General features: G+C 46.3%; 9 protein-coding genes and 7 non-coding genes across 20 annotated transcripts; 11 read left to right on the top strand and 5 right to left on the bottom strand.

The window, feature by feature from the left end:
- Positions 1 to 10,882: 10,882 nt before the first annotated feature.
- HEPHL1 (hephaestin like 1) lies at positions 10,883 to 66,393 on the bottom strand. Its single transcript, XM_048494266.1, has 20 exons — positions 66,106 to 66,393; positions 56,847 to 57,091; positions 53,864 to 54,076; positions 51,925 to 52,104; positions 49,965 to 50,219; positions 46,582 to 46,750; positions 45,352 to 45,491; positions 44,544 to 44,675; positions 41,976 to 42,187; positions 40,963 to 41,113; positions 32,182 to 32,394; positions 31,363 to 31,576; positions 30,156 to 30,295; positions 22,720 to 22,854; positions 20,443 to 20,549; positions 19,108 to 19,330; positions 16,658 to 16,797; positions 15,072 to 15,231; positions 13,776 to 13,838; positions 10,883 to 12,705 (listed from the first exon to the last, which is right to left on the bottom strand). The coding sequence occupies exons 1-20, from the start codon at positions 66,264 to 66,266 to the stop codon at positions 12,503 to 12,505; spliced, it is 3,456 nt and encodes a 1,151-aa protein (XP_048350223.1). The 5' UTR covers positions 66,267 to 66,393; the 3' UTR covers positions 10,883 to 12,502.
- A 10,686-nt stretch (positions 66,394 to 77,079) lies between these two features.
- Positions 77,080 to 107,220, top strand: LOC125431459 (transmembrane 4 L6 family member 1-like). Of its 5 annotated transcripts, none has more exons than XR_007244304.1 (7): positions 80,108 to 80,305; positions 92,743 to 92,926; positions 97,329 to 97,394; positions 100,018 to 100,163; positions 103,543 to 103,729; positions 106,252 to 106,325; positions 106,563 to 107,220. XR_007244304.1 is itself a non-coding variant. In XM_048494271.1 (7 exons), the coding sequence occupies exons 2-6, from the start codon at positions 92,753 to 92,755 to the stop codon at positions 106,270 to 106,272; spliced, it is 594 nt and encodes a 197-aa protein (XP_048350228.1). In that variant the 5' UTR covers positions 80,108 to 80,305; positions 92,743 to 92,752; the 3' UTR covers positions 106,273 to 106,284; positions 106,555 to 107,220. The 5 variants fall into 5 exon arrangements, 4 of the variants coding, with proteins under 4 accessions (XP_048350224.1, XP_048350228.1, XP_048350227.1 ...); XM_048494271.1 differs by having other exon boundaries at positions 106,252 to 106,284; positions 106,555 to 107,220; XM_048494270.1 differs by having other exon boundaries at positions 106,252 to 106,287; positions 106,556 to 107,220.
- A 5,228-nt stretch (positions 107,221 to 112,448) lies between these two features.
- On the top strand, positions 112,449 to 132,426 carry LOC125431264 (high-affinity choline transporter 1-like). The gene is made up of 9 exons (XM_048494031.1): positions 112,449 to 112,623; positions 113,974 to 114,087; positions 116,073 to 116,228; positions 117,752 to 117,900; positions 120,105 to 120,248; positions 120,719 to 120,872; positions 123,969 to 124,186; positions 126,484 to 126,907; positions 132,299 to 132,426. Exons 1-9 carry the CDS (start codon positions 112,449 to 112,451, stop codon positions 132,424 to 132,426), a joined length of 1,662 nt encoding a protein of 553 aa, XP_048349988.1.
- On the top strand, positions 132,353 to 148,723 carry VSTM5 (V-set and transmembrane domain containing 5). The gene is made up of 5 exons (XM_048494030.1): positions 132,353 to 132,666; positions 140,914 to 141,212; positions 143,186 to 143,347; positions 144,100 to 144,268; positions 148,264 to 148,723. The coding sequence occupies exons 1-5, from the start codon at positions 132,600 to 132,602 to the stop codon at positions 148,311 to 148,313; spliced, it is 747 nt and encodes a 248-aa protein (XP_048349987.1). The 5' UTR covers positions 132,353 to 132,599; the 3' UTR covers positions 148,314 to 148,723.
- Positions 148,724 to 150,912: 2,189 nt separating this feature from the next.
- Positions 150,913 to 171,393, bottom strand: MED17 (mediator complex subunit 17). The gene is made up of 12 exons (XM_048493151.1): positions 171,060 to 171,393; positions 166,805 to 166,971; positions 163,549 to 163,768; positions 162,432 to 162,568; positions 162,264 to 162,348; positions 161,175 to 161,327; positions 160,829 to 160,959; positions 158,522 to 158,706; positions 156,955 to 157,092; positions 155,150 to 155,267; positions 152,708 to 152,867; positions 150,913 to 151,720 (listed from the first exon to the last, which is right to left on the bottom strand). Exons 1-12 carry the CDS (start codon positions 171,370 to 171,372, stop codon positions 151,512 to 151,514), a joined length of 2,016 nt encoding a protein of 671 aa, XP_048349108.1. The 5' UTR covers positions 171,373 to 171,393; the 3' UTR covers positions 150,913 to 151,511.
- Positions 171,394 to 173,178: 1,785 nt separating this feature from the next.
- LG04H11orf54 (linkage group 04 C11orf54 homolog) lies at positions 173,179 to 186,761 on the bottom strand. Its single transcript, XM_048493152.1, has 9 exons — positions 186,703 to 186,761; positions 184,167 to 184,256; positions 182,649 to 182,747; positions 181,409 to 181,482; positions 179,893 to 179,994; positions 177,805 to 177,981; positions 176,673 to 176,822; positions 175,920 to 176,036; positions 173,179 to 175,183 (listed from the first exon to the last, which is right to left on the bottom strand). Exons 2-9 carry the CDS (start codon positions 184,222 to 184,224, stop codon positions 175,010 to 175,012), a joined length of 951 nt encoding a protein of 316 aa, XP_048349109.1. The 5' UTR covers positions 184,225 to 184,256; positions 186,703 to 186,761; the 3' UTR covers positions 173,179 to 175,009.
- Positions 186,762 to 186,944: 183 nt separating this feature from the next.
- On the top strand, positions 186,945 to 213,468 carry TAF1D (TATA-box binding protein associated factor, RNA polymerase I subunit D). The gene is made up of 15 exons (XM_048494718.1): positions 186,945 to 186,985; positions 187,798 to 187,883; positions 189,332 to 189,752; positions 189,955 to 190,130; positions 192,009 to 192,063; positions 193,205 to 193,269; positions 194,544 to 194,724; positions 195,870 to 196,593; positions 198,814 to 198,873; positions 200,520 to 200,578; positions 201,538 to 201,665; positions 203,150 to 203,197; positions 204,295 to 204,347; positions 211,580 to 211,664; positions 212,919 to 213,468. Exons 2-7 carry the CDS (start codon positions 187,825 to 187,827, stop codon positions 194,548 to 194,550), a joined length of 783 nt encoding a protein of 260 aa, XP_048350675.1. The 5' UTR covers positions 186,945 to 186,985; positions 187,798 to 187,824; the 3' UTR covers positions 194,551 to 194,724; positions 195,870 to 196,593; positions 198,814 to 198,873; positions 200,520 to 200,578; positions 201,538 to 201,665; positions 203,150 to 203,197; positions 204,295 to 204,347; positions 211,580 to 211,664; positions 212,919 to 213,468.
- Positions 194,975 to 195,046, top strand: LOC125432236. The gene has a single exon (XR_007244424.1). It is a non-coding gene; the product is annotated as a small nucleolar RNA SNORD5 (small nucleolar RNA).
- Positions 197,733 to 197,859, top strand: LOC125432231. The gene has a single exon (XR_007244420.1). It is a non-coding gene; the product is annotated as a small nucleolar RNA SNORA40 (small nucleolar RNA).
- On the top strand, positions 198,930 to 199,068 carry LOC125432273. The gene has a single exon (XR_007244447.1). It is a non-coding gene; the product is annotated as a small nucleolar RNA SNORA8 (small nucleolar RNA).
- On the top strand, positions 200,637 to 200,771 carry LOC125432274. The gene has a single exon (XR_007244448.1). It is a non-coding gene; the product is annotated as a small nucleolar RNA SNORA1 (small nucleolar RNA).
- LOC125432272 lies at positions 201,915 to 201,990 on the top strand. The gene has a single exon (XR_007244446.1). It is a non-coding gene; the product is annotated as a small nucleolar RNA Z40 (small nucleolar RNA).
- Positions 204,112 to 204,243, top strand: LOC125432276. The gene has a single exon (XR_007244450.1). It is a non-coding gene; the product is annotated as a small nucleolar RNA SNORA18 (small nucleolar RNA).
- An 853-nt stretch (positions 213,469 to 214,321) lies between the features above and the next one.
- CEP295 (centrosomal protein 295) lies at positions 214,322 to 264,241 on the bottom strand. Its single transcript, XM_048494228.1, is given in 30 exon segments — positions 214,322 to 214,677; positions 216,362 to 216,461; positions 216,722 to 216,821; positions 218,301 to 218,501; positions 220,631 to 220,751; positions 223,497 to 223,670; positions 225,083 to 225,595; positions 225,598 to 225,806; positions 226,474 to 226,618; positions 227,803 to 227,948; positions 228,399 to 228,632; positions 229,277 to 229,430; positions 230,638 to 230,816; positions 232,704 to 232,922; positions 235,523 to 235,675; positions 237,155 to 237,326; positions 241,235 to 242,213; positions 242,350 to 242,450; positions 243,513 to 243,713; positions 244,406 to 244,512; positions 245,775 to 245,999; positions 246,997 to 247,140; positions 248,104 to 248,287; positions 251,800 to 251,940; positions 254,133 to 254,246; positions 256,881 to 256,974; positions 258,320 to 258,441; positions 260,627 to 260,827; positions 262,150 to 262,283; positions 264,123 to 264,241. Coding segments are annotated over 29 exon segments (5,580 nt in total). The 5' UTR covers positions 262,258 to 262,283; positions 264,123 to 264,241; the 3' UTR covers positions 214,322 to 214,638.
- Positions 229,738 to 229,826, bottom strand: LOC125432229. Its single transcript, XR_007244418.1, has one exon. It is a non-coding gene; the product is annotated as a small nucleolar RNA U2-19 (small nucleolar RNA).
- Positions 264,242 to 264,367: 126 nt separating the features above from the next.
- CMTR2 (cap methyltransferase 2) lies at positions 264,368 to 270,058 on the top strand. Its single transcript, XM_048494227.1, has 3 exons — positions 264,368 to 264,629; positions 266,040 to 266,137; positions 267,680 to 270,058. Exons 2-3 carry the CDS (start codon positions 266,091 to 266,093, stop codon positions 269,973 to 269,975), a joined length of 2,343 nt encoding a protein of 780 aa, XP_048350184.1. The 5' UTR covers positions 264,368 to 264,629; positions 266,040 to 266,090; the 3' UTR covers positions 269,976 to 270,058.
- The last annotated feature ends 10,282 nt before the right edge of the window (positions 270,059 to 280,340 follow it).

The raw sequence follows: 280,340 nt of genomic DNA, 5'->3' as shown, positions 1-280,340 counted from the left end.
GGTCTGCTAAGGCATTTGCAATCTGAGATCAAGGAGGATCAAGATTGGCAGCCATAGATCGACTTCTCCTCCATAAATCTGTCCAAGCCCCTTTTAAAGCTATCCAGGTTAGTGGCCATCACCACTTACAAGATAAATGTAACCAGCCTGCTATACTTACATCAAGGCTACAAAGTATAATCAACATTTATAACAGTAAAAAAACCAAAAAAAAACGAAGAGGAGCCCGGATCACACTGCACCCCTCTCCCCTGCGAGGAGACCCAAGGCAGACCACAAACTCGCTCCCCGCCACCCACACCCTGTCCCCACACCCTGCGAGGTTCGAGGGACCAAGACCCCAGAAAGAGCTACAACCAGCCCAAGGCCACCCAGAAGGCCCCATGGAGAAGAGCGGGGAAACAAATCCAGTTCACTAGATAAAGAGTCCACCGTTCATGTGGAGGAGCAGGGAACCAAACCCGCCCCGCCAGATTAGAATCCACTACTCTCAACCTGCTATATGTTACCACTGCTGTAAGGGGGACATTCTTTCCTTAATTTTCTTTTATGGCTTCGCACATTAAGCAGATAACCAGGCTTACCCCTGACACTCTTGGTCCCATGGGAAAGCGGGATTTACATCCCATTGCCTGGTGGAGGGAGGAGGCCAGGTGGCTTTATCTGTATCTCCGACCTTGGGGCACCTGAGCTCTGAAACACTTCTTTCTCACATTCTTTGGGAAAATGGGAGGGGGGATTGACTTCTGGGGTAGCGGAAGCCAGGTTTGGCAGAACTGGCTTTCCAATCTGGGTGCTTCGTTGCCTTTCAGTAAACACTACTGATCATTTTGCCTGCATCTGTAGCTGCAGCTGTATGTGTAGATGCCGCAAAACGTACCTACCTAATTGTTCTGTGATTTTTCCTTGACATGTCTCATAGAATCATAGAGTTGGAAGAGACCCCAAGGGCCATCAAGTCCAACCCCTTGCCGTACAGGAACACACAATCAAAGCACTCCTGTCAGATGGCCACCCAGCCTCTCTTTAAAAACCTCAAAAGAAGGAGACTCCACTACCCTCTGAGGTAGTGCATTCCACTGTCAAACAGCCTAATTGTCAGGAAGTTTTTCCTGATGTTTAGGTGGAATCTCTTGTCCTTCACCTTGAGCCCATTCTCCTCGTCCTAGTCTCTGGAGCAGCAGAAAACAAGCTTGCTCCCTCACCAACATGACATCCCTTCAGATATCTAAACATGGCTATCATGCCACCTCTCAACCTTCTCTTCATCAAACTAAACATCCCCAGCTCTCTCAGTCTCTCCTCGTAGGGCATGGATTCCAGACCTCTGACCATTTTGGTTGCCCTCCTCTGGACCCGTTCCAGCTTGTCAATATCCTTCTTGAATTGCACAAATATTCCATGTGAGGTCTAACCAATGCAGAATAGAGAGGTACGATTACATCTTCAATTGTTGTTGGTTTTTAAGGTGCCACGAGACCTTCTGTTGTATGGTGGTAATTCCATTTCCCATCTTCTCACACACACACCCCTTTCCATGCCATCTTAAAAAACCCCTTTTCCACAAAATAATTCAATGTCAGTCTGTAGCAGAAGGATAAAAGAGCAGTCTCTGTATGCATGTAAAGTGCCACGAAGGTACAGTGGATTTATGGCAACCCCATCAGGTTTTCAAGGCAAGAAATGAAAACTTTTTTTCACCACATAAGAACATAAGAACTAGCCTGCTGGATCAGACCAGAGTCCATCTAGTCCAGCTCTCTGCTACTCGCGGTGGCCCACCAGGTGCCTTTGGGAGCTCACCTGCAGGATGGGAAAGCAATGGCCTTCTGCTGCTGCTGCTCCTGAGCACCTGGACTGTTAAGGCATTTGCAATCTGAGATCAAGGAGGATCAAGATTGGTAGCCATAGATCGACTTCTCCTCCATAAATCTGTCCAAGCCCTTTTTAAAGCTATCCAGGTTAGTGGCCATCACCACCTCCTGTGGCAGCATATTCCAAACACCAATCACACGTTGCGTGAAGAAGTGTTTCCTTTTATTAGTCCTAATTCTTCCCCACAGCATTTTCAATGTATGCCCCCTGGTTCTAGTATTGTGAGAAAGAGAGAAAAATGTCTCTCTGTCAACATTTTCTACCCCATGCATAATTTTATAGACTTCAATCACAGATTTTCTCAGGAGTCAAACTTTGTGCCTTAGAAATATTTTCTGTGAAATCATTCTGTACACCTCTCCCTTCCCCCCCACATCATTTGGATTTCCCCCTCTTCCTTCTCTTCAGTTGCATTTATTCCACATGTTACTGCTGAAAACAGGTTATTCCTGACAGTGGTGGGATGTCATCTGTAATGCAGAAGAACACTTCTCCTTTTTTTTGTTTGTGCAGGCGCTCTAGTGCTGTTGTGCAATTACATTTTAAAGCAGCCATTCAAAAACAAATGGGCCTCCACTTCCACTGCTGAAAACTACCAACCCTAAACAGAAGCCAAAACAATTCCTGAACCCGGCCTGAACTTTAAGATCGCAGGTTCTGTGTGAAATTGATAAATATGATCCAACTGACCATGCTTGTTTGTATCTCCAGCTCAACATTACATCACTAGTTTGATATGATAATTTTTAAAAATATCCTTTTGAAAATGGAGGAGAAAATAGCTGAAAGGGAGGTTGGATGATAAGGGCCTGGTGTTTGTTCAAAGTGACAACCAAAAACAACAACGACTACTACTGGAACAGGTGCCATTACCTGATGGAACAGAAATTCTCTCAGCTGCACTTACCTCACAAGCAGTGGTGGGATCCAAAAATTTTAGTAACAGGTTTCCATGGTGGTGGGATTCAAACTGTGGCGTAGCGCCAGTGGGGCTGGGCGGGGCATTCCGGGGGCGTGGCTGGGCATTCCGGGGGCGGGGCATTCCTTGGGCGGGAAACAAATGCATGCAGGTGCAGGCTGCCACGCACGCCGGTACACCTCCTGCTAGACTGCTTCAAGTTCTGCGCGCTACTGCTGAGAGGAGGGGCGTAACTAAGGCAGAAATCACGTGGCAAAATCACCCATTAGTAAGCCCCTCTCGGCACACAGAAATAATTAGTAACCTACTCTCGGGAACCTGTGAGAACCTGCTGGATCCCACCTCTGCTCACAAGGTGTCTGTTGTGGGGAGAAAAAAGAGAAGGGGTTTGTAAGCCCTTTTGAGACTCCTTACGGTTGAGAAAAGCACAGAACAAATCCTAACTCTTCTAAAAAGTATTGGTAGAGCTGAGGCCAATGTTTGAAGTGACTTCTGTGACTGAAGCCATTTGAAAAACTATGATATTTCCCCATTTTATGTATTTACGGTTCTGACCATGTAGCCACGTAACACCCAAAAGTGCTTAAATAATTCAGCTTGAGTTAGTGGTTACCAACTGCATTTACAGAGTATAAGCATTATGTGTACACATCTACATAATTTGATAACAGACCTAGAGGTTACTACAGAGAGTGAAACTTGGGCTTAGAATATGTTTCCACATTGGTGTGAATTGTATGATTAAATATCTGTTTTTGAATACAAGACCATTATTCTTTGTGTTCCAGTTCTACAACCATGTCAGTGTTCCCTAACGCACACTGAACCATCCCGTCAGTAGAAGTGTGCCATTTTTATTACATTCATTTCTTGATCAGATAAAATGCGTAATTGGCTGACATCAAAACATTTTCAGCAATGTACAGAGTTAATCTATGTAGCACTTAAAATTATTATACTCTCTTCGGATAAATAATGGTCCAAAGATCAAATCCACAGTTCAGTCAAGTACACATAAGTGTCTTGATTTCAGCGAAGTGAGGCACATAAAGCTGGAATCCTGGCTTTTCTGGATTCTCTTCTGCAGAAAAACTGTTTCTAAAGGTGGGAGGAGGCGTTTCAAAATTCTTTTGCTCCCATGATATACCCAAAATGTTAAAAATTTAAAATTTTTAAATTTTTTTTAAAAAATTTTTTAATTTTTTTTTTAAAAGAAAAGGCCCCATTGGTCCGCTAGAAATGCCTTATGGCAGTGGTGGCGAACCTATGGCACGGGTGCCAGAGGTGGCACTCAGAGCCCTCTCTGTGGGAACGTGCAAACAGAGCACATCCCCCCCGCACATCTAGGCTGGCCTGGGCTGCTGGGCTCAATTATTAGCATTAAACCTAAGACCTAGTTTTGGGGAAGCAGTGTAGGTAACCCTGTTAAGCGCTGTTAAACCCCACTGATTTTCATGGGAAGAACTAAAGTGCGATCCTTTACCTGGGAGTAAGCTCAGTTGCTGGCAATGGTGCTTGCTTCTGTGTAAACCCTCCTAGGGTCATGATTCACCCGTTGGAAGAGTTACACGGTTGCTTCAAAGCAAAGCCACCAACTACCACCAAGCTTACTCCTGAGTAACACGTGCCTCGGAGCCCACCGTTTTTTCTAAACTAAAACCTCAGTATTCAGTTTAAATTGCCGTGTTGGCACTTTGCGATAAATAAGTGGGTTTTGGGTTGCAGTTGGGTACTCGGCCTCGAAAAGGTTTGCCATCACTGCCTTATGGCAACCCAGTAGCTTTTTAAGGCAAGAGATTAATAGAGGCGGTTTTTCATTGCTTGTATTTCCTTTGCGTTTCCTGGAGAATGCCCATCCAAGTACTAATCAAGGCTCACCCTGCTTAAAGATCTGATGAGATCAGGTTAGCCTGGACCATCTGGGTCAGGGCAGAATAAAGAGTTGCATCAACAATACAAAACACTCTAATAAATGATTTTTGTATGTATATGAATCTGTTTACAGCCTGCCTAGAACGTGCCATTCTGTATTCCCTGGTGATTTATTTAATTACTGTGCAAAATGTTTCTTAGTTAAGCAGGTGGTGCAGTAAAGAAAAGTATTAGAATAAAATCCTGCTCTGATAATACCTGTGATTGTGAATGGATATTTCTCCATTCTGTCTGATAATCCTGTGTAACTAGAAAGCCTGCATAGTGCTTACACTAAAGATTATCCTTTTGGGCTCAATATGGCAGTACAGTCGGTGAGAAAATAACAGGTGGCAGTGCAGCCAAAATGAGGCCTCTTGCAGCGCAATCTCCAGCTCATGTACTCAAAAATTAAATCCCAATGATTTCAATGGGACGTGTTCCCAGGTAAATGTGTTCAGGATTGGAGCCTTGAAGTCCCAGGTCTTTGATGAATGCAGTACTTACCCTGAGGCTGACTCCTCTGCAGTGGGGTATCCCCATATTTCTTCATTTATACTCAAGGGAGTGCCTCGCTGATTTCTCTGAGCCTAGTTGACATTTTGCCTGCCCCCTGCTTCAGGGGTGTATTTGCAACCTCATTTGAGTTGTATGATGCCTTTGGGGAGGGGCGTTTCAACATTCTGTCACTCCTGTGATATACTCAAGGTGTTAATTTTTTAAAAAGAAGAAGCCCCATTGGCTGAGGAACGGGCAGAGCTGCTCCTCTGTGGGCAGGGGAAGGTGGAGAGGAGTAGAAAACTCAAAGCAATCAAAATAGACACTAGTCTACTTCCCCTGCGCAGGCAAGGAAAAAGTTGCACTTTACCCACTTTCCGAAACCGTGGGGATAATCTGATCTGCAGTAGTGTGAATTTGGGAGGAGAAAAATATGTGCACAAGTGAGAATTTGACCTAAGGGAATGTATGCTCATTGCATGAATCACCCTAGTGTGTTTCACTCTTTCATTTCGAACCAGTGGGTTGTAAAAGATGCATAAATTTAGATGGAATATGTGCACAATAACAAAAGCCCCCCCAAATCTCCTTTATCCCTCCAGTCTTAAAAGAATATGTGGCCCATTTTGGTTGGCTACATATTAATCATTGTTGTATGAAGGGGATTGAAATCATCACACAGTGTCCACATTTAACGGTGTAGTATTTTCAAAACTTACAATGGGCTTGTGAAAATTGGACAAATGTGCAGAAAGTACTTCACAATTTTTTTTTAAAAAAAAGCTCTTCGGATTGAAAATGGATTCTCCGAAAGGCTTTTCTCAGCAAGAAGCAAGGTAGAATAGCTTTTCCCCTACCGAAGCACATGAACCCTTGCTGCTAAAATAGCCCCTTGAAATTTTGAACATACTAAAAAGCAGTGTGACAAAATGCATATATGTATTTAACTCTCTGAAATCTCTTTTCAAACAGCATTGAAAAGCCACTACGAAAAAGATATTGCAGTTGGAAAAGGTGTAGAAAGGGGCGACTAGAGCAATCAGTCCAATTGCAAGGAAAGGGCTAAAGAGTTTTGGATGTCTCAGTTTAGAAGAAAGATAGCTAAGAAAGGCAAGAAGCAGCAGTGGCATAGGAGGTTAAGAGCAGGTGCATTCTGATCTGGAGGAACCGGGTTTGATTCCCCGCTCTGCTGCCTGAGCTGTGGAGGCTTATCTGGGGAATTCAGATTAGCCTGTGCACTCCCACACATGCCAGCTGGGTGACCTTGGGCTAGTCACAGCTTCTCGGAGCTCTCTCAGCCCCACCCACCCACCTCACAGGGTGTTTGTTGTGAGGGGGGAAGGGCAAGGAGATTGTAAGCCTCTTTGAGTCTCCTCAAGAGAGAAAGGGGGGATATAAATCCAAAACAACTCCTCCTCCTCCTCTCCTCCTCCTCCTCCTCCTCCTCCTCCTCCTCCTCCTCCTCCTCCTCCTCTTCTTCTTCTTCTTCTTCTTCTTCTTCTTCTTCTTCTTCTTCTTCTTCTTCTTCTTCTTCTTCTTCTTCTTCTTCTTCTTCTTCTTCTTCTTCTTCTTCTTCTTCTTCTTCTTCTTCTTCTTCTTCTTCTTCTTCTTCTTCTTCTTCTTCTTTATGTGCTGTCAGGTTGCTTCCAATTTATGCAGCCGTATGAATGAACGACCTCCAAAGCATCCTATGATTGACAGCCTTGCTCCAGGGCTTGCAAACTGAAGGCTGTGGCTTCCTTTACTGAGTCAGTCAATCTTTGTCTTTCCCTACCCCTCTCATCTTTCCTGATTGTCTTTTCCAGGGAGTTTTGCCTTCTGATAATGTGTCCAAAATATGATAGCCTAAATTTAATCCAAGGGTCTAAACGCGGTGCCCATGAGCCCTACAGCACCCGCTGACAACTTTTTAGGTGCCCATCATGTGTTTTAGGAAAATGGGCTGTAGATTCAGGAGGAGCTGTAGATTCAGGATTGACAAAAGAAAGTATGGAATTCAACTTTTTGGGATAGTTGTTAATCTAAGTGGCTTTAAAAGGAGGATTATGCCATTCATGGTAGCTAACTGGAATGATTATGGCTAGTTGGAATGCCCATGTGTAGAGAAGAAGAAGAGTTTGGATATATACGTCACCTTTCTGTCCTGTAAGGAGACTCAAGGTGGCTTACAAGCTCCTTTCCCTTCCTCTCCCCACAACAGACACCTTGTGAGGTAGGTGGGGCTGAGAGAGTTCCGAAGAACAGTGACTAGCCCAAGGTCACCCAGCAGGAATGCAGGAGTGTGGAGACACATCTGGTTCACCAGATAAACCTCTGCCACTCAGGTGGAGGAATGGGGATTCAAACCCGGTACTCCAGATTAGAATCCACCTGCTCTTAACCACTACACCATGTTGGCAGTCCCTCTGAATGCCAGTTCCTGAGAGAGAAGAACAACTTCCATGAACATCCAGTTGGTCAACAGGATGCTGAACTAACTGTTTATTCAGTAGGTCTCTTCTTATGTTCTTAAAACTTGTTTGTCAGAGGAGATTCCAGAACAGGTGTATTCACCAAAGACAACTCCTCTTTGGTATCTCTCTTTGGTCTCTGGAACCAGCAGAGAGGAGTAGCAGTGGAGAAGAGGGCTGGGCAAGGAAGAGCAGAGTGAGCTGTGGTGTTCATTTTGGAGGGCTTTTCTCAAAGCCACATCTTTTAAAACAGTGTATTTTAACAGGGGTTGGCAGGGGTTATCTCTTTTTCTCCTTGTAAGGCTGTCGAGAGGTGTGGCTGCTGAGGCTGCTGAGAGGTGGGGCTTAACAGGGGTTATCTCTTGTTCCTCTTTGTCCTGGGGTTGCTGAGAGGCGAGTAAGTCAGTCTTTAGTTCAGTCTCTGGAACTAGCAGAGAGGAGTAGCAGTGGAGAAGAGGACTGGGTCAGGAAGAGCAGAGTGAGCTCTGGTGTTCATTTTGGAGGGCTTTTTTCAAAGCCACGTCTTTTAAAACAGTGTATTTTAATGGGGATTAGCAGGGGTTATCTCTTTTTCTCCTTGTAAGGCTGCTGAGAGGGGGGGCTTAACAGGGCTTAACAGGGGTTATCTCTTGTTCCTCTTTGTCATGGGGCTGCTGAGAGGTGGGGCTGCTGAGAGGTGAGTCAATGAAAGAGGATTGTGAAGAGCTCCAAGCGGACCTTGATAAATTAGGTGAGTAGGCTAAGAAATGGCGAATGCAGTTCAATGTAGCAAAATGTAAAGTGATGTACATAGGGGCAAAAAATCAAAACTTCACATACACACTACAGGGGTCAGTGCTATCAGTCACAGACCAGGAAAGGGATTTGGGCGTTTTAGTTGATAGTTCCATGGGAATGTCAACTCAATGCATGGCAGCTGTGAAAAAGGCAAACTCTATGCTGGGGATAATTAGGAAAGGAGTTGATAATAAAACTGCAAGGATTGTCATGCCCTTATATAAAGCCGTGGTGCGACCACACATGGAGTACTGGTCGCCACATCTCAAAAAGGATATCGAAGAGATAGAAAAAGTGCAGAGAAGGACAACGAGGATGATTGAAGAATTAGAGCACCTTCCTTATGAGGAGAGGCTGCAGCGTTTGGGGCTCTTTCGTTTGGAGAGGAGACGTCTGAGGGGGAATATGATTAAAGTCTATAAAATTATGCATGGGGTAGAAAATGTTGACAGAGAGAAATTTTTCTCTCTTTCTCACAATACTAGAACCAGGGGGCATTCATTGAAAATGCTGGGGGGAAGAATTAGAACTAATAAAAGGAAACACTTCTTCATGCAACGTGTGATTGGTGTTTGAATATGCTGCCACAGGAGGTGGTGATGGCCACTAACCTGGATAGCTTTAAAAGGGGCTTGGACAGATTTATGGAGGAGAAGTCGATCTATGGCTACCAATCTTGATCCTCTTTGATGTGAGATTGCAAATGCCTTAGCAGACCACGTGCTCAGGAGCAGCAGCAGCAGCAGCAGAAGGCCATTGCTTTCACCTCCTGCATGTGAGCTCCCAAAGGCAGTGGCGTATCTGCCTAGGGACAAGGGGTACCCCTTGTCCTCGGGCGCCACTCTTCTGGTCACGTGGGGGGCGCAAAATCGGCCCCCCACGTGACCAGGAAGTCCTGCTGTCTCGTTGTTTTCACGTGCCTCGACCCCATCTGACTTCCAGCTGCCTCCAAGCGCCCTCAACCCCACCCTGGACTCCCCCCTATCTTCAGAAGAGACTGCAGGCTGCCGGCTGGGAACCCAGCCAGCAGGGGGAGTCTGGGGGGGAGGTGGGCACCCTAGACCTTGCCCATGTCCATGGTGACATGGGCAGGGTTGAGGGCAGTGGGGGGAAGCTTGGGGGCATCAGGGGAAAAACTAGGGTGGTGGGGGGCAGAGCCTGGGGGGCGTCCTGGAGACAATTTGTCTCCGGGCGCCATCTGGCCCTGGTACGCTTCTGCCCAAAGGCACCTGGTGGGCCACTGCGAGTAGCAGAGTGCTGGACTAGATGGACTCTGGTCTGATCCAGCTGGCTCTTTCTTATGTTCTTATTACCTTCAAAATTCTGACAAAAATATATGTCTCTCATCCTATTATTACTATAATGGCCTGATTCTGACACTCCTACATCTTCACTTACAGAAATGAAGAATACACAGGAATCCGGTGGCATCTTAGAGAGAAGCAAGACTTGATTCCAGTGTTAAATTTGATGGACTAAAGCTCATTGTGTCTGAGATGTCGTGTCTGCCAAGTGAGGATCATCCTCATGCAACTGATGACGCAGGCAACTTCTGCCAAAAAAGCAACCCAAAAACCCTTTGCTAGGCCCCTTCCGCCCTTTCAATGCACTTTGCAGCTGGATTCTACTTTGCAAGTAGATTTTGCTGTGTGGAATCCTGTGTGGAATAGCAAACTCTACTTGCAAACGATTGAGAAGGTGGATTGAAAGTGCATTATTCTGCATGTGCGGAAGGGGCCCTTGAGGAAATGCTTGGTGATCTTTAAGGTACTGCTCTGCTCCTGTTTCATTTTAACACGGCTGCCCCCTCTAGTACGGACACCAAGAACACACTTTGATTAAGAGAAAAACCTGGACAACTAGTACCCTGTTTCCCCGAATATAAGACATCCCCTGAAAATAAGACGTAGTAGAGGTTTTGCTGAAGTGCAAAATATAAGGCATCCCCCGAAAGTGAGACGTAGCAAAGTTTTTGTTTGGAAGCATGCCCGACGAACAGAACACAGAAAAATAAGACATCCTCTGAAAATAAGACATAGCGCATCTTTGGGAGCAAAAATTAATATAAGACACTGTCTTATATTCGGGGAAACACGGTAATTGTGTGGAGGAAATGCGGTGAGGTTTTGTTTTTTGTAAGAAGAGGAGGGAACGGTCAAGCCCATGAAGCACTTCTGTGAAAAAATCAGTGGTTTACCATTGCTTGCTTCAGCATAGAAATCTCTGCCTTCCTTCGTGGTCTGCCATTTAGGTGCTAACTGTGACTAAACCCTGCTTAGTGCTGGCTAAACTGGACTACATGAGCTGCTGACTTCTGAGTATATAATTCCTTCGTTTTGGGGGTAACATTTGAATCCTCTCATTTTGAGAAACACAGGGTACCCTTCATGAATTCCCATTTGATCTTCACAGTCAGTCTTCATGATAAGAGGCCACGAACATCGTGCACTTATTTGGGAATATCCCAGCAAGCTCTTTATGATTTCTTAGGGTTGCAGTACAAAAAGAGGACTTTCCCAAGGCTGCTTAGTGAGTCATTTATTTGTAACATTTCTATCCCATCGTATCTCCGCCAACTCAAGGCACAATTATGAGTGGACGATACTTCCCAGGTGCAAATCTAATATGCGACCCAACCCATTACCCTCACCCTTCCTCTTAAATAAGACTCGATTCACGCTTGAGGAGAATGAAGTGGCAGAACTCTGAGGTAGTCAATGGACAATACCATTTCTTCAACGTGCGGGTGGTGGATTCCAGCTTTAAATGTTCCTTCACATTTTTGGGGGGGGGGGGGCGACACCCTCTGCCAGAAGAAAAGTAGAACTGTGGAGAGAAAGGTCCTACCACTCCTTGTACAAATTTCCTGTTTGCAAGAAGTTTAAAGCATAGGATGGCATTCTAAAATGTGATCCTCCACTTTTGCTCTGATATTGGTACAGGTCGTCCGGCCCAGCAGTGAGATTCTGCACTCATTCTCTGCCGTGCGTGAATCAAGTTTGTGAGGCAAAATGAGCACTATTACAGTACCTGATTTAGATATGGCTATACCGAACTGCGTATCTATAACCTGAGAGAAGCTTATAATATTTGTATGTAAGAATTAGCTAGGATTCAGCTTCTGGAACTTGGCTGTACTAGACTGCTGGGTGTAGTTCCACATCTTATCCTGGAAAGAGAACGTATACACTTTTCCTTTCTTACACAGAAATCTACAACAGCCATTCAGTTATATAGGTGTAAGCAAGGTCCATAACTACGAGTGATAAAAATCGCTTGTGTTTTTTAAATAAGCAAATTAAAAACAGATGCATTGGAGAGCGGCCGTGAGTCTGCATCTATCTTTTTCTTCCTGTAAACCTAACTGCAGCTTCAGATGGGCTATAGAATAGGTGGGGGAGGAGAAGGTTAAACACTCCTTCCCTCCCTGAAACTTGGCCCTGATATTTAAGGCAGTAGTCCTGCTAATTTAAAACAAGAACATCATCATCAACAACAAAAACCCTGAGTGATTCTAATCACACAACTCTTGTGTGAAGTATGTAGTTCAGTTCTAAAGCAGCTGCAATTAAGTCAGGTGTGGAAGAAACCTGAGTCAGCGCTGTGTAGGGTAGGGAACATGACTTTCTGTGCCCTCAGTTGTTATCTGTAATCCCATAGCATTTGTTTGGATTCGTAAGATGTCATTGTAGCAATTCCCCTTATCCAGTGGTGGGATTCAGCAGATTCACACCACTTCGCCAGAACCGGTTGTTAAAATAGTGCTTGTAAACAACCAGTTGTTAAATTATTTGAATCCCACCACCGGAACCGGTTGTTAAATTATTTGAATCCCACCACTGCCCTTATCCCATGACAATTTGAACTGGAGGCAAAACAAACTTGCATTCAGTATTTGTCACTGTCTTTTTAGGCCTACCCACTTTTGAACGATGCACAAAGTCCCCGTCGTAGTTTCTTACGTTGCGCACTTCAAGACACGTGGCTGACGGCTGAGGCCCCTTCATTAGTGCCAATACCAACAACGTAACAGGCACACTGAATGAAATCCTCTGTACAGCCAAGTGCCTGATTAGAGAGATTCCATTGGGAGATCACATTTCTGTCCAATTGCTGTATATTTGGTCTTATTTTTCTGACAAGCAGCAAGAACCATTAGGATTAGGAGGGTAGTCAAAAGAACAAGGCCGGTGGCAAAAAGAGCTTTCAGAACCAAGCTTGCCTCTTGTTGGTTCAAACGTTTTCCAAAAAAATCTATTCTTCCTCTGCCATTACCTGTGGGACGAGACAGGCGTGCATAAGAATTCATTCCAGAAAAACAGGAACACTAATTGCTGTTTCACTAGGCTGATCAGACGTCCCGCTTTTGGCGGGACAGTCCCGCCTTAAAACAATTTGTCCTGCGTCCCGTGGGTTTTTCCAAATGTCCCGTAAGAAACTTCTGGGGCACAAGACAGTGCGGCAGCCTCCTGCGCGTGCGGCCACAGGAGCGCACGGCCTTCTGGGGCGTTCCTGTTTCCCGCCCTGTGACAGGGTGGGAAACGGGAGCATCCCAGAAAGCAGTGTGCTCCTGCGGCTGCGTGCACGCGGCCGCCCACCTACCCGCCCGTCCCAGTTCACAAAGGTGACCATCTGGTCACCTTATGTTTCACGCATTACTAGTTTTTATTTGCCTGAAAATGTACTGGAAAAATAAGAAGAATCTTTAATTTGCAAACGTATGTTTTATACTCATGTGTTCATTAGGTCTGCCCAGTGATGGGATTCAGCCAGTTCGCACCAGTTCGGGAGAACTGGTTGCTAAAAGCAGCTGGCTGCTCTGAGGTGTGAAAAGCCCCGTACTTCCCTCTCCCAGGAGAGGGGGAGCGAGGGGGCTTTCAGAGCCCCAAAGCAGCTGGCTGCTGAGTCTCAGGAAGGCCTGCGTGGGTGGTGGCTGCCAGAGCCCCCCACAGGGGTCTCCAGCAGCCACCTCCCCCACCAGGGACCTCGGGCAACCTGCCAGCCCGGAGCCGGCTTCTGCCAGCCTCCCCACCTCTATTGGGCTCCAGTGGGCTCCAATGGAGGTGTGGGGGGCCGGGCCGGCAGCAACCTGCTGTGGGCCCACTGGGCGCTCCTCACCGGTGAAAGAAGCCCAGCCTGTTCGGCATGTGGTCCAAGTTGCATCTGCCATCTTCCTTCACCTTCCCCCCGCCCAACATTGAAAGGGGGGGCGCGGCAACAATCAGGTAAATGAGTGACGGGTGGGCAGAAGTAGGCACGCGGGAGGTGGGAATGCATGAGGGGTGGCAGGGGCTGAACGGTAGTTAAATAATTAGAATCCCACCACTGGTTCCCCCACCTCATACCTTGAGCAATAGTCCCACCACTGACATTGAATGTATCATCCATTGTGGTTGTGTCCAGATGATCTGAGAAAAGAGGGAAGTAAATTAGCGTATTATTAATAAACATTCTGCTCTCAGCACTTTTAGGCTGAAAGCTTCATCTGGCAACAGTGTGTGAAACAGACTTTTCTCTGTGATACACCTCTGAAGATGCCAGCCACAGATGCAGGGGAAACGTTAGGAACAAAATCCACCAGACCACGGCCACACAGCCCGGAAAACCCACCAGAACCAGTTGAATCCGGCGTGAAAGCCTTCGACAAAACATTAGGAATCTTGTATGTTTCCCTTACTGAAACAACTAATGCAGGGGTCTGCAACCTGCGGCTCTGGAGCCACATGCGGCTCTTTCAGCCTTATACTGCGGCTCCGCATGGCATGGAGGTCAGAGGGTAGTGTGGGCGTGTCCCTCCAGCCCTCCAGAACAGCGATGGAAGGAACGGTGAGTGGAGGGGCCGAACGGGAGGCGGCTCCATGCGTGAGGACGCCGCTTTTCGCGTCCCCTCCACTCACCTCTCCTTCCAGCGCTGCTCTGAAGGGCTGGAGGGACACGCCCATGCTGGAGGTCGGACACACCCATGCTGGAGGTTGGAGGGTAGCGTGGGCGTGTCCCTCCAGAGCAGCTGCCACCCCCCTTTGCCGTCCCCACAGCCACCATCCCCCCTCTGCCCCACAGAGCAGTCGGCTGCCTGCTCCATTGGCAGAGGGGATTTCCCTGCCCAGCGCCTCTGCCTCCCACCTCCCAGGAAGAGAAGATGAGTGGAGCGGCCGAACCGGAGGTGGCTCCGTGAGGAGCTGCCTCTCCGGCTCGGTAGATCTTCGGGGCAGTGGAAAATGGGTCCAAATGGCTCTTTGGGTGGTAAAGGTTGCCGACCCCTGAACTAATGCGTGTTACTCATAGAATCCTAGAGTTGGAAGAGACTCCAAGGGCCATCAAGTCCAACCCCCTGCAGTGCAGGAACACACAATTAAAGCACTGCTGACAGATGGACATCCAACCTCTGTTTAAAAACCTCCAAAGAAGGAGATTCCACCATACTCCGAGGTAGTGCATCCCAAAATGCTTTGCAGACAAAGCAGCTGAACATTCCTTCAAGCATCATTTAAAAAAATCCTTTTTGGCTGTTCGTCTTTTGGTACAAAAATTTACACTGTCCTCTGCTTGCTACGCTGATTCTGGCCCTGCGGCTTCTCAAAGTATGTAATAAGCGAGCCGACCATCCGTTATCCCAGAACAGCCTTTTCAAATATCGTTACCAGAGCTGATGATAGTGTAGGTTACTTCCATCCCAGCGTGGACGTGGTTAAGCACGTGGCAATGTAAAAGCCACGTCCCAGGATTAAAGGCCACAAGTTCCAAAGTCTGGAAGGTCCCTGGGAAAAGGTTGTACACATCCCCTCTGTGTTCATGCTCGGTCTGTGGCGAGAAATAAAAAGGACTGTCAAAGCAAGTTCTACCTAACACTAGCAAGTCAAAGGCCCCTTCCGCACATGAAGAATAATGCACTTTCAATCCACTTTCATAATTGTTTGCAAGCGGATTCTGCTATTTTGCACAGTAAAATCCAGCTGCAAAGTGGATTGTAAGTGCGTTAATCTGCATATGTGAAAGGGGCCAAAGACACGAGGCAGCAAAAATCCAATGCTGTTTGAGAAGGCTCAACAATTCTCTATTGGGGGGGAAAAGGACACATTTTTGCAACCTCTCTGCTCTCAGGAGATTACACACTGACCATTTATTCAGAAGGTGCCCAGGACAAGATTGCAAAGTGAAAATGGCCATAGCACAGTGACGGTGAACCTATGGCACAGGTGCCAGAGGTGGCACTCGGAGCCCTCTCTGTGGGCACGCGCACACAGAGTTGGTCATGTGGGGGTGGAAAATCGCCAACCAACCCCCCCCCACACACACACACACATCTAGGCTGGCCTGGGCCACTGAGCACAACGTGCGGGCACCACGGTGAGCAGGGAGGACTCGGATGGTGGGCCTGGTGCCTGTGCTCTGGGTGGCTGTTGCTTGAAGGGGGGGCAGAGGAGGCAGAGATGCTAGAGAGGCCTGCTCGAGTGGGTGGGGCAGAGGAAGAGGGAGCCAACCGTTTTTTTCTAAACTAAAACCTCAGCATTCAGGTTAAATTGCCGGGTTGGCACTTTGCGATCAATAAGTGGGGTTTGGGTTGCAATTTGGGCACTTGGTCTCAAAAAGGTTCACCATCACTGCCATAGCACAAGCCAAGCTGAATAGCCCTATGTATGCAAAGTTGTTTGGGCACTGAAAGCCCTATATAAACATTCATCATTAATAAAAACCGTATCCCTCTAAAAACTGGCACTTCCTACAGAAATTATTCCTGTTTGATCAAACTGGATCTGTGATGTCTTTTTTTTTTTTGCAGAGAAGTTGCAGCTGACTTACGACAACCTATAGAATTGGTGTTTTCTTAACCCTATAGGATTTTCAAGGCAAGAGACATGCAGAAGTGGTTTGCCATTGCCTCTGTGTAGAGACACTGGGGTTCCTTTGCATTATTCTCCCATCCAAACACTGACCATGCTTAGGTTCAAAAATCTGATAATTAGGCTGACCTGAGCTGTCCAGGTCAGGACATGATACTTAATAGATTGCCTTATCAATCACAGCTTGCAAGGAGAACTGGGATAAAGTCAAAGTTAAAATTATTTCAGAGTGCAAAGGAACTCGAGCGAAGGTGGCCATTATGGCCATTTTCAGCCCTCCCTAGTTCAAATATTTCCAGTGCTCTCAAAGCCAAGGGGAGATGCGGACCCTGTTTTTGTTTTCTTGCCATGTTCATTTACAATTGCATTATTTTGATGATACCAACCTTGAGGAGGAAGGACTCTCCGTGGAAATGGGCAGTGTGAATGTCAATTTCATTTCCAATTCCAATTAAATACCAGTTCGTGTTTTCCCCTTCCTTCATGATTAACCCTGGGAGGTTGTAGAAGATCTTTCCGTTGATTGCTGAAATAATCACAGGGAGGGATTTGCAATACTTTATCAACAAGTTTATCAAAATGGCTCATTGCTGTTAACAAGAAAGAACACACTGTTTGATATGCCTTTTCCTACTCCAATGTTTATTTTGGAGACATAGCTGTCAGATGTAAATGCAGGTGAAACATTAGGAGTGAAAATGACCAGACCACCGCCACGCAGCTAGGAAAACCCACAACAGCCAGTCATCCATACATTTCCCTTTACTATGTGATTCAGGATGTTAGCTGTGTTGTGTGCATGCACAAGAAAGCTTATATCAAAAATAAACTCTATTGGTCTTAAAGGTGCCTCTGGACTCAACCTTCCTTTACTATGGGAGTTTCCTGATATTCATGTGGAGGGGAACCCCCATGTGGAAGTGGTCTAGGACATTTCTATTTGAAGTGTGCTGCTGGTCCCTTCCGCACAAGCAACACAAACAGGTTAAATGAACCTGAGTTGCCTGTCTTGCTGTACGCAGGCAGGGGCAGGGACCACCCGGGATCACTGGGAGCCCTGTGAAACACACATCTGAGAATCCCCCCACCCGAGAATCCCCCCCCCCAACATATCTACACAACATGGTGGCTGCCTAGAGAATCCACTCTAATGGTAGATGGAAGGGAAGGAAACAGAATGCTTCCTTCTTGCCGTAGTTTGCATTGGCAAGCAGGAAGCACGTGAAACCTGGGTTAATGTTAGGTCTCAAACCTTGGATCAATAAACAAACTCTAGATTGTTGACCTGTAGTATTTATTGGAAGGCAAAGAAGCTCCCAGCTGGTAAAAAGCCAGTTCTGGTGAACCCGGCTTTTGCTATCCCCTTTATTCAGAAATAATCCCCCCCCCTCCCGTTTTCCCAAAGAATGTGAGAAAGATGTATTGTCGAAGGCTTTCAAGGCTGGAATCACTGGGGTGCTGTGTGGTTTCCGGGCTGTATGGCCGTGTTCTAGCAGCATTCTCTCCTGACGTTTCGCCTGCATCTGTGGCTGGCATCTTCAGAGGATCTGAAGATGCCAGCCACAGATTCCCGACATCTGGGCCGCCTGTCACCAACTGGGACTCACCATGCCTCCCTTTCTGAGGGGGGAGGGATTTTTATTATTGGAATGTTGGACGCCATTTTAACCCACTGAGCTTTTATATAATTAGAACTACAGCTATGTAAATTTTTATCGCTGCTCTTAATTGTCTACTTGTTTTTATATTGTATCCTTATATATTGTACACCGCCCAGAGCCCTTCGGGGATGGGCGGTATAAAAGTCCAATAAAATAAAATAAAATAAAATAAATACAGCCCGGAAACCACACAGCACCCCAATGTGAGAAAGAGTTACTTTGGAGCCAACGTCAGTGACAGTCAGAGATAAAACCACCTGGCCTCGGGCCCCCACAGAGTTAAGGAAACATCCTGTTTCCCATGGGAGCAGAAGATATCAGGGGTAAGCAAAGTTATCTCTAAAGCATGTGAAACCATAAACCAGAGATCAAGGACAAATGTCCCTTTGCAACAGTGGTAACATATAGCAGGCTGAGTACATATATCTTGCAGCGATTACATTGAAGCAGGAATGCATCTCAATCAACTAGATACAATCATCACCCATATTTTTTTGTAGCAATCACATTAAGCTAGGAATGCATGTCAATCAACTAGGGGCCATCCCTGACAGTTAAAGGGGAAAAGTTGCTAATTTAGCGACTTTCATTTAACCCAGATTCAGCAAAATAAAACAAGTTAGAAGCATTTGAGGGGTGAGTTCTGTGGCAACTTCTCCCCCATAATGCTTTTTTCACACCCCTGAACGTGTTCTATTTTGCCTGTGCAGAATCACCCTAAGGGTGCAGATTTTGCTTTTTTTAGACATTAGTCTTCAAACCTGCACCTTTCCCCCACTACAGATTGACGTGATAGTTAGGCCCCTTCCGCACAGGCAGAATGATGCACTTTCGATCCACTTTCAATGCACTTTGCAGCTGTGCAGAATAGCAAAATCCACTTTCAAACCATTGTGAAAGTGGATTGAAAGTGCATTATTCTGCATGTGTGGAAAGGGCAAGGATTTTGTTATTCCGCACAGTAAAATCTACTTTCAAAGTGCATTGAAAGTGGATTGAAAGTGCATTATTCTGCATGTGTGGAAGGGCTGTAATGTGACTCTTCTGAATACACAGATTCATTTTTCTGTTGCGAAATCTGCCTTGTAATGGTGAATGGGAGGCTAAACGGAATGCTTCACAAAACGGTACTATTAAAAAAACAACCCTTCTACACCCTCTAGTGAGCAAAGTACCATGCATCTTGTTTCCTTCCACAAAATCAGCGGTGTGATTGAATTCCTTTGGATTCTTGCGTAGATATTTCTCAACGTTTCCTTTCAAGTACCAGGACTCGTTTTCATCAAAGACCGTGAACAGAAGAACAAACTCGCGATCTATGTCTTTCCTTAAACCCTCTGCATTCAACACTCCTTTTCTGCAAATTATAAGTGGCCCAATTAAACCACTGCTCATATCCTGGAATGAAAAAGAAAAATGGGAAATTGTGGGGACTATTGTGTGTGTGTGTGTGTGTGTGTGTGCGCGCGTGCGTGTGTGTGTGTATTTGCATTGCGCAATGAAGTGACCATTGTATCTCTTTTAGCACTGACACAAAAATGTATTTACATAAGCCAACCTTTGCTGAAAAGTCAATATGGAAAACAAAGAAAGGACACCGAATCCTAACTCACAAAGTCTGGTTCAGAAAAGTAACAGTCATACTTACCTGGCAGGGGAGACACCTTGATCACAGAAAAGTAACAGTCCCTGATTTGCCGGGGCTCCCATTTTGCGGCCTGGGGTGGGGAGCACAGAAAGGGGCAGCAGTGGTGTAGGAGGTTAAGAGCTCGTGTATCTAATCTGGAGGAACCGGGTTTGATTCCCAGCTCTGCCGCTTGAGCTGTGGAGGCTTATCTGGGGAATTCAGATTAGCCTGTACACTCCCTCACACGCCAGCTGGGTGACCTTGGGCTAGTCACAGCTTCTCGGAGCTCTCTCAGCCCCACCTACCTCACAGGGTATTTGTTGTGAGAGGGGAAGGGCAAGGAGATTGTAAGCCCCTTTGAGTCTCCTCAAGAGAGAAAGGGAGGATATAAATCCAAACTCCTCCTCCTCCTCCTCCTCCTCCTCCTCATCTACTTCTTCTTCTTCTTCTTCTGTGCTGGTGGCAGGCTCCTTGCTCTTTCTGGGGCTGGAGAGGTGGGGGTGGAGTGTCAGGCAGATCTGATGTGAAGGGTTGTTTTCTGGGTCCACTCTGCCCCCCCCCCTTACTTAGCTGGACAGCCACGAGAGTCCCTGAACTGTGGTTCAGACAGCCATGCGAGCTCAGATTTCTCACATGTGTGGAAGGGACTCCATTTCATTGAACTGCACTTTCTCTTTAATGGACAATTACTCAGGAGGCCCCCGTGGTGGGCTGGCAATTGTTCTGTTGTCACGTTTATACAAATAAGTCTCCCAAGCCTTAAAGTTTCTCCTCAAGAAAGCAGGAACCAACCAACCTGTAACTGGGCACATTAAAAGATTTCCACAGGTGTTCCCAGAGAAGTTATATATAAAATACCACTCCTCACAATTTCATCATTTACCTTTACAACATTCGCTGTTGAGTAGTAAACCCATGTGATACAATTAGGATCGCTGATGCCAGGACCTGACCTTTCTGGAACATTCCATTGGTAAATGCTTATTTCTCCTGAGGTGTGTACATGTTTAAGATAGAACAAGAAAGTTGTTTCAGAATTTGGTCCAAAATTCAGTTCAGTAAATCTGTGATTTGCAAATACAAGCCTGCTAGGAAAACTTACTAAAGTGAAATCTTTCAGTCAAAAGGGAATTAAGTTTCTAATTGTTATGGAAGGGGGGGGGGGTGCACAATGGCAAAGATGCAGGCTAAAGAAATCAAAGCTAGTTCTTTTCAATATGCTTTGTTTAGATCAGGGGTCGGCAACCTTTACCACCCAAAGAGCCATTTGGACCCGTTTTCCACAGCCCCAAAGATCTACCGAGTCGGAGTCCCTCCACTCACCTTTCCTTCCAGCGCTGCTCTGGAGGGCTGGAGGGACACGCCCACGCTACCCTCTGACCTCCAGGCCACGCGGAGCCGCAGTATAAGGCTGAAAGAGCCGCATGTGGCTCCAGAGCCGCAGGTTGCAGACCTCTGGTTTAGATCCATGGCAGAAGATAATGAGAAACCATGGGGCTTCTGCTGCGCGCCGCTCTCGCGCCCCCTCAGCGCACGTCATTCCTGGTGCGCTCTCGGGGTTCCCCGCTCTGCGTGGGGTCATCAAAAGGTGCCGTTTCTTCAGCGCCAGGAATGACGCGCGCTGAGGTGGTGCAAGAGCGGCAGCGTCGGGGCGGCTGTGTGGTTGCCGCCCTTGCAAGTGGGGAGTGCCGCTGGACCCCGCGCTACTTTCCCGGAATAGCGCGCAGCAGAAGGTAAGTGGGGAAAGCCCCCATTTCAGCATTTGAGAAACAAATAAAGATTGTTTCAATCAAGGATCTCAAAAGTGGCAACAAGGATACTTTCACAAACCTACAAGTTTCTTTGATCTGAGGAAGATTGCAGCCATTTGAAATAACACTGCATTTTAAGATTGCAAAAGATAGACCCAAAGTGCTTTTAAAAATGTTAACAGGTGATTCCACACTGGCCCAAGCAATATTGGCAAAACTGTTCAATTATGTCAGTTCATGCGGCTCGGCTGGGCTGTACAAGGTGGAGCTGTCAATCTAATGAACACGATGTTCTTTAGCCCCACAACAAAATAAAGGGTAATGCCTCCACTGCTGCAGACAGGGCGAGAAGTGCAAGGAAACAGGGCAATGGATAATAGCAGCGAACATGCCCCAAAGGCAACACTGTACAGTGAACGCTCCTTTTGGTCACAGTAAGCTCCCCATGGATAATGGGCTAAAGAATTAACAGATTTGCATGAGTCTGTAGAAAACAAAAACAAAATTGCGTACACACACAGCCCTGTTTCGGGTCAGGGCCAGGCAGAGAAAGGGAGAGGAAGTTTAATGCTTACATTTTGATGGGTGAAAGTGGAAAATGCAGTCAAGTTGTAGCCAACAGAGCAGAGGTGGTTTGCCATCACTTGCCTTTGGATAGCAACATGGTTTTCCTGGATATCCCATTATGCAGGTACTAACCAGGGCTGATTTTGCTTAGCTTCTGAGATCTGACAAACTCAGGCTAACCTGGGCTACCTAGGTCAGGATACAGTTTTGCTAATTGCGATTGACATTTTAAAGGGGCGAGGGTGGGGTGTTCCTAAAAACCTTTCACTTTTAAAGTAAGGCTCATGGCTAGCTTTTCTTATCTGATATAGCAGTTGTGGCGAACCTATGGCACGGGTGCCAGAGGTGGCACTCAGAGCCCTCTCTGTGGGCACGCGCAAACAGAGTCCACCCCCCCCCCCCATCTAGGCTGGCCTGGGCCGCTGGGCTCGATTATTAGCATTAAACCTAATACCTAGTTTTGGGGAAGCAGTGTAGGTAAGCAGGGTAGTTAAGCCCCACTGAATTCATGCGAAGAACTAAAGCGTGATCTTTTACCTGGGAGTAAGCTCGGTTGCTGGCAATGGGGCTTGCTTCTGAGTAAACCCTCCTAGGGTCATGATTCACTCGTTGGAAGAGTTACACGGTTGCTTCAAAGCAAAGCCACCGTCTACCACCAAGCTTACTCCTGATTAACGCATGCCTCGGAGCCAACTGTTTTTTCTAAACGAAAACCTCAGTATTCAGGTTAGATTGCCGTGTTGGCACTTTGCGATAAATAAGTGGGTTTTGGGTTGCAATTTGGGCACTCGGTCTCGAAAAGGTTCGCCATCACTGTGATATAGTGTCTCCCATCCCCTTACCTGGCATAGTGACGTGTGCTTCTTCGCCATTTGTTGTGTCTTCTATGCCGTGTGCTGTGACTGAGTAAGGCCTGCTAGCTTTATTCTTAAATAAGATCAGTATTGTGTCTCCAACCTCAGCACGAATCAAGGGCCCTAATTAAAAAACAAACAAACACGATGAGTTATGGAAGGAGACAGTGTTGAAAAGACGATACAATCTGTGGTGGCGAACCTTTGGCACTCCAGATGTTATGGACTACAATTCCCATCAGCCCCTGCCAGCATGGCCTGATGGGAATTGTAGCCATAACAACTGGCGGGGCTGATAAGGTATGGATTCACTGAATTATAAGAGTTACCACCACTGATTGGAAACAGTTTCATCCCAAAGTTCCATAAGAATCAAATGGACATGATTTAAGTGTGAGACCTCAGTCCCAGAATAAAGCAAGCTGTAGGATTATAACCATAGGCTTTATTGGAGATCAAGGCATAACGAAAGATAGACGATTTCTGAGGCCACATGGCAAGGGATAGATCTTAAATCCCCACAACCTTGGGCCCGCCCCCACCAGCCTACGTGCTGCATTTGCAACATAGAAACAAAGGAAACAATAGAGTGATTCAATTACAAAACATTAACACAAAAGGCAGGAACCATCACACCTAGGAGGGCCGTGGCCCTTCCTGGTTATCAGTCTAATGCTAAGGAAGGGAGGGGGGAGTAACCGAGCTGGCGCCTGGCCCAGGAGGGTGGGTCCCCCTCCCCCGGCCACTGGTCAGGCTCCATCCTGACATTAAGAAGGATATTGATAAGCTGGAATGTGACCAGAGGAGGGCAACCAAAATGGTAAAAGGCCTGGAATCCATGCCCTTTGAAGAGAGGCTTAGGGAGCTGGGGATGTTTAGTCTGGAGAAGCGAAGGTTAAGAGGACATGATAGCCATGCTTAGATATTTGGAGGAATGTCATGTTGAAGAGGGAGCAAACTTGTTTTCTGCTGCCTCAGAGACTAGGACACGGAGCAATGGATTCAAGGTGCATGAAAAAAGATTCCACCTAAACATTAGGAAGAACTTCCTGACCATCAGAGCTGTTTGACAGTGGAATTCACTGCCTCAGAGAGTGGTGGAGCCTCCTTCTTTGGAGGTTTTTAAAGAGAGGCTGAATGGCCACCTGTCGGGAGTGCTTTGATTGTGTGTTCCTGCATGGCAGAGGGTTGGACTTGATGGCCCTTGGGGTCTCTTCCAACTCTAGGATTCTATGATGTTGCTGCCTCACTACCTGGGTCCAGAAGGAGGAAAAGCCATCCATAACAGATAGGAGGCACAGCTCCAAAATTGTATAGGAGGTATTACCGTGAATATGTCTTCCTAACACCTTAGCTGGAATCCCTTCAAGTTAGGAGTCACATTATAAACAGCTTCTTCCAAATAGGATTATTATTATCATTATTATCATTATTATTTTATTCATACAAAAACAGTTATACACAGCAAACAAGATCAATATGCTGGATTTTGTATTCCATCACACGTCGGACACTTCCCAAGCATCTAGGACTGTGTGATGTATCGACGAATAATGCGTGCAGTGCCGAGTAGGGTGGCCTTTTGCAGCTGACATATGGTGATTTTGTCAGCGCCGATTGTTTTTAAGTGCCGTCCAAGGTCTTTAGGCACTGCACCCAGTGTGCCGATCACCACTGGGACCACCTTTGCTGGTTTGTGCCAGAGTCTTTGTAGTTCAGTCCTTAAATCCTCGTATCGTGTAAGTTTTTCCAGTTGCTTCTCATCAATTCTGCTGTCACCAGGAATTGCAACATCGACTATCCACACTTTCTTTTTTTCCACAATTGTGAGGTCAGGAGTATTGGTGTTTTCTTCAGTAGTTTTACGTTTTCATTTTCAGTGACCTTTTCAGGTTTGTGATTCCACCAGTTCTTTGTCACAGGCAGATGGTAGTTGTGGCACAAGTTCCAGTGAATCACCTGAGCAACAGTATTATGCCTCTGCTTGAAGTCTGTCTGCGCGATCTTCTTGCAGCAGCTAAGTATGTGATCTATTGTTTTGTCTGCTTCCTTGCAGAGTCTGCAAGGAATTATTATTATTATTATTATTATTATTATTATTATTATTATTATTGTTGTTGTTGTTGTTGTTGTTGTTGTTGTTGTTGTTGTTGTTGTTGTTGTTGTTGCTGTTATTGTTGCTGTTGTTGTTTATGATCACAGCTGCCAGTTCTTTAGCTGTCTGTTGGCCTTTCATTGAGATTTGAGCTCCACCCAGAAGTCTAGAATGTTGTAATGGATCAGAGTAGTACTCGTGCGGATTCCAGCAGGGCTGCCTTCAACATCTTGATCACCAAATCATCCAGAATTCTTTACATTTAATCTCAGAATGGGCACTGAATTTTGTAATTAAAAAACTATTTGAAACTTATATCATCTATGCACCACTTCTTTTTGAGATTAGGTAGTTTCATAGAATAAAATGAAAGTGTCTATTGGTCTGCAAACCAACAGAACAGAAAGCATGGAAACCAGTAAAGAGAGCAGTTTCGAGAGTTTGGCATTCCTAGCCAGACACTCGTGAAAGCCACAGTGGCTAATACTAGTTACCAGGAAGTAAATCTCTGCAGCTTCCATTCATTTACAATGAAACGTGTGTCAAGAGAAGAGTTTGCTCAGATTCCCTCTCAGGATCTTCTAATGCCCTCTGCAGCAAAGCTGTTCCAAGTGGATCCCTCACTTCAAATGCCTGCCTGAACGGAAAGTTCCCTGACCTGCTTGATCTATTTTGAATGAGATGTTTAAAATCGATGGTTGGTTGACAAGTTTCCCCCGCTAGTTCAAAATCTCTTGGACAGCACCCTCACACAGCCCCAGGTTAAAGCAGATTTTTTTTACAAGGATACTGCTCCACCTCCTGGTAGGAAGTCTGAATTGCAATCTGCTACCTTGCTTTTGAGAAAAAGTGATGCATCAAAGCTTGGAATCTGTCCTCCCCAGCCCATTAAAGTACTTCGCTTGGCACTTGAAGCCAGCTCTCTGCTGCTTGGAAACACTCCTGAGGCCAACAAGTACAGGAGAAGGCAACGGGCACGGCTTATGCCCATAACTGGCCTTTTCCGCACAACAGAAATGAAATATTCTAAGGAAGGTAAATAAAATGTTCCCTGCAAGAGTTCCCCACTATCTTTAAGAGTGCAATGTCAACTTTAGCCCAAATAAACTCAAAAATACAAACGTTGCACTCTGGCTGTGTCTAATCTTATATGTTGATCTTACATATAATTAAACAACTTAACACTTCTATTTGTATTTACATTTCCTTATTTCTCTGACAAAGTTCTTAAAGATACAGCATAAGTCTTCCAACTCTTATAACTAAACATAAATAATCACTTAGTCCATTCAATTCTTTGTTCAGAAACAAAGCTTCAGTTCCATATAGTCCATATTCCAATTCTGTAGGTTCTACATAAAAACGTCTCGCACGTATAGTACGTTTTTCGTGCGTCTTCCTCAGTATGCCAGTATGTTCAAACAACTTCCAACAGTTCTTTGAGGCTTCTAATGGGTATATTGGCTCTCTGTTAAGAGTTGCCCGATCCCATCTCTGCCTTCCCTGCAAGAGTTCCGCACAGCTTTTTTGCCCCAAACGTTTGGGAAACATTTCATTTTCTCCTCTAACCATTTCTTTTGGAAACAGTTAATTAGCAACTTCCCCCTTGGAACTGTTTGCCAAACATTCCCTGCTTGCTGTGCGGAGAGCAGGGAATGCTTTATTTTTCCTGCCCAAATTTCAAGCTTCCGCTTTTGTTTTTTTGTGCAGCTCACGTCCACCATTTTCTGCCGCTTCAGGGATTCTCTGTGCCGCCCGCCATTTGCTGAACATTTCCCAAGGACGTTTCCTCTGTTCGCATTGCAGCCGCCTGCCATTTCAGTGTGCAAAGTACACGAATAAAGTTAGTTTTGCCTGCTGATGATGTGCAGGTGTCATTTTTCTTTTCTTTGATGAGTTGTTGAGTTGAATTCTGGGCATGTTGCTGATTCTCTTATTGAGTCTCTGCAGCTTCAAGTGTTCTTAGAAAGCGGCCGTGGCCAGGTAGAGATTTTGCCTTGCAAAGATTCTGACTGGCCACTGAAAATGTGGGTGACTATGCAGATTTTTACAAATGTTGCTCACCAACACAAGGATCTGTACTGTGTGACTGAAGGTAAGCAGTGGCAACCATTTTGTGGCAGCCATTTGTGGCATACTGGGACCAAGTGTCAGATCTCCAGAGATGCCCATGGGCTTCAAAAGATTGGAGACCCCTGGCCCTAAAGGAGCTGAGGAACCTGATGTTGCCAAGGACCTTCATGAAACCCGAGGGACCTGCTGGTATTCAAAATACTTCCCACCTCTGCATACTCTCAAATGGAACAGATTATTACTGTTCGAAGCTTATTAATTTAGGGTCACATTTTGTCCATTGGGAGTACAGGCATCCCAAGGGCCATTTCTTTCATCTCCCCTTTTTATTTGTTTGTTTGTTTGTTTATTACGTTTCAAAACCGCCCTCCCCCGGAGGCTCAGGGCGGGGTGCAGCATTTCCATATCAAATAGTACAATAAAACCAATATAAAACAGTAGATTAAAATTCCCAGCCCACAATTTTAGACAAGTATGGCGACTTCATTCTCTCAACCCCAACCCCACCCATGGGAGGCCTAGATGATATGGGGTCTGATGGTCATCCCGGCTGGCCAAAAGCCTGGCAGAACAGGTCCATTTTGCAGACCCTGCGGAAACTCTGTAGGTCCCGCAGGGCCCTGGTCTCCTTAGGGGGCCTGTTCCACCAGGTAGGGGCCAGGGCTGAAAAGGCCCTGCCCCTCGTGGAGGCCAGCTGTATCTTTTTTGGGCCAGAGATTTCCAGCAGGCGCTCCTCTGAAGAGTGGAGTGCCCTAGTGGGACAATATGGGGAGATGCGGTCCTCAGATATGTAGGCCCAAAGCCGCTAATGGCCTTAAAGGTCAAAACCAATACTTTGAAGATGGCTCGGAACTCAATAGGCAGCCAGTGTAGATGGTATAAGACCGGAGTAATCCGGTTCCAACTGGATGTTCCTGTAAGAAGTCTGGCTGCTGTGTGCTGAACGAGTTTCAATTTCTGGATCACCGTCAAAGGCAGGCCAGCATAGAGCGTGTTACAATAATCCAGCCTAGAGGTGACCGTTGCATGGATCACAGTGGCCAGGTCCGAACGGGACAGATACGGAGCCAGTTGCCCTGCCTGTCGCAAGTGATGAAAAGCCATTTGGGTGGTTTGAGCGACCTGGACCTCTAACGACAATGCTGGGTCCAAGATCACGCCTAGGCTCTTAACGGATGAGGCTAGCTGTAAGGCCTCACTGTCTAGCGAAGGCCGGCAAAAGTCCACCGATCTTTCTCCCCGTCCCAGCCATAGGACCTCCGTCTTCGTAGGATTTAGCTTCAGCTGATTTGCTCTCAACCAGCCTGCCACGGCTTCTAAACAACGCTGGAGAGCTACAGGGGCCACTGACAGACTGCCCTCCATCGTGCACACGAGCTGGGTGTCATCGGCACACTGATGGCACCGCAGCCCAAAACTCCGGACTAAACTCGCCAGGGGGCGCATATTAGATATTAAAAAGCATCGGGGAGAGGATCGCCCCCAGCGGCACCCCACATTCAATGGGGTAGAGCCTGGAGTTCTCACCCCCGATGCCACCTGCAGTCCCTGAGAAATGGGGCCAGCCAATCCAAGGCTGACCAGCAGACTCCGATATCAGCGAGGTGGTGGACCAAAAGGTCATGATCTACTATGTTGAACGGTGCGGTGAGATCTAACAACACCAGCAGCGCCGACCCACTTCTATCCAAGTGAAGCTGAAGTTCATCCACAACAGTGACCAGCACCGTCTTGATCTCATGGCCAGCGTGGAAACCGGACTGGAAGGGATCCAATATGTGTGCTTCATCCAGAAATCGCTGGAGCTGATCTGCCACCGCTCGCTCAATTAGCTTACCCAGAAAAGATACATTTGAAACTGGGCGGAAATTGGCTGGATCCTCAGGATCTAACAGCGGTCTTTTAGGAGCGGGCAGACCACTGCCTCTTTAAGCCGCCCCAGGAAAGCTCCTTGCTCAAGAGAGCTATTGATAATCTACAACAGGTGGCTCCGAAGCACCTCCCCACTGGCTTTCACCAGCCAGGAAGGGCACGGATCAAAAGAACATGTGGTAGATTGTACAGCTGCCAGTGTTCTGTCCACATCCAATAGGTCAAGTCAGCTGATGTGGTCCAAATAAGGACCCAAAGACGGCCAAGGGGCTTCTAGTTCACATACTGTATCAACTGTTGCGGGTAGGGTTCAGCGGAGGGCCAGGACTTTGTCTGTGAAGTAGCTCGCAAATGTCTCACAGCTCACTGCCAATTTTTCTTTGGGACCCATCGCTGAAGTCGTAAGTGATTGAATTACTCTGAACAATTGTGCCGGACGCGAGCTAGCTTTCGCAATAGAGAAAGCAAAAAAAACCCCACACTCCTCTTCGCAGCCTTCACAGCACTCTCGTAGGATCTCATAAACGTCCGATACGAGTGTCTTGTCACCTCGTCAAGGGTCCGCCACCACACACACTCTAGCCATCTCAGCTTCTGTTTCATCCGTCGTAGCTCCTCAGTATACCAAGGAGCCAGTCTGGCGCACGGGCGGAGAGGGCACTTAGGCACGACAACCTCAATGGCTTCAGAGAGCCTGGTATCCCAGCCCTCTACCAGCACATCGAGGGTGCTGTCAGTGGGTGGGGTATCCTGTAGAGCTTCCTGGAACAGCTCCAGGTCCATTTGTCTCTGCGGGCAGGCTAAAATATGCCTGTTGCCTAGATGGGGGGGCACAACAGTGTCTATCTGGGCCTTAAGGACGTAGTGGTCAGGCCACCACACTCTATCAATAGAGGATAAGCTTACATGCACACGCGCCACGAAGATCAGGTCTAGACTGTGGCCCTTGTTGGGACTCCTGGAGTTCACTAGCGAGAGACCTAGCGTCGCCATGGTTGACACTAGATCAACGGCTACCGAGGAGGAGGTTGAATCAACGTGGACATTGAAGCCACCCAACACCAGAAGACATGGGTGCAACAGCGCCCATTCAGAGACAACCTGCAATAAGTTGTGACAGGCTGTCTGCCGGCGTGCTAGGCGACTGGTACACCAGCAGAACAGCCAGTCTCTCTGGGGAGTCCCAACAAAGGCCCAAACACTCCAATCCCACGATCAACGGGTCTGGAGATGTCCTAAAGGAGATGGAATCCCGGACGAGCATTGCCACCCCCACCCCCAGCCCTGTGTCCGAGGCTGCTGGACAAACCGAAACCCATTTTTATGTACACTGTTTTGTGTTTTTAGGCAACAGATTGTTTGGTGGCTCATCCAAGTTTCTCACCAAGGATTTGTAGATGTTGCTCCCTCGCGGTCCTCTTCTTATGCTCCAAAAAATCCCCACTTTTGTAGGCTCTGTAAACCACCTTCTTATACTTTGAACCTATGCGATCTTCACCTTGGCTCACAAATACATGCCCATAACTGAAAAGAAAGAAAGAACGATTATAACTAGACAGCAAGCAAGAAAAAGCAAGTAAGCAAGTGAGCACGGAGAAGGAAGGAAGGAAGGAAGGAAGGAAGGAAGGAAGGAAGGAAGGAAGGAAGGAAGGAAGGAAGGAAGGAAGGAAGGAAGGAAGGAAGGAAGGAAGGAAGGAAGGAAGGAAGGAAGGAAGGAAGGAAGGAAGGAAGGAAGGAAGGAAGGAAGGAAGGAAGGAAGGAAGGAAGGAAAGGAAAGGAAAGGAAAGGAAAGGAAAGGAAAGGAAAGGAAAGGAAGGAAAGGAAGAGACAGCCTAATTCAGACCCTGGGGCAGCTGGGGATGGTGTTACTGTGTTGCTGCTATACTGCTGTTGTACCGCCTCCAGAGGGCTTCCAAGCAGCATGGAGAGGCAGTGAACAGCTTGGAAATCCCAAGCACCTGAAAGTTCTCTATAGGGCTCAACTGAGTTATATCCCCCTTCTGGGTGTCCGTCAACTGTCCTGCTGGTGTTCCCAGGGGCAAAGTCAGATAGAAGCAGACCAACATTGGTTCTGCCTCAGGGAATGTCCCTGAAATGCCCCCAACTGCGTCGGCCTCCACGTCAGGCCAGTGCAGCCATGGAAACATCAGCTGCAAGTCGGTTGGGCACCATGGACCTCCATGGGTCCACCTGACTTCCTATTTGCTCTCTTGATCAGTGTAAGTGTCATTTGCACCTCCTGTAGTCATTCTGCCCCTCCCCCCCCCCAGTTGGGCTGCAGGAGTCCTAATCTTAAGTGGAATTTTTCAAAAATGGGATCGCTGAAAGGATAGTTTGATGGATAAATATCGCCACCACTCCCTTGCGCAAATTCCGGAGTCTTCCTCAACTTTGAAGTGGCTCTTCTTCTAATGGTAGGGCTGCCAAACTAGCTTGGAGAAAAATATCCTTTCTCTTTAAGCATTCGGAAGGGTTAATACTTAGAATCAGAATGCTTATTGCCTGTGCATGCAGCCAACTCAGAATAAGGACGGTGTAGAAGGGAGCTGTTTGGGATCTCAAAGCACGCCCACAAATCGAACCTCTCATACCTTTCCTCTTTGCTCATGGAATTCTCCTTCTTCTCCGCCCAGGACTTGTTAGGAGCATAATCCCATTCTACTTCTTCTGCAGCAATGTAATGCGTTCTGATGGTTCCGTACCACCTTCTGTCTTCGGCGGCCTTGTTACAGGCTTCAACTTCATACAGATGCTTCATCCCACCCGTAAAGTGGTCAAACGTTGTGCAAACCACCTGGAAAGTACCTGAAAGGCAATTGTGATGGTTTTTTTTGGGGGGGGGGGGAGGGAGGCCCTTCCGCACATGCAGAATAATGCACTTTCAATCCACGTTCACAATTGTTTGCAAGTGCATTTTGCTGTTCCGCACAGTAAAATCCAGCTGCAAAGTGCATTGAAAGTGCATTATTCTGCATGTGCGGAAGGGGCCAGAGAGATGCCATTATAGTTTTACATATGAGTGTGTCTTAAAAGGGGGGGGGGTTGCAATAATGATTAAAAAAACACAACTGAAAGGTATTTGAAGAGGCATTTGGTGCTAGAATGGAGAACACAATTTTAACAAGGGCTCATTCCGCACATGCAGAATAATGCACTTTCAAACTGCTTTCAGTGCTCTTTGAAGCTGTGCGGAATAGCAAAATCCACTTGCAAACGGTTGTGAAAGTGGTTTGAAAACGCATTATTTTGCGTGTGCGGAAGGGGCCAAGGTGTTGGTTTCTTGTATGCTGTGATTCAGGGTGTATTTTAATTGGTTGTTTTATTGCAAGCCCCTCTAGGAAGGGTGGAAGGGCCCGTGGCCAAACAGCAGCATAGAAATAAAATGAGGAAGTTCAGCTCCCAAAACCCACCTGCTCGGTCTGGCTGCATCAGTGCCGTCATTGACGTGTGCGGAAACAAAGCGAGAGTATCCCTGATTCTGCCCCCCAAGTGAATGGTGTTCCCTTGGAAATGAACACCATGCATGTTTGCCACTGAACCTAGTCCAATCATATGCCAAGAAACGTTGTCATTCTTGCACATCGTGAGGCCAGGCAAGTTACCAAAGAGGTACCCATTGACAGCTGAAAGAGAAAAAGGAATTCAGATGTGAAGCATCCTGTATCTCGCACTTGCAAATATGAATGGCCCATTTGTAAGTATGCTTGTGTGTTTACTTCGAAGCACTGTTGGGATTAGATAATTTGAAAAAGTTATATGGCAAAGGAAGTGAGTTGGGCCCTTTCTCCCTAAAACTCCGCCAGAGGTTCCAGATAACACGGTCATATGATGAAGAACAGTATGGATTTATACCCCGCTTCCCAGTGGTGGGATCCAAAAATTTTAGTAACAGGTTCCCATGCTGGTGGGATTCAAACTGTGGCGTAGCGCCAAAGGGGCTGGGCGGGGCATGACAGGGGCGTGGCTGGGCATTCCGGGGGCGGGGCATTCCTGGGTGGGGCTGTGGCAAGGCCGCAGCCGCTGCGCCGGTCCTTGGGCGGGAAACGAATGCACGCAGGCGCAGGCTGCCACGCACGCCAGTGCACCTCCTGCTAGACTGCTTCAAGTTCTGCGCGCTACTGCTGAGAGGAGGGGCGTAACTAAGACCAAAATCACGTGGCAAAATCACCAATTAGTAACCCCCTCTTGGCACACACAAATAATTAGTAACCTACTCTCGGGAACCTGTGAGAACCTGCTGGATCCCACCTCTGCCGCTTTCCCCAACTGCAAGGAGTCTCAAAGTGGCTCACAAACTGCTTCCCATTCTCTATCCACAACGGACACCTTGTGAGGTAGGTGGGCCTGAGAGAGTCCTGAGAGAACTGTGACTAGCCCCAAGGTTATCCAGCAGGCTTCATGTGTAGAAGTGGGAAAACAAACCTAGTGTAAAGATCTCAGCAGTGCTGATTCTCTTCACAGTCGTTTGGCCTTGACTGCATTCCTTGACTCGGGCGGCGGGCCAGAATCTGCGGCAACCACACTGTTAGAGGGCTTATCTCATAGAGCAAGATGAGGATTCCGTTCCCATGAGAATGGGGCTGGAGACACCGGGAGGGGGATGGGACAGGGGATGTTATAACCTGTAGTTTTAGCGGGAAGTCCCATTCCTGTCATGCCGTGTGTGTGAGCTTTCTAAGATGTCTGAATAAACGGTCTTTCAACCAAAAGCCTTTTAATTCTGCCTCGTTGGAATTCCTTACATTATGACAGGAATCACTTCTCATTACTCCTTGTAAATCAGTGGATCTCTGGTGTTTTACCATGCAGAGATTGAATATTCTTGAAACGGTGGAAGGCACGGTAGCCCCCATAGAGGGTTCCGAGCCTTCCCCTCTCCAGATTCTGAGGAACCAGTGGGAGAACGGTTCTCGCTGGTAACTCTCTCTCCGTCCTCGCCCCAGCACGCAGTCTTCCCTACTTCGTTGATGAGGGGATGCAGATGCGATCATGTGGAGTTGCATGAATCAAGCTTGGGGCGCTTGTCTATGGATCGGGTGCCTGTTGATCGGGATCTCTACCCGCTTCCCAATGGATTACAAAACCTCAAATGCAAACCAGTCTCTGAGGAAATGGGTCTGACTACGCCCATGCTGATACCCGGAGTCGCATTGAACGTATTCCTTGATTCGTGACTTCGATGATGCTCCCAAGGACCAGCAGTGCGATAGCATCAAGTTGACCGGGGCCCGCCCCAAATCCACAAACCCAAAACCGACTATGACGAGGTTTAAATCGGGTGATCGGGAGGGGTTTCCGCGTTGCCAGTTCTCAACCTGGACTTCCCAGTCCCTGGACCGAGCAGATGACAGGCTGGAGACGCTCCGCCAGGAGCCGTCTGGAGGGCTGGGAGGAGTTACCATCCCGAGAGGAGGAATCTGAAGAAGATCTGGCTCCTCATCCGATTTATTCCTCTCCCGCCCAAGGAAAGTTGGGACGCATGAAGTGGCCAGACTGCGGGATGCCAAAGAAGCATGGGATCGAGCACAGGCTCTGGGAGGAAGAGCTTAAAGCGTCTGCAAAGGGACCGTGAACGCTCTGCAAAGGGACCGTGAACAACACCGCAAAGATGTCCACCCGGAAGTTAAACCGGCCAAAGAGGATGCTTAGCAAACGGGCAGTATCAGCAGAATCTATCGATCCATGACAAAGTCCTGGTTCACTCCAAGATGGATCTGGAACGCCAGCGCCAAAGTATCAGGGGCCATCCAAACGCTAGAGTGAGTTGGACTGCGGCCATACAACGATGAACAAGCCAAACTGGATCGCGGAAAGAACGGCCTCTACATGCACATCATCAGGGATGCTTTAACACGCGAAAGAGAGGGAATTGGCCGCCTTGGAGCAGGAGCCAAAAGAGGCAGCGGGATACGATGGCGCCAACCCGCCAAGCACTCCAATTCGCCTCACCGCACTTCCCCAGCCGCGGGTCGGGTACTCGCAAGCGATCTACCGGGCGCATCCTCCTCGCCGCGACACTGCGCGCTGCCTCCTTTCGCAGGGACGACGGTGCAAGCGGTCCCGCCTCCGCCTCCTCAACCGGGCGGTAATTCCCTCAACCGTCCCTGCTCTCCCAGCCCTTCCGCCGCAATCCTTCAACCTCACGGGCTCCGAGCGGTGGGAGAGAGTGATATTACAGACCCCCCATTCCGCTCACGCTTTGACGTGTGGGACCGCCTTCTAAACTCCCCTCTACTTCATCCTGCAACTTTGATGCGCATATGGAGGAATTTGATGATTTGTATCGCTCTGAACGTGGAAAAAATACGGGACATAGGGTCGGTCTTGGATGGGGTGGCTGCTGAATGGTTTGTGACTCCTGGCTACGTAATTGGCACAAGCGTTGATGATAATTTCGCCGACCGGGTGGCTTGGATTTCTCTCCAAGCCTTTACGTGGTACGCTTCCAGGATCCGGATGCTGAAAACGAGGCCATTCGAACCATATAAACCTATCTCAGCAGGGCACCGCTCTTTGCCGAAGCTTCTGCCTGCGGAATTCTCCGTGCGGCGGCGTTACAGTAAACTTCCTCCCCGGGAACTGGCCTTGGAATGCATGAAATGTGAATACTTCTTCGAGGCTATGGATGTCAAACTTCGAGACTGTGATCTCATCCGCATCCCGCTGCACTCGGGCCGCTGAATGGGATCGCATCTGGGATCGCAAGTAGCGGCCCGCCTGGATTACGCTCGTGCCGGGGGATCAGCCCACACCGGGCTCGAAGTCTGCTGCCACGGCCACCCCAGCTACTCGCAAGTCCACTCCGGCCGTCTCAACCGAAACCACATCTGAATGCCGCCGCCGTTTGGGATTATGCCTTTATTGTGGTGGCTAACCTTGGCACATCTAGCTGCCAATTGCCCGAAAAAAAACAGAAACCCATCGCTCCCCGCCTCGCCAAGCAAGACCTTCCTCTTCGCTTTCAAACCCTCCATCGAAAGTCCCGTCCTCCCCCATCAGGTTCGTCCAAAGCTATCGAGGGGGATTTCGAGGAGGGGAAGTGGCGGTTTGTCTCTCTTCGCGCTTCATGGACATGTGGGTCCTACTCCAGATTCGGTGAGTGAAGGCAGCTACCATTACTATTCAAGCCTCTTTAGCCAACCCTGCTAAGCATACGCTGGCATCTTAGCCTCCGCCTGCTGATTCTGGCTGCTCCCACTGTTTAATGCGCCACAGGTGGCTGAGGAGCTTGGCTTGGACCGAATTCCCTAGTGAAGCCTATCCCTGCTTACTCAAAATGGGATGGCAGCCCACTCGAGCTGAAGGGCCGGCCCGATTCAAAACGCAACCCGTATTCTCCGCGCTGATCATTGGGAGAAGCTTAGTTTTATACTCGCTCCTGTTGCCAAACACTCCATTGTCTTGGGCATGCCATGGTTGTTATTACATGAGCCAAAAATAATATGGAAAGAGCGAATTCTAGAATTCACTGATCCCCCCTGTGGTGAGCACATGAAGTGGGGGGAGACCCCACCTCCAAATGACATTGAACCGCTGGCTTCCACAGCTTTGCACACATCAGTGACTTCTAATCCCACAGATATCCCACAAGCGTATCAAGATTTAGCCAGGGTATTTCAGGAACAAGAGTGCATCACTACCCCCCATAGGGATACCGATTGCAAAATTATACTTCAGCCCGAGCTCAACTACCCAAGGGTAGAATCTACCGCATGAGCTCCCACCAAGAGAAGGAACTCCGCGTCTTCTTAGATAAAAACCTAGCTCATGGTTTCATACGGCGAGCCACCAAACACACCCATGCCGCCCCTGTTCTGTTTGTAAAGAAAAAAGACGGTTCCTTGGGACTTTGTACTGATTACCGTGGATTAAATGCTGTCTCCATGTCCAATAAATACCCTTTGCCATTAATCAAAGATCTCTTAGATGCGCCTAGGCAAAGGCCGGATCTTTACTAAGTTGGATTTAAGAGAGGCTTATTACAGGGTCAGAATTGCAGAGGGCTACGAGCACTTTAACAGCCGCCTTTTAATACTCAAGTTTGGACAATATGAATACTTTTAATAATGCCATTCGGATTAGCTTGGAGCACCCGGAGCTTTTATGGCCTCTCATCAAATCTTAAGTTTTGCAAGATTTGTTATATAAGGGTTGTCGTGGTAATTTAGATGATGTTTTGATTTATTCACAAACTATGGAAGAGCATGAAACTCTTGTCCGGGAGGTATTGCAACGGTTACTTGACAACTCCCTTCTTCGCCAAATTGTCGTAAAATGCTGTTTTCATCAGGGGTCCCTCCATAGACTATTTGGGCTATCGGATCTCACCCGATGGTATTAAAATGCCTGATCCTGTAAAGATAGCAGAAGTCCTTCAATGGCCTGCTCTCCCCCCACCAACAGAAGGGAACTACAATCCTTCCTTGGTTTTGCTAACTTCTACCGTGATTTCATCCCCAATTTTGCTGAAATTGCGCTACCACTCACTGATCTCTCTTCACGCGACCAAAGGCAAAGATTCCCAGGCTGCTAAGCCCGGGGCTCCTCTCCCTTGGTCTCACATGGAAGTGTCAATCAGCATTCCAGCTGCTCTGAAATCAGCCTTCACTACCTCTGAACTCCATTCTGGTAAAACACTCCAGACCCCGACCTTCCTTTTCTCAGTGGAGTTCACGTGGATGCATCGGACAAGGCATGGCCAAGCGCAGCTCCCTCTTGCAGAGAAATAAAGATGGTAGACTTGTTCCGCAAGCTTACTGAATATCCAAAAAATTTTCTGGTCCTGAGCTCAACTGGACCGTGAGGGGGGATAAGGAGACTGTTGCTATCACAGGGTGGCTTCTATGCACTTGGCGCCACTGGCTTGAAGGGGCCAAACACCCTCTTCCAGGTTTGGTCGGATCTACAAGAACTTGGGTCACCTTATCCACCCCTCAAAATGTCCGGCAACTACGTTGGGCTATTGATTTTTTTTCCCGCTTCTCCTTCACAGTTCATTTTTTTTTCCTGGTAAAAACCAATAAACTGGCTGGATGCTGCTAAGTCTCTCGCCATTTCCCAGGGAGGGGTTGGTTCTTCATTTAGCGAGCATATCTCCACGCACTGCGGTCTCCTCCCAGCTGGGGCTTGGCTGTCACTCGCTTCTCAGACTCTCCGCCTATCCTCCCCCCCCTTCGCCTCGTTTCCCAGTATCGCCTCCCCCTTTCTGCGTGGAACTCCTCGAGGAGGCGTGGGCTCCGCTGAACTGCCAGCGAAGGGAAGGGGAGACTCCCCAGCTACGCTGAGGGTGGCGCTTTGGAAACGCGGGGGATGCTGGTACGTGCCTCCCCTCGGGCAAGCAGGTTCTCGCGAGCCTGCCATGATGCCCGCCGGTTGGCTGGACATCTTTGGCTTCCTAAAAACGCTGCATCTGGCCCTGCCAGCCAGTTCTGGTGGCGCCGCCATGCGTAAAGACATTGAGACTTATATCAAGCGGGGTGTACGGTTTGGCGCAGAGGCTAAATCCATTCGGAAAACCCCAAGTGGATCTCTTTGAAACCTTCTCCCTGTTGCCTCCGCCGCCCTGGGAGGTTATTTCGATGGATTTGGTATTACTGATTTGCACGGAAAGGTCAGGGAAACACAGTTTTATGGGTGGTGGTGGATCTGTTTTCCAAACAAGCACATTTCCCATGCACCACCATTCCTTCCGGCCTCCTAAATTGGCAACGGGCTGTTCATCCAGCATATCTATCGCTTCTACATTCCTCCCTCTCCAGCAGGTGGTGTCCGGACCGCGGGCCCCTAATTCATCTCTAAATTTTGGAAGGCTTTCCTGGACTTTGTTGGGAACCACCTCGGGAAGGAAGGTTGCCTCCTACCAATGCGCCTTCCAAAGTGGACGGTGGAATCAGAGAGGACCTAAACAGAACTCTAGAACAGTACTTACGCTTGTTACACTAACTACCATCAAGACAATTGGTGCGAAGTTGATCCCATTTGGCGGAATATCGCTAATTAACAACAACGCCGCTCATAGTAGTACACAAAAAAGACCCCCTTTGAAATTGTGGTCTGGTCACTTCCTTCCCACCACTGCCCCAGAACTGCCACGACTTTGAGGCGCTTACATCCTCCGGAGTTCAAGCAGTGGATTGTATCCCTGGCTGAAGGGGTGGAAGACGGTCCAGACTGCCTTGGCAGCAAGCCAAGGACTCACAGAAGTTTCGTAAGGATAAACATCGCTCTTGATTTCCTCTTTACGTGTTTGGGGCTTGGGTTTATTTGTCTACTAAAACCTTAGGAGACGCTCACAAGATATTCAAAACTTGGGCAAGAAATTACCGTTGGGGCCTTTTAGGATTACAAAAGTGATTAATGAAGTGCTACTGCTCGCTTTTAGAACTGCCTAACTCTTTCTTTAAGTGCCAATATCCATCCCGTCTTTTCATTTCCGAATTCTGCTCCAAGGAGGCTCCCGTTTCAGATGCTCAGCGCGACTCCTCGGGAGATTTACCCATGCCGACTATAATTGATGGCCACAAGCACTATGAAATTGATGCTATTCTGGACTCTCGCTTTATTAAATGCAATCGCTTGCAATATTTGGTTTCTTGGGTAGGAGTATCTCTTCCGGTCATAACAAATCAATAAGGTGTATTCGGAAAATATCGATGCCCCCTCCCTTATTTCTGCTTTTCATCGTGCCTTTCCACTGAAGCCGGGGAAGGTTTCTTCTTCTTAGGAGAGGCAGAATGTAAAAGAGATCTCTCAGCAGTGCTGATTCTCTTCACAGTCGTTTGGCCTTGACGGCTGCATTCGCTTGACTCGGGCTTTCAGGCGGGCTGGTAGAATCCTCGCGTGCAACTTCCCACACACTTGCTGTTAGGAAGGGCTTATCTCATAGAGCAAGATGAGGATTCCGTTCCCATGAGAATGGGGCTGGAGACACCGGGAGGGGGATGGGACAGGGGATGTTATAACCTGTAGTTTTAGCGGGAAGTCCCATTCCTGTCATGCCGTGTGTGTGAGCTTTCTAAGATGTCTGAATAAACGGTCTTTCAACCAAAAGCCTTTTAATTCTGCCTCGTTGGAATTCCTTACACCTAGTTCATCAGATTAGAGTCTGTTGCTCGTGTGGGGGAGTACAGAACCAAACCCGGTTCTCCAGATTAGAGTCCAGCACTCTCAGCCACTAAACCAGGGGTCTTCAAACTATGGCCCTCCAGATGTTCATAGACTACAATTCCCATGAGCCCTACCACTTGGCCATGCTGGCAGGGGCTGATGGGAATTGTAGTCCATGAACATCTGGAGGGCCATAGTTTGAAGACCCCTGCACTAAACCATTGTGGCTCTCTTCTGCCACTTTACTCGGGCATTTTGGCTGAGGGATTGGATAGGGATGGGATGGGGGACTCCCTCGAGATGTCCTGTACGCTCATTTTTAGGGATGGTTGGGTTGGGAGTTTTTACAGTGTTCTATAGTTTTAGGACTGCATTTTTGTACGGAGTTATTGTTATGTTGGAAAGAAGCTTTTTATGGGTTTTATTGTAACCCTTGCGGAAGGGTTGGACGGACTCGGACCTGCAGATCAAACCAGGTCTGTTCCACCACAATTTTACAGGCTCACTATAAATTATGTATTTTACAAAAATTACAATTTTGCAGGCTCGCTATAAATTATGCATTTAATGTAATTAAAACAACAAAAAGTGGTTAGGCTTGATGGGGAAATAAGTATTGGATATATTCCAATTTCTCCTCAAATTTACTTTTCTGAAACGCCCCTCCCTTCGGCCTGCAAATGGTATTCCTGAAGCAGTTTCTTCGCAGTTGGGACAATTTCTGGTTTCACAGCCCAGATAGGGTAAACAACTTTTTGAAGTGCTTCATTTGAGGGGATTGCAGAGAAGGGAGTAGCTTGCTGATTCTCTTGCAAATACCTGAATTAGCACTACACTAGAAACACTAAGGCTGCTTCCGCAAGTGCAGAATAATGCACTTTCAATCCACTTTCAATCCACTTTGCAGCTGGATTTGACTGTGCAGAATAGCAAGATCCACTTGCCAACAATTGTGAAAGTGGATTGCATTATTCTGCATATATGGAAGGGGCCTAAATTGGGAAGATCCGGCTCTGTCCTAATTCCTCCCCCCAGGATGGAAATCTCTACTGTAAACACCCTCTGGATCCCCCTCCCCCACCTACAGTGCATTTGGTTGGATTCCTGGAAATCCTCATCTTTCTTATCAACCTTAGATGGATCACCGGTAAATGTATCAATGTTTGTGTCAATATAGTGGCTCATATTCTCATCGAAGATGGTAAACAGCAGATAGAATTCTTTATCTATCCCTTTCTGTAAACAAACAAACAAAAAATATTCACGTGTTATTACATAGGTTTTGCTAATTTAAATAGGCGAGATAAGAATCCACTCACTGGTATCTTTATACATAGTACACACACACATATGTATGTGTGTGTGTATAAATATATTTCACACTTATAAATATATGTGTTTGTATAACTATATTTCATTTGATTTATGAGATGCCCTTCCCCTTATGGTCTCAGAGTGTCATACAACATTAGCACGTTAAAATACTAAACATACCGTAAAATGCATTAAAATCGGTACATTCTCGGCAGTACAGGCATCGTACAATCCAGTTAAAAGTAGGGTAATTAAATAAACTATCCCAAACTCACTCATTCATTCGTACTGGTCTCAGGAAAAAGGGACAGTGGAATGGGAAGGGAAGAGAACAAGGAGGGGGGGGGGGTGGAGGGGAGGCCAAACAGATGGAATATTGTTGCTATCCTCTACCATAAGCCTGGCAGAATAGGAGCAAGAGGAAGAACATCCCATTAAGTCACAACTGACTCATCATGGCCTTATTCATGGAGTGTCCCAGACAAGAGATAAGCAGAGGTAACCTGCCATTGCCTTCCTCTGCATAGCAACCCCAGTCTTCTTTGGTGGTCTCCCAACAACCCTGCTTAGCTTCCAAGCTCTTACAGGCTCAAACTAAACTGGACTATTCGGGCTGCTGGAGTAAAGAGAGAACTCCACCTTGAACTCCTCTGTTGGAAGGGCAAGATAACCATGTCAACACTAGATGGCTAAGCTATGCTCTTATCTAACAAGGCACTTCTTGTCATTAGATGATATAATGTTTCTGAGATACAACATCTTGAATACATGAACCAATCATTACCTGTTTCCCATCAGGCTCCAGGGTACCCTTCTTACAAATGAGTAGGGGCCCCACAAGGCCAGACTGGGTGTCCCTCACAGAATCAGTTGCTGAATAATATAGGTAAGTGAGACATGGTGGATCGCTGTCTGTTGGGCCAACGGTTTCTGGAACGTCCCACTCGTATATAAAGGTCTCACCGGGTTTAACATAGGCTCCTGGCTTCTCATAGCCTTAAAGCAAATGAAAAAATACTTATTACTAATTATTACGAATTACTTAGTTATTCCTAACGCTTGGTCTTAGCCAAAAGGCCGAGAAATTATGAGGGAAATTAGAACACGACTTCTCAACCAGGAGCAACAATATCTCCTAAGCTGAGCTAGGTCATCATGCTCCCTACTTTATTTTGGTATTATACCTAAACTGGGACAGATTGCCAAATATCTGTACCATCGAACCGAGCTCAGACAAAGGTGGGTTCTGACGAGAGCCGGATGTAATGTTTTTCCATCAGCTATGCAACAGGGAAGTTTGTGTAATGTACCCCAGTCAGACAGAGTCTGTACAAACTGCTCGACTTCTGTCGAAACTCTTGGAACACATTCTGTTCGTTTGCTCAAAATATTCTCTGTTTAGAGATAGTTGTTCTCTCTTATCCAAGAGACTAATGGTCCTTTAAGCTGTACTATCATGTGACTTCTGAACAGTGATGATTCTTTCACTCTGGAGAAGATTGCTCAGTTTTGTGACAGGACATAAGAGCATAAGAACTAGCCTGCTGGATCAGACCAGAGTCCATCTAGTCCAGCACTCTGCTACTCGCAGTGGCCCACCAGGTGCCTTTGGGAGCTCACATGCAGGATGTGAAAGCAATGGCCTTCTGCTTCTGCTGCTCCTGAGCACCTGGTCTGCTAAGGCATTTGCAATCTCAGATCAAGGAGGATCAAGATTGGTAGCCATAGATCGACTTCTCCATAAATCTGTCCAAGCCCTTTTAAAAGCTATCCAGGTTAGTGGCCGTCACCACCTCCTGTGGCAGCATATTCCAAACACCAATCACACGTTGCATGAAGAAGTGTTTCCTTTTATTAGTCCTGGCCTTATGAGACTTATTTTATGTGTCTATTGTATGATCAATCTATGCCAATAAAGGTTTTGTTTGTTTATTTTTTGTTATTACTAATGTGCTGATAACGTTCAAGAACAGCTATCAGAAAATACATGCTACCATGTGTGAACTGGGCTGAAACGGACTCATTTTTCCCCCTTGATGGTTTCCTGTTGATAGGTGTTGTTGGAAGTTCTAGTGAACTGTTCTGGAGTGTTTTTCAATTTTTTTAAAAAAACCCTGGATTTTAAACTTCTTTAGTCATGGGGCCTTTCCCCACTTAGGGTTTGTGGCACGCTCTTCTCAAGTCTCTCGCGCAGGGATTTCCGCCCTTGAGGGTAAAATCGTGTTCCCCACTGCACTTGCACTGATCAGGAAGAGTCACCCGTTTCTTCTAGCGAAGTCAGAAATGACGATGGCGCTGAGGGGATCGTGGAGAGTGTAGAGTCGGGCGGCTGCGTTGTCGCGCTCCCGGACCTAAATCGCAGGTGGAGCGCTTCGCTGGACCATGCGCTATTTGGGGACAGTCGCGCGCAGCAAACGGTAAGTGGGGAAAGGGCCATGATGTCATGGAAAACGAATGGAAAATTGTATTGAGTAAATGTACCAGCATTTTGTCAAAATGACTGCTCCCCTAAACATTTTCAAATGTTGAGTGAGCTGTGGGTGAATCAATGGTGCTGACAGTGTGGGACTTCATCACTCAGTCCTATGTAGAAACCTAAAGACTGGACCTCCAGCGGTAGCAGAAAGGGTCCTCAAGTCATAGCCAACTGATGGCGACCCTTCAGGCCTCTGTGTGGTGATCCGAGATCAGTGATGGCGAACCTTTTTGAGACCGAGTGCCCAAATTGCAACCCAAACTCCACTTATTTATCGCAAAGTGCCAACCCGGCAATTTAACCTGAATGCTGAGGTTTTAGTTTAGAAAAAAACAGTTGGCTCCCTCTTCCTGTGTCCCACCCGCTCGAGCAGGGGCCAGCCTGCTCAAGCCTCCAGCAAGTCCTGTGTGCACCGCTCTGTGCCTCTCTAGCATCTCTCCCTCCTCTGCGCCCCCCCCCCTCAGGCAGCAGCCACCTGAGCACAGGCACCGGGCCCGCCAGCCAAGTCCTCCCTGCTCACCACAGTGCGCGCACATTGTGCTCAGTGGCCCAGACCAGCCTAGATGTGTATGTGTGTTTGTGGGGGAGTGATTTTCCGCCCCCCACATGACGAACTCTGTGTGCGAGTGCCCACAGAGAGGGCTCCGAGTGCCACCTCTGGCACCCGTGCCATAGGTTCGCCATCACTGTCCTAGATAAAGACTAACTAGGGCCAACCCTGCTTAGCTTCCAGGATCTGACTAAATCGGGCTATCATGAGCCAATCAGGTCAGCGTAACTGGTTCTCTACAGGTCCAAAAAGAAATGTTCCTCAAGTGGCAGCATGACAATGGCTTAATAACAGGACTTTCATCAACAAATACTATCACAACTTGCCATCTGAATAAGGGAATCCTTCTGATGACTTGCCGAAGGCCACGCCATGTGGCATCATGCTGAAATCCCGGTCTGCCTTGTTGGCAAAAGTAACCAAAATTGTATCTCCAACCTCAGCTTTGATAACTGGGCCTGGAAAACAAGACGGCAGGAAATGCCAAATTAAAACAGCTGCCACAAAATCTCCTTCCTCACCGGCTCTGTTTGGCTAATTGAAGTTGGGCTTCAGAAGCTCTTATTATTAACATTTCAAAGGTTTTAAACAGACAACTCCTCTCCCCACTTCAAAACTGCTAATAGCACAGGGAACCCAATTTCGAGGAGTGACACAGAGCAGGAAGGATAACAATTTTCCATTTCAAATTGTTAGCTCAATATACTGCTTCAGGATTGATGGAGATTTAAATTTTGTCTCTTTGGGTCCTCCAACTGCAGGTTAATACACAAATGCTGCTCAGTAGAACAAAGATGTCCTCCATGACAAAAGACCTGGTAAAGGCTCAATTATCACTCCCCAAAGTACTACAGTTCCAGCCATAGGTTTACAGCCTCTCAGAGAACTAGGCCTTCTCATCACTGGGAATTACTCTGGTAGGGAAATATTCTCACAATGCATGTCTCTGTAGGAATGTTGTGTCTACAATTCCGCATGGGCCAAAAACAGCGGTGTGAAAACGGTGTGAAAATGGTGTAAAAGGGTTTAAAACAGTGTAAAAGGTTTTATACCATTTTCACACCACTGTTTTTGGCCCATGCAAAATCAGCCCAAGGCACAGGAAAACTCAAACTCTGAAATAATAAACCTTACCAAGTATGCCAAGATGGGCGGCAGATTCAGATTGTTCCTTTCTCGTGGCAAACTTTCCATCCGTGTACAGAACATAGTGAACTTTCCAATAGCGACCTCCTATTCGTACATCTCCTTGTGTAAAGAAAGGTGCTGAATCACTGAAAAGCATAAAGTATTCAAGCTGGTTACAGTGTTGGCCAGGGAAATATAAAACCCCTGTTCCAGCAATCTCAAACTGTTTAGGATGAAATGTGCCTGAAGTGAATAAATTTGTAGTTAATGTACTGCGGTAGTAATTCTGGGGTAGTCTTCACAGGCTGAATACGCACCAGTGCTGGGGTGTGCAGTGAAACCAGGAGTGCGTCAGGTTTTCACACTAAATATATTAGCAGGAAAAAGTCTGAGGAAAAATTGGGAAAGTTTGAGGATCACTGGACAGACACTTTCTATGAAATATTATTTCTTTCTGAGTGAGAAAAAATATTGTCTAACAAAGCATTTCAATCAAAACTCTGAGGACTTCCTTAATTTTCCTAGTGGAAAATTCGGGGGAGCACAGCATTTTCCTACCTAATCTGGAGGAACCGGGTTTGATTCCCAGTTCTGCCGCCTGAGCTGTGGAGGCTTATCCGAGGAATTCAGATTAGCCTGTGCACTCCCACCCACGCCAGCTGGGTGACCTTGGGCTAGTCACAGCTTCTCAGAGCTCTCTCAGCCCCACCTACCTCACAGGGTGTTTGTTGTGAGGGGGGAAGGGCAAGGAGATTGTCAGCCCCTTTGAGTCTCCTGCAGGAGAGAAAGGGGGGATATAAATCCAAACTCTTCTTCTTCTACCTCTTAAGTTGGGCACTACAACTCCCTGGAATTGAAATTGCTTACTCATTAAGGACTGAGGGATATAGCGTGCCACGTGATTTTGTACTGTGTCTCTTGCCGCGTGTGATTGTACTTGCAAGATTGTTGTGTTGTGAGAACTGACACTTTGTATTTCAATATTTTGACATGTTCTAGTCAATTTCTGATGCACTTCCAATAGGGTTCAGGTTTATTTGTACATATGATGATAATGGCCCTTGGGCATATTTGTGATATGCCAATAAAGGTCATTTGTTGTTTGTTGTTGTGTATATTTGTGCTTATTTGAACTACAACAAGCCACATATGAATGAAATGTATGATATAATCTGGAACAACAAGAACTTCGACTTCTACCTAAAATTCTTCTCAGAAATAAAGTTGGACACTTACCTGTCTGTGGCATTTAAAGGTTTCCCTGTGAATGCATCAATCCCATCAGGTCCATAATCCCACAGAATCATTTCAGCAGCAATGAAGTATCTTCTCTCCTGACTTTCCTGTACCGGCATGGTTTTATTTTGGTCACATTCCTTGACATTGTATAACCCAAGCAAACCATCTGCAGACGATGAAGGGGTTTTAAAACTGGAGTTTTGTTATGTTTCTTCATAAGATTTTTATCCGTCCCTTTCCCCATGGAGAGCTCAGGACAAGAACTCTTTGAGGTAAATTAAGCAGAAAAGATGGTGAATAGCCTGAACTCTCCAGAGAGCTTCATGGGTGAACTTGCAATGACACACTTAGGCCCTTTCCCCACTTACCTTAAGCCCCGCGCTACTCTCCGCAAGTAGCGCAGGGTCCCACTGCACTCCCCACGTCAGGGCGTAAAGGCAACAGCATAGCCCAGCAGCCCTGACGCTGCGTACATTTGCGCCACCAGCGTGGCAATTCTGGCGCTGGCTTAAAGCGGGGGGTCTTAGCCTCTCGCAGAGGCGGGGTCGTGGGGACGTCTGGAGAACCGTCGCGCCAGGGATGCAGCTAAGACTCCAGAGCAGGCGATGCAGCCACGACAGTGGCAGCAGGAGAAGTGGGGAAAGGCCCTTAGATAGCATTATTTCTGAAAACCTCATAGCAAAGCAACTTTGGAGAAACAATGTATTTAAAGAAAACCTGGACAATGGGCAATAACAGGTTGATGCCATGGGGGAAACCCCCCAGCTTCGATTAACCTCCTCCTGAGCAGGCTTGGATCCCTGTAGGGAGGTGGTTTCAAGTGGGTAGCCATGCTGGTCTACAGTGGAAGAGCAAAACTCATGACTACTAGCACCTTAAAGACCAACATGATTTCCAGAATATAAACTTTTGAGAGTCTTTGCCAGATGTCCATCTCTGACAAAGGGACCATTGACTCTCAAAAGCTGACACTCTAGAAGTCTTGTTCATCTTTAAAGTACTACTGGTGTTGGACCTTGCTCTTCCATACAGAGGTGTATCAGGGAAAATGGCCCCAAGGGACAACACCTGCTCCAGGCGCTGCTCCCGGCACGCCCCCTGTGCTTGGGGGCAGGGCAGGGGCAGCTCAGATGAGCACTGCAGTAGTAGGTTGGTGGCGCCCCCCACCCCTGAGGGCCTGGGGAGGGAAGGAGGCAGCTCGGACGGGCTCCTGGCAGCAGGCCAACTCTGTCTTTAGGCACCTTTCCCATGCCAACCTAGCTCTTCTGAGCTGGGTCAGCATGGGAGAGGATTTTGTGGGGGTCAATTTTGTGCCCCCCTGCTGTTGCACCTGGGGTTATTTGGCCCCACCTGTCCCCGTGGGTGGTACATCACTGCTTCCATGTGGAAGTGGAATTCCTAATCAGTATCTAGCTGAGATAACTGTTAATTAAGAGCTGCTCCGCCTCCTGTGAGTAGAATTGCTTCATGCAGCTCTTTATTTATTTTTATTTATTTATATCTTCAATTTCTATACCGCCCGATCCCTGAAGGGCTCCGGGCAGTGAACAACACAATTAAAAAAACATTAGCCAGGAACAAATCATACACAATACAATACATAGGCTCCATCCTATTAATCATCAAAAAACATCTTAAAAACTCATATAAAACAGCGGATAACAGTTAATAAATAAACAAGAGGTGTCCAAAACCCCAATTAAAACCTGCCCCAAGAAGGGGGACGGTGAGCCCCTCAATATGAGGGGGCTCTGATGTAACAGCGCCAGGGCAAGACCAGTGAGGGGGCACCAGATCAGCGGCTGGACACTCCAAAGGCCCGGTGGAACAACACGGTCTTACAGGCCCTGCGGAACTCGCCGAGGTCCCGCAGGGCCCAGACAGTTGGAGGAAGGGTGTTCCACCAGGCCGGAGCCAGTGCTGTAAAAGTCCTGGCCCGTGTGGAGGCCAGCCGCATCATTGAGGGGCCGGGGACTACCAGTTTACCTGTTTTCCTTTTTGGAAGTTTACAGGAAGAGTATGTGTGACATAAAACCCTAAGGCAATTTCAATCCTTTGGAACATAAACCTCAAGAATATGAAAATTGCCTTCCTGGAATTAGACTGAAGTCCATCTACTCCAAAACTTTATTTCTACCAGCAGCCATCTAAAGGGATCTGGCTACTCGTAAGCAGGACTCGAAGGTGATGCCATTGCCATCCCCTGTTGAGCGTTCCAGGAATCTGGTATACTGCTTTTGTAAATGCAGGTTCCATTTAACAGGCATGCTTAATTTGACTAAGCAGCACTTCCAAGGTGGTAAATTGCTATCAGCGTTTGCCTACAAGTGGCAACATGAAAAACTGAAACTGGGTATTTTATTTTGATAGGCATAGTAGGTAACAGGTGTCCAGTACAACTGAAATGAGGCAGAAGAATACTAATATTGATTCCAATACTACTATTAATACTAGTAATATCCACTGGAAGAAATCTAAACATCTGCTTAACTTTTTCTTCAGAACTGATCAATAAGACTGAAAAGTATTTTCAAAGGCTTTCACGGCCAGAATCACTAGGATGTTGTGGGTTTGCCGAGTTGTATGTTCCAGTAGTGCCAGCCACAGATGCAAGCAAACGTCAGGAGAAAATACTACTGGAATACGGCCATACAACCTGGAAAACATCCTAAGACCGAAAAGTGCTTACGTTTGGTTGGATGGTGGGGATATCTAACAGTTGTCTGATCTGGACAAACATATTTATTTTATTTTTGTTTATTTATTTGTTAGATTTGTATACTGCCCTATCCCAAAAGGGCTCAGGGCGGTGTACAACACAAACTTCCTCACACAAATAACCAAACCCAGCCCCTAAACAGGTGAAGCAAATGGCAAATTTACTAGAAACCTGCCCCTGGTTCCTGGATGCAGGATATAGATCGGTAGGATCTGGTGTTTTCCGATGTTCAGGAACGAGAATTCGGATTAGCCCGTTTCGCGCATGGCCAATTGGCCATGCTGAAAGGGGCTGATGGGAATTGTAGTTCCTGAACATCTGGAGAGCCGCAGGTTCCCTACCCCGGATATAGACTATCCAATTGGCAACGTACTCTGGTTCCTGTGTATCACACAGGTGGAAAGCGCTTGCTGTGATACTAAGAAAGATAAGAACACACAAAGTCCCTGTACACCACTGGATGGAGAATCTAACTTCTCTTTCCACATATTAACTAGTTTACTGGTGACGCCACTTGATGTACTCATACGATGCAAAATACAGACAGCTGACAGAGAGACACAAGTCTCAGATGTTCAGATATCTAATGCTTGAAGTGGATTATCGCATCTGTCACTTAGCTGTAACACAGAACCCTCAGCTTACTGATATATTGACATACGTTGTAAGTGATCATTGATGTGGCAGGCTATAAGCCACGTCCCAACATTCTCCGCCAACATTTCTGCTGTAACAAACGTGGCTGGAAACAGGCTGACAACATCTGCCCGGTGTCCCAGATTAAGCAAGGTGTGGCCAAAGAACTGGATAGAATGAATGTCCGTCTCAGACCCCATCCCAAACATATGCCAGGACACCCGTTCCCCAGCACACATCTCCAGGCCAGGAAGGTTTCCGTAGAAATAGCCATTAATTCCTTTAAGAACCAAAGAGAAGAGAATAAAACAGTTAGAAGACAGGTACATTAAAGCAGCAAACATCTTTTCCAAACAAACAGCTTTGTTTTGAAACATGAAATCCTGCAAGCCTTATGTTATTTCTTATGTTCTTAAGCCATTTCAAGTTGATCAGTTATTATCCCCAGGAACACAGTTGATCAATGACATTCCCATCTTCATAGAATGGAAGCAGTTTCTGTCTGTGGCTATTTCACTGCCAACTCTTCTGAAGGTGAGATGGAACATCAGGGGAAACAAACCCAACTCAGCTTCAGATCTCTATAAAATGGGGAAAGCAGGGAACTGAAAAAGGACTGAACTGGTGAACAAGAAGGAACGTGTCCTTTTTCATCTTCAATGTGCTTACAAACCAGTTATTTTGTTTTCTTCTGGTAGGTAATAGTTTTTATTGTGCACCCAAACCCCTGCCCCCAGGTCCCATTACTTCTGCCTTGTAAGCCATCTTGAGTCTCCTTATAGGAGAGAAAAGCGTTGTATAAATCCAAACTACTCCTCCTCCTGCTCCTGCTCCTGCTCCTGCTCCTGCTCCTGCTCCTGCTCCTGCTCCTGCTCCTGCTCCTCCTCCTCCTCCTCCTCCTCCTGCGTGCGCCGCTCGCCGCCGCCGCCGTAAAATGCCGTCATCGTCGTCTGCCTTCTTCTTCTTCTATCTCGCTTCTGTGCAGGAGATCCACTAGAGACAGCAAGCTGACAAACTGCCTCTGTTTGCCTCTTGCCTTGAAAACCCTAATGGTTGCCATAAGTCGGCTATGACTTGATGGCATTTTTCACCCCCCATCACCTGTTCCTAGGACAAACATCAAAGAAGGAACAGATTCTGAAATGGAAGATGCCTATTTCCCCACGGCCTGCTTTTCAAGCTGCGAACATTCCAAATGGAAGGCATAAATATGCTGACTCCATTTTGTTACCCCGAATAGAGGGAACAGGATAAGTTACCCAATTCAGATTAGAGAATCAAAGAGACAGACAAAGAAAATGATTTCAAGAAGTTAGTAAGTTTATTAGAAAGGAACAGGTTGCAATAGCAGCCTGGGAGGAAAGACTCAACTTCGGCTTTGGGGACTGTCCCTTTTATAGGCAAAACTTCACATGATAAGTCATTAAATTCCTATACATCACAGAGTTCTTGACAGGATAACATACCAGTGCCCCGGCCTTCAATCTCGCTTAGATGGATGAGTAAGACACAGGGAGTCTGACACAGAGGGAATGCTTAGAGAGGCAAGTGCAACTCCTAACTCAAGCTCTCTCTTGTCAATCTTGGTTTCCAGGCAGGGGGATTCACTGCTGAACGCTTTGGCTGGTGTACCCTTAAAGGCCTCCTTTTGTTAAGTGTTAGGGGCTTCTTTTAGTCTGCTGAATCAGCAGAAAGTGTAGACATCCATGTTGTCTAGCTCTCCGCCATCCAGCTCAAGTTGAGAGCTGAAGGCCTTCCCACAATGAGCAACTCAAAATAGCTAGTATAACATAGGAATAAGCATATTGTGATTATTGAATATAAGTGACCAATAAATGCGATTAAATATGATTAAATGTGATTATACTTTCAGTGCTAACAATTTTACCTTATGTTTCTGCAGCTTTCAAGTTAATAAAGAAAGCTAATCATGCATGTTGAGCAAACCAACCCACTTCTGCAGAACAGTCGGCCCATTGACTCACCGGCCATCATATTACTAAACTGGAAATCTTTATCATCTTTATCAACAGTGGTTGGATCTAAGCAGAACGTGTTTATATTTTCATCCAAGTACCAGCTGAGATTTTCATCCGTAAAGCTGAACATCACAGCAAAGTCCTTAGGCATGCCGGCTACTGGTACGGAGGCACTGTCTAATGAACCTTTGGAAAACAAACGAACAAACAACAAGGGATTTAAATAGTTAATTTATTATCTGTTGTGGGTTGTGGGTTTTCTGGGCGGTGTGGCTGTGGTCTGGTAGTTTTAGCTCCTAACATTTTGCCCGCACCTATGTTTGGCATCTTCAGAGGCGTGTGACAGTGATGGACAGAAACACATCTCACTGTGACGTGCATCTAAAGAATATAGGGAAGAAGGCCTACTCCCACTCTCTAGGGCAGACCTGGGCATTATATGGCCCGCGGGCCACATCCGGCCCGCTGGATGACCCTGACTGGCCCCCTGCGTGCTGGGAGGCTGAGAAGCCTAGAAAGCCAGGAGCCAGTTGCCTTGTAGCTGCAGCTTCTGAGAGCTCAAGCTAACTACTGTCGCGTTGCAGCCAGCTGAGTTCAGGAGTCAAGTTGCCTTGGCTGCCGGCTTCTGCGGGGCTTTCAAAAGCGCCTCGCCCCCCTGCCTTTTGGCCCGGCCCTCCACAATATTTTCTGTTTCTTATGCGGCCCCATGGAAAAAATAATTGCCCACACCTGCTCTAGGGAAAGGAGGAGAAGGTTTCCCACCCACTGGGAAGGGTACCGAAAGGGCTGGTTTGGAAACCTCTCCACCCCAGGCACCCGAGGCAGTTGCAAACCTTAATGGATGAGCCAGTCCAACAGGTGTGATCTGACTGCCTTCAAATTGCTCTAGTGAAGTGTATCCAACTCTAAACTATGCAGATGGTATCTTTCCCATTTTCCCTATTCACTGCAATCCATTGAGCACCCTAAAATGTTGTTCCTGGCAGACAGCATCGGGGACAAATGTTGTGTTTGCAGTCAGAGAGGAAAATCACTGTCGCCTCTTCTCTCTTCTCCATTAAATCTTTGGAATCGCATCATTGGATAAAGTCCACTGTCTGTCTTTTCTCAGTGATAGTAAAAACCAACCCAGCTGAATATCACTGGGCTTCAGAAATCTTTAAAGCAAACGAAACTAACTATCACCTAATGCAATTTCCAACAGTATGTCTGATGGCAGCCTAACAACCGTTTTGAAACCTGGGCCCCTTCCGCACATGCAGAATAATGCACTTTCAGCGTGCTTTGCAGCTGGATTTTGCTGTGCGGAATAGTAAAATCCACTTGCGCACAATTGGGAAAGTGGATTGAAAGTGTGTTATTCTGCATGTGCGGAAGGGGCCTTAGAGCCTCAGCAAGATATGCACAGTTTTCAAGAATAGCCAGTTCCAATATTTTTTCTAAGGGATACAAGAGGAGGGCAAAGTGTCCAACAGATCATAATCCACGTCTAGCAAATCGTGGCTCGGTGGGTTATAAGTGGCAGAGGCCTGCTTTAAAGAAACAGCAGCTCTCTAAATGGCCGGGACAACGTATGCCAAGGTTACAGTGACCAGACGACCTGCTTTTGGCGGGACAGTCCCGCCTTAAAACAATTTGTCCTGCGTCCCGCGGGTTTTTTGAAGTGTCCCGATTTTTGGAAGGCTGCCGCACTGCCTTCTGGGGCGCAAGGCAGTGCGGCAGCCTCCCGCGCATGCAGCCGCAAGAGCACTGCCTTCTGGGGCGCTCCCGTTTCCCACCCTGTCACAGGGCGGGAAACGGGAGCGCCCAGAAGGCAGTGCGCTCCTGCGGCTGCGAGCGTGCACTGCCGCCCGCCTACCCGCCTGTCCCGGTTTACAAAGATGACCATCTGGTCACCTTAGCCAAGGTCAAACCATACCAAGTGACAAAGCTTTCAGTTCTGTACCTTCCTTGCAAACCACCAGTGGTCCGATTAACCCAGAGTTGATATCTTTCTGTGTGTCGATGTGTGAATGATAAATCCAGGTCAGACACCTGGCGTCTGCCTCAGTCGGAGCAAAATCATCTGTCACAGGCCACACATAGGTATAACTGCCACCAGGCAGTACAAAATCATCCTCTTTACTTTTGCCCCCCGTGCCATCAGGGTAGAGGGCTCCTGTTAGAAACAGGGAAGAAATGCCGTTAAAAATAAAAAAAAATACAAACCATCAAAAAAGGGTATTGTATATTTTTTAAAAAATGGTTTAAAAAATGCATAAAAGGAAAGGCACGGCTAATAAGTGCTATTGGAAATCTATCTGGAAATCCAAAAATGTAACCAGTTCCGATAAAATGAACAGGAATTCCATATGGGAGGGGAAATGCCTTTGCTTAGGGGGAGCCACAGACACAGTTTTCAGACACTGGCACTGTTAAAACCCCCCAAAACATAATTGTACAGCTGAATCATACTGACGTTCATCTAGTCTAGGGCTTTTTAAATTAATCCAAGTAGTAGTAGTAGTAGTAGTAGTAGTAGTAGTAGTAGTTTGGATTTATACTCCACCTTTCTCTCCTGTAAGGAGACTCAAGGTGGCTTACAAGCTCCTTTCCTTTCCTCTCCCCACAACAGACACCTTGTGAGGTAGGTGGGGCTGAGAGAGTTCCCAAGAACTGTGACTAGCTCAAGGTCACCCAGCAGGAATGTAGGAGTGTGGAAACACATCTACTTCACCAGATAAGCCTCTGCCACTCAGGTGGAGGAGCGGGGAATCAAACCCGGTTCTCCAGATTAGAATCCACCTGCTCTTAACCACTACACCATGCTGGCTCCCTCCTTGGAATTCCTTGGGAGCTGATCAGGAGTACCTTAAAAAGGTCTAACTACATTGGTCCCAGGTCCTATCAGGTAAATGGGCTCTGGGAGTTTCTCATTTCATAGGCAAACAAGAGTCCAATTCAGATCAGAATCACAGTATGCAGCAAATTGGCATTTAAGCTATTGGCACGAGCTGCCTGGATTGGCCTTGGAGAACTACTACTTGCCCCACTGTGGAAATTTATGTATGCCGTCGCTATTTTCATCTCTCCCCACCTCCCCTGTTCATACCACCCCACCCCGGGACTAAGTCAGTGGCTTACTAGGGTGCCGCACCTTCTAACTGGGACAGATTGGAAGGCAAAAGTGGTCCTGGAAAAGGGTTCCACCTCCTAAGGGGGAGGGAAGGAGGAAGAAGGCCTACTCCCACTCCCCAGGGAGAAAAGGAGAAAGCTTCCCACCCACTAGGAAGGGTAGCAAAAGGTTTGGAAACCCCTCCACTCCTGCTATCCAAGGCAACTGCAAGCTTCCTCTCCCAATCTAAATTGCACGCCTGGACAATCCTAGTGATTCCGGGCCCACGGGCAAAAATGCTGCCCAGAATACTGCCACCACATCCAATAGGGTCCAACCCTGCCACGGCCAGGCTCAAGAAATGGTCTTAGAGATAATGTAGAAACTAGATTTTATTTGTTAAAATAAGTTGTCCAACTATTGGCTCGCTATACCCTTGTACCATCCTGTACTGAATACCTAAATATTTTTATGAATATAAGACATGCTGTGATAACTTATCAAATTATAATATCTGCCCATTGCGAGGACGACACAAAGATGTAAATTTGTTGATGGAGGGCACACAGGATTTATATTATTTACTTATTGTATTAAGATGTTATGAACTCAGAGTCATCTATATTTAAATAATAAATAGTGGCTAGAAATTGAAATACTTTGCATAAAGACCTAAGGAAAGAATCTATCTCGTTGAAGCATGGAAGGAGAGGACTTTGATGAAACTCGAAATTCTAAACATCAGTTTTTTTATAACAAGATGAACTTTTTTTAAAAAAAAAATGTTCATGCTCTTTTTATTTTTTTCCCCTAAACCTTTTTCTCTAATACCTCTCTTTTTTCTTTCTTTTCTATTTTTTTGTTTTTATGTTTTAATATTCTATATATTGTTTTATTATTGGATTATATCCCTGTACAATAGGAAATGATATTGTTATTTTTATTGCTTTTGGTATAAATTTAATAAAATAAATTTTAAAAAAAGAAAGGGGATGTTTTTACCCTTTGAGCACTGGAGGGGGTAATCCCTGTTGAGGGGGGTGGCTGTTCTTGTTCTGTCCCTTTCCATTGGGAGGGGAGGGCTGCATGTAGTTTGAGGCTTGGGGCCCGGGAGAACAGCCCCGATGCTTGTGTCTAAGACCACCCCTACACCTCGTAAATCAAGTTTCATCTGGGAATGTCTCCATGAAAGAACACAGAGATGGATCCAGAAACAGTATCAGACTGGCAATAGAGGAGAGTTTCCTTGAAAGGCTGCCTGTCTAGTTATCTTTTCCTAAAGTGCATGGCTAAAGGAAAGTGTGCGATGGCTCCTAAAGGCATGCTGTCCATTCCCAGATCTTAATCACTAGGTCTAACCAGCCTGTCTAGTCCTCTGTAAATTAGGGGCCTTTCCCCACTTACTGTTTGCGGCGCGCTACCCGCAGCGCGAGTCATTTCGGGGCGCGGGGTCGTGTTCCCCACTGCCCCGCGCTCTGCGCGGGGTCATGAAGGTGCCGTTTTATCAGCGCCAGAAATGACTCGTGCTGAGGGGACAGGAGAGCGGCAGAGTCGGGGCGGCTGCGTTGTCCCTGCCCGGACTTGTGGGGATCGCCGCTGGACCCCGCGCTATTTGGGCAGAGTAGCGCGCAGCAAACAGTAAGTGGGGAAAGGGCCGCTGGCCCTCTAGTATTCACCCTACAGAATCTTTTGCAACCTGCAGAGATTTACAGGTCTTCCAGAGCAGACTGATGGATGTGAAAACTGTTCCATGAAGTTAAGAGGTTAGAAAGTCACTGATGCACTATCCAGTGGCTCTCAACAGGAAGAGACAATAAAGATATTTTTGTTTTACCTTCAGAATCTTTCTTATAAAATACTCCGTGTGGATGCACGGAATAAGGCCGAGACGCAAAGTTCTTCATGTGAATTATGAACGTATCTCTTTCCTCAGCTCTCAGCACTGGTCCGAGAAAACCCAGCCAAGATGGTTTGGCGATTTCCTGAGAGAAGGTCTCATCTGTGTATTGTCTGAAAATGGCCTTTTTGTAAACAAGGCCTATCCTGTTAGCACTTCTTTCCGCAAATTTAATGGCTTCTCTGGAAAGAAAAAGGCAGGGGTGAGATCAAGGCAATGTTTTAATCAACCAATGAAACCTTCTGGATGTGATGATTCGAGTTCAAATTCTGTTTAAACTTTGGTGGATGAAGCTATCTGACCTCTCCCAACTTGAATAGAAATGAATTGTCAGGCACATACATAACCAGACAGTGGTGCCTAATTTCCACCTGTAACAGTCAATGAAATTATATAGGAGCAGAAAAATGGTGAAGGTATTGATACTACATTTTATATCTGCTTCATCTAGATATCACTGGAAGATATGGGGAAGACATGTGGATTGATTGCAGTCATATGTTTAATGTAACTTTTATTGGCCATAAGGATGAATTCACATGGCTTTCTTAACTTAGTCTTTTATACTATCATAAGATCTGTTGCTTCTATTTATCAAGTATATTTTTATCCTATCTTTACTTCAAGGAGATCAGGGTGCCATGTATGTTTCTCTGTTCCCCACTATAACCTTACAGCAACCTATAAAGTAGGCTAGGTTGACATATGTGACTAGTCCAAGGCCCCCAGGGGAGCTAAATGGTAGTGTTGGAAACATCTCACAGATCCTATTCTACTGTCTAACCACTACTCTATACTGGATCTCCAGTGTATCATCAGGGGTCTCCAAACTATGGCCCTCCAGATGTTCTTGAACATGGATGTAGGTAAGGGGGGGTTCTCGGGTTTGAACCCCCCCATTCATGTCCGAAGCTCCACCCCTCCATTTGTGGGTTTTTAAAACATTTTAGTGCTTTTTTGGTTTTTGGCCTGCAGGGGGCGCATTGTTTGGGCTAGCAGGGATTGTTTGGGGGGCTCTCCTGATGATAATCCCCGGGTTTGGTGAGGTTTGGTTCAGGGGGTCCAAAGTTATGGACTCCCAAAGGGGGTGCCCCCATCCTCCATTGTTTCCAATGGGAGCTAACAGAAGATGGGGCTACACCTTTGAGGGTCCATAACTTTGGACCCCCTGAGCCAAACTTCACCAAACCTGGGATATATTATCAGGAGAGTCTCTTATCGATACCACCCAGGCTTTGTGAAGTTTGGTCCAGGAGGTCCAAAGTTATGGACTCCCAAAGGGGGTGCCCCCATCCTCCATTATTTCCAATGGGAGCTAATAGAAGATGAAGGCTACATCTTTGAGGGTCCATAACTTTGGACACCCTGAACCGAACTTCACCAAACCTGGGATATATTATCAGGAGAGTCTCTTATCGATACCACCCAGGTTTTGTGAAGTTTGGTCCAGGGGGTCCAAAGCTATGGACTACCAAAGGGGGTGCCCCATCCCCCACTGTTTCCAATGGGAGCTAATAGAAGATGAAGGCTACATTTTTGAGGGTCCATAACTTTGGACCCCCTGAACCAAACTTCACAAAACCTTGGTGGTATCATTAGGAGAGACTCCTAAAGATACCCTGAAAGTTTGGTGCTTCTAGCTTAACAATTGCACCCCTGACAGCAGGCACCTCCCCTGTGGGCCTCTCTCTAGATTCTTCCTTTTAAATCCACACCCCTTCGCATGGATTTTTAAAGGAGATTCTGAGGTCCCCAAAGGCGTTTAGAAGAAGAAGAGTTTGGATTTATATCCCCCCTTTCTCTCCCCAGGAGACTCCTAAAGGGGGTTACAATTCTCTCTTGGGGTTCCTTCCCCTCGGCCAACAAACACCTTGTGAGGTGGGTGGGGCTGAGAGAGCTCCAAAAAGCTGTGACTAGGCCAAGGTCACCCAGCTGGTGTGTGTGGGAGTGCACAGGCTAATCTGAATTCCCCAGATAAGCCTCTACAGCTCAAGCGGCAGAGCAGGGAATCAAACCCGGTTCCTCCAGATTAGAGTGCACCTGCTCTTACATTGTACACTACGCCACATTGAAAGTGATGCTGTTTCAGGGTGGGGGATAATTCATCTTCAAAACAGTATCATCTTTCAAGAAAGCTGCTTAACTAGGGACCTTTAGATTCTCCTTTGCTGGGTGGATTTAAAAGGAGAATTTGGGTTCTCTAGTTTAAACACCATTGAAAGTGATGCTGTTTGGGGGTGGATTCCAGCATCACAACGGCTGCCCCGGGGGGGTGGGGGGGGGCGACTCAGATTTTGCACCAGGCTCCATTTTCCCTCTATGCCTCTGCCTGGAGGGCAGGGCAGGGCAGGGCAGGGCAGGGCAGGGCAGGGCAGGGCAGGGCAGGGCAGGGCAGGGCAGGGGAGTCTGCCATCCCCGGCCTCAGAGAGCCGTTTTATAAGCGCTAGGCTAGGGGCGGGGCTTGGGGAGGCATGGCCATGGCCATGCCCTGGGGTGGGTGGGGGTGTGGCCCAACCCCGAACCCCCCTCATAAAAAATCTATACCTACATCCCTGTTCTTGAACTATGATTCCCATCAGCCCCTGCCAACAGTTTTAGTGTGTTTTAATCTGTTGTAACCTACCCTGAGCCCCTCAGGGAAAGGGCAGGATAAAAATATGATAAATAAAGCAGAAAGAAAGAAAGAAAGAAAGAAAGAAAGAAAGAAAGAAAGAAAGAAAGAAAGAAAGAAAGAAAGAAAGAAAGAAAGAAAGAAAGAAAGAAAGAAAGAAAGAAAGAAAGAAAGAAAGAAAGAAAGAAAGAAAGAAAGAAAGAAAGAACCATGAATATCTGGAGGGCCATAACTTTCATCTAGTCTAGGAGTTTTTAAACTATTCCAAGGAACCTGATTTATGTACTTCATTTACAGTTCACCATTCTCACTATGGCTGAAGGTAGATTACATAGGGTTAATGCAATCAATATACTCTGTCTTACCAAAAGATCTCAGGAGAATTTTGAATTCATCTACTGCCACTTCCTGAACTGCCTTATAGAAGAGGGAACGTTGGTAGACGTGCAGTTTTCCCCTCACAAGCGAGCTGCGGGTCTCCCACCAGGCCTGCGATAGCCTTCCCTTCCCTTCCCCCTCCCCCTCTTCCTCTGGCCCAAACACCAATCCAGGCCCGCCGATGACCTCCCACATTGGCCCACAACTCACTGCTCACTCGCCTGCCTGCTCATAATCCTTTGGGACTATTTTCTACTCCTTTCTGCACTGCGCAAAGCTCCTTCAGAGCTCTCTCCACATCTGGATTGGGCTGCCCGATTCCTACATCCCTTTTGCATGTAGCACTGCCAAGACAGGTCTTCCCCATCCTATAATTATGAATTTGATTTATCCTACCTAAAGGCAAAACTTTACGGTTATATGTTGAAATTCATTTTGTTCATTGTAGCCCGGTTTTCCAGCCTGACAAGATTATCCTATATCTTGATGTTCTTCTGCTGTATTTGCTACCCCTCCCAATTTAGTACCTGCTGCAAATTTAATGAGGACCCCCTCTGTTCCTGAATCCGAGTCATTTATCAAGATGTTGAACAACACAGGGCCCTGGACAAATTCCTGAGGCACTTCATTTGACACTTCTCTCCAAGAGGAAGTGGATCCAATAACAAGCTCTCTTTGGATACAATCAACCAGTCAACCAGTTAAAGAAGGTGTGCCCAAATCAATTCCGACTGCTTTTCATGTATATGTGTATGGCTGCAAGGACATTGTACACCCAGAAATAGAAAGAGGAAAATATACCCAGGAAGGTTGGATACAGAAGGTCACAGAATATTCAGAAATAGCAACATTAACAACCTTATTAAAGGACAGTAATACAGAGAAGTTTGTAGAAAACTGGAAACCTTTTACAGACCACATATTGAAAAAAATACTGTAGAAGAGAAATAATTGCAGGATTTGAGATTTAAAAGAAAACTAGAAATAACAAAGTGTGTAACTGATAAATTGTTTCACTTTAATTAGACACATGAACCTAGAATGGATTAGAATGCAATAATGAGATAGCGGGAAGTCACTATTTGGTTATTTTCCTTTTCTGTATTTCATGTTCTTGTTTTGCATTGACGATGTGATGGCGTGAAAGTGTTTATGGGGTTTTTTTTGTTTTTTGTTCCTGTGTATGGCGGATTCCGCATGGGCCAAAAATAAGGTGACCAGATTTTAAAACTGGGATGGGGGGTGGGTGCGCGCGCGGAGGCTGCCGCACTGACTTCTGGGGCGCTACCCTGTTTCCCACCCTGTGACAGGGCGGGAAACGGGAGTGTCCCAGAATGCAAAATTGGGGCAGGTACAAAACCCCGCGGGATGTGGGACAGATTGGTGTAAGGCGGGACTGTCCCGCCAAAAGCGGGTCATCTGGTCACCTTAGCCAAAAAAGGTGGTGTGAAAATGGCGTGAAAAAGGTTTAAAATAGTGTACAAGGGTTTACACTGTTTTTACACCGCTGTTCTTGGTCCATGTGGAATCCGCCTATGTTGAGAAAATTTTTTAAAGCTATGAAAAAAGAAGGTGGGGAGTCTCAGGATAGCATGATAGAAATAAATGTTGCCTACAAGAAAAAAATAAGCAAACATCACCTCCTGGAGAGAAGAACAAAACCACTATGAACAAATGCATAATTACAGTGAGAAAGCAGAGTAAACATTTTGAGTCATTTCAGTGTTCCCATTCCACTAACTTACCTTGCTTAACTCCAATCACCACAGAAGCGAATGCCTAACATCTGGCCAAGAGGTTTGATTTTCCACATTAGTCTTTGGAATCCTAAGAATTTGCTCTGCTCAACACTACAACCCTCTCAGTGAAAACCAGAAGCAAATAATTTAAATACTAATAAACAACAATTTTAAAAACCAACAAAGTTTAAGTAGATAACTCAGAGATTCAGCACTCCAAGTCTATTCAGTCCAAGGCATCAGAACTGACTGAGTTTGAACCTTCACAATCCATATTATTGCAGACTTTTAACATTGCATATACTCTTAACACCAGTGGCAGCCTCTTCTTAAAATCGATATTTTCCTTTTCAGTTATCTGCACGTGCTCAAGGACTTGAAGAATGAAAAATTTTCTACAATAGATGCAATGAAGCAATGCTGAAAATATATTGTTTTTGAGAGTTCCCACTCCTTTGATTTGGCATTCAATTCATGATATACACCAAAAAACTAATCTCTGCTGTTTATAATCAGGGATTTTAATAGTGCAAGTCCAGCCTCAACTGCCAGCCAGCTTCAACTGGAGTACTCCATGTAGGAACACTTAGACCCCTTCTAAGGAACAGCAATGGCGTAGAGATTAAGAGCTCATATATCTAATCTGGAGGAACCGGGTTTGATTCCCCGCTCTGCCGCCTGAGCTGTGGAGCCTTATCTGGGGGATTCAGATTAGCTTGTACACTCCCACACACGCCAGCTGGGTGACCTTGGGCTAGTCACAGCTTCTCAGAGCTCTCTCAGCCCCACCTACCTCACAGGGTGTTTGTTGTGAGGGGGGAAGGGCAAGGAGATTATAAACCCCTTTGAGTCTCCTACAGGAGAGAAAGGGGGGATATAAATCCAAACTCTTCTTCTTCTTCTGCACAGGCCAATAAGCATGGGTTAAAAATGCTAAAAAACCCATTTGGGGGGGGGGAACTTTGCATGGTTCCCGCCCCTAGCACAAGTCTGCCCCATGTTTCCCCCCAAAAAAACTGCCCCGTGTTTCCCCCAAAAAAACAAGAACCGTGCTATCCATGATTCTTTAGTTTTAACATGGATTGCAGCTGCTCACGTGTGAAACATTTTCCTCAGCCACACTTCCCATTTTTAAAAGGTCCCCACCTCATAGCTGCGTAGCCATGCGGCATCACAGGAACATCTCGTGGCATCACAAGAAGTCAGCATGGCTGTTAGGGTCCATGCCAGCCTGCCTGCGTAGCTACGCAGTGAGGGAGGTAAGGAACACCCACCCACCCTATGTCTCCGTGTGAATGCGTGACAGCAACCGGCATTGTTACTGCGGGCTCTGGTCGCTGCCTGCACAGAGGAATGCGAATGGGAAAACAGTAGAGCGGGTTACTTTAGCCCAACTACAACCCCTCTCTACCTGGACTGAGCGGAAGGGGCCTTAGGCCTTTTCTCACAGTCATTTTTTACACTTCTCCCCTGATTCAAGCACATATGGATGAATGGAGAAATAGTATATAACTAAACATGTGAACTTTATTTATTTACTTCATTTATACTCTGTCATTCTTTTCAGATTGGACCCAAAGCGGATTACATTATTCCCCCCTTTTCAATTTTATCCTCACAAACCTTGTAAGGTCATTTATGTTGACTGAAAATGTGTGACTGGTCCACAGGTCGCCCAGCCAACTTCCATGGCAGAGTAGAGATTCAAACCTGCGACCCCTAGATCCTAGTTCAGTCATGGGGAACCTTTTGGGCTCCATATGTCAAAAAATTCAGAAAATGCCTAACTTGACTCTGCTGGTGTGTCACCCTCCCCTCACTCCTACAAAAAAGAAACGATTCTTTACAAATTCATTTATTTTAAGAAATACAGTCCAATCATATGTAGTGCTATGTATTATCTAAAGCAGTGGTGGCGAACCTATGGCACAGGTGCCAGAGGTAGCACTCAGAGCCCTCTCTGTGGGCACGCATAGAGTGCCCCCCTCACATCTAGGCTGGCCTGGGCCGCTGGGCTTGATTATTAGCATTAAACCTAAGACCTAATTTTGGGGAAGCAGTGTAGGTCACCCTGTTAAGCACTGTTAAACCCCACTGATTTTCATGCAAAGAGCTAAAGTCTAAAGTGTGATCCTTTACCTGGGAGTAAGCTTGATTGCTGGCAATGGGGCTTGCTTCTGAGTAAACCCTCCTCACCCGTTGGAAGAGTTGCACGGTTGCTCCATAGCAAAGCCACCAACTACCACCAAGCTTACTCCTGAGTAACGCACGCCTCGGAGCCAACCATTTTTTCTAAACTAAAACCTCAGTATTCAGGTTAAATTGCCGTGTTGGCACTTTGCTATAAATAAGCGGGTTTTGGGTTGCAATTTGGGCACTCGGTCTTGAAAAGGTTCGCCATCGCTGATCTAAAGAAATGTGAAATAATTACAAGAATGACTCAGACTGAAACAGGGAGAATAATTGTTGTCAGGGGTTAGTGAACGTGTCACCCAAAATGTCATGGCATGTCACCTTTGACACACGAGTGTCAGAGATTTGCCATCATTGTCCAGTCTGACGCTCTAACTACTGCACCACAACTGGCTCTAGTACTCTTTTTATACACAGCAGCGTTCCAATGTGAATGCAGAGCTAACCGAAAAAGGATAAAAGATGCTAGTTTACTTAAGCACTATAACCGCCCCTCAAAAAAAGAAAAGGGAAAACAGTCGTGTATTTTACTTGAGCATTATAAACTTGATCCTAAAAAGGTAAAGTTTGCCCTTCAGTCGTGTCCGACCCTGGGGTACCACTGCGAGCAGTGATTTTATAGGCTTTTGTGGGGTAGTTTGCCATTGCTTTCCCCGGCTATTCTTTACCCCCTAGCTATGAGCTAGGTACTCATTTACTGACCAAGAAATGGATGGATGGCTGAGTTGACCATGAGCCAGCTGCCAGGATATCTGACCCACAGGGGGCTTGAACTCCTGACCGTGTGAGTGGCAGTGCAAGCACTTAACCACTACGCCACCTTAAAATGGTGATCCTAAATATGGCTAACCCTAACCTGACCTGGATGACCCAGCCTAGCCTGATCTCACCAGAACTCAGAAGCTAAGCAGAGTTTGCCCTGGTTAGTAACTGGATAAAAGACCACTAAAGCATACCAGGGCCCCTATGCAGAGGAAAACAGTGGGGAAACCACCACTATTAGCCTCTTGTCTTGAAAACCCTACAGGGTCACCATAAATCAGCTGCAACACACAAGCAACACCATGACTTCTATTAACTCTCCCTAGGACAGTGATGGCGAACCTTTTCAAGACCGAGTGCCCAAATTGCAACCCAAAACCCACTTATTTATCGCAAAGTGTCAACACGGCAATTTAACCTGAATGCTGAGGTTTCAATTTTTTTAAAAACGGTTGGCTCTGAGGCGTGTGTTACTTGGGAGTAAGCTTGGTGGTAGTCAGTGGCTTTGCTTTGAAGCAACCGTGCAACTCTTCCAATGGGTGAATCACAACCCTAGGAGGGTTTACTCAGAAGCAAGCCCCATTGCCAGCAACCGAGCTTACTCCCAGGTAAAGGATCGCACTTTAGTTCTTCGCCTGAAAATCAGTGGGGTTACCTACGCTGCTTCCCCAAAACTAGGTCTTAGGTTTAATGCTAATAATCGAGCCCAGCAGCCCAGGCAAACCTAGATGTGTGTGTGTGTGTGTGTGTGTGTGACTGTTTTCACGTGCCCACAGAGAGGGCTCTGAGTGCCACCTCTGGCACCCGTGCCATAGGTTCGCCACCACTGCCCTAGGACATTGCCTACAATTAACCCCCACTTTTGTTAAGATGACTATCGCATCTTTTCCTCCTCCCTGTGCACCGATTAGCACTGCGGAGAAACTGAAAGTGGTCTGTTTTTGTTTTACTACTGCACGTTTTGGGGTTATCTTGAAATCTGTTTTGCATACAGCAACATGTAATTCAATGAAGTCTGAAGGATCTCCTGTGTTCCTTATGACTCATCCAGACTTGGGGTTAATCCATCACGTCTCTGCGAGTATCTGTAAGTAAATAACTTAAATAAACAAATCTCTCTCCTCTCCCTCCACCTTCACACACACATCCTGATGAAGGGTTCAGAGTAACTCCAAAAGTTACTTGCTATTTTGTGAGTGTGCATTGTTTAATTATCTTGTTACTGGGAATATTGCCGTAGCTGGAAATGTGAAAGAAACATGTCTTGAATACATACAATGCAAACATCAAGGGCAAGCATTTGAAACAACCCACATTTTTCGTCAGCATGCAGTCTCATTCATTTTAAGCATTTCTGTTTAACAGAAATCGCCTTCCCGGGGGCTGGGGGAAAATAACTCAGCCAATCTGGAAGCCACAGAGTCAAAGCTACATCTCTGTTGCAAAACTGATGTTACACCAAAAAACAACAACAACCCCAAAGCAACATAAGCAGAGTCCGGCTTCGACTTACTCATTCTCTGTCAGGTTTTCCCCTGTGATCAGATCCATCCCGGTCGGAGCATAATCCCAGTACTCTTCCACAATTCCAAGGAAGTAAACTCGGTTGGTGGCTTTGCCTAAAACAAAACCCCACAGGATTATACAAGTCAGCGCTTGCTTCAGGGACGGCATTTGGGACCGTGACTCAGGCACCTCGCCAGACAACAACTGACACCTCTCCTGGTCAACAGCTTCCCCAAATCAAAGACACATCCAAGCTCCACCTCTAAAAGCCACCAATTTGGGGAAGTCCCAAAAATTTGTGCAAACAAAGTAAGGCCCATGGGAGGGGGGAAGTTGCTATGCCAACGAGGTCTCCTGCCAGGCTCGGAGGGACAAAGTGAAATTTGCCCCTCTGGCTAAGACAGTGAAGAAAGCGTGGTTTTGTTTTATAAATTGGGATGCTTTTTCTCAGTCCTCCGGAGGGTCTGAAAGGGTTGCGGTCTTAAACGGGCCACAGGATTGTGCAGCTACATGTCCTGATGAGCTCAGGTTAATTGAATTGTTCATAGGCTGATTGAAAAAATATTAGCTATAAAATATGCTTTCCCGGCGTCGTACAGTAGAATGAAGTTCCACACGCACGTCAGAACAAAGAACATAAAAATCCACTCATCCCGTTAAGTCCTGGCTCTGCCGCCCATGCAGAATAATGCCCTTTCAATCCACTTTCACAACTGTTTGCAAGTGGATTTGGCTATTATTCCACACAGCTGCCAAGTGGATTGAAAGTGCATTATTCTGCATGGGCGGAAGGGGCCATACCCCTGCTGAGGTCAACTATCAGCAGCCACAGTGAGAAAAACTTTTTTGGCCACGATACCAAGATAGCATAACAAATGAGATAGCATAAAATATCCGGCATGGATCAGAAGCCTTAGTAACCCAATCACTATGCCACCCCAGCTTAGAAGATCTTATGTTCACAATCTTATGTTCTTATGTTCAGAAGAGAAGAAGAAGAGTTTGGATTTATATCCCCCCTTTCTCTCCTGCAGGAGACTCAAAGGGGCTTACAATCTCCTTGCCCTTCCCCCCTCACAACAAACACCCTGCGAGGTGGGTGGGGCTGAGAGAGCTCCGAGAAGCTGTGACTAGCCCAAGGTCACCCAGCTGGCGTGTGTGGGAGCGCACAGGCTAATCTGAATTCCCCAGATAAGCCTCCACAGCTCAGGCGGCAGAGCGGGGAATCAAGCCCGGTTCCTCCAGATTAGATACACGAGCTCTTAACCTCCCACGCCACTGCTGCTCCAAAACCAAAACCTGCTGCTCCAAAACCAAACCCAAACCAAAAGCCTGCCAATCAAAATGGGCCTTGACTATCCTCCTTAAAGTGTGATTGCCAACCTCCAGGTGGGGCCTGGAGCTCCTCCAGAGTTAAAACTGGTCTCCAGACTACAGGCATCAATTCTATTGAAGGAAACAGCAGCTTCGGAGGGTAGAATCTATGGTATGCCATACAGGCAGGGTTGCCAACTCTGAGTTGTGAAATTCCTGGAGTTTTGGGAGTAGGGCTTGAGAAGGGTGGGATCTGGATGGATCTCAGCTGGTAAAATGCCATAGAGTCCAGTCCATGCTGCAATCCTGCTATTTTATCTAGAATCTGATCTCTGTAATTCTCAAGAAAGGGTATCAAGTCCCTGCTAGTTGCTGCCGGGGGCTGGAAGGTCAGATCCATTGTGCTTGGAATACAGGAGTAGAGGTACTGTAATAAAAAGCTATTCACATCACTGTAGTCATCATTTGACTTTAAGGAAGGACTCATGTGATTTTTTGTGTGCGTGCAATAAACTCCAGTGTTAACGTAATCTCTTAAATCAAATCAGTTACCACAGACCATAATCTTTGTCGGTGGGTTTAGTGCTGTCTCAGCAATAACTGTATTGCACTTCTCTTAAATGCCTGAGCCTGCATTTTGTTTTGGCTTTTGCTTAATTAGTACTTATTGCTCCATAAAACGTGCGCATATATTCATTAGTGGTAATTACTCTGAAAATGTGCATTGCACAAATAATGCTTGCTGCACGTTTTGTTATGATGTTCGAAGGGATTTAGAAAAGAACACAGCAAAAAGCGATGCTGTAACGGATCGAAGCTTCTGGTAGAAAGGATTCCTGGTAGCTGTTTTCAGGAACCTTCCTTTTAAGTAACTTTTCGCTGCCAGCATTTAATTCAGATAACCCCACACTGTTACTAGACACCGAGGCTTTAAAGATTCCCACCTCTCTCCCACTCTGACTTGAGGGGAAATTACTTCAGAGTCCCTTTAACTGTTTTGGAGGGAACTCCTCATGGCTGGGGTTTCTAGCCAGTCACCCACTCTAAAGACACACACAGAGAGACTCTCACAGGCACGAGGGAGTTTGAACACGGTAATTGAAATTTATTTTTAAAACAAAAGAAAGGCTTCTTTAAAATTGGCTCAGAGAGGTACTAACACTTGGCGGTTACAGAGAGGTTCTTTTCACTTAGGTTTCAGAGACGTTGTTGGCACTTTAGTTTCACACGCACACTGACACATGCAGGTGTCTCTTCAGAGAAAGGTTTTTCTTTAAAACATCAACCTCCTTTACTGACAGACTCTAGTCTTTTGCTGTACCTCACCCCACTGAATCAACACACACCCAGTCTGTGCCCTGTGAGATTCTGGCATACAAGCCTCCCTCTCCCACTGTCCCAAACTGGCCAAACTGCCACTGGACTGGGCCTCCCAAGACTGGTGTTGAACTGGGCAGGACAGACTCCTGGGTCTGGTCTACTGACAAGCCTCTGGCCGGCAGGTCCCTTTCCGCCAGCCTCAGGGCCTCCACCCTCTAGCAAGCCTCCTCCGCTCGTAGAGTTATCTGAATCCTGACAGCTGACACAGCTGAGTCAGAATCCTTCTCTTCCAGAGCTGACAGACTCCTCTCTGCCAGACTCTGCTCTGCTCTCTGACAGACTCCGATTAGAACTGACCTCACTCTAAGTGCTGCAAGCACTCTAGCTCCCACTAGCTTTGGCCATTGGACCTTTTCCAACCAATCAGGTGGGTTCTTTGCTTGTGGAGCCTTTTTCTTCACTCTGGCTGTTGCTAAGGCCTTCTTCACTAGGCCTGCTGTACGCCAGCCCTTCAGGGTGGGGCAAGTTCGTTACAGATGCCATTTCTTCCCATTTAAGAGGGAATTTGATTATCACGAACAGGAGACTGCAAAGAAACTTTACACTACATTAGGTTGACGGGCAGAGGTGTAGTGGGGGGAAATGGCACCTGGGATGGGGCCGGGGGATAGGGCTGGGGGGCACTCGGCTACGACCTTCACCGGGTCTGACGGGGCGAGGCGGGCTGAAGAGTGCTCTGTGGTGGCTCTGCTAGGTTGTCTCCACTGGCTGAAGAAGCGGCCTGGCGGGGCTGGGGCCGGCTGAGGGGGTAAGGGGGAGGGGCATTTGTCCACACCCCCACATGACCGAACGTGCCCAGGGCATTTGTCCACACCTGGCCCCATGGAAGATACGCCACTACTGCCAGGCTGTCCCTGGCAACTGACAAGAGGTTTGCCGATGAAGACATGAGAAGAGCTGTGATGTCACATGTGCATTTACATCCCTTCCAGTGAAAACCCAGAAATAACATAGGGCGGCTCTAAGAATCATTGAAAACTCTATGGTTTTACCAGAGAGTTTCCAGTGATCTCTAGAGCTATTATTTGTCACTTCTGGGTTTTTCACTGGAAGTGACATGAAGGCACACATGATGCTGCCAGGTTTTTTTTTTAGAAAAAGTTTCTAGTGCTGCCAGTCTGAGTGGCTGCAGGAACAGGACCTGGGGGCAGGGGAAACCATGTTGACTTAACAAATTAAACCATAAATAATAAGATCATATTTTGAATTAAAACCAACAAACTATTACAACTGACAAACACGTTGTCAAAACAATTGAAAGCACCGCTAATATACATATGTGTGTAAAGCACCATCAAGTTGCAGCCAACCTATGCAACAAGTTTCCAAGGCCAGAGATGTTCAGAGGTGGTTTGCCATTTCCGTCCTCTGCAGAGCCTGCCGTAGTGGTCTCCCTTCCAAGTAACGAGCCTACTTAGCATCCAAGTTCCGATGAGGCAAGGTTATATCATGCTTCCTGCTAAGATACATTTAAAAATACATTAAAAAAACCAACAATTTAGCAATACACTGGGTTTCTGTAGACTAACCTGGCCATATTTGGACTGGGGAATTTCGCAGGGTTTTCAGAAGCAATAAAGGACATGCGCATGCACACACATCTGAGGTGAAAGCCATTTGAAAGGAGTATTGATGATCGTATTCCATGGTTTCAAAAACCTACAAAATCTTTGAACTAAAGATAACAGTGGGATTGTAGCAATAACTGTATACACAAGGAGAAGCAAAATATCTGTCAAACTACTCTTAACTCTCCTGTTTCCAGTCTTTAGAAGAATAAAGAGAAGGGCAACGAGGATGATTGAGGACTGGAGCACCTTCCTTATGAGGAGAGGCTGCAGCGTTTGGGACTCTTTAGTTTGGAGAGGAGACGTCTGAGGGGAGATATGATTGAAGAAGTGTACAAAATTACGCATGGGGTAGAAAATGTTGACAGAGAGACATTTTTCTCTCTTTCTCACAATACTAGAACCAGAGGGCATACATTGAAAATGCTGGGGGGAAGAATTAGGACTAATAAAAGGAAACACTTCTTCACACAACGTGTGATTGGTGTTTGGAATATGCTGTCACAGTTGGTGGTGATGGCCACTAACCTGGATAGCTTTAAAAGGGGCTTGGACAGATTTATGGAGGAGAAGTCGATTTATGGCTACCATATGGCTACTTGATCCTCTTTGATCTGAGATTGCAAATGCCTTAACAGTCCAGGTGCTCGGGAGCAACAACCGCAGAAGGCCCTTGTTTTCACATCCTGCACGTGAGGCTCCCAATGGCACTTGGTGGGCCACTGCGAGTAGCAGAGAGCTGGACTAGATGGACTCTGGTCTGATCCAGCTGGCTTGTTCTTAATAAAGTGTGTGTGTGTGTGTGTGTGTGTGTGTGTGTGTGTGTGTGTGTGTGTGTGTGTGTGTGTGTGTGTGTGTGTGTGTGTGTGTGTGTGTGTGTGTGTGTGTGTGACAGGAACCATACATGCTATCCCAAGCTCCCTGGAGAAAAGGCAAGATAAACATTCACAGACAGATAGTTATGTACTGCGCTCCTTTCAGATGCCCAGGATTTTCTCAGCAGACAGATCAATACAAAAATCGTTGTCCAAAGGGGTGGTTTAAGCACTCCTTGGCTAAATAGATGCTAGTCTTCAGTGCACAACTGCAGTGACTAAGCATTACCTCATGTCAAGAAAGAAACCACCAGAAAGTTGTTTGTCTGTCCCTAACAAAATATTTTATTTTCCAAGTCAATAAGACACAAGACTACGACATTTAAAACGGACGAGTTTGCCTGCACGTATAAACCAGTTTCTAATATGACTTGAAAAAAATTATGAACTGTTTTGTTTGTTTTAGCTGTGTGGTTCAGGCTTCCTCTCATAGTGCCGTTATGCCAGTGGTTTTCAAACTGTTTTCCCAGGAATTCTTGAACCTTCAGAAATTCCTCCCAAGAGTTTCACAGAAAGACAAGCTGTTTATTTGTTTAATATATGGTTACACATCCTGCATTTCCTTGCACAGTGAGACATTGTTACCGCCAGGAAAATAAACAAAATATTTTCCTGAGTCAGGTTGCCTGATTACACTGGCTCCATGCTGGGACACAGAGACTTGTGTGTCTCAGAAGCCTTCATGGGACTTGCAAGGGTTGCAAACATGTGAATTGTGCCAATGATATATGGTTTCCCTTTTGTTTATGCCATTCTAGGATGTAATAAAAGCCCCTTCAGAGTTGAATTTATGATGTGCCTGCTGGTTAGGATTTTAGTGTGACTAGGTTCTCCAGTTAATTTAAGGGTTTGTTATTGTTAATTTAGGAAAGTCTTGCCTATAAGTATATGTATTTCTCCCTTAAGGTTTCCCTAATGTTTAAGTTTAGAAATGTTATCTTTTGAAATTTGTGTCTGATAGCAAAAGCAGCAGCCTGTAAGGCTGATATTAAAGGACAAGAAAGTTGGCTCTGGAATGCAGCTTAGACCAACACCCAGCCGACTCTTTAACAAAGACAAAGACCTTCTTTGGACTTGCAAATCAAATCTGTTGCCAGCACGCTGAGATCCCCAGCCGTTGGAAGACATACAGGGACCACCATTGGACAGTTTGAACTTTTCTTTGTTGCAACGATGTGAGGCGGGAGCCTCAGGGTATTACTAAAGGAAACAGCCTTCTGATAAAGGAGATAGCTGGGTGTGGCAACAAGCCCACCTGGATTTTCTGAATGGACCTTATCTGCTCTCCCTTCAGCACCATTGCGAGATCTCGTGGGAAGACGTTTGACAGCGGGATTTTGTAATCCCATTCAGAAGTGGTAACTGTATCTTGCTTTTGTGTTGTTTGTTTTCTTATTGGTGTTTGGTGAGGGACTTGCCCCCTCACCTCCCCTTTTCCCTGCCCCTTTGCCCCTTTTGAAGTTTGGGAATAAAAGTTCTTGCACTGGGTTGCAAGAGCGCGATTCTCCTGCCTGAGCTGTGACCACCACCTGCAAATAAAATCCTTTGCTTGAAGAACGTCGGCTTCCTGCGCCTCATTACGTTGCTGAGCTGAAATCACTTATTGTTACCCGAGCAGCAGCGGTAACAACATCCCAGGGCTACACTGGAGGTAGGAATGTGAATTACCTGGAGTTAGAAGACAGTCCCATCTGTACATGCAGAATAATGCAGTTTTAATCAAGTGAGTTTTCCTATTCCGCACAGTAAAATCTAGCTCCAAAGTGCATTGCAAGTGGATTGAAAATGCATTATTCTGCATGTGCGGAAGGGGCCCTAGAGACGTGGCTTTTTTGTAACATTTCCTTCATTTACAGTATTGCTATGTCTCTCTGGTAAGAGATACCTTTTCATTACTACAGAGTGCACAGAGGCAAAACACAGCAGGTCTTATAAGGCATGCCTGTGTGCTAAGAACAAAAGACACTCAGAGCCAGTTCATGGTTTCAAACTAATAGGAGGAGTCTTCTGTAAAGAACTCTTTACCATCTTTGGCATGCCCGATATAACAGCTATTCAGCACAGTCTGTCCCCTCCCAGCCTGGGGACCGGACGCCACCATTATTGCACCATTATTGCACTATATATGTAATGCTGCTATGTTTTCATAGAGTTCTTAGTATGATTTTAAATTATTTATTGTGTTTCATTCTTGATCTATGGTTTGATGTACTCCACCCAGAGCCCTTCGGGGGTGGGCGGTTCCTAAACAAACAAACAAACAGACAAACAAACAGACAGACAGACAAACAAACAAACAAACAAACTAACTAACTAACTAACTAACTCCATTCTAGATAGGAAACTGTAGAGACAGGCTCTCCATTCTAATCTAACTACCTGGGTGGGGAGAGATGTTGTCTGTGTAACCTCTAACTGTGGGTTCTGTGGGGCAGTACTTGGAATGAGTTGCAACAACAATTTTTAAACAACAACAATGGTTTACTTTTCTTTACATATAACATATAACATCAACATTTAACGTTACAATTCAAGGTCCTGTTCAGGTTGCATTTCAAGTCCTTCTATTTACAGTCTACTGATATTGCCAAGCCCAATTTCTTCTTTGCGAGTTGGCTGGCTCCTGAAGACTCCAAGGGCTTGAAGAACAGGTTGCAACATGATGAAGGTTTCCAGGAGAACTCTCACCCATTACAACCACAAAAGAAAACCCTTAGCAAGGTGTTAGGATGGAAGCTTATAGAAATCAAAGGTCCGAGTCTGGTAGCCTTTTTCTGCAAAAGAGCTCTTTCAGCCTCTCTGCTTCTCCGAGGCTCCACCCCCTTACTGGAGCAACCCATTCTGGAGCCAAACCCATTCTGGGCAATGGGGGTTACATTCTCCCCTGACTAGAAAATTCTGTCGTCCCGACAGTGAAAATTGCAATCACAAACTTTTGGAAATCATTAAACAATGATGATTCCCCAGAGATTCCTGTACTTGGAGGAACCAAGATTTGGTGCAATTGAATGCAGAACATTGTCTTTCCCTTAAGCTTAGCTGCTGCACTGGCCGCTTGCAAAACTCTTTACAGCAATTGTTGCAATTCAGCCAAGCAGTTTGCAGAAGGGATGGGGGATTGCAACTGGAATCCCTTCCTTCATGCAACTTCCAAACAGTATTTCAAATTAACACAGCAACATCTCTTGAACTTACATCACATAACAAAACAGTTATATGGGGATCAAACCCCAACTTGCTGCACACTTCCATTGCAAGCAATTTATATTTGCAATCTCACTTCCAAGCCCCACGCTGGTTGGGCGCCATTTGTAACCTCAGCTTGTGGGTTCTGTGGGGCAGTACTTGGAAGGAGTTGCAACAACAATTTTTAAACAACAACAATGGTTTACTTTTCTTTACATATAACATATAACATCAACATTTAACGTTACAATTCAAGGTCCTGTTCAGGTTGCATTTCAAGTCCTTCTATTTACAGTCTACTGATATTGCCAAGCCCAATTTCTTCTTTGCGAGTTGGCTGGCTCCTGAAGACTCCAAGGGCTTGAAGAACAGGTTGCAACATGATGAAGGTTTCCAGGAGAACTCTCACCCATTACAACCACAAAAGAAAACCCTTAGCAAGGTGTTAAGGGCTTATAGAAATCAAGGTCCGAGTCTGGTAGCCTTGTTCTTCTGCAAAAGAGCTCTTTCAGCCTCTCTGCTGCTCCGAGTCTCCACCCCTTACTGGGTCAACCCATTCTGGGCCAACCCATTCTGGGCATGGGGGTTACATCTGCATCTCTGCATGCATGGTGCAGGCTGGAGAAGTGTGCGTGCAAGAATGGTGGTGTGTGAGGAGAAGGAGGAGGAGGAGAAGGAGAAGGAGAGGAGGAGGAGGAGGAGGAGGAAGAAGAAGGAGAAGAAGAAGGAGAAGGAGAACAAGAACAAGAAGAACAAGAAGAAGAACAAGAAGAACAAGAAGAGGAGGAGGAGGAGGAGGAGGAGTTTGGATTTATATCCCCCCTTTCTTTCCTGCAGGAGACTCAAAGGGGCTTACAATCTCCTTGCCCTTCCCCCCTCACAACAAACACCCTGTGAGGTGGGTGGGGCTGAGAGAGCTCCGAGAAGCTGTGACTAGCCCAAGGTCACCCAGCTGGCGTGTGTGGGAGTGCCCAGGCTAAACTGAATTCCCCAGATAAGCCTCCACAGCTCAGGCGGCAGAGCTGGGAATCAAACCCGGTTCCTCCAGATTAGATACACGAGCTCTTAACCTCCTACGCCACTGCTGCTCCTTAACTTCCTAACCTCCTACGCCACAGCTGCAGAAAATCACTTCCAATCTGACTAGGCAATCTTGATAGACCAATGGTTTGATTCAGTGTAAGAAAGATTCATGTGCTCAAGTCCAGGGGCATCTTAAATACATTCGTAACTCCTATCAAGTCTGCAAACGACGTATGGTGACCCCAGCTTCTCTCTTCATCCGCAGTTCTTTGGTAGATACAATTTCTTGCTTTCTTTAACTGTGATACTGCAAAGTGTTTATAACACAGTAGTAGGGGAGTAGCAGCCTAAACTGAATGGCAGAAAATCAATGTGACCTCCTGGGGCTCATTGACCAATGGAATGTATTTTTTAAAAAATCAATAATGCAGAGTAGCTCATAGCCACACAGCCCGGAAAACCCACCAGAACATTCATTGTGTGCCGAGACGGGGTTACTAATTGGTGATTTTGCCACGTGATTTTTGCCTTAGTTACGCCCCTCCTCTCAGCAGTAGTGCGCAGAACTTCAAGCAGTCTAGCAGGAGGTGCACCAGCGTGCGTGGCAGCCTGTGCCTACATGCATTCGTTTCCCGCCCAAGGACCAGCACAGCGGCTGCGTCCTTGCCACAGCCCCGCCCAGGAATGCCCCGCCCCTGGAATGCCCCACCCAGCCCCATTGGCGCTGCGCCACAGTTTGAATCCCACCACCATGGATCCCACCACTGTCCCTTTTGTGTGTGTGTGTGTGTGTGTATCTGTTGAACATGCGCAGCTGTGTAGGTGCAGCCGATCAGATTGTGGGACAATTGGCATAGCTATGTGGGTTCATTTCTGCGTGCCTTCGCAGCTACGCATGTGTTGCAGGAAATAAAAAAGAGAAACGTCTCTGTGCAAAGAAGTGGAAGCAACTCGGATTGTTTCCATGGGCTCCAATCACTTCCCTAACAGGGAAAGGGCACACATGCAAACGGGGGGGGGGGGGGGGAACGAAAATGGGTTCCTTTATAACAACTGCAATCCATTATGCATTTGCTATGCAGAATCCCTTAAGGCAAATGCCTTAACAGACCAGGTGATCGGGAGCAACAGCCGCAGAAGGCCATTGCTTTCACATTCTGCATGTGAGCTCCCAAAGGCACCTGGTGAGCCACTGCGAGTAGCAGAGAGCTGGACTAAATGGACTCTGGTCTGATCCATCGGGCTTGTTCTTATGTTCTTATGTTCTTAATCCGCCAGAGAGAAAAAGGAAAAGAGAAGGAGAAACGGCACTGCACTGTTGTGTTCTTAATGCTCGGCATTAGAATTCAGAAGGCGGAATAGTCTTAAACAGAAGAACAGTTTAATAAGCAGTTTATTTCCCAGTGTGGAGGTGCAATGATAAAAAAAGTCCTTTTTGGGTCTGTTCTTACCCACTGGAGTGGACTAGGGTGGTCTAAAACACTAGCCAGATTAAAGGCACAAACACAGCAAGCACTAAGGCAGATTTAATCAATGTCACCAGAACCTATTGATCCCTGGAACACAGTGATGTTGTTTGTTTCAAAAATCAATAGTGCACATGGAACACCCGCAAACACAGTGTTGGACCTTCCCAAGTGCACCACAGAGCCCTTTCCTCCATCAACAGAGATGTAGGGAGCATCTTTTGTTTTTATTATTGCTTGCGTCCTTGTACACCACAGCAAATCCCTCATTCCCAAAAGTGTGACGAGACTCAGCCAAAGTACAGGATTTGTTTTGCGGCTGGGAGCAGACTTTTAGTCTTGACCACCTCTGATCTGACTGGCTCTGATTGCCCCATAAAGGTAAGAGATTCTCTTTTGTACTTATTATAATGTTAAACACATGAAGGACATGGGTTAGCGGTAGAACAGCGGTTCTCAACCTGTGGGTCGCGACCCCTTTGGGGGTCGAACGACCCTTTCACAGGGGTCGCCTAAGACCATTGGAAAACACATATTTCCGATGGTCTTAGGAACCAAGACACAAATAATTTTATGGTTGGGGGTCACCACAACATGAGGAACTGTATTAAAGGGTCGTGGCATTAGGAAGGTTGAGAACCACTGGGGTAGACCATGTGCTTTTCATGCTGAAGAGTCCTGGTTCAATCCCTGGCATCTCCATTTCAAGGAACTGACTGGTAGGTGATGCGAAAGATCTCTGCTTTGTGTCCCTGGAACATTGCTTCCAGCAGGGGCATAATGCCCATTGGGCAAGGTGGGCAGCTGCCCAGGGCATCACCTTGTGGGGGGCACCAAAAATGCAGGGTTTGTTTTGGGGTATTTTTAGTGGTTTTCGGTTTTTGGCCTGCAGGGGGTGCAGTTTTTAGGCTAGCAGCACCAAACTTTCAGTGTATCATCAGGAGACTGTCCTTATGCTACCCCCCAGGTTTGGTGCAGTTTGGTTTAGGGAGTCCATAACTTTGGGTGCCCTCATTCCCCATTGTTTCCAATGGGAGCTAAGGAGAATGGGGGCTACCCTTTTGAGGGTCCATAACTTTGTCCCCATTGAACCAAACTGCACCAAACTTGGGGGGTAGCATAAGGACAGTCTCCTGATGATACGCTGAAATTTTGGTGGCAATGTGTCTAAAAATGCACCCCTGCAGGCACCAATGACCTGGTGCAAAAACAAATTTTTGGCCGTGGTGGGGTGGCCGCCCATGGGGGGGAAGGGCATCCAACTCAGGTTTTGCTCAGGGCTCCAGTTTGCCTCATTACACCCCTGGCTTCCAATCTACCTAGGTAATCTTGATAGACCAATGGTTTGATTCAGTGTAAGGAAGAGTCATGTGCTCAAGTTCACGGGCATCTTAAATGCACATGTAAGTTCTGCCAAGTCATAACCGACTTATGGTGACCCCAGAAAGTGGCTTTCATGGCAAGTGAGAAACAGAGGTTGAGTGCCATTGCCTTTCTCTGCAGAGTCTTTCTTGTTAGTCTCCCATTCAAGTACTGAGTCTGATGAACTTCTAAGATATAAAGCCGTGGTGCGACCGCACTTGGAGTACTGTGTTCAGTTCTGATCGCCACATCTCAAAAAGGATATCGAAGAGATAGAAAAAGTGCAGAGAAGGGCAATGAGGATGATTGAGGGACTGGAGCACCTTCCTTATGAGGAGAGGCTGCAGCGTTTGGGACTCTTTAGTTTGGAGAGGAGACGTCTGAGGGGGGATATGATTGAAGAAGTCTATAAAATTATGCATGGGGTAGAAAATGTTGACAGAGAGAAATTTTTCTCTCTTTCTCACAATACTAGAACCAGGGGGCATCCATTGAAAATGCTGGGGGGAAGAATTAGGACTAATAAAAGGAAACACTTCTTCACGCAACGTGTGATTGGTGTTTGGAATATGCTGCCACAGGAGGTGGTGATGGCCACTCACCTGGATAGCTTTAAAAGGGGCTTGGATAGATTTATGAAGTCGATCTATGGCTACCAATCTTGATCCTCCTTGATCTCAGATTGCAAATGCCTTAGCAGACCAGGTGCTCGGGAGCAGCAGCAGCAGCAGAAGGCCATTGCTTTCACATCCTGCACGTGAGCTCCCAAAGGCACCTGGTGGGCCACTGCGAGTAGCAGAGTGCTGGACTAGATGGACTCTGTTCTGATCCAGCTGGCTTGTTCTTATGTTCTTAAGATCTGATGAGATCAGACTATCCATTGACAACCTCCCTCCTACTTACATCTTACAAACAAAATTCACTCCACCATAAGCTTTCATGAATTAGAGCTTACATCATCAAATGCATAAAGTGTATGTCTGTATGAGATATACCCTTCCCTCCCTCTCCTCCCTTGCATGCCGCCCAAATTTTCAATATCAAAACCAGCTTCTAGAACTGTGCCCCTGAATCCCATTATACAGTTCTCATACTAGGTTGTCTAATGTGATCTAAATCAATGTTGTCCAAGATCAACACAATTAATACAATAGTGAAAGTTGAATATTGAAGAAAGGTGCTAAGAAGAAAATGGGTTCATTTGAAATTTGGTATTGGAAGAGAGTTTTATGGGTACCATGGATGCCAAAAAGGCAAATAGATATGTTCTAGAATCTAGATCAAATCAAACCTGAATTCTCCCTAGAAACTAAAATGTCTAAACTGTGACCATTGTACTTTGGTCACATTATGAAAAAACAAGACTCACTGGAAAAGACAATAACGCTAGGAAAAGTTGAAGGCAGCAGAAAAATTAAAAAGACTGACAAGAGATGGATTGACTCAAAGGAAGCCACGGCCTTCAGTTCGCAAGACCTGAGCAAGTCTGTTAATGATAAGGTGATTTGAACGTAATTTAGTCTTACAGTCGCCATGTCAGAAGCAACTGGACAGCAAATAACATACACGCTAATATCGTTACAACGATCCTTTCTGTACCAGCTGTAGCTTCTTTCCCTTCAGCCCCAGTTCTTTTTATAGATATGTTTTCTTGCTTTCTTGAGCTGCCATATCACAAAGTGTTTATAACACAATGGCAGGGATGCTGAGGTCTGAATTGAAGGACAGAAAATCAATGTGACCTCCGGGAGCCCATTGACCAATGGAACATTTTTTTAAATCGATAACACAGAGCAGCACATAGCCTAGGCGCTTCACAAACGGCAGTCGTCGGGGGGAGTAATCCCACATTCTTTGCTAATTGTTTGACTTCTTTGTGTAATGGAATTCCTGCCTTCAGAGGGCCCTGGTGCCATTCTAAGGCTGGTACAGAGAAGGAGAACAAAATAGGTGAAACCATCAGAGTGGTAGGTGTTTTCTAGCTGGTTGGCTTACCGTTTGGAAGAAATTTGTTGTCCTGTTCGGGAACTGAGGTAAGCACCCCTATTAGCCTTATATATCAGGGCCTCAAATGATCTCAGAAGCTAAGCAGGGTTAGCCCCAGTTAGCATTTGATGGGAGATCACCAGGGTTACTATGCAGAGGAAGGCAATGGCAAACCACCTCTGCTAGGTCACCATACATCAACTTTACACACCCGCAAGGATTTGAGCTGACTGTCATTATCAAAACCAGCTGCTAGATAGATTTCCTCCTTTCGTTCTCCTCCTTCAGTCTGCATGTTCTCCTCCTTCAGACCCACTGATGTTAAAGGGACCCACCGTTCCCCCCCCCCCCTTGGGAGGGTTTTTAAAGTTTAAAGTTTTAAAGTTGGTGTCATGTCTCAAGAAACAGGAGTCGGAGGAACAAAACATAGTACTTTATTCCATAGCTGCTACTCACACATAGCTTAAAATCACTCTGCAGCTGTGCTCAATATAACACACTTACTAATTACCAATTACAGTGCAACAGCTGCAGACTCTTAAAACCATACAATACATTACACCCCTTCCCCCTAACTCCCTTGTAATAATCTGGGTGGGATTCTCTTTGGCTGCGGTCGTCCTCAAGAACCCGCTCTGGCTCCTGAGTCACAATGTTTGTTCCTGGTTCTGCCAAAACAATTGGACCCTTTGCTGTTTCCTTATCCTGCATCTCCGTCTACGCCCTTAATGCGCCCAGGTTCCTCGGGGACAATTGGACTATTTACTGCTTCCTCATCCTGCAGCTCCATCTGCCCCCTTAACGCCCTAGATTCCTCAAGGACCTGGGGTTCCTGATCTACTATTATTGGACCTGGCACTCTCTTCCTTACTTGGTCAACATGTCTGCGGATCACCTGCCCTTCTTCCAGTTTCCACCCTATAAGACAAAGGGCCTGTTGGCTGCCTCACAACTGCTGGGACCCAACACGGACCCTGCTCCATAATTTTAGGACATACACCGTGTCATCCCTATCAAATGTCGAAATTGCTTTCAACACTTGGTCTCTTCTTCTTTTCGCGGACGATCATCAACTGAATCAGGATGCATTCGATTTAGCAACGTCGTGAGTTTCCGATTCATTAGCAACTAAGGACTCCTCCCGGTGGCTGTGCACGGTGTTGTAATGCAATGTTAACAAAAAAATTAAGCCAACCCGGCGGTGCCAATCCCCCTCTACTATTCGCGCCAATGCATCATTTTGTTGTACGCACCATCCTTTCTGCCTGCCCATTAAGTAGCCGGATGAAAAGGGGCCGAGGTAACCTGGCGAATAACACCATTAGCCAGGAATACTCTAAACTCCTTAGATACCAAAGCGGCTGTCCCATTATCCGATACCACATTATCCGGGGAGGCCATGGGTTGCAAATAGCTTACGCCCAGTGCCCTAATTACTGTTTGTGATGTCATTGACATTACTGGCACTACTTCTAGCCATTTGGAATATGAATCCACTACAATGAGAAACACCTGGCCCTGGAAAGGCCCTGCAAAATCAATATGTACCCGCTTGACCCGCGGTCTTTTTTGTGGACTCCCATTGATAGTGAGGACGCAAGAGGTGGGAGCAGGTCGGCGCGTTATCTGACACTCCCTGCACCTGGCCACCCATTCTTCTATTTGGCTATCCATCTTTGGCCACCACACATAACTCACAGACCCGAAATGCCTTCATTCTCCACTATTCCAGATTGCCCTACATGCAAGGCCTCCAGCACCCTAATCCTTAAAGCTGCTGGGATCCCTACTATATTTCCCCACAGTGGCGCACCTTGTGGACAGATATCTCGTGCTGCCTCATTCCAAATGGTCCTAGAATTTTTCCTCTAACTTACCCAATGGCCAACAGCCATGCCCAATTCAAGACCTAGAAGACGGCACTGGGTCCTTAGCTGACCTCTCTGCTATTTCTGCGGCTTGCACCAGGCTCTGATAATGATTCCAACATCAAAACCTCCAAAGGTGGGGAGTGATCTTCCCTCCTCCCTTTGTACTTTAACCTGGCGACTCAAAAGCAGCATCTACATGCCCAATTTTCTTTCCCGACTGGTTAACTGCAAGACATAATCATATGCATTCAGAAACATTGCCCACCGCAGCATTCTAGGGGACAATATCTGTGGTGTCTGGCGCTCTGAGGAAAATAATCCCAACAGCGGCTTATGGTCTGTAACAATCACAAATGGTCGCCCATACACGTAATCATGAAACTTCTTAACCCCAGCCACTATTGCTAATGCCTCCTTATCTATTTGCGCATAATTACGCTCCGTTGCAGACAACGTCCTAGAATAATACGCAATTGGAGCTTCCCGCATATCCTCCAATTGATGGCTCAACACTGCTCCAACTCCACACGGGGAGGCATCGCACGTCAAAATCAATGGCTTCCTCTCATCAAAATGAACCAATACACTTTCTGATGACAACAATCTTTTGACATCTCGGAATGCCTTCTCATGCTGACTTGTCCACTGCCACACTGCCCGCTTATCTAATAAACGGTGCAGTGGCTCTGCCACTGTGGCCTTATGCTTTAAGAATGAATGGTAAAAATTTAGCAATCCCAAAAATGCCTGTAGCTCTTGCTTTGACTGTGGTGCTGGGGCATCCTGGATGGCCCTCACCTTTGCTGATGTCGGGTGGATTCCCCTTGCATCTACCATGTATCCCAAAAACTCTACTTGCGCTACTCCAAACACACATTTTTCACGCTTGACACGCAACCCTACATCTGAGAAGCACTGCAGTACTTTCCGTACCCGTGTCATCAGTTCCTCCTCAGTTGCACCCACTATCAAGACATCATCAAAATACGGTATGACTCCCGGCAAGTTTCTTAATATTTCTTCCATCAAACTCTGGAATATCCCAGGAGCTACACTCACTCCAAATTGCAGCCGCTTTACTCTGAATGCCCCCCTGTGAGTCACTATAGTCTGGGCTTCTGCAGTGGCATCATCCACTTCCAGCTGTTGGTATGCCTGCGCTAGATCTAATTTTGCAAAAACCTTTCCCCCTGCCAATGTTGCTAACAACTGACTGACAACTGGCACTGGGTACGGATGTTTCTGCAATGCCTTGTTAATTGTGCACTTATAATCAGCACAAATGCGCACATCCCCATTGGCCTTCAGGGGGGTCACAATTGGAGTTTCCCACTTTGCATTTACCACTGGCTCCAATATTCCCTGTTCCAATAACCGATCTAGTTCTGCATCCACTTTAGAGCGCAAAGCAAATGGAATACGGCGTGATTTTAGACGTATTGGGGGTACTGAAGGATCAAGATACAATGATATAGATGGACCCTTATACTGCCCCAGTCCCTCAGCAAATACACTCTTAAATTCTTCCACTAGCACCTCCCATGTTAACTTGCTAACCTCATGAATTCCAGTAATTGCAATTCCCAACCTCCCAAACCAGTCCAACCCCAAGAGGCTCGTCCGCCTTCCTTCCACTATTAACAATTTCAAACATCCATCAAACATATGATATTTTACATGGACATTACACATGCCAACCACAGGTACCCTATGTCCTTGATAATCCGTAAGTGGTAAGTCACAAGATTGAATGTCCAAATCACCCTGTGGGCAAAATGTTTTATAAGTGTCCCATGAAACGATGGAGAATGCTGACCCAGAATCCACTTCCATCACACAAGGGACATCCTGGATCTTCACAGTCACCGACAACTTACGCTGAATCTCGGGTTGCACGTGGTTAATTACATCAGCTGCGTAAACACCATCACACTGCTCATGTGGGGGTTGGCCAGTCAAGCCAGCTACATGGGGACAGCAAGGTGCATCCACAGAGTGTGTAGCAGATGAGCCGGGAACATGTCTTCTTGGTCCCTGATGCCTTTTTTCTCTGCACACTCTCCCAATATGCCCCCAACGTTTACAACAGAAACATTGTGCCTCTTTAAATTTACACCTTTCTCTCTCATGGGGCCCACCACAACTCATACATTTCTCTGTTAACATCCTCCCCCTCTGTTGTGGTGGTCTTCCCATCTTCATTGCACCATGCTGCAGTCTCTGAATTTCACCATTACCCGGGTCTACAGTCCCACTGCCAGCTGTTTGCAATCTCTGTGGGCTCCTGGCTTGTCGCACCTCCCGAGTAGAGGCTGCAGCAAGTTCAAAATTCAAGGCTTCTTGGTATGCCGTTTGAAAAGTCAAGTCTGTCTTTGCCAGCAGCAACTTTTGCAATGGTGCCTCTCTCAGGCCACAGACCAGACGATCCCTTAACATTTCTTCCAAATTGGAGAAATTACATTGTTGTGCCAACCGCCGTAAGACTGCAACATAATCTGCAATGCTTTCAGTCCCCTCCTGATCACGTTTATAAAAAACACTCCGTCTAGCTATTTCTGACGGTTGGGGAATGAAATGGTTCCTTAATGCAGTCAGTATTTCTACAAGCGGTGTTGCTGATAAGTCTCTTGGCGCTATCAATGCTGAGGCGAGGTCAAACACCCCTTCACCACAGAGGCTCAAAAACACGGCTCTTTTCCTTTCTGGGTCTGTTATGCCATTTGCCAGAAGATAAAATTCCAATCGGGCCTCATAACTCTGCCACTTCAAAGGAAACTCCAAATTAAACTGTTCCAGCTGCCCTTGAAAGGCCATAATTTACTCACAGTCCTTGCTTCACAAAACTTGCTAGACTCGTCATAAGTTTATCCTCGTCGCCAATTGTCATGTCTCAAGAAACAGGAGTCGGAGGAACAAAACATAGTACTTTATTCCATAGCTGCTACTCACACATAGCTTAAAATCACTCTGCAGCTGTGCTCAATATAACACACTTACTAATTACCAATTACAGTGCAACAGCTGCAGACTCTTAAAACCATACAATACATTACAGTTGGACACTGATAATTACTGTATTTTGGAGCGCCGTATCTTAATGGGTTTTTAGTAATTTGGGTAAATGGAGCCTATATTATATATATTTATATTCTGTATTCTGTTTAGGTGCTCTATTTGTTATATTTTGTTGTAATTATGTTGTACACCGCCCAGAGGGCGGTATATAAACTCAACAACAACAACAACAACAACAACAACAACAACAACAACAACAACAACAACAACAACAACAACAACAACAACAACAACAACAGTAATAATTTCTGTCCTAGGTGATATTTAACTAATTCCTAAGAAAATATATGGAGGTCAAAAGTCAGGTCAAGTCATAGACCACTTATGGAGACCCCCCACAGGGTTTTCAAGGCAAGAGAGGTCGAATCCCCACTACCGTCTTAGCCAGGTTTCAGAACAAAAACTAACCAGGTTTGAGGGACGACCTCCTCGGTCGAATCCCCACTACCATCTTAGCCAGGTTTCAGAACACAAACGACCTCAAACCTGGTTAGTTTGTGTTCTGAAACCTGGCTAAGACGGTAGTGGGGATTCGACCAGGGAGGTCGTCCCTCAAACCTGGTTAGTTTGTGTTCTGAAACCTGGCTAAGACGGTAGTGGGGATTCGACCAGAGATTCAGAGGTGGTTTCTGTTGCCTGCCTCTGCATTGCAACCCTGGATTTCCTTGCTAGTCTCCTGCTATCCAGGGCTGACCCTACTTATGTTCTGAGATCTGACAAGATTGAGCTAAAATTAAAAAGAAAAATAAGAAAAAACTTGTAAATGTCTCTGAATTTGGGGGGGGGGAATGCAACAGGCAGGAAAATTTGGTGAGAACCTTGAGGCAACTATTGATGAAGGGAGCTTGCCTGAACTAGCCGCTTATCAGCTGCGCACCCAAAGATGGGGTGAGGATGGGGAGAGGTCTCCCTGGATGCTGAACAGTATTCAGAAGAACCGTAGTTGCTATACAGGACCAGGGGACGTTGATGGGGCTCACCATCTCTGGGCACTATTCTGTGCAGAAACTCACTTCTAGCTTTTTTTCTGACCCTCAGGTGACAAACATGTTATTCTTGCCACTCTCACTGGAATAGTCGTGGTTGTGGTAATTTTTAGTAAAAAAAAGGCCTCCTGAGACAGTAAGGAGAAGGTGGGTGTGGCCTAGTGGTTAAGTATAGCACTAAAACCTGGGTTTGGATTCTTTCCTCGGTTATGGAAAGGTCACTGGGTGACGGTTATGGAAAGGTCACTGGGTGACCTTGGGCCCTTCACAATCTCTCAGGCTAACCTACCGACACGTGGTGGTTGTAGTGAGGATTAAATGGAATAACAGGAAATGATTAAATGGAACAGCAGGAAATGATGTGACAACCTCCTTGGGGTTCCGGATTAGGAAGAAATGCTAAATAAAATACAAAATACTGTAAAATATTAATACTAACCCTGTTACTATTACTACTACTACTACTACTACTTTTAATAATAATAATTTTTTGAAGAGAAAAAAGTATACGGGTGAGTGCCCCTGCGCATTTTCTGAAACCACGCTTTGTGCCAAGGTTTGCTCTCTGGATTGGAAAAAAAAATCCTGGCAAAGCAGACTTTCAGAGGAGAGGAGAGATTATTATTACTTGCTGCCAGAGATGTTGCAGCCTCTTGTATTCTGCAAATTGCCTGCACTGTTTTCTCCTCGGCAGACCAAACGTCTTGTGCATGAAGCACATCAGATCATTATTTTGACCACTGCAAGAAGTCAGCCGCCCACATAATGAGGTGTCAGTGAGGATCTTGGACATTACCAGACAGGCTGTTGAGGATGAAAAGTGCTCTTCCAATAGCTGCAACTCCTGTAAATAGCTGCAATTCCTACTAAAGTTGCTTGGGCTGCACACATCAAGGCACCTTCTACTGACTCGGACCATTGATCCAGCCAGTTCAGCCTTTTCTTCTCAGAGCCTTGGGCTGAGGTCTTTCCCCTTACCTGCTACCTGATCCTTTCATCTGGAGAGGCTGGGTATTGAACCTGGGACCTTCTGCATGCCAAGCAGAGGCTCTACCACTGAGCCTTGGCCCCTCTCTACTGGTCCATCAAGGTCAGTAGTAGGAGCAGTGACGGGCAAGAACTCTCCAGGGTCACCTACGACCTGGTCTTCTTCACTGGAGATACCAGTGGATGGGAGCAGCAGTGGCGTAGTGGTTTGATTCCCAGCTCTGCCGCTTGAGTTGTGGAGGCTTATCTGGGGAATTCAGATTAGCCTGTACACTCCCACACATGCCAGCTGGGTGACCTTGGGCTAGTCACAGCTTCTCGGAGCTCTCTCAGCCCCACCCACCTCACAGGGTGTTTGTTGTGAGGGGGGAAGGGCAAGGAGATTGTAAGCCCCTTTGAGTCTCCTGCAGGAAAGAAAGAGGGGGGATATACATCAAAACTCTTCTTCCTCTTCTTCTACCTGGGAGTTTCAGATGCTCAACCACTGAGCCACAGTCCCTCTTCCTGGATGAAACTGCCTTAAACCAAGTCAGACTACTGGTCTGTCAAGGCCAGCATTGTCTCCTCTGATTGGATGTGGTTCTCTAAGGTCCCATGACCATTTATTTTCACATCACCTGCTATTTGATACTTATAATTGGAGATGCTTTGATTATGTGTTCCTGCATTGCAGGGGGTTGGACTTGATGGCCCTTGCGGTCTCTTCCAACGTTATGATTCTACGATGCTACAGATTGTGGCAAGAGCTTTCTGCATGCAAAGAGATGCTACATCACTGTTCCATGACCCGTCCCCCATTAAATGGAACAGATAATAGCCAGCATCTGGAGGAGCAGCAGTGGCGTAGGAGGTTAATAGCTCGTGTATCTAATCTGGAGGAACCGGGTTTGATTCCTCGCTCTGCCACCTGAGCTGTGGAGGCTTATCTGGGGAATTCAGATTAGCCTGTACACTCCCACACACGCCAGCTGGGTGACCTTAGGCTAGTCACAGCTTCTCGGAGCTCTCTCAGCCCCACCTACCTCACAGGGTGTTTGTTGTGAGGGGGGAAGGGCAAGGAGATTGTAACCCCCTTTGAGTCTCCTGCAGGAGAGAAAGGGGGGATATAAATCCAAACTCCTCCTCCTCCTCCTCCTCCTCCTCCTCCTCCTCCTCCTCCTCCTCCTTCTTCTTCTTCTTCTTCTTCTTCTTCTTCTTCTTCTTCTTCTTCTTCTTCTTCTTCTTCTTCTTCTTCTTCTTCTAGCATTTGGATGGGAGATCTCCAAGGAACACTAGGTCCTTGACCCTGTCTTTGAGTGTTCCTTGCCTTGAAAACCCTACAGAGTTGCCATAGGTCAGGTGTAACTCAATGGCAAAGAGAGAAAGAGAGAGATAGGAAACTAGCAACACCATGATGTCAAACCATATATCTTAATCTACTAGACATGCCCTTGGAGGGAAAATTAGTGAGGGAGACTCAGGGTTATTCCTTTTGGTGGTAGTCATGAAATCACTGCAAGATTCCATATTCAAATCTGATTTCCATGAGAGGGTCTCCTGTTTTGTTTTTTTAAATATTAAGAAGGCACTATTTTGAATCCAGACTAAATTATCTCCTAATGGAAGGGGAGGGGAGAATTTTGGGAGCCTGTCTGAGTCCCCTCTGGTGAGAAAAGTGGGGTATAAATGAAATCAACACATAAACAAATAACCCCAGGGTAGAAAGGTACTGTCAGTTGCAATGTAAAATATTCTACCAATAGATGGTGCTCTAGGATTTTCTTGTGACTGCCTTCGAACATTTTAATTTCTGAGACTTCTTTTTCCTGAGCACAAAGCACAAATCCCCCACAACGGCTGTATTAAGAGGAGAAGCGTTAGGTTTCGGGAAAAGTTAGGTTTTAAGACAATACTTATCAGGAAACCCAAGACCGGGGGCCCATGGACAGCATGATGACTGCCAACACCTTATCTGGCACCCACCATGTGTTTTTAGAGACATTTTGCCTTCTGTTGGAGAAAAAAGTATAAATTATCTGAATCAGGGGTCTTCAACATAGTGTCCTTGGGTGTCATGGTGCCCGTCAAGTGTTTTTAGAAAGTGGGAGGAGCTAGGTGGGAGTGACAATGTGCCCTTCCTGACATTTCATGGTTGGCTGTGCCTCCTGCGGCAGCCATTTTGTGATTGTGCCTACTGCCCTGTGTCAGAATACCAAAGATGCCCATGGGCTCAAAAAGGTTGGGGACATTTGATCTAAAGAAATGAAATGTCTACAACAGATGAAGAACAGGGTGACTTTTCCGTGGTGTTTTGTTATCCTGCTCTTGTTCCAAGAAGCTCAGGATGCGTCTACATCTCCCCTCTCATATTTTATCCTCACAACGTTCCCGTGAGGCAAATTAGGCTGAGAGAGATGGATCAAAGTCACCAGCAAGCTGCATAGCTGAGTCATCTTCATGCGACGCTACACTTCCAGATCTTTATTTTATTTTATTTATTATTTAGTTTTCTATGCCGCCCTATCCCCAGGGGGCTCTGGGCGGTGTACAACATAAAATTCCATCATAATTACAAGCAAACAAAAGGAGCACAGACTAGATACCGATAAATAGTTTACACATCATATAGGCTCCAACAATTATAAAATGGGATCATTGAATCCCTTTAAAATTCCCTTAAAAACAGCGGTTAATTCAACAAGAGGCGTCCAGCGAAAACCCATTTTTAAAACCCTCCCCAAGAGGGAGGAATGGCGGGTCCCATCGCTGGGAGGAATGGCGGGTCTTCATGCAACGCTGCACTATACTAACCCTTGACATTAATGCACTTAGAGGAGAGACCACCAGTGCAATGGTTCTGCCTGTTGCCTACGTGTGATCACTGGCTCATGAACATGTAGGGTTGCCAAGTCTGGGCTGGAAAATTCCCGGAAATTTGGGGGGATGGAGCTTGGAGGGGGGGGGTTTGGGGAGAGGAGAGGAGAGGAGAGGAGAGAGACCTCAGTGGGTAATAATGTCACAATGAAGCCATTTTCTCAAAAGCAGTGGTGTATCTGCTTCTAGTCACGTGGGGGGCGCAAAACCAGCCCCCCACGTGACCAGGAAGTCCTGCTGTCTCATCGTTTTCGCATGCCTTGACCCCATCCGAGTCCCACCCCTTCCTGCTCCCCAAGCCCCACCCCCTGGTCTCAGTGCTTATAAAAGAAGGTCTCCGAGGCCGGGACTGCAGTCTCTTCGAGCCTGCCCGGTGGGGAGGTCAGAAGAGACTCCCAGCTGCCGGCTGGGAGCTCAGCCGGCAGGGGGAGTCTGTTGGGGGGGGAGGTGGGCACCCTAGCCCTTGCCCATGTCCATGGTGACATGGGCGGGTTCTAGGACAGTGGGGGTGGAGCCTGTGGCATCAGGGACGGAGCTAGGGTGGTGGGGGCAGAGAGGGGTGGCAGAGCCTGCCGGGGCATCCTAGAGACAATTTGTCTCCGGGCGTCAGTTACTCCTGGTACACTTCTGCTCAAAAGGAATGGATCTTTGCAGTCTGGCCATCAGCTATAATTGCATATAGAGTTGAGGTGATGGGCTGGGAATAGCAGAGGAATTGGAGGGATTTTTTTGGGTGGGTAATACTTGACCAGATCCTGAAGTGCCCTTAGGTCCCAAGGAGCAGAGCCCAGGGCCTGCCTGGGCTCCAAGGAGGTGGGAGAGAAAGCAGATGGCACACTGCGCAACTGAACTATATGCTAGTTCAGAAGTACTGGATGCTGAGTTCTGGGAGATGGGATGTTTTATAGGGAGGAATGGGCCCTCTGGTGATGCAAATAGACCTTTAATCTCTCAAGACAAAGAGAGGAGAGACAAGAGAGAGACATAATACTTAAGTATTGGGACGTTAGTCTAATGGGTTGTGTACTTGGCTTAAGTGGCTAAGCTGGGGAAGGTAGCTGATTAAATTACAGTTGTAAAGAAGTGACAATGTAAATGAGGTGGTCTTTAGAGAGAAGTTAGTCAGAGGAAGAAATCAGGATTAGAGTTGAGCTGGCAGGACCAGCTTGGAGCAAATACATTAGTAAATTCTTTATCTTCAGTAAAGTCAATAGACCAGGGCTAGAGATGGGAATGCTTTCCACCCACAGCAGAAGGCATTGCTTCACCTTAATTCACCTTCAGGAAGGGCGTGAGGCAGTTATTTTGCAAGGCAGAGATGAGAGAGGGCAAGACCAGACAAGATATTCTGTCCTTGTGGGTACACTAGCTAATGCACAGAATGGGCTCCCCATCTTGGTACTGTACTGCTAGGCACCTCAAGTGTGTCAGGAAGGGTAAAGCTGGAAGACAGGGCTCCCCCAACCCACCATGGGTCAGTCTGACAACACAGTGCTCTAAAAGAGATTCTTCATTAAAGACATCTACTACCAGAAGCATAGCTGGGCAGAAAAACAGCTTTCTACAGGCAAAAAAACAGCTTTCTGCCGGGTGAAAATGGTCCAAGCTGGTGGAGCGGGGCCAGGCCTAGTGAGGCTGGGTGGGGTGAGGGGGAAGGGGGTCGGGGTCAGGGTGATTTTTGTGCCTCCAGGCGTGTGCCCAGTGTAACACGCACCCAGTGGTGGGATCCAAAAAAATTAGTGACAGGTTCCCATGGTGGTGGGATTCAAACAGTGGCGTCGCGCCAATGGGGCTGGGCGGGGCACAATGGGGGCGTGGCCGGGCATTCGGGGGCGGGGCATTAATAATTTCTCTGTTACTATAGAAAGCTCTTACTGTAAAAAAAAAGTTCCTAATTTCCAGCTGGTATCTTTCTGGCCATAATTTGAACTCATTATAGCAAGTCCTATCGTCTACTGCCAACAGAAACAACTACTTCTCCTCTAATTGACTGCCTGTCAAATACTAAATGCTTTCAAATACTTAATTTTGTTTCTAGAAATCAAAAGAAGGATACTTTCCTTAAACAAGGAACTTTACCATATTACTAAAACATGTTTTTAAAACAGCCCAACAGGGAGAATTATCCCGTTTTCTACCTTCGCTAACCAGCCACATAGGAAAGAACAGGACTTTATGATTTTTGGACCTAATGGAGTTTCTAACGGAAAAGCAGACCCAATTAGTAACCCTCTCTTGGCACACACAAATAATTAGTAACCCACTCTTGGGAACTGGTGAGAACCTGCTGGATCCCACCTCTGCACGGACCCCGCTCCCCCTTGTAACTCCGCCACTGACTACTACTATTATGATCTTTCATCCTATCTATAATTTTTTGGAAGGGCAGTGTTAGTATAGTTGGCTGTGCTTTTACATGTAACAGATTTTTTGTGGTATGTTGATTGGCTTTTGACTGGTGGTTTGCTTTCATGCTTTCTGTTAGCTGCTTAGTGTAAAGCTAAAAGGGGAATAAAAAAATGTATCTACAATATGATAAATGGTGTTTACGTTTTCAGAAAGCCTTTTGTTTCATTAGTAGCTCCTACAGAGTCTTCCCCCCTCCTTTTTTTAAAAAAGACATCCACCAGTTTCAGAAGCCCCGTGTTTATTTCTATAATGCACATTTGATAAGTGTTTTTTTCTTACTTTTATGCCCCATTTACTTCCCAGGGGGTGCTCCATGATGTGTACAAGCAAATGTTCCAGATGCATTGGGATTTCCCTGTTTCCTCTCTCTATCTGTGCGATTGTCTCCAATCTTCTCCTCTATTTCCCCAACGGACAAGTATTAGAAGCCAACAGGATCACCGACCTGGTCTGGTTTTTCCATGGCATTCTGGGAGCTGGAATATTGGTAAGAAAAGTCTTCCCTGGTTATGTGAGTGGTCCCCAACAGAGTGTTTGTGAACCCTGAGGTGGCCACTAACATATTACCCGGTGCTCCCTCGATTCTACCTCAAAGAATCTCTTTCCCCTCCTTTTATAACATCAGTGGATCCTGCCGTCCCCCCCTCCCTCTTTTTAGGAGATTTGATTGTAGGTGCCATCTGTTATGCTGATTTAGTGTGCTGCGTTTTAAGGGGGTGGGGTTTATTTTATATAGAGCCAAATTAATTAATATTTAACTTATTTTAGTCTTGATTTTATTGTGCTCTATTTATGCTTGTTGTTCACTGCCCTGAGCCCTCCGGGGGAGAGCGATCGATCGATCGATAGATCGATCGATAGATAGATAGATAGATAGATAGATAGATAGATAGATAGATAGATAGATAGATAGATAGATAGATAGATAGATAGATAGATAGATAAAAGGGCCAGTACTGTTTTTCCTCCATCCAATTTGAGTAGGGGATGCTTCAGAAGACCCAGTAAGCATTATGGCTGGGTTTATAGGAAGCACCCATTCCTATACAGCTGCCCCTATCATAAGAGGACATTTGGCTTTGAATCTCCCAAGAGTTTGTGATTGCCCCCTCCCGGAGGTGTATCTAGGGAAAATGTAGCCCGGTGCAAAATCTGAGTTTTCCGCCCTTCCCCACCATGACCAAACAGCTTTTTTTGCACCAGGTCTTGAAGTCAGTGTATGGACCCAGAGGGAAGGAGGAGGGGTGTGGGGGGCAATTTTCCATCTCCGGGTGACTAAATGGCTGCAGCCCGGGGACATTTGACCACATATGTCCCCCTGAGTGGATACGCCTCTGCTCCCTTCATAGTATCTACTTTGTGACTGATGCAGCCTGACAGCTACTGTGTGGTGGCGGCAAAACTACCCTTTCTCAAAATTCCCAAAGTGCCCTCTGGCTGAACAAGCTGCGAACATCTGCTTTGGTATGTTTTGGTATTTCTGTGAGGCTTCCTCAAGATCACCTCTTAAATTGTATGTCTGCACAAGATACACTTTATTTTGCTTTAACTGAAGTTTGAGGACAGGCATTGAATTTTCTGTTATAGAGATCCCCCCCCACACACACACACACACATATCTGAGGCCCGCATATGCAGAACAGTGCTCTTTCAATCCACTTTGCAGCTGGATTTTACTGTGCAGAACAGAAAAATCCACTTGCAAACAATTGTGAAAGCGGATTGAAAGTGTGTTAATGCATTTGCAAAAGGGGCCTGAGATATAGGCAAACTATTTTTTAAAAAAACCTCTCATGAATATTTTACTTAGGCCTTTGTAGGAGGCAAAACCTGATACATTTGGAAGTCTGCAGAGAAAACGTCACTATTATATAGGTCCCTTTAAAAAAAAATAGCTGTAATGTAGATAATGAAAAAGCAAAAGATGTAAACAAAAGAAGTCTGCATTTAAGCTCTCATTCAGTACAGGACAGTTTCTGAACAGATCGAAATAAGAACAGCCAAAGGTCAGGATGACAGACGTCATGTTTATACACAAAGAACAGTGAGGGAAGAGGCGTTCCCATCGATCTTCTAAATCACTGATTTGTGGCGCTCTGTGACTAGTTATTGACCTATAAAGTAGTGTTATGATAAAAGCGTACTTCGCCTTTGAAATAAAGAGCATTTGCACCATAGTTTACCGCTGAGTGTCTCGCAGTTTGTACTTGAATTCTGTAGGGATGGCTGTAGATATATGTGAGCCCTCAGATCTAGGTTTCTCCATACCTCATTCTGTAGTACCTTCTCTTCCCCCCTTGTCTTATTCATCTTCCTGTCCCCATCGCTGCTTCACCAAAGGGAGCTAAGCGTGATTCCTCTTGAACTCTTTCTAGCACTTTCAGGACATAAAAGAAGTGCTCCACTACTTGAAGAAACCTTCCTGTGGCAAAAGGCAAGATAGCAGGGATTTCTGAGGCAATCTAGGGTGGGAAATACACGGACATTTTGGGATGGAGCTTAAGGAGAACAGAATTTGGGCAGGGACTTTAAAAGAGTGTAATGCCAGAGAATCCACATTCCAGAGTGGCCATTTTCTGGAGACCTATGGCTTTTGCGAAAAGAACAAAAAAATATCGATATAACATAGAAATGTCAATTAGTTAGACAGATAAATGTATAGATATTATATATAAAATTGTCTTGTGACAACCAGGAGTGGCCCAGAAATGGGGGCAGACAAGCCGCACAGCAGGCAGTAGGAGACCCCACTACCAGCGAAGAGTCCCAAGGAAAACACTTCATGCTTAATGGGTCAGCAACTGGCCCAAGATTACCCTGAAAGTGTAATGGCAAATGGGAACCTGGTCTGGAGTGGAGTAGAAAGTGTAATGGCAAATGGGAACCTGGTCTGGAGTGGAGTAGAAAGTTTAATGGATTATTTTACATGGGAAGCATGGCTAAGAAGGTCTAGACTCCCAGGGTCTGCAACCTGCTGATCTCCAGATGTTCATGGGGTTCAAATCCATCAGTCCCAATTGGCCATGCTGGCAGGGGCTGATGGGATTTGTGGTCCATGAACATTTGGAGAGCCGCAGGTTGCAGACCCCTATCTTAAGCCCACTCTTCCCCAAAGAAGGGATCAAGAGCCTGCCTGACCAGCCCCAAGCATGAGTGGCCAAGCTGGGTGGCTGACCAAGGTGAGACTGGGTCCCTCGTCACAGTGAAGGCAGGTTGGTGTATCCTGTCCCTCACTGCAGTAAGCCCTCGTCCTCTGGGTCACACCATTAAGGTAGAGCCAGCTGATCCCAAGAAGTGATGGAAAAGAAAGTGAGATCAGGGTGTAGGCAAAATCACCCCTCACCATTTTCTGAGGCTCTTTCTGGGGGAGACCTATAAAAGGAGAGAGATTCAAGGGCATTACGGACACAGATTTCATCCCAGCTCAGATGGAGCCTGACAATAAAACCAGCAGGCCAAATTTTCAGTTCAGTCTCTAGTTTCCATTTTCGCTTTATAGATCAAGCAGACTTTCTTTAAAAAAATTTTAAGCAGTAGACAGACCTTATTCATTTAGAAATTCATCCTTTACCCAAAAAGTATTTCAAAAGCCATTACAAAGCTGTTCTGGGAACTGGGTTAGTGCTGATAACATCACAGGCACTAGCTAATAGGTGCTTGTCATAGCCTGCAAGACTAGTTGATGTAGAATTCCCATTGGCTCCCAGTTGAGTTCTGAATCGTCTTCAAGGTGTTGGTGATAACCTTTAAGGCTTTACGCGGCCTGGTACCCTCGTACCTTCGGTACCCTCGTACCTGGTACCCTGGTACCGTCTGACCCCGCATGTCCCAGTTCGGCCTCTGCGTTCAGCGGAGGCCAATATTTTGGTGGTCCATGGCCCTTCAATGATGTGGCTGGCCTCCACTAGGGCCAGGGCCTTTACAGTCCTGGCCCCTGCCTGGTGGAACACTCTTCCTCCAACTGTCTGGGCCCTGCGGTACCTTGGAGAGTTCCACAGGGCCTGTAAGACCGAGCTGTTCCACCCGGCCTTTGGAGAAGCCAGCCACTGATGGTGCCCCTCCTTCCCTTTTTGTCATCTGCAGCCTTTTACATCTTGGGCCTTTCTGTTCCCTCCTCAGAGGGACCTTTAGATTGCCGGTCGCCATGTTTTGTGTGCTGTTTTAAACGGTTTTAATGTGAGATTTAGAGCCCTAATTTTATTATATTGAATATTATATATATTTATTGAATATGCTGTTGTTATTTTAGATTATATTAGTTGTTGTACACCACCCAGAGCCCTCTGGGGGTGGGCGGTATAAAAGCCGAATAAATAATTCCTTCCTTCCTTCCTTCCTTCCTTCCTTCCTTCCTTCCTTCCTTCCTTCCTTCCTTCCTTCCTTCCTTCCTTCCTTCCTTCCTTCCTTCCTTCCTTCCTTCCTTCCTTTCCCTTCCTTCCTTCCTTCCTTCCTTCCTTCCTTCCTTCCTTCCTTCCTTCCTTCCTTCCTTCCTTCCTTCCTTCCTTCCTTCCTTCCTTCCTTCCTTCCTTCCTTCCTTCCTTCCTTCCTTCCTTCCTTCCTTCCTTCCTTCCTTCCTTGGAGAGAATCTCAAATCTGTCTTCATCTTGATGTCACTTCCTTCATTGTGAAGCTTCATGTGAGGGGAGCCCACTCCTTGAAATAACAAGATCTGGGAGCTGGGTTCCAATCCAACCTCCTATTTCTGGCATGAGGAGAGAGATTTTTTTTTTCTGGGGCCACTGTTGCCTCCAAAAAGAAGCATATCGGCAGCTGAGAGGAGGATCGGGTTCACTCCTAGCTTCATTGTGTGTATGAGAAAAACCTGCTTGGGAGCAAACTGCTGAAAAGCAGGAAATAACAGAAAACGTTTCTTTCTTTTTCCCCCTCAGATACTCTTGCCGGCATTTATGATGTTGGGCGCAGGCGGAGAAGGATGTTGCACTAACAGATGTGGAGTAAGCATCTTCACTCATTAATGGAGGACATCAATTCTTAAACGGGAGATGGTGATAAGATAAGTGAAATAGGCAAGCTAGAAGGGGCCCACTTTTCCCTCCGTGAACTGGCAAAGACCTCTGCTTTGCCTTAGAAACTGGAGTTAGGGAATTCTGTCACACTCAAGCATAAGCATAAGCATAAGCATTTTATTGTCATTGTGCACGCACAACGAAATTTACAGCAGCATTCCTCGATGCACACAATTTCAGACTCATACATCATCCTCACTTCCCCTTCCTCCACCCATCCCTACACAGCCCCAAATACATCAATATGAAGCAGCGGAGTTTAGCATAGCCACAGCTCTAGAGTAGAAGCTGTCTCTAAGCCTCTTTGTCCTAGTTCTGAGAGCCCTGTATCGTCTGCCAGATGGTAACAGTTTGAAAAGAGAGTGTGCTGGATGAGACGGGTCCCTCAGAATATTTTGGGCTTTATTTAGGCTTCGGGAATTATAGATTTCTTCCAAGGAGGGAAGAGGGCAGCCGATAATCCTTTGTGCAGTAGTGATCACCCTTTGGAGCGCCTTCCTATTCGCCACTGTGCAACTGGAGAACCATACACAGATGCAGTAGGTTAAGACACTCTCTATAGCACAGCGGTAAAAAGGACACCAGAAGTTTTCCATCTAGTTGTTGCTTCCTTAAAAGTCTCAGAAAGTACAGTCTTTGCTGGGCTTTCTTAACCACCGCGGCAGTCTGTACGCCCCAGGTCAAGTCCTCTTTAATCATAACGCCCAGAAATTTAAAACTAGCCACCCGCTCCACTTGATCTCCATTTATAGTCAAGGGCTGAATTTCTGAGCTTCCTTCCTTCCTTCCTTCCCTTCCTTCTCTTCCTTCCTTCCTTCCTTGGAGAGGAATCTCAAATCTGTCTTCATCTTGATGTCACTTCCTTCATTTGTGAGAGCTTCATGTGAGGGGAGCTCCACTCCCTTTGAAATAACAAGATCTGGGGAGCTGGGTTCCAATCCAACCTCCTATTTCTGGCATGAGGAGAGAGATTTTTTTTTTCTGGGGCCACTGTTGCCTCCAAAAAGAAGCATATCGGCAGCTGAGAGGAGGATCGGGTTCACTCCTAGCTTCATTGTGTGTATGAGAAAAACCTGCTTGGGAGCAAACTGCTGAAAAGCAGGAAATAACAGAAAACGTTTCTTTCTTTTTCCCCCTCAGATACTCTTGCCGGCATTTATGATGTTGGGCGCAGGCGGAGAAGGATGTTGCACTAACAGATGTGGAGTAAGCATCTTCACTCATTAATGGAGGACATCAATTCTTAAACGGGAGATGGTGATAAGATAAGTGAAATAGGCAAGCTAGAAGGGGCCCACTTTTCCCTCCGTGAACTGGCAAAGACCTCTGCTTTGCCTTAGAAACTGGAGTTAGGGAATTCTGTCACACTCAAGTAGCCCTTTCAGACGTCACATTCAGTATATGTGTACTGGGAGCCCAACTGTAATATAGGAAGCTACCTGTGATTGGTTCATGTGTACCACAGCTGTGTGCACAGCAAAATATTAATGCTGCCCTGTTCAGTCAACATAGCAATTGCTCATTTTGGGAGAATCACTGTGGTGTAGTGGTTAAGAGCAGGAGGACTCTAATCTGGAGAACTGGGTTGGATTCCCCATTCCTCCACCTGAGCAGCAGATTCTAATCTGGTGAACTGGATTTGGTTCCTCGCTCCTACACATGAAGACTGCTGGGTGACCTTGGGCTAATCACAGTTCTGTCAGAACTCTCAGTCCCACCTACCTCACAAGAGGGCTTTCCGCACTGACAGAGTTGTACTGGTTTCTATCTAGGTTCACCTCAGTGTATCCGCACTGCAACCGAGCTCAACGTTGTTTTGTCTCAGTTCCCCCCCCCTCAGAATTGCGACATCCCTGTCGCAGTTATGAACTGCACCTTTCTGCTGGAACAAGGTCGATACCCTTCGAAGCTTCGAAGTGCGGATGCATCGAAATGACACCTCATCCGTTCAACCAATCAGGAGCCGCTTTTGTGGCATGCGCAGAACGGGAGAGTTGTGGTGGGCATGTAACTGTAAACTGTAAAAACTGTAAAAAAAAAAGAACACTCCCGTTTCCCGTGGTAACACAAGCTCCAATCACGATCGAGGAGCGAAACAGGCACCAAGATGATCCCGCCCACTTAGCTCGGTTCCAGGGGGCCAAGTAAGTTGCTGTGTGGACAGCCTGGAATCGCCCCCTACTGAAGGGAACCGAGTTGACCTTAGCTCCCTTCTGTAGTGTGGAAAGCCCCACGGTGTCTGTTGTGGGGAGAGGAAGGGGAAAGGAGCTTGTAAGCCACCTTGATTCTCCTTAACAGGAGAGAAAGGTGGGGTATAAATCCAAACTCCTCTTTCTCCTCCTCCTCGTCTTCTTCTTCCACTTCTCCTGGTACACCAGCACATAAGCTCTGCAAAAGGCTTCTGACCCTTGTCTAGAACCATCAAACAATAAACCAGGCAGGGTGCTTACCTTGTTTCCCCCCTTCCTTTCCAGAGATATTATTGTTGATGTCCTTAATGTCCTTCCAGATTCCTAATAAGACTAACAGATTCACCTTCTTTCCCCTTTAGATGCTGCTCTCTGTCCTCTTTGCTGCGTTGGGAGCCTCAGGTGGCATATACTGCGTGATCATCTCATTCTTGGGGTTGATTTTTGGTCCTCTTTGTGACATTGGCAACGAAGTATACGTCTACCCTTTCAGGAACGACAGCTTCGCGTGAGTAGAACTGAGGCCCACTGTGCAGCCTGTGCTCAGAAGGGGTACACTCTGCCAGCAGCAGGGACAGTTACCAGGTCGGCCAACTATAGGGAGGGGCCGTGGCTGAGTTTGGCAGGGAGAAGGTCCCAGTCCTATCCCCAAACTGATAGTAAGTGATGTGAGAGACTTCTTACTTGGGGCCTTGCAGAGTTGCTGCCCACCTGAGTAGACAGTACTCACTTTAATGAGTCAATGGTCTGTTTCAGATAAGGCAGCTTTGTCTGACCAATAATAAAGTGCTATGGGATGGAATGTCTGGGGACGAACCCTCCACCAATAGGGGAGCAGGACTCACTTATTGGTGGAGGGTTCGTCCTTGGACATTCCATCCCCGCCCCAGAGCAGTGACGCCTAGCCCTTTCACCCTTTCCCCACCCCACCCCACCCCAGAAAGCTCTCCTGGCCTTCCCACCCACCCACAGCGACCACCCCGACCCCGAACAAGCCCTCCTCGCCAACCCCCCGCTCATTCTCTCCCACCCCCTAAAGACAAGGCAGACTGAGGCCCCCACAAGCCTTCCCATACCTCTGCCCACATTCTCCCCCTCCCCCCAAAGACAAGCTGGGAAAACCCAATCCCTACCTGTCTTCACCCTCCACCCTATCTAGGCCCACTGTATTTCTTACCCTATAACCGTGGTGGCGAACCTTTGGCACTCCAGATGTTATGGACTACAATTCCCATCAGCCCCTTCCAGCATGACCAATTTGCCATGCTGGCAGGGGCTGATGGGAATTGTAGTCCATAACATCTGGAATGCCAAAGGTTCACCACCACTGCCCTATAATGTAGCAGACCAGGTGCTCGGGAGCAGCAGCAGCAGCAGCAGCAGCAGAAGACCATTGCTTTCACATCCTGCATGTGAGCTCCCAAACGTACCTGGTGGGCCACTGCGAGTAGCAGAGTGTTGGACTAGATGGACTCTGGTCTGATCCAGCTGGCTTGTTCTTATGTTCTTATAGTGGGCTTTACTGCTAGTTTGTTCATGGGCTCACCCCTTCTCCAGTTCGTCGGGCTCAGGGGTCTGCAACCTGCGGCTCAACCAGCATGCTGACAGGGGCTGATGGGAATTGTAGTTCATGAACATCTGGAGAGCCGCAGGTTGCAGACCCCTGGTCTGGCTGCTCCTTCCCTACCAGCTGGAGCAAGCCAGGAGTCCAGGTGTGCAGGGAGTGAGCGGGCAAAGTGACGGAATGACTATGTGGCGAGAGAACAACATGGAAGGAGTCCCACCAGTGTCATATGCTAAATCTCTGCACATGTCAGCATGAAACAGCTTTCATCAAGTTCTGAGGGAAACGGGTATAAGCTGCAGGGTTATCAAATTGTGCAAAATCCTCTTCAGAATTAGAAAACTGCAGAATTCACTTTTGGCCTTGCAAATACTTCCAAACAGGGCAGAAATCTTTCCCTGCCCTACAGAGTCTTGCAAATTTAAATGTTTCACCAAGTGCATCGTTGTTGACATTTTTGCAGTATCTAAGCCTTGAGTTATCTCTCCCTCTGAGGTTGTGGTGTCCTGAGGGAGACTTTTATCTTTTTGCCAGTGCAAGCTTGGAAGATGCATAGTTTTCCTTTTGTGATGAATGTTCCTTTGTATAGATGGTCGGAAATGATGTCTCAGCCATATGAGTTTCACAGAGCAAAGGTTGGGATGTCTCAACCGTATGAGTTTAACAGAGCAAATGTGGCGGCGTCTTTTTCTTTGGAAGTTTTTAAAAAGAGGTTGGATGGCCACCTGTCGGGAATGCTTTGATTGTGTGCTCCTGCACACAATTCCAGGGGGTTGGACTTGATTGCCCTTGCGGTCTCTTCCAACTCTATGATTCTATGATTTAATATTGAGACCATAATCTTTATAGTGACAAATTACAATAGAGGAGAGAAATAGGTTAAAAATTAATCCCTCCCATCCTGAAAACTCAGATTTAGGATTAGGGGAAAGGTATGCTGAGAAGCTCTTAGGATTTGTGTAATTTAAGAACATAAGAACATAAGAACTGGCCTGCTGGATCAGACCAGAGTCCATCTAGTCCAGCACTCTGCTACTCGCAGTGGCCCACCAGGTGCCTTTGGGAGCTCACATGCAGGATGTGAAAGCAATGGCCTTCTGCTGCTGCTGCTCCTGAGCACCTGGTCTGCTAAGGCATTTGCAATCTGAGATCAAGGAGGATCAAGATTGGTAGCCATAGATCGACTTCTCCTCCATAAATCTGTCCAAGCCCTTTTTAAAGCTATCCAGGTTAGTGGCCATCACCACCTCCTGTGGCAGCATATTCCAAACACCAATCACACGTTGTGTGAAGAAGTGTTTCCTTTTATTAGTCCTAATTCTTTCCCCCAGCATTTTCAATGAATGCCCCCTGGTTCCAGTATTGTGAGAAAGAGAGAAAAAATTTTCTCTGTCCACATTTTCTACCCCATGCATAATTTTATAGACTTCAATCATATCCCCCCTCAGACGCCTCCTCTCCAAACTAAAGAGTCCCAAACTTGCATTGGGTAAACCATTGATTTGCAAAATGTGTGCTGGAATACGTTGCAACAGGACTCATTTACTCCGTGAGAAATAAAGGCATTGAATAAATTAAAAGCTCCTGAAAGCTCTAAGTATCTACCTTTGAAAGAAAGTGTCTGTTATTTCTCTGCAAGAGTCAGCGCACTGGGCCTACCATATTTCATTCTGAAGGCAAATTCCAAACAGAAACTCATGAAGAAACGTCTCAAATCTAGTGGGTGATGGATTTCAAAAAAATGAAGTTTTCTAATAAAACCCAGGGGAAAGGTGGCATGGTATAGCCCTATCTTGTCACATCTCACAAGCTAAGCATGGTCAATACTCATATGGGAGACCACCAAGGGCAGCTGTGGAGAGGGGGGCAATGGAAAACCACTTCTGCTTCTTGATAGCCCCTTGCTGGGGTCTCTCAAGTGGCTTGTGACTTGACAACATATAAGTACAAGAAGAAGAAGAAGAGTTTGGATTTATATCCCCCATTTCTCTCCTGTAGGAGACTCAAAGGGGCTTACAATCTCCTTACCCTTCCCCCCTCACAACAAACACCCTGTGAGGTAGGTGGGGCTGAGAGAGCTCAGAGAAGCTGTGACTAGCCCAAGGTCACCCAGCTGGCGTGTGTGGGAGTGTACAGGCTAATCTGAATTCCCCAGATAAGTCTCCACAGCTCAGGCGGCAGAACTGGGAATCAAACCCGGTTCCTCCAGATTAAATACATGAGCTCTTAACCTCCTACGCCACTGCTGCTCCCTGGCGCACCTGGCCCAACTACACCAACTACAACTGTAATAAAACCCATTTTTAATTCCTCTCTTTTGTAGAGATAACTATTTGTTTAACCAGACAATGTGGTCCATTTGCAAGAAGCCGGAAAACATCATCCTTTGGAACGTGGTTTTGTTTTCCCTCCTGCTGGCCATCGGCACACTGGAAGCCATCCTTTGCCTCATCCAAGTCGTGAATGGGCTGTCTGGGTTCGTGTGTGGCACCTGTCTCAGGAAAAAAAAGGTCAGTGCATGGGAGAACGGAAGGCGGACAGGAATATGTTCTGTAGCTTCTATTTCCCCTGTGTTGCATGGGCAAAGTCACTGGAGGTCTCTTTCACATCTTGCCTCATCTGGGCCTTAAGAGCATAAGAACAAGCCAGCTGGATCAAACCAGAGTCCGTCTAGTCCAGCTCTCTGCTACTCGCAGTGGCCTTCTTAGGGGTAGGGTGACATGATGGCCACGTTTAAATTTTTGAAGGGATGCTTGTTGAAGATAGAGTAAGCTTGTTTTCTGCTACTCCAGAGACTAGGACAATGAGTAATGGATTCAAAGTACAGAAAAGAGATTTCACCTAAACATTAGGAAGAACTCCCTGACAGTAAGGGCTGTTCGATAGTGAAATACACTGCCTCGGAAGATGATGGAGTCTCCTTCTTTGGAGGTTTTTAAGCGAAGCAAGCCTTTATTGGCATAGGCAACAGTACAACAATAATAAAAAAATGGATTAAAAAGCATATACAAAACAGGAAATAAATGTTAGGTCCAAGGAAATCTACTGGCATTTGGTAATTTCCAGGAGAAAGTCTGCCACTATCATACAGAGAGAAGGATCAGGGTTGTCCAACAAGTAGTGTAATCTAATTAAATCGGGGAGATGGGGTAAATGTAAAGGAGTAAGATTCACATACTTGGATCTGATTTCCTTGAATCTGAGACAGTGTAGTAATTGGTGGGCCAGAGATTCAACTGAGCCATCGTTACATGGGCACAATCTTTTAGCCTTTTCTTGCTTATTAAATCTGCCATGCAACAAGGCAGAAGGCATAACATTAAACCTGGCGAGCATTATGGCTCTCCTTTGAACGGGGTTTATTAAGCAATACAGGTAGTGTGCCAAGTGGCCCTGTTCAAATGGGAGAGAAAAATACAGGGGGGAACACATTTTCTTGGCTGCGGTGATTGGGGTAGAGAACAGGAGGTTTTTAAGCAGAGACTGGATGGCCATCTGGCAGGAGTGCTTTGATTGTATGCTTTGATTGTGCACGGCAGGGGTTTGGACTCAGTGGTTCTTGTGGTCTCTTCCAACTCTATGCACACAACCATTCACCTACAACAGAGGTGTAGTTGGGCCAGAGAGCGCCAGGTGCACACTCTGTGTCCCCCACCCCACCCCTTACCTTAGTGCAGCCTGGAAAAGCGGCCTGTTCACTTCAGGCTGAAAACGGCCTTGTGGGAACTACATTTCCCATGAGATCCTGGGGCTCTCAAGGTCTCCTGGGAAGTGTAGTTCCCACCAGGCCATTTCAGCCTGAAGGGAACAGGCCGCTTCTCCAGCCTGCACTGTTTGACAAAGGTAAGTGGCGGGGGCGCCACAGGAAGGGGACAAGAGGGGGGGCACCGCGGGGGCAATTTTCCACCCCCCCAGAGGCACAACCAGTGCAACGCGCGCACCCTGGCCCCCTGGTAGCTCCGCCTCTGACCTACAGCTAGCTTTAGGACCAAATAACACATTTGAAATTCTAATGACTTAACTCCATCATCAAGTTAAATTTGATTTTTCAGTGGATTCGGTAATCAGCCTTAATGAGAAAGATGGACTATAAATGAAGCATGGGTTAAGAGCCATCCACTCTTTATCTGGTGAAACTGGATTTGTTTCCCTTCTTCTTCACATGAAGCCTGCTGGGTGACCTTGGACCTGTCACAGTTCTCTCAGAACTCTCTCAACCCCACCTACCTCACAAAGTGCCTGTCGTGAGGAGGGGAAGAAAGGAGTCTGTAAGCCATTTTGAAGAAGAAGAAGAAGAAGAAGAAGAAGAAGAAGAAGAAGAAGAAGAAGAAGAAGAAGAAGAAGAAGAAGAAGAGGAGGAGGAGGAGGAGGAGGAGGAGGAGGAGGAGGAGGAGGAGGAGTAGATTTAATATCCCCCCCTTTCCCTGCAGGAGACTCAAGGGGGGGTTATAATCTCCTTGCCTCTTCCCCTCGGCTGGCCACAACAAACACCCTGTGAGGTAGGTGGGGCTGAGAGAGCTCAGAAGAACTGTGACTAGCCCAAGGTCACCCAGCTGGCATGTGTGGGAGTGTACAGGCTAATCTGAATTCCCCAGATAAGCCTCCACAGATCAGGCGGCAGAGCGGGGAATCAAACCCGGTTCCTCCAGATTTGATATACAAGCTCTTAACCTCCTACACCACTGCTGCTCCTACAGTTGAGACTCCTTACAGTTGAGAAAAGCGGTGTATAAATCCAAACTCTTCCTCCTCCTCCTCCTTCAGTAAAGAGATTAAGCTCTCATTTTATTCTCACGAAACTTTCAAGCCTAATTATTCAGGGCCTACAAAGTGCTGGAGATACTGTTGGGTTTTTGGACAGCCTAGATATCAGCAGTTGGCTATTAACATAGAGAGGCTGATTTCAGTTATTCAAGCATTCCTATTTGACACTCTTGTTTCCCACAAAAGATATTCTCTAAGAAAATACAGATAAGTAGATATTGTTTATGTTAGTGAAGTAACTCATTCTTCCTTTTTTTGTTGTTTTCAGACGGATGTCGCAGGAATGTGATCAGCCTCCACAGGAGAAAAGCAACATCCGGCCAATGTATTGTCGAAGGCTTTCACAGCTGGATTCAACTGGTTGTTGTGGGTTTTCCGGGCTGTGTGGCCATGGTCTGGTAGATCTTGTTCCTAACATTTCATCTGCATCTGTGGCTGGCATCTTCAGAGGTGTATCACAGACAGAAGTCTGTTACACACTGTCACTCTATGATACACCTCTGAAGATGCCAGCCACAGATGCAGGCAAAATATTAGGAACAAGATCTACCAGACCATGGCCACACAGCCCGGAAAACCCACAACAACATCCGGCCAGTTCACATCCAGTCAGGGTTGTGTGTTTTTTCTGTACAGGAGTAGGAACAAAGACAGAATGGGTGCTCAGAACTACAAAATAATCCAGAATCTTTTTAAGTATAAAAAGAATCAAAACATAGTTGGATGTGTGTGATTAATCTAGTTTTTTCTGATATTATAGTATATATCAGTGATGGCAAATCTTTTAGAGACTGAGTGCCAGGGGCAGAGCAAGGGAAAACTGTGTCCAGGGCACATGTGTGCCCTGTGCCCCTGTCTGCCCCCGCCCTGCCCTGGAACGCCCTGAAACACCCCCATCACACTCCCTGGAACACCCTCACCACGCCCCTGCAGGGGCATGCGCCCAGTGCATTATGCACCCCTCGCCCCCTTGACACTATGCCACTGCCGAGGGCCCGGACTGGGGCAATGGTGCGCATGCCCACAAAGAGGGCTCTGAGTGCCACCTCTGGCACCCGTGCCATAGGTTCGCCACCACTGGTATATATTGTTTAATTTGTCTTTGCAATCAAGCAAATAAAAAAAGATGTGTGGGGGATTCTTTGCAATCCAGCAAAGAAAATGAACCACAGAGAAAGAGCTTAAAACTCAGGATTGCCCAAAAGAACTGACTAGCCGTTGGTTCATCAGAATATTTTAAAAAAGAAATGTCCCCTCCTCCCGAGTCAACATGATAATTCATTGCTGCCAGATGTGGTGGTAAGCTAGTTCGTTTCCTTTTTGGAAGAAGAATAAGAAGATATAAATCCAACTCCTCCTCCTCCTTCTCCCTCACAACAAACACCCTGTGAAGCAGGTGGGGCTGAGAGAGCTCTGAAAAACTGTGACTAGCCCAAAGTCACCCAGCTGGCGTGTGTTGGAGTGCACAGGCTAATCTTAGTTCCCCAGATAAGCCTCCACAGCTCAGGCGGCAGAGCTGGGAATCAAACCTGGTTCTCCAGATTAGAGTGCACTTGCTCTTAACCACTTGGCCACTGTGTAGTAGTTAAGAGGCAAATGTATAGAAAAATGCAGTGACAGAGCATCTCTTTCTTCGTGGGCAGAATGTCCCAGGTTCAGTCTCTGGTTTCTCCTGGCAAAGGGATCAAGTGACGGGAAAGACCTCTCACCTGAAGACCAATGGCCTGATTTAGAATGAAACTACTTTTCCATTCAATAGTCTCCAAAGTCCTTCTTCAGTTGCTGCTGTCAAGTGAGGCTAGATGGCAGAAACCAAAGCCAGGGCCTTCTTGGTTTAGAGCTCCTTCCCAGGGAGATTTGTCTGTCTCCCTCTATCGTTGTCTTCCACCAGCAGGTGAAGACTTTTTTCATCTGGCAAACCTCCAGCTAGGGCTGTATTATCCACAAGGCTGACTAGACTGAAGCCTAGGGGACCCTGCAGGCAGTGGTGGGATCCAAAAATTTTAGTAACAGGTTCCCATGGTGGTGGAATTCAAACTGTGGCGTAGCGCCAATGGGGCTGGGCGTGGTACGACAGGGGCGTGGCCGGGCATTCCGGGGATGGGGCATTCCTGGGCGGGGCTGTGGCAAGGACACAGCTGCTGCGCCGGTCCTTGGGCGGGAAACGAATGCACGCAGGCGCAGGCTGCCACGCACGCCGGTGCACCTCCTGCTAGACTGCTTCAAGTTCTGCACGCTACTGCTGAGAGGAGGGGCATAACTAAGGCAAAAATCACGTGGCAAAATCACCAATTAGTAACCCCCTCTCGGCACACACAAATAATTAGTAACCTACACTCGGGAACCCGTGAGAACCTGCTGGATCCCACCTCTGCCTGCAGGGACTATGAGCCTGTCAATTTTATTTTTTGCTGAGCCACCGTTACCAGCACCATATGCTGAGCAAACAGTCATTATGTAAAAAAACTGAGAAGTTACACTCGAAGTCAGCAGAGGTGTGATTTGAGTCAGTGGGGAGAGGGAGACCGAGGGCTGGCGTCAGAGTTGTGACGTCATGCCAATTCCTCCTTTATTACACCTCCATGAGCAATACAGTCTAACTAGGACCTTGATTCTGTGTGAGTGAGTAAAACTGTGAGTGAAATTCTTCTGGAGACCCTCAAAATGGATATAGGGCTACGTGCTGCAGTCTAGTACCTACCTTACCAGGATCAGGCTGTTAGTTGTAGTGGGGTAAAAGGCTGAAGTGCCGGAAGGGCCCCAAAGTACCCGGAAGCCTAGGGGCCCAGCCATGGGCCAATACGGCCCTGCCTCCAACAACAATATTGGATCTCCTCCTTCCAGGTTTTGGCATTGTCGGTTTATGTGTCTATATGTTTTTGTTGCATCATTTTGTATATTATTTAAAATGCTGTTTTAAAGTTCAGATCTTTCAGTGTTTTCATGTTCTTCATCTTGGAGACCCTAGTTGGGCGGGAAAGCGGCTTTAAAATGTTTTAAATAAAAATGAAAGAAATAAACAGTATCAATATGAGTTCACGTGAGTGGTATAATTGACAGCTATCAGCCAGGAAAATTAAAAGGAACATTTGCCTTCAGGGGCAGTCTCTAGTCAAAAGGATCAGGGATTCGGTAAGAAGAAGTTGTGACACCTGCAGGATCTGGAATGGGTGGCTCAACACCAGGGCAAAGCAAAGCACACAGGAGGTGTGCAGGGGAGAAGTAGGTGCCGGCAGCCAACACCCCACTGAAGACCCCTCAGGCAGCAGAGCTGGGAATCAAACCCGGTTCCTCCGGAATAGATACACGAGCTCTTAACCTCTTAACCTCCTCCGCCACTGCTGCTCCCTCCTCCTACGCCACTGCTGTAACATGTGAGACTTCACCAGACGCTCTGAAGAACTGAAGCAAGTCTGAGTTGACAATACAGATCTTGAGGGACCCAGATCTGAATGAATATAAGGCAACTTCACATGTTCATGAGAATGTCCATACTTGTCCAATCTCCAATCTAAATGTTTTCATCTCTTCAGTAGCTCTCCAGCTCCTGTGTTTCATTTGCCCCATTTCTTCCCAGAACCAGTTATGGTGACTGGTCATCCCCTGAGAAGCAGCAAAAGACAAACACAAAAAACACTTGTGGAAATTCCCTGAGGAAAAAGTGTTATTGGGGCCCAGTTATGTGAGGTTCAGCATCCTATGTCTGCATTTGGCAGGAACTCCATGAAATGGGAAAGATCAAATGATGAAAGTACACCAGTGTTCTCTCATTTCAACTATCTCACCTTTTGCTATTTCATTCATAACTGTGTATCAGGGACTGTGCACTATAGTTTTAAACAGTCAGTAACAACATTTGATAAATAAAATAACTGACTGCATATTGATTCTGAGGGGCACCCTTTGTGTATGTGGAAGGTCCTCAGTTCAATCCCAAGAATTCCCAGTTAGTAGTAGTAGTAGTAGTAGTAGTAGTAGTAGTAGTAGTAGTAGTAGTAGTAGTAGTAGTAGTAGTAGTAGTAGTAGTAGTAGTAGAAGAAGAAGAAGAAGAAGAAGAAGAAGAAGAAGAAGAAGAAGAAGAAGAAGAAGAAGAAGAAGAAGAAGAAGAAGAAGAAGAGGAGTTTGGATTTATATCCCCCCTTTCTCTCCTGCAGGAGACTCAAAGGGGCTTACAATCTCCTTGCCCTTCCCCCCTCACAACAAACACCTTGTGAGGTAGGTGGGGCCGAGAGAGCTCCAAGAAGCTGTGACTAGCCCAAGGTCACCCAGCTGCCATGTGTGGGAGTGCACAGGCTAATCTGAATTCCCCAGATAAGCCTCCACAGCTCAGGCGGCAGAGCTGGGAATCAAACCCGGTTCCTCCAGATTAGATACACAAGCTCTTAACCTCCTACACCACTGCTGGATCAAGAGTAGGTACTGTGAAGGTAGGTAATGTGAAGGATCAAGAGTAGGTAATGTGAAGGTTTTTCTGGAGGACCACTGCTATACCCCGTTTAGGATAAAGATGACAGGAGATCTGTGAATTAATCCACCATCTTTTGGATTGTCTTTGTTCTAGAATGCTCCACTTGGGTCCTGGGTCCTACCTAGTTCTGTCCCCAAGGCACTAGGATGCATGTGGAGCATTCTAGAACAAGGAAGGTCCAAGAAATGGTGGATGAATTGACAAATCACCTGACATCTTTATCCTGAACAGGGTATAGTTAGAACAGACAATAACCGCCTTGATAGGTTCATCACCTGACTTAGAATTTGGCAGCTACAGCCATATGGGATATCTTCTCCGCAGGTTGCCTTCTTCACACATAAGGTCCCATCTTGTGTGGGATTACATCAAAGGAATGCACAGCATCAAGACAACAAGACATTCTCTCACAGTCCCTTCATGAATTTCATCATTCAGGAGAGAATCAAACCTGAGTTTCTCACATCAAAACAGACCCGTAGCTTGTAATTTTCAGTGCTGAGGGAGAAAGGGGGCTAAGATTTAATTGTGTTAAATATTATTTTGTTTATAACATTTTCAAAAGGAGTTTGTTAGTTATGCCAGGGTCTCTACATCTATCAGTCACAGTGCTAGAAGGCAGGAAAGGGCATTGTTAGCAAAATAAATTGGGTAGAATGCAGCCTCTGTTCTTTCTGTTGTGGCTGACTTTTAAAAAACGGTAAGTTTAAAATTTAAGGTGGTATGATCCTTCAGTAATTTATGGCTTAAGGTGGGATGATCCTTCAGTAACTTATGGCTTACAATGGGATGATCCTTCAGTAACTTATGGCTTAAGGTGGGATGATCCTTCAGTAACTTATGGCTTAAAATGGGATGATCCTTCAGTAACTTATGGCTTAAGGTGGGATGATCCTTCAGAAACTTATGGTTTAAGGTGGGATGATCCTTCAGAAACTTATGGCTTAAGGTGGGATGATCCTTCAGAAACTTATGGCTATGACCAATGATGTGGAAAGCACTGTCTAGCCACAGTCAACTTACGGCAATTCCATAGGGTTTTCAAGGCAAATGAAAAGAGGTGGTTTGCCATCACCTGCCTTGGCGTAGCCACCCTGGACTCCTTGGTGGTCTTCCATACAGCACAGCTTTTTCTCCTGATGCTGAGGACACAAGGAAGAAATCAAAACATCAAAACAGCCCTGTTGGATTAGACCAGTAGTCAATCAAGTCCAGCAACGTGTTTCATCCAATTCCTGACCAGTTGCTCTGGAAGGCCAACGGTTACATACGGCACATGCTGATTTCTCACATCCTAGGACCATGGTGGCAAACCTATGGCACTCCAGATGTTCATGGACTACAATTCCCATCAGCCCCTGCCAGCACGGCCAATTGGCTGATGGGAATTGTAGTGCATGAACATCTGGAGTGCCATAGGTTCGCCACTACTGTCCTAGGACTAGAATTGATTAAACCAGAACGTAAATTGGTTTTTTTTGGCCAATTGGCCATGCTGGCAGGGGCTGATGGGAATTGTAGTCCATGAACATCTGGAGTGCCACAGGTTCGCCACTACTGTCCTAGGACTAGAATTGAATAAACCAGAACGTAAATTGTTTTTTTTGGCCAATTGGCCATGCTGGCAGGGGCTGATGGGAATTGTAGTCCATGAACATCTGGAGTGCCATAGGTTCACCACTTGAGCCTGTTTGCTTCTTTGCCATTCCATATTAAAGGAAAGCAGAGACAGCGTTAAAGGAAAGCGAGGACTGTAGGAAACACTGTTTTGACTGGCTTGAGAGGAGCATAGCCTGTATCTCCCCTTCAAGGGCAATGTTGATTAACCTATGGGTTTCAACACACCCATCCCATATCAGTACTGAGCTGAAGAAAGCAACCTCTTCCTTGCATTGATATCCTATGCACAAACAAGGCTTCTGCTTGTCTGCCTGGAATCTATAACCTTTGGTGCTACCAGAAATTAGAACTCTTTTCTGAACTCTTTTCTGAAGAAAATGGCTTTGAATATAGGTGGCTTAGTTGGTCTGATAGTATTTTATCTAATAACACTGGCGACTGGTATTTGGGCTTCCTGGAAAAGCAAAAAGGAGAAGAGAGGGGACCCCACTGAAATGGCCATTGTGGCCGGCAGGAATATGAACTTCTGGGTCGGATTGTTCACTGCAACTGGTAAGTGTGAACTTTTTCTAAAGAGTGTAGGCCTACTTGGAAGGATTTCTGAATGTAGAGAGCTGCTGATCTCCATTTGGGATTAGCAGATCTCATGGAATTACCACTGATCTCCAAATGAGATCAGTTCTTCCAGAGAAAATGGCTGTTTTGGAAGTGAGGGGCGGGATTTGTCCCTACCCTTCCCAAACCCTAACCTGCCTACATCTCCAGGAATATCCCAGCCTGGAATTGGCAACCCCGTGACCTGAAGCGATCAAAAGGTTTGGAGACATCTTCTTTATGAGGAATGACTGAATTATGGATAACATTTTGATGTGGTAACAGAGGCTTATGACATGAACTGTGCAGAGAGAGGGAAATATTATTTCCTTCTCAATACTAGATTTTGGGAACACCTAATAAAGCTGATCAATAGTAAAGTCTGACAAAATTAAACATTAATTTATATTATTATTGACTACAAAGATGGTCCATAGCCCTCTCACCTCTGCTTCCTCATCTAATCTACCAAAAATGCGCAGAGGTGGGATCCAGCAGGTTCTCACAGGTTCCCGAGAGTAGGTTACTAATTATTTGTGTGTGCCGAGAGGGGGTTACTAATTGGTGATTTTGCCACGCGATTTTTGCCTTAGTTACGCCCCTCCTCTCAGCAGTAGTGCGCAGAACATGAAGCAGTCTAGCAGGAGGTGCACCGGTGTGCGTGGCAGCCTGCACCTACGTGCATTCGTTTCCCACCCAAGGACCGGCACAGCGGCTGCGTCCTTGCCACAGCCCTGCCCTGGAATGCCTGGCCACGCCCCCATCATGCCCCGCCCAGCCCCATTGGCGCTACGCCTCAGTTTGAATCCCACCACCATGGGAACCTGTTACTAAAATTTTTGGATCCCACCACTGAAAATGCGGGCTGGGGCTGAAGGGTGATATGCAGCAGGCCAGTGGTGTAAAAAGTCAGATGACCCTCCTCCAGTATTACTGTCCTGATCTACTTTAGTTTCTCTCTCCACCCTCCACGCCTCCTTTTCTCATTTTAGAAAAAAAAGATAACTAAGGGAACAAGGTTCTTGGTGGAGGTTTATAAAGTTATGCACACTGTGGAGAAAGTGGGTACAGAGAACTTTTTCCCCCTCTCCCTCTGCAACAGAGGTGTTAGACCGTGGACATGATTCAGCTGAAGCAAACCACAAAGGGAAAGGTAAGTTAAGGAATGACTGGATTGTGCTAGCTATTTTTTGTTGTTATAGTTTAGTAATATATAGAGCACAATCTCACCAGAGTTAAGGACAATACTTCCTATTGTTTTCCATAACTTGCTCATTAATATCTTCGTTTCCTACCACTTTCTTTCAGCAACATGGGTTGGAGGAGCTTATATCAATGGAACGGCTGAAATTGTCTACCTTCCTTCAAGAGGCCTACTGTGGGTTCAAGCACCTGCAGGATTTGCTTTGGCCCTTCTTATTGGTAAAGGCTGTGTTTTTTTCCCAAAAAGCTTGAATGTTTAATAACTTTTAAAAAAAGATATGATGAGTTCCCCCCATTACCAGGAATGGAAATATTTAAAACCATTGGAATTCAAAAAGTTTTAATTACGATTCAGAGTTTTTTGTGAAAACAATTCATATTTTGAAAAGCTTTCAACATTCCGAGTGACAAGTCACAATCGATTCAGGTGGGCAGGTCAAATCACAGGTACCTTTCTTTTATTTTGATCTGTCAACATCTTTGCCTGGTGATGATGAGCCCTATGAAGCACTAAAGCTTGCAGTAAGTTCTAAAGCAGTAACGTTCATTTAACTGCGGATGTTTCTCGGGTTTCTCGGGAACATTGAAGGGTTTATGGTATTTGGTGCTGATAAAAAGATGGGGAGGCATATGACGAACAAATGATCAATTGTGAAAGAACTGAAGGTTCTAAACTAGTTAATAGATAATTTAATACAACCTTGGATTTCACATCTGTTCATTCTGCATTCCAACACGTGCACTTCTATAACAAATCTAATTAAGTATTTATTAGATTCAAAGATTCTGTTCCACTGTGATGCCCTCCTCCAAAAGGATGATCCTTCCACTGTTATAAGTAGCTTTTCACTAAAGCAAGTCTTTTTGAACCAATAGAATATGTGGGAGCAAGTCTTTTTGAACCAATAGAATAGGACTTACCCTGCAAATTATAATTCAGCAGAGTCTGGAGTGGAGTGTGCTAGAGCTCTTGTGCTAGTACCCATTCTTGTGCTAGAGCTAGTACCCAACCACTAGGGCTTGAGAACTGGTTGATCCAGCAAGGTTGTCTTCCCAGGCCTCAGCCTGGCTAAGCTGAGAGATAATTGGGCCCAGCTGTATGGCCAATGCTGTGCTCTGTCCAGGATTCTGCAAAGAAGCTCCACCATCAGAGCACTATTCCAGCTCGACAACTGGGTTAGCTGTGGATAGTTTGGCTCTCGTCTCTGTGCCACCTCGCCCCAGGCCTTCTTTATTCCTGTTAACTGGGAGGGGGTTCTGGAGAGGCTACAGGCCTGGGTTCAAGAGGCTACAGGCCTGGGTTCTTGCCTGATGGAGTCCTGGTGGCTATCTCAAAGTCTGATGGAGAGGGTTCCCTTGAAGGTTCTGGCTGGGTGGTCTCTGACATAACTGGTACATTTTCTGCAGGAACCTGCTCAGTGTTTGATCCTTGCTGGTCCTCCTTTGCCACCATCCTTAGCTCCTCAGGTTCTTATCCCGAGGACTCCATGTCAGAGCCACTGAACTTGTCAGAAGGAGTCGTGACACATTTGTTTGTAGCAACAATGAGTGGGCCAGATCCACAAGACAATTTTCATGGATGGAGAAATTCTGCCCACAGACTACACCATTTTCTAGTGTTCCCCTCTTGCTTAAACCCCAAATGCCCTGGCATATGACATTTTGAAAGGCATTTTGGACTGAAGCAGGAGGAGGGAAGTCCCAAAGTCGTATTCTGTGGGGGAAAATCCATGGAAATGTTCCTATGGATTCAAGCTACTATCGCCTCCTTCTTTTGGGAGAGATTTAGTTCATGGTAAGCACTGACTTTTGTGGGATGCCTAGGTTAGGAAGTATTTGCTGTTTTTAATTGATATTAATGATAATGATTAGCCAGTCATGTATGCCTCAACTGGGGGAGCCATTACTCTGTGAACTGTACCATAAGCAATAGTCTGTTTTCAGCATATTTTGGCCAATAGTTTAAAAGCGGTATTTCTGGTGTCAGGCCAAAGCTGAGATTTGCAGGTGTTGATGGATGCAAAAAAATGCAGGAAACCACTGTTCTGTGCAAGATTTTCATCCTCCCTGGCACCCATTTACTCCTGAATGAGTTTTCAACTTACTAGCATATAGGAACACTAATGGCACGTTACTGGTTGCAAAATAGTTTGGTTCCGCAAAAGGGATTGCATGCAAAATGTTATATGATTGCTTTTGAACAGGTGGGCTCTTCTTTGTCAATCCAATGAGATCAAAGAACTATTTGACAATGATGGACCCGATCCAAGAAGCTTATGGGAACACGATGGGAAGTCTCCTGTTTATTCCATCTTTGATTGCGGATGTATTCTGGTTTGCAGCTATTCTTGCATCCTTAGGTAATTCAACCTTTCTTCTTCTCTTATGGGCTAAAAGAGATAACAGACAAGCCATGGTTGATGTGGGAGACCTGTGATCGGACATCCAAATGGGATGGAAATTTATTTTTCACCCCTGGGATTAAGAACATAAGAACATAGGAACTAGCCTGCTGGATCAGACCATAGTCCATCTAGTCCAGCACTCTGCTACTCGCAGTGGCCCACCAGGTGCCTTTGGGAGCTCACATGCAGGAGGTGAAAGCAATGGTCTTCTGCTGCTCCTGCTCCTGAGCACCTGGTCTGCTAAGGCATTTGCAATCTCAGATCAAGGAGGATCAAGATTGGTAGCCATAGATCGACTTCTCCTCCATAAATCTGTCCAAGCCCTTTTTAAAGCTATCCAGGTTAGTGGCCATCACCACCTCCTGTGGCAATAGCAGCTAGCAGGTATTTAGATCAGGGAAATGGCATTCTCAAAGTGCTGCTGTGGTAAACTTCAATGCCCTGTATTCCTGTCAGGAGGCCTAATCATGAATCTCCTAAGTCCTGTCTGGTTTCAGCCTGAGCATAGCCAACATGAAGCCATCCACAGATACTGGAGACCAGTATATCAATTTATGGACTCTTTGTTGATCATGGTGATAGTTGCTACCATTATAACCTGTGAATATTTGTGGAGTTATCATGTCCCATGTCCCCCTCAGAAGAATCATCCAAGGAGGAAGAGGAAAGTGGACAGAACTAAAATGCTTCTGCTAGCATTCCAGAAAAGGCTCCTTCTGCATACGCAAAATAATGCGTTTTCAAACCACTTTCACAACTGTTTGCAAGTGGATTTTGCTATTCCACACAGCTTCAAAGAGCACTGAAAGCAGTTTGAAAGTGCATTATTCTGCATGTGTGGAATGAGCCAAAGAGTGGAGATGAAAGAAGAAGCAGAGTTGCATTTCATACCCTACTTTTCTCTACTTTAAGGAATTTCGAAGTCATATGCAACCACCTTCCTCTTCCCACAATAGACACCTTGTGAGCTAGATGGGGCTGAGACAGTTCTGGGAGAACTGTGACTGGTTGAAGGTCACCCAGCAGGTTTCATGTGGAGGAGTGGGGAAGCAAAAACAGTTCACTAGAATAGAGTCCCCTGCTCTTAACGATGACACCACATTGGTGATAAAAGCCTTTCAGTTCTTAACTTGCCTCTCTTTTGAACTTGCTTCACAAATTCCTGGCTGGACAGCTCCCCTCACTGTTTCTGGGCCTTGACTTAGACCCTGCTGGACAGCTCTCAAAATGCAGTTAGAGCGTGGAATCCTGAACCTTACAACACCAAAGGGCAGAACAAAACTCTTCTGCGGTCTTGCTGTTTCCCGTTTCCACAACCTGTGATGCAAGTGGGGAATCTGAGCTGGGAAATGATTTGTCTTAAATTATTAAGGAAAAGCTAACCCACGATCACACTGAAAACTAATGCGTAAACCAGAAAATGTGTTGGGGAAAAATTGCGTAGCATGAAATTCGCTCAGTGCTGTCTTTTCCTATAGGAGCAACCATGAAAGTCATTTTGGACATCCAAGGATACTTAGCCATCATTATCTCTGCATGCACAGTCATTCTCTACACTTTGCTGGGAGGTCTGTACTCTGTCGCGTACACGGATGTAATACAGCTGGTGTTTATAATGGCTAGCCTGGTAAGTCTTAACATTTTCATGTTAGTACTTACTTGAAGGGAGGAAAGGTAACATGGGGGCTTTCCCCACTGACAGCGTTGAACTGGTTTCTACCTAGGTTCACCTCAGTGAATCCCCACTGCCACCAAGCTCAACATTGTTTTGTCTCAGTTCCCACCCACTCCCCTCAGAACTGTGACATCCTTGTCGCAGTTATGAACTACACTTTTCTGCCGGAACAAGGTCGATACCGCTTCGAAGCTTCGAAGTGGGGAAGCATCGAAACGATACCTCATCCGTTCAACCAATCACGAGCCACTTTCATGGCATGCGCAGAACGGGAGAGTCATGGCGGGCAGAAAGCGCATGTAACTATAAACTGTAAAAACTGTAAAAAAAAAAGAACGCTCCCGTTTCCCGCCATAACACAAGCGCCAATCATGATCGAGGAGCGAAACAGGCACCAAGATGATCCCGCCCACTTAGCTCGGTTCCAGGGGGTCAACTCAGTTGCTGTGGGGACAGTCTGGAATCGCCCCCCAACGAAGGGAACTGAGTCGACCTTAGCTCCCTTCTGTAGTGGGGAAAGCCCCATGGTGTAGCCCAGTCTTGTCAGATCTTGGCTGCAAAGCAGGGGCCATATTGGAAGGGATATCACCACAGAAATCTCTGCAGAGGAAGACAATGGCAAACCACCTCTGCACACTTGTCTTGAAAGCCCCTTGCTGCAACATGATGGTATTTTACACACAAACGCACTTGAAATATGAGTAAAAACGAACAGGAGTCTTCTGGCACCTTAAAGTCTTATAACATTTTACTTTAGCCTAAGCTTTGTTGGATCTTCTTCTTCAGATAAGTGGATCTTGACTATGGAAATATTTGATGTAGGGGTGTCGTCAAGAGAAATGCAGAATATAGAGTGTGAAATGCAATTATGTAAAATCTGGATCTAATCAGGAAAAACGCAGAGATCGTTCAATGCTAGTTCAAACCTGTAATGAGTGGGAAATCTCAATTTTCTAAGACAGATAGTGCTTTACAGGGCTATCTTAAACACAGTTAAGAACATAAGAACATAAGAATTAGCCTGCTGGATCAGACCAGAGTCCATCTAGTCCAGCACTCTGCTACTCACAGTGGCCCACCAGGTGCCTTTGGGAGCTCACGTGCAGGATGTGAAAGCAATGGCCTTCTGCTGCTGCTGCTCCCGAGCACCTGGTCTGCTAAGGCATTTGCAATCTGAGATCAAGGAGGATCAAGATTGGTAGCCATAGATCGACTTCTCCTCCATAAATCTGTCCAAGCCCTTTTTAAAGCTATCCAGGTTAGTGGCCATCACCACCTCCTGTGGCAGCATATTCCAAATACCAAGCACACGTTGTGTGAAGAAGTGTTTCCTTTTATTAGTCCTAATTCTTCCCCCCAGCATTTTCAACACCTTACACACTTCTGAGCTCATTCATTTAAGTGGACTTAGAAGAGTGTAACTCTGACTAAGACTGCACTGATAAGAAGTGAAAAAGTCCAGTCCCAGTCCAGTCTTAGGGGGAAGATTGTGTAAAACACCTGAATGAATCCCAGCAAGGGTTACGAACAACCTGGAGAGAAAAAATCTCACCCTTTCAATAAGAAGCTTCATGTGTGGAAATGGGCACTGGAGCTTTTTATCACATGAATGTAGATAACATCACCTGGTAAATACCATCCCGTTAAGTCTCTGTTAAAGGGGCAGGACGTTTTTTTGTCCTCCAAGTTGTTGACAATCCTCAGTTCAGTTTAGCAATTTCAAGCTGGAATCTTCCTTGAAGTCTTTAGTTGGGATGTTCTGTTCAGCAAGAAAGTTATGGGCCCTTCCTACTAGTATGTCTCTTGTGGATAAATCTATGCACTGATGAATTGGACGTCAAGTTATTTAGCTTTGGCTCAGTTGCTGAGTCATGTGCCTTTAGGTCATGTCCTTGACCTATGCCTTATGGCTCACAGCTGATGCTTCTAACCACTGTAAAATGTTAGTTTCAGATATAATTCAGTCATGCTGCTACATCCTGGAACCATGACCAGGAAAAGAAGTGAAACTCACAAACACAAAATCCCATTGATAAACTTTGGGTACCATTCAGATCAGTGCAGAAGGGTGGAACTTTATGAAACCCAGAAAATGGAGCTGAGAATTGTTAAGGGGAACCAATGAAATAATTCTAATGTTTCTGTTTTCCTGCAAGTGGATTTGTGTCCCATTTGCCATGACAAACTTTGCAACGGAAAGCATCTTCTATACCATCGGCCGCAATGTCTTTCAACCACCTTGGGTTGGAAAAATAGAAGTCTGGGATATTGGAAGGTGGCTGGATGACTTCTTATATTTGGTAAGAAATATGCCCCAATGAGTGCTTAGCAAATTGGTACTCAATACCTAGGGTAGCCAACTCCAGGTTGAGAAATTCCCAGGTATTTGAGGAATGATGAAGAAGAAGAGTTTGGATTTATAGCCCCCTTTCTCTCCTGTAAGGCGACTCAAAGGGGCTTACAATCTCTTTTCCCTCCCCTCCCCCACAACAAACATCCTGTGAGGTGGGTGGGGCTGAGAGAGCTCCAAAAAACTGTGACTAGCCCAAGGTCACCCAGCTGGCATGTGTTGGGGTGCACAACCTAATCTGGTTCCCCAGTTAAGCCTCCACAGCTCAAGTGGCAGAGCAGGGAATCAAACCTGGTTCCTCCAGATTAGAGTGCATCTGCTCTTAACCACAAAACCCGATGGCTAAAATAGGTCTGGAAGAATTGATTATGTATTTCCCAAGACTACTTCTGTCTCAGCCTCAAACTGCATCTCTTTCAGGTTCTGGGAGCCATTCCGTGGCAAACCTATTTCCAGAGAGTCCTCTCAGCTTCTTCTGCAAAACAAGCCAGGTTTATTTCGTACCTTTCCGGGATGGGGTGCTTCATTCTAGCCATCCCCTCTGTGCTCATTGGAGCGGTTGCAGCATCCACAGGTAAATCTAAGAGTGTGTGAGAAGTAAAGGGGTTTCAGGCTCCTGCCCAAGTCCGAAACCTGAAGTGTCAGAAGAACAAACAATCAGGAACATTCATTTTCTTTTAGAAATGGGCCAGGTGTTCTACTGAGCACAGATTTCACACAGTCTGTGCACAGAGGCTAATAATATTTTATTCTCACATAAGTGGTCATAGAAGAGTCAGAAGAACAGAACAGATGTGACAGAAATCTTGGATCTTGGTATTTTAAAGTCAATTACAATTCTGCCTTGCTCCAGTCAATATTGTGTGTTGACTATGAAAATGCCCTCACCACAACATTGTCTTTTACCATTCTCAGGGAAAATACAACAGACTGGCCTTTTGCTTGCTTTTTTCCCTTTAATTGACTATAAAAGCATGCGATTTCACTTTGCAAAACTGCAGGGGTGAATGGGTTAAATTTCCTCTCCAGTCCCCAAATCCAATTGAGGGTATCAGGGTACAGTAAATCAGGGGTCCCCAAATGTGGTGCTCTTGGCACCTGCCAACACCTTTCCTGGTGCCCATCAAGTGTTTTTAGAAAGTGAGTGTGACCAGGTGGGATTCTTGCCCAACAGGGCTTCTGATTGACCATTGGAGTTCCAATTGGCTATACAATTTTTTTTTAATATGTTGTTTCAGTAGTAGCTGCCACAGGTGTGTTGGGTTTATTCTCTCTCTCTCCTTCCCAGGGTATTTTTAAACTGCACCTCTTTTCTCTTTACTCTCTTTACTCTTCTCTCTTTACTTCTCTCTTTACTTACTAAACTGCACCTCTTCTCTCTTTACTCTTTTTACTCTTCTCTCTTTACTTCTCTCTTTACTTACTAAACTGCACCTCTTCTCTCTTTACTTCACCTCTTCTATCTTTACTCTTTTTATCTTCTCTCTTTACTTACTAAACTGCACCTCTTCTCTCTTTACTCTTTTTACTCTTCTCTCTTTACTTCTCTCTTTACTTACTAAACTGCACCTCTTCTCTCTTTACTTCACCTCTTCTCTCTTTACTTCTCTCTTTATTTACTAAACTGCACCTCTTCTCTCTTTACTCTGTGTGATTGGCTCCATCACTTACAGCAGCCATTTTGTAGTTGGCTCCACCACTTACAGCAGCCATTTTGTGGTTGGATCCACCACTCAGTGTCAGAATTCCAAAGATGCTCAGAACACCTGCAGTGAATAAGTTTTTAAAGATGTTGGCTTGATAATATCCAGTTGTTTTAGAAGAATAATTCTAAGTCCAGACTCCAGGTGTGAGTTTCAAACAAATTAAAAAGAGATTATTGAAGGCAGCAACAAACAGCCTATCCCAGCAGGACCTCTGTCTCTCTGCCCTCAGAGCTCACATTGTTCAGAGTGCTTCTCCTTTAAGAACAATAAGATTATCAATCAAATACAATTGACATCTCCACTCCACCTTTGAGTTCCTTTGAAGTTACATCTCATGATTCAGAAAGGGTAGTAGGGATAAGCAGATACAAAGGTTTCTCTGGGTCACTTGCTTTGACTGACAGATAGTCTGTCTCAGTGAGAGAAACTGCCTTATCAGGAAAAGCTAGGCCAGGGGTAGGGAACCTGCGGTTCTCCAGATGTTCAGGAACTACAATTCCCATCAGCCCCTACCAGCATGGCCAATTGGCCATGCTGACAGAGGCTGATGGGAATTGTAGTTCCTGAACATCTGGAGAGCCGCAGGTTCCCTACCCCTGAGCTAGGCTGTGAATTCACGTGGGCCTGCTGAAGCCTTGATACCTAAAGTATGATGTCAGTCTGTAGAGCAGCCAAGAAAACATTTGCTCTATAGAAGTATACATTCTGCATTCAGAGACAAGTCTGAGTCACGTGGTTTTCCTAACATCATTATAAAACTCCGTTCAATGCTGTTAGAATACTGTAAATGCTAGAAAAATACTAACTTCTTCTAGAAAACATTAGACACTTACCTTTATATTCTATCTTACTAGCTTATCTTAACCATTAATCATTGGCTCATGGCTTTTCTTCCTAAACTTACAATCTTACTTAACACTTATCAAATAATACTTAAAACCTATACATTCATATTCATTTCTAATAATATAAACCCCTTCTGTTTTATCGGTTCCAATTATGGATCTCCCTAGTTCTCATCTGTTTTGAACCTAAAGTAATATTAAAGAAAGGTCATTTTTTTTGTTTAAATTTTTTTATTTAGCCCTTCCTATGAGGGGCTCAGGGCAATGAACATCATTTTTACCTTGACAACCACAACTTGAGGGAGAGTGACGGGGTCAAGAATACCCACTAAGCTTGCATGGGGAGAATCTTCTACAATCTAGTTTGTAGTCCAACGCTCTAACCATTGCACCACGCTAGCTTTTGATAATCAGAAGCAAGTCTTGATAATCAGCATCATAGGCCGCTTCTGCACGGCCACGCTGGGGGGTGCGTCAGCGTATACGACGCCGACACCCCCTGGGACCGTTCGCCTGAACGGTCCCGGTAAAGGCAGGGAAGACGGCACAGCGCTGCGCCGTCGCCCGATTGACGTATCTTCCCTGCGACCTTCCGGCGCGTTGACCAGGCTAGGGGACACGCCCCCCTGCCCTGTGCGACCGTTCTGGTGTCGCAGGGCAGGGGGGGCATGTCCCCAGGCCCGGGCGATGCACCAGAAGGTCACAGAGAAGGTACGTCCATCGGGAAAGGGGGTGGGATGGTGCCTTTCAGCCTCTGCTGTTCTCACGGCAGCGGCTAGAAGCCGCTGTTTTCCAAAAATCTCACTCGAGGAGTGAGGTGGGAAAATGCCGGCTTCACGCCGCTGGGGGGGAGTGAGGGCGGCGTGGCTGCGACGCAGCTGCGCCCCCCATGCGAAAAGCTCCCTAGGGACGGCGTTTTTGCCGTCCCTAGGGCACTGTAAAAGGCCCGTGCAGAAGGGCTTACAGCCATCCCTACGAATTTTAGGAGTCTAGTGTTGTTGCTGAAAAGGCCACCTCTAACATGCTCGTGATGATAACGGTTACAGAAGAGTCTGTGATCAGTGCCGTCCATGTTGAAACGTATGCAGACCTTTTAACATATTCTTTCTGTTTTATGAGACTGGAATCAAACTGACTATGGCCTTCCGACACCCAACGACAGAGGTGAATCAGCCCTCATACTTCCTTTAGTTCTCCACTATCTCTGTCCAACGTACATCTCCATTGGAGGCTTGGGGGCTATTGCCGCTGCTGTGATGTCTTCTGGGGATTCCGCCTTGCTTTCCGCCAGCTCCATGTTTGCTCACAACATTTATAGGAAAATCCTGAGGAAAAAAGTAAGTTGGCTGAATGCAGACACCAAACAATGTATGATTACACAGGTGTGTGATGGACTTCCAGGATTATCCAGTAGACTTTTTCTATCTGTTCCCTTCAGGCCGTTTTCCCACTTTTAAAATGACATCCGTTTCATCTGGTCCAGGACCTTTTTAGCACGAGGGTCATGTTCCCAGGCTTCCCCACTGCCCCGCGCCCTGCGCAAGGTCATCAAAAGGCGCCATTTTGAGCAGCGCCAGAATGACCCGCACTGAGGGGGTGCAAGAGCAGTAGAGTCGGGGCGGCTGCGTTGTAGCCACCCCTGTAGTGGGGAGTGCAGTTGGACCCCGCGCTACTCGGCGAGAGTAGCGCGCAGCAAACCGTGAGTGGGGAAAGGGCCTCAGATCACAAAAAAGGCGGGAATAGGTTAATTGAGATTAATTCATATGAGAGAAGGCCCTGAAGGAAAATGTTCTTCAACTATGACAGAAATTCCCAAACTGAGAGTCATGAGAAAAGTGTGCTTTAAGAAATTAATAAATTAAACTAGGATCTTTTCTGAGGACAGTTAATTCTACGGTGTGTCTCTGCGTCAGAGGCAAATGGATAATTCACAGTGCAGACCTAAAGAGAGTTACTCCAGTTTAAGTCCATTTGTTTCAATGGGCTTAGACCAGAGCAGCTCTATGCAGAATTGTGCTGTAAATCACTAGAGGATCCTGCTGGATCTCTGTATGAGTCACTGATACAGTTGTGCCTCCTGCTTCAGACGAGACAGGCCCCAAAGGAGCAAAATGCTGCAAACACAGAGAGTAGAAGGTGGATAGTTCATATGAATTCTAGAAGCCTGTCTCAGCAATAGAAACATTGATCTAATGTATTCTAATAGCACACTTGTACCTTGGTTCTATATTAAACTAGTGGCATATCATCTAGCATTGTGAAACTGATATTTTAGGATCTAACTAGTTGACATGTTGGAAACGCTGGTCAAGTTTTAAAATCAAATAGCAGCTCTGTGAGGCCCTAATTTGGAGCCTCCCATTCTGTTGTTAGTCTTCAGGGAAAATGACAGTCATCCCTTCTTTGCCTGTCTTTTTTCCCTTCCAAGGCTAGTAGTATCAACCATGGTAGAGATTTCTGTTGGCAAAACCATGTGACGCGGATGGGTTAACCCCTTCTCCCTCTGGTGAGCACAGGCTAGAACCTCCAGGTTGGAAAGTTCCTCGAGATTTCTATGATTCTATGATTTGGGAGTGGAGGGTGGGATTTGGGGAGGGTGTGGACCTCCTTGGGGTGGGATTTGGGGAGGGTCGACCCTTTGAATCTGCCATTTTCTCCAGCAGAACTGACCTGTGTCATCTATGGATGTCTTGAATTCTGGAAGATCACCAGATAAACTGGAGGCTGGCAACTATACCACTAGGCCAGGGGTAGGGAACCTGCGGCTCTCCAGATGTTCAGGAACTACAATTCCCATCAGCCCCTACCAGCATGGCCAATTGGCCATGCTGGTAGGGGCTGATGGGAATTGTAGTTCCTGAACATCTGGAGAGCCACAGGTTCCCTACCCCTGCACTAGGCCATGGTCCTGGTGAGAGTCAGGGAGCTGTGCAACTAACTTCCCAAACCATTGGGAAGATCCCCTCAAAGATCTCCCAACACCTTATCTTGTTAGGCCTCTGGTCCAAGAAGGCTGCTTGGCAGCTCCCACTGAGTCCCACCTTTCTCACACAGAGCCTGGGTGATGCTGACATCTAATTTTGTACACTTTCTTCGTGTGGTCTCTCTCTCTCTCTCTCTCTCTCTCTCTCTCTCTCTCTCTCTCTCTCTCTCTCTCTCACACACACACACACACACACACACACACACACACACACACACACACACACACACACACACACACACACACAAATGGTTTATGCATGTTGGGATTCTCCAAAATGTTCATTGGCTCTATCTGGTGCACTCTAACAAAGGAAGCAGTGCAAATTTGTGGCAAGAGATAAATTGTCGAAGGCTTTCACGTCTGGAATCACTGGGGTGCTGTGTGGTTTCCGGGCTGTGTGGCCGTGTTCTAGCAGCATTCTCTCCTGACGTTTCACCTGCATCTGTGGCTGGCATCTTCAGAGGATCTGATGTTGGGAAAGATCCTCTGAAGATGCCAGCCACAGATGCAGGCGAAACGTCAGGAGAGAATGCTGCTAGAACACAGCCACACAGCCCGGAAACCACACAGCACCCAAGGGATAAGTTGCCACTGAGATTACCTTCAGGACCAGATTATTCCTAAAGCTGTCCTTTTTCTTAATTTCAGGCAACAGAAAAAGATGTATTATGGGTTATGAGAGTTTCCATGGTTGCCTTTGGGACACTGGCTGGAGTTTTGGCATTTTATTCCCATTCGATATACGACCTTTGGCTCCTCGGAGGCGAGCTTGTGTATGCCCTCCTTTTCCCTCAGCTGTGCTGCGTACTCTTCATCCCTAACACCAACACGTATGGCTCGGCCGCTGGGTTCGTCTTTGGACTGTTGCTGCGGCTGTTGGCTGGGGAGCCCTCCCTGAAGATCCCCCCATTTATCTGTTACCCAGGATGTTCTGTGGTGGACGGGGTCTACATCCAGCGGTTCCCCTTTAAGATGGTCACCATGCTCATAACTCTCTTGACCATCATTTCTGTTTCGTATCTGGCAGCCTTTGCATTTAAGAGAAACCTCCTTCCTCATGAATGGGACATTTGTAAGTTAATAAAGGAAGACGGTGTGTTTATTTCCTTGCCCCGCAGAGAAGAACAGTCGAATCATGTGCATGAAGGTGAAGTTGCTAATGGGAGTTAACAGCGATAGTATTGGTTGTTGTGGGGCTTTCCGGGCTGTGTGGCCGTGGTCTGGTAGATCTTGTTCCTAACGTTTCGCCTGCATCTGTGGCTGGCATCTTCAGAGGTGTATCACAGAGAGAAGTGTGTGTGTGTTGTAGTTCTATAGAACACACAGCCTGGAAAGCCCACATGACCAGTTGAATCCAGCCGTGAAAGCCTTCGACAATACAGCTATAGTATTGTTGAAGGCTTCCATAGCTGGAATCAATTGTGGATTTTCTAGGCTTTGCAGCTGTGCTAAAACCACCAGACCATTGTCACCCAGTCCAGAAAACTCACAACAGCCAATAGAAATAGGGCCTTTCCCCACTTCCCTTAAGCCCCGCACTACTCAAGGAGAGTAGCGTGGGGTCCCTCGGCACTCCCCACTGAGAGGGGTGGCGACAGCGCAGCCGCCCCGAAGTTGCTGCTGTCACGCCCCTCAGCGCGCAGCATCCCAGGCGCTCTTCTTAACAGCGCCTTTTGATGGCCCCGCGCAGAGCACGGGGTTGTGGGGACGGCCGGGCGCACGACGAGAGTGGGGAAAGGCCCATAGTACTTTATCATTTCAACTCACTGTGGACAGAGGTAGGGATAGTCTCCTCCCTTCCTCAGATCTTTGGGGAGGGCCCTGATTCATGTGTTGTTCCGTTCCGGACATTAGCTTTGTGGATTGGGATTGCTCTCTATAGTGACATCAGTGTTTTGAAAATCCCTTCTTCAGGAGGCCTGTCTGACTCTAAACTTGGGCTTTTTGTAGTCTCCTTCCGCACATGCAGAATAATGCACTTTCAATCCATTGTCAATGCATTTTGCAGCTGGATTTTACTGTGCGGAATAGCAAAATCCACTTTCAAACAATTGAGAAAGTGGATTGGAAGTCCATTATTCTGCATGTGTGGAAGGGGCCATAGAGAGGCATGATTTAAAAAAAAAACTTTTGGAACAGTTTGAAGGTGATGCAAAGTCAAAATGCATGCTGTGTTTTCTTCTGTGTTCCTTCTAAAAGATTTCCCCACCAAATGTAGTTACCGAGTCTGGCCTTTTAAGGATAACAGGGTGGATGAAGTTCTTTCACGCTTTCCTTCTTTGCCTTTTCCCTTGAAAAAAGTTGCCCCCAATCTGAAGAAACCCAAGTCGGGCAGGGTGGGGATTGGACCTATCCTGGAAATACAACTGATGTCCGGTCCACAGAGATAAGTTCTCCTTCAGAAAATGGCTCCTTTTGGGGTGGACTCTGTGGCATTATTCCCCACCGAGATTCCCCCCTCCCCCTCTTTCTTCCTGTCAATGGAATCGACTTGAATAAATATAAGCTTTACTTTTTGCAATATACTTCTTGAGAGATTTATTTACCCCACTCAGTATCTCATTTCTCTGATTGGGCACAACGATGTTATATTGACTAACAGGGACATGATGACTACTGCTCCTGCATTTTTGCACAAGCATGATTGATATACAGAAGAGAAACAGGGGAGGGGGGGTCAGTAGAAGCAGCAAGTATCATGGAGGCAGAGCCGATGGACCCCTTTCCCTCCTATTTGCAAGCCATTTGCTGCTACAATTGTGGTAGGAATGGGCTTTGCATCCTCAGGTGGATGCAGATGAAGACAGGAGAACTATCTGGAAACCCTGGTCCATATTCAGAGGTGGGATCCAGCAGGTTCTCACCAGTTCCCGAGAGTGGGTTACTACTTATTTGTGTGTGCTGAGAGGGGGTTACTAATTGGGTCTGCTTTTCCATTAGAAGTTCTATTAGGTCCAAAAATCATAAAGTCCTGTTGTTTCCTATGTGGCTGGTTAGCGAAGGTAGAAAACGGGAGAATTCTCCCTGTTGGGCTGTTTTAAAAACATGTTTTAGAACTATGGTAAAGTTCCTTGTTTAAGAAAAGTATCCTTCTTTTGATTTCTAGAAACAAAATTAAGTATTTGAAAGTATTAAGTATTTGACAGGCAGTCAATTAGAGGAGAAGTAGTTGTTTCTGTTGGCAGTAGACGATAGGACTTGCTATAATGAGTTTAAATTATGGACAGAAAGATACCAGCTGGAAATTAGGAACTTTTTTTTTACAGTAAGAGTTTTTCACAGTAACAGAGAAATTATTAATGCCCCACCCCCAGAATGCCCGGTCACGCCCCCATCGTGCCCCGCCCAGCCCAATTGGTGCTACGCCACTGTTTGAATCCCACCACCATAGGAACCTGTGAAAATAAAGAAGGGAGTATAGTGTAAGATAACCCAAACAAAAGATGCCAAAGTGCACACTGTAAACAAAAACACATAACAAATGCACTATCCATTACATCACAAAGTCAAAAACTTTTTAAAAAATAAACTGTGCTTTGTTTTCTTTTCTTTTGTCTCTGTTGCCTCTGAAGATGCCAGGGTTTCAGTATTTGGAAAACCTGCTTGCTGTGGGTTTTCCAGGTTGTGTGACCCCGGCCTGGTAATTTTGGTTCCTAATGTTTTACCCACATCTATGGCTTTCATCTTCAGAAGCACATCACTGTTCTGTGACAAGTCTCTGAAGATGCCAGCCATAGATGCAGGCAAAACATTAGGATCAAAAACTATCCAGCTATGGCAACACAGCCTATAAAGCCTATACCAGCCAGTTAATTTTAGTGGTCAAATCCTTCAACAATATATCTGGAAAACCCATATTTGGGTATATATGTGATGCTGAAGATCTCCCTCATGCAAAGGATGTACTCTGTCTTTTAAACATATTTCATTTAATTCTTCAGATAGTTCCTCTAGATTGGAGAACCCAAAGGAACATTCTACTACCATCTCTCAGAACTGCCAGAAAGGCAGAACCACTCTTATGTATGTGTGAGGCACATGTGTGAGGAGCAGCAGTGGCGTAGGAGGTTAAGAGCTCTTGTATCTAATCTGGAGGAACCGGGTTTGATTCCCAGCTCTGCCACCTGAGCTGTGGAGGTTTATCTAGGGAATTCAGATTAGCCTGGACACTCCCACACACGCCAGCTGGGTGACCTTGGGCTAGTCACAGCTTCTCGGAGGTCTCTCAGCCCCACCTACCTCACAGGGTGTTTGTTGTGAGGGGGGAAGGGCAAGGAGATTGTAAGCCCCTTTGAGTCTCCTGCAGGAGAGAAAGGGGGGATATAAATCCAAACTCTTCTTCTTCTTCTTCTTCTTTCTATGTGTAAATGTTAGCAAAACAACAAGAAGGGCATTTGATGTGTGGGGTCCCCATAAAGATGTCCCCAAATAATCATGTGAGAACTTTTTATAGTCATGGGAATTTCTGCTGGCCATTTCTGTCGGTGTCCAGTTCATTCACTACAGCACAGGATTCCAGTGGCCTGAAGAAAAATAGTTCAAGTTTCCACATCTGCCTCTGGGACATGAATATTCAGGTTCAGCCCCAGCACTGTGGATATGCAGAAGCATAAACCAGTTTACTGGGCTAGATGGACCTTTGGTGTGAATCCAGCAGGAATGTATGTCTTTAATTTAGTGCCTTCACCAGCAGATGGCACAGAAGATCCACAGTCACGATTAATAATAACAAGGGGGCACCTGGGAGGTGTCTCATCCCTGAACTATTTTCCCTTTCCCCAAAGCCCCGAAAGCCCCTTTCCCTGTTTCCTTCTTTCCTTTCAGGGTTTCCAACTTGGAGACCTGTTGGAATCACAATAGATCTCCCAGCTGCAGAGGCTAATTCCTCTTAGGATTGCCAGCTCCAAGTAGGGAAAATCAAGGAGATTTGGGGGGGGGGGGGGGGGGAAAGCCTTGGGTAGTCAGAGTTTTGGGAGAGAAGTGATTTCAACAGGGTAAAATATCATACAGTTCACCCTCCAAATCAGCCATTTTCTCCAGGGAAATTAATCTCTGTCAGGTGGAGGTTAGTTGGAATCCAGGTTTTCTCCAGATCCCACCTGGAGGCTGACAATCAAAGAAGGAGGAGGAGGAGGGGGAGTTTGGATTTATATCCCCCTTTCTCTTCTGAAGGAGACTCAAAGGGGCTTACAATGTCCCTTCCGCCCCCCCCCCCCGCCCCCGCACCCGCACCCGCACCCACTCTGTGAGGTGGGTGGAGCTGGGAGAGTTCCGAAAAGCTGTGACTAGCCCAAGGTCACCCAGCTGGCATGTGTTGAAGTGCACAGGCTAATCTAGTTCACCAGATAAAGCCTTAACAGCTCAAGTGGCAAAGCAGGGAATCAAACCTGGTTCTCCAGATTAGAGCACACCTGCTCTTAACCACTACGCCACCGCTGCTCCCTAGAGGGCTTTTTTATGGGGAATATTGTGCTATACTATGTGCTGTGTGGAACCACCATTTCATTTATGAATATAGAAAAAGGATACCACAGCAGCGCAAAAAAAAAAAAGATCCTATTAGGAAGCCATCCACTGAATGCCTTGGGATTTACTCCCTAGTTACTCTTTATAGCATCACAGCCAGAGGTGGGATCCAGCAGGTTCTCACAGGTTCCCGAGAGTAGGTTACTAATTATTTGTGTGTGCCGAGAGGGGGTTACTAATTGGGGATTTTGCCACGTGATTTTTGCCTTAGTTACACCCCTCCTCTCAGCAATAGCACGCAGAACTTGAAGCAGTCTAGCAGGAGGTGCACCGGTGTGCGTGGCAGCCTGCGCCTGCGTACATTCGTTTCCCGCCCAAGGACCGGCGCAGCGGCTGTGTCCTTGCCACAGCCCCGCCCAGGAATGCCCCGCCCCTGGAATGCCCAGCCAGGCCCCCGCCGTGCCCTGCCCAGCCCCACTGGCGCTACGCCACAGTTTGAATCCCACCACCATGGGAACCTGTTACTAAAATTTTTGGATCCCACCACTGATCACAGCTGTAACAATAAGTGCAATATCTCCAGGGTGAAGCTTAGCACCCGGGTAAGTTGCCCTCAGTGGGTTAATTTCCAGAGAAGCAGCTGCTCTGAAAGAAATATCAATCAGAAATTCATTACATTTTCGTCCTTTTTTTTCTCCAACAACCCTGAGAGGCAGGGTTCGGCTGGGAAAAAATGGGACTACTCACCCAAGGTCCCCTCTGGCTGTGTGGGAATTTGAACCTCCTTCCTCCTAGCTTGCTTGCTCCGAACACACACCACCACACTGCTTTTCGGTGTGAGACACTGACAGCCACCGCAGCTAAAATTACACAGCCGGAGTTGAAACCTTTTACATCTGCTCCTCCCTCCTTTATGCTGTAAAGCAGGCTGGGCATCTCATTGCTTCACACGGCGTTCCCTGTAGTAATATCTCCTTTCCCTTTTCTCTTGCCTCAGCCAATGACATCCTAAGTCAATATCGGTGGATTGGAGGGTGTGACCTAAAGCCCAGCCTTCATCTCTCAGTCCTGTGGATTCTCCGGCAAAGAGAAAGGAACATGCAGGAGGAAACTTGGTTGGGCTGATCCTCCCCAGCTCTTCAGTTGGACCCTCTGGGATCTGAGCAGTCGTGGCAGCTCCCCTAGGATGGAAGGCGCAAAAGGAGAAAACCCATTTCCCTCCCTGTCTGTATCCAGAAAGGCATCTAGCAATGTGATCCTGGGTTAAATGGACACCAGCAAGCGTGGGCGTTTTTCTAATGAGGCCTCTCGCTGGTCCGCTGCGGATCGGGATCCTCTTCCTCACTGTGGGGTGGACTCTCCAGAGTAAGTGTCTTTTTCGCTTCAACCCAGTGCACCCCTTCCTAAATCAGTTTTGTGACTCCCCTTCGCCCCTATGTCAAGCCCAATTAATGTCAGGAGCTGCTGACACACTACAAGGAGAGACTTGGGGAGCTGGGGATGTTCAGTTTGGTGAAGAGAAGGTGAAGAGGTGACATGATAGCCACGTTTAGATATTTGAAGGGATGTCATGTTGGTGAAGGAGCAAGCTTGTTTTCTGCTGCTCCAGAGACTAGGACCAGGAGGAATGGGTTCAAGGGGAAGGAAAAGAGATTCCACCTAAACATCAGGAAAAACTTCCTGACTGTCAGGGCCGTTTGACAGTGGAATGCACTGCCTCGGAGTGTGGTGGAGTCTCCTTCTTTGGAGGTTTTCAAAGAGAGGCTGGAGGGCCATCTGACAGGAGTGCTTTGATTGTGTGTGCCTGCATGGCAGGGGGTTGGACTTGATGGCCCTGGGGTCTTTTCCAACTCTATGATTCTACCCTGTTTCCCCGAATATAAGACATCCCCGGAAAATAAGACTTTGTAGAGGTTTTGCTGAAGTGCGAAATATAAGGCATCCCCCAAAAGTAAGACGTAGCAAAGTTTTTGTTTGGAAGCATGCCCAACGAACAGAACACGGAAAAATAAGACATCCCCTGAAAATAAGACATAGCGCATCTTTGGGAGCAAAAATTAATATAAGACACTGTCTTATTTTTGGGGAAACACAGTATGATTTCTTTCTGCCTCTGAGGCAGAACTGTTGGCTGGAGCACCAGTCAGTACACAAGAGGCAGTGATGTGCAATTTGCACCTGATGAATTTTTTCACTGCCATAAAAGCAGCTTTGCTAGATCTGCTAGGGACCTGCAGGGCTCAACACCCCTTTTCCAGCAGTGTCCAGACGAACAGTGCACCCTCTCCATCCAGTACCCCAACTGGTATTCAGAGATTCCTTTCAAACATCAGGTTTCAGTTAGATTACAGTGTTCATCAGCCATGTTAGCTGCACGAGGCAGAAGTACATTGCTACAGCTTGTGGCAGTGAGTTCCATCTGCTAATTGTACTTTGTGTGACGAAACGTATTTTGTCTTCCCCAACTATGGCCGTTTTCCCACACCAGTAGCTGCGCGCTACTGTAGGCAAGTAGTGCGGGTCCCCCGGCACTCCCCACTACAGGGGTGGCGACAACGCAGCCGCCCCGACGCCTAGCAGGGCTGTCACGCCCCCCTCCAGTGCCGCATCGTCTATTTCCTGGCTCTTTCCCAAGCGTGCTGCCTTTTGATGACCCTGCATTAGTGGGAAGCCCCGGGCGCATCAGTGAAGTGACTTCAAGGCTTGAGAGCGAAGCGTCGCGGCATAGGGGGGTCGAGTGGCAAGTGGAAGCCCTATGAGTGTCTTCCCCTCCGCGGCCTGGTCCCACTAATTCCTGAAAGTAATGAGTGATGAGAAAGGGTGAAGAAATCTTCCTGTAAACTTCCTCCACACAAACTGTAATGTGTAAGGAATGCCTATCATGCACTTTCGCCTTCTTTTAAATTAGCCCCAAACATTTTCCGATGAAGAAAAGCGCTCCAATCCATTTTGATTGCCTTTTTTTCTTGCCCTTTGTCCAGCTCAGTTTTTGAGATGGGCTGACCAGATTACTGAATGTGGCTTCAACGTAGGTTTATATGAAAGACACAAATTAAACCAACAGTTATATTTCTCTCTCGCTTTCCTGATAAGTCCGTAATGAGCATGGTATTCCTAAAAGCGTGCCGAAGTAATGCTGAGAAAACCAATTGCAGGTTAAATTTGCCACACTTCATTTTTTCTCCTCTGCCTTTTGCCTTCCACACCCTTTTCATTGTGTTGGGGAAGTGTAGGTATTTGCCAGGCGGCAAGCCAACTGGATGAACTGTGCCCAACAGGTTAGCAGTTTTATTTAGGCTTGGCAATTTTTTTTTAAAAAAGGAACTGTTTGGCGGCTACTTTCACTGTTTACCGAAACAAGTTTTTGAGCATCTGGAATAAAATGTAATATGTGCACAAAACCAGGGCTGGGGGGCCAGAATAGCCTACCTTTTTTCTTGATGATGACTTCATGTGTTTTGCATTAGCGCCAAAATATGATTGTAAGGCTAAGTCTTGGCCCAAACTAAACCTCCATAATGAGTAAAGGGGGTGGTACACAACCACAAAGTAGTAAAGGACAAAATTGTGCCCATAAAATTGTACCACAAGGATACAGCTGAATGCTGACAAAATAAAGCCTCCAACTGGAGTGCAATAACAGCAGAGTTTTTATTTATATATTTTATTACAAACTTAAATGGAAATGTACACAAGTTTACAAGTGTGTAACAAACCAGCCATCTACACAAGAGCAAGCTAGCCGGAAATCTAGACTCTAGGCGCCGAATCATTCTGTGAATGGTGAAACTTCAAGGCCTCATTAAATCCAGCCTATAATGAATTCGGAAACGTGAAACTTGTTCCAATGAAATGGGATCATCGAAAAGGACTCTGCTCTGCTAGCTTGACATTTGTGGATGATTGCAGTTTTGGGATTGCCACCCCCTTGCTTTTTTTCTGGCTAGTCTGTTTATAGAGGAGGAGGAGAAGAAGCTTTAGATTTATATCTCCCCTTTCTCTCCTGCAAGGAGACTCAAAGGGGTTTACAAACTCCTTACCCTTCCCCCCTCATAACAAACACCCTGTGAGGTAGGTGGGGCTGAGGATGGCAAACCATCCCATAAACTGGATTTGGGGTGGAGCCCGGGGAGGACAGCTACCTCAGTGGGGCATAGAGTCCATAGAGTCCACCTTCCAAAGCACCCATGTTCTCCAGAGAACCTGATCCCTGTAGTCTGGAAATCAGCTGTAATTCCAGGACAAACCCAGGCCAGGCCCCACTTGGATGCTGGTGTCCATGTAAAGTGGGGGCGGGGGGGAGGTTTGTAAACATTTCAACTACCTTCAGATAATCCACAGTAAATGACTTGAAAGTGCCACCTTGATCTGTCTAGCAAGTTCTTATTCTACCTTTCTTCCCTGGTGCCTAGGGCAGCATATCCAGAATCTCCTTTCACTTATCCTCATAACAACCCTGCGGAGCAGGCTAAACTGAGAAAGAGCTAGTGCTGGCATGAGGTCACTGAGTGGGCTTCATGCAGAGGTGGGATCCAGCAGGTTCTCACAGGTTCCCGAGAGTAGGTTACTAATTGTTTGTGTGTGCTGAGAGGGGGCTACTAATTGGTGATTTTGCCACGTGGTTTTTGCCTTAGTTACGCCCCTCCTCTCAGCAGTAGCGAGCAGAACTTGAAGCAGTCTAGCAGGAGGTGCAGGGGCGTGCGTGGCAGCCTGTGCCTGCGTGCATTCGTTTCCTGCCCAAGGACCTGCGCAGCGGCTGCCTCCTTGCCCCAGCCCTGCCCCTGGAATGCCCGGCCCCGCCCCCGTGTGCCCCGCCCAGCCCCATTGGCGCTATGCCACAGTTTGAATCCCACCACCATGGGAACCTGTTACTAAAATTTTTGGATCCCACCCCTGGCTTCATGGCAAAACAGGACTTTGAGCCTGGATTTCCCAGATCCTGATCCAACATTTTAATCACTACATCCCACTGGTTTTTACCTATTTCTGGCAAACAGGGTGGCAGCGTATTTTTTTAAAAAAAATTCCTTTAGAGCGCAACATGCTCAGCATGTGGGTGATCAAGATTCCTCCGGTCGTCTTTCACAACAATGGCATTCTCTTGCAGTTTTACGAGCTGTGGGGCATTCCCGGCCGTGCCCTGCTACTATGGCTCTGTGCCGGCGCCCGTGAGCATGCAGAGAGGCGTGGACTGTTTACTTTCAAGGCAGAAACAAGTCTGTTTGGATCGGGCAGGCTCGGGAAACATGAGATCAATGGACACGTTGAAAGCTGGGGGGAAAAAAAAACACCCCAGAAAACAGAAATTGCATTATCTATGCACGGGGTGGTGGAAGAAACACGGGATGGAGGTTAAAAAAGTAGCCCCGTATTAAGTTGTCTCCTTCCTCATATGACACCCCCTGTGCTTAATGTTTTCATCCTGAGAGTTTCTTAGCCCTTCTCAAAATTGGCTGCCACAATTGAAAAGAAAATGCGTCGCAGTGATGTCAGGATAGGGAGAGGCAGGAAGACCATTTGACATTCGACGCTGCCATTTGCTGCAGTAGATGTGGGTTTTCTTGAGTCTCTGCCCCAAATTTGGCAGGCTTCCAAGAAGGCGCCTGGCTAACTGAATTCCAAGCAGCTTCTGAGGCTCTTATGGGATATTGGAAGAGTTTTGAATCGATGGTCTGGATCCAGGACATGATAAATGCTTCATTTTAGGATGGCAAATTCCAGTAGGTGCCTTGAAGGAGGCAGTGACTTGAAGGGAAGAAGAAGAGGAAGAAGAGGAAGAAGAGGAGGAGAAGGAGGAGTTTGGATTTATATCCCCCCTTTCTCTCTTGCAGGAGACTCAAAGGGGCTTACAATCTCCTTGCCCTTCCCCCCTCACAACAAACCCCCTGTGAGGTGGGTGGGGCTGAGAGAGCTCCGAGAAGCTGTGACTAGCCCAAGGTCCCCCAGCTGGCGTGTGTGGGAGAGCACAAGCTAATCTGAATTCCCCAGATAAGCCTCCACAACTCAAGCGGCAGAGCGGAGAATCAAACCCAGTTCCTCCAGATTAGATACACGAGCTCTTAACCTCCTACGCCACTCGAAAGATCCTTCTTCATGATAACACAAGTAGTTGACCAATCAGTTTCTGGGGGAAATTTGCTCAAGTGCATGACGGCAGTGCTATTCCAAGATTTTTTGGGGAGGAAATTGATCTCAGCCTGGCTTGAGAAAATGAAATGCTAACTGCTCTGGTTATCCGGAATACCTTTACCAGGAGAGAGGGGTGGGGGTGGAACTGTGTTAGGTCTCAAACCTTGAAGCAATAAACGGACTCTGTATTGTTGATCAGCAGCGTTTATTGATTGGCATCGAAGCACCCAGCTTAACAAAGCCAGTTCTGCCGAATCTGGCTTTTGCTATCCCCTTTATTCAGAAGTTGATTCTCCCTCCCTTTTCCCCAAACAATGTGAAAAAGAGTTATTTTGGAGCTGAGGCACCCCAAGGTCAGCAATAGATGGAAATAAAGCCACCTGGCTTCCTGCCCCCACAGGACAATGGAAACATCCCATTTCCCATGAGGCCAAAAGTGTCAGGGGTAAGCCTAGTTATCTACTTGGCATGTGAAGCCATAAAGCAAAGATCAAGGAAACAATGTCCCAGGACAGCAGTGGTAACATATAGCAAACTGGTTACATATATCTTATAGCAATTACATTAAGCTCAGAATGCATCTCAGTCAATTAGATACAATCCCCCTGACGCCTGTCTAGTATTCGAATGGGAGACCACTAAGAAGTACCAGGGTTGCTATGCAGAGGAAGGCAATGGCAAACCACCTCTGTTTAGTCTCTTGCCTTGAAAAGCTGATAAGAGTTCACCATAACTCGGCCGCGACTTGATGGGGCTTTATACGCATGTCCCCACTTAGCAGCCTTAGCCCCAGATTCTTTAGCTTTTCCTTCTAATGAAAGTGTGCCAACCCATTAATCTTTTTGGTGTCCCATATATATATATCTGGCTGGCCCTTAGAGTTAGTTGACTGCCAACATAAGTCTTGGTTTTTATATTCTCAAAGGGAGAGCAAGCAAGTTTCTCTGTGCTGCACTAAGCACAGCCTACTAATTGAATTTGATCCTCTGTTCTATCCTACGCAATTTGAAACTCCCATCCAGCAATGCCCCCCCTCTCTCTCTCCCTCCCCCCTCACTCTCTGAGTCTTTTTCTTAACAGAGAAAATAAACACAAGGGCAATTCAAAAGGTTTGCATCTCTGTTGGTCCTAATGAAAGAAATCTGACTGTTCCTTGGATTTGTGCTTTTAAATGTGTGTCTGTTGTTTCTCTTGCTGCTGCCTGAAGTTATTGATTTCCATTTTGCAGCAGTGATTTGCAACCCCTTCGCTGGCACGACTGCATTGCAAGCAATCTTTGCTGTTCTCTTCCCATGTATAATGCAGATCCTTTGGCAGCAGATTAGCTGCTCAGACTTGAAAGAGAACTTGCCTTTTTTTAAAAAAACCTCAGTGGCTTTCAGGTATATCACTTTTCTCTGACTATGTGTTAGGTCTCGAACCTTAAGCCCATAAATGGACTCTGTAGTGTTGATCAGTAGTGTTTATTGATGAGGCATCAAGGCACCAAAGCTTGGCAAAACCAGTTCTGACAAACCTGGCCTTTGCCATCCCCTTTATCGCATTGCAAGTCCCCCCTCCTGCTTTCCCAAGAAGTTGTGAAAAACAGTTCCCAGAGCTGAGGCGCCCCAAGGTTGGCAGCAGAAAGTACCGTGTTTCCCCGAATATAAGACAGTGTCTTATATTAATTTTTGCTCCCAAAGATGTGCTATGTCTTATTTTCAGGGGATGTCTTATTTTTCTGTGTTCTGTTCGTCAGGCATGCCTCCAAACAAAAACTTTGCTATGTCTTACTTTCGGGGGATGCCTTATATTTCGCACTTCAGCAAAACCTCTACTATGTCTTATTTTTCGGGGATGTCTTATATTAGGGGAAACAGGGTAAGAGAAAGCCACCTGGCTTCCTGCCCCCACGAGATAACGGATGCCACTCTGTTTCCCATGGGACCACGGTGTCAGGGGAAGCCTAGTTATCTACAAAGCATGTGAAGCCATAAAGTAATGATCAAGGAAAGAATGCTCCAAATGGCAGTGGTAACATATAGTAGGCTGGTTCCATATATCTTTTAGCAGCATTCATTTGTAGCTTAAAGCAGTGATATTGAGTTAGGAATGCGTCTCAATCTCATAGATATAATCCCCCTGACACTATGGTAACTACAGTTTTTATTATGATATTGCCTTATTTAAACCCCGCAGAACCGTAGAAAGAGCGCCTGGCATGCCGGTGCCGGCTACGGCCTTCCGGGCGCACACGCTCCCCCAACCCCCGCTCCTCCATGAGTCACGGGTCATGAACTGCCTGACTCGAGGTCACCAGGTGTCCCATACAAAGGGACAAAGGGGCTCCTGCCCTCAGGTGAAGATTAGGCCCAGACACGGATGCTTCCTCCCGCACGTAGCAGCCCGATGAGATCATGCATCACATGATGACCTCCCGCTCTCCCGATCTCCCGACCTCCCGTTCTCCCGCCTGCCCGACCCCTTTACACGCCCCCATCGAAACCCTAATAAAAGGTGTGAGGGGCGAGCGCACGGCAGAGTTGCCAGGATCATGGGATCCCGCACTTCCTGCTTGCTGGCTCTCTCCACCAGATGAAATCTCCGCATCTCGTCTCTTCATTGGGACCTCGTGGGTACGACTACATAAAAGGACTTTTAAAATTATTTTTTATACATCCTAGTGGCACAGGGGAGAGTAAAACTCTCTACCGTAATATTCTTATAATAAAACCTTCTGCAAAAATAAAAGCATCCATTCATCTGAAGCAGGGGTTAGGCGTTTTGAAATTGGCCATCGGCTTTAGGATAACGATGTTTCGCCCAACATGAATAAAATCAAAACATCCTGGCCCAGATTATACCCACAATCCTCCAGCAACTCTGATTTTTGCACTGGAAGTTTGTGGCAGTCACAGATAAACCAGAAGAGGCAAAAACTGAAGTGAAGTTATGGTAGACTGAAAAATCAATGAAATATAATGTGGGCTTTGCTTCATGGAATTCTCTGCTAGTTAAGCTGGAAATCCACTTTCAGTTTGCTTCTCCCTTGTTAATTAACACCTTATTTTGCATCGTTTCCTGTTTACTCAACCACAGAAAGGGAACTTAATGAATAAGAAATTTGAGCACCAAAGATGAAAGAACTTCCAAGAAACAAAAATACTATTTAAAAAGGCATGTTTGTGTATGTTTAGATTCTTATTTTGGAAGGAACCAATTGGCTTAATGGGTTAATGTACTAAGCCTGTTAGAACCCAATCTGTTTGATCCTTAAGTCAGAGCATATTAAGTAACGGAACCAAGTCCTGTACTATCTGAAGAAGATTTAAGCTTTCTGAAACTGACCAAACTTATTTGAGCCTGTGTATGAAAACAGATAGTGAAGCTAAGGATTTCAATGACAGGCGTAGCTCACCAGAAAATAAAGCTAAGCTTTTCAAAAGTAGCCCCCAGGTTCACAATAATAATGTGATTTATTTTATTTAATTTTATTTGCTCCAGGAGAAGTTTCATTGCACGTCTCACAACCCAGCATAAACGCCACAGTCGCACAGAACATTTTGCTGTCGGTCGCGTACACCTGCAAAGGGGTCCCTGTCATTGGGTGGAAGCACACAGCCACATGGGGCACCTCCGAAATCATCGAGTGGAAACCGGGGACTTACACCAACATCTCCAGCAGTTACAGAGACAGGGTGAACATTTATAGCAACGGTTCTCTACAGATCCTGAATGTGGCTATGAGAGATTCGGGCTATTACTTGGTCAAATGCATGGAAGAGCCTTTGGAACTACTTACCTAATGCACCCATCCTTTACTGGAAATGTTTCTGGAAAAATGGGATAACCCCCTCTTCAAGCCAAGTTGCCAGCTCCATTTTGTAATACTTCTAGGGATTTGAGGGTAGAATTTGAGGAGGGGGAGGGGCCTTAGGAGGTTACAAGGCCTCAGACTCCGCACCTCTCCATGTTTCTGTACTTTGGAAGGAGCTTGATCCTCTTGGTCTGAGGGTCAATCAGACTTCTGGGAGATCCCCTGAACCCTACTTGGTGGTTGGATAAACTGCAACAACTTTGATGGGCTTGGCCATTCATAAGAACATCAGAACATAAGAACAAGCCAGCTGGATCAGACCAGAGTCCATCTTAGTCCAGCTCTCTGCTACTCAGAGTGGCTCACCAGGGTGCCCTTTGGGAGCTCTGGCGCAGGGATGTGAAAGCAATGGTCTTCTGCTGCTGTTGCCTCTGAGCACCTGCTGGTCTGCTAAGGCACTCTGTAATCTTGGGGATCAAAGAGGATCAAGATTGCAGCTTGGCAACTGGACTTCTCCTCCATAAATCTGTCTGGCCTCCTAGTAAAGCTTATCCAGGGTTAGGTGGCTACCACCACCTCCTGTGGTGGTGGCAGCACATTCCAAAGCTCACTCAAATCACACGTAATGCCATGCTGAAGAAGCGTTTCCTCTTTATTAGTCCTAATTCTTCCCCTAGTATTTCTAGCCGTGATGGCCCCTGGTTCTAGAAAGGATTGGTGAGAAAGAGAGAAAAAATTCTCTCTGTCGATATTTTCTACTCCTACGTATAATTTTATAGACTCTCAATCAACTGACAGGGAAGCCTTTATTGGCATAGACTGCAGTACAACAATAGCCACAAACAGATTTCAAGTGCTATATACAATACAGGTGGGATATACATGTTAGGACGTAAGGGAAATCTACTCGGGTACTTAGTAATTTCCAGGAGGAAAAGTCTCACCACTGGGCATACAGAGAGAGGTTGATTGTGGGGCTAGTCCAACAAGTAGTAAAATCTAAAGCTAGACTCTAACTGCATCTCCCCCCTCAGCCGCCTCCTCTCCAAACTAAAGAGTCCCAAACGCTGCAGCCTCTCCTCATAAGGAAGGTGCTCCAGTCCCTCAATCATCCTTGTTGCCCTTCTCTGCACTTTTTCTATCTCCTCAATGTCCTTTTTGAGATGCGGCGACCAGAACTGGACACAGTACTCCTGGCGCGGGGTCGCACTCCACGGGCTTTGAGTATTATATTCACTTTGAAAAAATTCAAATCGCAAGGAGCAATATAGATCCTGCCTCTATAGTAGTTTCTGTGCTGCTTCCACACGGGTCTTTGATGGAGAGCTGCCAGCCCCCCCGATTTTGGGGGTGCTTCCACACAACATGGAGCCAGCTCATTCCAAACATCTCCTGTGAGATTCTCACGTTTCCCTTTTTAGCGGCTCATTCCTCCTGCTTTTCCTATGTCCTTCTCAAAACTGTGGCCAGGTTTCCACAGGGACTGCAACCTTTCCAAGCGTGTCCCTGGCCAATTTTCCGGTTGGGAGTAGGTGGCGCAAAAACGACATTGGAGAATCCACTTCCCAACCTGAAGAAATTAGCCATCCCTTCTTAGGGATATCAATAGGTTTTGAGGCAGAAAAAGAAGTACTGTCCCTTTAAGGGAGGCTCAAGGGAGTATTATTTCTCCCCCCCCCCGCCCCCATGTTATTTGCACCTGTGCTTCTCCTGCCCATCTCTATGCACAAAGCCTCTTTTAAAGGAACAGGACATTTCTTTTCCCCTCAAGGTGCAATGACAACCTCAACCCTGCCTTAAATGACTCCTTGCTTCTCAAAGACATAGTTGTTAAAGGAGACAGAGGTGGAGCGCTCACGGGGATGTGTGCGGGTCACATGTCCCCGGGCACACGCCAGCTAGTCATGTGGGGTGCACAGGATCCCCCCACACCCCTCCCCTCGACTCCCGCTTTGCCAGGCTGATCCTTCAGCCAGCAGAGCCTCAGCCGGCCAAAGGACCAGGCTGGGTCACCGCTGGGTGCTCCTTGGCCCCGCTGCACCAGGCCACTGCCGGACGTCCTTCAGACAGCCCCGCCAGGATGCTCGAGGGGTGGCCTGCCGCTGGCTCCCGCTGGCTAAGGTAAGTGGGGTGCAGGGAAGCAGGGGGGAGCAGGAGGATGAAGGGTGGCTGGAGCAGGTGTTGCCCCAGGCACCACGCACACACACACACCCGCCTCTGAAAGGAGATGTTAACATAGCAGAATGTAGTATTGCCAGGTTCCCATGGCTACTGGTAGGGGTTGGGATCCAAAAATTTTAGTAACAGGTTCCCATGGTGGTGGGATTCAAACTGTGGCGTAGCGCCAATGGGGCTGGGCGGGGCACAACAGGGGCGTGGCCGGGCATTCCAGGGGTGGGGCATTTATGGGCGGGGCTGTGGCAAGGACACAGCCGCTGCGCCGGTCCTTGGGTGGGAAACGAATGCACGCAAGCGCAGGCTGCCACGCACGCCGGTGCACCTCCTGCTAGACTGCTTCAAGTTCTGCGTGCTACTGCTGAGAGGAGGGGCGTAACTAAGGCAAAAATCACGTGGCAAAATCACCAATTAGTAACCCCCTCTCGGCACACACAAATAATTAGCAACCTACTCTCGGGAACCTGTGAGAACCTGCTGGATCCCACCTCTGGGTTGGTGGTGGGAGCAGGATTGCCAGCTCCAGGTTGGGGGATTGCTGGAGATTCGGAGGTGGCGCCTGGGAAGGCAGGGATCTCAGTGGAGTCCAGGGCCATGAGACAGCCTCCACAGTATCCATTTTCTTCAGGAGATCTGATCTGTGTAGCCTATTCCTTTGTAGGCTCCTGAATGCAAATGCTTCCCTGTTCAATCATCAGAGGTGCTGCTGTGTTTCTACTCCCTCTGCAGAGATCCTGTACGAGGACCTCCACTTTGTGGCCGTTTTCTTTGCGTTCCTGATCGCCGTGTCTGCCGTTCTCATCTGCCTCATGTGGCTGTGCAACAAATCCCTGCATCTGCTGCAGAAGGAGCGGCACCAGTTGAAAGGTAAGGCTGGCAGCAATGCAAACATCCCAGCATAGAATGCTCTCTTTTTATTTACTTGTTGAATATCTTTAGCCCCGCCCTTCCTCCAGGTTGCTCTGAGCAGCAGACGCTGCTCTCTCCTCGCCTTTGTTTTATGCTCAGAACAATTCTGTGAGTTAGGATAAGCAGCAACGGATGGCCCAAGGTCAGAGAATGTCCTGGGGAGTGAATGCCCCTAAAAGCATAAGTGTCAAACTCAGGCCTTCCAGATGTTCATGGACTACAATTCCCAGCAGCCCCTGCTAGCATGGCCAATTGGCCCTGCTGGCATGGGCTGATGGGAATCATAGTCCATAAACAACTGGAGAGCCTGAGTTTGACACCTATGCATAAGGTATCTGGAGGTATGCATGGGCATACAAAGGCTTGTACCAAGAATAAAAATGTGTTGGTCTTAAAGGCGCCGTTGGATGCAAACTTTTTTCTGTGGCTTCAGACCAATACAGCTACCCACTTGATTTTAACACGTTTTCCAGGTCCTAGTCTAGTGACCTAAATGCTTTCATTTCCTCCCCTAAGGAGTTCTGAGAAATGCATGTTATAGTATATAGTTCTAGGGTTACCAAGGTCCTTCAAGTCCCGAATTCTGAGACTCATGGGATGGGAAAACGGCATGGGTGATGTCACATTGCTTGACTAATACTTTAATTAATTAATAAGCCTTTATTCGCTTGACTAATACTAATGGCAGTAGTTTTGCACACCACTAGGTAATGGGCCATGAGTCTCAAATTTATTGAAGCGGAACTTCTGAACTTCCTGCAGTTTTTGGGATCCGCTTGCAAAAAGTGGTAAAGGGATTAGTGTCAGACTAGGATCGGGGAGACCCAAGTTCAAGTCCCAACTATGCCATGGAAGCTTTCTGGGTGACCTTGGGCCAGTCACATACCTTTGACATAGTCTGCATACCTCACTGGGTTGTTGTGAGGATAAAGACGAGGAAAGGAGAACAATATAAGCCACCTTGAGTCTCCATTGGGGAGAAAGGTGGCAGATGAATTATGTAAATCAATAATAAAATAAATAAAGCTACATTGGTTTTAAAGCCATTGGTTTAATTTATAAGTGGGTGCTCATTACTGTGTTGAATTGATTTTAATTGTTTTTATAGGAATGTCAAAATGGATGTTTTCTTAGTTCATACGAGGCTAAAGTGAGTTACAGCCAAATTAAGAGGAATGGTTCCTTCTTGAAAGGTGACGCACCTGAATTTCAAAGCATTCAGTCCATTGGAAGCATAAGAACATAAGAACGAGCCTGCTGGATCAGACCAGAGTCCATCTAGTCCAGCACTCTGCTACTCGCAGTGGCCCACCAGGTGCCTTGGGGAGCTCACATGCAGGATGTGAAAGCAATGGCCTTCTGCTGCTGCTGCTGCTGCTGAGCACCTGATCTGCTAAGGCATTTGCAATCTGAGATCAAGGAGGATCAAGCAGTTAAAGAAATCTTTTTTCCAGCCTTAATTTTGCTTCCTTGCTACTGGCGGGAAAGATTCTCCCAGTGCTTTGAAACGGACAAAGTAATAGGCAAACAATGTCAGCTATTTACTTTAGGATGCTAGCAACTGCGAGGAAGGCAGGCAGGCTTCTGAGTTGCTAAGCTATCAAACAAGCTTATTGTACACCTTACCCTTAGAAACCCTCTTTTATTTTGAAAATACATTCAAACTGCTCCCATAAAAGGGGAATGGGATAAAATCATAAAACGGCCAAAAAATAATTAAACTTAACAAACTACTGAACCCCCCACCATTGCGTACAAGATAGATTTCAAAGCAAAGGATGGCATGAATGGTACAAAGACTATAAATGGCCCTAATATGCAGCTCAGAGGCCCACTCCACACAGCAAATGTGTAGCAGGCTGCAGTCAGGATAAAGTAACCCGTTTTCCTGTTTTCACATTCGCGTGCATCCGTGCAGGCTGCGATTGAAACCCACGGAAACAATCCGGGTTGCTGTTGCATCTTTGCACAGAGGCGTGTATATAAGAACATGAGAACTAGCCTGCTGGATCAGACCAGAGTCCACCTAGTCCAGCTCTCTGCTACTCGCAGTGGCCCACCAGGTACCTTTGGGAGTTCACGTGCAGGGTGTGAAAGCAATGGCCTTCTGCTGCTGCTGCTCCCGAGCACCTGGTCTGCTAAGGCATTTGCAGTCTGAGATCAAGGAGGATCAAGATTGGTAGCCATAGATTGACTTCTCCGCCATAAATCTGTCCAAGCCCTTTTCAAAGCTATCCAAGTGAGTGGCCATCACCACCTCCTGTGGCAGCATATTCCAAACACCAATCACACGTTGCGTGAAGAAATGTCTCCTTTTATTAGTCCTAATTCTTCCCCCCAGCATTTTCAATGAATGCCCCATTTACTTCCCACCAATATGCAGGCATGCACAAATTCGCACAAACCCCCACAGCCAGGATGATGTTTCATGATACTCTGCACCTGCATAGCCACGCAGATGTAAGCTGTGAAGGAAAATTAAAAAAGGAAAATGGAGCCAAATAAAGTGGCTGTGGCGAGCGGCTGCAACCTGGGATTTTTGAAAAGACTCACTAAGTAGCACAATTCTTAAAAAAACTGGTTTTGGGGGGGGGGAATAACACGGGACAGACTCGTTTCAGGGGTGGGATCTGTGCAAAGTGTCCCCTCAAAATGGAGTTTTTACTGTTCTAAACCTTTGTTTGTTGGCCAGTATGGTGTAGGCCCTAGCTTACCTTTATTGAGTCTTAGTAAGGGTGTGTGTTAAGTACCATTATGTCTCTTCCTAATCACAGTGACCCTATGTATTACTGTTCTCCCAGACATCTGATTGTTAACAGGCCTGCTCAGGCCTTGCAAACTGAGGACCATGACTTCTGTCACAGAATCAATCCATCTCATCTTGGGTCTTCCTCTTTTCCTGCCGCCTTCTACTTTTACTAGCATTATTGTCTTTTCCAGTGACACCTGTCCAGTGGCGTAATGTCCATTGGGCAATGTGGGCAGCTGCCCAGGGCTCAGGAATTTTGCAGGGCATGCGGCTGCGTTTTTATTTTTTGGTGTTTTTTCACATTGTGGCCTGCAGGGAGCACATTTTTAGAGATATCGGCACCAAAATGTCAGGGTATCATCAGGAGACTGTCCTGATGATGCCTCCCAAGTTTGGTGCTGTTTGGTTCAGGGGGTCCAAAGTTATGGACCCCCAAACGGGTTGCCCCTATCCCTTATTGTTTCCAATGGGAGCTAAGGAGATGGGGGCTGCAACTTTGGGATGGGGTGGCAGGACTAGCAGTCAGGGGTGCACGTGCACCTGAGCAACCCACCGACTGTGCTGCTTTTCCCTGGATGCCGCCGCTGCCCATCACCGCCCCCCCGCCCCCTGCATATCATGCTCTTTTGCCGGTAAGGGGGGCACCTAAGTTCAGCCGGCAGGAAGGGGGGAAGCCACAAGCCACCAGGGGAGGAGGATGGGGGAGCTCTGTCTCCTTCCGCCACCCATGGGGGGCATCAAACTCAGGTTTTGCCCAGGGCTCCAGTTTTCCTCGTTACGCCCCTGCACATGTCTTCTCATAAAGTGACTAAAGTATGACAGCATCAGTTTAGCCTTGTAGGTTCTAGGGCAGGGGTAGGGAACCTGCGGCTCTCCAATTGGCCATGCTGACAGAGGCTGATGGGAATTGTAGTTCCTGAACATCTGGAGAGCCGCAGGTTCCCTACCCCTGTTCTAGGGAGTCCAGGCTTGATTTGATCTAGAACCCACTTATTTGTCTTTTGGGCAGTCCACATGATCTCCAAAACTCTCCTCAAACACCACATTTCAAAGGAATCTACTTTCTTCTTCTCGGCTTTCTGCCTTGTCCATAGTTCATTGATTCTCAGTACCTTTGTTTAATCTCAGGTTAGGAAGAACTCTCCAAGTTGATTTCAAAATGCCTTCTTTCCAAAAAGGTTTATTTTCTCCTTTTTGTTTACAGAGAGTGTGAGTGCAACGGAAGAGACCGAACTACAAGAGATGGGATGTTAGCAAAGAACTCCCCGCATGAAATCAACTCACCTTTCTACCCCTGCAGAAAACGAGGTCAATGCATGTAAAACCGTATATGAGAGAAACCTTTCCGTGTGCTTTTGTGTACAGTGAAGGCTGATCCACTCAGTTTGAGAACTGCTGCAGTTTCAAAGTCATTATTTATAAGGAACGTGGTTGAAGATAAAATGCTTGCATTGTTTTATCTGGTGTCCATGCACAAGGAGGTATGTTCTTGTCACGTTTTTGATACTATCAAGGTGAGGCGATGCAGCACATATGTTGCGATGGCTGCACACGTACAGCTTTCTCGAATGCATGCGGGCAGCACAAGAGGTCACGGCGTTTGAAACGTTGCAATTGTTTACTGACAATTTAAAAATAAATTTGCAAAGGCACTGTTAATGGTTGCAGTTATGCTTCGCGTCAAAGAGGTACTGAAGAATAGGTGGCTCGTTTGAAGAGCTGGTTTTAACTACTGCCTGGAAGATCACAGTGGTCCATTACTTGTGGAATACTTACCTCGGAGCTGGTAGCTGCGCAGTGGGGCTGAAGAGTGGTCTCTTTGCGTTTCTTTGTTTATGCACGGGGAGGCAGCCCAGTGCTTGACCCGCAGCTGCTTGCTAGCCTTCCCTTTTGCCGGTTCTCCAACTCCATCCATCACTGGTTCTCTGCTGATATTCTGTCCCCCTCCCTACACACATACAACTCGAGCCCCATTCAACAGTATTCAGCCAATCTCTTGAGCAGTGGGAATCCACAGGCAAATTCAAGCTTCACAGAGACAAAGGACCATCCCCCTCATCTTAAGTGCAACCCGCTCCCGAACCAAATGGCATTGATGTTTGCAGTGACTCTCCTGCAAGGGAGAGGCTGGTTTTTAAAAAGAGGTTTCAAATAAAGTTTTTGAAAGCTCTCCTGGTTAGGCGTGGGCGGAAACAGAGCGAGGGAGATGAGCTGGAGCCAGAGAGACTGGCTTGTATTAAAAACTTGATACAAGCACTTAGAGGAGCAGAAAGGAGCCAGCAACATGGAATGGCGGTTAAGGGGAAAGGTGTGGATGGCAGTTTAAGGGACTAGGAAGGGTGGAGCTAGGAGGCTGGGTCTGGGCAGAGGAAAGAACTCCGGGAAAAAGCTGTGCTCGCTGGCACAACTGGCGGTGAGGCAAAATTAAATTCATGGTTGAAGTGCTCTAGCTTGCAGCGAGGAGGATATAGAGCCATGGTGGCGAACCTTTGGCACTCCAGACGTTATGGACTACAATTCCCATCAGCCCCTCCCATCATGGCCAATTGGCCATGATGGCAGGGGCTGATGGGAATTGTAGTCCATAACATCTGGAGTGCCAAAGGTTCACCACCACTGATATAGTGTGAAAGTAGAGCTTCAGGAATTACGTTTGTACAAGAAATCTTGCTGCAACAGACATTTGCCCCCATCACGCAGCAGACACGTTGTGCACAACTGGCCACCGTCACTAACTTTCCAGTTCCACGCTGGGGCAAAGGCAAAATGAACATCCTGTTTATTGGGGTGCTGTGTGGTTTCGCCTGCATCTGTGGCTGGCATCTTCGGAGGATCTGATCGATGGCATCTTCGGAGGATCTGAATCAGAAGATGCCAGCCACAGATGCAGGCGAAACGTCAGGAGAGAATGCTGCTAGAACACGGCCATACAGCCCGGAAACCACACAGCACCCCAGTGATTCCGGCCGTGAAAGCCTTCGACAATATCCTGTTTATTTTCCACAGATTAAAATACTGGTGCAGACTCAAACACCCTTTGTACAAAATGAGCATTAAATATTTTATTACAGAGAATTGGGAAAACACAGCAAAAGGGGACTCTTCATTGCTTGCTTTGGAGAGCTTTAAAGGTCTGCTTTGTACAAAGTAACTGATAAGGCTCAAAGCCTGGATTTGGGCACCCTTCTCCCGATCAGCTCTCCAACCGTGTTGTGTCTTTTCAACAGGCAGCAGATAGAATCAGAACGAGACCGCGAAACAATACCCTTGGCGTTGCAAAGATTAGGGAGTGAATACACTCACTGAGCTTTGCACCGAAGAAGTGAGAGAAACAGGAAGAAGACAGCTAGCCGGGGGGGGGGGGGGGGGGGGGGGGAGTTGCCGGGGGGGGGGGCGGGGGGAGTTTCCATCTGCCATTGCTAACTCAAATGGCTATGTGAAAGTGGCATAAACTAACCAAGAGTAGCTCATTCAGGATTCTAAAAGGGCTGCTTGTGGACTAACAGTGGATACTGGAAAGGACAGCTGGGTAATAAACTTCACTGGAAAAAAGAAACACAGGATGCAGGAATAGAGTAAAGACAGGAATATGGGACAGCAGGTGATAAAAACAACCGGCTATTTATCTAGATTGACCTTGAGAATGTTTGACTTCCCATTTAGTTACGTCCTTGTCCCTCTCCACACCTGGATTGTAGTGATATACGTAGAAATCAAATGGCAAGTGATTTATCACGCCAGCCTGTGACGTGTTGGGAGTGTAGGTATTTTCCTGCAGCCAGTGGGCAACTCCTGCAGTCTACAATAAACTTGAAAGCTTCTCAGTCGAAAGTAACTCTTTCCTTACACTTTGTACAGCACAGTTCCAGAAAGTTTTATGGCTTAGGAGGCAGTGGAGATCGAATACAGTCCATACAGAAAGTATCCTGTTCAGTTAATACTGTGATGAGCCATTATACAATCTCTTGCTACCTAGTCCTGACCATTACTTACACAATTCGCTCAGTGGTAAAAGAAAAGAAAAAGTTCTACGAAAAGGTCCAAACTCATGTTGACCGGATGTCTTCCCAAAGCGGTATCCTGAGCATCTTTTAGAAAAGAAAGATGAAGCTGGTAATTCTGTGTGAAACATTATTAGAAAACTGTACAATGTTTTTACAAGTTATAAGTGAAACATTCCGTCAAAAGTTGTGCATCAATACGGGGTGACAGATTATCATAAATTATGACTGTAACTGTTAACTGGGAAGAAAAAACCACATACCCAAGAAAATTCTTTGATATTGAAAGAAAGGATCCTTTGCCCAAGGGAGTATTGCCGATTTAAAGTCCACGTAAGCATGAGGTTGTGGATTTGAAAGTGCAGCACGATGACGTCTGTATTGCATTCCTCTGGTTTCCTTTTGCTAAGTTGGTGCCAAAATGAACGCCCTGCTTGATATGATATTCTTCCTACGAACAGGGCGTCAGAGCGGCCATGAGGAGCTCCATTTTGTACACAAAGTTGCGCCCTTCCATTTTGTTCCACTGAACCTCTTTGAACGGACCCCGAAGATAGTTCCACTTATTGTCCTGCAGCACGTCGCTCTTGGGGAGATCTTTGCACTGGCATCGGGGGAACTGCACCATGATCTTGCTGCCGCTTTCTGGACCGTTGCGCACTAGGGAAACGAGCACACGGGCAAAATTAAAACTACCATTCAAAATTAAACTAGAGTCTAGTACAGTGGTTCCCAAACTTATTTGGCCTACCGCCCCCTTTCCAGAAAAAATATTACTTAGCGCCCCCTGGAAATTAATTTTTTTTAAATTTTAATAGCAATTAAACAGAAAGATATATGTATTAATGTTTCTACCTGTGGCCATCACGGCCCCCCTGGATCGCTGCAGCACCCACCAGGGGGCAGTACCGCCCACTTTGGAAATCACTGGTCTAGTAGCATCTCAGACTAATAAACTTTGTTCTGGCATATGCTTTCAGCGAGTCAAAGTTTAGTTTTTCATATACGTGGCAACGTCATCCAAAGTAGCTACATTTATACTTGACCCCAAGAAAACTGGGGGAAGACAATGGAGAAGTTACAAGAAGAGGCCAGTGTAAAAAGTGAACCACTTAAAGGCTAACTGATTCATTCAGACTGGGGAAGAACCAGTTGTTGATCTGCAGAACAGGGTTAACAATCTAATAATGGAAAATACACTGACAGATTTGTTAGAAGAAGAAGAGTTTGGATTTATATCCCCCCTTTCTCTCCTGCAGGAGACTCAAAGGGGCTGACAATCTCCTTGCCCTTCCCCCCTCACAACAAACACCCAATGAGGTAGGTGGGGCTGAGAGAGCTCTGAGAAGCTGTGACTAGCCCAAGGTCACCCAGCTGGCGTGTGTGGGAGTGCACAGGCTAATCTGAATCCCCCAGATAAGCCTCCACAACTCAAGCGGCAGAGCGGGGAATCAAACCCGGTTCCTCCAGATCAGAGTGCACCTGCTCTTAGCCACTACGCCACTGCTGCTCCTGTTAGAACAGATTCAGTAGGGGTACCCTATCAAGGTACAGCTGGGTTAACTAACACTGGTAAAAGGGAGGGTGATTAATTCAGTGTCAAACATGAACGGACGGATGAAAGAGTAATCGATTTCCGAAACCAACCAGAAATAGAATAGTCTGCGTTTGGCGAGGCGACAGTGATGGAAGACGCGTTGCCAATGCTCTCGACTGGGCCCAGGCCGACGTGATTGCTGAAGCTGAGCACGTGCCACCCCATCACTTTAGCCAGCTGCTGCACTGCATGGACTTGATGCTGCGACATCTGCAAGTTGGTTTCAAAAAGAAAGATGAATGTGCGCATTTCAGCTCTGCATTTTTCCTACCTTCCAAACATCAATGTTCATTCTCAACCTTCCAAAAGAGAAAGCTATTATGTTACTATGATATACTGTGACATATCAATGAGTTTTTGCTAGCTCATAGCTGCTTGGAATGGTTGCTGCTCTGCTTGGTACAGAATTCAGCTTGGTTGGAAGAAGAAGGAGAGGAGGAGGAGTTTGGATTTATATCCCCCCTTTCTCTCCTGTAAGGAGACTCAAAGGGATTTACAAACTCCTTTCCCTCCCCCTCCCCACAACAAACACCTTGTGAGGTGGGTGGGGCTAAGAGAGCTCTGAAGAACTGCAACTAGCCCGAGGTCACCCAGTGGGCATGTGTTGGAATGCACAGGTTAATCTGGTTCACCAGATAAGCCTCCACAACTCAAGTGGCAGAGCAGGGAATCAAATCCAGTTCTCCAGATTACAGTGCACCTTCTCTTAACCACTGTGCCACACTGGCTCTCAGGCAGCAACAATAACCATCTCTGGGGTCCCCCTCCCACTTTGGGTTTTTTAGTTAATTTTTAGTGGTATTCTGGATATTTTAGCACCATTAATGATATTTATATGAAGTATGGATTCAATTTTTTTTTGCATATAATGTGTTTATCAATGTGATTTTTTTGTGCACATGATTTGTTGGACAGGCAGTGTATAAATTTCATTAAAACAAAACAAAAACAAGGCCTGGCCTGATACTCCAGATATAATCAACAAAGAATATGGGTATAGTGCAGAAATATCAAATAAACCTCCCGCACCACTGCTACTGGCAATGAATAAACCTACCAACAGTTAAGGTGCTACTTTAATAAAGTGTTAAGCATTATAAAGCAAACATGAGTATGGTATATAAGTAAAAAACCACATTCAAATGAAACTGAACACTCCACACATGAAGCAACGTACGCATAAACATACAAAATACAAGCATGTGTCTAGATATATTCTCTAGGACAGATATACAGACACATTATATATATACTAGACACAGAATGTGTCTAGACACATTCTCTAGGACTGATACACAGAATTAGGAAGTGTCTGAAGGATGACACAGATATACACTGTTTTCCTGAAAATAAGGCCTACCCCGAAAATAAGCCCTAGAATGTTTTTTTTGGGATTTTTGGAGGATGCTTGAAATATAAGCCCTGCTCCAAAAATAAGCCCTAGTTACATATTCCCCGGCCCAGCTGATCTAGTCACGTGGGGGGTGCAAAATCATGGGGAAAAAATAAGACATCCCCAGAAAATAAGCCCTAGCGCATCTTTTGGAGCAAAAATTAATATAAGACCCACTGAGAAGCCGTGGTGCGACCGCACTTGGAGCACTGTGTTCAGTTCTGGTCGCCACATCTCCAAAAGGATATTGAAGAGATAGAAAAAGTGCAGAGAAGGGCAATGAGGATGATTGAGGGACTGGAGCACCTTCCTTATGAGGAGAGGCTGCAGCGTTTGGGACTCTTTAGTTTGGAGAGGAGACGGCTGAGGGGGGATATGATTGAAGTCTATAAAATTATGCATGGGATAGAAAATGTTGACAGAGAGAAATTTTTCTCTCTTTCTCACAATACTAGAACCAGGGAGCATACACTGAAAATGCTGGGGGGAAGAATTGGGACTAATAAAAGGAAACACTTCTTCACGCAACGTGTGATTGGTGTTTGGAATATGCTGCCACAGGAGGTGGTGATGGCCACTAACCTGGATAGCTTTAAAAGGGGCTTGGATAGATCTATGGAGGTGAAGTCGATTTATGGCTACCAATCTTGATCCTCTTTGATCTGAGATTGCAAATGCCTTAACCGTCCAGGTGCTCGGGAGCAAAAGCCGCAGCAGGCCATTGCTCTCACCTCCTGCGTGTGAGCTCCCAAAGGCACCTGGTGGGCCACTGCGAGTAGCAGAGAGCTGGACTAGATGGACTCTGGTCTGATCCAGCTGGCTTGTTCTTATGTTCTTTCACTACCGGGAAACACGGTAGTGCTTAATTCTTCAGAACATCAAAAGACAGGGTCTCTGGTCATTTCCCGTTCCGCAGTGGCTTGACTGCTCTGTCAGTGACACGTCAGCATACTCCAGATTCAGCATAGGGTAGTGGTTAGAGTGTCAGCCCAGAATGTAGGAAACCCAGGTTCGAATCTCCGTTCTGCCATGGAAGCTTGTTGGGTGACCGTCGGCCAGTCAAACATACACGCTTTGAGGAAATCATCTCTGTTTTTACCTGAGATAGGAGGAAATCTTGCAGCTCTTGCTCTTGATGGGACAGCGTAATAACTCTTCCATCTCTATGTACAACTCTGATCTGCTCTACGCCAATATTCAGTTGCAGCTGAATAGACCTTTGGAAACAGTAAGATGTTATTAGCACAAGTGGCGTTTAAACAGGAGAAGGGGGGGTGGCAAAGAAAACACAAACACTCTTGCTTGGCACAGTGTAAGTAGTTAAAAAAACATGTTTTGGATGCTGCTTTAACCAGGGTCATTCCAGGGGAGGGGGACATGCAAGGGAGGGGAGGGAGGACCCCCAGCATCTGGACATGGCCCCCCACCCTAGCGGAGGAAGGGGGAGGGAAGGGGGAGGGTGGCATGCAAGGGGAGGGGAGGGAGGGAAGGGAGTGAGGGGTGGCATGCAAGGAAGAAGAGGGAGGGTTACAATAACTATGCCTCAAACATATACTGATTAAACAAGAGATGATCTTATATGGCAAGATTCTCTCTAGCTTTGTCATTCCAAACTATCATCAATATTGACCATTGTTTCAAAAACGTTAGAGCCAATAAAAAAAATTATTTGACACCTCTGATACCGTGTTTCCCTGAAAATAGGACCTACCCTGAAAATAAGCCCTATCATGATTTTTCAGGATTTTTGGAGGATGCTTGAAATATAAGCCCTACTGGTAGTTACAGATCAGGATAGTGTGATCCAGCAGAGTGCTCCCTGCCAATGAGGATGCGGCTTGCATCCCACGTGATGGGGAAGCAATGGAGCTGCCGAGAGCCCACCTTAATAAATTGTGAAGGTGCCGTATTTCCCCTAAAATAAGCCCTACCTCGAAAATAAGCCCTCATTCACAGGTGTCAAACTCACGGCCCTCCAGATGTTCATGAACTACAATTCCTATCAGCCCTTGCCAGTATAGCCAATGCTCATGTTGGGAGGGACTGATGGGAGTGGTAGTTCATGAACATCTGGAGGGCTGCAAGTTTGACACCCCTGCCCTAATGCATCTTTTGGTGCAAAAATTAATATAAGACTCTGTCTTATTTTTGGGGAAACAAGGTAGTACAGAGTTTGGTCAAGAGTACTATATTCCATATACAGTGAAGCTTTTCATTTAATTGATGGAGGCTCCGCCTTTTCCCAGTTGACGCTTCAGCTGCTGTTAAAAGTCTAAAAAGAAACTTGGGACCACATGTTCTTTTACACAGTCTAGCACCCTTCGGGGCAAAGGCTAATTAGTAACCCCCTCTCGGCACACACAAATAATTAGTAACCTACTCTCGGGAACCTGTGAGAACCTGCTGGATCCCACCTCTGGTTATCTTATCTTTCCCTTCCCCACCCCACAACAGGCCCCTTGTGAGGTAGGTGGGGTTGAGAGAGTTCTGAGAGAACTGTGACTAGCACAAGGTCACCCAGCAGGCTTCCTGTGTGGGAGTGGGGAAACAGATCCAGTTCACCAGATCAGAGACCACGGCTCTTGCCCACTACAGTGGCTCCCAAATAGCATACCCCAGTAGATCCTCCAAACAGAGAGAAAAATAAAGCGTGAATTAAAATATCTGATAGGAAAACAAATCCATATTTGGTTTGCAAAATGGGCAAACCAAACCAGCTACTGGAACAACCTGTACCATTTCTTGGCATTCTCCCTTCCACAAAGGCACTTGGGTCTCTATATTCCGGGAAGGACGACAGCGGGAAAGCGTCAACAAGCTTAACCCAGAGACACAAACAATTATTTCCTCTACTAAAGGGACTTGGCAAACAAGCAGATGCCCTCTCCCCCTTCCCTCACTCACTTGCATATCTGCTCGTAGCCCTGGGAGGTGATCAGAACTTTGACGCTTGACTCGTAGACATCATTGATGTTGGACCAGTGAGCCTGGATCTGAGGATCTTCAATACGGCTGGCGAGACTGTCGATGGTTCGAGCGGTTCTGAAACAAAGAAAGCCCCAAACCTCTGAATGATCGTCTCCCCTGTGCTCCCTGGCAGCCCAGAAATTAATAGGTTATGCCTAATCCAATCATTTACATGCAATGCCTATAATACAGGAAAGTATTGATACCATTCAAGGCAAACTGAATTGACGAGGATGACTGCTAAGCGTAATTGTACGTGAAGGTTATATTGAAAACTAATACTTTGATATGCATTCCTAAAGGCAGCATTAAGCATCTATTATTCAGCGCATCGATTAGCTGCATCTGTACAGAACAAGAAATGCAGGAAAGATTTATGAAGCATTTCCGAGGGACAAGAGCAGTCATTAGTAACCACACAACCAAGCAGATATTTCAATTCCTTCCGTTGTGACTATTATGCCATGAATGTCTGCGCCAAAGGAACAGAAAGACACGTGTTTTAATCGTTCTACTATTCTGGATTTTTCTCTATACATTTCAGGACCCCCACCACATTTGAAGTGGCCCACCAATCACGCTCTGTCTTTCACTGTGAAGTGCGTCCAAAGTTTTAACCCAGTTTCTGATACTCGCTGTCCCCCAATACTCACAGCCATCAGTGGGGACACCCAACAACAAGAAGAAGAGTTTGGATTTATATCCCCCCTTTCTCTCCTGCAGGAGACTCAAAGGGGCTTACAATCTCCTTGCCCTTCCCCCCTCACAACAAACACCCTGTGAGGTAGGTGGGGCTGAAAGAGCTCCGAGAAGCTATGACTAGCCCAAGGTCACCCAGCTGGCATGTGTGGGAGTGTACAGGCGAATCTGAATTCCCCAGATAAGCCTCCAGAACTCAGGCGGCAGAGCTGGGAATCAAACCCGGTTCCTCCAGATTAGATACACAAGCTCTTAACCTCCTACGCCACTGCTGCAAACACAATAGCTGGTTGTAATCCATCACTTGAGAATAACTGGGTTCTGCACACGTATCACAAATTCAACATCCTTCATAACTAACAAACTGACCGAAACCAATACTATGCATTGTCTAAGAAGAGGACAATGTGTCAGAGACCTTTATTGTTCCTGTTTTGACAAGACTGAAGAAGAGTTTGGATTTATGCCCCGGCTTTCTCTTCTGTAGGAGACTCCAGGCGGCTTACAAACTCCTTTCCCTTCCTCTCCCCACAATAGGCACCTTTTGAGGTAGGTGGGGCTGAGAGTTCCGAACAAACCGTAACTAGTTAAGGTCACCCAGTAGGAATGTAGGATTGGGGAAACAAATCTGGTTCACCAGATTAAAGTCCTCTGCTCATGTGGAGGAGTGGGGAATCAAACCCGATCCTCCAGATTAGAGTCCACCTGCTCTTGACCCCTCCGCTTTCTACAGTCCTTGCCTGCCAAAGAAATGAAGCACTTCGCAAACTTAATTCACAAACATAGAAACGTCTCTAAGGAATACCTGCGCCTCAGAAAGATGTGCTTTGCCTGTTTCAGGATCTTCTCCAGTAGCCCTTCGCTGGGTTGCAAGGAGTTGATCTCATTTTTGTCAAAGGCCTGAGGCCCGGCCAGCCTCATCCTCTTATGGCCGAAGGGGGCGCTGGCTGGATGAGGCATCATGGTGGAGCTCAAGGTCTGCTTGTGAAACTGCAGGAGACGACAGAGATCTCTGAGCAGCCTGTAACAAGTTCTGGTCGCGGCAGTGGGGAGTGTGTGTGTGTGTGTAGATAATGCTAACGTTTGACGGTTCAAACGTTGCTGCTGGCATAAAACAGAATATACAACAGGCTGCAAGATCAGGGCAAATGTCATCACTGCCATAGAAGCATTCTCCCTTCTCAGGGATCTGGTGCAAATCCTACTGAAAAGAATCAAAGCAGAATACTTCTGATGGAGTGTACCCATTAGCATTTTTTCCTAACTGATCAATACTGTCACAATAAACAATACGGTCTCAACTCTGACAGCTTAGTCTTATGGAGAGGGCAAACTGGCAGGCAGGCAGGCAGTCACTGTGGACTTAGGTGGCGCTTGACCCAAAGAGAGCCTGACCCCCAAAGTGTTGGCATCCAGGAGGATGCTGGCATGGCTGGGGGTATTCTGGGGGAACAGCCAATTTTAGTCGGCTTCCACCGGGCTTTGGAGTTGGGAATGACACTGGTGTACACCAAGTTCGTCTTTGGCTATGGAGGACTTCCAGGCAGGTGGAGAGATTCCAACATTTGCTGCCTCCCTGCGCAGCCTGGAAGCTCTCTGGAGAAGGCACAGCAGCAGCCCTGTACCGGGCCACCTGAGCTCTGTGGATTGGGCCGTCCATCCCGTCCCGTCCCGTCCCGTCCCGTCCCGTCCCGTCCCGTCCCGTCCCGTCCCGTCCCCTTTCTTTCTTTCTTTCTTTCTTTCTTTCTTTCTTTCTTTCTTTCTTTCTTTCTTTCTTTCTTTCTTTCTTTCTTTCTTTTTCTTTCTTTCTTTCTGAACAACAACTGAATGGAAAACTCCTGGTGTCCTTTTACCGCTGTTCTATAGAGAGTGTCTTAACCTACTGCATCTGTGTATGGTTCTCCAGTTGCACAGTGGCAGATAGGAAGGCGCTCCAAAGGGGGATCACTACTGCACAAAGGATTATCAGCTGCCCCCTCCCCTCCTTGGAAGAACTCTATAATTCCCGAAGCCTAAAGAAAGCACAAAATATTCTGAGAGACCAGTCTCACCCAGCACACTCTCTTTTTGAACTGTTACCATCCAGCAGACGATACAGGTCTGTCAAAACTAGGACAAAGAGGCTTAGAGACAGCTTCTACTCTAGCGCTGTGGCTATGCTAAACTCCGCGGCTTCGTGTTGATGTGTTTGGGGCTGTGTAGGGATGGGTGGAGGAAGGGGAAAGTGAGGATGGGGTATGAGTCTGAAATTGTGTGCATCGAGGAATGCTGCTGTAAATTTCGTTGTGCAGGCACAATGACAATAAAATGCTTATGCTTATCAATCAATCAATCAATCAATCAATCAATCAATCAATCAATCAATCACAGGAGTGTCCAACTCTGGCGCTTCAGATGTTCATGGACTGCAATTCCCATCAGCCCCTGCTGGCATGGTCAACTGGACACCTCTGGCCTATCATCTAATATTCCCTGGAGTCAGCCACTAAAATAAATACAGAGGGAGAACCAGCACTTTTCAAATGATTAGAAAAAAATCTACAGAAAACTGTATGACTTTCCTCCCAGGAGCTTGCTCTCCATCACCCCCCCCCCTCCTCAGTTTGGCAGTGGGTGGGCAGTCTCCCCAAACACGAGACCTGCCTTGGACAGCTGCTCCTCCTGCCCTCCGGCTCAGGCACTCCTGTGTGGACGCAAGGAAAATGGATACATTGTAGAGGCGCCTGAAGAAATGCCTACATAAGAGGGTTGTGGTTTCTTTTCCTCCTGACCAGCCATTTCAGCCGGCATCGGCGTAGCTTCCAGAAGACATCCTCTTTCTCGCATCTCTCTGCAATGCTTCGGGAGGACTGCTCGCTCTTTCAAAGCATCACTTTCAGGAACATTGAATGAATAATTTCTCTCGGTCCCCTGTCATTACTGTTATTCAAAACCACACTCTTCTTTTTAAAGAACTGAATGTGTATGTTTCCAGGAATGGGTGACGGGAACCCCTTCCCCCCACCAACCAGCACAGTATACAGCGGTCTTCTCCAGGTTTTTAACTACCCTAGAAAACAGGTGGTCCTGTAGACCATCTGGGAATCTGCTCAGCTAGAAGAAAGTGCATTACCTCCCGGATCAGTTGGTACAAACTGTGTTCTAGTACGAAAAGATGATCCTCCAGACTTGGTTTCTCGGAAGCAGATTTTTGGGATTTTTTATCATTTGAAGAGTGACATAAGGAGATAGACAGCTGCAACCCTACGCACACAAAAAACGGGGAAGGAAAACGACAGTGACCATGTAGAAGACATAAATCCATTTCATTATTTTGTTCTATGCATCCTGCAAGCCTTTGGAATGGAAAATTCAATATTTGTCCCTCCAAAACATGCTACAATCAGCAGCTTGGTTTAAGCCTGCCCATGTCAACAGTATCCCAGATCCTTTGCTACAATTCTTCACAGAATTCTTACCTGGGAATGGTTGGGAAATGATCTGGTTCTTCACCACAATGTGGGGAACTTGGGACTTAATCTGCACAGCTTCACGAGAGAGCTGGGCAAAGATTTCTTTACACAACAGGACGTTCTGTGCCATTTCGAGTTTGGTTTGCCAGTGTGGAGCTCCTGAAGGGGAAAAAACACAGCGGAAATTGGGAAGTGACCGTAGCCGTCAAGATCCACAGAACGTTCACAAAACATCCGAGGCATTATTAAGCCAACTAACTAGGGTTAAACCTGGTTTATGGACAGGAAAGGAAAGTGCTCTGATCTGGACATCACAACAAGCTGTGGTGAGACTGAAGGTTTCCTAAAACTCAATGTCGGCTGTAACAAAGTGATTCAGAAAAATGCTTGGGGTAAAGGGTTAGCAGGGATGATATTACTGGATATAGTTTGTACTATCTGCTGCTGTAAATAGGTACACACTGTAATTTCTGCACCATTCAATGTCAATGTTAATACTTCCACTTTGCCATTGTTTCTGATTTCTGGTTGGTTCCAGATTTCTATAAATCAAATCCTCTAGCATTATCTACTGGATGTCCCATCCTGTTGATTGTACTGACCTGTTCTGTGAAATCTACCTTGAATTCTAGTCAGAGAGACATACTATAAATAATGTAAACATATAAATAATGTAAACATATATTTTTAACTGTGTGAGGGAGCTTGGAAGGCCATGGATAAACCAGGCTGGCTCTCAGCATGAAGAAACCAAGGTTTGTCCATGATTTCTGAATACCGTCCTGGTGGCCAAGATCCACATTGGAGTTCTTTGCAAGAAATTATTCGGGAGAACCTCCACCCCAGAGGGGCTCCTGGAAATTGTTAGTGGGGAAAGTGGCCATGCAAATCTGTTCTTACAGCTCAGGCATGTCAGAATAGGTGGATCTCCATCCCTCTCATATACAGGTAATGCACTCTATGTAAAAAACAGAATCAACATAAATGTAAATTCTTATCAGGATAAAAAGAGGGCCCCTTTTGTTCCTTTTTCACACAGCTATCGCTTCATAAAGAACTACCAAACCTCCATAACATGTAAAGATGTAACCGTACCTGGTTTTGACTTTGGAAGTGGTCGTTTAAACAAATTTACTGTTCCAAGGTCCCCTATATCTGGAGCTTGTTTTTGAATAGATACCTGCATTGAAAAAAAGAACTCTGAATTCTTTTGTAACGCAGGAAAAGATTAACGAAAACCAACAAAGCATAATGTGTACAAACCTTTATGTAGGCAGATCCCTCCAAATCGCTTGGGATCTGGACATCCAAAGGGCAGTAATCATCAGGGATTTTTTTATCTAGATCAATGTCTGTGTTTTTTATTACTTCAAATGTGCCATGATGTGGAAAGAGAGACCCTAAAGAGAAAAGGTTGTCAGCAAGCAAGTTCTTGAAAACATATAAATCGTGCCTATTTGAAAGCTTCAGACATTTTAAATATTTGTCATGAAGATGTGTGCCACAAAAGTCAAACTAGGACCAAACCCAGTACAGTAACCTTAATTTCTAGTTGAGCAGCTGTATGTGCTACAACTGTAATCTATTCAATTGGGAAGGGATTAGCTAGCATGTCTGCAAAAAATTCTGTATTCCACATGCTAGTGTTTTCACTGAAGAAGTACCTTGAACAACTACAGATACGCAACAGAAAGCACTCAATGTATTGTCAAAGGCTTTCATGGCCAGAATCACTAGGGTGTTGTGGGTTTTCCGGGTTGTATGGCCGTGTTCCAGTAGCATTTTACCCTAATGTTTCGCCTGCAACTGTGGCTGGCATCTGACACTACACCCTAGAAAACACTCATTTTACAATATGGTTCAACAGTACTTAAGACTGACATGGTTCTTGAATGTTAAAGTTTACCGTGTTAATACTTCTCACAACCGCTCAGTAAACCAGAACAGTATTATCAACCACGTATTGCTGTGGAAAGCAGACAATCATAGCTGAGATCAGAACTGGGGATTTCTTGACTTCATACCTCACCTTCCTAGGGAATAAGCTAAATTTAGGCTAGTATAAAGGAGTGTCCTATATCAATGACGGCTGGACCACTGAAATCTGGGCCACTTCCACACATGCAGAATAATGCACTTTCAATCCACTTTGAAGCTGGATTTTACCGTGCGGAAGAGCAAAATCCACTTTCAAACAATTGTGAAAATGGATTGAATGTGCATTATTCTGCGTGTGTGGAAGGGGCCCTGATTAGGTCACTACTTTCAGCCTCTGCTTTCCTCTTCCTTCTCTGCGCATTTTTTGAACAGCTCAGAAGCTGTTCTCAGAGCTGAGAATGCCTGAAAGGGGAGCAGTCCGAATGAGGACCAAGCTTCATACCTGCGCTTTTGTAGCTCAAGTCTCCCAGGATTTTATCTCCCACCTTCCTCAGCTTCCAGTGCTGCCTCAGCCGTAGAAGTTCGGAGTTGAAGTCTCTCTGCCGCTTATTTTCCTGGCTCTCTGCAACTGATTTAGACAGCCTTTCAGCCCCTTTCAGAAGGATTTGGGCTGCTCCGGCTAATGATTTCTTCTTGGAGATCAACTGTAAGACTTGAGGATTCTACAAATGCATAGCAGAAGCAGAAGCATTTATTGTCATTGTGCACGCACAACGAAATTTACAGCAGCATTCCTCGATGCACACAATTTCAGACTCATACCCCATCCTCACTTTCCCCTTCCTCCACCCATCCCTACACAGCCCCAAACACATCAACACGAAGCCGCGGAGTTTAGCATAGCCACAGCTCTAGAGTAGAAGCTGTCTCTAAGCCTCTTTGTCCTAGTTTTGATAGACCTGTATCGTCTGCCGGATGGTAACCGTTCAAAAAGAGAGTGTGCTGGGTGAGACTGGTCTCTCAGAATATTTTGTGCTTTCTTTAGGCTTCGGGAATTATAGAGTTCTTCCAAGGAGGGGAGAGGGCAGCCGATAATCCTTTGTGCAGTAGTGATCCCCCTTTGGAGCGCCTTCCTATCTGCCACTGTGCAACTGGAGAACCATACACAGATGCAGTAGGTTAAATGGAAAGGACAACGCAGAACAGAAATCTGTCTAAAACACGAATTTGCATTTTTGTGCAATGTTGTGCTCTCAAACATAATGGAAACGTGACCGGGTTTGCAGTAGCTTTTTGTAGGAAACCAAACTCAGGCTGGAAGGAGCCAGCAATCTGTGCTTCAACTTCAGAGCGACCATAGCCAAGTTCCCAGGCCATGAATCTGAACTAATTCAGCGGCCATGCAATTGTCTTCTCAGCATGTACAACGGCAGAAAGATTCTCTCTGGAATCTAGAAAAAGCTGCAGATTCCCAAAGAGCATAATACTTATTGGAGGAACAGTATCATGGCAGACAGTTTAAAAGGTTGAGCGGAGTCACACTTGTAGCTTTTCACAGGCATTAACACAGCGTGGTCACAGCCACTCCTCAAAATCAGACTGCATTACAAACATTTGTTAGACTGAATGAGCAGCTACACGTGGCTTGCCAGAATAACTCTAGGCAATCCTTTAGAACATAAGAACAAGCCAGCTGGATCAGACCAGAGTCCATCTAATCCAGCACTCTGCTACTTGCAGTGGCCCACCAGGTGCCTTTGGGAGCTCACATGCAGGATGTGAAAGCAATGGCCTTCTGCTGCTGCTCCCAAGCACTTGGTCTGCTAAGGCATTTGCAACCTCAGATCAAGAAGGATCAAGATTGGTAGCCAGAGATCGACTTCTCCTCCATAAATCTGTCCAAGCCCCTTTTAAAGCTATCCAGGTTAGTGGCCATCACCACCTCCTGTGGCAGCATATTCCAAACACCAATCACACGTTGCGTGAAGAAGTGTTTCCTTTTATTAGTCCTAATTCTTCCCCCCAGCATTTTCAATGAATGCCCCCTGGTTCTAGTATTGTGAGAAAGAGAGAAAAATTTCTCTCTGTCAACATTTTCTACCCCATGCATAATTTTATAGACTTCAATCATATCCCCCCTCAGACGTCTCCTCTCCAAACTAAAGAGTTCCAAACGCTGCAGCCTCTCCTCATAAGGAAGGTGCTCCAGTCCCTCAATCAGTCCCTTTGTCGGCAGAATAACCCCACTGACACTAAAAAGACTAGCCTGGTGCAAAGCAGCAATGGATTGTGACCCACAGCCCCAAGGTGTGCAAGTGCTGGAACAATTTAGAGAATCAATTAAAGACTAGATTTTAACACTCTTGTTACTCTTTGATTTCAGTGTAATCGTATCAACTTGCTATGCAATAATAATAATTATATAAATTGGAGAATTTGCCCAGTGGGTTGGATCTTACCAGCTTTGCTATCTGAACAAGAATATACACTTGAAAGTATTGTTAATCCGTTTATTGCCAGGGTGTGTGAGTGTGTGCGAAGACAGCTTTAATAACTCCATTAGTCTTGGCTGCAAACACTCCTTTTCATTTTTCATAATCATAACTCCATGATCATGAGTATTAATTTTTTAAAAAATCAACTGTCACATATGCTACAAAGATAAAAACAACAATTAAAGCTCCCCTCCTTCCATGGGTAAAGGATCCATTAAGGAACACGGGGGCACAAGAAGCCATCCACCAATACCAAACAGCAAAAGTGACTGGGTTAAGTTTAAAAGATCCACTGAAGGGAGAAGCAGGGATCTTTTGAACTGGGTCAACCTGCAATAAATATATTAACCAGACTGTGCTCTTTGGGGCAGGCACTTCCTGGCTTAGAACTGTGTTGTGTGCCTTAGGGACCCCCTATTTCAGTTCCACTTGTTGAGTCGTGGAACACACATTGGTTACCTATCGAATTCCGAATCATGTTCAAGGTGTGGGTGTTGACCTTTAAGGCCTTACGCGGCCCGGGACCCTCGTACCTTCGGGACCGCATTACCCCATATGTCCCGGCTCGTCCTCTGCGATCAGCAGAGGCGAATCTACTGGAGATCCCTGGCCCCTTGATGACGCGGCTGGCCTCCACACGGGCCAGGGCCTTCACAGCCCTGGCTTTGACCTGGTGGAACACATTACCACCAATAATCGGGACCTGCTTGGGACCTTGGAGAGTTCCGCAGGGCCTGTAAAACCGAATTATTCCACCGGGCCTTTGGAGAGTCCAGCCGCCGATAATGCCCCCCCCCCCCCCCTGCTAGTAGGGTCCCCTAACATCATTGGGACCCCTCCTCATTTTTGGAAGAGGGTGGTATATGGGTCTCGCGGGCCCTATTGTAGAATGTACCTGTTTTAAGATTTTTATGTTTTTTGTATGACTTTATGTTGTTCACCGCCCTGAGCCCTCCGGGGATAGGGCGGTATAGCAAGTTTAATAAATAATAAAAATAATAATAATAATAATAAATCACTCTTCATATTTGGACTTAGATCAAGGGTCTGCAACCTGTGGCTCTCCAGATGTTTGTGGACTACAATTCCCACCAGCCCCTGCCAGCACAGCCAATTGGCCATGCTGGCAGGGGCTGATGGGAATTGTAGTCCACGAACATCTGGAGAGCCGCAGGTTGCAGACCCTGACTTAAATGAACAGAGCAGCTTGGTGCTTCCACTATTTTCGGTAGTTATATGAACAGAGAAAGCCAAGAACTGCACCTGCTTTTGGGATAGCGGCTCCTGAACCACCGGATCCAGAGTCATAAACTTTTTATCTTTGACGATGTTGAGGACGTCGTAGAGCACGCACATCTCGGTCAAGGCGCTTCTCAAGTTATTCCTCACGGAATCCCAAGGCCAGAGAGACGGCTGAAACTTTACCAACCCTAAGGAATCCACACAAAGGAGAAACACAGTGAGAACTGCACAGACCAAATCACTGCTGCCATTACTGGAACAGAATTATCCCTTTTCCACTAGGTATAGCAGAAGGAACGTTGGATGGTGTGGCATTTAATTTCTTGCTCATTTCCTTTTCTGCAACTAAACCAACAACGTATCTACTCCTTGACCACCGTTTCCTGAATATGTATTCACCCGCATCACATAAGCTCATATACTTGATTCAGCGAATATGCACACAACCAACACACGCATGATTTTTCTCTGTACGTGTGCTGAGTTACACTCAACTCACTTTATTTAAACCCTCAATGTAAGAACACCCTGGTTCTATTTTCAACATGAATGCTTTTGGCTATCTCTTACAAGTAGCTGTACACGTATGAATGGAGGATGTGTGTACGTTTAATGTATACACAGCGCTCCTATAATCTAGCACACCAAGCTAACTCAAGCATTTCCCCTGATACTTTTTGTCTTCAGCTTGACACCAGGAATCTTAAGAGCCAGCAGGGTGTAGTGGTTAAGAGCAGGTGGACTCTAAGTTGGAGAACCAGTTTCGATTCCCCACTATTCCACATGAGCAGGAGACTCAAATCTGGTGAACCAGATTTGTTTTCGTGGTCCTATACTGGTGATCTTGGGCCAGTCACAGTTCTTGGGAACCTTTTCAGACCCACATATCTCACAAGGTGTCTGTTGTGGGGAGGAGAAGGGAAGGAGTTTGTAACTGCTTTGAGACTCCTTACAATCGAGAAAAGTGGGGTATAAATCCAAACTCCTCTTCTTAATTTGAATAATAAATGACATCTTTTTTAAACAGGAAGGTCGGGAAACAGGTTGATCCCCTCCTCTCAACTGAACATACACACACACACACCGCTAACCTATACTAGGTCTGTCAAAGTCAGTATTGCCTGCTCTGACTGGCAGCAGCTTTCCCAGGTTGCATTATGAGGTCTTTGGCATTCTGTTATCTGACCCTACCAAACTCAGGACCACCACTAATGGTCTCACCAGACTTCAGCTGGAGTATCGCCTGTTCTAACTGGCAGCCTCTTTCCCGGGTGGCAGAATGAGGTCTTTGGCATTCTGTTATCTGACCCTACCAAACCCAGAACCTCCACTGAGGGTCTCACCAGACTCCAGCTGGAGTATCGCCTGCTCTGACTGGCAGCCTCTTTCCCGGGTGGCAGGATGTCTATGGCATCCCTGTTATCTGACCCTACCAAACTCAGGACCACCACTAATGGTCTCACCAGACTTCAGCTGGAGTATCGCCTGTTCTAACTGGCAGCCTCTTTCCGATTGTTGGCAGGAGATGAGGTCTTTGGCATTCTGTTATCTGACCCTACCAAACCCAGAACCTCCACTGAGGGTCTCACCAGACTCCAGCTGGAGTATCGCCTGCTCTGACTGGCAGCCTCTTTCCCGGGTGGCAGGATGAGGTCTATGGCATCCCTGTTATCTGACCCTACCAAACTCAGGACCTCCACTGAGGGGGGGTCTCACGCAGACTCCAGCTGGAGTGCTCGCGTGCTGGAGTCCTGGTGTAGTATCGCTCTGGCTCTGTATCACCTCCACTGTATCGCCTCCACTGTATCGCCTGCTCTGTATCGCCTCTGGAGTATCGCCTGCTCAGCTGGAGTATCGCCTGCTCTGACTGGCAGCCTCTTTCCCGGGTGGCAGGATGAGGTCTATGGCATCCCTGTTATCTGACCCTACCAAACTCAGGACCTCCACTGAGGGTCTCACCAGACTCCAGCTGGAGTATCGCCTGCTCTGACTGGCAGCCTCTTTCCCGGGTGGCAGGATGAGGTCTATGGCATCCCTGTTATCTGACCCTACCAAACCCAGAACCTCCACTGAGGGTCTCACCAGACTCCAGCTGGAGTATCGCCTGCTCTGACTGGCAGGGTCTTGCCCAGGTCGGAAGATGAGTCACATCGCATCCCTGTTATCTGACCCTTCCAAACTCAGGACCTCCACTGAGGGTCTCACCAGACTCCAGCTGGAGTATAAGCCTGCTCTGACTGGCAGCAGCCCTCTCCCGGGTGGCAGGTTGGAGTCACATATCCCTACATCTGACCCTACCAAACTCAGGACCTCCACTGAGGGTCTCACCAGACTCCAGCTGGAGTATCGCCTGCTCTGTATCACCTCCACTGTATCGCCTCCACTCTATCGCCTGCTCTGTATCGCCTCTGGAGTATCGCCTGCTCAGCTGGAGTATCGCCTGCTCTGACTGGCAGCCTCTTTCCCGGGTGGCAGGATGAGGTTCCAGTGGCATCCCCTGTTATCTGACCCTACCAAACTCAGGACCTCCACTGAGGGTCTCACCAAACTCCAGCTGGAGTATCGCCTGCTCTGACTGGCAGCCTCTTTCCCGGGTGGCAGGATGAGGTCTATGGCATCCCTGTTATCTGACCCTACCAAACTCAGGACCTCCACTGAGGGTCTCACCAAACTCCAGCTGGAGTATCGCCTGCTCTGACTGGCAGCCTCTTTCCCGGGTGGCAGGATGAGGTCTATGGCATCCCTGTTATCTGACCCTACCAAACTCAGGACCTCCACTGAGGGTCTCACCAGACTCCAGCTGGTGTCGCTCAGCCTGCTCTGACTGGCAGCCTCTTTCCCGGGTGGCAGGATGAGGTCTATGGCATCCCTGTTATCTGACCCTACCAAACTCAGGACCTCCACTGAGGGTCTCACCAGACTCCAGCTGGAGTATCGCCTGCTCTGACTGGCAGCCTCTTTCCCGGGTGGCAGGATGAGGTCTATGGCATCCCTGTTATCTGACCCTACCAAACTCAGGACCTCCACTGAGGGTCTCACCAGACTCCAGCTGGAGTATCGCATGCTGGAGTCTGGTGTAGTATCGCCTGCTCTGTATCACCTCCACTGTATCGCCTCCACTGTATCGCCTGCTCTGTATCGCCTCTGGAGTATCGCCTGCTCAGCTGGAGTATCGCCTGCTCTGACTGGCAGCCTCTTTCCCGGGTGGCAGGATGAGGTCTATGGCATCCCTGTTATCTGACCCTACCAAACTCAGGACCTCCACTGAGGGTCTCACCAAACTCCAGCTGGAGTATCGCCTGCTCTGACTGGCAGCCTCTTTCCCGGGTGGCAGGATGAGGTCTATGGCATCCCTGTTATCTGACCCTACCAAACTCAGGACCTCCACTGAGGGTCTCACCAGACTCCAGCTGGAGTATCGCCTGCTCTGACTGGCAGCCTCTTTCCCGGGTGGCAGGATGAGGTCTATGGCATCCCTGTTATTCCCCAGAGAAGCCCTACCGAAACTCAGGACCTCCACTGAGGGTCTCACCAGACTCCAGCTGGAGTATCGCCTGCTCTGACTGGCAGCCTCTTTCCCGGGTGGCAGGATGAGGTCTATGGCATCCCTGTTATCTGACCCTACCAAACTCAGGACCTCCACTGAGGGTCTCACCAGACTCCAGCTGGAGTATCGCATGCTGGAGTCTGGTGTAGTATCGCCTGCTCTGTATCACCTCCACTGTATCGCCTCCACTGTATCGCCTGCTCTGTATCGCCTCTGGAGTATCGCCTGCTCAGCTGGAGTATCGCCTGCTCTGACTGGCAGCCTCTTTCCAGGGTGGCAGGATGAGGTCTATGGCATCCCTGTTATCTGACCCTACCAAACTCAGGACCTCCACTGAGGGTCTCACCAGACTCCAGCTGGAGTATCGCCTGCTCTGACTGGCAGCCTCTTTCCCGGGTGGCAGGATGAGGTCTATGGCATCCCTGTTATCTGACCCTACCAAACTCAGGACCTCCACTGAGGGTCTCACCAGACTCCAGCTGGAGTATCGCATGCTGGAGTCTGGTGTAGTATCGCCTGCTCTGTATCACCTCCACTGTATCGCCTCCACTGTATCGCCTGCTCTGTATCGCCTCTGGAGTATCGCCTGCTCAGCTGGAGTATCGCCTGCTCTGACTGGCAGCCTCTTTCCAGGGTGGCAGGATGGTGTCTTTGGCATCGCTGTTATCTGACCCCACCAAACTCAGGACCTCCACCAGCCTCCAGGGCCGAGCCTTCGGCTTCCCTCACCTTCCTCCTCGTCGTCGTTGTCGTCCCCGGCGCCAGGCCACTCCCGTCCCGCTCCGCCGCCGCCCGGGCTGGGCTCGTCCTCCTCGGAGCCGGAGCTGCCCTGGCTGAAGTCGATGCGCTGCGCCAGGCGGGCCAGGTTCTGCGACATGGAGAGCGGCTGCAGGTAGGTCTCGCTCCCGTCCAGGCCCACCTCCTGCACATGCTTCTCGGAGGCCGACTCGATGCTGATCCGCACCGAGGGCACCCCCGACATTTTCGACGCCTCGAGAAAAGCGCCTTCTCTGCTCACGGCGGAAACGTCCTCACTGACCATGCGCGCGGGGGACTACGGTGGCCGTAAAGGGGGCAACGCAGGCTGCAGATCGGCTCTTTCCGGCGGAGGATAGCCCGTGCTCGGGCGTTTCCGGAACAGCTCGAGCGACGAAAGCTCAGGAAGCGCCGGTGCGACCTCTAGTGGCAGTCGAGAGTGTGAGTTAACCGTTCGGGCCTTTTCGGAAAAGCTCGGGATACAAAGTGGGCGGGGACAGAACTCCACGAGGTAACTTTCACTCTTTTGTTGCTGTCCAAATTACTGCTGATTTATGATCAGGGTTTTCAAGGCAAGAGGCGTTCGGACGCGCTTTGCCATTGCCTGCCTGCACGTCTCCCATCCAAATACTAAACAGGGCTGACCCTGTTAGTTTCTGGGATCAGTAAAGCTTGAGCTGTGCAGGGCTGGGAACTTTCCTGCATTTTTGTGCATTGCAGCTAGCTCCCTTTTCATCAATTGCTAACTTTTGGCTTGGGTGTTTGCTTTCCAAGTTCCCCCCTAGAGGTTCAAGTGCCAGTAGGCTAGAGAGATTAAGAGAGACTGCACACTGTGCAACCCAAATCTATATGATCACTCATAAGTAAGTCCTACTGTTCTTGGCAGAAAGGGTGCATAAGATTCAGAGTTAACTGGGTGACACCCCACCTCACAAGTTCCACATGCTGGAATATGATTATAAAGAGAGAGAAAAGATCCACGATTTCTACAAGACTCTGTATAAGGTTTTCATCTAGCACGGGGGTCTGCAACCTGTGGCTCTCCAGATGTTCATGGACTACAATTCCCATCAGCCCCTGCCAGCATGGCCAATTGTAGTCTGTGAACATCTGGAGAGCCACAGGTTGCAGACCCCTGACAGAGAGGACTAAAAGTACACTACCCTTATGTTGAGTGAACAGGATCTCACTTTTTCATGGTCAGCAAGTTTCCATCTGTTTATTTTATTAATTTTATTCAACCTTTTAATTATTTATTTCATTCCACCCAATACATTTTAAATTGCATAAGTAGCTCTTTAAAAAAAAAAAACACCTTCTGAACAACCCAGTAAGGTAGGTCAGGCTGAACAAGAAGGCTGTCCTTATGTCACCCTTTAAGAGGCCACATCAGACTGGGGGTGGAACCCAGGTCATCACGATCCCACAACAGGATTTTAACATCTGATTTCAAAGTTTTAATGTGTGTGGGTGTCAGGACCAAAGCTTGAAAAGCACTGTGTAACCAATTGTATCCTGTATGATGTGTAACCTGATTGATACGTAGAAGCTCTTGTCTCTTTCCTTCCTTTCCTCTGATGTTTACAGCTTTACCAACTGTAGATAAGTAGGCAAATAACCCTGAGAAGCTGCTCTGACTCAGGCTAACAGGATGTGTCCATTTGCCCAAGGGGGGAGGCAAGGCAGGTGGCCCAGGGATGGGTAGCGTGGTGGCCTATCCCTTTCTTGGCCTTGGAGGTGCCTAGGCCTCCAAACAAATCTTTTCACACTTTCTCTGGGAAAGTGGGAGGTGGGAATTAGGTTAGGATAAAGGAACCTGTGAAAGCCAGGTCCAGCAGAACTGGTTTTTTTCAAGCTAGGGACTTGATGCCTTCAATAAACACTTCTGATCAAGAGTCCAGAGTTTGTTCATTGGCTTAAGAACCAAGACCTAACAGTGGGGGGAAATACCACATTTGTTGTATTACATTTATATAGCATTGTTATAATCAACTTTAAGTCTCAGTGAGAAATGAAGGACATAAATCCTGTGACATTTAGCCGGTACACGGTTGTTTTGTCCGACTGAGACACCACTACAGAGAGCAATGAATTGAATTAATATATTTTATTTGGCAATATCAAAATGTAGAGCACTTTAGTGAAAACTTTTGACACAACTGAGCAAAAAATACTTCAATGCTTTCAGCTCTGTCTCTCAAAATGAACAAGGCAGCTAAAGGCTTTCCATTCATAAAGAGTGAGCACAGAATCTTTTATCCCATCTCTTTCTTTATACAGTTTCATTAGTACTGATTCTTGCTTTTAACAATAGGGTGAGTGTGTGTTCGGTAACCGAAGGTACAATCCTGTGTATACAATTGGATTTAAATGTGAGGGCAATACTAGTGCTCAATCTTCAAGTCACCTGAGATAACTTTGAAGGGGTAAAGTACCCCTTCAATGAAGTACCGTGTTTCCCTGAAAATAAGACCTACCCCGAAAAAAAGCCCTATCATGATTTTTCAGGATATTTGGAGGGTGCTTGAAATATAAACCCTACCGGTAGTTACAGATCAGGATGGTGTGATCCAGCAGGGTGCTCCCTGCCAATGAGGATGCGGCTTGCATCACATGTAACAGGGAAGAAAGGGAGAACCCACCTTAATGAATTGTGAAGGTACCGTATTCCCCCCAAAATAAGCCCTACCCCGAAAACTAGCCCTAATGCATCTTTTGGTGCAAAAATTAATATAAGACCCTGTCCTATTTTCAGGGAAACACAGTAGAGAAAGGAAAATAACCCATTAGTTTCAAATCAGTTTTATTTTCATAGACTGCTTAACTGTGAACTAGGGCGTTACTGGCAGAAAAATCCGTCATAGTTGCAAAAAGAGTTAACAGCTGTGCTTGTTACATGTATTTATTTTCGCTTCCCGTCTTCCACTTGCAATGCAAGCTTAACAGAATGGCAGCTATCTGGGCATCCAGTTTTGCCCAAATTCAACTTGGGCAAAACAAGAAGATGCAGGAATGTTGTGAATACAGAGCACATTTGAATCCCCTGAGGGGGCCCAAACACATTCTCATCTCTGAATAACGTTGTCATAGAAGGTGGTGTCAAAGACATACATAACTCTCCCCCTTTTTAACTTCTGCGGCCCTTTTTCACCTCTGGGCCTTTCCATCTCCCTCTCAAGAGGAGCTTTTTAGATCGTCTGGACGCTATATTTTGTACGCTGTGTTTTAAATGGTTTTAATTATTTTAATTTTTAGAGCCTATATTTATATTGCACTTACATTTAAATTATGAGAGTGCTCTTTTGTTAAGTTGTGTTATGTTGTTTATGCTGTACACTGCTCAGAGCCCTTTGGGGGTGAGCAGTATAAAAGTCCAATAAATAATAACAATAACAACAACAACTAGTTGGCGGCCTTTCCTTTTTTCTCCCTCTCTCATCAAACTAGAACACGGAAGCACCCAATGAGGCTAATGGACCACAGATTTAGGCTAGATAAAGGCAGTGTTCAGCTCAATAAGTAATTAAGTGGGTGCCAATGGGTTAGTGGAATACAAGACTTCACAAGGGGACTTTACAAGGAGATCTCCAGATACTACCTGGAAGTTGGCAACTGTGGGGAAGGACCTCACGTACCATTCAGAGTGGGCTGCTGCTAAAAGAAAAGGATGGAAACTTAACATAGGGATCATTTAATGATTTGGCTTCTGATTATTCTCATCAGTTTGACTTCAACCGTGTTTCCAATCAAAACCATCCATGTGGCATGTTTTATATTTTTAAAAAAATGAAAAAGTGCTCTGTGGTGCTTCAATTAGAGTTAAGTGACTGGCATTTCAGTTAAAAGCAAACTGGCAGCCCCACACTTGGTTTTCTGCTTCTCAGACGAAACACCTTTTCGCTCCAAGAGAAGCTGGTGCCAGTTTAATCTCGCCCCACCATGTGTGTTTCCTTGGGTCTGTCAATTCGAAAGAGATACTCAGCGGGCGTGAAATATCCCAGATACTCGACAGTCTCCGGTGTGGTGTCTGTATGGTAGTGTCCCCCGTCACCGTGGTGGCTGAAGCAGTGAGTATGCTCCAGACGCAGATCGAAGCCCTGGGAAAGAAATTGAAAATTAAATTCAAATGCAAGCTCAGTGATGAGATTTAGGAAGCTCTGTTGGACAGACTTCATATCAGCTCCAATTTTACTTCTCAAAAGCATCTCTGCCTCCCAAACTCCCTATAATAAAACACTGGGCTCTGATACTATAACAGCTGTACCTGCTTTTGAAATACCAGCTCCCACAAATTTTAATTTGTCAGTGGCAGAACACCTGCATTCCATGTGGAAGATGCTGGTATCTCCTGTTAAAGGTCTTGAGTTGAAGAAGAGTTTGGATTTCTACCTCACTTTCCTCTCCTGTAAGGAGACTCAAGGTGGCTTACAAGCTCCTTTCCCTTCCTCTCCCCACAAGAGACACCTTGTGAGGTAGATGGGGCTGAGAGAGTTCCGAGAGAACTGTGACTAGCCCAAGGTCACCCTGCAGGCATGTAGGAGTGCGGAAACACATCTAGTTCACCAGATAAGCCTCCGCTATTGAGGTGGAGGAGTGGGGAATCAAACCGGGTCTCCAGATTAGAATCCATCTGCTCTTAACCACGACACCACGCTGGTGGTGGAAAAGACCCTTCTATGACTGACGTAGAAAGCTGAGTGCCAGTCAGATCAGACAATACTAAGCTAGATGGACCAATGAGTCAGCCTGGGACAAGACGGCTTCTTAAGTTCACACAGTACCAAACCAACACACCAAGATCATTTCAGTTCCCCTGCCAACCGATGGACTTACTGGATCTCTGGAAACCAACACTGGTTGACAAATGAGCGGAGCCTTCATTTCAAAAAACTTCAGCCAGCTGTTCACGTCCTCATCAGTGTTTAAAGGACCGGTGGAAAATTCTGACGGCTGCAATGAAATATTATTGAATTTGTGAAGTATCAGATTCAAAGTAACAAAGTAACTCTCTGCCATACCAAACTTAGTCACACTGGTTCCCCTGGAGCTAAAAGAAAAATTCCTCATTGATGTATCCATGTCTTTAACATAGCTGCAGAGGCATAGCAAGGGGGGAAAGCACCCGATGCACTGGTGCGTGCTCCGCCCCAGAATGCCCCTGCCACGCCCCCACAGGGGTGCATGCCCGGTGCATCGCCCCCCAGTTCCCTTGGAGCTACACCACTGTATAGCCACCTCTCCTATGTAAATCGATCAGGCTTAACTAACAGGCCAATGGAAGATGCCTCAGATTCCCTTAATAGCTTTGTGCTGAAGAACAGGTACCACCTCTGAATATAACAATACCTTGAGTACTCAGGGTCCCCAACCAGACAGAAGTTGACCACAACTCCTTTACCGTGAGCCCCCTCCCTCCAAAAGTTCAAATTATATACAGTAATCAAAATTCTGGGTATTCTGTGTATTTTTCCTATGCAGACCTCACTGAATTTCTTATGTGATTCTCCTGTTCTTCCAAGGGCTGATATTCTCAATCAGGACGAAGCACGCCACGTGTATCAACCCCAAGAACATAACATGACTTACCATAACATGAATTTTCGCTTTCCCCTTCTGAATCACAAAAGTACCTCCCATCCCTACCGGCTTGTCTCCGTAATGTTTTTCTAAGGCTTTCCTGATGCAGGATATGAAGTTCTGTTCCCCAGTTCTTCTGTTTGCTTTTACTTCAATGACCTTACAAAAAAAATGCAAATGTAGCTTATGGCATGAACCAATGAGCCTTTAGCATCCAAAATTACAGTTTATGATCCTTGTTTAAAAAAAGCAGATTTTCTTATACAATAAAACAGTATAGCGTACAGTAGAACTGTAGTAATATTGTACAGGCATGATTTAGACCCACCTAAGAGGGAGAATTATCCTTTAACCCGAAACTGAATAGCCGGTTTGCACTGAATCCCTTTTCAGAGCATGCCGCGGCTCTCAGCAATGCCTCCTGAATTGAACTGGTTTCAGGATGACACTGTGAGTCCACACCGCACTTCTCTGCAGCATAGCAAAAATGCAGCATACCAAGAGGAAGACTCAGCCCCTGCCTGACCAAGAACTATTAAGAAACAAAGACTGGCTCTCAGTTCCTAAGTATGGCAGCAGAAGGCTCTTTATCCTCAGTGTCACCTCTAAAGTGTTGGAAGTGAAGGACTATACACTATTTCCTGCCTCTGTGACAGAGGAGGACTTACTAGTGAGTCAGATAGCTAGAGAGGGTCAAGACACTGGACACCTTTCTCTATCATTTTGATATGTAGATTGCTACTCTCAGGGAACTTCCTTCCTTCCTGCTTCTCTTCCTCTCTCTATTCTTCTTACACACCCCTTCGATCGTGCACCATGTGAGCAGAGGGATGCAGACTGCATCTCCCACCATCTAGCCAGACAGATTAGAACAGAGAACCTATCTCTTCACTTTTCTATCCAGAATGGAGTTTACTAATAAAGGCTCCTCTTAGAAACTATGAATTGCCTTCGAGTTTTCTTTGTTGCCAGCACACGCAAGCATGTCTGAGGATGCTCTACTGTGCTATGCCTCCGTGCACTCTGCTTGTAATGCAAAGGTTGTCTCTTATCAGAGAGAATTACCAACATAAAGGTTCTCTAAATGCTCCCAGGATGCAACTTCCACAAGTTGTTGAAGTCAAACAGGAAGTCTACCCACCTTGCCAGGGCGGCCTTCGCTGGCATACAGGTTGGCCAGCAGGCCAAATTCACAGTCCTGGTGTTTGGTGCTGTACTTCTCCAGCAGGCACCCACCATCCGTGTCACTAATCCTGGCCATGTAGCTTCCATTTATAGCTGGTTTGCTGTCATGTTGGGTGTGAACAATAGGAATAAGCTGGAGACAGAAAAGGAAAGTGCGTGAATAAACTTTCAGGCAACGGTACAGTCAAACAAAACAGAACAAACTTCTTCATCCCAACAACCAATATCTCCATTCTGTCTCCAGTGAAAATATATTTTATTTAACACACGTTCAGGCTGCCTTTCCACCCCATTACGGTTCACAAGGTGGTGGACATAAAACCATTTAAACACTTAAAAATTCAATTAAAATTCTAAAAATCAATTAAAAACCACATACATGAGACTAGAAGGAGGGCCAAAAAGCATTATTGAGGGTATGCCAGACAAAACATAAAAGTCTTCATGGGCTAGTGAAAGACATTGATAGAGTGAGGCATACAAATCTCTTTTGGGAGGGAATTCCAAAGTTCTGGTGCCATAGCAAGCTTTTTCTCAAATTGCTAACCGTGCAGCCTCAGATGGTGGGAGCAACTGAAGCAGGGCCTCTGATGATAACTGGAATGAGCGGGCAGTTTTGTATGGGATAGCAGCTTACAATATTGTTCTCCAAATCTCCTTTTTATCCTTAAACAGCAACCCTCTGAGATAGGTTAGGCTAAAAGCATGTATATCCCAGTCAGAGAGAAATGTCTCTATTTGGGCTAAGTGTTCAACAGAAACGTTACATGAATCTTCGGTTTGGGTTTATTAATTAAAAGTTAACAAAGCCTCAATGCAAAGTTTCGACAACTTGTTTTTCCACTAGGATGCGGCAAAAGTTAATATCTAAACTGATAAAATGCATAAAATTCTGTGAAAAATAAAATGAATCAGCATGCCCCTCCCTTCCAAGAGTTACGAAAAGGAACTAAAGGCTTACTAGCTTTTATACAGCCCAACCTGGAACGGCAATTATGTGCCTATCAGAAAACTAATACAAAAGACAAACGACTCAGCAAGATGCAGACTACAACTCCCATCATGCTCTGCCTTAAAGGGAGAATACTACTTTTCCTTGCCGTAACATCCTGCCACTAATATATACTTTCGCTATGTCTAGAAATCCTGTGGAGGAAGCACAACGTAACTGACCCAAGTTTATGTAGCAAGCTCCCTTGGCAGAATGTGGAGTCGAAGGCTCATTCCGCACATGCAGAATAATGCACTTTCAAACTGCTTTCAGTGCTCTTTGAAGCTGTGCGGAATGGCAAAATCCACTTGCAAACAGTTGTGAAAGTGGTTTGAAAATGCATTATTTTGCGTGTGCGGAAGGGGCTGAACAGAAGTCTCTCAGACTAGACTCTTTATCCACTTCACCATGTTGGCACTTCACGTTGGTGGCAACATATCCCTTATCAGCAATTAAGACTGGAGTAGACAATTTGGAGTAGACAAGGAAAAAGGACAGGTTATAACCAACGTGAATAGGGATAAACAGCACTACTGCCTGCTTTCAATCAGTGTATTGAAACCGTTATGCTCCGAGAGTACCTAGCCAAGCCTTATTAATTGCTACTAATTAACAACTAGCAATTAACTAATTGCTACTAATTAACAACTAGTCATGCCTTATTAATTGCTACTAAAGCCAAATTTTTGCATTTGTAATTTTCTGTATTAAAGGGATTAAAGCAAATTTTAAAAAAAATGTTGTTCAAGTGATAAATCTTTTAAATAAACCTGTGTGTGACAGGATCTAGTATTTACCCCCAGTTTCTGAAAGTGTTTCACCAGACGTTTTTACATAGAGAAGGCATTCAAAAGAAAAGTTAACTCTGGGAACTGGACCAGAAAAAGACTCCTCTGGGGATTTTTACCTTGTCAAAAATTAACATAAGCATTGAATCTAATGGGGGGAGGGGAAAATCTGGAATACTGAGTTCCCTCTAAGGATGGGTAATTGTAAGATTATAACCAGGGTATCCTAAAAATGGCAACTTTATGAAGACTAAGAGTTACTTACCTCAGCATTGCCTCCAACAATTCTAGATGAAACAGCTCCAGCTCCCAGAACAAAAGCTCCAGGGAGCTGAATTTCTTTTGCCACAGAGTTCAGGTCATAAACCTAAATAGGAAAGATGTGTTTCATTAGCAGTGACATCACATTCTTCTATGAATTCCCATTTTGGGACACACATCATCTGACTGAAAGATAAACATGTCTGGGCCTGAATAAGAGATATATTTGCATGGGATACTGCTGCAGTTCCATGATTTTATTCAGCTGACCATTCATTGTCTACTTTCCTCTAAAACAAAAGGTGGTCAAGGCAGCTCACAAAATGAAATCAGCAATAAAAGAATTACCACAGAGTCAAACCAACTCAATTTATACATCTGATGTAAAATATTAGCTGCCAATTACCCGAAGCCTTTCCTATGGCTGGAAAGGCAAAGGTGCTTAGACTTCTGACCTCTCTTGGCAAGCTGTTCCTTCACGGTGGGCAACTACTACTGAGAATATCTCTGAGAACTGCTGAAGCCATGCTAAACACACTTATTGGTGTGGAACGTAGCTCCTAATCAGAGGAGTGTTGCTGGCTCAAGAAGTAGACAAAGAGTTTGGATTTATACCCCACTTTTTTCCAATTAAAGGAGTTTCAAAGCAGCTTACAAAATCTTTCTTTTCTGTTCCCCACAAAAGGGACCTTGTGAGGTAGTTGGGACTGAGAGAGTTCTGAGATAACTGTGACTGGCCCAAGATTATCCAGCAGGCTTCATGTGGAAGAGAGGGGAAACAAACCGGGCTCTTCAGATTAGAGTCTGTCGCTCTTAATCACTACATTGACTCTCTAACAAGGGTTTTTATGACAGGAGTAAAAGGGAGATGCCACTACCATAAACAAATATTGGCTGTATCCTAAGGTGAAGCGTGCTGTCGAGTCGCAACCAATACATAGCAACTTCATAAAGTTCCACCTGATAAATTTTTCATCTCAAAAGTGAGCAGAGGTGGTTTGTTATTGCCTTCCCTGGCATACCAACCTTGGTGGTCTTCCAACCAAGTATTGTCCCTGTTTAGCTTTTGAGGTCTGACAAGATTAGGCTTGTCTGGTCTATAAGGGCTGCGACAGCTGTATCCTATTATTCCAATAAGCAGAGTCTGAAATCTTCTTTCAGTCTACAGAGCACCCTCCAACATAAGTGGTCCTTCCTCCAGTGGAAAAAACCCACTTAATTTGTAGGAAATCTCCTTCGGTTGGAAGAAATTCCTATAGCACAAGATAGGTAGGTGCCCACTACCTGTCATGTTTGATATATATTCTGTTGATTAGCAGGCACACTACAAAAGGCAATATACATTTAACATCAGAAAAATATTTTCCATTTCCAACTGCTACTGCAACTTCTTTGCTATTGACTAACTGTACGTACATAACATTTTTATCATAAGTCGGAAAACAGAGTCCCTAGACAGAAGACAGATGGGTGATGGTATGCAGGAACACAGACTCTTCAGAGGAATAGATAATAATCACCTTATCTTTTTGTACACGAGGCATAAGGTATGGAACGCCTCCAACGTCTGCAATTCTTGGCTTGCCACAAATGCCTGCAGGAATACAACACAGGATGAATAAGTTTATTTTCTTGAGGCTATGATCTGCTTTAAAATAACATACACAAAAAAGGGAAGAATGGGATATGGAGCCTCGTGAATGCTTAAAGTTTGCCTTGGAATAAGTTTAGACATTGGTCTCTCAAGGTCAACACTGTCATCAAGTTCAACAGTGAGAGCCTACATGGTGTAGTGGTTAAGAGCAGGTGGACTCTAATTTGAAAAACCAGGTTTGATTCCCCACTTCTCCACACGAGCAGCAGACTCTTATCTGGTGAACATTTCTGCTGGGAGACTTTGGGGTAGTCACAGTTCATTTAGAACTTTAAGGCCTTGAGCAGTCTGGGGCCCTCCTATCTTCAAAATGGCACTCCCTGAATTGCCCACAAAAGGCGCTTCGGTCCTCTGGCAGTAACCTATTGGTGGTCCCTGGCCCCAAGGACATTCAATTGGCCTCGAACAACTTTTTGGCCCTGGCACTAACTTGGCAGAACTCTATCAGCTGACACCAGGGCCCTGTGGGACCTTGCCCAGTTCTGCAGAGTCTGCAAGACAGAGGTGTTCCACCGGGCTTTTGGTTGAGGCCAACCATTAGTCCACGTTGTACATCTTGCTGGTCTCCCAGTTTCCAGCCTACACATTTACTGTGCACCCCCTTTGTCTCTTCCCCACCTGGAAACCTTAGGAAGGGATTAAACCAAAATAAGGGACGATATCGATCATTAGGCTTGGGGTCCTCAGACTCCTATTAGGTAGCCATCCAAAATGCCTATTAGGTATTTTAATTTCTAGAAAGAAACGATATAACATTGGAATGTTCATGTTTTAATTTTTGTAAACTGCCTCGAGCCCAGCTTTGGCTGGGTATATTATAAATATAATATAATAATAATTGCTGGGCACCTTGTCCTGCCCGCTTTTCTATAACTACTTCGTGGGTGCCAGGAAACGGGTTGGCAGGACCTACACCGGGGACACCTACATTATACCATCCTGGCTGTCGTGTAAGTTGTCTATCTAGTAATAAGTTTTCTTTTTCTTTTTAATTGGAGACCATTGTAATTGCAACTTGCTCCAGAAATTGGTCAAGTCAGATTACTGGGGATCTAAAAAAACAGCCCTTCAAACTAAACAATAATAACAGGCCCACCGTACAGTACCTTTCACAGGAAAGCTGAAGGGTTTTTGAGTCAAATCAGGACAGTCTACCACGCACACCTGAACATCTGCATAGTTTTCTTTGAGTCCATTCTGCAAAACTAGAAGAATTTTTTTGAAAAGCATGTAAATAGTTGAACGCCTTATTTGGAATCAAGCCTTTGAGAACAAGCCCACATGTGATATCCCAATGTGATATCTATGGCTGCCAATCTTGACTATGGCTACCAATCTTGATCCTCCTTGATCTGAGATTGCAAATGCCTTAGCAGACCAGGTGCTCAGGAGCAGCAGCAGCAGCAGCCCATTGCTTTCACATCCTGCACGTGACCTCCCAAAAGCACCTGGTGGGCCACTGTGAGTAGCAGAGTGCTGGACTAGATGGACTCTGGTCTGATCCAGCAGGCTAGTTCTTATGTCCTTATGTTCCCAGTTTGACGTCTTTCTACACCAATTCTGCGCCTCCCTGCAGGTATGAACTGGGATAAATTTAGTTGTGGTGGTTCATTGCCCAAGAGCGGTAGGAGTTTGCAGTCACAGAGTGAAGCTAAGTGGGCGGAGGCAAATTGTTTGGAAATTGCAGCGTTTCTGGGCATGTCTGTGGAGCCCAGGTGGGCAGACCTTTCCTTTGTCATTTTCTTAATCAACCTGCCCCCCATGCCCTGTAATGTAACCTGCAGGGGGGCATAGTTATCTCTAGGTTTTCCCTGGAAAAGCAGCTTTGGTGCACAAGGGAAAAGTCAACAATCCGCTCCTTTCTAATCTAGAGTAAAGGTGTGCATGAAAAGGAAGAAGAAGAGTATATAGGAAAGGATGTCAGTGCAGTTATTTCTAAATCCAGAGCAAAGGTGTGTATATAGACGCCTCCTTTGCATCATAGAGCACAGAAGCTGGTCTGGCAGCTTCAAAAGGAAAGATAAGAAAGTGATCCCAGCAGGCTATGAGAAGGGGCGGAAAACTACTTGTAATTGCTTGGAGCATGACTGGTTACTTCCGAATGGCCTTCTGCCCTGCCCTAAGGGTCTTTTGAATAACAGCATGGCTTCAGGACTTAGCCATAAGTAGACTTCACTCCTCAGTCAGGCACATGTATTTCATTTTAACTCTGGTTATCTTCCTGGTTGCTTTAGTTTTAATAAAACGCTGGCAGCAGCTATATCCTGGCCTAGTGGTTGAGATAACCTTGGTTGACAAATACCTGCTATTTTTGTAAACCATAGCCTGCATGAAAAGAGATTCCTCAAGGGCTGTCCGAGGCTATGACAGGGAAGTCATTTCCTAAAACTTGCAGCGGCCAACCACTTTGGGGAGTCATTTGGATTTTTAAGACGAGGTTTAAAACCAGAAAACTTTTGCAAGTTGTAAGGGCTTCTGGACCGTATTTTACTTCTGTTACTACAGTAGGACCTTTTGGAAGTCCCAAGCTGGGGCTCTCTAATGCAGAATACAAGAACTCTAGTAAAAGTGATTGTCTTACCTCTCAATATTTCCTGCAATATTGAAAAATTGTTTTTACTCACCCCCAACAATTTCTTCTAGGCTTGGTATGTGCAAAGCAAACTTCTCAACTCTGGTCATTTTTATACGATTCTGCAAACTGAACAGCAGAGCTGTAAACAGATCAGAGTGCACCAAAGAACAGGTTACGGGTCTGTTAATGAACACATTGGCTTAGCGATTAGACAGAAGGTCACACATGACCTATAACGTGGAGTAGTTCAGTGTCCCCTCGAGGTACCAAAAGATGCTAAGAACATACACCCTTCTTTCCCTCTAGCTCCTTTGAATCTTTCATAGAAAGTCAATATCAGACAAGGATTTTATCAAAGATCTGTGATTAAACCTCTACTCTGAATGAAACTCACTAGTTCCCCGTGGTCACACACTGCTCTTTGCAGAATAGTTGCAAGAATAAAAGGAGATTGGGAGAACCATGTCCACAACATCTGCCCTTTCCCTTGGGTACCAATAATATTCTGCGGCTCAAATCTAGTGAGAGGTCTAACCATTCAAAAGCAAGCCCCAGTCTCTAAAAGCTTATGCTAGAATAAAAACAAACTTAGTCTTTCGGGGGACCATAACATGCTCACTTATTTTTTACTACCCCTGCAAGTGCATAACATACACACTTCTCTCTATGATGCACCTCTGAAGATGCCAGCCACAGATACAGGCGAAACATTAGGAACAAGGTCTTACCAGACCACGGCCACACAGCCCGGAAAGCTCACAACAACCAGTTGAGTCTGACTGTGAAAGCCTTCAACGATACATAACATACCCTTCAATACCCTGGGGTGCCTATAGCAAGGACTCAAGGCGCATGCAGGGCTATATGCAGAGATGGGATCCAGTGGTGGGATCCAAAAATTTTAGAAACAGGTTCCCATGGTGATGGGATTCAAACTGTGGCGTAGCACCAATGGGGCTGGGCGGGAGACACGGCGCAGTGGCTGGGCATTCCGGATTGGCCAGGGGCATTTCCTGGAAGGCGAGGGGGGCTGTGGCAACGGGAGCGCAGCCGCTGCATGCCAGTCCTTTGCAGGCGGGAAACAAATGCACGCGATGAGGCACGAGGCTGGGCCATCGCCTTAGCAGCTGGTGCACCTCCTGCTAGACTGCTTCAAGTTCTGCACACTACTGCTGAGAGGAGGGGCGTAACTAAGGCAAAAATCACGTGGCAAAATCCCCAATTAGTAACCCCCTCTCGGCACACACAAATAATTAGTAACCTACTCTCGGGAACCTGTGAGAACCTGCTGGATCCCACCTGTGGTGGGATCCAACCAGTTCTCACCACTTCTCTAGAAGTGGTTACTAATTTTTTCTGAGTGCCGAGAAGGGGTTACTAAAGCAACCTCCCTGCCCAATAAGGACTGGAGGTGTGTGTGCACGGCGGCGCCACTGTTTGAATCCCACCACCATCGGAACCTGTTATTAAAACTTTTGGATCCCACCACTGGCTATATGGCTGCACACTTATAGGTCATGATTTAGGTGTAAGTTCCATTCAACGTTGGAAAACCCAGATGAAAACGATTGCTGGGGCGCTCTGTGAGGGAATTATCTAATTTGTCAGAAAGCAGCTGCATAAACAGAGGTTCTCGCTACTTGCACAGTTTTTTTGGGGAACCTGGTTACCAGTTTTGTCCCCTCATTTGTGCTTTGAAGGGCAGCTGGCTCTGAACAACTTTCCCATCTTTTTTCACTGTTCTAGGGATGCTCTTTATGTTTGTCTCTCGGGGCATACTCTCCTGAGGCTCCCGTTTAAAAATCTGCACAACTAGCAAGACAAGAGTGCAAACCCCACCCTCTGCCACAGGGAACAGGAAAAGGCTTGTAAATGATCTATCCTCAGCAACACAGCTGCATCCGCTGGAAAGAATCCATTCGCAAGCCTGTATATTTCCTAAGATTCTCCCTCCCCCCATTATTATCAACACTTTCCACCAGTTTCTCATAGTTCAGCTGCTTTAAAACACAGCTTCTAAAAATGTCTCCCTGTAAATCTGATTATTCAGCACAACGCTTTGCATTTCCTATTTTTTCCAGGAGTCTCATCCACACAACGAAACGAGCACATCCGCCCTCCAACATGTTAATTTGCAAAAAAACCCAAAACCCTCACACGTATATTACTTTGCAATAAGTACTACCATAGATTTTCCTAGCTCTCGTCACCACCTTTCCAGAATTTAAGATTGAAAACACATTGCCCGAGCCATACAGTTAAGAAACTTAACAGCTCCATCCTGTCTAAGTCCCTTAAAACCAATGGTGCCCTTAAACGTAATTTTATTACGACTCCAGTTTTGCAAGCTTACGGGAGTAACCCTCGTTGGGACTTACTTGCATTGCACAGGATTGCACAGTAAGGCTGCAATCCTACATGCGTTTGCTAAATTGTTTTTAACTTAAAAGGAGTTAAGTCTGAGTATATTGGATTGACCTGAAATTGCATTGAGGAATAGGTATGTATGGTTCATAAGAATGTAACCCACCCTCGAGAATTTAAATAACATATTTTCAGAGTAAAGCAAATAAAAATCCACTGACCTCTACGTTAATTCTGCCAGAATAATTCCTTGGATCGCCTGCAAACCCCTCCCCTTGAAAGTTCCCTCCCCGCATCTTAAGCAATCATGCCCTGCCTGGATAGCGGCAACCAATCACAGCGAGCCCACTTGCCACTCTCAAGACGGCGCCCTAGTCGCACTTCCCTTCCTCCCAGCAAACCCAAGAAAAACCTTAAAGTCTCGCGAGATCAGGAGACCTATTTAAAGGCTCCGTAGGCGATTTAGAGGCCTTGTTCAGCGCGGGAAGAAAGTGGTGGGCAGAGGTAATGGCGGGGCTTGCAGATCTGTCGCCATCCGCTTGAGTGCTGCTGCGGGCAGGGGGTGGCTCGTCCGGGGAAGGTATGGGGGGTGTTAACGTAGCGTATGGCTGAGATATTAAGGCGATTAAAAAGGGATGTCGCCGTTGATCAGTGCAAAAGGGGGGGCTCTGCTATTCGTTTAAGTGGAGCAGTTAATCCGGATTAAAAGAGGTGGGGCAATGTTGGAGCCAACTCCATTTATTGACACCCCCATTTCGTGGCTATGCTGGGTAGACCTGCACAGGATTGCACTGCAGGGCTGTAGTCTTACATGTCCGTCTTTCTAGGGTTGCCAACTCCGGGTTGGAAAATCCTGGAGATTTAGGGATGGATCTTGGGGAAGAGAAGGACCTGATCTCCCCAAGCAGCCATTGTCTCCTTACAGTACTCTATATCTCTGCACTTGAAATGCTGGGCATGCTTTGCAAAACATGGGGCTTTATGACTTTTTAAATGCATAAATATTCCTGAGTGTTACAAATAACGCATGTTATGATACTTAACTGGCAAAACTGGGTGTGGTTGGATAAAAGCATGTGCTTATTAAAGTCCTCCACCCAATTTTCTAGAAAAAACACCCAAGAAAACATTTTTCCCATGACTTAATAATTTCTGGAAATTCTGTATCTCTACAAGTGACTATTGAGTGAGTAAACTCTTGTCCCAACTCTTGTTGGATTTCTTTGATGCTGAATTGGGCCTTCACATCTTTAGCTGTTTCTGCCTCCCTTTAGCTGGGATGTTGGCAATTGATAGCTGTGTGATTCTTCCTTTAGCACAAGCTGGAAGCTGATCGGGTTGATATGGAGGAAGATTCCTCATCCGATGACTCTGAAGGATCCAGCACACAAGATCCAAAGCCGTGAGTCTCTTGTTTTCCCCGTTTATATATTTCATACAACTGTGTCGAAGTTACGCATTGCACGAGTCTTAGTTAAAGACACCCCATAATTCAAGACTTGCCGGCATGTAGGCGGCCCAGCCTTTGTTGACAGAAAAGAGTAAGCTTTTTTTAGTCGTTAAAACGCACCTTAGTGATGCAGTCTGAGTTTTTTGCTATCAAAGCCTCATTTTAATATCAAACCATTAATTACACTTTTTTCTTCTCCCTGACTGGCGTCTATTGTGATGCCCATGTAACCATCCTCTTTTTTTTGTCCTCGGGCCAAAGTTCCATACTGCTGGTACTAGGAGAGAGAATGCAAACTTTTGTATGCTTTTGTGGTTTTTAAGACTGCCTTACATTTCTACCCAGCAGATCTACAGTGTGATTTATAAATATCAGTGGCTGTCTAGTAACAGTCAAAATGCGGACATTTCTGTACAGTACATTTGCACGCAGTAGATGGTTTAGAAAGACTTGATGCAGTATCTTTATTTACTTCATATATAGTCTGCTTTTCTGCCATCGTGTCTTGCTTCCCCCTTCACCGCCTAATCTTCACAAAAGCCTTGTGGGGTAGGTAAGGCTGAGTGTAACTGACCTACTTGTAGCAGCTTGCTACCCAAGGATTTCTTAAAGGCACTCTGCCATTAGGAATCATGTATTTCTAGGGCATCAGACTCCTTACGCCGCTAGTCCTAAAAAAACTAGTCTGACTGTTAAGGTCTGCCCCACAAGCCCTGCTCTCTGTGCCCCCATGTTCTGATGTGAGGCAAGGCCTTTTCAGTTGTGGCATCTCACCTGTGGAAAGCTCTTCTCCCTGGTCCACACCTGGCACCTGTACTTTTGCTTTGCCACCAGGCCAAAGTGTTATTCATTTTTAGTTGCTTTGTGATCTGTGATTTAATTCTAATTCAGAATGTTTAAAGTTTTTGTGTTGTATTTCGTAAGCCGCCTTGGGGCAGCTTGTAAAATGTGGCTTGAAGGCTTCAAACCACTTTTCTTTTTAAAAAAAGATTCCATGGTGGTTCAGTTTTTGAATGGAACTGTTCTTATGGGATGGCGGTTTCCCAAAAGGAAGTGGCTCCAAAGCCAGATTAGAGCCAGCGTAGTGTAGTGATTAAGAGCAGGTGCGCTCTAATTTGGAGAACCGGGTTTGATTCCCTGCTCTGCCTCTTGAGCCGTGGAAGCTTATCTGGGGAACTATATTAGCTTGTTCACTCCAGCACACACCAACTGGGTGACCTTGGGCTAGTCACAGTTCTTCAGAACTCTCTCAGCCCCACCTACCTCACGGGGTATTTGTTGTGAGGGGGGACGGGAAAGCAGTTTGTAAACTCCTTTGAGTCTCTTTAAAGGAGAGAAAGGGGGGATTATAATCCAATTCTTCTTCAAAGATGAATGGTTGGTTTTTGTTGGTGTTGCAGGACCAGCTTGGCCTCAAGTTCACAGCCCGCCTCCAGAAGAAAAGAAGGAGCTCGGAAATCAGCGAGAGTCGTTGGGCAGCGTAAGAGTCCATGGGGTACTGAAGCACGTAGTAGCCCTTCTGCCGGATCTTCAGCAATGGCGCAAGGTCAACCTAAGCTGCCCATGCCTAAAATCGACCTGAAAGCCCTCTTTGATTATCACTTCAGAAGGAAACAACCTAGGAAGCGGATTCGCAGAAGCCCCGAGACAAGAGTGGCCGCTAAACGCAGGAAGCGTGAACCAATTCCCAAGAGACAGCTGCCCAGAGTCTCAGAAAAGGAGCGAAGGAAAAGGTACCGGGAGCGGAGGCCCCTGTTTCCGTTTGTGCAGAAGGTCTATGGAACGAAGCACATTCCCAGCAGAATGGAGTGTTTGTTTGAGGTGAGCTGGTGAACAATTGCTCATGGGCTCCCTGGTTCCCTGGGCCGTCATGCGGATTTCTCTGTGTAATCAGACCACAATTAAAACTGCTGATTTCCTGAGAATTGGAAGTCTGCATGATTTCAGGCTGGAATCGTTTGGCTTTCGTGTAGCTTCTGCTTGGTTTTGCGTGTGGCCTGTGACACGGCTTTGCTTTTTGCAGCTTGCGTCTTTGACCTCGTTCTTTAAATACGTTGAAAGGCTGAAATATGAGCACCACCTCAAGAAGTCTCTGGCAGAGCTGGGTGCCGCAGAGGATCTAGAACAGGACGGTCTGGAGCAACGGAGGCACAAATACTTGGATGATGACGGCCCTCTTTCTCCCATCGAGGAGACAAAGTATGTATTCTTGCTCACAGTGCTCTTTTATCAGCCATAGTGAGTCTCAAGGAGCAGCTGTGGCGTAGTGGTTAAGAGCAGGTGCATTCTAATCTGGAGGAACCGGGTTTGATTCCCCACTCTGCCGCCTGAGCTGTGGAGGCTTATCTGGGGAATTCAGATTAGCCTGTGCACTCCAACATACACCACCTGGGTGACCTTAGACTAGAAGAAGAAGAGTTTGGATTTATATCCCCCGTTTCTCTCCTGCAGGAGACTCAAAGGGGCTTACAATCTCCTTGCCCTTCCCCCCTCACAACAAACACTCTGTGAGGTAGGTGGGGCTGAGAGAGCTCTGAGAAGCTGTGACTAGCCCAAGGTCACCTAGCTGGCGTGTGTGGGAGTGCACAGGCTAATCTGAATTCCCCAGATAAGCCTCCACAGCTTCAGGTGGCAGAGCTGGGAATCAAACCCAGTTTCTCCAGTCACAGACTAGTCACAGTTCTTCTGAGCTCTCTCAGCCCCACCTACCTCACAGGGTGTTTGTTGTGAGTGGGGAAAGGGAAAGGAGTTTGTAAGCCCCTTTGAGCCTCCTCTAAGAGAGAAATGGGGGATATAAATCCAACTCCTCTTCTTCAAACGCAGCAGAAAATGTCAGGAATTGTTTGAGTTTGACTGCAGTGTGGCTTCTTCTCCATCCTTTGCCCGAATAAGTAACTGACCGACTTCAGAAGTTAGGCTTACGTGTTTACTTAGTTGGAGAAGACTGCAGGAAGCATTTCTTCCAGCCAGAATCTTCCGGAAGAATGAATGTCGAACTAGTTTGAGAAGGTTGTGGTTTTCTTTTTGATGATCAATTAAGCACAAGCATTTTATTGTCATTGTGCACGCCCAACGAAATTTACAGCAGCATTCCTCGATGCACACAATTTCAGACTCATACCCCACCCTCACTTTCCCCTTCCTCCACCCATCCCTACACAGCCCCAACACATCAACACGAAGAAGGAGAAGAAGAAAAGAAGAGGAGGAGGAGGAGTTTGGATTTATATCCCCCTTTCTCTCCTGCAGGAGACTCAAAGGGGCTTACAATCTCCTTTCCCTTCCCCCCTCACAACAAACACCCTGTGAGGTAGATGGGGCTGAGAGAGCTCCAAGAAGCTGTGACTAGCACAAGGTCACCCAGCTGGCGTGTGTGGGAGCATACAGGCTAATCTGAATTCCCCAGATAAGCCTCCACAGCTCAGGCAGCAGAGCTGGGAATCAAACCCGGTTCCTCCAGATTAGATACACGAGCTCTTAACCTCCTACGCCACTCCTGCTCCCTACGCCACTGCTGGTCCCGCGAAGCCCCTGAGTTTAGCATAGCCACAGCTCTAGAGTAGAAGCTGTCTCTAAGCCTCTTTGTCCTAGTTTTGATAGACTTGTATCGTCTGCCGGATGGTAATTAAAGGAGAGAGTGGGATTCTCTTGGACTTTGGGAGGGTGTTTTTGGAACAGGTTTTGATTCCAACTTGCGTAGAAGAGAGATACTTTTGTGACACTACATAGCAGTAAGAATCCATCTTGTTTGGACTGCGGGAAGGCAATTCAGTAGCAGATCTCGTATATTCAGTTAACAGTAAATATCAGGGATCACCCCTCAGGAATTGGAAGAACAGGATATGAGGCTTTCAACAGATACAATATTTCCTCCAGTGCTAGACTACGTTTTTGCTAAGTATACCATTAAAAAATTGAGGGGTTGTCGTATGTTTTATATGTTACGTCCAGTAAAAATAATTTTTGGCGTGTTAACATTTTGTGCATGGGGAAGGGATTGTCCAACATTCAGAGCTGCTTTCCTTTCAGGTAAATCCGGTAGCCAATCTGCTTTTGGGCTGCTCTTGTGTTTTTCAGTGAAGAAGACCCGAATGAAAATTGTGGCACAGAAGACATTGGTGCCAAGATTGTGGTAAGCAATCATTGAATCAGCGTTTGAATGCTTCAAGGTAGTTGGGCTATATTCTTCCAAGCCCTGGCCCGCCTCAGATGGGTAAACATAGAATTTAGCACTTGAATTTTAGCCTGTGTGTCTTTGCAGCCATTTACAGGAAGTGGTGACTGAGGTGGGTTTTCCTTATGTTTTCCCTTCTTCCCCGCTGCCCTTTTGACCCTCTGAGATAGTTAATGGAGTCACAGGTAGGACGAGTGAGGAGTGAAAATTGAATTGGTCACTTTCTTCCGTTGATTTTGAACCGTTGTGTTGCCGTAGCAGGGTGCCTGTCACAACCCCACACTTGCTGGAAGGCAGGAATCAGTACTTTAGAAGCAGTGTTACGGTTCTATTGATGACAAGTACGGGGTGAACTGATTACTATATTGTTTGAACTGACCAAAAGACTACAGCAAAAAGATTTTATTTCCCCAGCAGAGACACGTTGGACTTACCCCCTTCCATTGCCCTGCCTGAAGGCGAGAAAACGTACACACACATTTCCCAGAAGGAAGAGGGAGGTCACATGCTTCCACACACATTCCTTAGACCGTGGTAACGGCTAATGGGTTTCACTCCACCCCCCTACAGCTTCATGAGATAACAGAGGACAGACAAACTTTCCCAGGCCACTTGAGCAGGAGGGCCCCGTAGCTAGTCTGAACTGTGTACCTAGCTCATCTTGTAAATGGGTATGCATTTCAGCAGCCAGTTAGAAGAAGAGTTTGGATTTATATCCCCCCTTTCTCTCCTGTCAGAGACTCAATGGGGCTCACAATCTCCTTGCCCTTCCCCCCTCACAACAAACACCCTGTGAGGTAGGTGAGGCTGAGAGAGCTCCAAGAAGCTGTGACCAGCCCAAGGTCACCCAGCTGGCTTGTGTGGGAGTGTAGAGGCGAATCTGAATTCCCCAGATAAGCCTCCACAGCTCAGGCGGCAGAGCTGGGAATCAAACCCGGTTCCTCCAGATTAGATACACGAGCTCTTAACTTCCAACCAATTAGCAATGTGAACTTGCTCAGGGAATGTGTATTTCAAAACTTGAACCTTGAAATGAACCCTTCACGTCCCGCCCTACCTGTTGATCCTCTTAAACGTGCTGCTGTTTGTCTTATTGTAGGAGAACAGCTGTTTCATATTAAGTAGCAAAATTCCCAAGAAGAAGAAATCCAAGAGGAGGACCAAGTGAGTGGCATCTGGATAACTCAGGCAAAAATGTGATGTGGAATCAAACTGGACGTCTGATTCCGTAGGCTGCTTTGACAAGGATGGGCGGAGGGGAAGTGTCGGGCAGGGGCTGCGGTTGAGTGGCAGAGCCTGTGGTTGGTGTTAGGAAGATCCCAGGTTCAGTCCTCCACCGGTCCAGTCAGAAGGGATCTGGTTGTAGATGATGGGAAAATCCCCCGCCTGGAACCCTTGAGCGCTGTTGCCAGTCTGAGTGGACAGTCGCTGCCTCGATGGACCAAGGAACCGATTCAGTGTAATGCAGCATCATGTGCTCATGTCCTGGGATAGTGAATGCTCAGCAGGGAAAGAGAAGCAGGGGCTGGGGTGAAGCTGCAGAAGCGGGACTATTGTGCCCTCTACCCAGAGGTGGGATCCAGCAGGTTCTCACAGGTTCCCGAGAGTAGGTTACTAATTATTTGTGTGTTCCGAGAGGGGGTTACTAATTGGTGATTTTGCCACGTGATTTTTGCCTTAGTTACGCCCCTCCTCTCAGCAGTAGCGCGCAGAACTTGAAGCAGTCTAGCAGGAGGTGCACCGGCGTGCGTGGCAGCCTGCGCCTGCGTGCATTTGTTTCCCACCCAAGGACCGGTGCAGCCACAGCCCCGCCCCCGTCGTGCCCCACCCAGCCCATTGGCACTACGCCACAGTTTGAATCCCACCACCATGGGAACCTGTTACTAAAATGTTTGGATCCCACCACTGACTCTACTCTAGCCAAGAAGCGGCAGTACTACAAGTCTAGCAATTGGGGAAGAGGGCAAACGCCCAATAAGCACACATTGCAGATGCTAGTCCAGTAACTCAGCACTTCTGCTTACCAACCATATCGGAGGCACTTTGGCCATCAGGCACGTCCTCATGCATGTGCCCATTTGGCCAAAGCACCAGGGCCCAATCAGAGTCAGGATTTGAGGTACAGATCCACATGAGGACTGACACGAGATCGTCTGCTTGAGATTTGTGGCTCCTTGCAGGAACCACCTCCTCTCTGTTCCGGCCCCACGTTGCTCCTTTCCTGCCTGGTTAAGTTGAGGCTGCGATACTGAAGATGCTTTCTTGGGAGTAAGGCTCATGGAATGCCATGGAACTTACTTTTGAGTAAGCCTGCTCAGGATTTCTCCCTTAGTACTTCCTCCCCAGCTTCCGTCTTTCAGTCCCACTGGTGCAGGATGGCTTCTGTTTTCTGAAGTTTTGTGAAGTTTCATACTTTAAATGTAATTGTTTTGTTACAGATCCTGAGTGTTGTGGAGTGAATGTGGTAATCTGAGGAGATAAGCAGGGTCCAATTTCAATCCGTCAATTTATTAACAAAGTCGTCAGGTGGAGGGAAAATCCAATTTTAAAAAAAGTTGTCGCATGAGAATGTTATGGATGTTACACAAGTTCTGGATTGTGCCGCCAGGTCGTATGCAGGTAAATGTTTTGCCCCCTTTACTGTACTAAAAGATTCCCCCATTTTGTTACAAGAGTTTTGCTCTCAGTTATATTTGAGATTTTCCGGTCCTTCTATTTGATGCTAGCCTATTGTGTGTGTGAAAACCCACATTGACACATGTAACTTATTACATGTTCTCTGTTAATTTCAGTGTTAAATTAGATTGTCTCACCTAAAAAAATAGGTACTCTTAACTTCTGATGGCTCATTCCAGATTTCTGCACTGCAGTTCACGTGATGATTGTTCTGTTCAACTGCTGAGTGATTCAGAAATGAACTAAACCCAACATTCTGACCTGAACTGAGTGTATAGTGATACTTCCAGCATTGTTTAAACCAGTGATGGCGAACCTTTTCGAGACAGAGTGCCCAAATTGCAACCCAAACTTCACTTATTTATCAGAAAGTGCCAACCTGGCCATTTAACCTGAATGCTGAGGTTTTAGTTTAGGGGAAAAAACGGTTGGCTCCCTCTTCCTCTGCCCCACTCGCTCAAGCAGGGGCCAGCCTGCTCTAGCCAGCAAGTCCTGCATGCACCACTCTGTGCCTCTCTAGCATCTCTGCCTTCTCTGTGCCCCCCTGAGTGCCACCTCTGGCACCCGTGCCATAGGTTCACCATCACTGGTTTAAACATTAGTTTCAGGATACCTGAAAGCCAATATAAGATAATGGTCCCCAACTGTGTGGAGACACTTCCTGTGTTGAGAATGGGGAGTAGATGCCACTACAAAATGGCTTGGGAGAGAGGTGGGCTTAACCAACTATAAAACAGCTGCCATAGAGACTGAGGCCACTCACAGAATGACTGGAGGTGGCAAGCCAATTCTTTGTGAGTGGCAGGAGGTTTTTTGATCAGGTGTTCCCCTTAGACCACTGGGATTATTCCTCCTGGTCTATTCTAAAGCATGACCTGTTCCAGGAAGCTGTAGGGCAGTCAGGATTGACTCTCGTCCTTTGCGGGACGAGGAAGCAGGCTCTGGGAAATGCATTGGCAGGTCCCATGGAAACTAACCTGACTATTAAAATGGATGCCTCTGAACACCTGTGTGCTCAAAGGGTCTTTATAGACATTTCTGCTAATGCAAAAGTTGCTGGGAACTTGACGTCCTTTGTTGCTTTTCAGGTCCTTGAGTCCACAGCTGCTGCTACTACGCCAGTTTTACTGATGGCATCACTCCCTAAACAGCACTGAAGCAGCATTCTTCCCCAGGCTCATGAGAAAATTAAGCTGCGTCCTGATCGGTCCTCTGTTACACAAAGACGGAAGAATTCAGCTGTGGTTCTCATGTCGGATCTGGTGAAATTTGGGTTGCGACCACTTCCTTTTTACTCTTAAGGCAATCAGGGAGCATGTTTGATTCGACGCAGTGAAATTAAAAACGGAAAGATGCCTGCCGCCCAGTTTAGCCAGGACTGGGTTCCTGTTCAATCACGTGTTCATTTCACTCTTCAAACCTCGTCTGATGGTACGGTTGGCATGGGAAAGCCAGAAGAGCTTCTTTTGAACTCGGACCATATTTTGGGGGCCAAGGGCATCCCTGGAGATCCACAAAGTTGGCGTCATTGTTCCCCAGTGCTTTCTGAGGGAGGATTCTTTTCAGACTCAGTTGCCCAGCATGCATTAGGCAAGCCTACTTTCATTTTGAACGGAGTTGGTAATTGCACGCTCCCTCCAAAGATGGGACTGTCTACCAGAGAAGCTCTACGCATCGAATGGAATAAAGAAAGCGGCTTGAAAGACTGCGCAGCGTGGAGTGCTGTGGCCAGTGTTTTTAGGGGCCTTCCTTTCCATGTGTACTTTGCCTCCTTCTGGGAAAAGACAGGTTGAGTTTGCTGGTGCGCAAGATGTAGGTTGGTTTGAATTAAAAAACAAAACAAAATTGCTGGCTTTGTCTAGAAAGCTGGACGTGTAGGTATTTGAGACTAGGTTTAGAGTGCGTGGGGCCAGCCCAAGGTCCACCCGTGAGCTTCCATGTCAGAGGGAGGGATTGAGGCCTGTATCCGCCTGATCTGAACCTCTGGCCCAGGTGCGCCCAACTTTTTTCAGACTGGAAAATTTTGGACGCATGCTGGTGAGCACATCCACAAAATGGCTACTGTGGGAGGCTGGGGCCATGCATGCATTCAGAAGAAGACTTAAGTGCGGAGGACAAGAGGAGCAACTTTTTAAAAAAGACACTGGAAATGGAGCGAGACAGAGTAAAACCACACTGCAGTGGCAGCTGCCACCAAAACAATATTGTTTTAGCCTGCCCAGTCAATCAGAAGCTGTCCAGGGAAGGAGCCTGTCCCGTCCCCGTCCACTTCTTAAAAACACTTGGCGGGTGCCACGGCTCCCACAGGAACTGCATTAGTTACCCCCACACCCACCACTGCCCCAATCTGGCTCTTCCAAGTTTCTTCAGACATGATTGCTCCTTCAGTTATAGAAAGGTGAGCGTAGGGGGAAGAATGTAGCTTTTGGGGAGTGATTTTTATCAAGAGCTATAGAAAATCAGCATTAGCAGGTTTAATAAGACTTCAGCCTTCCTGTAGTGCACTTTTGGAGATCTCTGATGTATTAACTGATGCAGCTTGTAGGATCAAGGCAAGATAGCAGCTATGCTGTTTCTTAGTGCTGGAAGTGACTTCAGCTTATCCCATGGCCCAGAGATGGTGTTCTTTCACTCGGAGGGGCTCACCCTAAAGCCGTGGTGGCGAACCTTTGGCACTCCAGATGTTATGGACTACAATTCCCATCAGCCCCTGCCAGCATGGCCAATTGGCCAATTGTAGTCCATAACATCTGGAGTGCCAAAGGTTCGCCACCACTGCCCTAAAGCAGAGAGGGGGCCTGCTGGGGCAAAGGCCATTTTAAAAAACATCAGTCACTCAACTTTGTCCCGTACAGGGCAAACTTGAATGTTGGGTTTGTAAGGTCTTTGGGAAGGTTTTGTCATTCCTCTGTCATGAGTTTGCGCAACAGAGTTGTCTCTGAGCAGTTTCAAGCACGGCTTCGGGGTTTGGCAAGTCCCGCCGACCAAAACCCACGAAGCCGAGTGCTGAGACCAAAACCTTCCTTTGCAACCCACAGCCGATTCGTATCGGTTGTGTTACTTACAGGAAGGGACATCCTGCTTGTTTGGACGGAGCCATAGTTTGTAAACGCTATGCTAGCTAGAGCTGGGCCATGTAACTGTCTTTCTGGGTAGGAAGTTTCTGAAATCACATGCAGCTTGCAGAGGAACCCTATAAACCAGCTTACTCTCCCTTTGATGGCCCCTTTTCCCACCCTGACCCCTCCCAGAATTTGTGATGTATATCAGACGCTTGGAAGAGAACTTCGGCCCCAAGAAAAGGGTGATTATGTTGTAGAAGACCCTTTGTCTGCTTACACTAGTGCAGTGATGGTGAACCTTTTTGAGACCGAGTGCCCAAACTGCAACCCAAAACCCACTTATTTATCGCAAAGTGCCAACACGGCAATTTAACCTGAATACTGAGGTTTTAGTTTTGGAAAAATGGTTGGCTCTGAGGCGTGCGTTACTCGGGAGTAAGCTTGGTGGTAGTTGTTGGCTTTGCTTTGAAGCAACCGTGCAACTCTTCCAACGGGTAAATCATGACCCTAGGAGGGTTTGCTCAGAAGACAGCCACATTGCCAGCAACTGAGCTTACTCCCAGGTAAAGGATTGTGTTTAAGTTCTTTGTATGAAAATCAGTGGGGTTTAGCAGCGCTTAACAGGGTTACCTACACTGCTTCCCCAAAACTAGGTCTTAGGTTTAGTGCTAGTGATCGAGCCCAGCGGCCCAGGCCACCCTAGATGTGGGGGGGGGCGATTTCCCCCCCACATGATGAACTCTGTGCGTGCCCACAGAGAGGGCTCTGAGTGCCACCTCTGGCCCCCGTGCCACAGGTTCGCCATCACTGCACTAGTGTGTGGAGTAGTTCTTTTCTCCAATAATTGCTCGTCAAGCTCTTTCCCAGGCGGATTAGTGACTTGCAAATGTCTAAGACTGCCATATTAAATAAAGCCCATATCTTTGAGACATCAGGATTTTTATTTCCCAATTTGTTTTCTTGCTTTCAGATTCGTTCTTGATTTCAATTCGTTCGGAGGGGTTCTTCCAAGTTGGTCCAGGGAGAGGAGGTAAGTTGGGTGTCCGCCTGAAGTTGTTTCAGGGGTTAGAAGCGTATAGCTAATCTGGCACTGTATGGTATCTGCATCCAGCAGCGTTCTCCTGGTGGCATGTTCAAAAAGCAGTGCGACAGCAATTCAGCGTCTGGCATCGTTGGTTCTCAAGCTGCTGTGTTTGTTCAACCTGGTATTTTTGCTGAAACAAGTTAAGGTCATGAGATCACAGAGTTGGAAGAGACCCCAAGGGCCATCAAGTCCAACCCCCCTGCAATGCAGGGACACATAATCCTGACAGATGGCCATCCAGCCTCTCTTCAAAAACCTCCAAAGAAGACGACTCCACCACACTCCGAGGTAGTGCATCCCACTGTCGGACAGCCCTTACTGTCAGGAAGTTTTTCCCGAGGTTTAGGTGGAATCTCTTTTCCTTCACCTTGAATCCTTTCCTGAGGTCTGTCACCTCTGAGGTCTGTCACTTGGAAAATGGCAAAAAGCGGAGTGGGTTGATTCCAGTGTAACCTCCGCTCCTGTGAAAGAACTTTGGGTTGTTCAAAAGGCCCACAGTGAATTGAAGCAGGAAACAGGATCTTTGGAGTGAATTGTCCTAGTATTTTGTAGGAATTTTTGCAGTGAGCAGGATTGTAAAACATTTCTAGCTGCCTTGCCATACAGATGGGGTTCATTTATACATTAATGTTCCCATGGGTGTCATTTATTTTTAATAAATCTAGCCCCAATAAGTGCTATCCGTAGATGGTGTGGAGCAGTCATGCCCACCAGTGTTTTTCTGATGCCCACTTGCTGCTTCCCTGAAATAAAGACCCAGTCCTGAGTTTCATCCTCCTGGCTGAAGCAGGAAGTGCGTTTGAAAAAGCCCAAGAGGTATTTCTTGGAAGTAGTGAGTTCCATCAGGGGATCGTGACTTGGAGTTTCTCAACATTTGGAGCAGCCATTCTCAACCAGGGTTCCGTGGTACCCTCGGGTACCATGAGCATGTCCCAGGGGTACCGTGGCAACACTACCGCCGCCCCCCCCCCCCCCATTTTTGTGGTGTCTCCCACCGGCGCCAGCAAGTACATGGGGCAGGCCCTGCCGCAAGGTCGGCAGCCACCCCCACCACCCCGTGCTTTCCTTCACCCTGGGAGGGGAAGGTGGGGGGTGTGGCAAGCAGGGGCAATGGGAGGGGAAGGTGGGGGGGGTGGCAGGGGTACCATGAGATATGAAGAGTGGCAAGGGTACCCAGACCTCGAAAAGGTAGGGAAACACTGATTTGGAGAAACATTTTCTTTTCCCTCCCCTCTCCCAGTCAGCCATTTAGATGCTATGCTCATCACCTTACCTTGGAATACCAAAGCAAAGGTGAAGCTTCTGGTACAGATATATTCATGGAAGATCGTAAAGATACCTACATGTTTGCTAGGCAGACTTTGTTTATGGGGCGATGTGCCATTGCCTTCCCCATTCATCTACACTTGACCCCCAGCCGCTGGGTACTCATTTTATTGACCTTGGAAGGATGGAAGGCTGAGTCAACCTTGAGCTACCTGAAACCAACTTCTGTCTGGGTTGAACTCAGGTTGTGAGCAGAGCTTTGATTGCAGTTTACCACTCTGCTCCCTATGAGAAAAACTTAAAATAGCCTATTTGTCCCTTTCCAGGGCTGCTGGGCGAGATGGTTCCTTCACACAAATGTTCTCGGAAGCCGTGGATGAAGAAGGTAACTTCACAGGATTCTGTTCCGACCATAAGGGAAGAGCCAGGAAGATCTAAAGATCTGCCTCGTTGATGTAATAAGGACAGGCACGACTCTTTTTGTGTTTGGACTCAGCAACGAGGCCACAGAAAACACAGGTTCAGCTTCCATCATTGTGAAATAAACTACATTGGTGACAATGAGGCCTGTAATATCTGCTGTATTATGTATAATACATGTATAATGGGCAGGTTTTTGTGACATTAGCTTTCATGGACTACTACCTTTGAGAGGGTCCATGAAAACGTTATGCTGGAATAAAACCCTGTCAAGTATGCATAGTTACCTTACAGTATTGTTTGTTCTAGGCAAGCTTATTATTATTATTATTTTATTATTTATTAAATTTAATAGACCGCCCTACCCCTGAAGGGCTCAGGGCAGTTCACAAAACAATCAAAATTGGCAGTTTCCGTGTTGTAATTAATCATCCATAGGTGTCTGGGCATGCTAAAATTGTGTTGAGTTTTCTGTGTCTTTTTAAAGTGCAAATAAAAAATAGAAGGGAAGTACCTGATATATTTTAAAATTACTCTTTGAAAATGTCTTCAGTTTTGAAGTTGCTTGGATGCAAAATTTTAATGCACTGGATTAGGAGAATCAAATTTTAGGTGACGTGATTGTTGTTGTGAAGATGTAAACGTTAGGAGCTATTACATTTGTTTATCTCATTCATGTGTTGGTTTTTATTTGATAAGTGTCGCATTTAGGGCATTGGGAGGTTTCCTCGAAAACACACATCGCCGCTCGTTTGTGTTAAGATTTGAGAAGCAAACCAAATGGCAATTCCAGGCACAATAGAAGGGTGCCTTGTGTAATGGAGCGGGGTGGGGGGTGAGATGGGTCAAAAGCCATTGAAGCTTGGTCAAAGCAGGACTGTCCAGTAGGCCAACTAATCACAGATTGTCTTCTCCACATCCTAGGGGAGGAGATATTCAGAAGTTGGACAGCAACAGCACCTTATGTGAAATTGTGATCTTGATACTGGTGGCAGCTGACTCAACCCAAAAGATGCTCTAGTGAATTCAGTTTCTGCGGCTTCTTTTTTTTGGTAAGGAATCCACGTTGTCCATTTGCCTCCCTAAATTGGTAAAAAACTGGTTGTTACTGCTTCTGAATCCGAGTCTTGAAAGGGGAAATTTGGGATTAATAAAGCAGCCTGTAGTAAAAACCCTGTTTGCTGATCCATGAAGAGTTCCTTACATGTTTGTCTCATTCTGTCTGAAAGGCGGGTGTTTAAACGTGCTGTTTGTATCAAAGAAAGGAGGAAATGGGCACTTTGACTGGCGCTTGGGGGAGGAGTTGTTATGATGATTGGCAAAAGATGTTCAACTGCTCTGAACATGGTGAATGAGAAATAGCCATTCTGAACAATCTGCTTAAATAGCCAGATGGTGAGCAAAGGGAAAATATCCTAGTTTCTTGCATTGCCCAGCTGATGTGTTACAGATCAGTTGTTTTATCCCTTGTCCTTCCTCCAGCGGTACAAAAGTGTGGCTGCTTTTGGACCGCTCAACTACGTAACGAAGTAGTTAAGACCGGGGCCCGTACCACTTGCTTTAAAAGCAAAGTTCCAGCCTCTGGTTCTCCAGGCTAGGACTGGCTAGCTTAGCAGGTCACAGATGCTGCAGAAGCATCTTTTGTGAATCTCTTGCTTTGTGGAGGTTGGCGGGGCGGGGGGGGGGGGGGCATAGGAACCTTGATGCATGAGGTCATTCTGCGGGGAGCTGCATCTCAGCGATAGAACATCCCCTTTGCATGCAGAAGACCACATCTTCAGTCCCTGGCATCTCCAAAGGGATAGGGGCAGTGGTGGGATCCAAAATTTTTAGTAACAGGTTCCCATGGTGGTGGGATTCAAACTGTGGCATAGTGCCAATGGGGCTGGGTGGGGCATGATGGGGGCATGGCCAGGCATTCCGGGGGTGGGGCATTTGTGGGGGGGCTGTGGCAAGGACACAGCCACTGCGCTGGTCCTTGGGCGGGAAACGAATGCACGCAGGCGCAGGCTGCCATGCACGCCAGTGCACCTCCTGCTAGACTGCTTCAAGTTCTGCACGCTACTGCTGAGAGGAGGGGCGTAACTAAGGCAAAAATCACGTGGCAAAATCACCAATTAGTAACCCCCTCTCGGCACACACAAATAATTAGTAACCTACTCTCGGGAACCTGTGAGAACCTGCTGGATCCCACCTCTGGATAGGGGATGATAGATCTCTGGTGGAGAGTCACTGTCGGAGTGGTCAAGACCAATCTTGATCGGCAAATGATCTGACTCAGTGTAAAGCAGCTCCTTAAAGCATATTCAAAAACTTCCTGACAGTAAGGGCTGTTCCGACACTGGAATGCGCTACTTCAGAGTGTGCGGGAGTCCCTTTCTTTGGAGGTTTTTAAACAAACTAGACGGCCATCTGTCAGGAGTGCTTTGATTATGTATTCCTGCATTGCAGGGGGTTGGACTTGATAGCCCTTGTGGTCTCTTCCAACTCTGATCTATGATTCATGCAGCTGTAAAGTGAGGATTGTCTCTTTCAGGAAGGACATTCGGTTCAAATGGTGTGAAGTGAAGCCAAGATGGATAAGGTATGAAAACGTTCTTTCTAAAATGAGTTCCCCCCCGCCCCCTTGCCACAGGCCATAGAATTTTTTAAGAACAGTCATGTACATTCAAACCTCTCGGATGTAGTCACCTGACCTTCAGTGGACTGTTCCTCCAACTTGCTATTTTGGAATCATCGCAATAGAATGTAAGTTCTGCAAGTTTGTTAATGCAGACGTCTTGTGTAGGATAAGCAAATACAGTCCTATCGTGTCTGATACATTGGCTGCTGTAACACTTCAATCTTAGGCTACTGTTCTATTCCCCAAGCAAACTAAATTCAAGTGCCTTGCACTTGGCCAGAACAGAGTGCAAGACCCACAGACAAATAAGCAACAGTTCAAAAACAGTTTAATAATATTGAAAGTTTAGGACTCTGACTCCTCCCATGAAGTCTGACTAAATAAAGAATACTTGCGATGCTAGAAACGATTGGAGATGGTTTGAAGAACTTGCAGACATCAACTCTTCCTTAACTGCTTCTAAGGAAATCTGTAGTGTTTGCTTCTTCTGAGTTCTCCTGGTGTCCTCTAACTGAACTCTGTTTCCTTGCAATCCTGTTGAACTTGCTTACTCTGAGTTCTATGGATGTCTAACACTTAATGCGTAACACTTTATACGTCTGAGGTGTTGCTGTCACCAGCCTTTCCCAGACACCTGAACTAAAAACAAAACCGTAAAACAGGAACTGCTAACTAATAAGAGATACTGCAGTGCTCTTGCCTGTAGGGGGCTTCTTAAAGGGACAGGGTCTAAATAAGGTTCCCTCCCACAGAATGCTGTACAAAAGGCAACTAAACCCATTCTGACTAAGGGTACAACTGAGGCTGAAATAAAGAAAATAGTGAGGGTGTCTCTAGGGGCACGACAGCTACCAAAAAGACGGATCCCTTTACCTAGTGAGGCCTATCCCGATAGAACCTTGCTGTAGGTTTTTTATCGTTGGAAATGCCTCGCAGAACAAATTTGTGGTTTCGCTTTACCCACTGAACTATGTGTTAGTTCTGCGGGATAAAACTACAAGACAAAGTTCAGTAGTACCTTCTGGAAATGGGTATTAAAAGCAAGTTTTTTTCTGCAGGGCCGGATGCTTTTACAAGTCCTACCTGTGTACCCGAAAGTCATCTCCAAAAGGTAAATCTGGGCTTAGTTACCTTTAATAAACCTATTGGGTGTGATGCTTCACTCTCGACAGGTGTTACATAAGAATATCCAAAACAGCCAAGAACGTACGAGGAGTATTCCTGGATCATGCAGTAAGGATCACCTGCCACTACTAGCCTGTCATGAAGATAGTTTTAAATGAGCTTTAAAAAACTCTTCCAAGTTCTGCAGGGGTTATGGCCTAGGCCCTAGATCAGTGGTGGCAAACCTTTTTGAGACCATGCCCAAATTGCAACCCAAAACCCACTTATTTACCGCAAAGTGCCAACACGGCAATTTAACCTGAATACTGAGGTTTTAGTTTAGGAAAAAAACGGTTGGCTCAGAGGCGTGCGTTACTCGGGAGTAGGCTTGGTGATAGTCAGTGGCTTTGCTTTGAAGCAACCATGCAACTCTTCCAATGGGTGAATCACGACCCTAGGAGGGTGTCATGTCTCAAGAAACAGGAGTCGGAGGAACAAAACATAGTACTTTATTCCATAGCTGCTACTCACACATAGCTTAAAATCACTCTGCAGCTGTGCTCAATATAACACACACTTACTAATTACCACCACAGTGCAACAGCTGCAGACTCTCTAAAACCTTCACATAGCCAATACATTACCAACCCCTTCCCCTAACTCCTGTAATAATCTGGTGGGATTCTCTTCGCTAAGCATCGCCTCAGCTCCCTCGCTCTGGCTCCTGAGTCTGTGTGTTTGTTCCTGGTTCTGCAAAACAATTGGACCCTTTGCTGTTCTCCTTATCCTGCATCTCCGCTTCATGCTACCTTAACGCCCCAGGTTCCTCGGGACAATTGGACTATTTACTGCTTCCTCATCCCGCAGCTCCATCTGCCCCCTTAACGCTTCCTCTAGATTCCTCAAGGACCTGGGGTTCCTGGATCTACTGTTGGACCTGGCACTCTCTTCCCTACTTGGTCAACATCATTCCGCGATCACCTGCCCTTCTTCAGTTTCCACCCCATTTAAGACAAGGGCCCTGTTGGCTGCCTCTACAACTGCTGGGACCCAACACGGACCTTTGCTCCATAATTTCGACATACACCGTCATCCCTATCAAAATGTCCCAGGTGCTTTCTTAACACTCTGGGTCTTCTTTTCATGGACTTATCATCAACTGAATCGGGATGCATTCGGGTCCAGCAACGCCGTAGGTTTCCGATTCATTAGGCAACTCCAAGCAGGACTCCTCCCGGTGGCTGTGCACGGTGTTATGTGCTGCGTTAACAAAAAAATTCGCCAACCGACAGTGCCAATCATTCTCTACTATTCAACAAGTAATGCATCCTTTGCTGTAATGAATTCATCCTTTCTGCCCGCTCCACTCGTGAGTCGGGATGAAAAGGTTTCGAGGTAACCCGGCTAATAACAATTTCATTAGCCAGGAATACTCTAAACTCCTTAGATACAAACGCTGTCCCATTTATCCGATACCACCGTGATCCGGGAGGCCATGGGTTGCAAAATAACTTACGCATGCGCCCTAATTACCGTTTGTGATGTCATTGACATTACTGGCACTACTTCTAGCCATTTGGAATATGAATCCACTACAATGAGAAACACCTGGCCCTGGAAAAGGCTGCCCCCTGCAAAATCAATAATATGTACCCTTGGACTACCGTCTTTTTGTAGGACTCCCATTGATAGGTAGGCTCGAGGTAGGGCAGGCTTATCTTACACTCCCCGCACCTGGCCCCCCCTTCTTCTATTTTCCTATCCCTCTTTGGCCACCTCACACATAACTAATAACCCTTCCATGCCTAACAATTCAAGACTCGGGCAAGCACTGGGTCCTTAGCTGACCTCTCTGCTATTGCCGCTTGCACTGGAGGCTCTGATAATGCATTCCAACATCAAAACTTCCAAAAGTGGGGAGTGATCTTCCTCCTCCCTGGAAATTGGCAAGTGTTTTACTCAACGCATCTACATGCCCACTTTTCTTTCCCGACTGGTGCTGCAAGACATAATCATATGCATTCAGAAACATTGCCCACCGCAGCACTCTAGGGGACAATATTCGTGGTGTCTCACGCTCTGAGGAAAAATAATCCTACCAGCGGCTTATGGTCTGTAATAACTCACAAATGGTCGCCTATACATTAATCATGAAACTTCTTAACCCTCTAAGCTACTCATTAAGCTAATGCCTCCTTTATCTATTTCCATGCGATAATTATCTGCTGCAGACAACGCCCCAGAATAATAATACGCAATTGGATCTTCCTCAGACATCCTCCAATTGATGGCTCAACACTGCTCCAACTCCACACGGGGAGGCATCGCATTAAAAATCAACAATGGCTTCCTCTCATCAAAATGAAATCAATACACTTTCTGGATGACAACAATCTTTTGACACCTCTGAATGCCTTTCCTCATGCTGACTTGTCCACTGCCACGCCCTTTATCTAATAAACGGTGCAGTGGCTCTGCCACTGTGGCCTTATGCTTTAAGAACAATGGTAAAAATTTAGCAATCCCAAAAATGCCTGTAGCTCTTGTTTCTTTGACTGTGGTGCTGGGGCATCCTGGATGGCTCCCTCACCTTTTCTAATTTCGGGTGGATTCCCCTGCCATCTACCATGTATCCTAAAAACTCTACTCTGTTTCTACTCCAAACACACACATTTTCACGCTTTGACACTAACCTTCCTACATCTGAGAAGCACTGCAGTACTTCTCTCAAAAATTCGCGTCATCAGTTCCTCCTCAGTTGCACCCACTATCAGCATATCATCATCAAAAATACTGTAAGGATTCCGGCAAGTTTCTTAATATTTCTTCCATCAAACTCTGGAATATCCTAGGAGCTACACTCACTCCAAATTGCAGCCACTCTGAATGCCCCCCTGTGAGTCACTATAGTCTGGGCTTCCTTTGAAAGTTTTGGCATCATCCACTTCCAGCTGTTGGTATGCTCATGTACTTAGATCTAATTTTGCAAAAAACCTTTCCCCCTGCCAATGTTGGCCAAGCAAACAACTGACTGACAACTGGCACTGGGTACGGATGTTTCTGCAATGCCTTGTTAATTGTGCACTTATAATCAGCACAAATGCGCACATCCCCATTGGCCTTCAGGGTCAAGCACTTGGAGTTTCCCAATTTTGTATTTAGTACTCACTGGCTCCACATTCCCTGTTCCAATAACCGATCTAGTTCTGCATCCACTTTAGAGCTGCCAAGCAAATGGAATTTCGGCATGATTTTTTAGACGACAGGTACTGAAGGATCAAGATACAATGATATAGATGGACTCCTTATACTGCCCCAGTCCCTCAGCAAACACACTCTTCTTAAATTCTTCCACTAGCACCTCCCATGCTAACCCCATAACCTCATGAATCTCCAGTAATTGCAATTCTAACCTCCCAAACCACAGTCCAACCCTCAAGAGGCTCGTCCTCCTGGGCCTTCCTTCTTCCACTCATATTAATACTTTCAAACATCCATCAAACATAAGGATATTTCCATATGGACATTACACATGCCAACCACAGGTACCCTATGTCCTTGATAATCCGTAGCGGTAAGTAAGTCACAAGATTGAATGTCCAAACTCAATTTTATAAGTGTCCCATGAAACGATGGAGTAATGCGTTGACCCAGAATCCAATTTCCATCACACAAGGGGATATCCTGGATCTTCACAGTCACCGACAACTTACGCTGAATCTCGGGTTGCACGTGGTTAATTACATCAGCTGCGTAAACACCTTGCCATCAGCTACACTGCTCATGGGGTTGGCCAGTCAAGCCAGCTACATGGGGACACAGCAAGCAGTGCATCCACAGAGTGTGTGTAGCAGATGAGCCGGAACATGTCTTCTTGGTCCCTGATGCTCTTTTTTTCTCTCTGCACACTTCTCCTCTAATATGCCCCTAACAAAGCTATACAACAGAAACATTGTGCCTCTTTAAATTTACACCTTTCTCTCTTCATGGGGCCCACCGCCAACTCATAAATACATTTCTCTGTTAACATCCTCCCCCTCTGTTGTGGTGGTCTTCCCATCTTCATTGCACCATGCTGCAGTCTCTGAATTTCACCTATAAGATACCCGGTCTTACAGTCCCACTGCCAAAGCTGTTTGGTAATCTCTGTGGGCTCCTTGGCTTGGTCGCACCTCCTTGTGCAGAGGCTGCAGCAAGTCTGGGGTAAATTCAAGGCTTCTTGGTATGCCGCTTTGAAAAGTCAAGTCTGTCTCTTGCCAGCAGTAACTTTTGCAATGGTGCCTCTCTCAGGCCACAGACCAGACGATCCCTTTTAACATTTCTTCCAAATTGAGAAATTACATTGTTGTGCCAACCGCCGTAAGAGACTGCGCCACATAATCTGCAATGCTTTCAGTCCCTCCTGATCACGTTTATAAAACACTCCGTCTGGCTATTTCTGACGGGTTGGGGAATGAAATGGTTCCTTAATGCAGTCAAGTATTTCTACAAGCGGTGTTGCTGATAAGTCTCTTTGGCGCCATTTTCAATGCTAGAGGCTGCAGGTCAAACACCTTTCACCACAGAGGCTCAGTAAAAAAAAACACGGCTCTTTTCCTTCTCTGGGTCTGTTATGCCATTTGCCAGAAGATAAAAATTCCAATCACCTCTGCTAACTCTTCCACTGCAAAGGAAACTCCAAATTAACCTGTTCCAGCTGCCCTTGAAAAGCCATAATTTACTCACAGTCCTTTGTTTCACAAAAACTTGCTAGACTCTGGCTATATAAGTTTATCCTCACCGCCAATTGTCATGTCTCAAGAAACAGGGAGCTCGGAGGAACAAAACATAGTACTTTATTCCATAGCTGCTACTCACACATAGCTTAAAATCACTCTGCAGCTGTGCTCAATATAACACACTTACTAATTACCAATTACAGTGCAACAGCTGCAGACTCTTAAAACCATACAATACATTACAGAGGGTTTGCTCAGAAGCAAGCCCCATTGCCAGCAACCGAGCTTACTCCCAGGTAAAGGATCGCGCTTTAGTTCTTCGCATGAAAATCAGTGGGGTTTAACAGCGCTTAACAGGGTTATCTACACTGCTTCCCCAAAACTAGGTCTTAGGTTTAATGCTAATAATTGAGCCCAGTGGCCCAGGCCAGCCTACATGTGGGGGGGGGGGGGCAACTCTGTTTGCGCGTGCCCACAGAGAGGGCTCTGAGTGCCACCTCTGGCACCCGTGCCATAGGTTCGCCACCACTGCCCTAGATGGTACCCCCAATCATCTTTGCAGCTTGGCAGATTTTCCCAAGAAGTCCCTCTTGCTTGATAATAGGAAGATGAGTATCCTTACGAATTCTTTAGCCTGTGGTGTGTATTGAATGGTAGTCATCTGGCACAGCTGGGCTTTTCAGGTAGAAGGTTTGTCTCGGGAGAGTGAGGTTGGTCTGACCTCTGGAACGGGATGATAACTTGGTTTATTACTCTTACGCCTTTAAAAGGAGTTTAGGGTACAAACGTTGGCTCTTTGCTCTTCCCCTGGTCCTATTCTAAGCGTGTTCAGTAGCTTCAGCAGACCGTTTGTCACAGCCAGACCTCCTACCTTTTCACAACATCTGCTCTTATTCTGCCTACTCTTGAATCTTTCACGCCAAAGCTAGTGGCCATCAGCAGCGGCAATCTAGAGGCCGTCAGGCCACCTTGATGCTGCCACAAACATGTTGCCTGAAGCCACAGGGTTCACACTGGGTTACCTGGTCACTTACCAAGGCTGCCATGAAATGCTGTTTCTGGTATGCTGTGGATGTGGCCGCACAGCAACTCCTCCGGGTTTTTGAGCTGCTGCCGCAGTAGCATCAAACCTGTTGGGAACAGCCAAGCCTGGCAACTGACGGTGGCAAAATCTTCAGTACTGTTGCAGTATTCAAGGAAGCGTCTGTCCGGGCTTGCAAGATGGTAGGAACGAGCCCAGTCACTGCAAGATTGTCCCCAATAACCCAGCACCGATAAGAAGAAGAGTTTGGATTTATATCCCCCCTTTCTCTCCTGTAGGAGACTCAAAGGGGCTTACAATCTCCTTGCCCTTCCCTCCCTCATAACAAACACCCTGTGAGGTGGGTGGGGCTGAGAGTGACTAGCCCAAGGTCACCTAGCTGGCATGTGTGGGAGTGCACAGGCTAATCTGAATTCCCCAGATAAGCCTCCACAGCTCAGGTGGCAGAGCTGGGAATCAAACCCAGTTCCTCCAGATTAGATACACGAGCTCTTAACCTCCTACGCCACGGCTACTCACTGCTGAGGCAGTCAGAATGTTATAATCGATGAAGTTGAACGCTTCTGTTAAGTCCAATAGGCCTGGCCTGGTCCAGGTGTTTCTGGAGGTCATTTTTGAAGGCTGTCAGAGCCATTTCTACCTAATAGTGCGGAGGACAGATTGGAATGGGTCCAGGATCACTGATTCCTTCAGATAAACCTGGAGCTGCTCAGCAACGGCTTTCTGAGTTAACTTTGCTCAGGAAAGGTAGCTTCAACATCTGGTGATAATTGGCTAAATCAGAAGGATCTAGTGATGGCTTTTTAAAGAGCAGTCTCACTGACTACAGCCTCATTTAAATTACTGGGGGAAAGATTTTTTTTAAAATTCCCCAGAGGGATCTGTACTTAATCCAAGCTGGGGTTTTACTAACCAGGATGGGCATGGGTTGAGGCACATGGGAGGCCTGGCTGCTCAGTCCAAGGACTCAAAGATGGCCCACAGATCTCTGCCAGCATGGTGTAGTGGTTAAGAGCAGGTGCATTCTAATCTGGGGGACCAAGTTTGATTCCCTGCTCTGCCACTTGAGCTCTGGAGGCTTATCTGGTGAACCAGATTAGCTTGTACACCCCAACACATGCCAGAAAAACCAGAGCTCACTCAGCCCTTTCTGGCCCACTCCTCTTCTCCACTGCTGCTCTTCTCTGCTGGTTCCAGAGCTCCTTGAGCTGTGGAGGCTTATCTGGTGAACTAGATTAGTTTGCACTCTAACACATGCCAGCTGGGTGACCTTGGGCTAGTCACGGCTCTTCTGAGCTCTCTCAGCCCCACCCACCTCACAGGAAGTTTGTGGGGGGGGGGGAGGAAATTGTAAGCCCCTTTGAGTCTCCTTGGAGGAGAGAAAGGGGGGATATAAATTCAAACTCCTATGCCATCTGTGTCTAAACGCTAACTTTCTAGCATTACTTCATACTTAGCATGTATCAATACTTTTTTCAGAATCGGTGGATATGATCACTGCTACAAAATCTCCCATGTTGTCTCAGGAGGCTCTTGTGGAACAAGTAGCAGACGATGGCTCCAGGTCAGTGCTAAAGGGCAGGACTTGTGCAACCCTAGTGAAGGTCACTTCAAAGAGGGCCATGCGGCATTGAACCGATGGCTCTTAACGCAATGACCTTAAATTGGAATCCTCTGCAGGATATCAGGGGCGCTCAATGTGCTGTCTGATCTATGCCAGAGGAGACAGCTTTTGAACCTGAAACACTTTTTGGTTGTGCAGAGGGATTTCATAGGCTTTGATGTAGACGGAGACTCTCTCTCTCTCATCAACAGGATGTTTAGTCAAATGTTATGACATGACGAAATGCTAGGTGTAAGCCTTGGTCTGTGAGATTTGTCCATATTCGTATGTCTTATCTCTTGATGGATGGCTTTCAGTAGGTTAGAATTGAGAACACAGTCCACATATAACCAACCAAATCACAACATCCACCTTCAAGGAGAGATCTGGGAAAGGCAAAAGCATGTACAGGATCCTTGGGTTAGCCTTAATAAGTCATGAAGGATTGTTTGGTTGTGGTGGGTTTTCCGGGCTGTGTGGCCGTGGTCTGGTGGATCTTGTTCCTAACATTTTGCCTGCATCTGGCGGGCATCTTCAGAGGTGTATCACAGAGAGAAGTCTGTTACACACTTTGTCCAGTCAGCTTCAAGGCAGTAACAAAACTTCTCTCTGTCATACACCTCTGAAGGTGCCAGCCACAGATGCAGGCAAAACGTTAGGAACAAGATCCACCAGACCAAGGCCACGCAGCCCAGAAAACCCACAACAACCTGTTGAATCCGGCCGTGAAAGCCTTTGACAATACATATGCACGATTGTGTTCTTGGTTGTGGAATTTTACTGTTGAACTAGCTTTTAATATATTATGAAGGCAGAGGCCTGCAAGTGTTCTAGGCCCAAGACCCATTCTTATTCTCCCCCACTTGTTAAAGACCATGCAGGAAGGGGCTAATTAAATCCTGAAGGTCATGTGAATCAGGTTACATAAAAAGAGGAACCTGAGTTGTCACCTAATTGGTAGGGAAGGACATCCTTTAACCCTGCTTGTGATAAAGAGGTCTCCCTCTCAGAATGACCTGACTTTGCCTTTTGTCACTTCTCTCCAAGGGGCAGGGTACCTTTGCTTGTCCAGTGCATGCATCAAAACAGACAGCCCCCTCCCCCCCCCCCAACTCCCCAAGCTCTGTAAGATGAGGGCTTTCCCTGCAGATGACTGCTCTAGGAAGGTAGTCAAAACACAGTTGCTCAATAGGTTTACATATCTTCTGTGTTTAGGTTTCCAGCTTTCTGTGAAAACACTGCAAGAACTTGGAATGGGCTCTGAGGACTCTGCAACGGTGCTGTCGTCTTTGCATTCTGGACACCTGCAGCGTGAACACATTTTGAGCACTTGACATTGAGTGGACTGACAGGATTTCCTAACAGCTTGTCTCTGTGAAGGCAGAGGTTCTCTGGGTTAGCAGAAAGGCCTGCCAAGGACTGTCTTCTCCCGTGTGTTCCTGCCTGGGAATTAAGACCACAGGGAGAGGCCCTCAGTGAAGGTCCCGTCGCTCACAAGAGCTCTTCTGGTGGGATTATGAGGGTATTTCCTGTTGCAACCTCCCAATTATCGCCGGCCCCTTCTCTTTTGACCTCTAGGGAGCAGTTGAGGATCTTTTTATGTAGGATTTCATTTCAATAAAGCAATCCTACACTGATTCAAACTCTGGTTTTATGTACTTGATGTGGTCTATGTATTTCATTTGCATTGTAAATGCATCAAGCTCTGTAAAAAAAGGAAAGCTGCTAGTGAACGTTTAAAATAAATATAGCACAGCCTACCGTAGCAGTTTGTATAACCTCTATCTGTGGGTTCTGTGGGGCAGAACTTGGAAGGAGTTATCTATGCACAGGCATGTTTAATAAACAACTGTGCTGGTATATCTTGGTTCTGTACTCAGCCAACGCTTACTCCAGTGTCTCACCTGCTTCTCATGCTTACTAAATATCCTGCAACTGAGTGGCCCATGAGTGTGTGTGTGTAAAGTGTCTTCAAGTTGCAGCCAACTCATAGTGATCCATAGGGTCTTTCAAGGCAAGAGATGTTTGGAGGTGGTACCCTTATCTGGTGGTTAAGAGCACTCCTGTCCCCCCACTCTGGGTTTGATTCCCCCCTCTGCCACTTGAGCTGTGGAGGCTTATCTGGGGAACTAGATTAACCTGTGCATTCCCAACACATGCCAGCTGGCTGACCTTGGCCTACTTACAGCTTTTCTGAGTTCTCAGCACCACCTACCTCATAGGGTGTTTGTTGTTGGGGGAGGGATTGAGAGCCCCTTTGAGTCTCCTACAGGAGAAAAAGGTGGGGGTATAAGTCAAAACTCTTCTTCCTTTCTTGACAAAGTTTTCAAGGCAAGAGACATTCAGGGATCCTTTGCTATTGCCTGCCTCAGCATCAAATCTCTTGTACTCCTTGGTGGTCTCCAGGTTATCAAACCCTGCTTAGCTTCTGAGATCTGATGAGATCAAGTTGGCCTGTGGCTATCCGGGTCACACTGAGTGGTCCATAGCTGCATTCTATTCCAAGGCTATATATGCTCATCTTCCACTGGAGTTGATTTGTGTTTGAGGCGGGGGGAGGGGAGACTTTAAAAAATCTTGAACACTGTACTATAGTTTGCAAATTTGGACACAGTCAATTGAGAGTCTAGTGTCTTTAATCCAGTTTACTCAAGAAGAACCACTTTCAAACGTTAATTTTTATTAAACTGAGATAAAAAGCATTTGCATTTTAAAAAATATACACAGTCTGGATAAAAACCCATAACTGAAGCAAACTAAAGACAAATCAGTCTGTCCAGATTTGGCTGTGTTGCTCCATTATGCATTGGGTTTAAATTATAAATATAAAAAGCTTGCATTTAATTGTACATAATTATTACTGCAAAGTGAAGTTGACCTCATCTTTTTATCGTATACTGAACTTCCATTTTCAAGATGCCTTCTGAAGAGCGTTTCAACATGTTTTTTTAGCTCGTAGTATTTCCAGTGTTTTCTGCAGACAGAGAAGCAAAGTCAATTCATTTGTATCTGCTAGAACAGGGGTAGGGAACCTGCGGCTCTCCAGATGTTCAGGAACTACAATTCCCATCAGCCTCTGTCAGCATGGCCAATTGGCCATGCTAGTAGGGGCTGATGGGAATTGTAGTTCCTGAACATCTGGAGAGCCGCAGGTTCCCTACCCCTGTGCTAGACATAGAAAAAGAAGGAAGATTAAGTTTCATACAGCCCCAGAAGTCAAGGATTACCCACAGTGACATTGATAGGGTCACCCTGAGCCAGCCCACTACTGAGTTTTCCTCATGGAGATAGGATTTTCTTATGAAAAGAAAACAGAGAAAGTCCACACACATATTACTGATCTGGCAGGAAATTTGTGCACAATGTAAACAGCCCCAAAACAAAGTAGTAGCAACAGCCTGTAAGGTTGTTTCGGTTTGTTAGCAGCCTGACTCAACCTTGGGCCTACATTCCTACATCTGGGCGTTGTGCCCAGACCCATCGTATCTCTTCCTTAACCTTGCTGCGTGCTTGCCATCACTGGCTTCTGTTCTGTGTGAATCTCTGTCTTGGTGGGAACAGTGGGATGGGAATACAGTGTTGTTTTGGGGTTGCGATTTCCACGGGAAAACTTTCGCCCGTAAAAGTGGCTGCTGGGGGGAGTCTGGTCAGATTCCACATTGTCTGTAGAAGATCATGATTGCCAGTCAATAAAGAGCTTTTAAAGTTACTGTTGGCCTGGACTTTTCTGGTTCCTTACACAGCCACTCCAAATTTAAGGATTTTATATTTAAAGAACCCCAAAACATTAAGATATTCAGGCAGACATCTAAAAAACAAGATGCATGGACCTTTGATGGTTGAAAAAATTGAGGTGCTACTAAACGCTAATCTAGCTGTTCTACTTTAGACCAATCCCAGCTACCCAAACACAGCTGCAGGGTTCACCCAATCACTGAGGAAGTGAAAGAATTCTCCATGCTGCGGACAGCCGGCACACATAACAGAAGAACAGAGACCATCACGTGCGTGCAAAGCATGCAAGTTAACCTCTTCTAACAGCCGAAAGCTGGAGGGGTTGATCTATTCCAAATGTGTTGTGTCTGGCACTGAGATACTGAAGATTGCAGCGAGATTCTTTGAACTGTTTAGGATGCCAGCCACCCAATGGTCCATCGGTCAGTTTATATACCTTGCTTATAAAACCAGAGTAGGCAGGTTTTCAAGTTCACTGCCACTTTAGCCATGAGCAAGTCCACAGGTCCAAGCCTCGCTCGCACACCTATTGCTCTTCAACTAATGCCTCAGCCATAATGTCACTCAGGGAGCCAAATTACATTTTGAGCCACACTGGGGTTTGGGAGGAGGTGGGAAAGGGATGCAATGTGGTATGAGAGCCAGCATGGTGTACTGGGTTAGAGCAGATTAACTCTAATCTGGAGAACTGGGTTTGATTCCCCGTTCTGCCACCTGAGCTGTGGAGGCTTATCTGGTGAACCAGATTAGCTTGTGTACTCCAACCCATGCCAGCTGGGTGAAGCCCCACCCTCCTCACAGTGTGTTTGTTGTGGGGGGGAGGGGGGGAAGGAGGTTGTAAGCCCCTTTGAGTCTCCTAACAGGAGAGAAAGGGGTGATATAAATCCAAACTTTTCCTCTCTTCTATGTTGCTAGCAGTTTACCTTTTGAAATTCCTTTGCCTTTTCCCGGTTTTTGGCGTGAATCATTCGTCTTTCTTTCTCATCCTTGCGGATTTTCACTTCTGCTAGATTATTATACAATCTGCCAAAAGGCAAAAAGAAGCGTTTGTGTTAACCAACGAACTGTCAAAACGAATCTCTTTGTGCTGGGTGACCGGACAACAGAACAGGTGATTTGGTTATCAAAAGGGATGGCTGGCTGACTAAAACAGCTGTTTTTAAAAACTGCAATCCTCCCGTTGGAGAAAAAAGTATCAGTTCAGAAAAAAATGCAATCAACTTCAGAAAAGAAAGTCCCATATCCGTTCCCTTCCTGCTGAGCGTAGGCTCACACTAAGCTACCTTGAGGTGCGCTGGTGCATTTCCACGCCTGCCTTCCTCCTGTCCTCTGCGGAGCACACTTTGACTTCCGCCACTTTCTTCAAATGACTCGCAGCTGCTCCTGGAATTCAACACAACAAACATAACCAGGCTGTGAGACTAGATTCAACGGGCTCCAGGACAGCTATCCGGGGCAACAAGCGCATGCAATTTTTTGCCACCTGACTTGGCGATCTCGCAGGGTTGTCAAGGTAAGAGAAGGTGGTTTGCCACTGCCTGCCTCCACCTTGTGAACTTGGAAGTCTCCCATCCAAAATCTAGCCAGGATCAGGGTGACTGGCCCAAGGCTGCCCAGCAAGCTTTTATGGCGTGACTGGGGATCTGAACCGGAATTTCCCAGGTCCTAGTCCGACACTTTAACCACTGCACCACACTGGCTACCCAGCTGCAAACACAAGAGCAAACCTGTAGCCTGGTTCTGACAAAGAGTATGTGTGTGTGGGGGGGGGGGGGAATGGGAGCTATTTCCTTTTCCCATGGCAAATCCCCATTGTGTCCCCTGCCACCAAAGAGGAATCTCTGAACCCAGGATCAGGAGAGGGCTCTGTGCCCTGCAGGAAGAAAGCAAAACAAAAGGCCTGCTTTATGAGCCCTCCTCTGTGGGCAGATCTGAGAGGGTCCAAAGCCCCTGCCCTCACACAAAAGATTCCTGGGCCACTGTTTACATGCAAGACTCCCTGTGAAGCAGTAACTGTTATACAACACAACACAAGCCTTTATTGGCATACAAAACAGGACAAATTTTAAAAACAAAACAAGGTTAGGAAATGCAGTTAAAATTACTAATTTCCAGTATAAAATTTGCAACAGTTTCACAAAAGAGCACATCAGAGCTGTTCAGGAGATTGGGTATCTTATAACACTCACGCCACTGAGAACATTGCAATAAAATGGGATTCATGTATTTCATGCGTATCTTATTGTATTTAGGGCATAGAAACAGAATGGTCAAGTGTTTCAACCGTAGTCAGAAGCAGTAACTGGATTTTGTTCTACCAAATACTCGCATTACATGGCAGCCAATGGTATTATTTTGCCTGCACTTTCATCCCATCCTTCCTCCAGGCACAGCTATGCATTTCTAATAGTATATCCAAATCAGTAATTTTTTTGGGGTTATAACTGTAAAACTACTGGGAAAAGTTTTTGTTCTAATATTGAAACCTTCCTCTATTTGTAAATATTACGGTTATACCAGCAAGAATGAGCCTTTTTATGTAGAAAGCCCTGATTTAAACCTTGTCTTACTTAAATCGATTTCATTTAAATCAAATCTGCCCTGGAGGTAGGTGACTCTAGAAGACAGGCTGGCTCAAGATTACCCAATGAGTTTCAGGGCTGAACAGGGAACTTCACCCAGGCCGTACTCTACCTATGAGACCACATTAGTGCTGAGTTCATATTTGGATTTTACCTGTAACTACCCCCTGGGCTCAGGGTTCGCCATAGCCGCCTTAAAGCAACTCTAATCATTTCTGCACCTAAAAACTTGAAGCAGACAAAAAAGGTGCCAGCTTGACTGTTTACTAATGACAATTACCAGAGGGAGGCAAGTTCTCTTTTGGTTTGTGAGGTTTTGTCGTTTTCTGCGGGGGCGCCTTCACTTGAGGCTTTGCAGAACGCTGCTGCCTGCTTTTAACTTTCTCCAGCCTTTTAGAGGATTCCTCGATGAATTTTTTCTTCCGTTTGAAAAACGATTCTTGTAAGCTGCCCGGGGCAGATGGGAACTCCGAGAACATTGCTGCAGGGGCAGGAGAAAAGCAGTCAGATCTATCAACCCCTACTTGATACGGCTTTTAATGAAATACACAAAACTGTGTCGCTGTTAATACTAATCCTCAACAAACCAACCCTCAGTCATTTGCACTAAATAAACAGTAATCTGACTTGAAGGTCCCCTTGGTAACTATAACTCCTGCACAGGACATAACCCTTCGCACACACAAAATAATGGAGTGAGAATGACACGTGTTTTTACCATCCAGAGCCTTCCAAATTGGAAATAGAGCAAATGGATGTAAACTCATGGGGTGGATTTGCATTAAAACACTGAAACTGGACAGGGATTGTGGGATGGAAACAAAGAAAATGAATCCCAGTTCTTCTACTTCCATTCTGTGGCCGCAGGTGTTAAGAAAGGCCGATTCGCAGATAGAGATCAAACTAGTTTGGGGTTGTGGTGGGTGTTCCGGGCTGTGTGGCCGTGGTCTGGTAGATTTTGTTCCTTAGGAAAACAGCCTGGAAAACCCACCACAACCAGTTGAATCTGGCCGTGAAAGCCTTCGACAATAGTTTGGGGTGTTCTGAACCCAAGCTTCTGTACCTTAAAAAAGCAGCATACCACAGAAAGGAGCCAAACAGGAATACCCTCTCCCTGATTGGGGTAAACAAGGACAACAATAAACTCCCAGGTCCACAAGACTTTCCACATGATGAGCTTTTCGAATGACAAGAGACAGGACACTCTTAATAGCGAGATGAGACAAGGGGAGACGGGTTCTCCAAAGAGGTTCAAATTCCAGCTTAAGTTAAAATTGGTGCGTTCCTGCCATCCATCAGTATGAATTGTTAATAAACCCACTCAAATAAAGGTTAACAACCAGTGCTATAATGCAATCCTGATTTGAATACAATTCAGCTGACAGGAGGAAACAAAATGCTGTCACAAATCCACTGATCGGTTCAGAATTACACTATTGCACTTCTCTAGTGCAGGACTTTGTCCTTCCAGTACCAGGGGAGGGGGGGTTGACAAAGTGGCTACCAATCTTAATCCTCTTTGATCTGAGACTGCAAATGCCTTAACAGTCCAGGTGCTCGGGAGCAACAGCCGCAGAAGGCCATTGCTTTCACATCCTGCATGTGAGCTCCCAATGGTACCTGGTGGGCCACTGCGAGTAGCAGAGAGCTGGACTAGATGGACTCTGGTCTGATCCAGCTGGCTTGTTCTTATGTTCTTATATTCTTAAAGTGGAACACCCAGCTGGATAGTTTGTCATAAAGATGGCCAATCTTCCACCTTTTCAGAACACAACTGTGGGCCATTTAGATTCCTTCTATAAGTTACTGAGCTGTATTAAACACTGGCCGTTTCAAACTGATAGGCTCAAAGGCAAGCTTATTACAAATGGAGAATTACACGAAAGCCCGTAGGGGTGTGAATTTGAATTAGTTTATCCAGTTTATCATGATGCATTAAGTAATGGCTATTTTTGATACCAGATGATATGATTCCATTTGCAGTTGTGAGTTAGCTATACTTTATAAGCTGCATATGTTTGTTTGGTCCTTATATGTTTGGTCCTGAAAACAGATAATTTTATGATACACATGCATATGAAAGTGCAAGAAGTCTGGAAACTGATAAAAAGGGCCTTTTAAAAAAAAAGACAGCAAATACAGTTAAATACAAATGTAGCTTTGTAATCTGCACAAGACCTAGAATGTAATCACAGAAACTCACAGATTAACAGCAAATTCTCCATTACTTTTATCTTGGCCAAATAGTTTGTGAAGTTTGTATTGTCGAAGGCTTTCACGGCCGGAATCACTGGGGTGCTGTGTGGTTTCCGGGCTGTATGGCCGTGTTCTAGCAGCATTCTCTCCTGACGTTTCGCCTGCATCTGTGGCTGGCATCTTCAGATCCATACAGCCCGGAAACCACACAGCACCCCAGTTTGTGAAGTTGCTATGAAGCTTTACAGCATTGGTGGGCTGGCTTCTGCAACTTCACTCTAGTAACTGTATTCGTCTGTCAAGGCGAGAACCTCCCGTGCTGGATGAAAATGCTGCCATCAGTGGAACTGTTGTCGGATCCAAACCCTCCTGACTCAGCTCTTGGTGTTTAGTCTAAAGTTCCAGCATACTTACTTTTTGCCTGCTGGTTCTGACACAGATCCTCCTTGGTGCTTGGAGTTAGTGAAAGACAGTCGTCGGGCTGAGCGTAAATGGAATCATTCCCTTCTGCCTTTAAAGGTAAAAAACTTCTGCTCTGTCAAAAGAGTTATTGGCTAGAATAAGCAAAGTGGTGTCCACAGAATCAGAGGCAGAGGCAGTAAAAAGAATTACGGGGGCTGCTCCAAAAAAACTATTCCATCGTTAACACAGAAACAAAAGAAGAATGATACAAATAAACCACTTCAGTGGAATGCCCTGGAATCTACTGCAGAATCACTGTGCTAGACATATTACACAACAGTTTTTCTCAGTATGATGTGAGTATAGAACACCCACAAGGGAGGATGGGACATTAGGACCCTGACCAGTCTGGGAAGGTTGAACATACAGGGACTCCTGTGTCCATATGAGATCTGTGGAAATGAATGTGCACCAATGCTCTAGTTGGGGAAGTATGGCTGTTTATTTTAATAACGTTTCTTTGTATGTGGCTTTAGAGGGGTTAAAAGGGCTGGACTGTAATCTAGAGACCTGAGTTTGATTCTCCACTTGAGTGGCAGGCTCTAAGCTGGTGAACTGGGTTTGTTTCCCACTCCTCCACTTGAGTGGCAGGCTCTAAGCTGGTGAACTGGGTTTGTTTCCCACTCCACTTGGAGGGTGGTGCCCAAGCTGGTGAACTGGGTTTGTTTTCCAATCCTCCACTTGAGTGGCAGGCTCTAAGCTGGTGAACTGGGTTTGTTTCCCACTCCTCCACTTGAGTGGCAGGCTCTAAGCTGGTGAACTGGGTTTGCTTTCCAATCCTCCATTTGAGTGGCAGGCTCTAAGCTGGTGAACTAGGTTTGTTTTCTAATCCTCCACTTGAGTGGCAGGCTCTAAGCTGGTGAACTGGGTTTGTTTCCCACTCCTCCACTTGAGTGGCAGGCTCTAAGCTGGTGAACTGGGTTTGCTTTCCAATCCTCCACTTGAGTGGCAGGCTCTAAGCTGGTGAACTGGGTTTGTTTCCCACTCCTCCACTTGAGTGGCAGGCTCTAAGCTGGTGAACTGGGTTTGCTTTCCAATCCTCCACTTGAGTGGCAGGCTCTAAGCTGGTGAACTAGGTTTGTTTTCTAATCCTCCACTTGAGTGGCAGGCTCTAAGCTGGTGAACTGGGTTTGTTTTCCAATCCTCCACTTGAGTGGCAGGCTCTAAGCTGGTGAACTGGGTTTGTTTTCCAATCCTCCACTTGAGTGGCAGGCTCTAAGCTGGTGAACTGGGTTTGTTTCCCACTCCTCCACTTGAGTGGCAGGCTCTAAGCTGGTGAACTGGGTTTGCTTTCCAATCCTCCACTTGAGTGGCAGGCTCTAAGCTGGTGAACTGGGTTTGTTTCCCACTCCTCCACTTGAATGGCAGGCTCTAAGCTGGTGAACTGGGTTTGCTTTCCAATCCTCCATTTGAGTGGCAGGCTCTAAGCTAGTGAACTAGGTTTGTTTTCTAATCCTCCACTTGAGTGGCAGGCTCTAAGCTGGTGAACTGGGTTTGTTTCCCACTCCTCCACTTGAGTGGCAGGCTCTAAGCTGGTGAACTGGGTTTGTTTTCCAATCCTCCACTTGAGTGGCAGGCTCTAAGCTGGTGAACTGGGTTTGTTTCCCACTCCTCCACTCGAGTGGCAGGCTCTAAGCTGGTGAACTGGGTTTGTTTCCCACTCCTCCACTCGAGTGGCAGGCTCTAAGCTGGTGAACTGGGTTTGTTTCCCACTCCTCCACTTGAATGGCAGGCTCTAAGCTGGTGAACTGGGTTTGCTTTCCAATCCTCCATTTGAGTGGCAGGCTCTAAGCTAGTGAACTAGGTTTGTTTTCTAATCCTCCACTTGAGTGGCAGGCTCTAAGCTGGTGAACTGGGTTTGTTTCCCACTCCTCCACTTGAGTGGCAGGCTCTAAGCTGGTGAACTGGGTTTGTTTTCCAATCCTCCACTCGAGTGGCAGGCTCTAAGCTGGTGAACTGGGTTTGTTTCCCACTCCTCCACTCGAGTGGCAGGCTCTAAGCTGGTGAACTGGGTTTGTTTTCCAATCCTCCACTCGAGTGGCAGGCTCTAAGCTGGTGAACTGGGTTTGTTTCCCACTCCTCCACTTGAGTGGCAGGCTCTAAGCTGGTGAACTGGGTTTGTTTCCCACTCCTCCACTTGAGTGGCAGGCTCTAAGCTGGTGAACTGGGTTTGTTTCCCACTCCTCCACTCGAGTGGCAGGCTCTAAGCTGGTGAACTGGGTTTGTTTTCTAATCCTCCACTTGAGTGGCAAGCTCTAAGCTGGTGAACTGGGTTTGTTTCCCACTCCTCCGCTTGAGTGGCAGGCTCTAAGCTGGTGAACTGGGTTTGTTTCCTCACTTCTCTGCATGAAGCCCGCTGGGTGACCTTGGGCCAGTCACAACTCTTGCAGTACTCTCTCAGCCCCCACTTACCTCACAAGGTGTCTATCGTGGGGAGGGGAAGGGACGATGATTGTAAGCTGCTCGGAGACTTCTTTAAGGCAGAGGAAAAGCAGGGTATAATATCCAACTCTTCTTCTTCCACCTGAACTTACTAGGCTAAATGCCCCGGCCTGGCTCCCTTCCATCTATCTCTTTCTCAGAGGTGCACACCAAGTTCTGACTTCACGGGCTGACTCACCTCTAATACAACAGCAGAGAAGAGGCTACACACATTTTCATCCCTTTTAGTTAAAAAAAAATCAGCTTGCAAGATAGCAAACAATAAACATAATAATCGAGACTGCACACAACTGCTGAAGGCTTTGATTTTGCAAAACATTCTAAGCTGTGAGATAATTCTCATATCTGAAAAAGCACTATTTTTTTAAAAAAGTACCCCTGGACAGGTTTCGGCTTCAGGGCGGCTTCTATGTGACAGGCGTTCAGTTTCTCCTGTTCTGATGTCTGCTTGCTGAAGGGGTTCCCAGTCTGAGCCTGCAACGCTGATGTCCGTAGAGCTGATCAGAGTCAATTCAGGCTCCTCCATGATGCCTCTGCCCACCTGCAGCTCCTGGAAGACACAAAGGCATTTGAAATGTCTGCTGCATGACATACCACTGATGGAGTAGGAACCGTCACCCCCTTCCTACCCAGACCTCTGCAGAGAAAAGCAGAATGAGGGCCTGCAAAGAAGAAGAGTTTGGATTTATATCCCCCTTTCTCTCCTGCAGGAGACTCAAAGGGGCTTACAATCTCCTTGCCCTTCCCCCCTCACAACAAACACCCTGTGAGGTGGGTGGGGCTGAGAGAGCTCTGAGAAGCTGTGACTAGCCCAAGGTCACCCAGCTGGCGTGTGTGGGAGTGTATAGGCTAATCTGAATTCCCCAGATAAGCCTCCACAGCTTAGGTGGCAGACCGGGGAATCAAACCCGGTTCCTCCAGATTAGATACACGAGCTCTTAACCTCCTACGCCACTGCTGCTCAAACATCCAAGGAAGTCTGGGGCAGGCAGGCGGTCTGGGGCAGGCAGGCGGCTGGGTGGCAGCAGGGAGGCAGGCGCTTACCTAGGCCTGGCTTGAGAAAGCTGTTCTCAGCTGGCAGGGAGAACAGCCACCCCAACCTGGCCAACCCACCTGAGATGCTGCTAGACTCCTGTACTGAAGTGTTGTGGGGTTTCCGGACTGCATAGCCATGTTCCAGTAGCATTTTCTCTGGACGTTTCGCCTGCATCTGTGGCTGGCATCTTCAGAGGATCTTCCTCTGAAGATGCCAGCCACAGATGCAGGCGAAACGTCCGGAGAAAATGCTACTGGAACACGGCCATAGAGCCCGGAAACCCCACAACACTCCAGTGATTCCAGCTGTGAAAGCCTTCGACAATACACCTCCTGTACTCTTTGGAGCAATTGGTCCCAGGGTCTCCACTGTAATTCACAGAATCATAGAGTCTGAAGAGTCTCCAAGGGCCATCCAGTCCAACCCCCTGTATGCAGGAACACTCAATCAAAGCACTCCTGACAGATGGTCATCCAGCCTCTCTTTAAAAACCTCCAAAGAAGGAGACTCCACCACTCCAAATCCCTTTAAAACAAAAACTGGAAGAAAACACAAAGCCAGCCCAAAAAGCATGTTAGAAGGAATACGCTGGTTACATCAATAGACCGTCTCACGAATTTTAACGGTTCATATCAAAGTCCTTTGTTACCCTCTGTGATCCTTCTAGTCCAAGGGTCTGCAACCTGCGGCTCTCCAGATGTTCATGGACTATAAATTGTCCATGCTGGCAGGGGCTGATGGGAATTGTAGTCCATGAACATCTGGAGAGCAGACCCCTGTTCTAGTCCAATGCCCTGCTGCCATCCATTAACAAAAGAAATGCAAAATGTTGAAAGAAAGTTTCATAGGAAGAAAAGTTTCTAATGGTTGCTTAAAACAAGACATTCGAGACCAACTGATTTCTTACAAGTTCTCGGTTCACTCACCCAGATGGGTATGACGTTCTGCAGCAAACAGGAACTGGGGCTTTTGACATGAGTAGCTCCCGAATATGAGAACCGAAATGTATCTGACACTGAGCCATGTTGGCCTGCAGAATTTTGCACAGGACCGATTGACACTCCAGAGTTTGCTTCTTGAGCCGAATTCAGCAGCGTCTCTGCTGGTAGAGATCTATGTTCTCCCACACTATACGAAGCACACTGGAAGCAATCCATTTCTCGGTCTTCGTTTATAATCACCTTCGTTTCTTGTTCACCACCTTCGTGTTTTGAGTCAGCTGAGGCAACAGGCAATTCGACAAAATACCGGTTCTCTTCTCTGGATACCGCATCCTCTTTTGCGGAAGGTGTCGTTCCAAGAGCATTTTCCAGGAGCCCATAATTGGGAATGAGCTGATAAAAAGAGCTGCAGTCTTGGACTGGACTCAGACTTGGGCTACGGAAGTTTTCAATGGTAGAAGGGGGGCTGACCTCCTCCTCGCCTCCTTCCAGTGCTTCATGTTGTACCCGGTCAGGGAAATATGCATTAGTTCTTCCACAGATTTTCTCATTTGCTCAAATGCAGCATGTTCAGACACAGCGGTGAGGTACGCAGGTTCATCAGCACTCCGGCTCAGCTCGAACGAAGTGGCGCTTGTGAGCAGTGGTTCGAAAAAGTTCTCAGCACGTGGTTGAAACACTGAAGCGTCCATTTTTACGCTAGACAGTTCTGGCCAAAGGAATCGTGCAAAAAAAGAAAACAGGATATTTGTCATAAATTTCACCAACAAGCTATTAATTTATTATCGAAGGCTTTCACGGCCGGAATCATTGAGTGTTGTGAGGAGCTCATATGGCATTGTTCCCGAGTATTGCTTCCTGACGTTGCTGGCTGACAGGCTGGCATCTTCAGAGGATCAGATCCTCTGAAGATGCCAGCCACAGATGCAGGTGAAACGTCAGGAGAGAATGCTGCTAGAACACGGCCATACAGCCCGGAAACCGCACAGCACTCCAAGCTATTAATTTTTTTTAAACTAAGAATATGCAGACTGTTTAGTTAGACAGCAAGACTGTTTCCAAACTGCCAGGTGCAAAGTCATGGAAAGGAGAAACGAAGATAAGCATCAGCCTTTTTGCTGAAACTTGTTTTAACTGTGTAAGATCCATTTACCACTATTGTATCTTCGCAATCAGAATCGCCAAGAAAAAAAAATTATTATAGTTTAACTGAAGGCAGAAGACCACAAATCATATAGACCTCCGGAGCCTAAATTTATAAGATTAATATTAGCAGGGCAAGTTGTTATCTACAGTACAACAAACCCGCTAGTGTAGTGACAGGATCTTTATCAAACAACAACAACAGAATTTCTCCAGTGGTTCAAAGGATTTACCTTTGATTTGGTCCTTTGTCTCTTCTTCAGCCTTTTTTGTTTGCAGAGTATTGCTTTGTTTTCCTTCAGCAAGGAAAGAAAGGCCGATACTTCGGTCTTCTGAGCTAGAAAGTGGTAATTCGTGGCTCCCAGATAAATCTGAACTCTTGGGATAAAAAAGTATGGGAAGAATGTTATGTGAAAAACATTACAGGTGTTATCGTGTTATCCCATATCGTAAAGTATGGGAAGAATGTTATGTGAAAAACATTACAGATGTTAATAATCTACCCTTGTTTTCAAATTTACCAGGGAAGCTAAGAGTGTGCAGTTGGGAATATTGCCAAAAAGAATCTCAAACATTTTGGGAGAATTGTTTAAATATATGACAGAGGAGGCTACAATAATATTTGCAGCAAAACTGAAAGTAGAAGAGTGGCCATCCTGGGAAGGCTGGGGGGAAAACTATGCCATGCCATGATGGCAAAATTAAGAAACTACGTGAACAAAAGACCAACTAAAGAATTTAAAGATACATGAAAAGAATGGTAGTTATATAATTTTTAAAAATGAGGAATGAACATATATGTGAATTGTTAACAACATTCTAAATAAACTGTATCAAAAATGAATAAAAAGGGGAGAAACAGTTAAATAGATCACGGATTGATGATCATAATAGAGAAACTCAATTCAATATTTGGGAAATATTTTTTTAATTAATAATAACAATCCCTACTGCAAGTTTCTCTTTTATCCATTCTACATCATTATAATTTGCTCCACAATATTGTTTAACATCAGTATTTGGTTTATTAAGCACAATATAGGTTATCTTATGATTATAATAATCACTATTTAGTGCCCATTATTATATTACCATTTACTGTTCTTAACTTTTATCATTTATAGTTCGTTGCTGATCATATCACTGTTTAACACATTATATGTATTTTTTTTCTTTGCCTCGGAATGTAATCGTAATTGTTGCTTGGATATTGTTTCCATTTTTTTCCTTTTCTTTTATTCTTCCATGAAATAGCATCCTACTCCCCATGGAAGAACAAATTTTACACATTCATTTTGAAACTTCACATTAATATAAAGGTCAAAAGCCCTTCGGGGGTGAGGCGGCTTATAAATTTCATTCATTCATTCATTCATTCATTCATTCATTCATTCATTCATTCATTCATTCATTCATTCATTCATAAATAAATAAATAAATAAATAAAAGAACATCTGTGCACCAGAACTGCTTTCACAAGGGAATAAATCCTCACTCTACACCAGTTTATCACTTTAACACTGTATGCACAAAGCAATCCTTTCCAACATTTCTTAAATTACCTTGCTGAGGTTCTTGCTGTCATGAGTGAGCCAGTGTTCAGACAGGGGTGAAAAGTTATCAAAGTCTGGACTGGCCTCCAAAGGCTGAAAAAGTTCCACAGGAGAGATTCTCTCAATATTAGTAACATCAACCTCAGCTGCTGGACCTAGAAAAGAAATAAAGATTAAAAAGAAACTTACTGTCAGGACTGAGCCTGTCAGGGCCAGATGGCAGGCAGAGCAGGGGGAGGCGGTTTACCAGCGGGGCGAAAGTCTGGTGGCTTCCCCACAGCGCCCCAGGGCATCCCAGACACAGATCTTATCAAAGGAAGGTGTGAATCGTTCCCAGGCTCACAATGCTTTGTAGTAAATGCTTTGTAGTTTCTTGAGGGATAGTATGAGCCATTTGGCTTGGTGGGATATAGGTGGTGGGTTTGCGCAGGAATCGCCAGATTCCTCTTTGACGATGTTACCTACGCTCTGAAATAAAGGCTTCGAAACAAATCTACAGTTTCCGTGATTTCCAGATCCGAGGTCTGACACTTACAGGTGTTTCTAAATATTTCAGTATTAAGACTACCCGTTTCACAGCTTGTCCTCTGTTCCGGTAAAATTACCATGAGAAGATGTGTTGCGTGGAGACGAGCTCAGATCTCTTGTATATTTATCTATGATCTGCTGGATTCTGCTGCTTGAGTGAAGCCTTTCTCCAAAAGGGAAATGAGAACCTGGAGATTCGGAAGCACCACCCTTCTTATACAGTGAAGAAACCGAACGGTTCCAAGTGGTGCTCGCCATCTCTTTCGCAGGAGAGCCAACGTGCCCAGAATGTGCTCGACCTGAAGGAAACCCTGAAAAATACACCACAAGGAAACCGGTTCAATCTGAAGAAGAGGAGTTTGGATTTATATCCCTCCTTTCTCTTCTGTAGGAGACTCAAAATGGCTTACAATCTCCTTTCCCTCCCCCCCCCCTTACAAGAAACACCCTGTGAGGTGGGCGGGGCTGCAAGAGCTCTGAAGAACTGTGACTTGTCCAAGGTCACCCAGCTGGCATGTGTTAGCGTGCAAACTAATCTAGTTCACCAGATAAGCCTCCACAGCTCAAGTGGCAGAGTGGGGAATCTAACCCGGTTCCCCAGATTAGAGTGCATCTGCTCTTAACCACTGCACCACGCTGGCACTTTAATCAGTTCAAGTAAATTAATATGTATTGTCGATGGCATTGTGCTCAGAATCAACTGGCTGTTGTCGGTTTTCTACGCTGTCATATACCATTATATGCCTCTCCAGATGCCTGCCATACACGCAGGCAAAAACGTTAGGTGCAAAACCTACTGGACCACGGCCACAGAGCCTGGAAAACCCACAACAGCCAAAATTAATATATTTCTGGTCATAACCCTGGAGACTGTGGAACCAATGCATCAAAATTTCATCCTATTAAATATGAAGAACCACACCACCGTTCAAGTTATGCTTTAGGCCCATGGTACCTGTGCTGGCAAAGCTTCCGTCTGGCTGTTCGTTGAGTATAAAGCTTCCAACAGAAATAGACGATGAAGACAAATAGCTACAGGCTGCCTCTTGCACGCGAGTCTGTGGACTTGACCTGCCCGGACCAGGGAACCTTGCTGTATTAAGCTCCTCCTTGGGGAAAAATACATTGAAAAGAAAAAGAAAAGTAGTGTTACTTAGTCTGCAGGAACAAAAGTGCTTTCAAGCTTACGAGGTTTTGTTCTGAGCTCAGCTCAAGTGTAGGTGGCTCCACTGTCAACTGTCAGCACACAAGTCAGAGTCATCACTGCTCAGAACAATCTCTCTCCAATACACTCACACACACAAATACACACAGGGATACACACACATCCAAACCGCCCCACCCCATCCCAATTCCCACATTCAGTCACTTCATGCCTCACTAACGCACCACGTTCTCATTCAGATTTGTATTGCTTCCCAGAACAGTGTTTGAGATCATGCACCGTATATACAGACCTGCAGGTCCTTTTGGTGCTCAGATTTGGCTATTTCTCATCACAGAGCCCCTGGAATCAGAGGCTCTCAGAGGAGCAGCAAAGCAATACCTTCGCAGGGCCAGTTCACATCATTCCAGCATCCAAGGTAAAGCACACGCAACACGTACTGGGCTCACAAGGGTCCACCCCAAGCCCCTAAGGTAGTGATGGCGAACCTTTTCGAGACCGAGTGCCCAAATTGCAACCCAAAACCCACTTATTTATCGCAAAGTGCCAATGCAACAATTTAACCTGAATAACCCCCTCAAGCAGGGGCCAGCCTGCTGTAGTCTCCAGCAAGTCCCACATACGCCACTCTGTGCCTCTCTAGCATCTCTGCTGCCTCTGCCGCCCCTCCCTCCCTGGGCAGCAGCCACCTGGAGCACAGGCACCAGACCCACCAGCCGAGTCCTCCCTGCTCGCTGAGGTGCACACACATCAAGTCCAGCAACCCAGGCCAGCCTAGTTGTGTGTGTGGGGGGGGGGACGATTTTCCTCCCACATGACGAACTCTGTGTGCACATGCCCACAGAGCGGGCTTTGAGTGCCACCTCTGGCACCCGTGCCATAGGTTCGCCACCACTGCCCTAAGGCGATGCCTCCAGTGTCAACCACACACCCCATGTCACCTGGTGCTATTAAGTAACGCTGAATCGCTCCAACCTGAACTGAAAGTCAATATGACCAAACTGTAGCAGAAAATGTGTGGAAAAGAATACAGGTTAAAGCTATTTGGCCCTCCTTGCACACCTAAAGCAGTATGAAGAATGAACGGCTCCTACATGGATATGAACATTTCAAGTCCATGTTTCCAACTGACGGCATGTACGAATACATACATCGGGAAAGAGGGGGAGCAGGTTTGTTTTCAATGCGCCGCAACGTGTTAAATCTCCAGCGTGACTGACCCTGTGATTCGGTCCAAGCGACGAATCAGGATACAGAGCTAGCTGCCTCCCGGTATCAGTAGTGGAACTTAGCAAACGTTGATCCGTGAGAAAATGTTCTGCTGAGTGAACTGGGGGCCCGAAAGAGAAAATAAATAAATAAAGTTGAGTTGCTCCATAAAGGACATGAGAGTCAGCAAGCCGTTACTGACCCAAGCTCGAGGGTCACTGAGCTTTACGTAGCAAGCTTTCCTCATGTGTCAATTTCTGCTTGTATTTACATCCCCCCTAAGTTGTATGGCAGTTGGCAGAGTGGAATAAGGGTTAGGACAGGGGTCTGAAACGTGGGGCTCTCCAAATGTTCGTGGACTACAATTCCCATCAGACCCTGCCACCGTGGCCAATGGGCTGATGGGAATTGTAGTCCATTAACATCTGGAGAGCCCCAGGTTGCAGACCCCTGGGTTAGGAGATATAAGCCTCACAAGGCAGTACTCTGACCCTATCTTCCTCCCCCATTCCCATGTGAGTATACTTTAAAACAGGAGGTGCTCAAGCAAGACATTTCCCTCCATCTATTTTATCTCTTTTTTCCAGCTCGTATTCAACAGTGCCAATTCCGCAGGGCCGGCATGTCTGAGATGTTCCGCTTGGTCTGTGCTTGAGGACAGCGATGGCTCCACCCTGTCTGGTCTCCGGTCCCTTCCTTCTCCTTCCCCTTTCCTTCTCGTTTTCCCCCACCTCTTCCTTTCCCCTCTCTTTTCATCCCCTTCCTGCTTGTTCCCCTTGTTACTGGCATCAGTTTCATGCGGACACTGTCATGTATTTGATTTGATTTGAATGTTAATGACAGCCGTACCCTATACAGCGCATTCATTCTTAACTGTGTATTTTAAACAGCCACAAGTTGGGAAATGGCAGGATAAAAAGGAAATAAACCACCCTCAGCATTCCATGCTTCTGCAGAGCAATGAAAAGGCTCGGTTCTTACAGGCCCGATTTTTCTTAAATTTTTAAATTCACAAGTTAATATTTTTCTTCATACCTGGGCAGCCCCCCAAACATGGAGAAATCTCTGCCTTGCCTGTGAATGCCCCCATTGTGATACCTCACTTAGACCCAGCGCCTCCTGCTTCGCGACTAGAAGGAGAGATATGACGACAGCAGTCTCCGCTTAAAGGCACAATTCGAAGGCTGGCTTTGGCCTGCAAATCCGTAAATAGTGTGTACCCCAGGACACTTCCACTACACCTGCTCTTGGCTCATTCCCTCACCTGAATACCATCCATGCAAGGAAAAGCAGAGTGGGGATATTGGAGGCTGCCTTATAGTTGTGGCAGTCTTCTTTCGGAGAATTTCCCACAAGTCCTGCACTGCATACACTTTCCAGTTTTTGATGGCGATGATTAAGCAGCTTGGGAGGACTTTTAAGAATAACAGGTTGCATCCTAATTTCTTGCGTATCTGCCCAAATCTCATTTCTGCTCACCCAATAGCAGGGAGGAGGGGAAAGTGATGTTTATTGATTCTCCCCCCAACCCCACTGCAAACCCACAAGGCTCGGGGTCCATCAAACCCTAGGGCAGTGTTTCCCAACCTTTTTGAGGTCAGGGTACCCTTGGCCTCACTCTTCATATCTCACGGTACCCCTGCCACCACCCTCCACCTTCCCCTCCCATTGCCCCTACTTGCCACACCCCCACCTTCCCTCCCAGGGTGAAGGGAAGCACTGGGGGTGGTGGTGGCTGCTGACCTTGTAGCAGGCCCTGCCCCATGGGCCAGCTCCATGTCCTTGCTGGCGCCGGTGGGAGACACCACAAAAATGAGGGGGGAGGGGCGGTAGTGTTGCCGCGGTACCCCTGGGACATGCTCACGGCACCCCAGGGTACCACGGAACCCTGGTTGAGAATGGCTGCCCTAGGGGCTGCATTTCAGGAGGCAGCAGAAGCAAAATTGCGCACTGCAAGTATTGTGAGATCCAACCTAATGTTTACCTTTCAGGACACAGGTGTTCTCACCTGGATCACGCAGATTACTTGCACCTGCCAGCCACTTCTCAGGCCAGGATGGGCTTAAGCGGCTCCTGATAGTTTCGCTAAAACTGTGATCTTTGTCATTCACTGCCATTCTTAATGTGTCGGGTTCTTCGTGGAGGGAGTCGTCTGAGTGACTGCTAGACTGAAGCTCGCCAGCACATGATGTGAAGAAAGTGTCTCCGGTAAGAGATTCTCTGTAACCTGAAATTGACACAGACGATACTAAAAGCAGGAACTTCTAAAAAAACAAGATCAATCTAAGTCTTTTTTTTTCAAATACAGTTTGTAAGAAAAATTAGAAAAAGCTTATTTTTTGGTTGGAATTAACAAAAAAAAAGGATCTTTTAAAAAAAGTAATCTCGTTCCTGGGCTCCCTGCCTGGTTTTGTACCTTGAGATGGTTATGTTCAAGTGATCTATTGTATGGTAAAATTACTAAATAGTAATGATCCTGATATGCTTGGGAGATTAGTCAGCTACTTGTTAAAGGTCATGTACCTAAGAGATGTGTAACTGTATGAATGTAACTTTTTGCATTGAAATTCAAAATGATAATTTTTCAGCCAAAGATACTGAACACAAAGTTGAATGAAATCAGTATCATGCAAATATAAACTATATATAAATGAGTAATATTCTTCAGCCATGGCACCTCGGGTTATTATAAAATGCATATGTATAGGCTCAATGTTATTTATTTACTTATTTTAATATTAGGAAAATTTAATTGTCCTGTTGTTTTAATTAGTAATTCTCCAGAGCCTGAGGAGTGGATATATCCTTTTAGCAAATAGAACTAAATCGGGAAGTGCCAGATACTTCTTGGCGTTGGATCTTAAATATAGTCAAATGGTATCTGTTTTACAAATTTGTCTTTGAATTGAATGGCTAAACCCTTTTAATCCATTTTATATTTTTACTAATGAACTGTCAAGTTGGAAAGCAAAATCCATAGATGTAACATATGATTTTTAATTAATTTATTTATTTTGTATTTATTGTTTCGATTTATAAACCGCCCCATCCCCTAGGGGCTCTGGGCGGTGTACAACATTCACATATACAATTAGTTAAATCGATAACAACAATATAATACTAAAATCCATTAAAAGCTACTTAAAAACAGCGGTTAATATCATAATAGGTGCCCTATTATGGCCAATTCAATTAAGATCACCCCAGTAAAAAGAAAGGGAGAGGTCAGGTTCCTCTCTAGGATAATAAGGTGGTAAAGTGCATCAGATGGTATGTGCAAAAAAGCAGGGGAGGAGAGGGGGAGGGGAAGGGGGCGCCATTCAGCGACTGGACACTCCAAAGGCCCGGTGGAACAACTCAGTCTTACAGGCCCTGCGGAATTCACCAAGGTCCCGCAGGGCCCGGACAGCTGGAGGGAGAGTGTTCCACCAGGCTGGGGCCAGGGCCGTAAAGGTCCTGGCTTGTGTGGAGGCCAGCCGCATCATCGAGGGGCCAGGAACCACCAGCAAATTGGCCTCTGCTGATCGCAGAGGCCGAGTAGGGGCATATGGGGTAATGCGGTCTCTCAGATACGAGGGTCCCAGGCTGCGTAAGGCCTTAAAGGTTAAAACCCACACCTTGAAGATGATTCGGAATTCCACTGGGAGCCAATGCAGCTGGCGCAGCACAGGTTGAATATGATCACAGAAGGCGCCCCCTGTGAGCAAACGCGCCGCTGCATGTTGGACCAGTTTCACTTTCCGAATCAGGCGCAAGGGAAGGCTCCGCCAGAGCGAAGTTACAATAGTCGCCTGGAGGTGACCGTTGCATGTATCACAGTGGCAAGGTCCGCCTGAGAGAGGAAGGGGGCAGCCGCCGGGGCTGCCCGAGATTGGAAAAATGCAGTCTGGGTTACAAGGGCCACCTGGGCCTCCATTGAAAGAGACCAATCCAGGTGGACCCCCAGACTGGCGGACAGAGGGGCCGGCGCCAAAATGGGTCCCTCCCATTCCGGCGGCTGGAAATCCCCGCCTCCCCTGCGCTCCAGCCAAAGGATCTCCGCTTCGATGGATTCAGTTTCAGCCTGCTCTGCTGTAACCAACCAGCGCATCGCCTCCAAACAATGCCAGAGCTGCAGGGCCGTGACAGCCCTCCATCAACAGAATGAGCTGAGTGTCATCAGCGTACTGGTGACAAATCAGCCCAAAGCTCCGTACCAGCTGAGCAAGTGGTCGCATATAGATGTTAAATAATAGCGGGGACAGCAGCGCTCCCTGAGGCACCCCACATTGAAGTGGGCACCTCCGGGAGGCTTGGTCCCTGCACCACACTTGCTGGCAACGGTCCCGGAGGAACGAGGCAATCCATTGAAGGACAGTGCCCCGTATCCCAGAAACGGCCAGGCGGTGGGTCAAAAGGTCGTGATCGACCATATCAAACGCTGCGGTAAGATCTAACAAAACCAGCAGCGCCGATCCGCCTTGGTCAAGCTGCATACGGAGCGTATCTGTGACAGCGACGAGAACTGTCTCCGTCCCGTGCCCAGCACGGAAGCCGGACTGGAAGGGGTCAAAGGCAGATGTGTCATCCAGGAAGCCCTGAAGCTGCTCCAACACCACTCTCTCAATTACCTTCCCCAGAAACGAAAGATTCGAGACGGGGCGGTAATTGGCTAGATCCCCTGGATCTAATCCCCTGGATTTAATAATTTAATAATAGCGTATAACCACTGTCTCATACCTAATGCCAATAAAGGTTATTGTGATCTATTGTAATTTCAAGCGTACCACTAACTGCAGCTAATGACGACAGATCCCTCCACACCTCGCTATGTTTCTTAAAGTGTACCTGTACCAGAAAGCCTGCTGCTCCTTGGCGTGTCGAGCTCTGGTATAGCGCTCAGTTCGTGCTGTTCCAAATCAAGGCCCAGCTTGACTTTTGCCAAAGGTGGTTTTGAGGGCCTCCACGTCGGTTCTCTTTCCCGAGTGCTTTGAAATAGCTCTGTAAGGTAAACGTAAGGCTCAGGCCCCCTGGAACAGCAGCAGCACAACAGCATGGAGATCCGAGCTGTGAATCAGTCCTGCCTCTGCCTTAAACAAGCCATTCTCTCTGCCAACCTCCCACCTGCAAATATGGAAATCTGTGACTACAGCAAGCCCTGCGACGATCAATGAAATTCAGGGGAGATCCAAAAATTCACTCGAGGCATTCCTAAGGATACCAGCAGGATTCTTTTTTACTTTCCCTTTGAACATCGAACCCCCATGTTTTCATCACAACCTGTTTTGAAACTCCCCTGGAATCTTGAAAGCAGCTTGTTGTGCAGCACCCAGGACTGACTGATTGATTTAAAACATTTATTAGCCACCGTTTTCCACTGTGGAAGTCAAGGTGGCTTGCAAGGTAAATCAAACAATTACAAAAAAACTTATAAGAGGTAAAAAAACTTGAGAACTCCAATTAGGACTGTCAATTAGGACTGCTCCAATTAGGAGCAGCAGTGGTGTAGGAGGTTAAGAGCTTGTGTATCTAATCTGGAGGAACCGGGTTTGATTCCCAGCTCTGCCGACTGAGCTGTGGAGGTTTATCTGGGGAATTCAGATTAGCCTGTACACTCCCACACACGCCAGCTGGGTGACCTTGGGCTAGTCACAGCTTCTCGGAGCTCTCTCAGCCCCACCTACCTCACAGGGTGTTTGTTGTGAGGGGGGAAGGGAAAGGAGATTGTAAGCCCCTTTGAGTCTCCTGCAGGAGAGAAAGGGGAGAAATAAATCCAAACTCCTCCTCCTCCTCCTCCTCCTCCTCTTCTTCTATAAACAAAAACTAAATCAGTCAGATGAAGTCCCTGGATATGGAGATTTAGTTGTACTGTCTTTTGAATTCCAACCAGTCCACAAGAAGCAGAACGAGGAGGAAAAGGAGGAGGAGTTTGGATTTATATTCCACCTTTCTCGCCTGTAAGGACTCAAGGTGGCTTACATGCTCCTTTCCCTTCCTCTCCCTACAACAGACACCTTGTGAGGTAGGTGTGGCTGAAAGAGTTCTGAAGAACTGTGACTAGCCCAAGGTCAAACAGCAGGAATGTAGGAGTGCGGAAACACATCTGGTTCACCAGATAAACCTCTGCCACTCAGGTGGAGAGGTGAGGAATCAAACCCAGTTCTCCAGATGAGAATCCACCTGCTCTTAACCACTGCACCACGCTGGCACCACTACAGGCTTAGCAATCGTGTCTCCCCTCAACCTCTTTTCCAGACGGAACCCTCGGCCTTTCCTCACATGACCTGATCTCCAGGCCTCTGATCATTCTCATCGCTCTCCTCTGCACCTGCTCCATTCTGCCCAAAACCTTTTTTGAAGTGAGGCCTCCAGAACTGTACACAGCATTCCAGGGGCAGTCTGATCAAACCCCCCTCCACCCAACCCCCCCAACCATGCCAGAAAGCAGGCCAGCGTTCACCATGTCAGAAAAGGCCTTACCAATCCGCTCGGATGAATCGGTGCTTGGAAACAAAAGCTTATTTTCGGCAGGGCTGCCTGCAGGACCCCACTCGGCCTTCCCTCGGTTGCCGGAGTCTGCTTCTTTAGTACGTGTCGCCAGCAGACTGACTCTGGGAGGGTCTTGTGCCTCTCCGTATGTGGACTGGCCTGCCTATAAAAAGAGATTAGAAATAGGTGACATAAACCGTCAAAGGTTCTTTTTTGTTTGTTCGTTCTAACAGAATTTGCCACATACACACTGTGAAATAAAAGATCGGTTGTAGGAGTAGGAGTTGCCTTGAGCCTTCAGGCCCGCAATTGACCCACTGAAGCCCGGTGCAATATGGTTTTCTTAGACTTTCCCAGATCTGCTACTGGAAACTCTTCCACTTGTGGTACTAAAGGTAGCTCTCTACCGACAGCTGGGGATGTTTAGTTTGGTGAAGAGGAGGTTAAGAGGTGACATAATAGCCATGTTTAGATATTTGAAGGGATGTCATGTTGGTGAGGGAGCCAGCTTGTTTTCAGCTGCTCCAGAGACCAGGACCAGGAGGAATGGGTTCAAGGTGCAGGAAAAGAGATTCCACCTAAACATCAGGACAAACTTCCTGACAGTAAGGGCTATTCGACAGTGGAATGTACTACCTGGGAGTGTAGTGGAGTCTCCCTCTCTTTTAAAGGTGTTTAAAGAGAGGCTGGATGGCCATCTAGCAGCAGTGCTTTGATTCTGTTCTTATGTGTTCCTGCATTGCAGGGGGTTGGCCCTTGGGGTCTCTTCCAACTCTATGATTCTACCAGCAAAAGATCTGTTCACATACACTGAACTACATTCCCCCTCAAGGTTTTTAAGGATGATAGTTGTGCTCAGGGTGCATGTTTTGAATAACTAATCCAGGATAAAAGGCTAAATTTCAAACAGCCCTATAAAACTAGTGCTATGGTTGGGCACTGAAGAAGAGAGAGGCTTTGGCCAGGATAAAAGATGCGAAAGAGGGGAATTCAGAGGCCCAAAACAGAGAAACTAGAGCATTTGGGCAAACAGCAAGAACTCTTGCATGACGTGTTCCTTGATTCAGAGTGTGTGTTAAAGTCAGTGGTACAGCCCTGCTGCAATTCTCCTACAGAAAAGGTGCAATGGTACATCCGTGGTGACAACTTTGTCACTGTTTGACAGTCCTTATAGGACAGTGATGGTGAACCTTTTCGAGACCGAGTGCCCAAACTGCAACCAAAACCCCACTTATTTATCGCAAAGTGCCAACACGGCAATACTGAGGTTTTAGTTTAGGAAAAACAGTTGGCTCCAAGGCGCGCATTACTCGAAAGTAAGCTTGGTGGTAGTTGGTGGCTTTGCTTTGACGCAATCGTGCAACACTTCAAATGGGTGAATCACGACCCTAGGAGAGTTTAGAAGCAAGCCCCATTGCCAGCAACCGAGCTTACTCCTAGGTAAAGGATTGCGCTTTAGTTCTTCCCATGAAAATCAGAGGGGTTTAACAGCACTTAACAGGGTTACCTATATGTCGTGCCCAGCGGCCCAGGCCAGCCTAGATGTGTGTGTGGGGGGCACAATTTTCTGCCCCCCCCACATGACAAACTCTGTGCCTGCATGCCCACAGAGAGGGCTCTGAGTGCCACCTCTGGCACCCGTGCCATAGGTTCGCCACCACTGTTATAGGACTCAAGTTTGGGGAACGTATTTGCCAGTGTGTGGAAGATAGAACACTTTCATGCATCTGGTCGCGTCTGCACAGCCTGCTACTCCAACAACCTGGCAAGCAGACCTTTATAGACCACCTCTAACTTCTCTAACACCTCCCTGGCCTCAGTCTTGTTCACTGTCTCTGAGCAGTCAGACAACTGAGATTCTCTGCCTGCACAGGAGTCCTTGCAGCTTCCTTGATTGAAGTCTATAAAATTATGCATGGGATAGAAAATGTTGACAGAGAGACATTTTTCTGTCTTTCTCACAATACTAGAACCAGGGGGCCTTCATTGAAAACGCTGGGGGGAAGAATGAGGACTAATCAAAGGAAACACTTCTTCACGCAACGTGTGATTGGTGTTTGGAATATGCTGCCACAGGAGGTGGTGATGGCCACTAACCTGGATAGCTTTAAAAAGGGCTTGGACAGATTTATGGAGGAGAAATCGATCTCTGGCTACCAATCTTGATCCTCCTTGATCTGAGGTTGCAAATGCCTTAGCAGACCAGGTGCTCGGGAGCAGCAGCAGCCAAAGGCCCTTGCTTTCACATCCTGCAGGTGAGCTCCCAAAGGCACCTGGTGGGCCACTGCGAGTAGCAGAGTGCTGGACTAGATGGACTCTGGTCTGATCCAGCAGGCTAGTTCTTACGTTCTTGAGACCTTAAAGTGGGCACGAGAAAAAGGCTGTAGCAGCTCACTGCTCCAACCTGCAAGCTGGGTAGAGTAATAATTGTTTGACTAGAGGGCAATTAATTATTTAAAATGTTGTACATATTGACCACCACCGTTTTATGTGCAAAGTTATATATGTCATAACTCAAAGCAGTTAAATATTGTGCAGATCCACAGATATATACTGGTCTCGCCGCCACCATTTTACCCTTCACGACGATTCTGCGAAGGGAGATATATTGAGTGTGTGTGATTGGCCAAATGTTACCCAGGCAAGCTTTCATACCAGATCAGGGATTTGACCTTGGACAACTACACTATGCTGACTTTATCACTTCCTGGTCTCTCACATCAGCAGAGAAGGTTCCTTGTGCCTAAGTGGGAAGGATCCATCAGCCAGTCTGGAAATGGTCCAGCAGGTTCACTTTGCAGCTGTGCGGAATAGGAAAATCCACTTGCAAGCAATTGTGAAAGTGGACTGAAAGTGCATCATTCTGCATGTACGAAAGTGCCCTCGGTGCCACATTAACACGGCAAGCGGGAGCTCTTCTGAATTAAACTGAAGGATTGATTTTATTTTATTCAGGTTGTAGGCCACCCTCCCCCCACCAAACGTAGGCTCAGAGCAGCTTCCAACACACTACCGGCCATAATAGCAAAATCACTTTTAGTTAATATAAAATCAGCGCAATTAAAATTCTTCTTGACATAAAAGTATGGTGCCCCCACACTGTCCGATATACACTGCAAAAGAGACAAAAGGCAGGAAATGAACGACCGGGGTCATATTTGAGTGTGTGTTTGTGTCCCCCCCAAAAAAGAAAGGAAATGGGAAGGAAAAAGGAGAAAGGAAGAGGAGGGAAAAGGAAGGGAAAAAAGGAGTGGACCGTTTATGTATGGGCTGTTGCTATCCTCAACCACTGGCCTAGTGCCGTGATGGCGAACCTTTGGCACTCCAGATGTTATGGACTACAATTCCCATCAGCCTCTCCCAGCATGGCCAATTGGCCATGCTGGCAGGGGCTGATGGGAATTGTAGTCCATAACATCTGGAGTGCCAAAGGTTCGCCACCACTGGCCTAGTGGAACACTCTCTGGCCCTTTCTGCACGGGCCGAATACAGCACCCTGGGGACGGCAAAAACACCGTCCCCAGGGAGCTGTTAGCATGGGGGGGCGCAACTGCTTCGCAGCCGCGCCACCCTTGCGTCTCCCCAGCGGCATGAAGTTGCTGTTTCCCAACCTCGCTCCCCAAGCAAGGTTTTTGGGAAACAGCGGCTTGCAACCGCTGCCGTGCGAACGGCAGCAGCTGGAAGGCGCCATCCCTCCCCCCGTTCCAGATCGACTTACCTTCCCTGTGACCGTCCGGTGCATCGCCGAGTCCGGGGGACACGTCCCCCTGCCCTGTGACACTGGAGCGGTCGCACAGGGCAGGGGGGAGCGTGTCCCCTGGCCTCGGCGACACGCCGGACGGTCGCAGGGAAGGTAAGTCGATCAGACGACGGCACAGTGCGGCGCCGTCGTCCTGGCATTTCCGGGACCGTTTATGCGAACGGTCCCGGGGGGGGGGGGGGGTGGGTCAGCGTCATGTACGTCAACCCAACTTACCACCGAGGCCGTGCGGAAACGGCCTTTGATAGACCTGAAGAACTGAGATAAGTCCTGCAGGGCCTGGGTCCTCACCACACACTAAGGAGGCATACCTGTTGAAGGAAGGCCTTTAACGCCTCTTGCTGCTGCTCCATCTGTTTTTTCAACTGAGCGTGCTTGTGCATGAGCAAGTCCTCCTGCACCCTCTGCCGAGAAAGAAGAGCCTCTCTTTGCTGATCCAGCTGGTCTTGCAGTTCCTTCAAGTGCTCCTGCTGAGCTTGGATGCTCTCGGAGGAAGCCAGCATCCTGTCCCTTAATTCCACAATATCGGAATAACCGGAGAAGGACCTGCTTCCGTTGTTTAATTCCTGGAGTCTTCCTGCTTCGCCGGCTGTAGAGGAAGGCAGAAGCTGAACAGGAGGACGGTGAATAGCGTCAAATGTCACTCCCCTCTCCGTTGGCACAGGTTTTAAAAAACTCGGCAAGTGAGTATCTTCTGCTGGAGCGGCACAAGTTCCTGGTTTGTAAGGATGGAAAGTTTGAGAGGCCCCGAGGGGTGCGCCAGTGGGCAAAGTGAACTGGACCTGCCATGCAGGGTGTGCTTTAGCAGCAGTATCCTGCGTCTTGAGAATAGATGCTTCTGGAATCCCTTGGAACTCCAACCCCTGTGTAACAGGTATCCCCACTGTCTCTTGGACCGGACCAGAATCTTGGAATGACTCAAGAGGTCTCTGCTCAACCTGGGCCTCTGTCGTTCGGATGTGCTCCTGACTGCCCACATCAAACCTTTGCTCTGTGTCCTTCTGGCCTGAGGGCCCTTTCAACCTCCAAGGAAGCTGTGAGTACCCAACTGGTTGTGCAAACTCTTGTACAGAAGTATGCTTTGATGGCAAATGTCCTGCTCGGCCGGCATTCTGAGAGGCATCAGATCCATGTAAGAGCAATGATGGTGCCGGGACAGGATTCGGGCGAGCGAGCCCTTCGGTCGCAGGACCAAACAGCGTGGCAGAAACAGACGGGTATCGTTGTTTTAACCTGTTCTGATACTCTTGTAAACGCTTTCGAGCTTCATCAACTGACTCCTTGTGCATTCTAAAAAGAAAATTAATTGTGCATATTCATTTCTCGTTATCAGATGGGGATGAAAAACACTTTCCAGAAGCCAAATCGCCTTTCAGTGGTTAAAGTCATGTTATTCTCGCTATTTTAATTTCGACAGAAAAAATACCTGCTTTGCACAAGGAGACGCTGTTGATAGTCACGAATCATCCGTATGTGATCGTCCTCTCCCGAACTGCTGGTCATTTCCATTCCTGTGGCAGTTTCAAACTAATAAGAAATTAAGTAAATTTATCAGGCTACCCAAGATGTTGTTTCCTGTGTTCATCCTAGAGCCGTGGTGGCGAACCTTTGGCACTCCAGATGTTATGGAATACAATTCCCATCAGCCCCTGCCAGCATGGCCAGTTGTAGGGGCTGATGGGAATTGTAGTCTGTAACATCTGGAGTGCCAAAGGTTCACCACCACTGTTCTAGAGGGCCTACAGTCTGCAAGTCACAACATATTGGGGTTCGTTAGAGGTCAGTCTCCAGGGTTTCATACAATTTTAGCAATTTTGGGGTCTCTCTGCTGCCAAACAGATATGCCACTTAGATTGCTTTCTGGTTTTTATGCATTTCCCATAGACGGGAACTACAGATCTCTGCACAAATTAGTCAAAAAAAGTTCTTTTTCCCCCCTGTGTGTATGTGAAACACCAAGTTGTTTAACTGTGAAGCAACCTATTCGTGCATGAACTGCAGCTCTAAATAATAAATAAGGAAGTGTTCCTGACCACCAATGGAATTATTTTCTACCTCTATTGTCAATAAATTAGAAAATTCAGTCTAGTATAGTGGCTGATAATGCTGTTCTGCATCCCTTCAGGCATGCTGAATCAATTCTGTTGTCACATGGCTTTTTGAACCCAGGGTGGGATCAGAGGGGTGGGGGCAGAGGTGGGATCCAGCAGGTTCTCACAGGAGAGTAGGTTACTAATTATTTGTGTGTGCCAAGAGGGGGTTACTAATTGGTTATTTTGCCACGTGATTTTTGCCTTACTTACGCCCCTCCTCTCAGCAGTAGCGCGCAGAACTTGAAGCAGTCTAGCAGGAGGTGCACCGGCGTGCGTGGCAGCCTGCGCCTGCGTGCATTCGTTTCCCGCCCAAGGACCGGCGCAGCGGCTGCGTCCTTGCCACAGCCCCGCCCAGGAATGCCCCACCCACGGAATGCCCGGCCACGCCCCCGTTGTGCCCCGCCCAGCCCCATTAGCGCTACACCACTGTTTGAATCCCACCACCATGGGAACCTGTTACTAAAATTCTTGGATCCCACCACTGGGCGGGGGTTACCTTCAGTTCCGTTTCCTGCTGCTGGTTCACAGCCAGGTCCTTGTCATTCATCTGAATGGTCTGACCCGGCTGTTTCTTCACTTCTCCCTCCAGGTCCTGCATTTGAGACCTCAGCAAATCAACCTCCAGCTGTATCCTCTGCTCTTCGAGTTGCTGGAGCAAGGCCAGCTGCTGCTGTTTTTGGTGCTCCAGCTGCTCCATCTAGACCAAAAGAACCCTGGGTGCATTAAGGGTCAGAGGAATTTGCCGGGCTGACTCTAATCCTCCTGCACACTGCAGTCTCAAGAAAGATGCTTGATCCTTTCCTTTGTATGCCCTCTTAGGTAACTCAGAGGGTTGGGGGACTCACAGGAAGAACAAGGGGGGACCGCAACAAGAAGGAAGAATCAGCTCAAATGGGAAGTTAAAGGAAAATTAGGAAGGCTGAGATCAATTCTCAAAATAACATGTAATGTGTTAACACAATAACTTCACACAATAACTTAACATGTAAATGTCAGCCAAGGCTGACGTTTTTAGCCTTAAAATAAAGGCAAATATTTGGAAGTTGATGTAAATGTTTCCTTGATGTAAACATGTATGACAAAAACACTATCATTACTGTATTGTCGAAGGCTTTCACGGCCAGATTCAGCTGGTTGTTGTGCGTTTCCCAGGCTGTGTGGCCGTGGTCTGGAAGATCTTGTTCCAGAACACAGTGTGTAACAGACTTCCCTCTGCAATACTCTTCTGAAGATGCCAGCCACAGATCCAGGCAAAATGTCAGGAACAAGATCTACCAGACCACAGCCACACAGCCCAGAAAACCCACAGCAACCAGTATCATTACTGCTGATATCAGTGCAACTGCAGAAAATGCCAAGGCTGGGAGGAAAAAAAATAATTAAGCGTACCTGTTTTTGTCTTTCTGCTTTCCTTCCAATGTTGTTTGGTTGCTCTTGCGAGTGACTCACAACTGCATTTCCAGCAACAACAGTTTGGTTCAATACTTCTGGAACCTCTAACATACAAAAAGAGCATCAGAGAAGGTAACTTATGGTATAACCAATTGCAAGGCAATGTTTTCTGTCTACAATGAACTAACTTGAGGCTAGGTTGATCAGCAGGCATAGGAATAGGAACTTAGAATATTGAAGAAAAAATGGATTTGAAGGATTTCAAAATGGAGAATGTTTCAAACGGGCAGCCATGTCGGATTGCAATAGAAGAGCAAGATTCAAGTACACTCGCACCTTAAGAAGCAACAAGATTTTTAGGGTATAAGATTTTGAGAGGAAAAGTTCCCTTGCTCAGGCACAAGTAGCAGCGCACGGCCCTGAGCCCTGATGGAGAGAGTGCAGAATGGAGCAACAGAAATCTTTCATGATTCTGGCCACGGATCTCGTTAATGGAAACCCGCAGAATATTTTAATCTTCTACTGCTACTCAAGGAATTACAGCATATGCTGCTGCTGCTTCCAGAGAGTTAACTGGCACTTAAAGAGCAAGCGCCACCTCTCAGAAGCCTGAGGCAAACGCATGGCCAGAACAAGGAAAACAAAGAAAAAACCCTGCACACAGAAGCCTTCCCAAGCCCTCAAAGAACAAGCCCTCAGAATCACACACTGTTAAAGATTTGGCTTTGAGATAAGCCCTCCAAAAAGAAAAACCAGAGCTCACCTAGTGCTTTCTGTCCCACTCCTCCTTTCCACTACTACTCAAGAGAACCCTTAATCTAAGAGAGATTTCCAGCAAGAAAAGGCACCAGATTCCCCTTCCTGCGTAATGCCTGGTCTTACTGATCTGCGCTACTGAAACCTTAAAGGTTAGCAACTGAACATGCTCGGTGTGGAGTGCCTTATAAACACAGGTGCTTCGATGTGGACAAAATACTACAGTCTGTCTTCACTCATTTGGTCATATAACACTGATCCTTATAAGACTACCACCTGCTATTAATATCCAGATCTGGTATCCAACAGCTGTTTAGGCTCAGATGAGTGGCTTGCACCATTCTGGGGAAACTGGAATTTTCAGGAGTCATTCCACACCCTCCCCCTGCCTCATGATATATAGGCTTGATTGGCAAACAATCCCTCTCTCCAGCAAGCCTTAAGCGTCCTTGAGTTAAACATTCCTCTAACCCCAAGCGGAAGCATCACCATTTGTGGAATGGATCTGACCCCATTTACCTTTACAGGATTTGTTTTCTGATTATTTAGATCCTGCACTACATTATGAACATCTTCAACTCCAGAATGTAGAAAATCAAACAAAACATACCCTCAGCTTCAGAGACCCAGCCATCGTTTGGTTCATCCTCAAGTTCGGATTCACATACTCTTCTCTCTCTACTAGAAATCGTTCCTGATTCAATAGTCTCTGTATCACTTGGAGCTGCTGGCTCGCATCTTGACGTCCAGTGGTCTTTTTGGTTCCTGATCTTGCTTAGCAGTTTTTTTAAAGCTAATTTTGCATGAGTCTTGGGTGCCTTTTCTATTTCAACAGCTAAAACACACAAGAAAGTAGGTATAGAAAATATACTACCTAAGGTTATGCAAGAATTTCACCCAAAATTGAGTTCAGCAGGAAAAAAAACTCCTTTAAAAAGGTAAATTGAGCATTTTCTGCCTTTGGAGCTTTATGACCAAAGGGCAGAAGGAAGACTTTAAATATACACAAACATTTGGATTTTCCGCCTATGTGAATTTGCCTCTCTCAGCAGGCTCTGCTAAACTGCTCCCCTCTCCAAAGGCAACAGCTCAGATTACAACAGAAGCCATGCCACGTAATCTGCCAGCGCAAATTATTTACTTGAGGAAACTGATGTATGGTCAGAGAATGACAAAATTTCAAAATGTAGCTATCAAATGGGCTGACAGTTTGCAACAAATATTTACAAACGCAGACCCACCCTTTTGTCATGCAACTGAGATTAAAACGTTGTATTAGGCAAAATACAACCCCCCAAGTGAGAGTCAGCGTGGTGTAGTGGCTAAGAGAGGGTGGATTCTAATCTAGAGAACCGGGTTTGATTCCCCACTCCTCCACCTGAGTGGCAGAGGCTTATCTGGTGAGCCAGATGTGTTTCCGCACTCCTACATTCCTGCTGGGTGACCTTGGGCTAGTCACGGTTCTTCAGAACTCTCTCAGCCCCACCTACCTCACAAGGAGTCTGTTGTGGGGAGAGGAAGGGAAAGGAGATTGTAAGTCTCTTTGAGTCTCCTTACAGGAGCAAAAGGTGGAATGTAAATCCAAACTCCTCCTCCTGATACACTTACTCTGGAGATGACTGCTCCATTGCCCTTCCAACCACATCCACTGAGGTTGTAAGGATAATCAGCTAAGCTGAAGACATCTATATACTATTTTTAAAGCAAGGTGTGCACCAACATTCATTCATTCAGAAACACTCCTTCCAGAACTTTCACTGCTGCACGTAGCAGTGGGGCTTGAGAATGAACATCAGCATAAAATAACCCAGCACAGACATTTCTATTGCTACCTGGCTCTGTGTCCTGTGCATCTCCCTGTTCTGATGGGAAATCTCCTGGCTCGTGGGAAAGGTCCAGTTCAGTGTCCTGAGAGTGATTAGAGAAGGTCGGCAAAGGCTGTGGGTCCAGGTGCAGGATGAGGTCTCCTCTCATTTCTGTGTGGAGGAATGAAGTCGAATGAAATGAGCACGTGCAAGACGGCACTGCCAACTCTAAATAGGCAGAAGATATGCTCACATCTTTTTACACTACCTCATTCACATAATGAAGTGTTCACGGGAAAAGCGATAAATACATCACGATGCTCAGTGAAGTTACACCAAGGGCACCATTCAGAAGAAGTAACAGCCCATTCTCTCGCCATTCAGCTGGTGTTTTTAGACTGTTCCTGAGACTTCCCTGAACAATTGCCATAGGGGAAAAAATAGCCAATGCAGAAAATCTGGGGCATTATCTAATGGATGCATGTAGACTACATGGGGAACTGGCCCAGATGTGCAAGATCTCACCCTCGCTCTGCATGAATCTAGCATAACAACATAGATGCTCAACCCTTCTCATGTTGGCACACTGCAGCAGTGTTTGGTTGCTCGTTGCAGACTAGCTGACAAAGCTCACCTGCCATTGTTTTCCTCCTCACTGAGGAACCTTGACAAGTTTCCAGGCAACTCTGGGTTCTCCACCACCATAGACTGGCAAAAAAACCCACCACCCTGTTCTAAATAAAATCTTGCCCAGACCTGGATGACTCAGTCTAGCCTGATCTCGTCAAATCTGAGAAGCTAAGCAGGGTCAGCCCAGGTAACTATTTGGATGGGCGACCACCAAGTAATGCAACAGTTGCTATGGAGAAAGGCAATGGCAAACCACCTCTGTTAATCTCTGGAGCTGAAAATCCCACAAGGCACAGGTGTCAAGCTCGCGGCCCTCCAGATGTTCATGAACTACAATTCCCATCAGCACTTGCCAGTATAGCCAATGCGCATGTTGGGAGGGACTGATGGGAATTGTAGTTCGTGAACATCTGGAGGGCCGGGGGTTGCCATAAGTCGGCTGAAACTTAGTGGCACTTCTCTCTCTCTCTCTCTCTCACGCACACACACAAGAGAAAACCTTACTGCGGTCTCCAGTATACATGTCTTCAAAAGCACACTCCAGCTCTCTCTGCCGTTCTTCCCTGATTTCCTCACGTCTGTAGCCTGGTTCGAACAGCTGAGGTGGCATCTGGGCAACTATCTGTCTTCTATGTGCCAGGTCCATATTCTGCATCTGTTCAAGCTCTTGCATCAGCTTTTCCCTGTCCTAAAAGGGAACAAAATCAGCCAACTAATAAGCAGGCATTCGAGGCAAGGTGTTTTATTTGATGTAACAAATCCCACTCTTCATGCTTTAAGGAAACTTAAAGAAGGCTACTCTGTAGCAAAAAGATGACATTAAAAGTTCAGCGGGTAATATTAATAGTTTTATATATAAAATATTTATACATCTACAAATATTCATATTTACATATTACACACCCATATATATGCACACATAAAGACGCTTAATTAAGATTGATGATGTACAAAAACATTACAAAGGGAAACCTAAGTTATCTGTTTTATTAAGTTTGAATCTTCTTCTAAATGAACACTTCTAAAGTAATCTTCAGTTCCCTTTAAAAAGCAGTCTGGGTCATTTTGCAGCATGATAGATAGCTTAAAAACCTTTTATTAAGTCATACATTATTAGGAGACACCGGCTTCAGCTGTGAAGATTTCCCTATATAATTTCAGAAGACACAGTTTGTTAATTGCTACTTAAAATGAAATATTAATAGTTCCCTTCTCCACAGAATCAGGTACATTATGACATTAAGTACTCTAGGAAGAGAAGCCCGCATACTTCTCGCTTAATAGCTCGGCTTTATAGCTGCTGTTGAATTAGTAAAGTGCCATAAAAATGAAGCCCTAATGTGGGAAGCACCAAAATATTTATCATACACACGCTGAAGGAAATTCCAGAGCAGTGAGAACAAGCATTGGATTTCTTGTGGCTCAGTATTGAAGAGAAGAAGAAGAAGTTTGGATTTATATCCCCCTTTCTCTCCTGTAGGAGACTCCAAGGGCTTACAATCTCCTTCCCCCCTCACAACAAACACCCTGTGAGGTGGGTGGGGCTGAGAGAGCTCCGAAAAGCTGTGACTAGCTCAAGGTCACCCAGCTGGCGTGTGTGGGAGTGCGCAGGCTAATCTGAATTCCCCAGATAAGCCTCCTCAGCTCAGGCGGCAGAGCTGGGAATCAAACCCGGTTCCTCCAGATTAGAATGCACCTGCTCTTAACCACTACGCCACTGCTGCTCCTTTATTTGGAAGAGACCGTTCCAAATGAAGGTGGCACTTCTTAACCAAAAGAAGAGTCTTGCTGCATCTATTCACTCGATTGGGTTACGCTATTGTGAGGGGGTTTAATTTAATTTATGCCAATTTATTTAATTTATGCCAATTTATGGTGGCATAAATCACTGGATGAGACACTGCAGAGAGGGATTCCATCAGCTCTTCTGCTGACAAAAAAAATGGGGAGGAAGGCTCTCCTGTGACCATTTAAACAAGTTATGCTGGCTTTCAAGACACCAAGATCAAGGGATCACTAGGAACAAAATCAGCATCACAATGCCTTCAAAGAGAGATTTAGGGAGCTGGGGACGTTTAGAGAAGCGAAGGTTAAAGGGGGGGACATGATAGCTATGTTTAAATATTTGAAGGGATGCCATGTTGAAGAGGGAGCAAGCTTGTTCTCTGCTGCCTCGGAGACTAGGAGTAATGGATTCCAGGAGCAGGAAGAGATTCCACCTAAACATTAGGAAGAACTTCTTGACCGTCAGGGCTGTTCATGTCAAGACCCACTTGACCAGACAAGGCAGACACTTGTAGGAATACAAAGGTTCTCTTTATTGCAGGCAGAAAGACAGATCCAGAATGGCTAAAGGAAAGCTCTGCCTGACCAGCAGAGCTTTCACCAGTATAAGCATTACTCCCTTCCCCCTCCCTTCAAAGCAAAGATGCAGTTATGAGAACCAGAAGCATTTGGCCTTCATGAGGCCAGCGCCAGGAACAGTTAGATAACGCACCCGGCTACCAGCTAGCAAGCACAGGAATTCACACAGAGCAGAGATTCCCTACCCGCACAGAAGGCAGACTTGACAGTTTAACAGTGGAATTCACTGCCTGGGAGAGTGGTGGGAGTCTCCTTCTTTGGAGGTTTTGAAACAGAGGCTAGATGATGAACATATGTTGGGAGTGTTTTGATTGTGTGTTCCTGCATGGCAGGGGGTTGGACTGGATGGCCCTTGTGGTCTCTTCCATGATTCTATATAAGCCTATGGTGCAATACAGTTCTGATCATCCCACCTTTATATATGGAAAAGGTAAAGATGAAAGGCAATCAAAAGCGTTATGGAATTGTACTAACTTCACTAGGAGGAAAGGGGAAAATATTTGGGGTTTTAAAGTTCAGGGGGGAAAAGATGATGGAGAAGGAAGGATAAAGATTTACAAATTCATGCATGAGGAACCACCCAATTGTGCTGATGGCAGTAGATTCAGGCAAACTAGATACACACGACTGGCTACAAAAAGGATGCTAAGCACTAAAGCATGTGCAATTATTTAATATGAAGTGCAACAGACAACATAACACCCCATGCAAGAATCCACCTAATATGGATCTTCAATTAGAGTTCTTAGAATTGTACAAAAAGCAAGGATTCCATAAAAGTCCACAAAAGGCAAGGAAATTATTCCATAAGTTGCATAAGACAGGTTTCCCGGTGATCTTTCCCTGTTTTGTAATGCAGGAGAAACTCCTACTTCTTCACTCAATATATAGAATGCAGTTTATCCCAGGAAATGGAAATAATTATAACAATAATTATAATTAAATTATTGCAGTGTATTGTCGGAAGCTTTCACGGCCGGAATCATTGGGGTGTTGTGTGGTTTCCGGGCTGTATGGCCGTGTCCTAGTAGCATTTTCTCCTGACATTTCACCTGCATCTGTGGCTGGCGTCTTCAGAGGATCTGATCAGACCACCAGGAGAAAATGCTACTAGAATACGGCCGTACAGCCCGGAAACCACACAACACCCCAGTACATTATTGCAGTTCACCATCAGGAGAAGCAAAGATGGCCTCCAGCTAACACAGCTCATTTGAAAGAGGAGGAAACACACCAATAAAAGATCTGCGTGGGATTCTTAAGCTATAAGAATTAAACATAATCTCTACACTCAGACACAGCACAGGGGACAGCGGAGAAGAGCTACTGTTGCTGTTTCCTATTTGAGGGTTTTCCCAAAACACCAGGCTGGAACCATAAGAAACTAGATGCTGAACTATTGTGTTTCCCCGAATAAGCCCTATCATGATTTTTCAGGATTTTGGAGGATGCTTGAAATATAAGCCCTACTCCAAAAATAAGCCCTACTGGTAGTTACAGATCAGGATGGTGTGATCCAACAGGGTGCTCCCTGCCAATGAGGATGCGGCTTGCATCACACGTGATGGGGAAGCAATGGGGCTGCCGAGAGCCCGCCTTAATGAATTGTGAAGGTATCGTATTTCCCCTAAAATAAGCCCTGCCCTGAAAATAAGCCCTAATAATGCATCTTTTGGTGCAAAAATTAATATAAGACCCTGTCTTATTTTCGGGGAAACACATTAAGCATACCTCAAGCAGGATTCCCACAGAGCTCTTCTTGTGTTCTTAATGTATGATGCTATCATTTTTCCTGTCACAGTTTCACTTAATGTGCAACATTTCCAAATGACTTACTCTTGCCAGACGAACCATCTTCAAGGCCTGCATGCCTCTCAGGTGAGCTTTCTCCGACTGTTCTCTCTTTTCCCTTTCTTCTTTGCTCTGCAGTCCTTCCTGCCGTTTGGCTTCCTTTTCGGCGAGCAGCCGAGCGTCTGGCTGGCAGTGAACCGAGACCAGGTTAGCAACACTGAGCTATACAGAGCCTTGAAAACTAGACAACGTTACATGAATGGTTCAATCCCTATAGAATCAAACAGGCTCAAAGGACCAAACTGCTCGCTCAAGGACTGGATCTAAAACACATCAACTGTACTAGAGTTCAAATTCGACCAGATACTGGAGTTAGAAAAATGTATTCTGCATCTATCAATTAATCTGATCTTACTGCATAAAAACGCAGCTTTTTAAATTCAGCTTTAAGTTTGGCTTTGAACAAGCAACATTGTCATACAATCTGATCAGCTGAGAGCACCTTTGTAAACCTCTGGTCCGATGGATATGGGTTCATGAACTACAATTCCCATCAGCCCATGCCAGCAGGGCCAAATGGCCATGCTAACAGGGGCTGCTGGGAATCGTAGTCCATGAACATCTGGAGGGCCTGAGTTTGGCACCTCTAGCCCATCTAAACACCTCTACCCCTGAGTTTGACACCTCTAACCACACACCAAAGAGTAACGGAGGAGTCTTTAAGAGACACTGTGCCATATCAACAGCTTAGGAGTTCAGAAGTTTGAAGCTGAAAGAAACCAGCAAAGAAGTACTTTGAGGTGAATATGTTGTATTTCTCCTGTGACAGAAATTCATAAATTATATGCAGATCAAGATCCAGAAATATTTGGGGATTCCATCAGTGGTGGGATCCAAAAATTTTAATAACAGATTCCCATGGTGGTGGGATTCAAACAATGGCGTAACGCCAATGGGGCTGGATGGGGCACGACGGGGGCGTGGGCGGGCATTCCGGGGGCGGGGCATTAATAATTTCTCTGTTACTATAAAAAACTCTTACTGTAAAAAAAAGTTCCTAATTTCCAGCTAGTATCTTTCTGTCCACTGCCAACAGAAACAACTACTTCTCCTCTAACTGACTGCCTGTCAAATACTTAATACTTTCAAATACTTAATTTTGTTTCTAGAAATCAAAAGGAGGATACTTTCCTTAAACAAGGAACTTTACCATATTTCTAAAACATGTTTTTAAAACAGCCCAACAGGGAGAATTATCCCGTTTTCTACCTTCGCTAACCAGCCACATAGGAAACAACAGGACTTTCTGATTTTTGGACCTAATGGAATTTCTAACAGAAAAGCAGACCCAATTAGTAACCCCCTCTCGGCACACACAAATAATTAGTAACCCACTCTCGGGAACTGGTGAGAACCTGCTGGATCCCACCTCTGGGTCCCATGAACCCCATGGTGCAGAGGGGTAAACTGCAGTACTGCTCATGGTTGTCATGGAAGTCAGTTTCAGGTAGCTGACTCAAAGTGGCCTCAGCATTCTATCCTTTAGAGCAGTGGTTCTCCACCTTCCTAATGGCGCGACCCTTTAATACAGTTCCTCATGTTGTGGTGACCCCCAACTCTAACATTTATCCATTTTACAGATGGAGAACACTGATGCAGAGTCTTAGGCGACCCCTGTGAAAGGGTCGTTCGACCCCCAAAGGGGTCCCGACCCCAGGTTGAGAACCACTGCTTTAGAGGTCAGTCAAATGAGAACCCAGCTCACTGGGGGTAAAGTGTAGACAACTGGGGAAGGCGATGGCAAACTACCCCGTAACTATAGTTTGCCTGGTAAATGTAATGATGTGACATCACGCCATGCAGTGGCGTAGGAGGTTAAGAGCAGGTGCGCTCTAATCTGGAGGAACCGGGTTTGATTCCCTGCTCTGCTGCCTGGGCTGTGGAGGCTTATCTGGGGAATTCAGATTAGACTTTGCACTCCCACACATGCCAGCTGGGTGACCTTGGGCTAGTCACAGTTCTTCTGAGCTCTCTCAGCCCCACCTACCTCACAGGGTGTTTGTTGTAAGGAGATTGTAAGCCCCTTTGAGTCTCCTGCAGGAGAGAAAGGGGGGATATAAATCCAAACTCTTCTTCTTCTTCTTCATGGGTCAATAATGACCCAATGCTTGCACAGGGGACTGACTGTCTTTACCTTTTAAGCCATGATTACTTACAGAAGAGAGAGAACCATATTCACGCCGAGCTATGTGAATGTTCACGCATTCACACCAAGCAAATCATTGGTCTTCTGCAGCTGACAGCGAAAACCTATTAACACTCCCCTCCAACTACTGCTACTGTAGAGATATTACACAAGCAAATTTAAAAGTATTCACCTGTTCATTGTCCATTTCTCTATCCACGTGGGGCTCAAAGAAGTGGTGATGACTAACTGCAAAACTGTCACCACCGTAGACTTTCATGGTAGGCACGCTCTTCAGCTCTATATTCTAAAATTCACAAAGAACAAACGGTCGTAACAATGACAAGTCTTCCACCGCACACTGAACAGAACAATAAATTGCATAAGGCTGCCTATTATGTACAGCACAAAGCCTAGCCAGAGGCACAGTGTCAAAAATGTTCTTACTAAAAACCTATAACTACATAGCAACCTGAGTGGCAGAGATATGTTAACAGCATTAATGAAACCAATTTAAGCAGCGTCAATCCTATTTCTAGGGGGAAATAGACATTTTCTGCTGTCTCTCAGTTGTCTGAACTGATGTATGGTGGCACTCCCCTTCCAGCTGTTTTGTGAAAGTGCAGTTGAGTATGAGTTAATTGCCATAATCACAGAGCATATTCAAAGCACAATACATGAATTATATCGGTCTCTTTGACCTACTGGGTGGTTGTAAGATCTCCACATTACTGCTCAAGAGTGAATTAAGGTTACCCACAGAGTCAATGACTGACATAAGATTTCACCTCAATCTTTCTGTTTCATAGCTCATACTTTTAGACATGAAACAGTACCAGGCTTTTTCAAAAGAACTTAAGAACATAAGAACATGCCAGCTGGATCAGACCAGAGTCCATCTAGTCCAACTCTCTGCTACTCGCAGTGGCTTACCAGGTGCCATTGGGAGCTCACATGCAGGAGGTGAAAGCAATGGCCTTCTGCAGCTGTTGCTCCCGAGCACCCGGTCTGTTAAGGCATTTGCAATCTCAGATCAAAGAGGATCAAGATTGGTAGCCATAGATCGACTTCTCCTCCATAAATCTGTCCAAGCCCCTTTTAAAGCTATCCAGGTTAGTGGCCATCACCACCTCCTGTGGCAGCATATTCCAAACACCAATCACACGTTAGTGGCCGAAGTGTTTCCTTTTCTTAGTCCTCGTTCTTCCTCCCAGCATTGTCAATGAATGCCCCCTGGTTCTAGTATTGTGAGAAAGAGAGAAAAATTTCTCTCTGTCAACATTTTCTACCCCATGCATAATTTTATAGACTTCAATCATATCCCCCCTCAGACGTCTCCTCTCCAAACTAAAGAGTCCCAAACACTGCAGCCTCTCCTCATAAGGAAGGTGCTCCAGTCCCTCAATCATCCTCGTTGCCCTTCTCTGCATTTTTTCTATCTCTTCAATATCCTTTTTGGGATGTGGCGACCAGAACTGAATACAGTACTCCAAGTGCGGTCACACCACTGCTTTATATAAGGGCATGACAATCTTTGCAGTTTTATGATCAATTCCTTTCCTAATTATCCCCAACTTCCATGCAACACAGGGAGGGGGAGGTGAAATCTACCATCGGCATGTAATATTTCAAAGATAGGGAAAGCGTGGCTTGAAATAAAAGTGTCTATAATGATTTTAACTCTTCTTTCACTGATTTGAAGATGTCACGCCAAATGTTGAGTTAAATAAACTCTGTTACGGAAAAGGTTGTTGGTAGCAGCAATGCTGGTTACCAAAAAATTCCTCAATCAAAAATATTGTTCTATCGTTGCTGTTTGCTATCAAGTGTCACCCAATTAATGGCAACTGAAAGGTTTTCAAGGCAAGAGATGCTGAGAGGTGGTTTGCCACTGGCTACCTGAGTCACAACACTCGTATTCCCTGGAAGTCCCCCATTCAAATACTAGCCGGGGTCTTCCCTGATGAGCTTTTGAGATCCAATATGATTGGACTAGCCTGCCCATCTGTTACTGGGAACAAAGAAGTAACACAAAATTAACGTGGTCAACGTGCACCAGCACCCTACATCGCATCACAGGGCTCTGGAAACTGCAGACAGATGAAATGTTTGACCACGTCCTGAGCCACCATGTTTCCTTCCCACTCCCACCCATCCCCACCTCGTTTCATACTCAGCATTCTGCCTGATGAAGACTTCTAGGAATCTCAAGAGCTTCTTTTGTGATACTCTGGATGGTCCAAAGAAAAGGTATCACATGCCTTCTGTTTTCGGCCCTTTTCATAATCCGTCAAATGCGCTAACATACCAAATTCCATTTATGGTCCCATTTACTCAGTATATTTCTTATTAAAACAATGATTCACTGCTTTTCCTCACGGTTATATCTTTTAAAATCTAAAGTTCCCTTGGCTCAGCACCGAAGCACAGATCACGTACTTCTAGCCCAGGGGTCTGCAACCCGCGGCTCTGGAGCCACATGCGGCTCTTTCTAGCCTTATACTGTGGCTCCGGATGGCCTGGAGGTCGAAGGGTAGCATGGGCGTGTCCCTCCAGAGCAGCACTGGAAGGAAAGGTGAGTGGAGGGGCCGAACCGGAGGCAGCTCCATGCAGAGCCACCTCTCCAGCTCAGTAGATCTTGGAGGCCATGGAAAACAGGTCCAAATGGCTCTTTGGGTGGTAAAGGTTGCCAACCCCTGTTCTAGCCTATCTGTAGACAAATTCCTAAGGTGCGGCATCCATCTCTATTCAAGGTCCCTTGTGCACGTGCAGAATAATGCACTTTCAATGCATTGAAGCTGGATTTTACTGTGCAGAACAGCAAAATCCACTTTCAAACAATTGTGAAAAGTGGATTGAATGTGCATTATTTTGCATGTGTGGAAGGGGCCAAGTCCATTTCAATCAGCTAAATCATTGAGTTTCTGGAAAGAATACTCACTTCAAAAGGATCGGGGGGAGGTGGAGGGAGGCTTGCAATTTTGGCTGCTCTCTCTTTTTCCACTTCTAACGCATGCTTCCGTGCAGTCGCCCTCCTTGTATGAAAAGAAGCGGCAAGAAATAAAACATTCCAACAGGACTTTGCATTGGGCCAAGTGAAACAAACAATCAAATTAATGTAAATAAAGCATGATCAATACATTTGCTAATCTCCCATTTACTGAATTTCAAGTAGAATAAGCTTCAGCAAGCAGCACTATATCACATTGAGCTGGGAAACAAATCTTAAATAATGGATGATGGAGAGGAGAACGTTGCTTAGTATATCTTCAAAAACGTCTAGCAGGTTACTGGGACGTGCCGGGAATCAGCTACTTCTTTGTGAAAAGGGAAAGCTATGACCATTAAACAAATGTAAAAGAGAAAATACCACAAGGACAACAGTGAGAGTTATTTCTACATAAAACCTACCTAGGTTTTCGATTTAAGCGGTTGGACACCAGAGTCCAACAACATTTTGAGGGTAGACGTTTTCAAAGTTCCCTTTTTTTGATACAGTTTCAGAGAAAAGGAGGTTTGACTCCCAAAAGCTTATAACCTTCTTTTCAGTGGCGTAGTGGTTAAGAGCAGGTGCACTCTAATCTGGAGGAACTGGGTTTGATTCCCTGCTCTGCCGCCTGAGCTGTGGATGCTTATCTGGGGAATTCAGATTAGCCTGTGAACTCCAACGGACACCAGCTGGGTGACCTTCGGCCAGTCACAGCTTTTAGGAGCTCTCTCAGCCCCACCCACCTCACAGGGTGTTTGTTGTGAGGGGGGAAGGGAAAGGAGTTTGTCAGTCCCTTTGAGTCTCCTTACAGGAGAGAAAGGGAGGTTATAAATCCAACTCTTCTTCTTCTTCTCTCAGCCCCACCTACCTCACAGGGTGTTTGTTGTGAGGGGGGAAGGGCAAGGAGATCGTAAGCCCCTTTGAGTCTCCTACAGGAGAAAAAAGGGGGATATAAATCCAAACTCTTCTTCTTCTTATATAAGCTGTGTGCATCCTTCCTCTGCTTCTTTACTGAACCTGTTTCATACCTCTCCCCCCAGATTACTTGGTTGCAAAAAGGGTCCAATCAAACCCGGTTCCTCCAGATTAGAGTACACCTGCTCTTAACTGCGACGCCACTGCTGTTCTAACGTATGTATAAGTGCTGCTAAACTGCAACCACATGGCTGCTTTTCAAATCAATGACTTGTTACACCATTCTAAGCAGGGTTGCATGCTTCTAAATCTATTGGAGTTGATGGGCTTAGACAGGTGTAGCCATGCTTAAGGCTGCACTGCGAGTCTACGTAACACTCCCAGTATTCTGTACTGCAAGCATGCAGTCAGGGCAAGAGTCCTTTTCGGCAGTTAAAACAGCAAGCATTCGTTTCGTGCACAGCAACAGCAGTTACCGGGTTTGCTCCTTCAGTAGTTTCTGTTTTTGGCTCCTCTGCTCCCTCAGGGCTTCTTTATGCCTCCTTTCTGCTCTCTGTTTCCTCTCCCTGTGCTTTGCTTCAGCCTCAGGATCAGGTTTCTTTGAAACAAAACACAATCTATGCTTAGTTTACCCAGAGGCAGACGGCTTCTAACAACAACAGATATTTCAAACAAGTTACTTAACAAAGTTATGTTGTCCTGTCCCATGAGAGACTAGATAATTTCAGGTACGCTCCTTTCCCTTTCATACAGATGCTTTGATCCCAGTCCTAGGATTGACTGCCAGCAGACCAAACTGGGCCTAAGGAGCAGCAGTGGCATAGTGGTTAAGAGCAGGTGCGCTCTAATCTGGAGGAACCGGGTTTGATTCCCTGCTCTGCAGCCTGGGCTGTGGAGGCTTATCTGGGGAATTCAGATTAGCCTGTGCACTCCCACACATGCCAGCTGGGTGACCTTGGGGTAGTCACAGCTTTTTGGAGCTCTCTCAGCCCCACCCACCTCACAGGGTGTTTGTTGTGAGGGGGAAGGGAAAGGAGTTTGTAAGCCCCTTTGAGCCTCCTCTAAGAGAGAAAGGGGGGATTATAAATCCAACTCTTCTTCTTATGCCCCACCCAAGAATTTTCCACTCCTGAAGCAACAGTGTCCAGCCTTGCCATACACAGCTCAAAGGACTGAAACAGGACGCAGGGCATCCTTGAAGGCCACGCGTGTCCAAATAAGCTACAAAAGCCACATATAATTCTTGGGAAAACAGCTGAAAGTTTTCTATTTGTATAGTATTCAAAAGACACCAGGACAAGACAAAACTGGTCAACCATGGGTACAGCTGAACTGGCGAGCTAAGACAGTTCATTCTCCCCATGCCACTTCAGAGTTCCCCCAAAATCTGTGAGATTTAATCAGATCAAACACATTTAGGTGTGCATTTTACTCTTAACCCAGCTTTGTTATTAAACTGGATGTTAAGAGGATGGATACAACTGCTCCTTTCTTTTAAGCAAGGAGTCTTCCTCTTTCTGAGCAAGGCTCTCTTCTTCAAAGTAGGCACTGGATCTAAAAGTGTCCAAAACACGGATTACATCAACAGGGCTCCTTCTGCACATACAAAATAATGCGTTTTCAAACCACTTTCACAACTGTTTGCAAGTGGATTTTGCCATTCCGCACAGCTTCAAAGAGCACTGAAAGCAGTTTGAAAGTGCATTATTCTGCATGTGCGGAATGAGCCCAAGTCTGACTGTCATTTTTGCAAACCTCAGTTCTCCGAGCCTTTCCCCCATCTTCTCTCTTCCTAGGTTTCTAACAATTGTTACTCTAAAAAAATGTAATTAGCAACCTTCCACTTTACACGGTATAAGTCTTTCGCACATTACTAGCCCCACTTCTCTTAGAATCTAAGGCCCCTTCCGCACACACAAAATAATGCGTTTTCAAACCACTTTCACAATTGTTTGCAAGTGGATTTTGCCATTCCGCACAGCTTCAAAGAGCACTGAAAGCAGTTTGAAAGTGCATTATTCTGCATGTGCGGAATGAGCCTAAAATATTTCTGTCCCCAGATTAAGTGCAACCCTTGCAAAACAGAAGCCTGCAACACGGTTTAATCTCTTGCCCCTTTTACACGTATCTCCTTTAACCTACTGGTGCTATTTTACTGATCAACTAGCCACGCTACTGCATACACTTGAGTATTTTTTACAAATTTATAGCCTGCTCTTCTGCCCTCACAAGAACGTCCAAATGTGGCTAGCAAATTAAAGCATACAAAGAAATAAAAACGATTAAAATGCTGGGTAGGGAACAATTCCCAAGTATTTCAGAAAAATCTGATTTCCCAACTGTGCGCTGGTGTAATAAAATATTACAACTGCTCCTCATTGTTAGAACTCCCCTGAATAGACAAACACTTGGAAGTTCAAAGGCTGTATTGCTTAAGACAGGTAGAAAGCAGAAGTCTGTTCGAACACGAGATAATATGTTGCAAAGGTTTAAACCCCCCCCCCTTCATGTGAACCAAGACAGTACACTGTTCTCTTGACTGTTTCTCCCAGCCGCCAAGGCCAGGCCTGACCAAGATAAGGCGTCTGTAAAAAACATCATCTCAGGAGAAAACCCCAGCAACAGCCCAACCCTTCTCCCCCCCCCCAAAAAAACAGATCCTGACACTCATCTTTATATGCACATTTCACACATGGCATATTTCAGTCATCAAAGTTATTAAGATTTTAGTTCAGTGATTGTCAGACTCAATCCTGACAATATCAAAGAAGTAACTTGCTTACATTTTCTTTTGCCTGTCTGTGCCCTTCCCCTATAGCGTTCAGGCTTGCCAGATAAAGCTTTTCCAAGGCTTTAATCTTCTCCGCTTGTGCTTGCCACCACTCTGCCTTTAGTTCTTCTGCCAGCTGATGCAGCTGCTCGTCTCTTCGTTGCTTCACATCTTGCCTTATCTGCAAAGCAATACTCTTCTCCTGCTCTCTAACCTGAAATAAAAATTAACCCATCCACATTTTTATATTTTGTGGAAGAGTCCAATCTACTTCCTAATTTGGTCATATTCACTGATGACACTACTTAACACAGAACCTATCATATACTCAGTTTACTAGGAAGCTTTTTGCTTCTTAGCGTATACCCCTGGCTTACGCAGAACATAGGCAAGCAGCATCCTGGATTTGGGGGCGTGGACAGGACAGGACACATCCTGGATTTGGATGTGTGTGTGTGGACAGGACAGGACACAGATACAACTAACAGGCTGGTTTACACATCACATTCTAAATTGTTCGCAGATAAACAGTGTAGGTCAAATGGATGGCACCATCGTAAGTTAATTTGCCATCCCAATAGGCATGTCACTGTTTGTGAGTTTCTAAAGGGGCAGGAAGCAATGCAGGCCTGAAGCCACCAGTGAAGCCATAAACAGCGTGAAAATCAAAGGTGGGTTCTCACTTGATAGGTAGGCCAGGGTCCAGTTCTTGATATTTTCTTATGGTCTGCAGATCTGGCCTCCTCAGCTTAGATGTTGGGTCTACTGACCTTTTTTTTTCAGCACTCAACAGCTGATTGGTGCTACTCACCAGTCAGGAGCAGCAGTGGTGTAGGAGGTTAAGAGCTCATGTATCTAATCAGGAGGAACCGGGTTTGATTCCCAGCTCTGCTGCCTGAGCTGTGGAGGCTTATCTGGGGAATTCAGATTAGCCTGTGCACTCCCACACACGCCAGCTGGGTGACCTTGGGCTAGTCACAGCTTCTCGGAGCTCTCTCAGCCCCACCCACCTCACAAGGTGTTTGTTGTGAGGGGGGAAGGGCAAGGAGATTGTAAGCCCCTTTGAGTCTCCTGCAGGAGAGAAAGGGGGGATATAAATCCAAACTCTTCTTCTTCAAGCCCTTTTAATTTTCAAGGGCCATTATTTCAAGGGCCTCAAGAAGCCAGGTCCATTCTTACAGGAAAAAAAACATCCCTTATACGTTTAAATGGACAATGCTCCACCAATCTCTTTGGGGCCCTGCCTTTCTCTCCCACCCCTAATTTAATTCTGCATGGGAGAGTCCGGAAGGCACGCTAGGTTTTAATAAAACATCAGCAGCATTGTTTTCATCTTTCTGGAATAATGTGTAGCACCGTCCTGATCTTTCCCAAATACCAGCGGGACACCCAATATGTTATTGAGCGACCTGCCCGGGTTTGGGTGGGAGCCTTAACAATTACTTTACTAAAAATCCTGTGAGCTTCCGTCTCCAAAATTACAAGTCTAATTGAAACTGCCTACCAGAACACCAGCGTCAACAATACAAAAAATACCTGCTGCAGCCTCAGTTTTCTTCTTCGCTCGTATTCTTCTTTCAACAGCAAAGCTTCTTCGTTAGGACTCAGTCTCATTTTTCCAGCTTTGGCCACTTTTCTTTTCATCTTCTGAAATCTTAAATATTCTTATGCTGCATTGGAAAAGTAAAAGGCAACGGATATTTTAATACCCATCGAAGCAGGAACAAAATTAACAGGTAGCCTTAACACAGAACATTGAGATAAGGCCAGCCAGGTGTTCTCTAACCTCAGTTTATTGTGCTAAAACATGTACACACAGAGATATTTGCCTTGAGATGATACTCTATGTAGAAGTATCATCTGCGTAGGAGGTTAAGAGCTCATGTATCTAATCTGGAGGAACCAGGTTTGATTCCCAGCTCTGCCGCCTGAGCTGTGGAGGCTTATCTGGGGAATTCAGATTAGCCTGTCCTCTCCCACACACGCCAGCTGGGTGACCTTGGGCTAGTCACAGCTTCTCGGAGCTCTCTCAGCCCCACCTACCTCACAGGGTGTTTGCTGTGAGGGGGGAAGAGAAAGGAGATTGTAAGCCCCTTTGAGTCTCCTGCAGGAGAGAAAGGGGGGGATATAAATCCAAACTCTTCTTCTTCTTCTTCTTGCTTTGATGCCCTTAAACAAAATACACACTTTTTACTTCCCCAAAGAAATTAAAATTCAATGGCAGGAAAAATATGAAGTATCAATTAACTGACCCTAACCCAAGGCTCAACAAATCCCAGGCACAAGTCCCAGTTGCTTTCGATACCATCTTCGTTCAGCCCGTGCAACTGGGCACAGTGGGCAACAAACGTTCTCCAATTATTTTGGTCTGCTGCTACGCAAATAAACACGCCTTTTTACAGCAACAATGAAATTATGAGAAAATGGAGAGAAGTCAGGTTTCAGTTAGACAGCTTTATGTTATGATCCTGTATACGTTACAAAACCTTTGCCACAGCTTAGTAAATTACAACAAACTATCACAGGTTTAGGACTAAGTTTTGCAGTAGCAGTAATTAGAAAATATAGTCATTAAAACAAGAAAGGCTGAAGGCCAAAAAAGGAGTTTGGCTCCAAGAGCCTATTTGTCACGACCTGCTCTAACCAGAATATGTAGTCAAGCAAAATTAGTTTTAGAGGCTTCTTGGTGGCGGGGAAGATCCTCTGAAGATGCCAGCCACAGATGCAAGCGAAACGTCAGGAGAGAATGCTGCCAGAACACGGCCATACGGCCCGGAAACCACACAGCACCCAAGTGATTCTGGCCGTGAAAGCCTTCGACAATACAGTAAGTGTTTCGGTGGAATTTGTTATGCAAAGATGTGGCTGATAGCATTGTCACACACCCGCAATACAATACTATCAACCACATCTTTGCATAACAAGTTACATCCAAACACTTACTGTTGGTTCCCCACCCTGGGACATGGACGATATAGACCCCACTAAAACATTCCCTTCTCACTGGACACAGTGTCTGTGATACACCTTTGAAGACGCCAGCCACAAATACAGGCGAAACGTCAGGAACAAGATCCACCAGATCACGACCACACAGCCCAGAAAACCATCAGAACCACTGAAGTGTGATTTCCTCCGCTCCTTTCTGATCGCTTAATGCAGGGGTGTCCAACTCTGGCCCTCCAGTTCCCATTAGCCCCTGCCTGCCAGCCTGCGCTGGGCCACAGTGGGACACCCTCGCTCTGATGCCTTATCTGACTGCTTGTGAAACCCAATCCAGTAGCATGCAGAGACACTGCAGGCAACTTCCCGAGTGACTCCCAAAAGCTCTTCACCTGTGGAACGTGCCCAATTAAAATCAAAATATGGTCCTTTAAGTCCTTTAAGCAGAGGACGAACGACCCACAAAAGGATCCCACGAACCTCTGCCCAGAGCAGGCAAAGAATTAAGCAAAACAAGTCTCGACTGCTTTATTCACTCCACACCGAAAAAAAGTAACCGATCTTACCCTCCCCCTCATCCGCCATCGCAGCCGCCTCAGACAGCAGCGGCCGTAGGCGAACGCTCCTGACGTCACATCCGCCGCTTCAAACCGCCCGCCTCTGCGCGCGCATGCGTCCTCGCTCCCGCGGCCGAGGGACAAGACGGGAGCGGGAAAACAGGCGGGCTCAGGCGACAGAGAAGCATTCTGCGCACGCGCAAATGTTGGAGCAAGCGAGCCACCCCCACTCTGGCGCTGACCTGCTTCCCACTCACCCATTGGAGGAAATGAAGACCAAACGGCGCATGCGTATAGTGTCGTTCCGCTCCCTCCAGGAGGAACGAAAGAGCACAGGTACCCCCTGCCTTGAACAGAGGAAAAGATATACGCATGCGCAAAAGCCCTCGCAGTACCTGCTGGCAGCACGAAACCGGCACGCGCAGCAGTTGCATTGCTGGAAGGTTAATTTTATACGTGCAATTTTTTTCTTTCGTGCAGTTCTTCCATCGTTCGCCGTTTGCAGCTATGGCCCAGGTGGAGTTTTGCTTTCTCTCTCTTTAAATGCATGTGTCTGGGTCGCTTGCGGAAGGTTTTGCTTTAAATACGTGTTTGTGAGTGCCCGAAAAAAAGCATCTAAATAACTAACGATGTGCCCGAAGTTAGCGGATGGCTCAATGAAGTAAAGGAGGAATTTTTTTTTAATGGCGTAAGTGTAACCCATGCCATTTCACTATTTGTGTTTGGGTTGGATCTTAGGGCCCAGGAGACAAGAGTTCAGTGAGCATGTTCAATTGGTGAACTTGCCTACATATTACCAACTGCAAGGGCTTCACCCTCCGCAGTTGGTCTGGCCTGCAACAGGAGAAGAAAGGCCCACAGCTCAATTGAGGGGATTGCTTATTTTTTTACAGGCTCAAGTTGAAGAAAGACCTTCAGCAGCTACATCCTATGTGTGTAGAAGAACAGATGGGATAAAGAAGCCCTGCATTATTGTTTAGACTTTTTTGCTTTTCTTTATTTACGGGGCACTGTTAGCAGTTGTAACTGTTTTGAGTGCTTTTCTTAAAAGGCACTGAAGATTTGTATAATTGAGTTGTGCTATATGTATATATGAGAACGTTGATCATGAAAGTCTGAGTGGTAGAAAGGAGAAAAAGTCTAGTAGCACCCTAAAGACAAACATTTCTTGTTTGTCTTTAAGGTGCTACTGGACTCTTGCTTTTTTCCTAACACTACAGACCAACGCGGCTGCCCATTGTGCTGTAAGGTCTGAGTGGTTTAAAATTATGGAGTGTATCCAGTTAAAACTTGAACTACGAATGTAAGAAATGTATGTTTTGAAATGCATCTGAATAAAATTTATATAGAAAATAAAATAAGTAAACTCTAGCTCACAGGCATTAATGCTGAAGTAGGTTTTGTTAGTCTTTATGGTACCACTGGCCTCCAGTTTAATTTTGGTGCAACAGGCTAACCTTCCAGGGAACGCCCTTAAGGAACTCTGCATTGAACTCCCTGGCATTCCTGCATGCTGTATTGTATAAGATCCTGGGAATGGGGAAATATTCCCAAGATCAGTGTTAGTTTATGTTTGGTACTGGGAGCTGACCCTCTCAGTTGCCCCACATAAAATGGGATTGTGCCCATGCTAAATATTTCACTTAGCTGGTGAAATTTGGTGAATATTGCACTTAGCTGGTGAAATCTGGTGGGCCACTGCGAGTAGCAGAGAGCTGGACTAGATGGACTTTGGTCTGATCCAGCTGGCTTGTTCTTATGTTCTTAAATTTAGTAGTGGTTGTGTCTCATTTCTGATTCTCTTGATTTAAGATTCTCTGATGAAATATCCCGTGGCACCCAGGGTTCCCTAAAACAATCGAAAGCTATTGCCTCAGGATAACAGTGTGCTGTAAACTGAAATGGTTTAATATATGTCTCTTGTAGAAATGCTGGACTCCATTCCCATAACAAGGTGGGATTGTGTCCATCTACAGCATGTGCAGAAGACTAGCCAGCAGGAATCTTTACAGGACCTCTGATAGGTAAGCAAGATGCTTCTTAAGGCTGCAACCCCATTTGGCGTGTCATAGTTGTAAGTGGGGATGTTTGCATGGAGGAATGCCCAGAATTGGAAGAGCTATAATGCGGGTCTTTTTTCTTAAATGCTGAAAAATACAGAGTGTCTTTCTGTGGAGATATTAACATTGTACTTGGTTAGATGCCTTTGGAATCAGCCAGTCCTCAGAGTCACTGCCAGCGTTTTGGGATTTGCCAAGTATTTGGCCACCAGCTGTGACCTAAGATGCAATTATAGGCGTAAACCAGGTTTGCATCCTTCTCCTGCATTGCTGGCCCCACTGGTGTTTTTGCTGCCTCAGTTGCTGGTTCTTCTCAAAGTATGTATACCAGTGGTGGCGAACCTATGGCACGGGTGCCAGAGGTGGCACTCTGAGCCCTCTCTGTGGGCACATGCAAATAGAGTCCCTCCCCCCACATCTAGGCTGGACTCGATTGTTAGCATTAAACTTAAGACCTAGTTTTAGGGAAGCAGTATAGGTAACCCTGTTAAGCACTGTTAAACCCCACTGATTTTCATGCAAAGAACTAAAGTGTGATCCTTTACCTGGGAGTAAGCTGGGTTGCTGGCAATGGGGTTTGCTTCTGAGTAAACCCTCCTAGGGTCGTGATTCACCCGTTGGAAGAGTTGCACAGTTGCTTCAAAGCAAAGCCACCGACTACCACCAAGCTTACTCCCAAGTAACGCAAGCCTTGGAGCCAACCGTTTTTTCTAAACTAAAGCCTCAGTATTTTGGCTAAATTGCTGTGTTGGCACTTTGCGATAAATAAGTGGGTTTTGGGTTGCAGTTTGGGCACTCAGTCTTGAAAAGGTTCGCTATCACTGACGTATACAAAAGTAGGCCAGAGGTCTGTTGCCGTGTTTTTCTGTATGCGTGCACAGAGATGCCGTGATGTCACACCTGACTTATGGCGATCCCATGAGGTTTTCAGGGCAAGAGTGGTCTAGAGACGGCTTGCCATTTCCTGCTTTGGCGTCACACCCTCAAATGTTTTAGATCTCCCATCCAAATACTTGCCAGTTTGAAGCCGGGTGTGTGTGACTGTTCCAAGATCATCCAGTAAGTTTCCGTGGCAGAGTGGGGATTTGAACTTGGATTTCCCAGGTCCTAGTCTGAAACTTTAACCACTACACCGTACTGGCTCTCTACAGTAGCAATAATCTTCCAAAAACGGTTCTATGGGAGATCCTCTGCAAGTCTGTGAACCACCTGGGGTCCCAACCTGTGGGCTGAGCTGAAGACCATATTTCCCCACAAGCATTTGTCTGATAGGTACACTTGGGCCCCTCACAGTCAAAGATAGTTTTATTCATGACAGCATTTGGTTGGTTCTTTTGCCTATCAGCAGCTTTGTTATTGATTTTAACTCCTGGTGTTGTATGTATTTTATCATATTTTATTATTTACTTTGTAAGCCGCCTTGAGTTTCTATAAACTAATAAGCGGTTTAGATCAATAGTTTCAAAAGGTTCTTTGTATTTTCACTTCTCTTCATTGTTTCCCCAGTCTGAGAATGAACAAGCAGAAGATGATCTACGTCGAGCAAATTACAAACCTCGACCAGTTCAGCCCTGATATTGTCGTCGAAACGTCAAAGCTCTTTGAGAAGAAGTTCCTGTACAACAAACCCCCCAACAATGAGTGGCAGCTGCCGGATCCCAACCAGGCTTTCACCACTGGTCACAAGGAGTTCGGTTCCCTCGTTGCCCTGAAGGAGTCCATGAACGAAGTCAAGAATCGGCTGAGTGACAAGAAGCTGGACCAATGGCATCAGCACACTTCCTTCACCAACAAAGCGGGCAAGATAATTGCCTATATCAAGAAGTCCGCAAATGCTGAGTTGTGCACCCAAGCTTGGTGCAAGTTCCACGAGATGCTGGGCAGCTTTCCCCTGCTCCCGAGTGACGCTCTTCAGAATGGAGAGCTCAACTCTCTCCATCTGTGTGAAGCTCCCGGGGCGTTCATAGCCAGCCTCAACCACTTCCTCAGGTCTCACTGTATCCCTTGCGACTGGAACTGGGTCGCCAATACGTTGAACCCGTACCATGAAGCCAACGATACCCTCACGATGATTATGGACGACAGGCTTATAGCCAACACCTTGCCCTGGTGGTATTTTGGCCCAGATAACACTGGGGACATCATGACACAGGGGCATCTTACAGGGTTGCAACGCTTCATAAGCAACATGGCTGCCGTTCACCTGGTCACTGCCGACGGGAGCTTTGATTGCCAAGGAAATCCCGGCGAACAAGAAGCAATCGTTTCCTCCTTACACTACTGTGAGGCCGTCACTGCTTTAATGACTCTCGGCCTCGGGGGCTCCTTCGTCCTGAAGATGTTTACTTTGTTCGAACACTGTTCTGTCAATTTGCTGTTTCTCCTGAACTGTGCGTTTGAAGAGGTCCACGTTTTTAAACCAGCCACCAGCAAAGCCGGGAACTCCGAAGTCTACGTCATTTGCCTTCGCTATCTTGGCAGGGAGGCCATCCATTCGCTCCTGTCCAAGATGATGCAGAACTTTGGGACAGAAATGGTCAAGAAGGCCCTCTTCCCACAGCACTTAATTCCAGAATCTTTCATCAAGGTCCACGAAGACTGCTGCTCCTTCTTTCACAGGCATCAGGTTGAGACCATTTCGGAGAACCTGCGGCTGTTTGAGGGCATGGGTGAGGCAGAGCAGGCGAGGCTAAATCTGCTGAGAGACTGCGCCGTCGACTTCTTCTTGAAGAGGTTCCAGATGAAACCCCTTGCCAGAAATAACTGGATAGTGAAGAGGCCTCGTGCTGGCTGCAGCATGAACGCCAAATGGTGCGGACAGAGGAACAAATATTTTTGCACATACAACGAAAGAAAGCGTCTGGAATCGCTGTCGTGGGAAGACAAAGTGGCCAATGGCTGTCTCAACGAATGGGCCGAGGAACACTCCCTCGCTAACGCTGGGAAAAGCTGCGTTTTGGAAGGGGCACCGTGTGACTTGGAATGTCACTTATGGTATATTTTGACAGGCCCGAGGCTGCCAGACGTAAAATGTTCTCCCTTCTGTGGCGGGGAGGTTCTAAAAACCCTCAACGAGGCGCTCGAGAAGTCTTTCATCAGCCGAACGAGTCTTAATTCCCTCTTGAGATGGACTCCACCAGAGTGCCAGTCTTGCGTTCTCGCGCAGTCCTCGGTGCTGTCTGAACTGTTGCGCCTGACGGGGTCTCCCGAAGAGGCTCCAGATGAGAACTCCCTCGGCCGAACCAAGTGTTTGGTTGTGGGCTCCCCAGAGCTTTGCGATGCTGACAGCCAGTGTGTCTTGGACGTTGAATGTCTCGAGGGGGCGTCGCTCTTGAATTTCAGCTGCTCGCCGGTCCATGACGGGGAGCCAAAATACCAGCACCTGTTCTTGGAATGCCTTCTGCAGTCACTCCCCCAGCTTCAGAAGGGAGATGCTCTGGTTTTGCCAATTCTGTCCTGTTTCACCCGCTTCATGGCAGGGTTGGTGTTTATACTGCACAGCTGCTTCCAGCGCATCTCATTTGTTTGCCCCACGTCGTCACGGCCTTTAAGGACCAGCGCCGTTCTCTTGTGCGCTGGCTACCAAGGTCTCCCGGACCCAGTTTTCCAGTACCTGCAGCATACGCATCAGCACATGAACTCCTTGCTAGACTCAGACCCTCCACAGCAGATCTTGGAATTTTTGCCCATGGAAAATCTTCTGAAAGGGTTGCTGTTGGAATTCCTCTGGGACCTGAACGCTGCAATTGCCAAGAGGCAGTTGCATTTGATTATCCAAGCTGAGCAGCAGCAGATGGATTGACCTTTAGCTTGAAAGCTCCAGGTTGAAAACTGCCTCTTCGTTTTAAAAAATATATATTTTAAACTGTAAACAGTGGTGGCGAACCTTTGGCACTCCAGATGTTATGGACTACATTTCCCATCAGCCCCTGCCAGCATGGCCAATTGGCCATGCTGGCAGGGGCTGATGGGAAATGTAGTCCATAACATCTGGAGTGCCAAAGGTTCGCCACCACGGCTGTAGGACATCGTTCTGCACCTTCCCTCTGATTTTAATATCATGCTTGTGTTTTTTTATTATTATCGTACACTTAACCTGTTTTGTGCCTCTGATGATACGCAGTTTGGTGTATTTGGATCCCTTGAGTTGAACGCTGTTCAGCAATCACATGCGCTAATTGTGCTCACGCCAGGCTTGCGCATCTCCCCAACCTCTCCCTCTTCCACTAGAAGCTGTAGTGCTTCAGCATCGAGTCTCTGGTTACCCGTGACATAAGCTCTGTGTTTTCCCTCTGACTCATTTTTGCTTCTGCTAACCGGTGTCCTAAGCCAAGATTAAACCCTTCTTTAAGAATCCTGCTTTGAGATAGGGGAGAAGTCAACTTTGGCTAACCTTTACCCTTAGGTCAATGGTGACCAGAATTAGAAGATCACTCCTTCATCCTCTCCCCAGGGAAGGGAATAGAGCACAGGTGTCAAACTTGCAGCCCTCCAGATGTTATGGACTACAGTTCCCATCATTCCTGCCAGCATGATGCTGGCAGGGGATGATGGGAACTGTAGTCCATAACATCTGGAAGGCCGCGAGTTTGACACCTATGGAATAGAGGGTCATGCCATGTAAGAGCTTGATATAAAGCTGTGTCTGTTTTTTAAAACTGGCATTGAACTGACTGCGGCCCTTGTGAGCTTATGGGGAGAGGGGACTTCTCACGTAGACTTCAGAACTGAATTGGCTGACTAGGTCTTCTCTTTGTCCTTTGCTAACCGCGTCCAGAATCCAGTTCTGCCTGCTTTACTATTGGTTGTTGTCAGGACCCCAACACCTATGTCCTCCAACTTTCACCTTGGCAGATAAGCTTCATGGCTTGTGTTCCAACTTACCTGGCCAGTGCCAGAATCTTAATGTGTTCCTGTGGCTATCGGTTAGGTTGGCTCACTTAGGCGCATTCCCCATGGGCCAAAAAACAGGGGTGTGAAAACGGTGTAAAATGGTTTAAAACGGTGTAAAAGGGTATAAGCCGTTTTCACACCGCTGTTTTTGGACCATGGGGAATCCACCATAAAGATGGAACACAACTTCATAGAGAGCACTTAATGGAGATCGGACATTACACATGAAGAACTGGTAGCTATTTTCTGTTATTGTCTCTGTATTTATCACTATAGGTTTGAAGATTGTGTAATTTCTTAATGGTTCCTCCTTGTTTGCATTGTCATCTGTCAGAGGTTTGTTGACCATCGTGGAGAGGGAACTGAACAGCGTTAAAACCAGCCCTGTGTCTTTTAATTTGTGCCAAGTAAGTGCAGTTGGTTTGTCTGCTGCTGCTTTTGGCTTAGCCAGAACAACACCTGGGAAGATTTATTATGCTACTAAGTGTCTTCAGTTCATTTTATTTTCTTTGGTTGGCAGTGCAGACGGCTGACTTGCTGTTGCTACTTTCATGCCTGTCAGAAAGTGCTTACAGCTAGTTTAGCCCTCCCAAAATAAAACTGGTTGAGCTGAAATAAAATGCCCTGAAGACGTTTTGGGGGGAAAGCTGTGCAGAACTCCTCCGCAAAACACTTCTATTTACATCCTCAAGACATTTTGTCTGTGTTGTGCAAAAAGGGTCGCTGTTGCGAGGGTTAACAAGCCTACACGGTATGTTAATGTAACCGGATTTTAATCTCATAGATCTGGGGCCAAATTACACTTCACTTGAAATTTGCTGAGTTTTTCTTCCTACCCCAAAATGAAAAGCAGTTAGTGGAGGGAAGATGCGGGGGGGGCTGATTTATTTCCTTGCTGGGTTTTTTCCCTCTATTCAAACATCCCTTTTTTCAAACTTTCAAGGAGCTCTATTCTCACCCCTCATCTCAGGGAAGCAGCCTCAGTGTATCTTGTGGATACCCAGCAGCAAAGACTTCCTGGTGGTGGAAAGCTTTCTATTGTGAATCATCCTTTTTACTGGATGATTGTTTCCTGCTGGGAAGCCAAAAAGAGGCCTTCCATTTCTTGCAACAGATCATGCCTAGAAGTTCTATGGAAGCCCTCTATGGAAGCTGTGCCAATGTACAAGGCTTTGTTTCATAGACTGTTCTTCCTGGTGAACAATGTATTGTTATTATCCAGCCAAGCCTTTATGGGCATATAGGACGATACAGGTAGGATACAAAAAACTGTCCCCAAATAAAATAATAGAGAATCCCTTAATAACAGAGTGACACAACAAAATTAAAAAGTACAGAGCTATCCTTTGGGGTATATAATTTCTAGTAAAAACTTGGCCAACAATTCACAAACTACAGCATGGGTGTCAAACTCGCGTCCCTCCAGATGCTATGGACTACAGTTCCCATCATCCCCTGCCAGCATGATGCTGGCAGGGGATGATGGGAACTGTAGTCCATAGCATCTGGAGGGCCACGAGTTTGACACCTGTGAACTGCAGGATCAGAATTATTTAGCAAGTATAAAATGTTTTGATCATCTGATATCCTGACACAGTTCAAGAGAAGACCGTTTGTATATTTTTTCCTCCCTCATATTTAGTGCAATGGAAGAGTGGGTGTTTTGTAACCTTCATGAGGCACGTAGAAGCGGCACTGTGACCAGAACCCACCCCTGGTCATCTGCACAATTGTAAAAAGGGTTGGGGATAGCGGGGGTGGCTGTGACTTGCAGGGAAGGATGAGAGGGTGGAAAGAGGAGAGTTTACCTATCCCTCAACCTGTTTTCCTGGAACCTCCTCTTTAACCGAAACTTTCTCCAATCATGGCTTTCATATACATTCTTTTTGCAGCGTGGGGAAAATGCGTTTTGGAGTTGGGGGTTGGAAAGAGGGATCACATTGCACCTGTGCTTGACAGCAGAGGTATATACCCTGTTTCCCTAAAAATAAGACAGGGTCTTATATTAATTTTTGCACCAAAAGGTGCATTAGGGCTTATTTTCAGGGGATGTCTTATTTTCGGGGAAATACAGTAACTTTCACAATTCATTAAGGCGGGCTCTCGACAGTCCGTTGCTTCCCCATCACATGTGACGCAAACTGCATTCTCATTGGCCAGGAGCACAGGGCATTGTCCGTGATTCATGATCTGTAACTACCGGTAGGGCTTCTTTTTTGAGTAGGGCTTCTATTTTAAGCCTCCTCCAAAAATCCTGAAAAATCATGATAGGGCTTATTTTCGAGGTAGGGCTTATTTTCAGGGAAACACGGTATACCCTGTTTCCCTGAAAATAAGACCTACCCTGAAAATAAGCCACAGCATGATTTTTCGGGATTTCTGGAGGATGCTTGAAATATAAGCCCTACTCTAAAAATAAGCCCTAGTTACAGATTCCCCAGCTCAACTGATCTGGTCACGTGGAGGGGGCACAAAATCATGGGAAAAAATAAGACATCCCTTGAAATAAGCCCTAACGCATCTTTTGGAACAAAAATTAATATAAGACCCTGTCTTATTTTCAGGGAAACACGGTAAAGGAATCTTACAAGGGTGTCTTCTCTGTTCTCCTTTCACCCTGTTTGTTTTCAGGTTTACTTGTTCCTTTATTTTCACAGATAAGCCCAGGGTAATAAGCACATTCAGGCATCTGAAGGTTTCCACTGCTGGTTCAAGTGGGATGGTAATTTCCTTTAAAAGGTTTGCTTGTCTAAAGTTCTTTCCCTAGTTTGTAAATTTATTTTTCTTTTTTCAAATCTTCAGAAGGACTGCTGCGTTTAGGAATAAAAGACTCAAAGCTTTGAATTACCCATTTTGTGTTTAACCTTTGCAAATTATGAGCACAAAAACTTTGACCTATGGGAGTTCTAAAAAAAATCAACATTTTAAACTTTGGAAAATAAAACTCTATGTTGTGTTTCTTTGTGTTGGCTCTTTTACAAAACCAGCTGAAATGGCTGTAAGAATTGAACAGCAGATGACTGCAAATATAGTATGCAGTTAAGAAATGTACATATGTAAGGATTATAATGTGTTGTTTCTTGGGCTTTTTAAATCTAGCTTGAAAGCCCAGGTTCAATCTAGCAGAAAACTTCCCTTCCACAAAGCAGAAGGAAATATCTGCTGGGGTGTTGTGTGGCTTCAGTCCGGGCTGTATCTGCTGGGCTTGGGGGAAAAAATCACCGTAGTCATCTTTTTCATTGAAATGAGCAGATAACGTCCGCGAACCATTGTGAGGTGATTAAGGGTGGTGGACTCCAATCTGGAGAAATTGAACTACTAGACAAAATACTGGTGGAGACCAGAGATGAGAAGGTCATGCCAAGAACTCTACAGAAGGATGATAGGAGACCTTTCTACTAAACATCCTTTTGTGGCTACTACACATTTCTGTGATCTAGTCCCAACCAGAGGAGAGCACAGTGGCCAAATAGCAGAGGCTCTTTTTACAGAGGTTCACACCTTAACAAGCACAGGTTCACACCAGTTCCAATCCTTCCAATCCAGCAAAATCTATCTGACCCTCAGACAAGGGAAACAATGTCAGGACAGTGCTGGGGGGGAGGACTACAATGATTCCAGAATTATGGCTACAGTCACATTGGATGCAACCTAGCATTTAATTTGGTTATGCCATAAAGTTCTCCAGTTTTTCCTCTGACTGCTTTGTTACCTCTCCGAGATCCCTCAAAAAGGAAAAACACATAAGGCATTATCTGTCATAGAACACCTGTTGATAAGGGACAAGAACTGGTACCTCTGTGAGAGACAATCAGGAGTCTATTCCATAGTTTTCATGGTGTCCAAGAAAAAAAAGAAGACTGATGAGCCATGAGATCTAAAATGCATCAAGAGGTTTGTGACTCAAAAGCACTTCCATATGGAGGCCTTATGTTCAGTCACCAAATCTCTCACTCCAAGGGTCTTTACGACTTCCATCTATGTCACAGAAGCATACCTACACATCCCTACCTATGTGGGCCATTGCAAGTTTTTCAGATTCTCATACCAAAATCAGCATTTCTAGTTCAAAGCTCTTCCCTTTGGACTGGCTGTGGCACCTCATGTTTTCTTCAAAGTACTGGTGACCCTAGTGGTCATTGCCTGAAGGTGGAGAGTACCTGCACTTGTGTGATATCCTGATTTGTTCATCAAGGAAAAAACCTTCAAGGACATGTCTGATAATTTAGATGTTGGAAAATCATGGTTACCTTTTGAACAAACACAAAAGCATCATTCTTCCAAGAAAGGTTGATTCCCCACGGTCAATTTATTGTGTGATATTCACACACACAAAACACTTTAAGCAAGAACTCCCCACTGCTTAAGTGCTGAACATGGCTTCATTAAGTCCTTACCTTCTGCTCTGAGGTAAGGACAGAGGCATAGCTCCAAGGGGATGGGGGGGGTGCGACGCACCAGGTGCGCACCCCTGTGGGGGTGTGATGAGGGTGTTCCAGGGGTGGGGCAGGGGCATTCCGGGGCAGGAGCGGAGGATGCACCAGGCGCTTTCCCCCCTTGCTACGCCTCTGGGTAAGGAGGGCATCTTGCCCCACTTGAAGAGTGAAAAAGCGGTGATAGATGGGGGAAGACTCTAAAGTGCTACAGAAATGTGAAGGAAAAAAATAACAGTCAACAGCAAATGGTTACATGTTTGGAAACTAAAAAAGGGAGGGAAAGACCAGATTAATCTCCTTTTTCAGTACCTGTTTATTTGGCTACTTTTGTTCTGGTAGCCTTCTTGTTATGACAGAGTCGTTTAACTTATTCCTACTATTGTCCTACATTCAACATTTTTCTTCCTACCCTACTTATTAGCTCTGAAAGTATTTAAACTGAGCCACAAGTTCCCGCCTGGGAGACAGGAAGTGGAATGTCTTAGTCCTGCCTTCCTAAACAGCCAGTGGGAAACACCCTAACTGTAAGATGCTGTCCTTACCTCAGAGCAGAAGAAACCATCACAGTATGTCTCAAAGGTTCTGTTCTCCCCAGTGTGGATCCAAAGCAACTTACGCCATTGGCCTCTCCTCCATTTTGTCCTCACAACAACCTTGCAATTGGACCAAAGTCTCTGAGTGAGTCGGCGTGGCAGACGGTGGGTTCTTCATTTGAGTTGCACAGTATTCTCCATTTCAAATGCTATGTCTCTGTGCAACATTCAAGCATGCCAATGGAAACAGCAGCTAGGCGTAAATGTGCTCATTTTGGTCTCTGAAGGTTTGTTAGAAGAACTTCCGAAATAAAAGCATACGCGCAATGGAATTTTAGTGTGAAATAATTATTCTCACAGATTTTCCCGTGCTTCTGCAACCAGAACCCTCCAATCAACCTTGAGGCTTGGGGAAACTGCGCTGCAACCGTAAAAAGGATGTTCCCTCAATTATAATAATGTGCATAATTATCTGCAATAAATAGGCTAATTAACTTTCAATCTACTGTGCCAGCAGCTGTTCAGGAGTCTTTTCTGAACTATGGTACTTGGCCCTGTGTCCTGTTGGGGCTGATGGGCTTCTAAATTTAGAAGATCTGCAAGAGATAGTTTTGAAATCTACAGAGAGAGTGGGGGGGGGGCTCACTCGCAGATGTTTCCTACCTAGATGAATGCAAGCTTGTATTTGAACTGGTGTTCTTTGAAGCAAATGCGTGGGATGCTCAGGTTCAGTGTGTGTCTGCGTGGTGTGCGGTTTTTAGTAAGTGGATGCACTTATTTCTCTGCATCTGTTCCCTGCCAATCCATGCCCAGCACAAAGAGAGCAGCAGCCAAACATGTGCCAAACGTTGGGTAGACTTCAGGTTTGTAATTTCACACAAAAACATTGTGATGAGAAATTCTGCCTCCTTCTCTCTCTCTCTTTTTTTGGAAAATGTACCTGAGTACTCTTCCACAAGCAGCAGGAATCAACCCAGAACAAAGTGGCACTCAACTGATCGAGAAACCTGTGCTTTGAGGGAAGAGAGAATACATTTGGAATTAAGTGCCTTGATGACTTTCCATGTAGCAAAGAAGCTTAAAAGTGCTTGGGAGAACTAGAAACAAGCTATTTTGTGCAGCATTGTAATTGCTAATTGGTAGTGGGGGAGCGTGGTGGTGGTTCTGTTTTGTTTACATAAGGTGGAAAGGTCAATGTTGGGAATGTGAATAAGGGCCCTTTTGGTTTGGAAAAAAGCAGAGGAGGAAAGGCTAACATCTATAATTGAACATTAACAGTTGCCAACTCTGTTTGGAAGTGTGTAAAGATTTGGGGGTGGAATCCGGGGAGGATGGGGTTTGGGGAAGGGAGAGAAGCAGATGAGCCTTAACAAATGATAATGCTATAGAGTCCGCCCTCCAAAGCAGCCATTTTCTCCAGGGTAAATCATCTCTATTATCTGGAGATCCCCAGACCCTACCTGTAGATTGGCTATCTTGCTACGTGTGGTGGTCCTCCTGTTCCATATGGAGACTTGCATGTCTCAGATTGTTTTCCCAGTGGAGATCCCACAAACTAGCATCTGACTGAAAACCTTTGTTGCCAACCCAAAAAATGCTTGTAACAAGCATTTTGTCTCTAAATACCACATGTACTTGAATATCATGCATCTGTTCTGGTTATCCAGAGGAACGTGCTCAGAAATTTGTTTCCTTCCTCATAATAATAGAATTTGGCGCCGACAAATTAAAACTAGTGTTGGTAGATTCAGGAAAACTTGGGAAAATCTAAAGAAAACCCTTCTTCATATGGTGTATAATTAACATAGCGACTCAGCAGCTACAGGATCTGGTGATAGTCGCTATCTTAGAAGGCTTTGAAAAGGAGTGATTGGACAACAGATCTCGCCATAGCTGTAAGCTATTGTGACTAAGTAGAACTTCTGTGTCCAGAGGCAGTGTACCATTGAGAGCCAGGCAGTACGCTGGTGCATTCATGCCCTGCTTCTAAACTTCTCAGAGGTTTCTGATTGGGGCAATTTGAAAGCAGAATGCTGAACAACTGACTTTTAGTTTTGTCCAACAGGGAATGTTTCATTCTTCAAGGTTATCTACAGAGGTGGCATCCAGCAGGTTCTCACAGGTTCCCGAGAGTCGGTTACTAATTATTTGTGTGTGCCGAGAGGGGGTTACTAATTGGTGATTTTGCCACGTGATTTTTGCCTTAGTTACACTCCTCCTCTCAGCAGTAGCGCACAGAACTTGAAGCAGTCTATCAGGAGGTGAACCGGCATGCGTGGCAGCCTGCGCCTGCATGCATTCGTCTCCCACCCAAGGACCACCGCAGCGGCTGCGTCCTTGCCACAGCCCTGCCCAGGAATGCCCCACCCCCGAAATGCCCAGCCACGCCCACATCATGCCCCGCCCAGCCCCATTGGTGTTACGCCAGTTTGAATCCCACCACCATGGGAACCTATTACTAAAATTTTTGGATCCCACCACTGGTTATCTACCATACTGGCAAATGAGAAGAACTGTTCAAAGTATGGTTGTCAGTGGTGGGATTCAAATAATTTAACAACCAGTTCCGATGGTGGGATTTGAATAAGTTAGCAACTGGTTGTTTACAAGCACCATTTTAACAACCGGTTCTGCCGAAGTGGTGCGAACCTGCTGAATCCCATCACTGGTTGTGGTGGGTTTTCCGGGCTGTGTGGCCGTGGCCTGGTGGATCTTATTCCTAACGTTTCACCTGCACCTGTGGCTGGCATCATCAGAGGTGTATCACAGAGAGAAGTCTGTTACACACTGTCTAGTGAGAAGGGAATGTTTACTGGGGTATATATTGTCCGTGTCCCAGGGTGGGGAACCAATCAGTAAGTGTTTGGGTGGAACTTGCTATGCAAAGGTGTGGTTGAGTGCATTGTATTGCGCGTGGGGTTATCAGTCCATTTACATGTGTAGTTGCATTTGCATTCCCTGCAGCAGCAGCAGTATTGGTGAATGCAAATCCTGTGTCTGGGTGGAGTCCATTGTCCATGAATTTAGCATGCCCTTGGCCTTTGATTCTGGTGTGTTTTTTAAAAAGAATTAATTTAAAATAAATTTAAATAGTTAAATAAAATTAAATAAAATTAAATAATTTGAAATAGTCAATGATTTATTCAGTCTCTGCCACTGTACATTGATATTTGAATGATTGTGTATATTTCCCTGGATTGCCCAGAATACTCAATTTGCCCATTAAATGCTCAATTTGCCCATTAAACCATGTCCACCCAGATATACCTGAGGAGGACCCCATAGCAAATGCTTTTGAAAGGAATTGGAGAGGAGGGTGTTCTGTGCCAGAATTTTAGCCCTTGTGAGAGTTTCTCTGGAAGCGTCTCTCGAACGCCTAGCATAGATAACTTTCCAAGTATGTGAGATATATAGCTGCCTGTAGGGCCAAGAACCTTGCTATCTTAATGTGGCCAAAATATACAGCCATCGGAGCACATCTCCCAAGCAGACCCCAGACACAAAAAATGTATTGATCTCCTTTAAAATGTACTACATGTTGTTCCGTTGTGGATGGGTAATCGTTACAGGTTTTCACAAAGGAAGCGCTTTAATTAGGAAACGGTGATAGTTGTTTGGCACACGGAGAGAAGGCTGCTCGAAAGATCATGGGCCATTCGGGAGGTGAACAGGAAATCGCAGGATATGGCAGGGAGAGCAGAGAAGGAAAACGAAGAGAGGAGGAGGGGGGAAAGCTTATGATTACTGCAAACCAGAATCCACTGGTACCCATGGTAAGCAGGTTAGGCCCAAGTAAAATATCATAGTGTAGCAAGAAGGTTTTTGAGTTTGCCGGAAGTTTTCTTCAATATGGATATCAAGCAAAATAAAAGGGGGAGAGGAGATTATGCCGGTCATGGCAAAAAGCCGAACTCTCCAAAATCTACCCTGAACCTCTGATAAAATTGATAGTTTGCCTGTCACTTTGTGATATTTTCAGCTAGGTTAAGGTACTATTGCAGTGGTGGCGAACCTATGGCACGGGTGCCAGAGATGGCACTCAGAGCCCTCTCTGTGGGCACGTGCAAACAGAGTGCCCGCCCACATCTAGGCTGGCCTGGGCTGCTGGGCTCGATTATTAGCATTAAACCTAAGACCCAGTTTTGGGGAAGCAGTGTAGGTAACCCTGTAAAGCGCTGTTAAACCCCACTGATTTTCATGCGAAGAACTAAAGCACAATCCTTTACCTGGGAGTAAGCTCAGTTGCTGGCAATGGGACTTGCTTCTGAGAAAACCCTCCTAGGGTTGTGATTCACCCATTGGAAG

The sequence above is a fragment of the Sphaerodactylus townsendi genome, linkage group LG04, assembly GCF_021028975.2.
Source record: "Sphaerodactylus townsendi isolate TG3544 linkage group LG04, MPM_Stown_v2.3, whole genome shotgun sequence".
Lineage (NCBI taxonomy): Eukaryota > Metazoa > Chordata > Lepidosauria > Squamata > Sphaerodactylidae > Sphaerodactylus > Sphaerodactylus townsendi.
Note: the sequence above shows the minus strand (reverse complement) of the source record. Positions and strands in the feature narration are given on the sequence as shown.

What these genes read in the sequence shown, in the direction of transcription:
- HEPHL1 (XM_048494266.1), bottom strand. Translation starts at nt 66,266, where the DNA reads ATGCCGTCCCTGAAGCAAGCGCTGACTTGTATAATCCTGTGGGGTTTT. An exon ending in TTATAAGAAAGATTCTGAAG is followed by an intron (nt 54,077 to 56,846) that starts GTAAAACAAAAA and finishes TGTTTCTAACAG; the next exon opens with GAGCCCTCTACCCTGATGGC. An exon ending in AGCACACGTCACTATGCCAG is followed by an intron (nt 20,550 to 22,719) that starts GTAAGGGGATGG and finishes TACACACCTCAG; the next exon opens with GAGAAATAAGCATTTACCAA.
- LOC125431459 (XM_048494271.1), top strand. Translation starts at nt 92,753, where the DNA reads ATGATGTGTACAAGCAAATGTTCCAGATGCATTGGGATTTCCCTGTTT. An exon ending in TTCTGGGAGCTGGAATATTG is followed by an intron (nt 92,927 to 97,328) that starts GTAAGAAAAGTC and finishes TTTCCCCCTCAG; the next exon opens with ATACTCTTGCCGGCATTTAT. An exon ending in TTCAGGAACGACAGCTTCGC is followed by an intron (nt 100,164 to 103,542) that starts GTGAGTAGAACT and finishes TCTCTTTTGTAG; the next exon opens with AGATAACTATTTGTTTAACC.
- LOC125431264 (XM_048494031.1), top strand. Translation starts at nt 112,449, where the DNA reads ATGGCTTTGAATATAGGTGGCTTAGTTGGTCTGATAGTATTTTATCTA. An exon ending in TGCTTTGGCCCTTCTTATTG is followed by an intron (nt 114,088 to 116,072) that starts GTAAAGGCTGTG and finishes GCTTTTGAACAG; the next exon opens with GTGGGCTCTTCTTTGTCAAT. An exon ending in TGTTTATAATGGCTAGCCTG is followed by an intron (nt 117,901 to 120,104) that starts GTAAGTCTTAAC and finishes TTTTCCTGCAAG; the next exon opens with TGGATTTGTGTCCCATTTGC.
- VSTM5 (XM_048494030.1), top strand. Translation starts at nt 132,600, where the DNA reads ATGAGGCCTCTCGCTGGTCCGCTGCGGATCGGGATCCTCTTCCTCACT. An exon ending in GCTGGCTCCCGCTGGCTAAG is followed by an intron (nt 143,348 to 144,099) that starts GTAAGTGGGGTG and finishes TTCAATCATCAG; the next exon opens with AGGTGCTGCTGTGTTTCTAC. An exon ending in GGAGCGGCACCAGTTGAAAG is followed by an intron (nt 144,269 to 148,263) that starts GTAAGGCTGGCA and finishes TTTTGTTTACAG; the next exon opens with AGAGTGTGAGTGCAACGGAA.
- MED17 (XM_048493151.1), bottom strand. Translation starts at nt 171,372, where the DNA reads ATGGTCAGTGAGGACGTTTCCGCCGTGAGCAGAGAAGGCGCTTTTCTC. An exon ending in AGCCGCTATCCCAAAAGCAG is followed by an intron (nt 163,769 to 166,804) that starts GTGCAGTTCTTG and finishes ATGCATTTGTAG; the next exon opens with AATCCTCAAGTCTTACAGTT. An exon ending in CTTGAGCTACAAAAGCGCAG is followed by an intron (nt 162,569 to 163,548) that starts GTATGAAGCTTG and finishes TTTTCTCTTTAG; the next exon opens with GGTCTCTCTTTCCACATCAT.
- LG04H11orf54 (XM_048493152.1), bottom strand. Translation starts at nt 184,224, where the DNA reads ATGACCAGAGTTGAGAAGTTTGCTTTGCACATACCAAGCCTAGAAGAA. An exon ending in TTGTTGGAGGCAATGCTGAG is followed by an intron (nt 177,982 to 179,892) that starts GTAAGTAACTCT and finishes TTCTGTCTCCAG; the next exon opens with CTTATTCCTATTGTTCACAC. An exon ending in GCGAAGGCCGCCCTGGCAAG is followed by an intron (nt 176,823 to 177,804) that starts GTGGGTAGACTT and finishes TTTTTTTGTAAG; the next exon opens with GTCATTGAAGTAAAAGCAAA.
- TAF1D (XM_048494718.1), top strand. Translation starts at nt 187,825, where the DNA reads ATGGAGGAAGATTCCTCATCCGATGACTCTGAAGGATCCAGCACACAA. An exon ending in AGCACACAAGATCCAAAGCC is followed by an intron (nt 187,884 to 189,331) that starts GTGAGTCTCTTG and finishes TTGGTGTTGCAG; the next exon opens with GACCAGCTTGGCCTCAAGTT. An exon ending in TCTCCCATCGAGGAGACAAA is followed by an intron (nt 190,131 to 192,008) that starts GTATGTATTCTT and finishes TGTGTTTTTCAG; the next exon opens with TGAAGAAGACCCGAATGAAA.
- CMTR2 (XM_048494227.1), top strand. Translation starts at nt 266,091, where the DNA reads ATGTGCAGAAGACTAGCCAGCAGGAATCTTTACAGGACCTCTGATAG. An exon ending in CTTTACAGGACCTCTGATAG is followed by an intron (nt 266,138 to 267,679) that starts GTAAGCAAGATG and finishes TTGTTTCCCCAG; the next exon opens with TCTGAGAATGAACAAGCAGA.